The 269,833-nt window shown below is 38.9% G+C and overlaps 4 protein-coding genes, 1 long non-coding RNA gene and 1 pseudogene across 16 annotated transcripts; 3 read left to right on the plus strand and 3 right to left on the minus strand.

The window, feature by feature from the left end:
• Window positions 1-12,035: 12,035 nt before the first annotated feature.
• CAP2 (cyclase associated actin cytoskeleton regulatory protein 2) lies at window positions 12,036-143,622 on the plus strand. 2 transcript variants are annotated; one of them, XM_001493518.7, is made up of 13 exons: window positions 12,036-12,511; window positions 39,864-39,985; window positions 43,469-43,569; window positions 67,178-67,255; window positions 105,444-105,587; window positions 105,909-105,994; window positions 111,320-111,425; window positions 129,068-129,257; window positions 130,286-130,461; window positions 131,535-131,658; window positions 131,751-131,833; window positions 138,482-138,622; window positions 142,211-143,622. In XM_001493518.7, exons 2-13 carry the CDS (start codon window positions 39,865-39,867, stop codon window positions 142,292-142,294), a joined length of 1,434 nt encoding a protein of 477 aa, XP_001493568.1. In that variant the 5' UTR covers window positions 12,036-12,511; window position 39,864; the 3' UTR covers window positions 142,295-143,622. The 2 variants fall into 2 exon arrangements, with proteins under 2 accessions (XP_001493568.1, XP_023480253.1); XM_023624485.2 differs by having other exon boundaries at window positions 12,111-12,507.
• Window positions 143,623-161,247: 17,625 nt separating this feature from the next.
• On the minus strand, window positions 161,248-162,276 carry LOC138919674 (small ribosomal subunit protein uS2 pseudogene; annotated as a pseudogene).
• A 3,802-nt stretch (window positions 162,277-166,078) lies between these two features.
• LOC138919367 (uncharacterized) lies at window positions 166,079-167,775 on the minus strand. Of its 2 annotated transcripts, none has more exons than XR_011429525.1 (2): window positions 167,634-167,775; window positions 166,079-166,541 (listed from the first exon to the last, which is right to left on the minus strand). It is a non-coding gene; the product is annotated as an uncharacterized lncRNA (long non-coding RNA). The 2 variants fall into 2 exon arrangements; XR_011429526.1 differs by lacking the exon at window positions 167,634-167,775 and adding an exon at window positions 167,455-167,571.
• Window positions 166,702-176,391, plus strand: FAM8A1 (family with sequence similarity 8 member A1). Of its 2 annotated transcripts, XM_023624491.2 has the most exons (5): window positions 166,706-167,542; window positions 168,802-168,922; window positions 170,569-170,692; window positions 171,192-171,331; window positions 172,823-176,391. In XM_023624491.2, exons 1-5 carry the CDS (start codon window positions 166,828-166,830, stop codon window positions 172,965-172,967), a joined length of 1,245 nt encoding a protein of 414 aa, XP_023480259.2. In that variant the 5' UTR covers window positions 166,706-166,827; the 3' UTR covers window positions 172,968-176,391. The 2 variants fall into 2 exon arrangements, with proteins under 2 accessions (XP_023480260.2, XP_023480259.2); XM_023624492.2 differs by lacking the exon at window positions 171,192-171,331 and having other exon boundaries at window positions 166,702-167,542.
• Window positions 176,392-179,257: 2,866 nt separating this feature from the next.
• NUP153 (nucleoporin 153) lies at window positions 179,258-262,614 on the minus strand. Of its 9 annotated transcripts, XM_070244124.1 has the most exons (25): window positions 262,548-262,598; window positions 258,436-258,508; window positions 250,861-250,917; window positions 246,266-246,390; window positions 237,648-237,873; window positions 226,727-226,975; window positions 226,434-226,573; window positions 226,224-226,352; window positions 222,119-222,235; window positions 221,983-222,027; window positions 221,830-221,886; window positions 219,432-219,578; window positions 216,572-216,624; window positions 216,190-216,316; window positions 207,036-207,173; window positions 206,314-206,412; window positions 205,178-205,265; window positions 200,608-200,733; window positions 197,667-198,284; window positions 194,525-194,719; window positions 191,364-192,248; window positions 189,108-189,431; window positions 188,174-188,446; window positions 180,721-180,889; window positions 179,258-180,388 (listed from the first exon to the last, which is right to left on the minus strand). In XM_070244124.1, exons 9-25 carry the CDS (start codon window positions 222,215-222,217, stop codon window positions 180,304-180,306), a joined length of 3,528 nt encoding a protein of 1,175 aa, XP_070100225.1. In that variant the 5' UTR covers window positions 222,218-222,235; window positions 226,224-226,352; window positions 226,434-226,573; window positions 226,727-226,975; window positions 237,648-237,873; window positions 246,266-246,390; window positions 250,861-250,917; window positions 258,436-258,508; window positions 262,548-262,598; the 3' UTR covers window positions 179,258-180,303. The 9 variants fall into 9 exon arrangements, with proteins under 9 accessions (XP_070100225.1, XP_070100221.1, XP_023480255.2 ...); XM_070244120.1 differs by lacking the exon at window positions 246,266-246,390 and having other exon boundaries at window positions 262,548-262,614; XM_023624487.2 differs by lacking the exon at window positions 250,861-250,917 and having other exon boundaries at window positions 262,548-262,579.
• Window positions 248,307-252,817, plus strand: LOC138919366 (uncharacterized). The gene is made up of 3 exons (XM_070244127.1): window positions 248,307-248,506; window positions 248,635-248,766; window positions 249,339-252,817. Exons 1-3 carry the CDS (start codon window positions 248,340-248,342, stop codon window positions 249,796-249,798), a joined length of 759 nt encoding a protein of 252 aa, XP_070100228.1. The 5' UTR covers window positions 248,307-248,339; the 3' UTR covers window positions 249,799-252,817.
• Window positions 262,615-269,833: the final 7,219 nt, after the last annotated feature.

The following is a 269,833-nucleotide window of genomic DNA, read 5'->3' on the forward strand; positions in this document are numbered from 1 at the left end:
AACATAAGTTTTTGTGTCACTTGGTTGAATATCTAGGGGTAAGATTGATGAGTTATACTGTAAGTGTATGCTCAACCTTATAAGAAACCGCCTTACTTTTTCCTAAAATGACAGTGTCATTTTGAGTTTCCTATCACCAGTGTATGGGGGTTCTAGTTGCTCCTCATCTTTGTCAGCACTTGGTATTGTCAGTTTTTTCTTTTTGTTATTTTAGCCACTCTAAAGGGTGGTGTCTCATTGTAGTTTTAATTTACTTTGCTTTTTTCTCTTTTTTTTTGGTGAGGAAGATTTGCACTGAGCTAACATCTGTGTGCAATCTTCCTCTATTTTTGTATGTGAGTTGCTACCACAACATGGCTAACAAGTGGTGTATAGGTCCGTGCCAGGCATCTGAACCCATGAACCCTGGCTGCCGAAGCAGAGCATGCCAAACCCAACCACAAGGCCATGGGGCTAGCCTATTAACTTATGTTTTCTTAATGATTGATTTTATTTTTTTTTCTTCTCCCTAAAGTCCCCCCAGTACACAGTTGTATATTGTAGTTGTGGGTCCTTCTAGTTGTGGCATGTGGGATGCCGCCTCAGCATGGCTTGATGAGTGGTGCCATGTCCGCATCCAGGATCTGAACTGATGAAACCCTGGGCTGCTGAAGCGGAGCGTGTGAACTTAACCACTCAGCCACAAGGCCGGCCCCTTAGTGATTGATTTTGATCATCTTTACCTGTGTTTACTCTATGTAGAGGCATTTTTGAGAAATGTACACACACACGAATGCTCTTAATTATGATTATGCACAGTGCCACAGCGAGAAGGATTTGCAGTAGCGAGGGACAGAAGAAAACTTTTACATTTCACATTCTACTCCTCTTTATGTACTATTTAAATTTTGTTAAGAGCATGTTTAAGTTTTTTTTTTAAAGTTAGTTTTGAAAAAAATCGTTTATATAAATCCATCTCTGTGCTTTATTAATCCTCTAATAGGGTTTTCTTTGCAAAATATTAGGATAGTAGATTATCCAAACAGCTATAGGTTAATCCAGGCTTTAAAGGAGCTTGTGTCTAGATCTATAAAAATATTTCTCTCCTCCATTCCTTCTTTTTAGTTCCCTTAGTTCAGATCTTACTGTAAAGTAAAAATTGATGTTATTTATTTCATTTATTAAAAATATCAATAACCCATTACTTTGATGACTTTAATTGAAGAGATAACAAGAAGTCAATGTCATATGCTCAAAACGCGCCTGTCAGATGAAGAAATAAAGCTTAGAATGGGCAACGTGGAATTTTTGTTAGACATTAGAATGTCTAAAATTGGAAAGACTGACCATACCAAGTGCTGGTGAGGCTATAGAACAACTGGAACTCTCATACACTACTGGTGGGAAAGTAAAATGGTACAGCCAATTTGGAAAGTGTTTTGGCAGTTTCTTAAAAAATTTCAAAATACGCATACCCTGTGACCCAGACATTCCACTGCTAGGTATTTACCTGAGAGAAAGGAAAGTATATGTTCATACAAAGACTTATACACTGATGTTCATAGCAGCTTTATTTGTAACAGCCCCAGACTGGAAACAAGCCAATTGTCCATCAACATGTAGGTGGATAAACAAACTGAGTGATAGCCATAAGATGGAATACTACTCAACAATAATAATAAAAAAAAGAACATGGGTGAATCTCAAAATAATTATGCAGAGTGAAAGAAGCCAGACCAGAAAAGAATATGAGCCGTATGGTTCCATTTACATAAAATTCTAGAAAAGTGGAAATTAATCAATAATAACAGAAAGTAGGTCAGTGGGTGCTGGGGAATGGAGGGAGAAGAGAGATGAATTACAAAGAAGCAAGAGGAAGCTCTTGGGGGTGACGGATACACTCATCTTGATTGTGGTGATGGTTTTGCAGGCATGTACAGATGCTAAAACTTAACAAATTATGCAATTTAAATAAGTGCAATTTATTTTATGTCAACTATCCATCTACAAAAGATGCTAAAAAAGTTGAACCCTAACAATTTCTGAAAAGTGTTTGAACTTCTTATCATACAAATGTATTACATAAATGAGAAGCAATGCTGATGAGTTTAGACCATAGGCCTGTGGTTTTTAAAACTTTGAATCGTTAGGGGCCGGCCCGGTGGCCAAGTGGCTAAGTTCACGCGCTCTGCTTCGGTGGCCCAGGGTTTCGCCAGTTCACATCCTGGGCACAGACATGGCACTGCTCATCAGGCCATGCTGAGGCAGCATCCCACATGCCACAACTAGAAGGACCCACAACTAAAAGTACACAACTATGTACCGGGGGCCTTTGGGAGAAAAAGGAAAAATTAAAACAAAAAACAGAAAAACTTAGAATCATTAGATAATGGTGATGAGGAAGAGGACGGAGTGTCAGAGACGGGCTGTGTATGTGGTAGAACCCTTCTTTCCTTTCAACTCTTTTTCCCCTACAACCAACTGGACAGCCAAATGCTATACTGTCCAAAACAGTAGCCACTAGCACATGTGGCTGTTGAGCACTTGAAATGTGTCCAGTGAGGAGCTGAATTTTTCATTTTATTTTAATTAACTGATTAATTTAAATTTAAATTATAATAGCCACATGTGTCTAGTGGCTACCATATTGGACAGAGCAACTCTAGAGCGCTTTTTGCTAGAAATCTGTTTCCTTGTCATTCTTTTCCTGTCGGATTGCCATTTTACTATTTCTGTTCTCACCAAAGGCTAACTGACAAAGATGATTCCTGGCAGTGGTGGTGGAGGAGAACATCTGAACTTTTCAAATCAAACTTAAATGGACACCTCCGTCACCACAGAAAGTTCTTTTGGACAGCACTGCTTTATGGAGAGTTGCTGAAGGTGTTTGAACATGACAGATCTGAACTAACGTGCAAAACGAAATTTGCTGTCTGCTTGCTTGCAGTGCCAGGAACTAGAACAGTTATTGAACTGTACCGGCTGCCTGTCTTAAAATATACAGAGCAAATGCCACCATGAAGCAGCCATCCTCAGGCGAACTCAGAACACAGCCTGGTCATCACTGCTCCAGACACCAGGGAAAGATGAGACCTGGGACTTTGGCACTAGGACTGGATTTTACGTGGACAGTTGAAAAACTATCTACAGAATGTACTCTTACATAATGAATAAGCTTCCCTCACTGATAAATGCCAATTTTCCAATGGCCCATGGAAAATTGGCTATTTTTGGCTACTCCGTAGGAGGCCATGGGGCTCTTACTTGTGCTTTGAAGGATCCTGGAAAACGCAAATCTGTGTCAGCATTTGCTCAAATTTGCAACCAGTTCTCTGTCTTTGGGTGGGTGGGAAGGCAAAGCTTTCTCAATGGATATTTGGAATCAGATCAAAATAAATGAAAGGCTTATGCTGCTCCTGTTCTTAGGAAGTTTTATTCTGTTAGATATGATCAAGGAGATGATGACTGAAAATTTCAGCAAGATAGCTACTTCCTGACATCAACTGTTTTTATATCACAGGAGAGTTATGATTACAGTTACTTTTCGTTATAATTTTTATGAATGACCGCATTAGACTTCACGCAAAATTCCTGAAGACAGGAAAAATCAGATACTAGAATCTCTTCTGAGTTATGGAAGTTAGAATAAAGAAAAACACAATTTTCAGATTTTAAAATGAGTTTTCACAAGGCTAAAAGAGCTTCATTCTGTAGTTGAATCATCTTCTAAATAAAAGTACATAATACAAACAAAAAAAATTCGAGTGTATAATTATAATTTTAGAAGCCTTACCAACCATCAAACATGTTTGAATGACACCACACAGTTATTCAGACTTTTTGTAGTTACTTTTTAAAAATGTGGGCAGCCTGGTCTTATTTTACAGATCTCTTTGACACTCTTTATGAGCTTGTAGTAAATCATTCAAGACTTGTCTGAAGATCACATTTTGTTGAATGAAGAATGGATTTTCATTGCTAGGTCTCTGAGTAGTAAGAAATTAATCACTTTGTTTTTCAAAGTCAACTTAGATTTAGGCCCCCAGTATTCTTCTTTGTCAGATCAGAACCTGGACATATAAACTGTATTCTGTTCTGTGCTGCAGAATTTTCCCCCTTCTGGTTTACAGCCGTCTCCACACAGACATTGCAGAGGTTAGACTGGTTTTACTTCATCCACTTTTATTTCATCACTACCAGGAGAAATCCACGAAGTATAGTTAGGTGCTCATTGAAGTTTCAAAAATGCAGAATTTCGCTTACGAATGCTTTTATTTTTCTTAAAACATGAAAACAAAAACATAGCCTCTCTAGGCTCTTTCAATTGAGATTTAGAATTATTTTCAATGAGACTTGCACACCAGTCACGGATGGTGGCCTCGAAAGTTTTTATTCCAGCCAGGCCTTCGTTCTACCCACTAGTGATACTCATAGCCCAGCCAGCCACATTTCTCCCCAACCCTGGTCCCATGGGCTGGTTCTGGCTCTGACTCTGTCTTCCTCTCTGCCCTGCTCAGTGCCCCACAGCTTGCCTGTTGCCTCCTCCAGGGCCTCCCTCCACACATGCTCTGCCAGATGGATCCATGGGTTTCCTCGCCTTTCTCTTCTCAGTCACCCACCTCCAGTTTCTCCAGCCTCCAGGCCTACTGATTCTTCAAAAATGGAAGCACGGGAAAAGAGCCAGTGCTAAGGAAAGCCCCAGCTCCTCAGTCAGAGCCTACACTTTTCCTCCTACCACTAGTCTACTAACTAGTAACAGATCCGACAGGACCCAGAGAATTTCTGAAATGGCATAAAGCGAACAAGGTATGCTCTCTCTATATCATTTAAACCTGGCTACTAATGGTCCACATGAGATATTTGAAAGAACAGTTGTGTTAAATCTAAAAGAATAACAAAAAAGCTGAGCCTACTGTAGCTTCAGACATGCTTCAAGGAGCACTGGTGGGTACAGGCAGAGGTACCCCCCACTACTACCACAAGCAGTCTGGATGGTGTAATCCAAAGTGTGCATGTTGGCTCTCTCTCCTTAATTCAAGAATTTCCCTCTGTATGATCAAGTTCTTGTGTTGGCAGCTGAGAAAGCCACCGACAGCTGGGGAGTTATTTTCTCCTTCAGTCACAAGATGATGGAGATGATCTAGGATGGGAAGCGTGGGGGAGAGAAGGAGGGGACAAATGGTCACTGCTCGGGCCAGAATGGGGTAAGATGGCTCATAGATCTTCCTTTCATGTAGATCAGACACTTGAGTAACTCATAAGTCTATCCTTTACATTCGATGAGAAACAACTGATCATATCAACAAAACTCTTGCGGTGTCGAAAGAAGGACCAAAATTTAAGTCAGCCGTATTGCTTTCTGTTAATTTTTTTAAGGATCATTACAAATACTTAATCCGTGTTGCATCATTTCCAAAAAACTGAGGAATCCAAACAACTCAGTAGAATACTATTTTCCAAGTATGAGATCTGGCCAGGAAAATTATTTGAAGTTAATCCTTCCTGTTTTGTTGATGACTGTTGAAACAAAACAGGCAGAGACTTGGCTATCTAGAGCTGTTCACTGTAAAAAGCTTTTAGGTGCCCTGAGTAGGAATTTACCTGATTGGAGGGAGAGTTATTGTTCTGGAATTTTCCACTTGCTATCTTAGAGATTCTATGAACTTGTGCATCAACTTATTTTTTATTTCATATGTATTAAACATATTCTGTGTTTAATACCCACTAAGTATATAATGCATATACATACATTAAACTCATAATAGACCAACGATTATTATATTTCTTGTTTACAGTTATTTTGAACAATGAAAATTTCTTCCAGACAATGCATATTTTCCAGATTGTTTCCTGAGTTATGTGTCAGTATTCAGTCCAGCCAATATCTATTGAAAGCCTTCTATATGCGAAGTTGATGGATATTTGATCTGTCACTTATAAGAGGGTTGTTAATTTTGGCTAAGTTCTAAGTAGACTTCCCCACACCCCTCTGTTTTTCTTTCTTCAACATCATTAGCTGTCCCATCTTACAGCAGTGGCATAGGCCCTCACTTCTGCCATGACTAAATGAGAAAGACAGGAGTATTCCACTTAATAAATATGATCTTATTTAAAAATTGAAATCTAACTCTCTATTTTAGGCTTCACTTTTAGCTTATAACTACAAAATATATCACATAGAAAATATGAAAGAAATGAAAGAATATACAACTAACTGGCATGTTGTGTTAGGGTGATATGGTTATTTGTATGTGATCTATATTTCCATTATTTTTAAGATACTACATTAAAATGAAAAATAAATAAGCTTGCCTTCTTATTAATAAACCCTTGTCTAACCATTGGCCTTAGGCAATTTCATCTCATCAAATCGTCTTTACACTCGGTAAGACGACAAGAGTTAAATACCATATTGGCATCTTTTTCTACACTCACTCTGGGTTCAACTTGGCCTCTGGGTCTCTTAAATTTTCTTGGATAATCTCTCTCCCTTAGGCTGTCTCTAAACTTTTGAATCTGGCTTTCCTGTTATTACTTCCACTTTCAAAGCTATTATCTTATTTCTTCCCAATAATTGGAGTTAAAAAAAAATATTAAACACTTTTGGCAGTAGTTGTATTTTCATGACTATTTTGGACAAAGTTATGTACTTCTCTGAGCTCTGACTTTAAATGTGGAATAGTTCCGTAAGCAAACCAATGAAACTGTTTACTGACCCCTGATTGCCTGTCACGCACTGTCTTTGGTTAGGACCAGTGTGTAGAGCTATGCAGCTGTGCCCAGCACAAGGCACCTGGCTAATGGGTGAATGGAGGCTATTTGTCAACATGTGCCAAGAGGAAGAGACTATAAGCAGCCCTTTCCTCAGCATTCCATAATGATATGAAATAAATCTGAGATCTCGCTTTTGGGCACTGACATATATATATATATATAGGGGAAATTTGAAAAATAGAAAACAAAAAAAATTTAATTGAGTAATTTCTTTCGAATTTAATGCATAAACTGTAAATTTCAAAGGTATTCAATGAAGGAAGAGATGAATGTGGACTGGAGTATTTAGGTATAGTTCCAACAAGTCAGTGGAATATAAAAAGACTCCTTAGGTTTAAGACCAGCGGTCTTATCTATTTCTAGTTACAAAAAATTTTCACGCAGGGACAATCTTATCTGCAAAGTAGGTTATTAGAGACATGCCCTGTGGTTTGAGTGGTGTCCGCCAGGCCCCTTCATCTTCTCAAATGCCTCTGAACCTCACCCCACGCCCACCTCAGTGCCTGGGAATAGTGAGTTATCCCTTTGAGTTAAGGAATGGCCATCACAAGACGCCCTTTAAAAAAAGAAGATATTCCCCAAAGGTTAAACATAGCAAATATGATCTACTTGGGTGATTCTGTTGAGTGAGCCTGTTCATGCCTCTTCTCCAGAGAACCAGAGCTTTCGTTCTACCTGAGGCTGAGATGCTGGCTTTGCTGAGAGACTTGGAAAGAAAAGGCAGGAAGGAACCACTTTTCTCTGTTTGGCACTTTTGTAAATTATTGATATCTTGATCAATTTTTATAGATGACTCCAAAAACAATATGATAAAGGCTGTGGATCATCTTCTCAGATAAGTGCACAAAACCTAAAACATTACATACAATTCATGGACTCCTGAGTAGACCCCTGAAGCCTGTCTAGAGATTGCAGGTTAAGAATCTCTGCTCACCGAACAAATAAAAAGTGTCATTTTTAGTGCCTGTGGTGCTGGGGAAACTGGTGGTGTTCACCTTCGCTTTCTTCTATTTATAGTTCATCTACTCAACTTTCCTGCATATCCCTTCCCCACCCCCCAACATTTGTGGGTGGACAGAACCATCAAAATAATGACTAAGAATCCTCACATTGGAAAGAAGAAGGCAGTATGCTGCTATCTTCAATTTGTTTCAATGTGCTAGAACCATGTAACCGAGAGCAAGGTGTAGCCAAGGAAGTGGGGATGTGCTGGTGGTGGAGGGGAATGTGGGCGATGGAGGTGGTGTTGCAGAGGTGATGTGATGTGGCCAGCCCTGCCATACTTTGTAACTGCTCCATCAAGTGAAAGCTCAGTACAACTCCTCCGTTTCAGGGAAAATCAGACCACATAGCACAGCCATCAAAGACTTCTCTTTCTTATAGAAGCTGGGTCAGGACACATGGAAGTAAATAAGATAGAAATCCTTACTAAGGACCTTCACATGGCAAAAGCTTGGAATATTTTACACTTGTTTTCAGGGTCTTTGACTTCTCTGGCACAAGCTTCCAATGCTCCAATGGAGACGAGGAGGGTTAGGATGCAAGAGTTGAGCTACCCCGGTTCCCTCTTTGAGAAGAAAGAATGTAAAGAATTCATTCACCCAAAACAATCAGTGACTTGCTGTTAACCTCTGCCAAGGGAGTTTGTATTACAGAGATGAGACGACACTTAACCTATATAACTTATTTTTGTCCATATCTTATGAACTCAAGAGAGTATGACTCAGCTGCCCCTTTCTCTGCGCAGTTCGCTCTGAGGGACTATAAAGTTCCATCACTTTCCTTTGTCAGGTTTATTCATTCCTAGTACATCAGCTCAACAGAAGCAGGATATCAGTTTTATTTCTAGGTATTCTTGGTGATGCATAGGCATCCATCCCATCATAACTGTTCAGAAATCTAGTCTTGTAGTAAGTTTTTGTGATAGTATCAACTGGTAGTTTTCCGTTCATTCCTATTTGTTCCTATTTATTCCAGTAAAGTGCTGTGGTTAAGTGCACAAAGTCAAGCCACACTGCTGGATCCGAAATCCCACTACCAACGTTGTGTGATCTTGGGCAAATGGCTAAACCTCTCTGTGGCTGTTTCTTCATTTATAAAGTGCAGGTCAAAACAGGACCCACCTCATAAGGCTGGTGAGTTAACATATATAAAATTCTTAAAATGGAGCTTGGTAAGTGCTCAATAAGTCTCAGATTACTATTATCAGTTCACTTAGAGTGCTGTATTCTCAGCACCCATGATGTGTGAATCAACCACTGGTAAGTTGCCATTGATAACTTTCCACTTAGAAGTTCTCAAAATAAAATACAAACTCTCACCAAACACTGGTAACATGTTCTTCGGAACTTCTGACTCCTGAGAAGGCGTGTTTGTGGAGGCACGCCATCTTTATCCTTCACCCTTCACAGACCAGGAAAAGCTCCCCAAAAGAACACTGTGTTCATTGGATGTTTTCCATTTGCCAGTAAGAGACCATACAGTAGGGTAAAGGGGATTAAAGTAAACTAGCACAGGGGCAATAATCTGGTCTCAGTAGTCTCAGCAGCCATGTGGGTGGAGTAGGATTCAGAGAGACCTGGGGCCCTAGCATAATTTCATTGAGGGCACAACTGGAATTCAGGGACCTGTTCTCTGTCTATGCCTCAGTATAAACACTACTTAGGAAAGAGGGTCTATTTAAGTCCATTTGTTTCCATCCAATACACCCTTTCGAGGGAGAACTTTGCACCAAGCCAGCTCAGCGATGATTAGTCTCCTGCATATCAGGCTGATTTGGATCTCAGAACGGATTCTGGGAGAGGATCATGGAAGCCTGGATTCCACCCAGTACTTGGATGAGCCTTACAGACTATGAATTTCGAGGTCCTGAGTCACCTACTCTCTGTCGAGATTCCAGCAAATCCCCTTCATATAAAATAGTTAATTTCAAAGTTTTCTGCTATATAAAGAAAGGCAGATGAACAGTAGAACCATTCCAGTGATGGGCCCCTCCTCTTCCCCCTGTGTCTACCATGTTATCAGCTCTTGGGTACAGCCCTGGCTGGTGGCAATTGGAATGTTATCCAGGGGGACAAAATCAATGGAGAGAAAGATGCTTAGATACAAAAGTAGGGGCGCACGGTGGAATAAGACGAGAAAATTGTTAGCTTTGGCAAGGAAGGGGGCATTAATTCAAATGAGATATAAACAGCAGAGGAGAAATTTTGAGGTAGAGGAGAGAAAATTTGAAGGCAGAGAAGTTAACATGGCATCAGTCTCCTTGCACAGCAGATAGTAAGATCATCTGCTAAGGAGAAAGGCAGAGTTGGGTTGGAATCTCAAAGAGTACTGAGAAGATTTAGAAGAGCCTGGCATCTGTCCTCTTCTTTCCAACTACACTACCTTCAGAACTGATCCTGCAAAAGAAAAATGTATCAACAAATATGTACTCAATGACCTTTCTGTGTCAGCCTTGGGGAAACAGCCTTGAACCTTTAAACTGACATGATCCCTGCTTTCTTCGAATTGTCAGGTCTCTTTGGAAATAGGGACCATAAATGTTAGAGAGTTGAGAGGAAGACTTCACTGGGGGTTACCCCCTTGGGGCATATGTCACATAGCAGATGGATGCTATGCTAGGTGCAATTAGTTAAGGGGAGAATTCAGGCTCCAGGTTAAGACTCATTACCCCATTAAGATTTATTACTCCCTTCCAACTCGTGAATTAATTCTTAGAGGATTTCTCTGCTTCCTAAGTCTTTCCAATTCTAGATAGCACCACCAAATTAACCATTTTTATCATGATTCAGCTCAAAAACTGTCAATAGCCCCCCACTGCCTGCCCCTTAGGGTTCAAACATCTTAGGCTATGTTTCAAGGCCTCTACCAGCTGGGACCTATCCTTCTTTCCCAGATCTGGCTCTCAAGACTCTCCATTCCAGGGGAGCTCACTGACTGTCCTCCACACATGTCCCATCCTTTCTCACCTCTCCACTTTTGTCCCTGCTGCTCCTTTCATCTTGAGTGTCCTTCCCCCACCATCCACTCTTATTGCTTTATTTCTCCTTGAAGGTTCAACTCTCAATTCCACCAGCATGCAGTCTCTGACCCCTAGTACTAGAAGCAACCTCCCTGTCTTCTGCACATCCACAGAACTTTGTTCAGACTTCTCTTAGGACTTTTCTTCCAGTCTTCCTTACACGGTGGTTATTTTTATACTCTCTTCACCGTCCTACTATATTATAAATCTAAAGGCAGGATTTGTGCCTTATTCACCTTTATACTCCATAATACTTTATATTCCAATGTAAAATATACTTAGCTAAAGGAAACGCTCTGTTAATATTTGTGGAAGTTAATGCTAGAAAAGAAAAGTCATATTAGTCTGGATGATGGAAGTTTCCTGTGAACCTGCACCAACTGGTTCTTCTGGATATATTATTTTTTGCATTCCTGAAACATAAATGTTCTAAATTCATATATATGTCATCCATCTATTTATTCATTATTCAGTATAAATGTATTGAATATCTACCAAATGCAAGGCATGTGCATGATAGGGATGCTGGTGGATCTGGGTATATGAAGTGTATGCACTCACTTATCAATGTTTGCGTCATTTTGTTTCACTTCTTTCCAGACAAAGGGAAGCAAAGAGTCACTCCCCATCACCGCTGTTGGCCAAGAGCAATGTGTAATAGGAATGACCTTCATTTAGGTTGTGACCTCTGGGGTCAGAACAATCCTTGTAATGTACAGAACTGAATTAGATGCAATTTTAACATCAACAGAGAACATTGACTTTCTAGACATTCATCCTCCTGTTTGTTTGGAAATTTTGCCTTAAGAAGTATCAGTTACATTTCCTTCCCCTTTCTCTCTTGTCTGTTATTATTTTCCTGGCATTCATTCAATGAAGAGCTTCAAGTCCACTTTTCTAGATTGCAATAAACTGATGAAAATTGAAAATCACCGTGTTTCTTCTAATAGTATTAACAAAAAAGTAAAAAGCCTCCAATTTTGTAATCGTAATCAATATATAAAGGTGAAATGGCCACAAATACACATATAAAAATAGATTGGTTTGGGGTACATTTGTTTTTAAATAACCAGGCAATTTCTTTTTCTTTGAAAGGCGCATGTAAAATACATTAAAAAGAATGTTGTTACAAGATATGAGTGCCTCTGAACTCGATGGCTAGCTAAAGCATTAAATGTCCATCTCCATCTTCTGCCAGGCCCTTTATCCATATATCGGGGTTGGGGGACTCACAGGCCGCTCTCCTGCTTCCTAGGGACCCATCATTTCTCTGCACAAGTCTTTGAGGATCCAGTCCATCTGGGGCTCCTTCGGCAGGAGCCTCCCGGATCTTTCCACACTTTGCAAGGCTGCCGGATGCGGTGAATTCATGTCTTCCATAGCCTGGCTCTTGGCAGGCTGTGCTTCCCTTCCTCTGCCTCCCCATCTCCCTCTCTTTTCTCCCACGGCCCATCTGCCCCTCCCTTCCTCCATCCGCCTCTCCTCTCTGCTCCCCTTTATTTCTACTCGCCACCCACTTAGCTTTGCTCTCCCTCCCTCTCTCTCTCTCCCCCTCGGCTTGTCTGTATTTGGAGCTCCCGGAAGCCGCCGGCGACTCTCCCCAGGAGCAGCGTGACTGACACCGACTCCTTTTCAGGGGGGAGGAGGCGGAGGGGAGGAGGGCAGGCGGGAGGAGGGTGCAAGTGGCCGAACACGGATTTGCATTGCCGAGGACAGGACCCCGGGACCCCCAGGCAGGTAATCCTGGAGCGGCCGGGCCCGTGACGGGGGGCGGGCGGGGGTGCAGGTGCGGGGGGCGCCCCGCGGCCGGCTCTCGGAAGTTGCGCCGAATGGGTGGGGTGAAGAGGGGGCCGCGACGCGGCGGAGGCGCGAGGAATAAAGGCAGCCCGGGCGCGGGCGCTGCGGGGCCCGGACGCCGGGGACCTGGTGCAGGGACGCGGGCGGGAGCGGGGACCTGGGCGCCTGGAACCCGGGCGCGGGCGGCCGCTCCATGTGGGTCAGCGCCGCGGCGCGCCCTGCCCCCGCCGCCGGCCCCGCTCCGGGCGCCCGGGCCGCGCGGCAGTCGGTGCGGGCGGGGGCGGGCTCGGGGCTCGGGACTCGGGGCTGGGGCCGGGCGGGTGGCCGCGGCTTCGCCCTCGGAGCTGCCGCGCGCCCGGCCCGACTAAGTTTGGGGGTTCTCCCTTGGCTCTGGGGTGCGTGTATGGCGGGGGGGGCTGTCATTGCGCTGGATCTGACCCTCGCCACCTCGATCAGAAAGTGCTAGAATGAAACAGACCTGGCTTCTCTGCAGAACCTGACTTGAGGCAATGAGTCACTTTAAAAACATGCAAAGGCAACTGAGGCAGTGAGGCACAGCTCTGAAAAGGGCATCTCACAGCTAGGTCTCTGACTGCTTTGGGTAGACGATTGTTCTTAGAAATAGCCGCATTTTCATCACTTTTTGGGCTAAAAAGAACATATTCAGATGGCCTTTCCTTTATTCTCATTAGACTGGTGTCTGGCATCACAAATAGGCTGCAAATTTTAGCAGTATTTGAATTGGTGCATTCTTTAAAATGAGTAAAAATAGGTGACTGCATTTAGGATATTGAACTAGGATTAGGTCTGAACAGCCAGAGCGCGAGATGAACACTTAGCAAAAAGATCAAGCACCTTTGCTTATGTAGTCACGGGAATGCAGAAGCCTGGGGGCCTTATGCACCATGGTTTACCAGAGTTGTTTGCAGAGTACTATTTCTTTATGGCTTATATAGATTTCTTTAATTTAGGAATGTGCCTCAGAGTTCTTGGTAAAATGTCTAAGCCCACTTCATGTAAGATTACACCAGTGGAGTGATCTTTGGGGAAATTGTTCTTATAGTTACTAGACTCTAATGAGACTGTAAGCCTCTTGAGGGCAAGGATGGGGTTTTTGGTAGTTCTTGCAGCACCAAACAGTGCTTGACTCAGCATGTGATGAGCAGGCAATAAAAGTTTGTTACAGTAACTTGATAGCTTGAGTGTGGCTGGATCGTGACTTCTTGAAGATACTGCGTATTTTGCAGGGAAAGACTGCTCCGTGAATCCCCAAGTTTAAAACTCCTTAATAAAATTTGAATCAAGGTGTCATGTAAATATTTATTAAAGAGAAAGAGAAAAAGAAATTGACTGTGAGAAATCATGAAGGTGACTATCAAGGTGGTTTTGGCTAGTAGGAAATAGGTTTTTGCCGCTCATGGTTGAAGCGAGAAGTAATTTAATTTGCTGATATAGTCTAAGATTTGGCAAACTTTTTGAGTAAAGGGCTAGATAGTAAATTTGTAGGCTTTGCTGGCCATATGGTCTCTTTAGTAACTACTCAGCTATGCCGTTGTAGCTTAAAAGCAGCCGTAGACAATACATAAAGGAATGAGGTGGCTCTGTTTCACTTTATGTAGGGACTCTGAAATTTGAAGTTAATCTAATTTTCACCAGTAACAAAATAGTCTTCTTTTTTTCCAGGCATTTAAAAATGTAAAAATCATTCTTGGTTTGGCAGAGGAGGGGGAGACATGAAAACAGGAGGGGAGAAGGGGCAGGCTTGTCCTGTTGGTAGTAGTTTACTACCAGCTACCCTGTGGTAGAGTTCCGTGAAGAAATTTTGAAAGGATTAATGAGTCAGATTCTTTGAGTGCCTGGAAGTTAAGTTAAATGCCTTCAAGAGTAGCATTCATCTATTTGGGGCACTATAGTATTTTGTTTTGTCTTGAGTATTTCCTAACAGACATCTTTATGCATGATGTTTTGTTTTAAAGTCATTAATTATGTAATATTTTATATATAAAAACAATATACTAAATTTATGTAAGCTATAAACATTATATTCAAATGACCACCTGGGACCCCATCGCAACTTTAAAAGCTAGAGCTTAATACAAGATAATTCTGAAAAGATAAGCCCCAGAATGGGAGAAAATATTTCAAAATCATGTATCTGATAAGGGACTTGCATCCAAAATATATAAAGAACTCTTACAACTCAATAATAAAAAGATAAATAACTCATATAAAAATGGTCAAAGGATCTGAATGGATATTTCTCTAAAGAAGATATACAGATTGTCAAAAAACACAAGAAAAGATGCTCAAAAGCATTATTCATCAGAGATATGCAAGTCAAAACTACAGTGAGATACCACTTCCCACCCACTAGCATGGCTAGAATAAAAAAGTCAGATAATAAGTGTTGATGAGGATGTGGAGGAACTGGAACCCTTATGCATTGCTGGTGAGAATACCAATGGTGCAGCTGCTTTGGAAAACACTTTGACAGATCCTCAAAAGTTAAACATACAGTTACCATATGATACAGGAATTTCACTCTAAGTGTACATACCCAAGAGAAATGAAAGCATATGTCCACACAAAAACCTATACACAAATGCGTAAACCAGCAGCATTCTTTTTTTTTTTTTTTTTACCATTTTAAAAAGTTTTGGTCATAATAGCTTATAACGTGAAATTTCAGTTGTACATTATTATTTGTCAATACCATATAAGTGTGCCCCATCACCCCGCTTCCCCTTGTAACCCCTAATTTGTTCCCATTGTCCGTAAGTTTGTTTATCTTCCACATGTGAGTGAAATCATGTGATGTTTGTCTTTCTCGTCTGGCTGATTTCACTTAACATAATGCCCTCAAGGTCCATCCAAGTGGTTGCAAATGGGACGATTTTCTTTTTTTATGGCTGAATAGTATTCCATTGTATATATATGCCACATCTTCTTTATCCAATCAGCAGTCAGTGGGCACTTGGGTTGCTTCCACGTCTTGGCTATTGTGAATAATTCTGCAGTGAACATAGGGGTGTATAATTCTTTGTATTTTTGATTTCAAGTTCTTTGGATAAATACCCAGTAGTGGGATGGCTAGGTCATCTGGTATTTCTATTTTTAGTTTTTTGAGAAATCTCCATACTGTTTTCCACAGTGGCTGCACCAGTTTGCATTCCCACCAGCAGCGGATGAGGGTTCCCTTTTCTCCACAACCTCTCCAACATTTGTTGTTTTTTATCTTGGTATTATAGCCATTCTAATGGGCGTAAGATGATATCTAAGTGTAGTTTTGATTTGCATTTCCCTGATGATTAGTGATGTTGAGCATCTTTTCATGTGCCTATTGGCCATCTGTATATCTTCTTTGAAAAAATGTCTATTCATATCCTCTGTCCACTTTTTGACTGGGTTGGTTTGTTTTTTTGTAGTTCATTTGTGTGAGTTCTTTATATATTATGAAGATGAACCCCTTATCAGATACATGATTTGCAAATATTTCCTCCCAATTGGTGAGTTGTTTTTCATTTTGATCTTGGTTTCCTTTGCCTTCCAGAAGCTCTTTAGTCTGATGAAGTCCCACTTGTTTTTTTCTTTTTTTCCCTTGTCTGAGTAGACATGGTATTCGAAAAGATCCTTTTAAGTCTGATGTCAGAGAGTGTACTGCCTGTATTTTCTTCCAGAAGTTTTATGGTTTCAGATCTTACCTTCAAGTCTTTGGTCCATTTTGAGTCTATTTTTGTGTATGGGGAAAGATAATGGTCTACTTGTATTCTTTTGCATGTGGCCATCCAGTTTCCCCAGCATCGTTTATGGAAGAGGCTTTCCTTTTTGCATTGTATGTTCTTTTTGTTGAAGATTAGCTGTTCATAGATGTGTGGTTTTATTTCTGGGCTTTCAATTCTGTTCCATTGATCTGTATGCCTGTTCTTGTACCAGTACCATGCTGTTTTGATTACTGTAGCTTTGTAATATATTTTGAAGTCAGGGATTGCAACACCACCAGCTTTGTTCTTGTTTCTCAGGATTGCTTTGGCTATTCGGGGTCTTTTGTTGCCCCATTTGAATTTTAAGATTCTTTGTTCTATTTCTGTGAAGAGTGTCATTGGGATTCTGATTGGGATTGCATTGAATCTGTAGATTGCTTTATGTAGTCTGGACATTTTAACTATGTTTATTCTTCCAATCCATGTGCATGGAATATCTTTCCATTTCTTTATGTCATTAGTTGATTTCTTTCAGTAATGTCTTATAGTTTTCTTTGCAAAGGTCTTTCACTTCCTTGGTTAAATTTATTCCCAGGTATTTTATTCTTTTTATTGTGATTGTAGATGGGATTGTATTCTTGAGTTGTTCTGTTAGTTCGTTATGAGAGTATTGAAATGCCACTGATTTTTTTAGGTCGACTTTGTACTCTGCAACTTTTCTGTAGTTGTTGATTATTTCTAATAGTTTTCTGATGGATTCTTAGAGTTTTCTATATATAAAATCAAGTCATCTGCAAACAGTTAGAGTTTCACTTCTTCATTGCCTATTTGGATTCCTCTTATTTCTTTTTCCCGCCTAATTGCTCTGGCCAAAACCTCTAGTACTATGTTGAATAAGAATGGTGAGAGTGGGCACCCTTGTCTTGTTCCTGTTCTCAGAGGGATGACTTTCATTTTTTCCCCATTGAGTATGATGTTGGCTGTGGGTTTGTCATATATGGCCTTTATCGTGTTGAGTTACTTTCTTTCTATACCCATTTTATTGAGAGTTTTTATCATGAATGGATGTTGGATCTTGTCAATTGCTTTCTCTGTGTCTGTGGAGATGATCATTGGTTTTTGTTCCTCATTTTGTTAATCTAGTGTATCACATTGATTGATTTGTGGATGTTGAACCATCTCTGTGTCCCTAGTATGAATCCCACTTGATCTTGGTATATGATCTTTTTATTGTATTGTTGTATTAGGTTTGTCAATATTTTGTTGAGGATTTTTGCATCTATGTTCATCAGTGATATTGGCCTGTAATTTTCCTTCTTTGTGTTGTCCTTGTCTGGCTTTGGAGGGTGATGTTGGCCTCGTAGCATGTGCTATGACTATTTCCGTCTTCCTTAATTTTTTTGGAATAGTTTGAGAAGAATAGGTAATAAATCTTCTTTGAATGTTTGGTAGAATTCTCCAGAGAAGTTGACTGGTCCTGACCTTTTATTCTTTATGGGAGTTTTTGATTACTGTTTCAATCTCTTACTTGTGATTGTTCTATTCAGATTCTCTATTTCTTCTTGATTCAGTTTTGGGAGGTTGTAAGAGTCTAAGAATTTATCCATTTCTTCTGGATTGTCCAGTTTGTTGGCATATAGTTTTTCATAATAGTTTCTTATAATTTTTTGTCTTCCTGTGGTATCCATTGTAATTTCACCTCTTTTATTTCTAATTTTATTTATTTGAGCCTTCTCTCTTTTTTTCTTAGTGAGTCTAGCTAAAGGTTTGTCAATTTTATCTTCTCAAAGAACCAGCTGTGTGTTTCATTGATGCTTTCTACAGTCTTTTTTGTTTCAATTTCTTTTATTTCTGCTCTAATTTTTATTATTTCCCTCCTTCTGCTGAGTTTGGGCTTTGTTTGTTCTTCTTTTTTCTAATTTTGTTAGGTGTAGTTTAAGATAGCTTATTTGAGCTTTTTCTTGTTTGTTCACATGGGCCTGTATTGCTATAAATTGCCCTCTTGGGACTGCTGTGGCTACATCCCATGAGTTGATATTGTGTGTTTTCATTCTCACTTGTCTCCAAATATTTTTTTAATTCTCTCTTTATTTCTTTGACAACACATTGGTTGTTCAGTAGCATGTTGTTTAGTCTCCACATTTTTGGCCCTTTTCCTGCTTTTTTCTTGTAGTTGATTTCTCGTTTCATAGCATTATGTTTGGAGAAGATAATAGATATGATTTCAATCTTCTTAAGTTTGTTAAGGTTTGCCTTATTTCCCAGTACATGGTCTGTCCTTGAGAATGTTCCCAGTGTGCTTGAGAAGAATGTCTATTCTGCTGTTTTTGGATGGAGTGCTCTCTATATATCTATTAAGTTCATCTGGTCTAGTTTTTCATTTAATTCCACTGTCTCCTTGTTGGCTTTTTGTCTGAATGATCTATCCATTGAAGTAAGTGGGGTGTTGAGGTCCCCTACTATTATTGTGTTGTTGTAATATCTCCTTTTAGGTTTGTTAATAGTTGCTTTATGTACTTTGGTGCTCCTATGTTGGGTGCATATATGTTTATAAGTGTGATGTCTTCTTGGTGGAGTGTCTCTTTTTCATTATATCCTGCCCCTCTATGTCTCTCTTTACCTATTTTATCTTGAAGTCTACTTTGTCTGATATAAGTATGGCAATGCCTGCTTTCTTTTGTTTGCCATTAGCTTGGGGTATAGTCTTCCATCCCTTCACTCTGAGCCTATATTTGTCTTTAGAGCTGAGATGTGTTTCCTTGAGACAGCATATTGTTGTGTCTTGTTCTTTAATCCATCCTGTCATTCTGCGTCTTTTGATTGGATAATTCAGTCCATTTATATTTAGAGTGATTATTGATATATGAGGGCTAAATACTGCCATCTTAGTGTGCGTTTTCCAGTTCTTCTGCATTTCCTTTTTTTCCAGTCCCATGTATTTTGAACTACTGATTTGATTAGGTAGTTTTCTGTGTTGGTTTTCTTCATTTTCTCCTTGTTTGTCATGTATGTCTCTGTCTAATTATTTGTTTAGTGGTTACCATTAGGTTCATATAAAAAGTCTGTAGATGAGATAGTCCATTTTATGATTGTCTCTTATTTCCTTAGACTATACTGATTCTGTCCCTTTCCTCTTCCCCTTCTAAGTTATTTTTGTCATATCTTATTCCATCTTGTGTTGTGAGTTTGTGGTTAAAATGATGAGATAATTTTTAGTTTGGTGTTTTCCTTTTCTTTATCCTTGATATAAAAGTTAAGTGTTTACCAATCTGATCTGATAGAGAGCTGCCATTTTCTGGTTATTGCCTACCTATTCATCTCTGTGCTCAGGGCTTTGTAGCCTCTTTTCCTGTTTTTTTTTTCCTTTCAGATATGAGGGCCTTGAAGATTTCTGATGGGGGGGGGGGGCGCGTCTTGTGGCTATGAACTCCTTTAGCTTTTGTTTATCTGGGAAAGTTTTTATTTCTCTGTCATATCTGAAGAAAATTTTTGCTGGATAGAGTATTCTTGGCTGAAAGTTTTAGTCTTTCAGGATTTTGACTATATCATTCCACTCTTTCCTAGCTTATAAGGTTTCTGCTGAGAAATCTGCTGAAAGCCTGATAGAGGTTCCTTTGTAAGTTGTTTTCTTCTCCCTTGCTGCCCTTAGTATTTTTTTCTTTGTCATTGACTTTTGCCAGCTTTACTACTGTATGCCTTGCAGTAGGTCTTTTTGCATTAACATAGTTGGGACTTCTGATAGCTTCTTTCATGTGGATTTCCATCTTCTTCCCCAGGTTTGGGAAATTCTCTGCTATTATTTCTTTGAACAAGCTTTGTCCTACATTCTCCTTCTCTTCTCCCTCTTGAATACCTGTAATCCTTATGTTGCATTTCCTAATTGAGTCAGATATTTCTCTGAGAACTTCTTCATTTCATTTTAGTCTTAGTTCTCTCTTCTTCTCCCTCTGAAGCATGTCTATGGTATTGTCTTCTAAATTGCTAATTCAGTCTTCCATATTGTCAGTTGTGTTGTTTAGGGAGTCCAAATTTTTTTTATCTCATCCATTGTGTTTTTCATCTCCAACAATTCTGATTCGTTCTTCTGTAAAATTTCCATCTCTTTTGTGAAGAAGCTCCTGAATTCGTTATTTGTCTTTCTGTGTTTTCTCGTAACTTGTTGAGTTTTTTTTATGATAGCTATTTTAAATTCTTCGTCATTTAGGTTATGGATTTCTGTGTCTTCAGGGTTGGTTTCTGGGCACTTGTCATTTTCCTTATGGTCTGGAGGTTTAATATACTTTCTCATACTGCTTGATGGTGTCGATTTTTGTCTCTGTGTGGTGTTATTATCTGGTCGCTGCTGCCACGTGCCTTCACTGGGTGGGGATCACACGCTGTGAATTCTGGGCCCAGCATGATCAGGGGCTCCCCAGCTCTGGCCACTGACTGCTTTCCTCACTGTGCAACCCTCTGGCCAATGGCAGATCTGGAGCACTGGGCAGGGGGAGGGGTGCTGTCCTTCACCTGTGCTTCCCCCAGCCTCCACTTCTCTGAAACCGGCACCATTCTTAATAGCCAAAAGATGGAAACAACCCAATGTCCATCAACTGATGAATGGATAAATAAAATGTAGTATATCCATATAATGGGATATTACTTGGCCATAAAAAAGGAGCAAAGTACTGATATGTGATACAACACATATGAACCTTGAAAACATTATTCTAAGTGAAAGAAGCTAGTCACAAAAGACCACATAGTGTATAATTCTGTTCATATGAAAATGTCCAGAACGGGGAAGTCTGTAGAGACAGAAAGTAGATTAGTGGTTGCTTAGGGCTGGGGGTTGGGAGTGATAGTTAAAGGGTACAAGGTTTCTTTTTGAGTTCATGAAAATGTTCTAAAATCGACTGTGGTGATGGTTGCTCATATCATTGAATTGTACACTTCAAGTGGGTGAATTGTATCATATGTGAGTTATATCTCGACAAAGCTGTTAAAGAAAATAAACAGAAGGCTAGAACAAAAGAACTGGATTGTTACCTATATGTTGCATCTTTCTTTGCACTCTTCGCCTATGCTGTTCCCCATGTCCCCCCATCCCTGAATTTTGTGTTAATAATTCCCTAGTTTTATTGTAATACAGTTTTCTGACATATGTATGTGTTCCTAAGCAATATGTTGTTTAGTTTTGTTTGTTTTTTGATTTATAAAAAAGTTATATATAACCTTCTCACTTTTTAAAAACTCAGCATTGTTAAGAATTTTCCCTATTGTTACATGTGGCTATATAGTATTTCTTGGCAAATATTCCACAATTTATTTATTCATTCTGTTCTTGATAGGCATTTGGATTGGTTCCCACGTTTTTCTATTACAAAGAGTGCTGTTTTGAAGACTTTTTTCCATCTGTCTCGGCATTTCTGTGTAAATTTGAATGTGCTATGTGTTTTGATGACAAAAAAAAAGTTGATTCTTTTTCCAGTGCATAAATTAATGCTATATACCCAGCTTCTTCATTTCCCTAAACTAGATAAAGTGATTAGAGCTGAGAGCCTGACTTTTCATTCTGTTTAAATTCTAATTGTAATATCTATTTTCACATATCATAAGAAATGGGGAAAAACGTAATTTAAAACTTTACTAGTGATTTTCACAGCAGGACCACTTGACCCAATCACTCATGAGCATCTTCATCTCCTTTTATCACCTGAGTTTAGGAGGGAACAGAGGACAATGTTAACTATTGAATCAAAGGGAGATTGCTTTAAGCAAGGTACATAAGTGGTTACTAACCTTCGCTGACATTTTCCTTGTTTGTGTATCCTGATGGATAATCCAGTATTTCTAACATGATTTAGTTTGGTTATTCTGATAACAATGAGCCAAGTGGAAATCTGGTGTTTTAGCCTTGAGCACTTTCCAGTCTGCCCTGATTCAGGCTCTGAGCTTTTGCAGCTCATTTAGGATATTTCTACTTATACTTAAGAAGAGGAAAAGCACCCTAAGGTCAGAATATGCCATTATAAAGGGAATTTTTAAAAGTTTTTTTGGTGGTAAAATATATGTAACATAAAATTTACCATTTTAACCATTTTAAAGTGTATAATTTAGTGGCGTGAAGTACATTCACAAAGTTGTGCAAACATCAGCATCATCCATTTCCAGAACTTTTTCATCATCCCAAATTGAAACTCTGCACCCATTAAACAACTCCCCATTCTCCCCTCCCCCCAGCCCATGCTAACCACTATTTTGCTTCCTGTCTCTATGAATTTGCCCATCCTGGGTGCCTCATATAAGTGGAGTCATACAATATTTGTCCTTTTGTTACGGGAGCTTTTATATCCAGGGGAGTTCCATTTTGTTTTGTTTTTCTTAAGTAGATCCTTTTGCCATGTATAGAAAACATATCTCCTTTTGCTGAGAAATTGTATAATAGGACAGTTTCCCTTTCAATACACAGACTTATATAGGGAGGAACATAGGAAGCTGTCTAAAACCAGAAGAAGATTTGATTATTATGGATGGGGTCTTCATCTGCCCTGTCTAGATAGTTAGGCATCTAATAATTCTGGGTTCTCATTGACCACTTAGCTAAGTGGAAAATGTACAGGAACCCTAATTCTTAAAATTTCACACCTTTCTGATGAATTGATGAATTAGGTAAACTTTGAGGTTCCTATTAGCCCCCAAGTTTGCAGAACTTAAAGGCCATTCTGCAATTATAACAGTCTGATCAAAAGTCATTCTTGTTTTGATAGGAAAGTGTATTAAAGAGCAGGAGGGTTCTGGGAGACTGAAAATAGAAGGGAAGTGGTCAGAATGGCAGTATCGAAGAGGAGGATGGTCCCTGGAGAAGCTAGATGCTGGAGACTCCAAAGACAGACCTTGTAGTCCATGGATAACTGATTGTCTTGTGTCTATACTAGTACACAGTTTAATGAGAGAATAACCTTTATTACTTTGTATCAGTCCACTTGGAAATCCAGAGAAACTGTGGGGTCCACTGATTATTTATTCATTCCCGTATGTTGAATGACTGTTATATGCCCAGCATAGTGAAAATCACTGGGGATGCAAAAATGAATGTCAGTGAAGGAAGAGATGATGGACAGGAGATGGCCTAAGCTGTGAACGTAGGTCTCAAAGGATCTACTTCCTGAGTAGTTCCAACTTTGTTTCTATTTAGTTTTATTCAGAGGAGAATTACTGCATTCTTAGGAGATAAATTGATTCTTTTACTCTAAGGCCAGAAGAAATAGTCAAATTGAACCACTCTAAGAAAACTGGCCAATGAGATTTTCCTAATGGCGTAAAGGAGGCTTCCAAGTGGTGAATGCATATTTCAGTCTGATCATAGTCTGATGTGTAGTTGAGGCTGTCCACGTTATGTGTAGAAGCCTATGTATTGCCCAGAGTGTGTACGTAAGGTGTTAGTGTGATATAAGGGTGATCTTTCCATCTAATGAATACTGTCTGGTACTTCTCACCTCTCTCCAGTGGCAGGAAGCTCAGATATCTGGCCTAGTGAGTATGTTGATGGAAAAGTCCATCTAATTGGTTGCTTGGCATTAGGTAGACTAAACGCAGACAGCTTTCTCCTGGCATCAACTTCTAGCATGCTAGAAGCTCTGGCTAGAGATTTTTGGGGGTATGGTGCAGGTACACAAGTATTTAGGCAAAATTTTTAAAGTTTGGCTTTTAATTCCTTCTCCATTTCCATTTCTTCCTCTTTGTTTCTTAGTATTGTCATCATACACTCTGGCTGTTCCAAGTTCCTGCTGTGCACAAGCCCCTTCTTCCATCCTGCTTTAGAGTGGCCTCTCCCTTCATTAAGACTCCTCTTCCCTCAGTGTCTCTTCTGAATAGAAGGTGGATGATTATCTAATTAAAGTTCTTTGGTAACTGAAAACTTTAAAAAAGAGCTTTTTTAATGCAAATGAGCCTAGGGAATATAGAATTAGGGATGGGACTCATTTTTATGCTTCTTAGTTTAGACCAGCAGTCTTCAAACTGTACCTTAACTATGCAGGAAGACTTCCCAAAGGTATGTGCTCACAGGTTTTTGAGAAGATTTCCAGATCGTCTTCCCAATGTACTTTTTCCTCAGACTGGTCTCTGTGATAGAGAAGCAGGTTCTCTTTCCCACCTTCTTTTCCATAATCGCCTTTCTCTCACTTGACATAAGGAAAGCCTGTTTCTAACCCATCTTACTAGTTCATTTTACTAAAAGGCCTATCTCTAACCCATTTTACTAAATTGCATTGTTCAAGGATATAAAAATCTACGGGGTGTGGAGGGCAAAAAGAGGGCATTTCAGATTATCAGCTTTAGGAGTGAGAAAGTGAATGATTCTAATGCTTGGACATTGCAAATCGTGTGTTTTCTAAATCTTTGTTAAAAAAAAGAAACAACAGACGGTCAATCTAATCAAATCATAAACTGATGTTAAAGGAAAAATTTAAAAGAGGATGAAATCGTGACTCTCATACAAATGAAAAATGAACATTTTTAAACGTATTGAAAAACGAGAGAGCCAGAAAAGTCTACAATCATTTCAAAGGAGATTATTGATAGGAATGCTGAAATGAATTTGCTTAATGGATGTAAAACTGGCTTCTTCCAGAGTGAGAGAGGGACAGTAATTGAGTCTTCCTTAGTTTTTCCTTACATTGACAATTAAAATAATTTTTGATATTTCATCACCATGTGATGTTTAGTCTGTAACTCAAAAGGAGTTCAAAGAATTCAGTGACATTTCTATTACAAAATTTCATCCATTCCCGTCTCTTGATTTATATGAACATAGTTTCCCAGAATTTACACTGATAAAAACAAAAATTAAGAATCAAATTGTTGTTCAACCTTGACTCATTCTACTAAGAAGTATACTCATCCACGTATGCGTGAAATAATTGAAAAATAAAAGTGCTCAAAAGAGAAGGGTTTCCGATGAAAAAATACTTTTTATTTACATTTAGTAATGATGTGTCAACATTTGTAGTATTTGTGTTCTTTTGATGTGTTGCAGTCTAATAATAGTTACAATGGTAACAATCAGAAGAACATTCTTTTTGCCATTGAATTTAAATTTGTTTACCTACATATTTTTGATGTAGAAAAGTATGATAAGGTAATGAATAAATGACATTAAAGCATAAAATATATAAAACTAGGATAAACTTCTATACAGCAAGAAGACTGGAAATCTAAGTTCGAGGAAGAAATGCAATTATGCAAAATTTGTGAATGTCAAATTGCAGCCTGTTTGTGTATTCTTTTTAAATGAATAATGATGAATTTCAACAGACATATTTCAGTGAGTGATAAAATAGTTCTACTTTTATATGTCAATATTTACAGAGTGCTGGAAGTTACCTTCTTCACAGCTGTTCACATTTTGGTGAAAGTTTGTACATGTACATCTTAAAATGTGCAAGAGGGTTTTAGAAAATTCTTCTAGGTTACATACAAGTAAAAATTTGAAAATCCCTTTGTAGCTCGCCCTGCCTCTGTTTTCTGACCAAAAATCATGAGTCTGTAATGTGGCAAACACTTTCTGAAAGTTTGTTGTTTGTAAATGAACGAATTTATTGATGGACATGGTTCTAGTGGCTCCTTGTTCTGCTAGATTTAGGGAAGACATTTACGAATTATAGGTCTTGGTACCTGTGACACCTCTCATAAGGGGATGCTAGCCCGTCACACTTTATTTATTTCTTCGTAGGCAGTTATATCTTTGCTTTACTCATCTTTCTTATTCCCTCTTTGGAGGCACTCACTGTGAGGTATTATGTGTGTATGCATGTATGTGTGAAATAACCAGACAGATAGCACTCTTTGAATCTGTAATTGTTTCGCCTTCACCAAGTTTGGGAAGTTTTGGGTCATTATTACTTTAAGTATGTTTTCTACCTCAATCTCTTTGTCCTCTCCTGGAATTCCAATGACACTAATCTTAAACCTTTAATGTTGTCCCATAGGCCTCTTAGGCTCTGTTCATTTTATTTGTTTAACCTTTTTTCTCTCTGTTCTTCAAGCTGGATAATATATAATATCTATATCATCAAGTTCACTGTCACCTCCCTCTGTCATCTCCATTCTGCTATTGAGCCCATCCAGTGCGTTTTTTTGTTATTGTATTTTTCAGTTCTAAAATTTTCACCTGTTTCTTTTTATAGGTTCTTTGTCTCTGTGGAGAACTTCTATCTTTCCATTTGTTTCAAGAGTATTTACCTTTATCTCCTGGAGCATAGTTAAAATAGCTCCTGTAAATCTCTCTGATCATTTCAAAGTCTGTGTCATCTTGGTGTTGGCATTTATTGATTGTCTTCTCTTGAGAGTTCATCACATTTCCCCTGTCCTTTGCATGTCAAATATTTTTGGATTGGATTCTGGATATTTTGAGCATTATGTTATGAGACTCTGGGTCCTTTTGAAATGCTCAATTATTATTTTTTTTAACCAGGCGATCAACCCAGTTGTGTCTTGCATTCTGAGGGCAAGGTTCCAACATCAGTCCGTTTTTCAAAGTCTTTGCTGTGCTGCTTTGGGTCCCATGGAAGTGCTATTTAGAGGTTAGTCTGGAACTTGAGCAGTGGCTTATCTGGTAGTCCAGTTCTCAAAGGCTTTAGATCTGTCCCACACGTGCACAGCTCAGGGGCAAGACTAGGGCTTGCACTGCTTCATGCACACAGTCAGAGGATCCCCTTCTTCAGCTCTCTCCTCTCTGGGTTTCCTCCCGCACTCTCTTGCCCGTTTCTTTCCTGGTCTTCTGGCCTGGAAGATTGGGTTTCTCTTGAAGTTTTAGCTGTCTCACTGCTGCAGTATAGTTCGCCAAGGCTGGGGCCATCCTCAGGGCAAAGCAATGAGAGAAAAGTGAGAGGGAAGGATAACAGGGATTCTCCCCACACTCTTTGCGCTACAAGGGCCCTGCTCGGCGCTCCTCTGGCAGTAAGAATAGGTCTCTCTTAAAGAAACTTTTAGCTGCTTATGCTGCTACTTGCTGTTCTGACACACAGTTCTGTGGCTGCAGCCACTCTTGGGAGAGAAAAATGAGGGGAAAAAAAAGCCTGGACTTTCCCTCACATTCTTTCACTTGTAGGGACCTCCTTTCCAGGTCTTCTGGCCGCAAAGAGGAGGGTTCTCTCGGAGTTTCTGTTGCCTGCATCTCCTGCACAGTTGCAACCATGGGTCAGCCCTGGAGAGAATAGAGGAAAAACCCAGAAGCGTACTCCCAAATAAGTCCCTTTTTCAAGTTTTGTTTGCTCTGCTCACTTCACCTGCTGTTGTTTGTCTTTCAGAGTCAGGAGCTGCTTTTTGCATTTTTAGCAGTTTAGGGATGGGCTTTAGTGGGCTTATTCCCGCTTGACTGTCGCTGGCAGCCCCTCCTCCTTTTGATGCCTTCCCTTACTCCCTTTCCCCAACACCCCACCATTCCTTTCTTTCTTCTTCGCCCTCTCTGTTTCCCTTTTACTTTGGGCTCTCAGATCCAAAGAGCAAAAAAGAAGAACCTCTAGTCTTTTGGTGGCCTGCAGCTCTATTTGAAAAATTCTGATTTTGTTACAAGTAATAAATCGAAGTGAAGTATGAAAGTAGACTCGGGAGTCTGGAGACACATGAAGAAGCAAAAAGGGGTTGAAGGAGAGGGTTTGGGCCAAAGCCATCCCCTGCCTATTTTAAATCAAATGATCAAACTCGCACTTGTTGGAAGTGTCCATGCAGCAAACCGGCCCAGCACTTAAGAACTGATCCTTAGAGTTTTTCTTTTAAGAGAGTTGCTGAATCTGTTATTCAGTTGTATATAAATCTTACAATAAATGCCAGTGAATTTTAGGATTGAAGGAATTTCAGCAAACCTTATTACCTTTATTATTCCAGAGAGACGTGACATTCTTAACACTAAAATGGCAGGCTTTAATAAAGTAAAATATTTTGAGTCATATTGTGAGAAATAACTGACCATATGAAATACTGTCCCCTTTAAGCCTTTCAGTCAATCATGTTTCTGCAGTTTATTTGTTCTATGACAGGGCCTTAGAAGTGTGTGTGTGAGATGTTGTGGTCATCGTGTTTGGGGGATAGGCGAGGTGATAACACATGCCATAATAATTCACAGACTGAGCACTCGTTGGGTACAGATCAGTGATGATGCTGTGGAGCATTCAGAGATAAATTATAATAATGACATTTAGGCATCATTTTATAGTTCACAAAGTTCACTTCATCATCTCCTTTAATCTTCCCAAGAATCCTGGGGCAAGTGTTATTATTAGGTAGGTAGTACTTATAGTTCCATTCCAGAAGTCCCCTGAGCTTCACGTCCCTACTTTCAACTGCCAACTGTTATCTCAATATCACTGAAGGCACTTAAGACTCACATGTCTTGATATGAGTCCTCCTCTTCATTAGCCACCTCCATTCCGTATCTTTATTTCTTTGTTGTTGCTGTTGAGGAAGATTGGCCGTGAGCTAACATCCTTGACAATCTTCTTCTGTTTTGTATGTGGGTCCCGCACAGCATGACTGCCGATGAGTGGTATAGGTCCATGCCTGGGAACTGAACCTGGGCTGCCAAAATGAAGCATGCCAAACTTAACCACTAGGCCATGGGGCCAGCCCCACCCCATCTCTGTTTTCATTGGCACCACCCTACCCGGGAGCAAGACATTTAAGGCATCCTCCCTTCTCCCTTTCCCTCCCAACCCTGTCTAGTCCATTTCATCCTTTCTCAGATCCTGCCCAGTGTATACATCTCTCAGATCTTCATTCCACTGTCACATCCATAGTAAATTCCCAAGTCTCCTCCCAGCTTTATCTACCGCTCTTTCTAATTATTCGTCAATCCCTTGTTTCTCATGCTTTCTTATATAGCTCCGGGCACATAGTGAACACTCAATAAATATTTTCAGGCTGTAATGCCTCCATGTCTTTGCACATGCTGGGCATAGGCTCAGGAATGCCTTTACTCACCTTTCTTCTTCTGAACAACACCTCCTCATTCTTTGAGATTTACTAGATTTTAGTAGCCTCCCTGCTTCCTGGGGCTCAGTTGAGTGCCCACCCTTCTTGACTGCTCCCCCAATCCCCACATGCACCCACAGCATTCCTGGGCAACTCTGTTATTGGATTTCTCAAAGTGTGGGCCCCTGTACTCTGAAGTGTGCTTCTTAAAAATGCAGATTGCTGGGAATACCCAGAACCACTGAATTAGTACTGCTGAGAGTGGGGCCCAGGAATCTGCATATAGGAAGCCCCATCTCTCCCTAGTGATTCTGATGCACAGGAGAGAGAGGAGCAGTGAGAATCGCTGTTCTATTCTGTCACTATGGTGATCCCTACAGTGAGTTCCAGGAGCGAGGGGGTGGCCACTCAGAGCAGTCTCTGGTTAAGTTCAATTACCACCTGTGACTTTGTTGGGAGATGAGAGCAGCAAAGTCACTCAGATTTAACTGGTTTTCAACTTTGTTTTTATAAAGAGGAGCATTACTAATTTTTTGTTTGTTTTTTAAAGCTTTATTGAGGTACCATTTTGCACACCATAAAATTCCCCCATGTTAAGTGCACGATTCAATGATTATTAGTACATTTACAGCATCGTGCAGCTGCCACCACAGTCCTATTTTGAATCATTTCCATCACTTCAAATAGAAATTTTGCACTCATTTACACTCACTCCCCATTCCTATCCCCATCCCTAGACAACCACAAATCTACTTTCTGTCTCTACAGATTTGCTTTTTCGGGACATTCATATAAATGGAATCATACAATATATGGTCTTCTGTGTCTGGCTCTTTCACTTAGCAGAATGTTTTTGAGGTTCATCCATGTTGTAGCATGTATCAGCACTTCATTCCTTTTTATTGCTGAATAATGTTCCATTGTATAATATACCACGTTTTGTTTATGCGTTCATCAGTTGATGGACATTTGGGTTGTTTCCTTTCTTTTGTGTGTGTCGCTATGCTGAAATGAACATTTGTGTACAGGTCTTTGTGTGTGTGTGGACATATGTTTTCATTTCTCTTGAGTAGATGAGTACAAGTGGAATGGCTGGATCATATGGCAAATATATGCTTAACTTTTTAAGAAACTTCCAATCTGTTTTCCACAGCGGTCGCACCACTTTACATTCCCACCAGCACTGTAGGAAGGTTCCAATTTCTCTACATTCTTAACAGCACTTGTTATTATCTGTCTTTTTGGTCGTAGCCATTCTAGTGAGTGTGAAGTGGTCTCTCATTGTGGCTTTAATTTGCATTTCCCCAATGACTTGATGTTGAGTGTCTTTACGTGCACTGTTGGTTCTTCACATATCTTCTTTGGAATAATGTCTATTCAAATATTTTGCCCATTTTATAAGTGGAGTATCTGTCTTCTTATTGAGTTGTAAGAATTCTTTATATATTCCGGATACAAGGAGAGCAACATCTTTACTTGATGGAGGGACAAAACATCCATGAAAACCCTGCCCAGGCTGTGGCAGCCTGGCCAGACGGGTCTCTGTGGCTCTTCTTTTTTCCCAGTGCCAGGATGTGGCCCTTGGGGAACTCTTAAAAGCACCTCTTTGACCTCCAACTCCTCCATGGCCTAAAGAAGATCAAAAGGGAAGCGTGGGAACACAGGACTAGAAAGAGCTTCCTCAACAGCATAGGCGTGTGGAAAGGGTCATGGAGGGGCTTGAGGCGGGAGCTCCTTTTCACTGAAGGGTCCTTGCCTCACATTTAGCTAAGGGAGTTCCTAATTCAAGACAGGGGAGTAATAGGAGTCTGTCCTGGTCCCACTGAGCATTCAGAGTCTATGATTTTATGGCTCTGTTCTTACCCAAGCTCACCAGCCCAAGTCAGGGCACAGAGCCAGCCTTCAAGATATATTTAGACTTCCCCCATGGTCTCAGTTCCCACTGGGCTATTTTATGCTTAAATAGCCCACTTCTTTGTGGCCTAGTGTCCTGTTGTGCTGGCCTGTCCCCAACAGCCAAACTGTCCACTCCTCAAGGAGATCATGGAGCCTTGAGGATAGAGTCTGGGTCTCACCAATCTGACCAGCCCCAGCATCGGGCATAGAACACACCTCAGAACGCATTTACATACAATTTTCTTAAGTTAGTGAATGAAGAAGGAGTGAATTCATGTATTGGAAGTGAGAAAATTGAGACTCAGCCATGTTAAGTAATCTGCCCAGAGTCACATGGGTTGTCAGTTAAGAGACTGGGTCTCAAATTAAGGTTCTCTGATGCCAAAAATACTTTACCCACTACATCAAGTTATGCGTCCTAGCCTCTTACCTTCAGAGATTCCAATTTAGAGGAGAAGTATTTATCTTACAAGACTGATCAGGGATCGTTCTGAGGAGTGGTGCCACCAAAGTGGAGCAGGCCATGGGATGGGAGGTAGATTCTTCATGTGGGGGATTATTTTGCCCTTTTATACTCTACTCTGGATTTGATGAAGATGCAGGAAATAAAGACTTAAAGGGAGGTTCCCCCTGGCTTGTGGACAATGGATTTGGAGAATGGGCACAGCGGTTCCTGGAAGGGCCCTCAGGCAGTGGAAACAGCACAACTGCAGTGTAGAGGAAGGAGTAGGGGATGTGTTTGGGGAGGGCTGAATTGTCTCCGAGACTGGACCTTAGGAACCTGGTGAGGCGTATAGAGCTGGGGTGAGGTCCTTTTGATAATCACACTGAAGAGTTTGCTTTTTTTTCTCTGTGGTGCGACTTTATGAGAGGCTTTAGAGAAATAAATTGGCTAATCAGGATCTCATACATGTTTTCTCCGGTTTTGTGAAAAATTCAAAGTGTTCTTTTACTTGTGTAACTCTCTGATCTCTCATATTCTGATTACACTGTTTCAAAACTCAGAGACTCTTGAAACTTCTTTGTAGTGAAAAGAAAATGGTGGCTTTTTTGCTCTTTGGTGAGAAGCTGGCTCCAGAAATCCCTTATAGGAGACTACGTAAAAAATATGAAGGCGGGTGCCTTGGCAGTATGAATGTGTCTCTTAGGGAAACAACTCCCTGGCTTGACTGAGCGGGGTCTGCTTCCAACCCCCTCCCACTACATCTGGGCAGGAAATGTATTTTAATCACCTTTGATTTTCTAGCTATGAGCATTGTGCTTAGCAGATAGTGGGGACTAACTGAATGGATGAGACAAGCATATTCAATGAGCCAGTCAACGAATGAATGAATAAATATCATGGTTTGTTTCTTCTATATATACCATTATCCCATTAGTAACCATGAATCACCAGATCACTTCCCCAGTGATTGGTAGCTTCCTGAGAAAGGAAAGAAGGTAATTGATACAGTCATCGTAAAGAGAATTTAACAATCTAGGATAGTCTGGTTTGACGGTAGTGTAACAAATACTTTTTAATTTGGGTGGATTTATAGAGAAAGTAGTCCACTGTGACTTTATTATTTGCAGAGAGCTCACATATAAGCCAGTTGCCCAGCCTCGCCACGAGAAACTGTTTGAAAGTCTTCAATTTCCTGTCACTTCAAGTCTATTTTCTGTTGAACCTTCGGCTCATGATCTTTGGATCCGTTGGATCTGGGTCTCCTTACAGAATCAGAGGAGAAACTCGCACCGCAATTATTTCTGCACCTTTGGCCTAGAGAGGAGAGCTGTAAACTAGCAACCCAGCAGACCTAGCTCTTTTATCAAGATGAAAATGTTACCAAGATAGCATTCTCCCTTACTTGTTTTATGAACTTGCTGTGAGGAATTTACAAAACCCCTTGGACAATGTGGAGTTTTTAAAAATTTGAAGTCCTAAAGAAAAAGGAGCTATGAAAAACCCAAAAGTTCACATTAGAGGGAGCAAATGTGCTCTTTTAAAGCATGAGGGGAAGCCACGGTGGTTTTAAGTGGGAAAAACTAATCTAGTGAAGCGATCTGGTCCTGGACTTTTGTTATTTGGGAGGTTTTTGTTACTGATTTAATCTCCTTACTAGTAATCAGTTTATTCAGATTTGCTATTTCATCATCATTCAGTCTTGGTAAGTTGTATGTTTCTAGGAATTTATCCATTTCTTCTAGATTGTTCGATTGGTTAGCGTGTAATTGTTCATAATAGTTTCTTATGATCCTTTGTATTTCTGTGGTATCAGTTGTAACATCTCCTCTTTCATTTCTGGCTGTGAGTCCTCTCTCTTTTTTTTCTTGGTGAGCCTAGCTAAATGTTTGTCAATTTTGTGTATCTTTTCAAAGAACCAGCTCTTACTTTCATTGAGCTTTTCTATTGTCTTTTTAGTCTCTATATCATTTATTTCTGCTCTAATCTTTGTTGTTTCCTTTCCTAATCTAGTATATTCTTTTAAACGAAAATTTCTCCTGTGAAAATCTGGCTTTCCACCTGATCTGGGATTATGCCAGTGAGTGGGCAGGCAAGAGAAAAGTAGTGAGTGGTAGCCAATTAATAGTCAATCAAAAAATATTTATAGAAGTCTCTATGTACGTGGCAGCATGCAGACTCAGTGGGAGATACAAAGAAAGTAAGATAAGACCTCAGCCCCAGAAAAACTCAGACTGGTCTCCTTGGGAGACAAGGTGTGCATGTGCTAGCAGAAAAGATAGCACGAGGCAATATTTTAATTGGGCAGTAAGTCTTATAGATACCAAGAATGTAGTATAGACATTAGGCTGTTATTCTGGACTTATCACCATTTACTCTGTGCCATGGGTGTCAGTTTTCAAAGCAACTATGAAAGATGCTTTTTATGACTGGTTAGGGCCTTAGCAGACCCCTCACTACTGAGCATAAGATAGTTTGGGTGAGAAAACATGAGGAATGAAGGAGTGTTATTTTCTGAAAATGGTTCCACGGAGATTGGGCTTGTGTCCTTTGCAAAGGGCTATTTAAAGCAAAAGAGTCATTGTAAAAATGTGTAGGGGCTTCCAGTTACAGGACAAATAAGTCCCAGGGGTGTAATGTACAGCATGGTGACTATAGTTACAATACTGTATTGTATATGTGTTGCTAAGAGAGTAGATATGAGTTCTCATCACAAGAAAAAAATAACTTGTAATTATATGTGGTGATGAATATTAATTATATATATTGTGGTGATCATTTTGCAATGTATACATATATCAAATCATTATGCTGTGCACCTAAGACTAATACCTAATAAATCATATAATGCTATATGTCAGTTGTATCTCAATAAAAAACTTTTGGGGGAACATATGTGATTAAAAAACCACTAATTACCAAAACTTTCATTTTATAATAACCATTACACGTGGACTTGAGAAAACCTCTTTTAGAAATGTCAGAGGAATAAGTACATGGACAGAGGAAAATGAAGTGTTGGAAAAAAATAATAAGGGTATACCGACCTGAAGTTTTTGGCTAGTCATTTCCATTGGCCAGATCTTCTACGTGATTGCTCAACATTTCAATTACATCAAGACTTGATGTAGTGGTTTGTAGATCTAACTGTTCCCACTGGGAGCAAAACAAGATGGGATGTCTTAATAACAGTAGCTAACGTGTTTATTGCTGACCATGTGATGAACTCTATATGCCTTATATACATACTTACAGTAACCCTATGTACAGGGAGTAACTAAAGCAAAGCAAAATGAGTCTCTTTTCCCAACATCTCCCAGCTAGTACTGCCCCAGTTAAAGATGGGCAAAACAATCAAGACCTTACAAAACGTTTGAAAGTGTGGGGAACTCTCCCTTTCTGGAAACTGCTATGAAAAAGGGTAGAAATGCTGTCTCTCTTAGTGCTTTAAGTATAGTCATTGGACTATTGGCATAGTGTTGGACATAAAATTGGACAATGTTAGGCACTAAATATCTGAACTTTAAGGATGGGTTTTATGAGATGACCAATGAAACAAAAAAATTTTTAAACAGTGACAGCTATCTTTTCTCCTAGGAAAATGTTTCTAGAACGCCTTATTATTCCAAGGCAGTATATGAGAGAATACTGCCTTGCTGTGTTCTTATTGAAGTGTATGAAGTATTTGTAAATGTAGGCAATTGGTGTGAGAGAAGTTCAAGTTGTTTAAATAGTTAGAATGCGAACTTCTTTATTGGAAAAAAAATACCAAAACTTGATTTATAGACTCACCCAGAGACAAATAATATGCAATGCCCATTTTCCTATCTTTTCTACGCCTCTCAAAAATCATTCATAAAGAAAATATTTGATCACCAAGAAAGCATGTCATCATGAAAGTTCAAAACACTGGAGACAAGGGGCTGGCCCCGTGGCCGAGTGGTTAAGTTCGCGCGCTCCGCTGCAGGTGGCCCAGTGTTTCGCTGGTTCGAATCCTGGGCGCGGACATGGCACTGCTCGTCAGACCACACTGAGGCAGCGTCCCACATACCACAACTAGAAGAACCCACAACGAGAAATATACAACTATGTACTGGGGGGCTTTGGGGAGAAAAAGGAAAAAATAAAAATCTAAAAAAAAAAAAAAAACAACACTGGAGACAAACAAAAGATTGCAAAAACTTCTTCCAGAGAGGAAGACACAAGTTACATTCAAAGGATGAAGAATCAGAATGGCTTTGAACTTCTCAGCAGCAACCTAGGAAGCTAGAAGACATGGAGCCTTTCCTTTAAAATTCTGAGGAAAGTTTGTTCAGCCTGGAATTCTGTACTCAGCCAAACCACCAATCAGGTGTGAGGGCAAAATAAGGATATTTTCAGACTTGCAATGTCTCAAAAAAACTGACCTTTCAGGTATCTTTTTTCAGAAGAATGTTCTTTCCGATGAAGACAGTACACCAAGAAATAGAAGGATATAGAATCCAAGAAACAGGTGATACCACATAAGAGGGAGGAGAGAGAAATTTCTAGAATGAAGGTGAAGGCAGATCCCAGGTTATAGATGTGCAGCAGGCCTACAGAGCAATCATACAGATTGGAGAAATTCCCCAGAAGAGATGCCTCTAAAAAGAAGAAACTAATAGAATTCCAGGTGTGTTTGGTCTTATTGAAAGGAGACTTACACAATGGGGCAAGAGTTTGGAGATGAGTAACTTGTAAGTATACAGAAAACTAAGAAGCTGAAAACATGGCTCTAGGAAAACAGGTTGTGCAAAAATGAAAAATAATCTTAGCATAGCTTATGACTCAGCTGTGAGTAGTCATAATTGTGTTAACGCTGATTATTGGTCACACAAAAATTGTGATAGAACACTATTGGGAGGATGGGACAAAAGGAAATATGCATGTATGTGGTGGTGAGGATTGGGCAAGAAAAAAGTAAACCCTTGTGTTTTTGATGGGAACTCAATGGATGATGCCCCAAACTGAAGAAAACCAAACAAGACATCGAGATATAAGTATGTTATTTAGAGTTGAGATCCTTACTAAAGAAACAGGTAAAATAATTGAAAATGGTTCACCCTAGAGACAAAGAGTGGAAAGGGGAAGTCAGAGGACTATTGTGTTTTTGTAATAAGCCTTGTAGAATTATTGATGCTTTAAATTCTGTGCATGTTTATCTTTGATAAAAATAAAAATTAAACTTTAAAAAAGGAAAAGCGAGAGGGAAATTCAAATAAGAAAAAAAAGGCAAACAAGGATGTTATACTTCCCATTATGAAGAAACTCAAAAAAGAGAATACTCAAAAATTAATATAAAACAAAAAATTAAGATTAACCTCAAGTATCATTTCCTAAGACATTAAAAAGAGAAAGCTGAGAAATTCTCTGCTTCTTACCTTTTTCTTTCCATCCACCCTCACACTCTGGTCGAATGTCTGTGTTTATCCTCTATAAGTAGGTTATAGGGGACCTCGACTCAGGGCTGGTTTCTACTTGAATAGAATGACTAGAAAATCTAGAGGTCAAGTTTAAGCTGTATCAGCTAACCCAGTCTCTTGATCCTCCAGCTATGTATCTGACTTCTCTTTGCTTCTCATCTGATTCTTAGAACATCTTGTGTCCGGCCATCTTGCCGTATCCCCCTTCTTTGTTGGCTTCCTGATCCAAACTCATCTGTGTGTCCACCTGGCCCGGACTCATTCCTTACCCTGACCTTGCTGTCTACATTTGCTTTGACTGCCTTGTCCATTTCCTCAGCCTAATTCTTAATTCCTAGTTCCCACCTCCTCATCAAACTTGGCTAAATCCACTTTGGAAAACCAAGGCTAAGGGAACTGCCTGGGAAGAATTTGGAAAATCTGCTGCTCTATTCTGTCTTCGTTCTTGAGAGCCAGGATAGCAGCTGAGGGCACATGTGGAGAGAAGTGTGTGTGCCCCCGCTCGTGTGCACATGTGCGTGTGTGTGTGTGTTTTGAGAGAAGAGGGTAGAGCCATCTTGGACTCCGTCATTTTCCCTTGGAATGCTAACATGTATATTTTTGATATCCTGGTGTATTCTTTCTTTTATTTGTTCTTCCATTTCTTTTAGAAACTATTCTACAATGTTAAACCCAGAGACATCTTTCCAGCTTCCTTGCATGAGCTGTATTTTGACCCCTTTAGAGGCTGTGGCAAGACTTCGTTCATAGTGATTTTACATGAAGTGACATCTGAGTCGCTTTTAGACTGCATTCCACACCAATCTGCCCAGCCCTGCAGTTCATGGGCTAGCTCCTGTTGTCTTTCAACTATGGGGCACTATTAGATAGTGTGAGTTTGAGTCTTGTCAGAGAGGCTAATGAAGTCACAGCCAGGGACAGCAGTCCTACGTGTGAAATGTAACAGGCCTTCCTGAAACAGCTCTGGGAGCTGCTGGAGGTGGTTGGAGCTTTTCTGTTGGGGGATAGGGAGCTTGCTAACAAAGTCAACACATTTTTTTTTTTTGTCATAGGCTAGGTCTATGGTGGTAACATTTGGCAAGTTGAATAACAGGGAACGTAGATAACTGTGAACAGATGGGCGACTATTAAAAGATTTGAGGGGCTTTTATCATTACTCAAATGGCCTTCACCCACCTACAGGATACCCAGTTCCCTTGCAAGATTGCGTAAAGGATTCAATTAAATTTCTTCTTCCTTTTTTTTTTTTTTCCAATTGCGATGGAAGCAAAAGCTCTGACGTTAAGAGGAAAAGAATAGATGAGAAACTTCTAATTTTGAATCCCCTTGGGATTAGATGCTGATTTCAGCCATGCAGAGAACACTGCCCCATATTTTGAAAGAGTAGCTGCTGGCAGTTTCAGAGGAGATGACTTTCCAAAATAGACAGTGAACTCCCCCATCCGTATCTGATGACCATCTGACATTTGGGCACAGAATTGCAGAGCCGTCCACATGTTTTGATAAGTATAACCTTGCTTTGAAAAACGGCAGTGGCAAGTCATCAGTATGTTTCAGCTCAAAACTAATGGAATACAAAATACAAAAGAGAAATGCATTACTTGGTTCCCAGCAGAAGTAGAAAATATTTATGTGTCTTAGAGCAATACAGTTCACCCACGCTCTCGGGCAGTGTTGGCTCTGCTGTAGAGGCATGCCAGTTCTCTTTGGCTCAGAATGATGCTTGGAAAGTTCCTAAGAGTGAGAAGAACTACAGACACTAATTAAGAGGAGGCATGTGGTACTATCTCTGGGGCAGCAGCCTGATTTTGCCGAGAGCCATCACAGGTTGGAATAGTCAGAGTTATGGTACCGATAAACTGGATCTCATGAACCTGGCCAAATAAGATTGAGTTCCCTTCCTCGGAGGTTGCCTTAATAATGTTATGTTCTAGGGCCAATACTTTTAAGGTTCATACCTTGTGTACCCTCCACATAGTTATCTAAGATCTGTTAGGAAGCAGGAAGGATGGATACCCAGCCTCACTTTTATCCAGATCCCTTAGTCAGCTTCAAATCCAGTTTATCCCAGCCAAGAGTGCTGGGTAACTGAAAGTCCCTGTCTCCAAAAACCACACCAAAAACTAAATTTTGTCTAAAAATAACCAGCAGCAAAGGGAAATAGCTATTTTTAACATTTTAAATTAAAATCTCCTCCATTCAGAATAATTGTGCTTTGAAAGAATTCAGCCACAGAAACACTGAAACTAATAAAAAGGAGAAGACAGTTAGCTCTTGGAGGTGAGGACCCTGCTTGCTTGCTGAGTGATGCACAGTTTCGTAAACTCATAGTTCTCCTACGCTGGGCTGTTTGGTCTAAGGTAATTGAGTAAACAAGGATTATCAGTGGGTTTAGTGTCCCCTGGAGAATTATACTTTAACAGAAAGAATTATTGGGAATAGTTAAAATATGCTTCCACCAATTAGCAGGATAAGAGTTAGCAATATTAATTGTGAGATATATGTTCATGGGCTTTTAAGTAAGTGCTAGAAATAGGTGGTATCATAGCACAAAGCAGCAGCCAAGGAGACACTTGATGGTAGTGTAAAGAGAGTGAAGATTTGTGTATTGCATCTGGGGCTTGTAAAAGACGTTGAATTGAATAGAAAATAAATTCCATATAATTTGTTTATTTTTTTGTTCCAAGTTTTATGTTCTTTTGAATTTCACGTATTTTCCTGACATGGAGAAATACTCTCTAAGTAATTAAAACCATTCTGGGTAATTTTTATTTTCCTTCTTGCTGCTGTTAAATTTAATGGTGTCAGCTTGCTAATCCTCCCTGATGCTCACGTGGCCTCCATTTGTGCTTGTGTTTTTCTAGAATGGCAGAGATGCAGGGACTGATGGAAAGACTGGAGCGGGTGGTCGGCCGACTGGAGTTGCTGTCTGCAGAGTCACACCGGCCTCCTGGGGACTGTGGGGAAATTAATGGTGTCAATGGAGGTAGGGTCACGAACAGTTGTGATTACTGGTATCTATGTGGGTCACTTAATTTTATCCCCGTCGTTTAGTTCTCAAGGAATATTTCCATCTACTTTCTTCCACTTCCCTATTCCTTCCTTTTTATGCGACCATGACATTAACCAGTTGCACGCCATCCCTGAAAAAGAGAAAGGGAAAGTTTCAACCCACAGTCCACAAAAATTACCAGTATCTGTGCCTGTTAAGAGCATAATCCATGGGCCAAATGTCATTATTCTTTTGTTTTAACATTTATACTGCTGTTGCACACTCAATGACTAAATATATTATGTAAGTAATAATCAGAAAGAAACTAATATTCTCAGTTAGAATGTAAATTGGGAGGAATTATCATTCTGTAGATTTTAATGTTAAAGAGAACAAGTCATTAAATTTCAGAACTGCAGTTTGAAAGGAAGTGAGTCTGATGTGAAGCCAAATATGACTTCGATGTAACACGATCACATCACATTGTTTGACTTTTGCCTATTCCTAATCAAATATGCGTTTAAGATTATAAGCTAATACCACACTTTAAACAAAATTAAAAAATGACATGATCAAACATAAAAAGTTAACCACTTTCTTTAAAAGGGTACCATATATGGCAAACTCTCTAAGTTATCTACAGTCGTTTTTCCAATTTCTTCCAGTCTCAGGTTGCAGACTTAGCAAATAAAAATACAAGACACTCGGTTAAGTTTGAATTTCAGATAAACTGCATTTTTTTTTTTTTTTTCGGTCTAAATGTGTTTCAAATACTGCGTGGGATGTACTGCATGGGACACACTTATTCTAAAAATTTATTCATTGTTTATTTGAAATTCAAATTTCACTGGGTGATCTGTATTTAATCTGGCAACGCTGTTCTTGTCTCATGTGCATTTCCTCCTTATCTGACCCATTTTGAATCCTATCAGCCTTTTGGGGGCTGAGAAAAACCTTAGGGAAGAGAGGGCTTCAAAAAAAGCTTTCACCGGGCGAGATCCACATTGGAGCTTGTAGAATTTCAGGGATATTTGGAGCTGTGCCTTGTATTACATGCCCTGGGACAAAAATGACTGTGTGAGCACAAATACACAGGCTGGGTTTTTTTTTTTTCCCCCTGAACATAATGAAAGTTAAAATGCTTTGAATGAATTGAAAGGGGTTGTTGTCTAAAGGGAGGCTGCCAGAGGCCTGTACGTTTTTTCCGCATCGACTGAGACACATCTCTGATTTTGTTTTAAGCCTCTTTTTGTTAACTATACAGTTAATATGTGACATTCAGTAGATCTTATTTGTAAGAAAATGTTTTCATGATATCTTCAGTAACTTTGTTTCCTTATGCCTTTGGCGTCAGGTGGTCGAAAGGCATTTCTCTAAGATTGCTGACTACAAACATAAAGCCTGTGAATACATAAAATAAAGTCCAACTCGCAGGAGATTGTCTAGTGTTGTGGAGTAAAGGAAATTTTAAAAACTCTCATAATTTGAGCCTTGCTTTCTCAAAGAGGTACTAGGCTGCACTTTGTATTTTCTTTAAAGAAAAGAAATAGGCTAAACAAAATTGGAAGGCATATAATTAAATTATTTAAGTGTTTAAACAGATATTTTGTAATGTAACAAATTATTCCAAACCAGTTATTAAAGATCTTTTAAAACAACTTAGCTAGCAATTTATTATCCTACTTGAAATGAAGTAGGGTAATTAGTAAGTATGATAATTAGTAAAATGTCTGAATGATATCCATCCTTAAAACGTTTTGCTAATCCTAAACATCACTTCCATTTCTTCTTAATTAGTAAACTTCGGAAATTTGCTAAATTCTATTTTTAGCAAATCCTTAAGGACAACCGTTCACCTTAAATATAAACATCATCATTACACTGATGTTATAACTAAATATAAAAAAAAATTTTTTTATTTAAAAAGAAACTTTAGAAGGAACCCAATCTATTACAAAACCATAATATGCACAAATCAAAGCACTGCCTTCTTATGATACTGGTGATGTGATGTATTTTATGATGTGGGTTTTTTTCCCCTGACAATCAGGTAAGTTTGGCTCCACACTTGAAGAAATGTTTTTGCCTGCCTGCCAAGTGACAAATACTATGCTAGGTGCAAGGAAATCTAAGATGAATTATACACAGTCCTAATCCTCCAGAATCTTTGGTCTTGATGCATTACTATTCAGGGCCGCAAATGCTTTGATTCAGGGATGCTCAAAGGATGTGAGCTAGGGAGAACGACAGGTCATTAAAGGCTGCCCGGAGGAGGTGTGAGCAGAACTGAGTGATGAAAGGACATTGGAAAATATTCCCTTTTATCATTGTACCTTCTGCTATGTAGAGGCCTCAGTCACGTTTCTGAAACTTTCTCCTGCTTTAAATACTCAGCAAAGACCTCTCAGACCTCTCCCATGGCAACAAACACGTTTAGCTATTTCCAAATGGATCCACAAGGAGTCTTTGGGCCTGCGCCCCTTTTATGTTCTGGAAGTTGGTACACACTGTATTTTGAACTTCAAGATAACTCAGCTTCAGTAGCCCACTTAGAAGTTAGTCTGTAGATGCAGAGAGCTGTAAACATCTGTTTCTGTCACCCTTTGGGCCTGTGGAAATGCACAACTGGGAAAAGGAGAAAATGACATTTAACCTTTCAAGTTTATGTGCATGGATATCTCTGTCCCATATGAGAAAGGGAATTCTAGGTTTTGGTTTGGATTTTAATAGTTTAGTGCTGAGTTTCCCAATATTGTATTTCTCAGTATTAGGGACAAGAAGTCAAGGACTTAGACACATTTTGTCTGTTAATTAAAAAGCAGGGAAAGAAATGCAGAGCTTACCAGCTTGGGCCCTTGTCATTTCAGCTTTTGCAGTAATTTGGCAGATCAAAACATAATGTGTGTTAGCTCGGCAGTCGTTTTAATGCCCACTGTCACTGCCTCCCCGCCTCTTCCCCTGGGGAAGTGCAGAAGGAACCAGATGTGTGAAATCAACTTTCTTTTCCTGTTGGCCCAGAGTTCATTATTACCTTTCAGCTGTCCTGGATAATCTTGATAATTGTTTGCAAGGTTGTGACAGCACCTGGACAGGTCAGGATAGAGGAAAGCAGACTGGCTTTGGATTACTAAGGTTTGCTTCCGTGTTTGGCTCTGCTTCTTATTTGATATATAGCTTGGGTCAAGTTAGGTGCTCTCTTTGCATCTCCGGTAAAACTGTGATGGTGCTACTTACCTCATGAATTTGGGGGAGAATTAAGTGAAATTATGTAGTGCTTCCTCAGGAGGATGAAAAATACCAAAACACTGTTTTCTGGAGCCATTGAGAAGTATTTAATAAATACTGACTGAGTGAATGAATGACTTAGTGAATAGAATGAGAATGACATGAATGATATTAAATTTCCATATTGCCTATGGCAAAGCAGTACCATCTTTTCATGAAACTGCCAGGAATAACAGTGTTCTTCTTCCCAAGGTGTGGCACCCTCGGTGGAAGCCTTTGATAAGTTGATGAACAGCATGGTGACCGAGTTTTTAAAGAAGAGTAGGATCCTTGCTGGTGATGTGGAGACTCATGTGAGTACTTTCCTCCCCAGTGCTCTGTGGAGAGGATGACCACTATGAGAGAAACAGAAAATAGCAAGTCTTGGTGAGGATATGGAGACATAGGGACCCTTGTGCAGTTCTGGTGGGAATGTAAAATGGCACAGCCAGTATGGAAAAGAGTATGGCGGTTCTTCAAAAAATTAAAGATAGAATTGTCATACAATTCAACAATTCTACTTCTGGTTATATAACCAAAAGAACTGAAAGCAGGATAGTCTCTAAGAGATACTTGTACACCCATGTTCATAGCACCATTATTCACGATAACCAAAAGATGGAAGCAATCCAAGTGTCTGTTGATGCATGAATGGAATAAGCAAAATAGGGTATACTTATACAAGGGAATTATTCCGCATAAAAAGGAAGGCAATTCTGACACATGGTACAACATGGATGCACCTTGAGGATATTATGCTAAGTGAAATAAGGCAGTCAGAAAAGGACAAATACTGCATGATTCCATTTCTATGAAGCATCTAGAGTAGGCAAACTCATAGGAACAGGAAGTAGAATGGTGGTTGCCAGGGGCTGGCGGGAGGGAGAAATGAGAACTTCTTTAATGGGTACAGAGTTTTAGTTTTGCAATGCAAACTAAACTCCAGAAAAGTTTCCGGAGATCTGTTGTACAAGAATATGAATATCCTTAACACTACTGAACTGCACACTTAAAAACGGTTAAGATGCTAAATTTTGTGTTATGTGTGTTTTACCACAGTTTTTAAAAAAACTACAGCCTGAGTAAGAGCAAAGTCCTGGAATTGGATAATCTCTCGATTAATAGAGACCTTTCATGATATCTAGGCCAGCCTCTCAGTTGTAGACACTTTTTATGCATTTAAAAATGTTTAGCATCCTCTCCGAGGCTAGTCATTATTTGCATGCATTCAGTGAAAACCTAATGCAGTAGCCAAACCAATTAAAAACCTAAATGAAATTTATCACCAGGTTTTTCTCTTTCATTTGCCTTTGTTTCTCACAGAGGATTGCATTCCAAATCCATCTGCTTATAGAGTTCTCAGCAATGAGACAATCCCAGCAAAACCATTTTCACTATAGATTCATAGAAAATCTGATTCTTGAATAAAGTTGTGGTTTGAGGTGAAAAAAAAAGAAAGCAAAATGTAAAAAGGGATTCTCTTTGCTCCTTCCCCAATTAGACATATGCAACACCCAACACCGCTCTTCCAGGGGATCTGGTGACTCAAGTTATACCAGAGGTTCCAGGATTATAATTAAATAGGCGTTTATCTCATCACATTTAAAACCAATTTGTTCACCACATCTGAGAAAAATGAAGATTCTTCCCATGACCTCCATTTTTATCAAATATTCCTGTTGACATACCCATTTGGCAAAAGAGGGAAAGCTCTGACACACAGGAGTTTTAGAAAAGTCTGTAATAAGACATGTTCACTTCAAATGTGTCACAGAGCTCTATAATTACCCTGGTCTGTTCTTGAGCTTAATGTTTTCGTTTATAAGAAACCTTGTATGCCGTGAGATAGTGACTGAGCTGGTTGTATTCTGAGGCATGATAATACCTGAAAGCTAACATATAAAATGGAATCTTCCTGCCAATACACTAACAAGAGATTCTTGAGTGCTTGACAAGTATTTACTCTCTTGAACACTGTTACAATAATTATTGTATCATTATTGTTATTATTAATTGATATTGACACTATGTTTCTGAGGTACACAGTACCTTATAACTCTTATTAGTAATATCTCACAAAATTCTATACAAAAATTTTATACTAGAGAATCATGAGGCCAATGAATAAGTATATTTAATTTTGCTTTTTTAAAAAATGTAGACTTTGCATAGTAAGTCTCTTCGAATTGCATGGTAAACAGTTCCTTTAAATTCTTTTTAGAACAAAGTGAGTTAATAAATAAATAAACGAATGAAGTATAGCTTGATTTATATTAAGTTTTTCTTCTCTCCACTCATCAGCCTGAAAAAAGTATGACTCAAATGAAGGAATATTCTCAATCATGAGTACATAATGCTTAAAGAAATTTAGGTTTTTCACTACGTTTTAAAAAATGAAGGAAGGAAGGTAGGGAGAGAAAGAAGGAAGAAAGGAGAGAAAGAGAGAGAGAGAAAGAAAGAGAAAAACACTTGTCATCTGAAAGTTTAGACTCTGATTCTGCAACACAAAAAAAGTCCAGGCAGCAATCGTCCATCTGCCCATTACTTTAATACATTGAACAAGTGGTTTATTTTTTCTCTCTTATAGAACCATGTGTCATTGACATTAAGCTTGCAGCTGCTGCCTCTCACGGAAGCCAGAAGTGGGGGTTGAACTTTGGTTCCAAGAACACACCTGTTGCCTAGAAAAAAACCCTCACATACCTGATTGTACAGTATGGAAATTTGAGAATGACACAAATGTGCATCATGTTAAATCCTGTCCCTGTGCATAAAAGCTATTTTACAGATACTAATAATGAATAAGGGCAGCTAAGCTATGATTTAACGTCTGTCTCGATGTGTTGGCTGCTGGTTGGGCTTAATTTACTGCACGCTCAATAGTCTATTGACAGAACAGACCACAAAAAAGGGGAACTAATAGCTACAATTAGGAAGCTCTGCTGAACCGAAGAACATAACAGGTTTAGAAAAGATTAGATCTTGTAAAGCCTTCTTGTATGCAACATAAACCAAAGGGCTTATTTAAATTACTCTTCAACCCAGGAACACTGACACAGCTTGCACCCCTTTTAAGAAAGAATAAACAACACATAATTTTATAATAGATGTTTAGAGTAAATATAGTCCTCAGTGTCAAAGGAAAGGCTCCTCTAGAAACTGGGCCTACAGAATACCAAGCGCTTGGTCAGACATCATTTATCCTTAAGTGGTCTAATGTGATTTTTTTATTACAAAGCTGTCCTGTTATATTCATGGTCTATGGAACTAATCTCAGGTCTATTCCTAAACCGTGTGACAATCTTGAAACACCTGCAAATCATATAGCTCTTCCTAACTGAAACCAAAATTTTGGAGATTTATAGGATTTACATTTTTTTCTTTTTTTTTTAAATTGTGGTAACATGGGTTTATAACATGACATAAATTTCAGGTTTACATCATTGTATTTCGATTCTGGTGTAGATTACGTTGTGTTCACCACCCAGAAGAATTTACGTTTGTAAATGTTTCTAGAAGTCTGGAACATTCATGTCCTATTCTTGCTTAAAATGGGTAAAAAAGAAACGCTCTTTTATTAATTGTATAGTAAAAATGAGAGAACCACAATTTGAACAAAAGGGCAATAAAATTCAACTAAGAACTATTATGTGCATAAGCACAGTAGGATTAAATCGCACTGCACAATATTACATCTTCGAGTTCCCTGACTTTATAAAGGATGGGCATTTTTAGACAATTATTATAGCGGCTCTTTTGATGGGTCATGACCCCTGTTCTACATGTTCCTATTCTTTGTCATTTGCTTAAATCATCTACAAAATGTTTTGTTCATTTTATGCCATGCTGGGTAGGTAACAGGTTCAAAGAGTACAAAGTGAGAAGTACCTCCTCCTCTGACTGGCACCCACAGTTTGTATTTAGAATTGTTGTTGTTGTTTGGTGAGGAAGATTGTCCCTGAGCTAACATCCATGCCAGTTTTCCTCTATTTTTTATATGTGGGATGCCACCATTGCGTGGCTTGATGAGCGTTGTGCAGGATCCAAACCTGTGAACCCTGGGCCACCAAAGCTGAGCACATGAACTCAACCACTCTGCCACCGGGCCGGCCCCTGCATTTGGAGTTTTTGAGCTGACTCTAGTTTTTACAGCATGACCTTGAACTAGTCCCTTAACCTCCTCAGTTATGAGGCTGGACAACATCTCTTCCAAGGGCCTTCTGGCTCTCACAGCCTGTTGGAGTGACTCATTCGTTGTCTCAGTGTTAAAGCATGAGGGGGCCATTTGGTTTCCAAACAAAGAGCTTGCGACAGGGCAGCATCATCCCCATTATAAAAAGCATCTTGAGCTGTGCCAGGGAAGGCACCTCAATCGTCTGAACACGCGAAACAAGCTGAAGAAAACATGTCAGGAAAAGGATACCCAGAACACTAAAGATAAAGTATCACCCTGCTTTCCTAGGCTAGAGAAGAAGATCAGACTCCTTCATTTAAAAAGACCTTGAGGCCTCCCTGAGTCTGTCTGTCTTGGTCTTACAGGATGTCACTTCCTCCTTTACATGGACCGTATCTCTGGAATAATCAATAACCTTATGTCTTGGATAAATCATACAAAATGCACATTTATTTTACTAATTGTATCCATATGCTTTCTTTGATTTTAGAAAACATTTATAGGTAATTCGTACTCAAATAAAAAGTGACCGTTTGCATTTTTGGTGTTTTATAATCCGGGTCTGTGTGAACCCTCCTGCCATAGTCCCCCCCTCCCCCCCCCCCCCACCAAAATTGTCAGAAGCACAGGTCGGATGTTGACTCAACCTGACAGCCCATTCTACACAGATCTCCCGGACTCACCCACTCACCTTCAGCTAAGGTGGGCTTGCCATTCACTTCTATTTTCCTGCTAATTCTTTTAATTTGCACATTTATTTTTATTATGACTAGACATGAAATACCTCGGCAATCTCGAGCCCAAAGGATCTGTATGCCCTTCACATTCTCCAAATGGCAGAGATTCAAAAATTGACTTGTATAAAGAATTCCAGCTCTGGATTTCATACAGGCTTTAAATTGGGAATCTCCTTTCTTACTGTCTTAGCCAGTTAATGATAGTCTGAATTATTAGAGAAGGAAATACCGTAGAAATCATACATTCCAGTAGCCCCTTTCTTTTGTCTTCCTTCCTTCATTCTTTCTTCCTCCCTCTCTGCTTCCCTCCCTTCCTCCCTTTCTTCTGCTTTCTTTCCTTCTTACCTGTCTTTCTCTCCTTTCTTTGAGAAGGAAACTGCAAACTAGAGAGGTTAGGTGACATAGGCGATGTGTTGAATGGAGCGTTGTATCTCAGTGGCAGAGCCAGGAATCTTGTCTTCAGAGTCTCCATCAGGCCTTGGGAGACGCCTGGCCTTGACCTGCTGGGCAGCTGTGTCTCCCACCACCTTTGGGGTAACTGGATCCCTAGCGAGAAGCAAGTGGCACTTACCTGCCACCTTTGTCCTGCCCTGTGCACTCTATATCTGTTACCATCCCCCCACCAAATGCCCACAATATACGGAAAGGTCATTATTATGGCTGGCTCAGGCTCAGGGCTGAGGAGAGGGTGGAACATCATTGTAACTCGTGTCTCTCAGGTGTCTCCTCACAGCAGCGCTGAGAGAGGTGACAGGGAGAATGATGACCTCCAGGACAGATGAACCGTGTCCCTCATGGGTCTTTGCTTCGGCTCCATCACACTGGCCTCGTCTCAGCCTGATCATCACTCACTGAGCTGTTGGCACCAAATTTGCAGAATTCAGAAAGGTCACAGATAGATCAGTCTCTGTTATCATTTCTTCCCAAGAATCTGGAGAATTTTTATTCTCAGCATTGAACACATACTTTGCTACCAAACATATGCTTTGACTCACAGCTCATCTCCTGCTAAGTCGCTGGTCTTAGTTCGACATTCCTCTGACCACTCTTTTACTTAAGCACATTTGTTTTTAGAACATATAATCCCTGTCTCTTTCATTGAGCATTCTAATTTCATAGCACATTCAGAGCTTTGGCGACTGACTCATAAGAAACTGGACATGGAATCTAAACATCTCTTGAAGGGCCACCAGGCATCGCTAATGACCAGGATCGCCCCATTTATGCTACCAAAAATAAGATATGTCACGAAAATATTTTTCTGAAACAACGCATTAGGTTTTATGAATCTCTCGTGTTAAGATGATACTTGCCCTTTTTTCTTTCTGGACAGTCAATAATGCTTTTGCCAAACTTGCCTGAGTGATTTTCTTTTTGCTTCTTAAAGGAAACCTTCTAAGGAAAACTGGAATGCCAGCCCTGGTTATTGTTTTCTGTTCTGTGTTCACTGGCATAAGCAAAATGGAAGAGCCAAAATACGCAGGGATGCATTCTGAGCACGCCCAGGCTGCTGTGGTTGAGAGTAAGCTATGTCACCCACCAGCTGGCACCTGTTGGTCTGCACCTGGGAAAAAATTAGATTATCGAGTCTCACATGAAGGGCGTTGCTCTACGTAAAAGCATAGCAAGAATCTACAACTCGGTCCATGTCAGGAGTTCCTGAGGGCAACCAGCAACTTTTCTCCAAACGTTGTTCTCCTCAGAAATACCCTTTCAGAGGATTACTTCTCATGTCAAAATTTAATCATGGTACCCAGTGCTGCAAGATAGATGCCCTTTCTCTTTCTCTTTCCTGTTTCTTTTTTTCCTGTCTTTCCTTCTTTCTAAAGCTATGTCAATAATTGGAACATTTGTTGTTGTTTTCTATCTAGATTTCAGGATAATTTAATTGCTTGCCTGGAGGCTGCCTCAGCATCTGAAAATTAATACTTTGTCTAAAAGTAATGACCTGATTTCATTTAGGTTATCTTGTTATTTCTATCTATGCATCCATCCCTACAACACACACACACACACACGCACACACACACACACACACACGCACGCGTGCACATATCCACATTCACCTAAGAATCCTTCATAATGCTATATATATTAGCTACATATAAAAAAAAAGCAGTCTCGGTCAGTTATATGGGAGCTCTGACCCAAGAGTCTCTCTGATTGTAGGAAATGTGTTTGCAGATTTGTTAGTGCACAAGGCAAGTACAAAATATGCTTTCTCACCTTTAGTATATTTTTTCCCTTTCCAATTGTATTTAGATTAACATTGTAAGTTTTGTGGCTTAACGTTGTAAGTTTTAGAACATGGCAGTTTATACATTTTATAACACATTACAAGCCAACTCTTTTTAGTACATTAACTATAAGATGTTTTAGTGATATAAAAGAAAAGAGTATTCAATGAATTAATAATTTATCACTTGTATGTGTTTGCAATAGAAATCTTTTCCCTTTCAGAAAACACTTTGCAAAATAAATATTTTAAATAAGGTACTTGGAACGCTGATACTTGACTTTCAATTGCTTTAATTAAAACAGATTAATGTACAGAAAAGGCAGTGTGATTTATCACTTTAGGCCCACCTGTTGAGTGTTGGGACTTATTTCAAGGTTCCAGAAGTATGCTGTTTTCCCCTGGCCCTCTCAGTGTCCAGTACTGTGTACATAATAAGTGGTTAATAGATATTTGCTAAATGAATGAATGAAAACAAATGTTTAAATGAATGAATCAAATCCTTAATGAATTACTGAATCAATGGATGGGTGAATGTACTATGGCTGACAATCTACATCAAGCAATATCCTAGACTAGCAGTTAAAAAAAATGAAGGCCAGGTTTTAAGTCATCAATTAGCGAGTGAAAAATGAAGAAACATACTCTGTAGATTTTTGTTTATCACACACACACGTCCTGAATTTATCACAGCCCTGAGACTTATCTAGTACCTCCCTTGTTCCCTTCATTCTTGTGTCTGTTTTGTAGTTGAGGAAAGTGAGCCATTGAAAGACTAGAACTCTAAGGCAACTTAAGAAAACTAGATGAGAATTCATCAGTAATGTGAAAATCCATCAATGTATTGACTTGTAGTCATTGCCAGTAGAAATCCCGTGAGCTCTGTCTGAGACAAGATATTTTTGTGATCTTTACTGTAAGTATTTTAAACTGAAGGTCCGATTTTAAAAAGAAATAGAATTTTGTGTGGTTTTTCTCTTTGGATTGGGTTTTGGCACGTTGCTTTTCCCTTTGATCATTAATATTCAAAATGATAGCTACAGGCAAGAAATAACTTTGGAGTCTGAAAGGGCCAGTTAGGAAATTAAATTTATGTCTAGGACTTTAAGGCATATTTCTAATAATCAACTCTTGCTGATTTCAGGAGTCTTTAGCTGTATCGATATAATTTTAATCATCTGGATGAAAAGGGAAAAATTCAGTAGATTGCTTCAATATGTTGAAATACAGACAGTCTCAAACTTTTAAATGGGGAATCCCACCCCAAAGTTCATTTGTGAATTGGTTCTTAGAAACCTGGAAGATGTTTGCCCATAGACCTAATGGAAGCTAATGTAAGTGAAGGTGGTTCTGTTCCGAAGGAAAGATACAGAAGAGCATTGCTCCATCTGTAGCACACACATCAACACTGTCCCCAAGCTCTTTGCTAATGGTCTGCCACCAGATATAACATTAAATGAAAAGTAGTCATTTATTATGAATGCTGTTACCTAGGGGAATGTAAGTATAATTGGAGACAGACAAAGAAATAGATGGAGATTCCTGTGTAGATTGTACGTACTTTCAGCTGCTGTTGGGCCTGATTCTTTTCTACTTTTGCTACCAAAGATAGGATTTTTCTTTTTCTTTATATGAGTATATAGTTACACTTCCTTGATAGTTAGCAACTATTATAAGGGTAACTTTGGAATTCACAAATGGGGCAAAAAAGGCAAGGAAAGAGATTTTCTGAGGATAACTGAGCAGGAATTGAAAGAAGAGAGAGTAAAAAGGTGATATATACACCTAAGAAAGATTCACTGTATTAAAAAATAAAGTCTGGAAGGATATTCATTGAATTGCTGACAGTGGTCACTTTGGGGGTTCGACTTACTGGAAGCTTCCACTTCCTGAAGATCCATGTCTTTTGAACTTTTTACGACAAGTATGTGTTACTGTTCTCATCAGAAGAGGGGGGAAGGACTATTTGGTACTGGAAGAAAGAATGTTGGAATCAAAGTATTGCCTGAAAGGGAATTCACTGAGCGGCAAAAGACAAGTGAAGAGAAAATGCAGGCACCAAGTGGTGTCGATCCCGTGTTGCTTGGCTGCAGGGCGTCCTAGTGGTCAGGGGTTCAAGCTGCGGGAATCCATGGGGAGTTGGGGAACCACTGTTCAGCAGGACCTTTCATGGGTTGAGTGTTCATAGTAAGACCTCAGTCTGGAGGGATTGATGCTGGGTAGATATGGTTGATGAATGAACAAAATCTGGTTCTAAGCCAAATTTTGTAGTCACTAGAGATCAACTTTATTTCCCTGCCTTATTTTCATTTTCTGTGTTAGTAAGAGAGGTGATTGTAAAGAAGAGGAAAGAGAACTAGCATTTATTGATGGCCTGTTATGTGTCAGGCTCTTTGCACAGCTACTCACAAGCATTACTTCACTTGAGCATTAGGAGAACCCTTTAGATTGGGTAACATTCCAGATAAAGGAGCCAAGCTTCAGAAACGTTGGGTAACTTGCTTATGGCCACGCATGTAGTGAGGGGTAGGGTTGGATTCTGTCCCAGGCCTATGTGAAGACCTGAAGCTCACGGGTTCTCTACTCCATCACACGCCTTTCCAAGATTTCATCATTCATTATTATTATTTTTTTTTTAAAGATTTTTATTTTTCCTTTTTCCCTCCAAAGCCCCCTGGTACATAGTTGTGTATTTTTAGTTGTGGGTCCTTCTAGTTGTGGTATGTAGGATACCATCTCAGCATGGCTTGATGAGCGGTGCCATGTCCGTGCCCAGGATCTGAACTGGTGAAACCCTGGGCCACCGAAGCGGAGCGCGAGAACTTAACCACTCTGCCACGGGGCCGGCCCCTCATCATTCATTATTAAGCAGTGCTTATTGAGCTTCTGTTAGACTAAAGGCCCTGGTATGTAGGTACCCACAGGCCTAGTTCTCAAGAGCATATTACCTACTTGGAGACACAAGGCATGTACACATGCATGGAAGTTAAATAAGAATGTGACTTAAATGACACCACCTGAAAGGACAATGCATAGTGTTACAGTGCATTCTAGAAGAAGGAGTGTGTTGTTGTCTCTAATTTTTCTGAGTGGGCTTAGAGCAGCCAAGTATCCTTTACTTGTATAGACCCAAGATGCATCAACCATGAAGCAGTTCTGGCTTCCTAAGTCAAAAGATTTGGTTTAAACATGTTGATAAAATGCTTTAGATTCCTTAAGTGTTAGAAAAACAAGTTGGAGAATTTGGAGAGGGGCCAGTCTGCCAAGTGTTTTGTAGCTACACAATGATTGAATTTGAAAATGAAGTTAATTTAGGAGAATGGTTTATTCAGAATACAAACTTGTATCAGTATTTATAACCTGTTAGAAAAGCAAATGGATTGAAACATACAATAGGGTTTTCTTTTTTTGTATTCCCATGCCTTGAGAAATACTCACTGTTTTTAATTCTTTCAAATCTTTCATCTTTTTTTGTGCATGTGAGGAAGATTGGCCCTAAGCTAACATCTGTTGCCAGTCTTCCTCTTTGCTTGAGGAAGGTTGTCCCTGAGCTAACATCCATGCCAATCTTCCTCTATTTTGTACGTGGGATGCCACCACAGCATGGCTGATGAACAGCGTGTAAGTCCGCATCCGGGATCCGAACCCACGGACCCCAGGCCACCAAAGTGGAGCACACGAACTTAACCACTACATCACCAGGCTGGCCCCTTTCACCTTTTTTTTAATGTAAATTGTAACAATTAATTATTTAGAAGAGTTCTATGTTGGGTTTTTATAATTACAGTGATTAGTTTTCTATTAAAGATTTTGTAAACTTTTTTGCACATTCTGGTTTGTAACCTGCTTGTTTAACTTGGACCATATGTTCTGGGCCTCTTTCCGTGTCAGCAACTTGAGGTCTACATTATCATTGTTAACGACTGCATAGTGTTTCATTGTGTGGTTACACCATGATTGATTTAAACAATCCAAATCATACAAGAGGGAAATAATGTATGGACAAGAATGCAGAGCCCAGGGCTGGTCCTGTGCCTGAGTGGTTAAGTTCGTGCACTCTGCTTGAGTGGCCTGGGGTTGACCAGTTCAGATCCTTGGTGCAGACCTATGCACTGCTCATCAAGCCATGCTGTGGCAGCATTCCACATAGAAGAACTAGAATGACTTACAATTAGCATATACAACTATGCACTGGGACTTTGGGGGGGGAAAAAAAAGAGGAAGATTGGCAACAGATGTTAGTAGAGGGCCAATCTTCCTCAAAATAAAAAAGAATGCAGAGCTGGGACTAAGAGTGAGACAAGGGATGTCCTAGGGTGTGACCCTGAGAGTGAGCAAGCCTGAGCTCCTCACCAGCCTCACCCTGGTCCTATCCTTGCAAGGATGGTCATCTAGTAGTATTATGTATAATCACTAAAAAAATGAGTGACATTTGACTTGTTTTCAGCTTTTCCTCTATTAGAAATGAAATTGCAGTGCATATTCTTGTGCAAACATTATTTTATAATTATGCAATTATTTTCTCAGGAAGATTCCTCGAATTGGAAGTGTGCTGGGTCAATGGCAAGCACTCCCTAATATTTACTGTCCCTCCCCACCCCCGCCATTCCTCCCACTCACACACACGTTGCCCTGATTCATACTCTTTAGACATACCGTGTCTAAAAGTCCTTAGGCTATTTGGTGATAATTAAGAACTAGGAAAATAAGAATTTTAGGGAAACAATGCATGATTTGAATGCACATTAATATTCATGGTATTGATTGTTTAAAAATACTTTGCCCTCTGCTGGATGAGCAGGAAAATAAAGACAGAGCTGTACTTCTCTATATAAGCCATCCTTTTTGCAAAAGAAAATCAGTGATCGGTTCTACCTTTTATCTTTTTAATGTACCGAGAAATTTGTTTACATTGCCTCTTTTCGGCTGGATATGATCTGTTTTAGGTGGGGTTGGTTGGGTGCTGAGGTCACATTAACTGAGATCAATAATGTGGCTGAGATATATACTAGAAGATTCGGGCATGGATGTAGAGAGGCGTGTTAGAGTTGTTCCTTAGTGTCAGGACTGTGTGCCATGGCTGATGTAAATACTTATGTGAGCTGGAAGTTGCCAGGGCAACAGTCCTATTAATGAAGAATAAGCCTCTTTTATTATCAGTACCTGAATGATTATTTTTTTAGTAAGATGTGCCTACTAGTCTAACAATGACATTCTCAATCTACCTACTCATCTTTCCTTCCTAGACTGCAAAACTATTTACCTCTATTCAATATGTGTGCCTCCTTTCTCTGCCAATGGAGGTGGAATCATTGAAAAAAACAAAAACAGTCAACTGTAAGGGCAGTAAAAATATTAATTTATAACATTTACCTAACATAAAATTATTGCCCTTTTGCTATATGCTGTGGTTAAGGCAGAGCCTGGAATCACTGGGAGTTGGCTGGTATTTAAGCAGGCCAGAGTCTTTAAATTAACTTGTCTTTGTGATTCAATGGAGCATTACCAACATATTTTTAAGTGAGTGGAGTGTGACATTACTGCTTCCTTCCCCTAGACAGTCTGTAAATTTAGACTCCATTTTATTGTGTACACACTGGATACTGTAGGCAGCTGTAGGTGAGTCCTAGGCTTTAGGGAACCCAGTGTCTCGAAGAGCCAGAGAGCCATGTTCAGGGGAACGATGGTTAGAAATGGCTAGGTGCCAAGCCTTGTACTTCCTGGTTCTAGAGAGAAGGAAATCTTTTCTTCAAAAAAGAAGACATTCCCCTTTTTTAAATAAGAATGCTTCTTGTGTTTTCTCAAGCTAACTGAATGGGAGAACTTACCCATTCAGTCATGGGTTGTTGATATCAGCAATCCATTTCATTCAAGATTGGATGTTTGTTTTCTGTTTCACATAGCCAGCACCATATCACTTATGACTCCCATTCACTAGTCATTCTCTGTGTTCATGATTTGTTTCCCCTGATCTATAGCTAGTAGAACGTAGGTACATGGGAGGTACTCAGAAAATACTTTTTGATTGTGAATTAAATAATGAACTTCTATCTTATGCAGTTATATCTTTTTAATAATTTTTTCTGATAATAAAATTTAAATATTTGATGTAGAAACATTTCAAAATTTTCTATGAAGAAGAGAACAAAGACCACTCATAATCCCACAACTCAGAGATAACTCTCATTGATATGATGGCTTATCTATTTCTTGAGGACACTGTTCAAAGTCCTATTTTCTCCTTGATAAGATAGAATCAACACTGTAATCTCTGCCAGCCGTAGGTATAAGGACAAGTGACACAGGCCAAGCACTGGCAGGGTACGAGTAGGCCAGGTGAGATATTCAGATGCTGACTGACATGATGGGGCTGATTGTAGTCCAAGCAAAACTTGGCTCTTCTGTGTCACTGTGGCAACTCCAGATTCAAAAACAAATAGCAGTCAATCTGATTTCTTATTTCTTGACTTTTGGCTTAACGTTACTGACAAAACAGATTTTGCCCTCAGAGCAAGTTTTAGCATAAGCAGATGTACAAGTTTGTTAATGGCAATTCTGGCTTGCTTCTTTGTGCCCTTTCCTTTGGCACGTTGGGAAGAGAGAGAGCTATTTCCCAAACTTATCATGCAAAATAGGTAAAGTCTATGGGAACTAAAGAAGTCGTAGTGAAGAAACACTGCATACTTGTATGTTTTGTTCTTGGCTATGACAGCGTAAAGGGGCAGTTTGGATGTTGTGTTAGTCCCCCTTCCCCCATAATCTCCATGAGCACCTCCAAGCATCTTGAGATAAATATGATAAAAATAACAATAATAAGCACAAAGAATAAAATCTCATGTCATGAGGATAAAAGCATATTTAGAAAACGTTGCTATTTTTAACAAAGAGAAACAATCCAAGTAAAAATAGAGTGTTTATCATAGAGTCTCTTAGTGACCTCCATCATCACAGTCCCACCATCCTTTCCACCAGATAATTGCCCCTAAGCCCCTCCCACATAGGTGTTCATATCATCTCTGTATGTTCATACCCACCCCCCCACCTTATGCACAATTCCACATACACATCAAAAGACGGGTAATGGAGAGATGCTCTGTCACCAAGAAGATGAAGCTGAGAGTGAAGTTCCGAAATGTTTTCTGAAAGTTGAAATGGAATAACTTTTTTCTCCTTTAAAAAAAGTGAAGGAAGGACTTCCAGTTTCTTGTTCTGTGTGTAAGGAGTTTGGAAGTCACCACTGTATCCTAACAACAAGTAAAAGGCTGATCAGACTGAAAAGCCAACACCTCTTCTCAGATCCGTGAGAGAAGAGAGGACACAGGGCAGACTGCTGTCTCCAAGAACAGAGAGACATGCGAAAACAGGGAGTTGTGGCTTACACATGAGGGAAACTGTCAGGGGAACCAGGACTTGAGGAGGAAAGCCTGAACTATAATTGATGACTTATAGGAGGCTCCACTCTGAGAGTTAAGAGCTCCAGGGGACCCTTCATAGGGGGCCCCCACAGTATTGTTAGATTTACCTCCAAGAGCTCGACCAGGTTCCCATAGTAAATATTAGAGAAAAATCTCCTCAGGCTTCTGGCAGGGGGAGAGGAAGAGGAACCATTTTGAAGTAAGCCAGACCACTCTGTTCTTTACAAGGCCTGCCCTCAAGGGGAACTAGTTAATCACAACCCAACCTGGTAGGGTATTATCAGAGCATAACTGACCTGGGGAAGGGAAATACTCAACTCTAACTGGTTCTAGTCATCCACGTGGGAAAGGGAAATAGCCAAGTCCAGCCCACTTAGCTGTCCTATCCCACGTAAGGGAGAAGAAAAAAGTGAGACGCACTTGTGAACTTCACATTCCAGTGGCAGAGGCTCACTAAAAGACTGAGCCCTCATCACAGTATTAAAGTACACTTCCCCTCTCCTCACACCTCACGACCACATTACTAAGTTCTATTTACAGCAGTTCCTTTTACCCAGTACCTCATGTTTGGCTATCAAGAAAAAATTACATGGCATACCAAAAGACAAAAGAAAATACAATTTGAAGAGCCAAAACAAGCATCAGAGCCAGACATGTCAGAGATGTTAGGATTATCAAAATGGGAATTTAAAACAACTATGGTTAATATGCTAGGGGAAATAATGGATAAAGTAGACAGCATGCAAGAACAGATGGGCAGTATAAGCAAAGCCGTGGAAATCCTAAGAAAGAACCAAAAAGACATGCTAGAGATAAAAAGCACTGTAACAGAAATGAAGAATGCCTTTGATGGGTTTATTAGTAGACTGGACACTGAGGAAAGAATCTCTGAGCTAGAGGATATATCAATAGAATCTTCAAAAACTAAAAAACAAAGAGACCAAAGACTTAAAAAAAAAAAAAACAAGAACAGAATATCCATGGTCTGTGGGACAACTACAAAAGACATAACATACACACAACAGGGATACTAGAAGGAGGAGAAAGAGAGAAAGGAACAGAGGAAGTATTTGAAACAATAATGATTGAGAATTTCCCCCAAATTAGTGTCACACATCAAACCACAGATCCAGGAAGCTCAGAGAACACCAAGCAGGACAAGTGCCAAAAAAGAAAACTACGTTTCAGCCTATCACTTTCAAATTAGAGAAAATCAAAGATAAAGAAAAAATCCTGAAAGAAGCCAGAGGAAAAGAAACCTTATCTATAGAGAAACAAAGATAAGAATTACATGCAACTTCTCCTCAGAAACCATGCAAGCAAGAAAAGAGTGGAGTGAAATATTTAAAATGTTGAGAGAAAAATACTACAAACCTAGAATTCTGTACCTTTCAAGATTATCCCTTAAAGGTGAAGGAGAAATACTTTCTCAGACAAAAATTGAGGGAATTTGTTGCCAGTAGATCTTTTTTGCACGTAATGTTAAAACAAGTTCTTTAGAGCCAGCCCTGATGGGTAAAGTCCAGCACGCTCCACTTGGGCAGCCTGAGTTCATTTCCTGGGCTTGGAACCGCACCACTCCTCTGTCAGTAGCCATGCTGTGCTGGCAGCTCACATAGAAGAACTAGAAGGACTTACAGCTAGAATATACAGCTATACACTGGGGCTTTGGGGTGGGAAAAAGAAAAAAACAGGAAGATTGGCAACACATGTTAGCTCAGGGCAAATCTTTCCCAGGGGGAAAAAAACAAGTTCTTTAGAGAGATGGAATATAATATAGCTCAGAAACTTGGTTGTATATAAAGAAAGGAAGAGCACCAAAGAAGGAAAAAGTGAAGGTAAATAAAAACTTATTTTTCATGTTCTTAATTGATCTGACATAATTTGTTCAAAATACTAATAGCAACAATGTATTCAAATATATATGTTTATTTATATATCTTATGTATATAGATATTTATGCTTACATATAAGTGAAACCAATGACAGCAATGATACAAGGGATGGGAAGAAAGAATTAAAATTATTTTGCCATTATGAGGTATTCACACTGCTCTGAAGTAGTAGTGTTATTTGAAGTGGACTTGGTTTAGTTGTAAATGTATATTACAACCTCTGGGGCAACCACTTAGAAAAGTAAAAAAAGAATATAATTGATCTACTGAGAAAGAAGACAAAATGGAATCATATAAAATGTTCGATTAAAACCACAAAAGCCAGAAAAAGAAGAGAAGACAAAAATGGGAACAAATAACAAGGGCAACAAATAGAAAACAGTAATGAATATGGTAGGTATTAATCCAGTTACATTAATAATCACTTTGAATGTCAAAGTCTAAACGTACTAAAAAAGAAAGACATTGTCAGAGTGGATCAAAAAAACGTGACCCAACTATATACTGCCTACAAGAAACCCATTTTAAATATAAAGAGACATATATATTTAAAGTAAATGGATGCAGGAAAATATACCATGCTAACACTAATCCAAAGAAAGCAGGAGCAGCTATATTAATTTTAGACAGAACAAGTTTCCAAGTAAGGACAGCTATCAGGGATTAAGAAGGGTGTTGCATAATAAAGGAGTCAATTCTCCAAGAAGACACAACAATTCTTAATATGTGTGCACCCAACAACAGACCATCAGAGTGGTTGAACTGCAAGAGAAATAGATGAATCCACTACTGTAGTTGGAGGCTTTAACACCTTTCTCTCTTAAATAGACAGATCCAGTAATCTGAAAATCAGTAAGGATGTAGTTGAACTCAATAACACCATCAATCAACTGGATATAATGTACATCTATAAACTACTTTATCCAACAACAGCAGAATACACATTCTTCTCAAGCTCACATGGAACATTCACCAAGATGGATCACATGCTGGTACAGAAAACCCACCTTAGCAAATTTAAAAGAATAGAAATCATGCTATATGTGCTCTCAGACCACGTTGGAATTAAACTAGAAATCAATAACTGAAGGGTAACTGGAAAATCCCAAAATGCATGGAGATTAAACAAAACACTTGTAAATGACACATGGGTCAAAGAAGAAATCTAAAGAGAAATTTAAAAATATTTTGAACTAAATGAAAATGACAACATAAGATCAAAATTTGGGGGATGCAGTCAAAGCAGTGCTTAGAGGGAAATTTATAGCATTGAATGACTATATTAGAAAAGAAGAAAGATCTGAAATCAATAATCTAAGTTTCCAGTTTAGGGAATTAGAAAAAGAAAAGAAATAATAAGAATTAGAGCAAAAATCAGTGAAATTGAAAACAAGAAATCAATAGAGAAAATCAATGAAAGCAAAAGCAGTTGCTTTGAAAGATGAATAAAATCAATAAGCCTCTAGCCATGCTAAATATGAAAAAAAGAGACAGAACACAAATTACTAATATCAGAAACAAAAGAGGGGACATCATTACAGATCCCATGGAAACTAGAAGGATAATAAAGGAATACTATAAGCAATTCTATGCCCATAAATTTGATAACCTAGATAAAATGGACTAATTCTTTGAAAGACACATCTGCCAAAACTCACACAAGAAGAAATAGACAGCCTGAATATATCTATTAAAGAAATTGAATCAATAATTAATAACATTCCAAAAATAGAAAACACTAGGCCTAGATGGGTTCACTGCTGAATTCTTCCACAAATTTAAGGAAGAAATTATACTAATTCTCTACAATCTCTTTCAGAGGATGGAAGCAGAGGGAATACTTTCTAACTCATTCTATGTGTCCAACATTACCCTAATACCAAAATAAGACAAAGACATTATAAGAAAAGAAAACTACAGACTAATATCTCTCATGAACAGAAATTCAAAAATCCTCAAAATATTAGCAAATTGAATCCAAAAGGTATAAAAAGAATTCTAACCACGATAAAGTGGGATTTATTCCAGGTATTCAAGGCTGATTTAACATTCAAAAGTCAATTAATGTATTGTATCACATCAGCAGACTGAAAAAGAAAAATCACGTGATCATATCAATAGATGCAGAAGAAGGATTTGACAAAATACAACACCTATGTATGAGGAAAAAACTCTCAGTAAACTAGGACTTGAGTAACTTTCTCAACTTGGTAAAGACTATCTATAAGGAACCTATAGCTAACATCATACTTAATGGTGAGAAACTCAAAGCTTTCCCACTAAATCAGGTACAAGACAAGGATGTTCCCTTTCACCACTCCTTTTCATCATGGTACTAGAAGTCCTTGCTAATGCAATAAGGTAAGAAAAGAAAATAAAAAGTATATAGATTTGGAAGGAAGACATAAAACTATCTTTGCAGATGACATGATCATCTACGTAGAAAATCTGAAAGACAAAATACTTCCTGGACCTAATAAGTGATTATAGCAAATAGCATCAGTGTCACCTAAGAATTTATTAGAAATGTAAATTCTTGGGCCCACCAAAATCTGTTGAATCTGAAACCCTGGGCATGGGACTCAACTGGGACTCAGTCTGTTTTACCAAACACTCCAGGTGACTATAATGCACACTCAAGTTTGAGAACCGCTGGTGTAACCCTTCTTTCTGGTTCTTAATATGTCAACACAGATGCCTTTTATAATCTGACTCATACAGTCAGTGCTTATGTTCATGGCTACAAAATTAGGCATCTTCAGTCTTGTTTTAAACAAAATCAAGTTGTAGGTGAAATGTGTTTTTGGCATCCTGTCACCTTTTTTTTTGTCAGCCCATTCTCCTGTCTTGCTTTCATCGATCAGATCCCTTTTTACATCTTCATTGGCTGAAACTCAGGGGACTTCTCCTTTAGGGTAGAGTAGAGGCCCCTAAAGAATAAAATCTAAAAATGCAATATCTCTAATTATGAAATATATGACATTGGCAGACTAATTGGGAAGGTATGTGGGGAAAGCATTGACAGTGACTTTCCCAGAGCTCACAAATTGCATCCGACGAGCAGATGCCCATCTTCCTGTCCTTAGTCAGAGGAAGAGGAGCCCCTTCCCTCGGCTGTCTGGTTCTCAAGAAGAGGGCTGATGTAGTTTTGGAAGATCTGGAAATGCCTTCAGCACAGGCACTCTGGCTGGATGCTTTTTGCATCTCTTCCTGGTCTCGCCTGTGCCTTTTCCCCGAGTTGTGCCTGTTCATTTTGCCATCCACATGGTACTTTGCGGCCTGTAGCTTTCCCAGTGAAACAATGCAAAGCTTTGATGAGTGTTCAGAGATCAATTGGGCTTCCCCAGGGAGCCAGCTCTCCCGCCAGGGGATTAGATGGAAATAAGTCATATTTAGCTGGTGTCTGCCTGCTTTAAACTGATTACTGAAATTCATTCTCCTACTCTGTCCCTGAGGACCACAGAATGAGACAGTCCACCAACCTATCTGCCTAAGAGCTGCAGTTGCCTAAGTGATTATTGATGGAGTTCAGACAAAATAAAATGCACAGCTTTCACTCTTACTCAGACTCTCTCTTTCATCCCTGCACACACGTGTTCACAGGTGGATAGATGCCCATGTTTACCCACAAAGGTCACTGAGGCTCTCTGAGCCCTGCACATGTGTGATGGACAAACTCAGCAAAAACCCTCAATTATTTGTCGTTACTGAAAATCCCTACGTTTGGCTTTTTCTTTCACCATGTTTTGAACTGCCTGAGTGAGCCAAATTCTCCCTTTCGAGTTGTCAGAACTCAGCAGGTTCAGTAAAATTGCTCCTAAATAGGATGCTGTCTGGTGGAGGGGATTCATGGAACTTTCCAGGAGTATGAAGCAGGTGGATTGGAATATCTCAAAGGTGCGATGAAAATCTTTTGAAATGTGGACTGATGAGGTTAAAAATGAATGTGGTTTAGAGTCTGCTAATGATGCCCAGAGTTCCAGGGAGCTGGAAGAAGCGCACAGCTGACTTCTCAGAAAGATTTGCCTACATAAGCAAAATGAAGGGAAGAGTTGAAGCACACGTCTAGGTATTCAGCTATTCTCCACTCCAACCTCCACACCTATTGTTGAGTGAAAGGCCATTTGGGGGAAGAGACTAATTAATGAAATTGGCCATCTTCGCTAATCAGACCCGCCAGAAAATTGCTCTATTAGCAACAGGCTAAATGTTGTAACTAGGGAAAGTAAGAAAGGCTAATGATAGCATTCATCTTGGGATAACTACAAAAATATTGTTAATGCCACCTCTGAGCTGCAATGTTAACTACAGAAGTCAGGCGAACCCGAATTTACTGTTCCCACAGCAACTACAATTTAGATGACTCTGCAAGGCTCGTCACAGATGAGGACGATACCTCTGTATTCCTGTTGCTAGGAGAAGTGCAGTTCTTTTATTTATATCCAGGCTGTGGAAAGTTGTCTCATAGTCTTCTTTTTGGAAATGTCATCATTAGAGACTGACAAAATTCCTTCTGAACCATTGAAAATACGCATTTCGATATATGGATACACATTCATGCAGCTTAGAGCTTCACATTCATGGGGTCATACTGGCCTCCAGGACTATAAAATTTGAACATCCTGTATCCTCCTCAAGGAATATCAAAAATTTGAGATTTGAGCAATATAATCTCAGCAATCAGGCTACTGGGACAAAGAGAAGAGGAGACGGTTTACTCCAAAAAGAAAAATACACCCTCATTTAAACATTCATGAGACTTAATCTCTTATAGTGTTGATGATTGAATTTGTGATTTTAAATATAAATGGCCTACAAATCTTGGTTTGATTTCAAGCATTTTCTTCTCAGTAAGGAAAAAAAATCCTTGGATAAGAAATAATGAGAAAAGTTAGAAACAGGATTAGGGTGTTCATTTCAGTAAGTATTTGGAAAATTCGTCAGATACCAAAACGTGATAATGAAGTGGAATGACAAAAACTAGTCCCTTCCCAGTTAGTTAACACATTTACCATTTTAGCCCAGAAAATTGTCTGCTATTGACACTGGGATGAAGTTAACCTAATCCTGGTATTGCTGTTTTAAGTTACCCGTGTTTGAAAATGTATTAAGCTGGTTCTTACCTGTCTATTAGAGAAGTTAGTCATCCAGGATGGCAGAGAGATAGAAACTGCCCCCAAACAGATGTGAAGATAACAAGGAGGAGATGAAAGATGAAATCGCTAGTGTAAAAGAATATACAAAAGAATATAAATTTGTGACCAAATAAAATTGAATCAGAATTTTTCCCTCTGTACAAATAAGCCAAAAAAAAAAAAGGTGAAAAAAAATTCACTGATAGTAACTAAACAAAAAGCTATAACCTAAAGCAATACATTTCAGTAACTGAACACTGAGCAGCTTTTGGTTCCTAACTTTGCTTGTATTCCCCACCCCCTTAAAGATATACCATAAAAGAAATGAAATTAGGAGAGGGAAATATGAAACAGGAAAAAGAAACCATGGGGCTGCTTCCATCTGTAGAGGTAAAGGCTTCATGTCTGGGTTCTGAATTGGAGAAATGATCTGAAATCTGAGGCGACCCTCCATCAGAATGGTCTGTGTTCCAAGTAGATGGAGTGAATTCTGGTTTAGGATATTTAACATTCCCAGAAGAATGAATAGCACCCAAATTCTCATAAAGACTGGACATCACCTCAGCTGAGCTCTTCCTTTCCCTATCTCCTGGTTCTGTCAGCCCTTCGAAGAGTAGACAGAATGCAAAGCAATTAGCTCTCAAACTGTTGCTTGAAAGGGAAAATTAACTGATGTCCAATATGGTGGCAAAAAGCTCAAGAAATCACCCACATGGCAGCTACAAATAGTGTGTGAGAAAGGAAAATAACATGCAAAAGGAAAGACATTGACTAGCCCTCAAAGAAAATAAAACTTAAAGAACAGAAACAGATTCCTCACAATGGCTTACTAAGAATATAATTTATACTCTTAAAACTTAGTAAGAATATTGGGGCTGGCCCCATGGCACAGCGGTTAAATTTGCACATTCCACTTCGGCGGCCAGGGGTTCGTGGTTTTGGATCCCGGGTGCAGACCTACACATTGCTTGTCAAGCCATGCTGTGGTAGGTGTCCCACATATAAAGTAGAGGGAGATGGGCATGAATGTTAGCTCAGGGCCAGTCTTCCTCAGCAAAAAAGAGGAGGATTGGTAGCAGATGTTAGCTGAGGGCCAATCTTCCTCAAAAAAATAAAATAAAAATAAATAAATAAAAATTAAAGAATTAGTGAATTAGTTAAGAGCAGGTAGAGGGTGAGGATAAGAGAATACGATGCCACGTGTTTGAAGATGTTCCCACCTGTACAGCTCCTGTTTGGTAGGTTGAATCCAAGTGGCACTGAAATCTCTTCCAGATCCATCTTAATGATAGTTGTAGAAGCCACTGGCTCTTGGTGAGCATATCTTTATGGGGATGGCTTAAGGGACAATTCTCTTTCCACCAGAAGGTATGGGACAAATTTGAGCACATCATGAAAGAGCACAGGAAAGACACCCTTTAAAAACAACTGCACTTTATGGTGCAAACATTTTTTAACCATTTTATTGAGATATAATTCACATATCATAACATTCAGTCTTTGTTGTGTGTATGTAAGGAAGATTGGCCCTGAGCTGACAACTGTTGCCAATCTTCCTCTTTTTGCTTGAGGAAGATTGTTGCTGAGCTCACATCTGTGCCAGTCTTCCTCTATTTTTGTATGTGGAACGCCACCACAGCATGGCTTGATGAGCAGTGCATACATCTGTGCCCGGGATCCGAACCTGCAAACCCCAGACCGCCAAAGCAGAGCACGCAAACTTAACCGCTGTGCTACTGGGCTGGCCCCAACATTCACTTTTGTAAAGTGTACAATTCGGTGGTTGTTAGTATATTTGGCAAGTCGTGAAACAATTACCGCCGTCTAATTCCAGACCATTTTCATCACCCCTAAAAGAAACCTCCTACCCATTAGCCGTCACTCCCCATTCCACCCTCCCACCACTAGTGCCTGGCAACCACTAATCTACTTTCTGCTCTGTAGATTTGCTTATTCTGGACATTTCATATCAATGGAATCATGCCAATGTGGTCTTTTTTGATTGGTTTCATTCACTCGGCATAATGTTTTCAAGGTTCACCCATGTGATAGCATGCATCAGCACTTCATTTCTTTTTAATGCTGAATAATATTCCTTTACATGGCTATATCACATTTCATTTATCCATCCATCACCTAGTGGACATTCTAGTTGTTTCCTTATCTCAGCTATTATGAATAATGCTACTGTGAACAAATTTATAAGTTTTTTTATGGACCTATGTTTTCATTTTTCTTGGGTATATACCTAGAGGTGGAAATGCTGGTGGTGGTAACTCTTTGTTTAGGAGCTCAGACATTTAAATTTCCCTCTTCCTCTTTGTTCCCAGGCAGAAATGGTGCATAGTGCTTTCCAGGCCCAGCGGGCTTTCCTTCTGATGGCCTCTCAGTACCAACAACCCCAAGAGGTAAGAGTGTGTCCTGAGAGAGGGGCTGCCTAGGGAATGGGTGATGTGAGACAGAAAACAAGGAGGCAACAGAACCAGCTACTGTGACAGACATCCTGAAAATGAGATTTTAGCATGTGTAGGTTCTGTCTCAGATCCAGATCATAGTTTGGAATGTTTCTTCTGTCTTCATACTCTTATTATGGCTGAATTCATACTGTAACAGTTGACTTCACCAGTTTAAAAGGTCAATATATTTATGTCATCCGTAGCTTTTCCTTTCTATTAGTCTCACAACTGTTTTATAATCAAGGAAGTGTTTACTACTGATTTTTAGTTCATATTTTGTGCTGCTTTGTTATCAAAAACTGTTCACATCTGTCATCATGTATAAATTCTGTGTATGAATTTGATAGCTCCTATTTCTTAAACACTGTAGCTAGGCTAAGTCAGTGCTTCTTAAAAGTACTGTGTATATGGACCATTTAGGGAGCTTCGGTGCATTTTCTGATCCATTGGGCCAGGAATACGGCCCGAGATCTGCTTTTTAATAAGTTCATATGCATGCTGATGATTCTCATTCTCAAAACACCAAAACTGGAGAGAATCTTTTGACTCTATTCATACTTAGGCATGTTCCACTTCTCTTTTCTCTGCCACCATGAATATGGATTAACTTTTCTTAGGTTTAAGATATTTAGAGATTTTGGTGCTAAGTGCACCGATGTTACCAGTAGAATGATTTTAACAACTTTGAACCTACCATAACATTGCTGTATGAGGCCCAGAGTAAACTTCAAAATAGAAAGGAATAAAAATAGGGGCTGGCCCGGTGGCGCAGTGGTTAAGTTCACACGTTCTGCTTCTCGGCGGCCCGGGGTTTGCAGATTCGGATCCCAGGTGCGGACATGGCACCGCTTGGCAAAAACCATGTTGTGGTAGGCATCCCACGTATAAAGTAGACGAAGATGGGCATGGATGTTAGCTCAGGGCCAGTCTTCCTCAGCAAAAACAGGAGGATTGGCAGTAGTTAGCTCAAGGCTAATCTTCCTCAGAAAAAAAAAAAAATTAATAATAGCGGATATTAAGAGCAAAGTGGCGATTGGCAGGGGTCCTTCTGATTGCCAAGCCACTGTAAATTTCTCACTCTCTAAACCCAGGCCCCACCACCAGCAGCCCAAACCACTGACATTGTGTCAGGCACATAACTCTGCTCCCTCTATCAAGGGTGCATAAGAACAACGTTTTAACTGTGCTAATTATGTAATAAATGAAGTTATTCATTAAAAAGTAGAACTACAACCAGCATACCTTGTTAATAAGAAAAAAATAAGAATTGTTCTCTTGACTAAATACTCTGTATCTGAAGTCTGTTAACAACCATATAAATATAAAAAATAATTAAATATTCATTATAACACAATAGCTTATATTTAATAGCTCATTTTGAATTCTAAAACAAACTCCTGAAGTTGAGAAGTTGAACTGAGGGGCTGACCCTGTGGCATAGTGATTAAGTTCAGCCCACTCTGCTTTGGTGGCCTGTGTTTGCAGGTTCAGATCCTGGGTGAAGACCTATACCACCCGTCAACCATGCTGTGGCAGCATCTTACATACGAAATAGAGGAAATTGGCACAGGTGTTAGCTCAGGGCTAATCTTCATCAGGAAAAAAAAGAAAAGAAAATCTGAGAATCCTGAGAAACTAGGACTTTGACTTTCAGGGGATGAAGCTCAGCTCTATAAAGGGCCAAGACCTGAGACCCCAGACCCTCCTTGGAACAGTGGTTCCCAGCCCTGCCTGTTTAGAGAAATCACCCAGAAAATTTTTTAAAATAGCAGTGCCTGGATCTCACTCCAAGAGGTTCTGGTTTAATTGGTCTGAGGAATAGTCTTGGCCTTGAGAGTTTTACGGGCTCATCAGGTGATTCTAACTTGCAGACAGAGCTGCCACCCCGACCCTGGATGGATGCATCACTTCCCTCTTGTGAAGTGAGGAGTTAGCACACAGCCTAGGCAGCAGCTTTGTAGGGATGGAAATATTCTATGTTCTGCTGTGGATGCATTTTCCTCCTTGGCCTTCTCAATCTCCTCTTTGTTTCCCTTTACAAAAGAGAACACTGAGGCTAGGAAATCGCGGTGTGATACATACTAGAAACAGCCTTAGCCTGGCTTTTCTGTGGTTGAGGTGGGAGGAGAGGTGACTTCAATGCATCATAGAGAGTCTCAGATGAAGGGAAGAACCATGACTTTCCTGGCTCATGCCCTGCTCGATCCCTTCTTTAAGCACAGAACAAGAGGCCTCTCCATTGGCCTTGCACAGAAAAGTCAACTCACTAAATCTTAGATGAAGAAGTGAACTAGGGAACAGATGAATGAAGGCACTGGGACCATGGCATTCCAAAATGAGCCATGGTCAGGGATCATGTGTGGCTTAGCATGTGGCTGTGGAGATTCCTGGGTATAGTATCTGTAGTTTCCACTTTCTCTACTGCATTCTTGAGAAAAGGGAGAGGAATGGTTTCAGGGGACTTGTACTCAGGAAGGGCACGTGCTGGAAAGGTTCCCTGTAGCGTTTGGCACGGTGCTCCAGATCAGGGAGGCAAATGCAAAGTGATTTTTAATGACCACCTCCCTTTCTGTCCCCTCCATCTTTGCCCAGAAGCACCTAGTACTTCCACTCAATAGGAAAGCAGATTTGGTGAAAATAGTCCATGATGAGGCCTTGATTTTCCTGTGAACATTCTAGAAGATGCATCATAAAGAAGATTATCATATAGCAAGTTGTATTTTCTCATAGGAACAATGTTATTACTGTCCACGTCTTCTCTTCTTGCAGGAAAATTTAACTCCTGTAATTTCAGTTCTCAGTGATATATGGCAGTGGTTCTCAAACTTTAGTGTGTGTGAGAAGCACCTGCAGGGTTGTTAAGACAAGATTGCTGGGCCTCACAGAGTTTCCAGTTCACTAAGTACTGGTCGAGGCCCCAGAATCTGCATTTCTGAAAGGTTCCCGTGTGACGATGCTGCTGCCTGTCCAGGGACCAACCACACTTCAAGAATCGGTGGTGCACGGATTGCTCTCCTATTTACACCTGTAGCTCAAATTGATTTCAGATGCTTCTGACTTTCATTCCCAGCTGCCTCTAGACCAGTGCCTCTCAAACTCTAATCTTCATTTGAATCACCTGGAGGTCTTGTTAAAGTGCAGCATCTGGGTTGGTAAATCTCGGGGGAGGCCCAAGAATCTGTAGTTCTAACAAGCTGCCAGTGCTGCTGATTCTGCTAGTCTGTTTCAACACTTTGACCAGCAAAACTTTAGGTGTCACCGCCTGAAATCCCTACAAGCACAAAATCCCTTAGTAGTCAAATACCAAACTCATGTTCTTTTCTCCTGACGTTTCGATATCAAAGCAGGCTGTGTTATGCTGCAGTAACAAACATCTCCTAAGTGTTAGTGACATAACAGCAGTCTGTTTCTTGCTACTATGTGCCTGTTACAGGGTGGCTTACTTTCTAGTGGATGAGTTATTAAATAATCACCCAGATAATTATTTACTTAAAGTAATTATTCATACAATTATTTACTTAGTGTTGTAACAGGGCTCTGAGAGGAAAGGGTAGAGAATGAATCTTCAATAGGAGTTTCGGGCGTTGGGAAGGGAAGATATTTTAGGGCAGAGAACCTTCCAGGCAGTGCCTGCAATCCCGTTGATGAAGGTCACTACTTAGACTGCAGAAGCATAAGGCAAGGCCAAACCAACATTAGAGGTCAGTTGTGGCCTGAGGATTGTATACGCTAGAAACCCAAGATGGGGTGTGAACACCCTGGCTGGGTGGAAGCTGGCAACCTCCTAGAACACAGAAGAAGAACACTGATAAAATGCTGGAACCCACAGCAATGCAAGCTTGCAATTAACGTTAGCAAATATTTATCAAGTGCTTGCTGTGAACCAGGCTCTGGAAAAACCCCTATCAGATGGGCAGGGCTTGGGGACGGGCATATGTGGAATATCCGAGGGGAAGGGACCTTAGAAATCATCTCGTGCAGCACTCACAATGCAAAGGTGAGCCAGGAGAGGTTCAGAGGGAGGGTAACTGTTTTGCTCATGAGTGCCAATGCTGATAAACTGCTCCCAGATAACTCTGATCCCCAGAAATCTCAGCCTACACGCTTCACCACTGCACAGCCACCTCCAGTGCTCTGCGCTGTTGCTTTAAGCCAGAGTGCCAGCCTTCAAAGAGATTAAGTTTACTAGGGGGTGACCATCAAACAATTAAAATATTTTGTATTTACCAATTGTAAGCAAACTGCCAATCAATCAAGGTAGACCTTTAGTGGTACCAAAATTCGGAGCAGTAGGGACCTTGTAGACAAAGGGGATGAGGAAAGGCCTCGTAGAGGAAATCAAAGAACAATACAAGAGTAGTAATACAACTGCTTCTTAATAATATTAATATTACAGTAATATTAATATTAATAAAGTGGTGGATTTGTTTAGCACAAATTCAAAAAAACGTTCCTGGGTTAAATACGTTTGGGGAAATTCCATACTCTGTTCAGTGAAGAAATGTGTTAAACATTATTAAACCCACATTTCCCCAAACTTATTTGACCATGGAGGCTTTTCATAGAGGGACGTCTATTTCATGTCCTGCAGAAGGCTGGTGCCCCGTTTGCAGAATGTCGATGTGTGCATTTCTTTTAAGTTGTTCTAAATGCTTGATGGTCGTTGCTTTAGGTGAATTCTATTAGCAGGGGTTCTGTGGTAGACAGAGTTCCAAGATTGACCTCAGGATTCCCACCGCCTAATGGACACACCCAGTATAATCTGCTCCCCCTTAGGGGAAGCATGACCTGAGAATTATGGGATATCATTCCTTTGATTAGGTTTATGAGCAGGGTGTGGGTTGGTCACTCCAGTGATCAAGTTGTGTCATATATGACTGTCACAGTGGCTGGAGAGAGTTTCTCCTGCTGGCCTTGAAGATGTCAGCCACCACATTGTGAAAGGGCAGCCTCTAGAAGCTGAGAGGGATCCCCTGCCAACAGCCAGCAATAAAACAAGGATCTCAGTCCTACAGCTGCAGAGAACCGAATTCTGCCAACAACTACGTGAGCCTTGAAGGGGACCCTGAGCTCCAGATGGAAATATAGCCATGTGGATACCTTGATTTCAGCCCTTTGAGACCCTGAGCAGAGAACATAGCTTTGCCTTGCCCAGATTTCTGACCTACAGAAACTGTGAGGTGATAAATGGATATTGTTTTAAGCCACTAAATTTCTGGTAATTTATGCAGCAATAGAAAACTAATACAGATTGCCTCTTTTCCCTTCTCCTTGCCAGACTCTAAAACAATTAATTGGGTTTTTTAATAAGGCCATAAGCCACAGACCAAAATTTCGAGCCACCCTGCCATTTGCTTTCTCTCCCCTGCTCCCCAGTTCCTCCCCCATCCCAACCACGGCATCTGTCCTGGGAGAGGCAGGATAAGAGCTTCATCTACAGCCCTGATTGGCAATGATGACATCCAATTTCAAATTTCCTTTCTCATTTTGGACCAAGAAACATGGTTTTTATATTCTCTAATATAAGGGCTTTTTTTTTTTTTTTTTGAGGAAGATTAGCCCTGAGCTAACTACTGCCAGTCCTCCTCTTTTTTGCTGAGGAAGACTGGCCCTGAGCTAACATCTGTGCCCATCTTCCTCTATTTTATATGTGGGACGCCTGCCACAGCATGGCGTGCCAAGTAGTGCCATGTCCGCACCCGGGATCCGAACCTGCGAACCCCAGGCCACCGAGAAGCAGAATGTGCGCACTTAACTGCTGCGCCACCGGGCTGGCCCCAGGGCTTTCAAATTTTTTAACCATGACCGTAGAACAAAATATATTTTATTTTACCACCCAGTTTTATGAAACAACAGTTATCCTTACCATATGTACTGCATTCTGGTATTTTTCTTCTAGTCCATTTTATTGCTCTGCTCTTTTCTTCTTTTTTTAAGGCTGATCATGACCCACTGAATCAATTTCTTGATGTACTAATGGGTCATCACACCTTGCACTTTGAAAGCACCGTTCTCACTGAAGTGGAACATGACAGTGAATGCTCATGACATAGAACAAGTTATAAAACATGTGCAGAACATCTCATGCTTTTCTTCTCTCCCCTTGTTGTAATTTATAAAAATAATCTTTGGGGAAAAATATGGCTCAGGGGGCTGGCCAGGCAGTACAGCAGTGAAGTTCACACACTCCACTTTGGTGGCCTGGGGTTCTCTGGTTTGGATCCTGGGTGTGGACCTGTGCATCACTTGTCAAGCCGTGCTGTGGCAGGTGTCCCACACATAAAGTAGAGGAAGATGGGCATGGACGTTAGCTCAGGGCCAATCTTCCTCAGCAAAAAGAAGAAGATTGGTGGCAGATGTTAGCTCAGGTCTAATCTTCCTCAAAAAAACCCCACGGCCTAGTTCTTTCAGTATCATTGTTTAAGAATTTTGGTGATAATTTACCAAGCCCACCTTTTCCCAGTTGATGGAAGGATTCTCATATGGAAAATGGCCAAAAAGTCCCTATTCTGTAAGTGCAGAATTTTTCAAGGGACCCTGGCACACTCAACTATTCATTTATTTTTACAACAGGTGAGTATAGAGAAAATCTGTTATTTCTAATTGACACGCATGCAAATGAAATGCAGTGACACATGAATGACCTGGCCACCACGCAATCTAGACCTGGACCTGCTCCTTTACTGATCATTCATAGCCCTTTTCACAGACACTACACATAATAAGAGCCATACCACACAGTCTTTCATAGGAGTTATATGTCAAAATAAAACTGTAGGAAGTGTTTAGTTGGATAGAGAGAGGTGAAACAAGTGTTTTGGGCATTGAGACATCTCACATCACCTGAGAGAGATGTGAAACATAATCTTTAACCATCTTCACCATGGGTGACCCCAAAACTCTGGCCTGAGCTGAACACGTAACCTCCAGTAGACCAGTGCCTCTGAAGCCCTGGATGGGCACCACTTCCAAGGAGGCTATCCCCAGGGGACTCCCAGGGGGTCTCCCACCCAGGCCTCACGACCTGTAGCCCTGGTTAGCGTGTAGGCCGACGGGAAGCAGAGCTACTGTGAAGATCACACCTGTTGTGCCATCACCACAGCAGGCTTTCTCATTCCCTCCCACCCACACTTGCCATATTTTCCCCAGCATTTCTTCTGCTGCTCAGACCTGACAAGGAAATGGTATGCATATGTTTGCATGGAATTAATGTGTATTGTTACACAGAGGAAAAAAATTAACCCCAAGTTTCCAACTTCAGGGAAGATGATTATGGTCTTTGACTGTGGATTTTATGCTATTAGGATGACTAGGAAGTCTGGGTTTTTTTATTCCTCCAAAAGTGACAAAGAGAGCTTCTTCTACTCTCCCTCTCCTTTTCTGTCTTTATTTGGACTTGCGCTTAAATGGGAAATAGTGCCGTCCTGTGCATAGAGCAGAATCGAAAACTGATTCTTTGTCCTTTCATTGTTTACACAGTCTGAAAAATTAGAAAGGGAAGGAAGATGAGAGACTCCTTCTGGCCATTCCTCCATCTCTGAGTGAATAGGCACACGAGCACAGTGCTATGCTCAAAGCGCTCAGTGGATTTTCTAATGCATGGAGCAGGAATCTACTTTGTTAACAATTTGTTATTCTTAAACTAAGCAAGAAAGCCCAGAGATAGTCACTTTAGGACTTTAGCTAATTACTTGGCGCGTTGATAGATCCACATTACTAGTGGGCATAAATATGTTTGAGATTTTTGTAAACATATTAATTTGTGAGAGCGATCAAGTGTAGAAACTTTGGACTTGAGCCTACCTGGATTTGAATCCCAGATCTTCTACTCATTAACTCTGCTAATCTAAATGCAAGAAAAGCCAATTCATCTGTGTCTCCTAAATTTGAGAATCTTCTATCTTTTTCTGGGTGACTACTGGCAGATTAATCTGGTAAAGGTCACAATACTTTCCACTGAGCCACAATAACCAAGCCAACTTCTCAAGTTACCCATTTGAGGGAAGGAAGTTAAATTCTCACAAGCCCGTGTTTCCTTATCTTCAAAATGAGGATAATAGTTCTTACCTCACAGGAACTATTGTTCCCAGGTTCCTATGTGAGGACTGAATGAGAAAAAGCATGCAAGAGTCAGTGACTGAGTAGAAGTGTTCAGCTTTAGTCAGAATAGTCCAAATCCTTTAGGCTTAATAAAATAAAATAATAAAAAAAAATAGTCCTAAATCTTAAAGGCTTAACACAGTGGAAATTTTTTTCTTGCTCACATAAGGTCTGCTCTGGTGTTTTTGGTTGATGGTCGTCCATATGATCATTCAGAGACCCACTCCATCTTGCAGCCCTTCTCTCCTCTAGGTCCTCAGCCACTGAATTAGGAAAGAGAATGCAGGATCATTCCTGGGAAAGCTTTATGGGCCAGACCCGGAAGTGGCATATGTCACCTCTGCCTTCATTCAGTCCCAAGGCCATTCCTAGCAGCAAGAGGGGCAGGGGAATTTAACCAGCCTGTGTGTCTGGAATGAAGAAGTCATAGATTTGGTGAGCAGCTAGCCAGTCTGCCAAAGTGGGTAACTTGGTTTGGCTAAAGTGAGGTCTATCTCAGTGGAAATATATTATCTTTCTAAATACTCACCTCGGTTTTTCAAGTTAATCCCCCATTAGCCATCCAGAGAAAACATTCAAATCTAACAGTTGAATGTGTTTTTATTGCACTTGCGTATATTTAGAGAGGTATACATAGAGATATATTTATACAAATATCTCAAAATTTCTTTTAATTAGAGTGAATTCATCCTTTTTTGCCTCTCTAATGTTTTACCAAAACTATAAGGTGTCAAATTATTGTCCAGGATTTTAAAATGTCAAATAAAATGGTCATGTGACTTTGATCTCAGAGCACGCCTTGGGTAAACTAGGTGGTGTTAGTGGCAGGTCTGGAAATTGTAAAGGAAAACAAATGAACGAAGCCAAACTCCCACGTGTTCCTTAAGTTCATGCCCAGAAAATGTCACCACGTTGCTCAATCAGAGCTGCTGAATCTTCTTGAAAGATTTGGCTATGATTAGTGCTGCTAGTTCTGTTGTTAGGAGGCATATGACAGATAATGTAATGAAGTCAAGTAATTCTGGCCCTAATGTAAAATGAAATGCCTACTTTAAAATATTGCTGTAAAGCCTTTTTTCTTAATATGAAGGCATCAAGAAAATATTCTGTTGAGTAACTGCCATTAACTATATGTGCCAAGCAAGTATTTTTAATGCATTTTTAAATATAGAATTCTACATTTATCTTGAAAATAGAAAAAAAAACCCTACAAGAAATAAAAGGTAAAACATTTTCACCCTGTGTATCATACTCAGTTATGTTTTCATTAAGTAGAAGTATTTCCCAGTGGTCTGGGTTGACAGAGTTTCAGGAAGGAATAGCGCTTTAGAATCTAACTAGTGGCTCACTCTGTGGACTTTTCCAAATTAATTCTATATTCTCAGTTCATAAATATGCATAAGTTTCTGCTCCTACTGATATTGCTAAATGGGTTGCTTCTCTGCAGCAGCTACTCAAAAGCCCCCAAAGGCAATAGGTGCCTTTAATTTCTAGGGAAGAGTACAGGCTTAAGCCCAACTCTTATATCTGCTGAAATACAGTCTATGAAGAGCAGGTGAAAACTGAGTGCTTACTGATACCTACAGGATCACTTTTTGTAACTAGCCAGTTTCTGAGTAGCAATTCCTGTTGTAGGTGGAGAAGTGAGGCAAAAAGAAGCCTTTGATTTTCATGTGAGCCTTTCCGTAGTAATTACACCCTGGCTAGCATGTGAAGGCTGGACATCGACCTGGTTAATGAAGAATAAAGCTCCAGAGAAGGAAGGAGAGGAAGAGGTTTGTGTGATACCAGCAGGGTCTGCTTGAGTTGACAGCCTGAAGCTACCCAGTCAGGGCTGAATCCCGACAGGAAAGCTAATCGTTAGTTTATCAGGATACGGGGAGGAGGCTAATCAGAAAGGAGAGTAATTCTGTCATTCTTCAGCCCAGACTGTTTGCTTTAGCACCATAAAGCTGTGAATGAGCCTGCGAGCTATGCCCATGGGTTAGTAGCTTTATAGGTATTTAGAAACCCAGGACTATGGAGGCAGAAAGGATTTGCTAAGATCCTGTTCTGTTGGACATCACTCATGGTGACTTTTTTTTTTTAATCTGATAAAGCACATTAGCTCATCTCTCTTTGTGTAAGACATGAATTAGATAATGAATGGCTGCCCAAAGGAAGTGAGGTGGTTATCACACACAGGGGATTTGAGAGATTATCTGAGGGGTAAAGGTTAATAAAGAAGGATAATATCCTTTGTTTTATCAACTATTTCATACTAAGTTTGTTACCATTCCAGACTGCCTCGATGGCAAATTCTGCATAAAGGCTAGAACTATGTATATGGCCAGGGAATTTTCATCCTCCATTTAGTCAAATGTTAAGATCACTTTGTATTCTTAATAAAATAATTATCAACTATTTATCATTCTCTACTGTGAAGCTAAATGTTTGCTTGCTAGCCACCATAAATCTGATATAAAAAAATTGGAAGGCTTGCAAGTTTTTCTCTTACGGCCTGCATCAAAAATTAATTTTAAAAGAGGTCAATGAGTTGTTCAACAAATCTTTTTAAAAGCCAAATGTATTCTGGCCGTCAGATTTGCTACTTGCTCATCATTTCAGCAGCTTTAACTTGGGTCCTCTTTGCAGGACATAACTTCTATCATCTGTGCAAAGCTGTATATGCGAAAATAGCAGACCGGGAGAAGGTAATTCCAGCTGGCATTCCAGGCTGGATCCGCCGTCATAAATTACTAAGCAGAGGGCATGGACCGTTACTTTTTATGGTCATGTTCTATATTTGTATGTGCTGGGGGACGAATCACATGACAAAACCATCATTTGATCTCAGTGTTTATGTGCACCAACTAGTGAGGGCTCGATTTAAGCTTCACTGTGCAGCACTTTTAATTTGTATATTTAGCCCTTAATTGAAAATGCAGACACTTCCTTAAGTACTAAAATTACAGATAATCCAGAATAAATTTTGCATAATTGTTTTTAGGAGAAGACAAGCTACTGTATATCCTAAGTAATTGAAATGTACTGTGCCTTCCAGAGATTTTAAAACACAAATTTTGAACATGAGCAAGTCAGCATTGCCAGAATAATAAAGACCCCGATTCACCATTATACACTTTCTAGCTCCTCTCCTAATCTGAGCAAGAGTGCCTCTTACTGATGGCGGTTTATTTTAAAGGAAATACGTTTCCCAAACTCATTGAGAGAAGAAAATACGCACAAGCTTTTTTTCTTCTATTTTCCACATCGCTTCCCTCAGTGTGGCTTAATATTTGTTTCTAGTGGCAAACACCTAGAGAATGTGCTTCTTTGATGATTACGTCTTTTCGTAAACCTAAACAGAGAAAAAATGTTCTTGCCAGGTTTTGGGAGATTAGCTGCTGTGAGGACTAGTGTTTCCATATCTGGAGTTGCTCATTAGATAAATCTGCTTGTAAGCAGTTGCTTCAAATCTTTGTTAGACCCTGTTCACCTTACATCCTCCAGCCCGCTTTCATTTCTTCTACTCCATTAATTTATTTCTTGGGGCTTTTTTTTTAACCAAATCATTTACTGGATGCCTACTATAGAGCTGCCATAGCATTTGGTACTTCTACATCTATCATTATCTCATTTGTGTGAGAACATACTTTGGAAAAATAGGGTCTGAGTGATGTTCTTTGTCATGATTCATATATCCCTGTGCTTTGCACTTAGCTGTTACCATCCTTCTGCCTCCAACACAACCACCATTCAAACCTGCCTACCCACTCTCCTCTATTAAGAAACATATTCCCTGCTTTCTGATGGTCTCTTTGCAGCTCTGAATGTCCTCAGCACTTACATAGTAGTTTCCGTCGAAGCACCAGTAACTTGTTTGTGTTATTTTAGAAACATTCCGCTGTTAATTTTTTGTACATATTTTCCATCCCTTCAAAAAGATTCTAAAAGCTTCGAGGATCTTTCTAGTTGATGCGTCTTTGCTTTTGTGAGGTATTGTGGTCTTATTTATAGCTATATTTTATTTGACGTCAAGTTTGATAAGAACACAGCCTTGGGCTCCTGATTGCTTTTGGTTTGTTGGAGAAATAAAAGCTGGGTTAATGGATCACAGTGGTGCAGGAAGCGAACAGAGTGAATTGATGTCTTTATTTAGTGATACTGTTATCTTTTACCAAAAAAAAAAAAGAACTCGCTATTTGGAGGTATCTTTGGTATAGACTGAGATATCAGCTGAGGGTATAACTGGTAAAATGTAAGTCATGGATCAGCCACATAGAATTAGGCTTGAAAAAATATTCCTTATGGGAATTTGGGAAAGCGACTATCAGAGGAAGAGTAAGTGATATGTGTTAGTAAGGCATTTCATTTTAAAGATCCCATTTCTCTTATGCATCCTTTTATAATATGAGTGCCTTTGAGGCTCCCACAGAATGGTTCATTTCTGGATGTGTGGAGCTAATGATGACAAATGGTCACAGCCAGATTTGGGTGACAGATGTAGCTCAAGCATTCAACGATTATAGAATATAGCTTCTGGGAAGAGTGTGCTGTGGAGATCCAGCTGGCCTGCTATTTAAATGCTGTGCAAAAGTGTTCCCATTAAATGGGTTCTTCCCTGTGCAGAGTTTTCATGTAAATTGTGAAAAACAGCACTTTGTTGAGGCTGTGCAATTGTGGTGAGTGTCCAGCGTCCGCCCTCCGAAGCTGGTAACGTCGCAGTTCGAACCTCAGAAACTGCAGTGCGGAAGAACTTCAGGCTTTCATCCCAGCTCCGTCCAGATGGATTCTCCACATAGAATAATGGGCAGCACATCACACAAATTGGATTTAAATGATTCAAACAGCAGGAGTCCCATCATTTTCTTTGGCTGAATATCCTATAGTTGGGTATGTACAGGATTCCTCTCGGAAAGTCAGAAATTGGATTACATTTTCCCATAGGAGCAAGGATATAATTTGAAACTTCATATTTTACCAACGTGACAGCCAATAAAGTGCAGACAGGGCAAACTATACTTCACAAAAAGTAAGATACAACTCAAACATTATAATTATTTAAAATGGGAAAATGTAACACCACGTCCTGTAAAGTGGTTACAAATATCCTGTTCACTTTAACTATGAGTCCCTAATGAATTCTAACTGCATATACAGCTCATAAAAAGTCTGTATCCTAACTCACCTATCTGAAACTGATGAGGGCTGTAGTAAATGTTCATCAGTAGTGATTTTACTTGACTTTTTAGAATGCAAAGAGTCTTTTTGTAGAGATGCACTGGATGATCCATATCTTTAAAATACTTTTTGTGGAAAGTGAGAACTCTTGCCTTTTCCTTTCCTCTCTTGACAGCATTTCTCTGACCTGGACAGAGACGTTCAGAATCATTCTGTGATTCTCTAATACTGTGCTTGAGATTGAATTATCCTTTTCAACAGTCGTAACCAAAGAATCACGGCATTCGGAGACCTGACCGAGGAGCATGTTTGGGAGGGTTCTTTTGGCCGTGGACTTCTCAGTCATCTTTTCTTTGTTCTTCCATCTCTCAGGATTTCAGGGGGAAAAGAGTCACAGAAGAGCAATGAGAGGAATGTGAAGAAAAAGAGTAGAGAAGGAAAATCATATCCCTGAGGTTTATCAATTAGAAGAGAGGGAGGGAGCTGGGAGCCAAAAACCTTGGAGCTTTTTAGCATGTGACTTCTCTGGAGCACTTCGCTCTTATTTTCTTGTTTGTGTCTTTGTCCATCCTTTGTAGCCCCCAAGACGGGAAAGTGAAGTATGGGTGTTAGTGAGAAAGCAGGAATGAAGGAATGGGGCTGCCTGTGCTATTGGAACATGTCATCAGACCACTTTAATTTCCTTTGACTTGTTTTTATATCTTTATTTTGAGTCAGGTTACCCTAAACTTAATTGTTTTCTCTATATTGATTGATTCTTAATGCTCTTATGTTGTTCCTGGCACCAAATCAATTTGACTGTTGACCTAGGTAGTGAGTAATCACTTAAATGACTACCAGTAAGTAGGAGGGAGGGACTAATATAATAAGATGTGATTATTCAGTCCTTGTGAGCAGTGAATGCCCAGCTCTTGTCCAGTGCCCATAGAAGGTGCTCAACAAGAAACAGAATGACTGAACCGTCTAAAACCAACCAGATCCCAGATGTTCAGGATGATTATTGATCATCCAAGATCACTTATTAAATGAGTCTCTGGGAACCTCCTCTTGTCTGGCTTGGTGGAAACAAATAGTACATGGAGAGTCAACCTCAGTCACTTTCTACGGTAAGAATCGGAGGGTGTCTGGAAGAGGATTTTCTCTCCGTACGTGTGGGATGCATGTTCTCTAGCAAAAGTGAGAGTGATACTCAACAAGACCATCATGGAAGCCCTCAGCATAACTATCTCTTGGCAGTGAGTTGGTTATGAAAAACTAATATTTTTCCCATGTAGATAAGGAAGAAAGCACAGAAAGATTACTTGCGTGGTGTCCCTCAACAAGAGAAAAAAATTGACAGCCAAATTTTCCAATTCTGAGCATGTATGCATCATCTTAATCTCTTTTTGATTTGGCTTTTTTGTTCTTTGTTTTTTCCTTAAATTCTAATTAAACTTTGTTCTTCCTACCTGAACATCAAGATAACTGCTTGTAAAATCAGCCAAATGAACGTTGCCACAAGTTTCACCAACAAGCTGTTTATTTCTCTGAAATGCTCTATGGGGTTTTGACCTTGTTTGGTTTTTCTAAGTGGAACATTTATTTTACTATTAATGGGACCTGGAGATAGACTTCTTTCGCTTAAAAAGACTACTTTTGCTGGAATTTTCTATGATCTGCCTATTTTCTTGACTCTTCAAAGAGGATTACCATTTTGTCCCTGATTTTTTTGTTGTGTTAGAAAAAGTGAATTTAAGAAATTCTAAAGGAAATAATGTAATGAATATTATTATCCTCTAATGGCTTATATTATTTCACAGTCTCCTTAGTTCTGTGTCAGAGTAGTTTTTCTGCTCTTTGCGTGTAACATAATTAAATACTCACATTTTCTCATATCAACATAATCCATATGTCTATAATTTAATAGGTATACAGTATTCAATAATTATATATGACATGATTTGATTAAGCATTCTCCTATCTTTGAGTTACTTTTGGTTAGTCATAAATTCTTATAATCCATACCTTAATTCTTTATTCTATTCTCTAATAAATTTTAGCCCATACATATAAAACATAATCTGTATTTATGAAGAAGAATGAGAAGACCATCAAACAAGTCAGGCTTTATAAAGAGCAAACACCACCCACTGTCCTCAGCTGAGCTTGGGGAGAAATCATGAAGAGTTGGGGTGAAAATAGATTTAAGGGGTTAGGTTCTAAAAGAAATTCAAGGGTACAAGGATTGGGCTATGGCTTGCCTCTTTTATTGATATTATTTATAAGAAGAAAATTTTAATTGTATGATATTGCTTAAATTCAGTTGATTTTTTTCCTAATATTGTTTAACAATATTGTAGATATATGTTTATTAAGTGTGACTTTATTTCTCTTATGTGATAAATTTTGAGGAAAGATCTGTTTTTGTTGAAAAGAAAATATTTTTAATTCTATCATTTGATATACCTGTTAGTTTTTCCTTAATTATTGCCATTTTCAGTTTTGTCTCTATTCTTTATTTATTTGTTCAGGCATGTCTTGAACAGAGTTTAAGTTATGCAATTACTAATTTTATTTCTTCTGGCATTTTCCCTGCTTTTCTTATATGTATTTTTTTTATGTTTCTTACTATTTTAAATAATAACACTTACTATTTTAGGTAGGTTGCCTATTGCAATCCTATAGTGACCCCTCATTGCTTTTTATTCAGAATTCTCTTTTTAATCTGATAACATTATTAATATCCTTATTTGCTTGACCTCCTTCTGATTTATCTGGAACCTTATCTAATCAATCATTCCCTTCTTTCTCTCCCAACTGACTCCTTCTGTTTAGTCTACAAAGCAAATCAGGTTTCTGTATCCCTTAAAACAAAAACCAGCTTCCTTGACCCCCCTACACCATCTTTTTTCTTCTCCTCACTGCCAAACTTCTCAAGAATATCTGTCCTCTCTGATTTCATGTCCTCACTTCCCCATCACTTTTCAGTCTCCTGTCATCTGTCTTCTCTCCTTATCTTTTTACCAAAAAAGACTTCCCCAGTGCTCTGGTATCTTTCTAATTCTCCTCATTCCATTCAACCTCCTTGAAGAACTTTTATCACTGACCATCACCCTCCTCAAACTTTTTCTTCCCTTGCGAATGAAACTCTATTCTTTCTAAATTATCTATTTCATTTCTTTCTCTTAGTTCTCTTTCTGTCTCTACCCCTTAAATGTACACATTCCTTCAGGATTTCATTCTTTATCATCAGAAGAGGACTTTCTCAAACCTAGTCTCTTCCTGGTTTATTTCATCTATTTCCATGGTGGTGTCAATCACCTATATGCTAATGGTGCCAACTGTATGTCTCCAGACTCCAGGCTCTTACTCCTTAACCCTAGGTCCAGATGCCCTATGTGAGCTTCAAATGCACTTTGTCCAGAACTGCACACACTTCAACCAAATGCTGTTCTCCCTCCTGGTTCTTTTTCTCAATTGATGGAACCCCAAACCACCCTTTCACTTGAACTAGAAATTCCTAAGTCTTTTTGACTACTCCTTTTCCTTCACCTGTCACATCCAACCAGTCTCTGAGTCCTAACAACGCCCTCCCTGACCACAGGAATCTATGGGATCTGCAACCTTGGCTCCACCCTCCTTGCCCTAATGCAGAAAGAAAGGATGAGAGAGAGGAGGGCAAAAAGGGAGGAAGAAGTTCAAAAAAAGAAGGAAGAGAGGGAAGGAGGGAGAAAAGAAGGTGGGAGGGAGGAAGAGAGAAGGAAGGAGAGAGAGAAGAGAACAGAAGGAAGGAAAGAGAGAAGAGAACAGAAGAAAAGAGAAGAGAAAAAGAAGGGGAAAGGAGAAGAAAGAGATAGCCTGCTTTAAAAATTTTTTAATATAAAGCTTGCTTTTTAAAAAACTGAGAGATAAAGAAAGGACATAAGAAGAAAAATTCCCACCACTCTCTGACAAACGCTGGCCTTGTAACTCGTCTCTCTGCCTCAAAGCTCCCTCTCCTTCATTCTGTTCCTCATTCTTTCATCATAGGTACTGTTACAAAACAAAGCAAACAAACAGAAAACAAAGCTCATCTGGAATCCTGCCGTTGTTCACCATTGCCTATGCAATCAACTCCAGAGATTGCATAGGATGACATTCAAGGCTCTTTGCAACTTATTGTTTAGGTGTCTGAGTCCTCTCCCCAAAACTCCTCCCCAAAAACGAATCCTGTATCCCAGTCACACTGGACAACCAAGTTCTTTGAACATACATACTTCCAAGCCTATGTTCCTTTGCTCATGCAAATGAATGATAGACCCGAAATGTCCATCCTTTCCTTCCTAATCTGTGTATTTTTCGTTTTGATATATCGTGTTCCATAATTTGATTACCTAGGCTTAGAAACACCAAGAGCTGCTCTCTCGAGGAGCTCCAGGTCTAATGAGGGTAAAAGATAAGTCTAACTGTGGTTCATTGTAATAAGTGCTGAGCTAATGAGGGCCTCTGGGTAGCAGTCTTGAACACTGCCTGTGGGATGGGGAAGTTGGAGAAGGGGTCACAGCAAAGGAGTCCCTTTAACCCCATCTTGCAAGATAAACAGGATTCAGGGATGTGAAATTGCATCTAACAAATGGAAGAGGCTAAAGTATGTCCGCCTTTGTATTTAAGTGGGTTAAATCTCAGATCATTTTCTCCCACTCCATCTATCAAAATGACTTGGTGCTAAAAATATTTCTTTTAAACAACAGATTGTTGAATTTTATTTTTTAATCCAGTCAGTTACTTTTTTGTTTTAATAAGCAAGTTTTGGCTGTTCACATTTACTTTTTAATACATTATTTGTCCTTAAGCCCAAGTAAATTATCTTTGTTGTAGTCATTTATTGCTTTCTCTTTTCACTTCTGTGGTTTCTGTAGTGGATTTTAAACTCTATTTCTTTTTGAGCTGGACCAAAAGATAACCTTCATTGGTTTGTTTGTTACCATTTTAACATTAATGTATTTCAGAAAAACCATTTTAATTGCTTCAATTTATTTCTATTATTAACTAAATAAACTTTGATTCCCTTTTAGGAAACGGAAGGAGCCTTTTGTTCCCTTTCTACTGTTCATTCCTTGTAGTTATTAGTTGAGACCCTTTTGAGGTTCTGCTAATGCTTGATAGTTCCAAGAATTTATCTGCTAATTTACCAACTGTTTTCATTATTAGTGAAAGGATTATTAATTAATCCTTACTTAATACTCTAGTTCGTTTGTTTCTCAAAGAGGTCTTTAACTCTCTGTCTAGCCTTAATTATCTCCTACAATGACATAATGGGTATGAGTCTTTGTTACCCACTTTTTATTTTTAGTTGGCCAAATGTTTTAGGTCCTCTAAGTCTTAAAATATTCTCCTCTGCCTTCACAGAGCAAGGTGACCCTAGTCAAGTTCTTTCTCTTGGCTTTGTCATAGCTTTTCTACCCAGGCCTATTCTCCCCCAAAGTCTAAGGAGGGAAATCTAACGAAATTATTATCCTCATATCATTAAGTACCAACTTCCCTTATTTGTGATAGCTTTAAAGCTTTGCTTTGTCTTTATATATTTTTTTAAAGGTGATAGACAAGCATGTGAAGGGAAATTTGGCCCTCGAAGTCACCCACCCCTGAGCGGATTTGACTGGATTCTCGTGATGTCTATGTCAAAAGTCTATTTCCAGTCGGCAAATTTCTGTTATCACTGTTCCTAAATTTGTGCTCATCACGATCCTTTCCTGACTCCCTTGGATTTCTCTTCTCCAAAGCTTGAGCTTCCTTATTCTATTTCATAAGTGTTTTAGTTTGCTACGGCTGCCGTGACGAAGTACCACAAACTGAGTGACTTAAACAGAAATTTATTGTCACACAGTTCTGGATGCTAGAAGTTCAAAATCAAGGTGTCAGCAGGGCCTTGCTCCTTCTGAAGGCTCCAGGGGAGGATCTTTTCCAAGCCTGGCTCGTAGCTTCTGAGGAATTGCTGGCAACGTGGTATTCCGTGGCTTCTCAACACATCGCCCTGATCTCTGTCTTCATGTTCACATGGCATTCTCCCAGTGTGCATGTCTCTGCGTCCAAATTTCTCCTTTTCATAAGGACATCAGTCATTTTGGATTGGGGCCTGTGCAACTTCAGTATGACCTCATCTTAACTAACTACATCTGCGATGACCCTGTTTCCACGTAAGGTAACGTTCTGAGGTACTTAGGTTAGGACTTCACCATATGAATTTTGGGAGATAAAATTCAATGATTAACACTAGGTTTGCCAGGTACTTTCCCAATATTATTATCTGTGTAATGCAGCCATAATTTGGGCCAGATGTTCTAGCATGTCGTGGTAACACTAGCTCCATCTGTGCTGCACCAGTTCTTCTCTTTGTGTTTTTATTCCTTTGTAATATTTGCAGGTTTTGCTGAGCTTCATATCATTCCATATTCCTCTATAGTGATAACTACTTCTTCTCTCTCTCTTTGGAAGCTGTTGTCATTAGTTCATTCAGACGTGTTCAAGTGGATAGCCCCAGGTCCCCAGGGCTTTGTTCATTCCCCTCAAAATTGCAAAACTGTTACATAGGACTCAGACTGTTAATTGGTGAGTTTTATTTGTTCGACTTATTTATTCTTTATGAAGCTTAGCATATTGTGTTTGTTGTGTCTTGTTGGTTCTCTACTTCAGATCCTTTTATGGCGGGGGGGTGTTACCATCCCCAAAATTCCTTCTCAAGAGTCCACAGTACATAACATACAGCTCTTTTCTTTAATTCTTTTTTTCCCTCCATTGTCTCCTTTTTAATTCTTATGGACAATTCTGTGAAAATCTTTGTGACTTCCTAAGATGTCACGTGTACTCATGGAACACATGTAAATGTGAAGGAAAGACATGGTGGGCATGCAGGAGGCCACATTCGAGGGAGACATAACCAGTAGTAGACTAGTTCCACCGGTGCAGATAAGGTGATGGCAAAGGATACAACTTGACTAGGATTTATTTTTACAATGGGATACGGTTGGCCTTAGACCTCTGTGCAAAAGAAACAAATACTAGTGCGTAAAGGGAAGGTACAAAAGGATGGAAATTCAGGCCTGTTTGTAGCCCCAGGAACCCTTGATATAGCATTGTCACATGCTGAGCTCCCACCACTGCACCACAGAGCCCTTTAGGAAGGCTGGTCTTAAAAACGGTTTAGGGATTTCTTCCCTGGTATTGCCAGCAATATTATTTTCACACCAGGAACCATCAGCTCATTGTTCAGAGATAAGAAAACCGGACCATGCTCGTAAACCATTAGAGGAGAACCCTGAATAAGACCGGAGGAGCTTGCCTTAGAAAATAGCCCTTTCGGTTCTCTCCTGCATCTCTCCTATATGTCTTCTGGACATATACAGGTCACTCCTATTTGGAGTCGGGTAAGTCCAGTGGGAAGAGAAGTCCCAGCAAGCAGTGGGAAGAACTGATCCATTCACATGCTTATGTCCTTGGGAACATGTCTAGTCTACCAGCCTGTGATGAGAACCATTTTTGCAGACCAAAATCAAAGATGATTGACTCCATTCGTTTTCTTTTCAGAGCTCTTCCTTAACAGTGAGAATGTTTGTGGGTAGGGAAAGATAGAAAATAGACATTTCTATACCGCTTTCATGAGTCTGCTTCTGTGTATTCGACACAAGGGTGGGGCCCACCTCCCAGGCAAGTCCTTATAATAAGCTCCCATGTCGTGAATTATTGGAACCCGCAGCCTGGCTCAAGTGACCACGGGTGCCTCTTTTTCAGACACATGCTGTGCATCTGGTGGCATCATCATGGGTAACAGGATAGGGCTCACAATTTTAATTTTAACCAAAAATACATCTGTCAGGTTCAGTTCAGCTGACAGGATAAGTATCATATTTCTTTACCAGTTTGTAAACACCTTACTCCTCATCTCTATCTGACATGTTTCCCATAGGGTTTTACAGATGGAAAAAATCAAGGAGGAAACATATGGGGCTGAGTGTGTGTGCTGTGAGTTTTGGACAGTCAAGTGTGGGGGTAACTTTATGTGGACCTGGGTTCAGTACAAGCAACACATACGTACCTAACCAGGAAATCTGACTGTGGCAGCACCTTAGAATTGTCTTGGGTAAAAAAACCCAATAAGAATTTGGTTTTGAGACCATTGCGCAGCTGCCTGTAGAAGCCTGGATTTGCCCCTGTTATATATGAAGGATGGATTGTGTCATTGTCTTGGGATCCACATCTCGTTGTTTCTCTGGACACAAACTATTCTAAATCAAAGATGGTCTTCTTTCACTGTCTTTGAAAATCATTCTTTATGATTTTGTAGTATGAAGAGCCTTCTACATGAATTCAAAATGCAAGATTCAAACGTTATTGTCCGATCTTTTCTCTACTCGCAGTGAGAGTGCCAATATAGAAGGGACAGTATTTCTTCTGTGAAGTTGAAGAGTTCAGCAGGGAGAGAATTTGAGATAAGTAGAAGGGCAAATAGAAATAGTAAAATAAATAAATTTCCCAGTCCTGAGGGGTTTTCCCCCCAATCCTCATATAAATGGTATAAGTATTGATGGCATTTTGTGTGACTATTTATGAGGGACCTTTTAATTCAAGGATCTCAAAACTCTTCTATCACCTATTAATATTCAGTGTCATGCTAGAGTGCATGGGTAGTAATGTTGGACTCCATCTACAGATGGAGAGATCAAAGCTTGCAGATGTTTAATTACAGAACTTGCCAGAGACCTGCAGTGACCACCTGGGCTTCTTCCAGCCCAGGGCAGAAGCCTCTGGTTACCAGTGCCACCCAGCTTTCCCCAGCCAGGCTTAGTCACCAGTGACATCTGGCCCAAGACAGCAAGTGAGCTGGTTCTGAGAATTAGAATGAGGGCTAGCCCTGGGGGATGCAATGGGAATGGTAAATTTGGACCTCAGCCTCTCAGCACCCCTTTACTGCCATGCCAGCTCCCACTTGCACTCCTCTTCCTTTCTTGTCAGCCTATTTATTGCCCTTGGTTGATTCCCACTGACCCTGAGAAAGTGTTAACTGATAGCTAAAGGGGTTAGTAATTATTAATAAGGTCGTACTTATCCAAAAGTTGTATGCATTTTGAAAGGACAATCTAAATGGCAGCCAGGTCTTCCCACCCTTACCTCCTTTTCCCTGTTTTAAAAGCTCTTTCTCTTCATTGTCAGGAACCAGAATCATAGAACCTTCTATTGAAGTAGCCCTCAAACTACACCTCCATGGCAGGCTCTGCTAGGGCCCCACACAGCGCAGGGGCTTCTGAGGGTGAGGAGGGCCGTGGAAAGGAGGAATAGCGGATGGATGCCGAGTGGACGTCACCACCGTCCACAGCGCCGTAACCCTGTGAAAGTCTGAGAACCCGAACATCCTTCGTATACAACACTCTTCCATGTTTGTGGCCGAACATGTTCTAAGAGCCAAGAAAATAGAAAAATCCTACAAACTAATAGGAAGTAAAACTCCAGGAATTTGTGACTGTTGCTAATTTAAAAATTTTAAGGGAACAACCTAGATAAGTAACTTATAACATTGCAGCATGGCCAGGATATCATAAAAAGACTATAGGAGTGCTTCTTATAAAAGGACCCCAAATACCATCACATGGGATCATTAAAGGTTAGGGTTCTAAAATGTTTTCTCTTATTGACTCTGACTGTAACCCAAAGGCCACCTGAAGTCACTCTTCCCCTTAGGATTTAGGTAAGATGGGCTTGATTGCTCAATCCACGTCCTGTGGAAATCCCAGGCTATCTGGAAGTCCTTGTGTAGCAGGTTTTCATGGTCACCTCTGGCTTCCAGGCTGAGCTGCTGCAGGCGGCCTGCACCATCTCTGTTCTGCTATGGAATCTGGCAGTTTTCCTTGCTTTCGTTAACAGAAGGCAGTTGTAGTTTTAAATAGCATTCTCCAAACAAGGAGCCTTAGAATCAGCCTCCATGTCTTCTTCTGCCATCACTTTTCATACTTACCTCATTCATCAACTCAGCACCTGATTTCTGAGTGCCTACTATGTGCCAGGCGCTCAAGATACAGCAGAAAAGAAAAACAGAATCCATCCTCGTCCTACATTCCTCTCAGATCCACCCCCTTCTCCCAGTTGTCCTTGTCACTGCCTCCCTCAGTCCCTTATCAATGCCTTATAAGCCCCCCCAACCAGCCTCGCTGCCTCTGCTTTGGTGCTGGCCCCCTGCGCCTTACTCTGAATCTCCCCTTCCTGCCAGATGGGTTTATTCTCTGCTTCCGAATCGGGCACAGCTCTGCTTAGAACCCTCCGAGGCTCCTTACTAAAATCCACATTCCTCAGCACTGCACGTGGGGCTCCCCCAGAGCAGATTGCCTGTGGCTGGGCAGCTTCATCACCCAGAATGCCCCCGCAGGATTTGTATTCCATGCCATCCAAGAAAATTTGTTGTTTCCTGCACATCATGACTTTTTTGCCTCCGTGCTTTTTTGTGTGTTTCCGTCTGCTCTTCTCTCAGCCTTGAATACCTCTTCCCCTCACTTTTCTTCTCATCCTTAAAGAATGAGCAAACATGGCCTCTCTGGATTGTCCCACCTGACCCCCACCCCATCACGAGGCTCAGTCCCACAGTTCCATTGACCACTTGTAACCATTTGCTCCTGGGACCGTCTAGGAATGTGGTCATTGTGGTAATTAGTAGTAATTGTTCAAAATTGTAGACCCTGTTTTTTTTTTTAAAAAAAGAAAAAACATTCATATTACAAGCCAACATTAATTTCAGAGACAAAATGTTGTCTGCCTAAACCTCAGTTTCATCTGCTGAAAAATGGGGATAATAATATTTGATTTCAAAGTTTTTAGGAGAATTAGCATCTATCGAGGTGGAAACCATAAGTATCAGTCATATCAGAGCATCTCACTAAATAGCAGTAATTTGTGTTAGTCATTGAAGTATGCATTCCGAGTGACCACAGTTGGCCTCAAATTATACCCTCTGGAAGTGTAAGGAGGGAGGGGATTAAGGAAGATGGAGCACCTGTTGCTTCACAGCTGTTCTGTGAGATGAATATTATTCTCTCAGTTAATAAGGGGCAGAGTCAAGACTAAAACCCAGGACTGACTCCGGTGCTCATGGTGTGTGGAAACCCTGTTGTGCCCTTCCTCATGCCTGAGGGATCTGTAGCACAAGGACATTCTTCCACTAGAGGTTGACATGTGTCTTTGCCTGTGGTCCCTCCTACAAACACCAGGAAACGCTTCCACCAGAAAATCTAGAAACTGATATTAATTCCAAGATTTATCAAATTGATGGCTACAATGAGCCACCAGAGAAATTGCCTTGAAAGCAAATCAGCAGCAGAGTAACTACTCTTCAGTGCTGGTTCCAACAGGCAACAGCGTTCCGTTCTCAGAGTCCAGTGCCGATACCTCAGAGGTGATACAGTTATTCCTGGCATTGAGTTTGGGCGGCCAGTCCCATTGAAGACTGTCCCTCAATGCTCCAGAGATTGTCAGGGTGCCCCATCTGTGCTTCAGCTTATCTAGCATGTCCCAGGAGCACGTGAGAAAGTTGCCTGGGATTCTTGGGATGAACAGACACAAGTTTCCTCCCCATCCAGGAGGGCCTGCACTAAGCTTGTCCTTCTGACTGTGTATTGTGGGCACTCTGCCCTCAATGTCTTTATCAGCTATGATGTTTAACTCAGCAGTAATTCCATTTTGTTTGGCTATCAATGACATACTGTTTCTTCGATATCTGAGGTGAGTAAAATGCTGGAAATTATGAAAATAATAACAGCTACCATTTTCAGATGTCTGTTATGTGTCAGAATTATGCACACATTATCTGATTTAGTCATCATCAGAACATCACAGATGAATATCACACGTTTCATTTGAAGGTAATGGAGCTCAGAAAGGGGAATTAGCCCCAAATGGTGTGAAAGATGTGTTTAAATCCAGATGTGTCCTACTCCAAAGCCGGTGCTTTCTTCGTTGTGCCTAATAATATAAGTTTTGAGAGCCAGATATATCTTGGTTTGAGTCCCAGTTGTAGCCAGGTAATCTTGAGCAAGTCATTAAATATTTCTCCACCTTGTCCCTTGATTTGTAAAACAAGAATAATAATGCCAATCTTTCCAAAGTTTTGCAGTGTTTAAATAAGATATAGAATACAAAGTACGGCGTCTGATTTATAGTAGGCAATCAATAATTCATTTTCTCCCTCCCCCCAAACTGATCCTCAGATGATACTCACTGCCACACAGCTCAGACAGACTTTTGTGGGGTTCCTCACATGGCCTGCTGATGAGGACCAAATCCCATAGGCTGCCCAGCTCAGCTGCTCTTGGCCCAGCCTGTGCCTTTGTCTGTTCTGGAAGGAGCACTTAATGTGCCAGAAGGAAGGAAGCAGTTTGATCTTTTGGCCTTTCCTTTGCCAGAATGATATTTTGTGCTTTGCAACACTAACGTGTGATGCATCTTAGAAATTCAGAGAAATCTTCTAAAACCAACTGTGGGAAATGGTTATATATTTTTCCTCCTTGTAAACTTACCAACTTCTTTTAGGATGTTGGCCAGTGGGAAGGTGCATGTATTCATATTTTAATTCTGTATTTTGGGCTCGCCAAAAAAAAAAGAACCCAAGAAACCAAGTATATTTAATAAAGTAACTCTATGGGCTGGAAGTAAGAAGGACCCAGAGCTGAGAATAGGTACCTACAAGAAAAACCAAGATTGGTAAGACACCGAGGTGGTCAAGCAGGTCTTTGAAACTACAGCTGGTGGATTTTATTCTGTAATGCTCATCAGCAGCAAGCATATTATCCTGTGCCATGTGCCAAGGTCAAGAGTGTCTGGAATTGAAAGGGAACTATATGGCCCATGAGTGGCTGAATTCAGGTTAGCCAGTTGTGGGGGAAAGCAACTTGTATCCCCTTCTAATTTTCTCCTCATGGCTGCTCCATCTTCCATTCTGATCAGCAGCTAGCATGTGACAGACTGGCTAGAGCAATCAGGATTAACCAAATGTTCACTCAGCCAAATGTTCTCCTTTAAGCCTTTGACAGTAATAAAAACTTCTCAGCACCCTTGCTGCTTTTTTACTATTCTACTCCTTTTTTCATAGTATGATTTATTTACTGTCTATTATACACTGCATAGGGGAAGTCTTTCCTTTCTCACTAATGCATTCCAAATACCTGGGATTATACCTGGCACATAATAGGTGCCCAATAAATATATTAACAGATAAAAGGAACAAGAAAGCATGATGAGATCAGGGTAAGTGGACACCAGGCAGACAAAAGGTTAAAGGAAAACGGGGGAGGAAGATATAAAAGAAAATATCTGATAATTTTGTTCACTTATAAATAAAAAAGTACACATGTCAAAACAGGCTAAACTATTGCTGTCTTTAGATAGATAAGTTTATTTCTGCTACCCAGATCACATCTGACTTCTCAGAAGCTTCATTTTTATTTATCACTTCAACATTAATTTGTTCATTCGTTCATTTACCTGTTATGTGACAAGCACTGTATTTAGCATAAATGCAAGCTGGATCTCCAGTATACACTTATGACATGATTAGTCTACCCCAGATCAACCATCTTAAACAGTGTGTCTCTCTCTGTTACCTCAGTTAGTTAAAATACGATACAGATGAAGCCAGGTGCAAAGGTTTGATCTCTTTATGGGCAAGTTAGTTTCCAGATATAATGAGTAATTAACCTGGGAAATTAACAAAAATAATTTTACCGCCAACCACAGAGTGTACCCATCATCCAGGCTAGCTGTCTCACAAACATTTGCTGCTGGCCAAAGTGGATGACTCAGCACAAGCCATCACCAGGGGAGAAAGAGCACAGAGCTCACTCCTTGCTGATTGCGGGCGCAAAGCACCCTTGCATGTGAAGAACTGCGCATTTATATATTGTGTTGCAGTGAATTGAGAATGTGAGAAGATGCTCCCAAGCAAAGGCAAGCTGAAGAGTGAAACCAGAAAGGGACCGAGCTGGGGGGAAAAACCTTAAGGATATCAACAGCCATGTTGCAGATATTATTAGTAGTGAATTGGGGAAAGGCTGGTTAAGGGTAGACTAAGCAGTGTGTCTAAATCTGAACTCCTGGTCTGCTGCTAAAACTTGTTCCTTTGCGATTTCTCCTTCTCAGGCGATGGCAACTCCGTCGTTCTAGTTGCTCAGGTCAAAAACCCAAGGACTTATTCTTAACTCCTCCTTTGCTCAGATAGCCCGCATCCACTCCAGAGTCTGCTTCTCACTGTCTCTCTACAGTCGCTCTGGTCCCAGCTGCCTTCATTGCTCATCCAAATTATTGCGAGTCTCAAATATCATCTCCCTGCTTACACCCTTACCCACCACCCCCGACAGTGGGGTCTCAATACAGCAGCCAGAGTCATCTTTATAAAGGAAGATCACATCATGTCATTCCTCTGCTCTAAACTCGGTGGTGATTTCCATTTCATCCAGGATAAAAGCCAAAGTCCTTTCAACAGGCTATGTGATCTGTGCTCCTGCTGCCCACCATTTCCTCTCTCATCTCATACCCCCTCTCTTTCTCCTCCACTCGTTCCAGCTCCACCGGTCTGCTTGCTATTCCTTGAACACTGGAGACACATTCCAGCCTTAGGACCTTTGCAATGGTTCTTTTCTCTGTCCGGAAAGACGTGTTTCCAGATATCCACATGGCTAATGCCTCCTCCAAGTATTTATTCAAATGTCACTTTCTCATTGAGACCTACTCTGGCCATCCTATTTTAAATTGCAACTCATTCCCATTTCTGAACCTCCTTGCTCAACTCTCCTTTTTCTCCCTGTGGCTTTTAACACCTAACATATTATATAATTTAGTTATTCGTTATGTTTATTGCCTGTCTTTCCTTGTGATGGTTAATTTTATGTGTTAACTTGGCCGGGCTATGAAGTGCCAAGATATTTGGTCAAATATTATCTGGGTGTTTCTGTGAGGATGTTTTTGGATGAGATTAACATTTAAATCAGTAGACCAAATGAAACCCTAACGTGAGTGAGCCCCATCCCCATCTGATGAGTTGACCCTCCCCTATTAAGGGAGAATTCCTCCTGCCTGACTGCCTTCAAACTGAGACATCAGCTTTTTCCTGATTATGGACTCGAACTGAACATCAGCTTTCTGGGTCTCAAGCTGGATGACCTTTACACTGGAACTTAAACCATCAGCTCTCCTGGGTTTCCAGCTTGCTGACTCACTCTGCAGATTTGGGGACTTATCAACTTCCGTAATCGCAGGAGCCAATTCCTTATAATAAACTCTTTGTGTATCTATATACCACATCCTATTGGTTCTGTTTCTCTGGAGAACCCTAATATACTCCCCACCCGACTTGAACAAAAAATGGCAGGGGTATGAGTCCCTGTATTGTTTACTGCTCTACCCCAGCACCTCTGGCCAGCCTGGCACAGAGATGGCACGCAGTATATATTTGTTGAATAAGTGAAGAAACAAATGAACTAACTGATACCAAGATAACTCTCTTCAGAGATACGGTGAATACAATCATCTCCATTTTATTACATGGTCAAGAGCTATAGGCTTTATATCTAATAACTAAGGCAAAAATCCAAGAGTGGCCTTCCTGCACATGCCTCGTAGAAAGTAGTTCTGCGTGTACATCACATTTGATGCCAGCTTCACACATACTGTTTGCCATACTTTCCCTTTGGGGTCAATGTGAAAAACAAAGCACAGCCATCTGCAAGCACTGGTGAGACTCTGCGTGCATGTGAGCCATGGCATAAGGGAGCCTTAAATCAGGAAAAGCCATGGGATTCCTCTGGACCTAGAAGTAGCTAGAAATCTCTCTTGGGTAACAAAGAAGCATCCCATGCCCATGGGGCAGCACGGGGAGGAAAGATCGCTCAAGACCTGAAGATGAAAGCAAATGGCATTGGCCATGAGTTTGCTCTGCAGAAGGAAAAAAATACTGTGATTCAGTGGCATTGTTTCTAAATCGTCTGCCTTTTCATGCTCAAGTTAGATGTGTGACAGTAGAAAGAGAACAAAGAAGATAAGGAGAAAGAAGGAGAGGAAAGAGATTGTTACTGCCAGTGGTGATTAGAAGCGGGGCCAAGGCTGGCCAAAGAAAGACTGACAGAAGAGGCAGCAAGAAAAGAGAATTTCAGTGCAGAGGGTGACGGGTGTGCCCTCCAGAGATTATTATAGCTCCTGAAAACCTCCACTGTGTGTGTGTGTGTGTGTGTGTGTGTGTATTGGAGGTGAGAGAGAAGAGACGTCTTTACCTCCATTAACAGCCCTTGGAAGCGTCTCCATGGTAATGAGCAAAAATATACTGGAAAGGAGGAGGACGAATGAATACACCATGAGCACCTAGCTGATCCCTGTGAATCCCAGAAGCCACTCCCCAGACTTCCTCTAGCAGCATTTCCTAGGATCTGTTGTGCAGAGTACCAGTTCACTGGAAAACTTGGGGGTGGGGGTGGCGGGGGGAATAAAAAGTTCCACGGGCAAAAAAGCTTGAGAAACATCAGGTTAAAGAAAGGTAAATAGGTTTCTTTAGTACCTCCTTTAGTACTCTGAGGTAAATCGTGACCACCAAAAAGGAGATGCCATATACAGAATTCCCCCAAACTCCATTGACCAGGCAGCGCCATTTGTGCTGAGCTGCTCACCAAACTGGGGCCGGTGCTCTGTTCAAGGCACTGTGGGAAGCACTGCTCTTGAGCAAAGTGAACAGTGGAAGCTTGTAAAGACTGTGCTATCCTTAAAAGAAAAAGCAGATTTCTGATTAAGGATGATTGGAGCTAAGTATCAGTAGCTCCGTACAGTAATGCCTCATCTACCCTGTGGAATAAGTTAGGACTCACAGGGTAGTTTGTTGAAATCCTTTGCATCTCCTGAGTTTGAAATGGGAACTATAGATTTACACCATCTCAGCGACATTCTGCTTAGATGAATCTCAGAGAAAAGATCTGGCCATCCCTTTACCGTGGGCCACTTATCTGGGGGAAAGACAATGACCCAGTAAATGCAGTTGACTGGGCTGGGATCTCTCAAATGGTGGCTTTGGTAGTTTAACTGAGATTTATCATTAGGAAGTAGACATACTGGTAAAACCAGTCAACCTGGTGTTTGGCATACGGTCAACATTCAACCAATTTTGGTAGGAAAAAAATTAATGGCTGTTCAGATTTTTTTATTTTTGCTATTTCAGAGAACTAATTTCTGATCACAGTATATTGTTTTAGCTTTTCAAAGGCTGGTGAATTTGAATGATTTTGGCTGTTTTCTCCAATCTGTATACCTGGATATTGTTAGTTAGTGAAGCCTGTGTGCGTTTAAGTAAAGCACAGTAAGATCTACTGCTGTTTAGTTTAATGTTCAGAATCCCATAAAGGAAAATTATAGGTGATTGTAAAATTCATCACTGTCAGAAGCCACATGGTACCTACCCAGATAGGGCAAGAGTTGATATCTTCTCAGCTGGGCCAATAAAATAAGCTGGAACAATAACAAAGTGCAAAATGAGAGTCATCTTGGCCACCCAGTCTGTTCTCTTATGCTTATTGTGGATGACCAGGTTAAGCTTTTGATTTTCAACTTAATCTTCCCCTCTGGTTTCTCTCTACCATGATTTTATGTGTCTTTGTCATTGCCCGTTATTGACCCACAGCTAGGGGCTGGCCTGGTGGCGCAGTGGTTAAGTTCACACGTTCCACTTTGGCGGCCGGGGGTTTGGTGGTTCGGATCCTGGGGGCAGACCTACGTACCACTAGTCAAGCCATGCTATGGCAGGCGTCCCACATATAAAGTAGAGGAAGATGGGTATGGATGTTAGCTCAGGGCCAGTCTTCCTTAGCAAAAACAAAAGGAGGAGGATTGGCAGATGTTAGCTCAGGGCTAATCTTCCTCAAAAAAAAAAAAAGACCCACTGCTTCCTTTCTGGATCTCAAATAATCCAGCTAATCCCATGTCCCTTTCATGAACCCAGCATTTTCTAGGAACCCATTTTGTCAAGTCCAGTCATCCAGGAGAGATATACTAGAACAGCCTGTGCACCCCATGTTTGTTTGTTACCCAGCACACTAATGCTTGAATACAAAAGATATGTTTTCTCTGACTGGACTATTATCTTTTTGCACTACCAGTGAAAGGCCCTACCTGTCAGAACAACTAGAATGAAAATTATCAATTGCAAACTGAGGGAGCAGTTAATGTTGAGAATTTGTTTGTTAGTGGCCTAGTGGTTAAGTTTGGCATGTTCTGCTTCTGTGGCCCGGGTTTGTGGGTTTGGATCCTGGGCATGGACCTACACCACTTATCAGCCATGCTGTGGCAGCGACCCACATATAAAGTAGAGGAAAATTGGCACATGTTAGCTCAGGGCTAATCTCCCTCAGGAAAAAAAAAAAGTTTGTTTGTTAGTTGTTTTGTTTTGTTATTTACCAGCTTCTGACCACTGTCATTAGAGCAATATTCAGGACATGAGATATTGTAAGGGCACAAACTATTATGGGTCACTGTGTAAACATTTAGATTTCTATTGAACTTCACTTTTTATATCACATACCTACCCTTTTGAGACATGTCAAATGTTGAGAGCTTAGAAAAAGTTGTGGCTCACATATCATGTCAGCAGAACTGTGTTCTGATGAATAAATTGTAGGTTTTAGAGTGAGGGCTTCCTCGGATACTGCAGAACAAAAGCTAGAAATGATGGGAGATTGGGCTCACACCTGTGAACAGTGGCAAAGAAAAAATAGTAAGTGGTAACTGACAAAGAAGTATCTATTGTTCGTTGTGTCAGTGGTCCCCAAATCCTGAATAAGGTTTTAAATGATTCTGACAAATCAAAATATATTGATAGCAACAGTGTAAATTATTATCTGAAGAGTAAGAAAATGACTTTGGAGAAGGCTCTTTGGCCTATGATCTGCCGAATGCTTTTGCAGAAAAGACTATGTTAAAAATGTCCAATTGGCAACTGCAAGTGCACTGTTCTACCTTTATGAGAAAAACAGAACAATTTGACACAAGGTTCAGTGCAACCTCTGAGATCTTATCTAAATGGTTCTATGTCCCAGGCTCCAAGTCTCTGTATTTCCAGCTGTCCTTCAGCAGTTATCAGTAAAGCAATGTCATAGTGATGCTCCTGGACCCCAATGTGATATTAAATTATGTTTCATATACATGAGTGCCTATCATTATTGTTTTCTATGCTTTTCTGTATGTCTGAGTTTGTTTTAAAAAAATTATTGCTAAAAAAAATGTGCTGATGAGTATAATGAGTTGTTGAAAGATTTGTATTAAAAATGTAAGTAGGAGTTCGTGTGTGCTAGAAGCTTCTCTTTAAAGTATCAAGATAATGCAACTCTCCAAAGAATTCATACCCCAAGGAGACTAAATCTCCTTGGTTTTACTCTTTAAGAATGATTTTATTTGAGGAAGATTAGCCCTGAGCTAACATCTGCCGCCAATCCTCCCCTTTTTGCTGAGGAAGACTGGCCCTGAGCTAATATCCATGCCCATCTTCCTCTACTTTATATGTGGCATGGCGTGCCAAGCAGTGACATGTCTGCACCCGGGATCCAAACCAGCGAACCCCGGGCCACCGAGAAGCGGAACGTGCGCACTTAACTGCTGTGCCACTGGGCCAGCCCCTTTAAGAATCATTTTTAAGAAATATAAGCAAAAGTCTTTCAGATTCTTGAGTGTATTTTTAAGAGAGTTTAGCAACCATAAAATGAGATATATATGTGGACTGTAGAGCCTTAAGAACATATAAAAATATTTTCCAAGGAATATGTCATGATGCAATATAATGGCAAGTCCTATAGTATCATGTATATTTGTGGTGCTCAGTATGTTTTTTTTATTTAAATTGACTTCTGTGACAGTTTTGCAAATGATTTAAAATCTCAGGTTGTCTTAAGTACACAAATGTTTCTGAAAGTATTATCATGAGGCATATTCTGAAACTTCCAGAATGTTCCTGGACAGTGGAAAATTTTTATATAAGAAGAACATGAAGGGGAACTAGCCTAGGAAAATGTCTATAATTGCACCCAAGCAAGTTAACTCGAAATAACATTTCTGATAAAAAAAATATTTGCTCCTGACTTAAAATGGTGAAAACAATTGCTTCAGTTATTAGAATGTACCCAAATAATATATTTATAGAAGCAAATGCTGTTCCTGATTTGGATAACCTTTGTCTGAGAAAATGTTAACTATTCTTCTTCATCTGAATAATTTATTCTGGTAATTTTTTTTATTGAGTTCATAATGGTTTACATCAATGTGAGATTTCAGTTGTATGTTATTTCTTGACTGTCACCACATAAGTGCTCCCCTTCACCCCCTGTGCCCACCCACCCCCTTCCCCTGGTAACTGTTGAACTGTTTTCTTTGTCCACGTATTTGTTTCTATTACATATATGAGTGAAATCATCTGGTATTTGTCTTTCGCAGACTGGCTTATTTCGCTTAGCATAATTCCCTCCAGGTCCTTCCACTGTTATTGCAAACAAGGTGAATTTGTCTCTTCTTCTGGCTGAGTAGTATTCCATTGTGTATATATACCACATCTTCTTTATCCAATCATCAGTCGATGGGTTGGATTGTTTCCATGTCTTGGCTATTGTGAATAGTGCTGCGATGAACATAGGGTTACTTTGGATTGTTGATTTCAAGTTGTTTGGGTAGATACCCAGTAGTGGGATAGCTGAGTCGCAGGTATTTCTATTTTTAGTTTTTTGAGGAATCTCCATACTGTTTTCTATAGTGGTCGCACCAGTTTGCATTGTCACCAGCAGTGTATGAGGGTTCCCTTCTCTCCACACCCTCTCCAACATTTAGTTATTTTTAGATTGTAGCCATTTTAATAGGCTTAAGCTGGTATCTTAGTGTGGTTTTGATTTGCATTTCCCTGATGATTAGTAATGTTGAACATTTTTTCATGTGTTTATTGGCCATCTGTGTATCTTCTTTGGAAAAATGTTCATATCCTCTGGCCATATTTTGATCGGGCTGTTGTTTTTTTATTGTTCAGTTGTGTGAGTTCCTTATATATTATGGAGATTAATATTCTGGCAATTTTTGAATATAATTTCCTGAAGTTACTTCCCTGATGGTAAGAAAGAATCTTAATATGTTTTAGTATATGTAAATTTAATAGCACCTATGTGAAATTTTTTCTACCATTGAAGGTACAAAACTGGTTAATATGTTTTAAAACTTTTCCCTTAATTATAAAAGAAATGCATGTACATATTAGAAAACTTAGGATTATGGATAAACCAATAAAATTAAATAAATGTTTTACGATAACACTTTGGTGTATATCTTTCCATATGTTTTCTGTGCTATAACTCACACACTTGCACACACATGCACCCGGGTGGAATCAACTGGTAAAGCTTTGCACAAAAACACATAAGCCATAGTAATAATGGTCGATATTTGGCGGCATGGTTGATTAAGAAGTGCTCCTTGATATGAGCTTTCCTAGAATTTTAAACGTAGGTGGGATACGAATATTAAAAAGTCCAATTTTTACTTTAATGCTGTTAGGTTTGCCCAAGTTTGTACTAGTAATGCCTTTGTAGTGTTTATGTTTAAAACATTCTCTCTAAAATGATAGCCTTCTCACAGAACTTGAGGAGAATATATTGATGCGATTTTGTTTGTGTAGCTGCTTATTTTAATTGACCTGCTTGAATTGAACTCTTAGAACCATTCTTGATGGTCTTAATAGTCATTATTTTTAAAATAATTATTGTTATTTTTGAAGATATCTCTAGTAATTATGTCTACAGGGAAAAAAACCAATTAGCCCGCTTTTTTTCATGTAGTGGAATTAAGAATGTTTATTGTTTACTTATGTTTTCCCATCTGTACTTCCCCATGTTTCACAAAAAGCATATATTAATTTTATAATCAGAAAAAGAAATTACTTAAAAAGAAGTAACAAGAGATTGATCCATTTTCTACCTGATGTAGGACCACATAAAAACCCTGGATTCCAGAAATAACAGGCTTATTTCGTTTTACTCAGTGACACATCTTCGAGGTCAAACTCTCAGAGTTTGTTCCATCCCGTACTAAACAGCATGAGTGGGAATTTGGTTTCCCTTTTTGGGTAAAGTTTCTACAAAGCTTGCTGATAAAGCTCTTTAATTTTGCTTTCTGCAAAACAATTATTTCTGGAACTAAACTGAGATGAAGCTGATAATGGATCTCAATGCTTCAACTTTAAAGCAGAAACTAGGGTCATAAAGACATGGAGTCCTGAAATACGTTCCAAAGTACAGATGCATCAGGCTAAGATATTCCCTGGAAACCTTTGCTGACTCTTGCAGTTTGCACATGCATCTCTTCCATTTTGGCCATTTTTCACCTTCTGTTAAAGCCCCAGAAACCTGGGGAAGGGTGGGGGAGATTTTTCAGCTAATCTTCACGTGAGCCTTGAAAAATTATTTTCTTTCAGGGAAATGTCTCTCAGAATAAAAGAAACCTGAGTGAGAAGTTAAAAAAGCAATCTGAGTGAGATCTATGTAAAACTGGCTGTTTTGAAATCATTCCAAAGCACACTAGTCACACTAGGTGTGTCTGAGGAGCCACCACCAAGGCATTCCATTGGAAAAACCCAGGATGCCAGGACGCCTCTTAAATTTCTCTCGTATTGGTGGAAAGCCCTTTTGTAGTGTTAACTGACATCAGTGCAATTCACCCTGTATTTATTGAGCACGCCTAATACAGTCTTAACACTTAAACAGGTGGAAGTACCTCTAACGAACAGCCTCCCCCATTTGCTTTTCGTCTGACATCCCACATGATCAGCCTTGATGGAAATCACACCATAACTCTAATGTTCTCTCTCTATTTTTGATTCCAGCTGTGAAAGTTCAAGATGAGCTGGAGAATGTAAGCCTACTTTAAAGTACGGGAGAAATCTATTGGCACAGAATAAAAGCCGTACTGTTTATTAGGGTTCTGCAAATAGCCGTTGTACTTAGTTCTCTCAGAATTGTTTTTTTTTTAAATGAACACAATTCTTCACGGAATTGCCAAACTAAGGCAAAAGGAAACCATCTCAATCTTTATAATGCTTTCATCAGATAACCAATATAAAATATCTTCCAGAATATTCTGTCTCCTCGGACTTTAGAGTTTGTTCTTGAGAAGTTAGAGATAAACAAAGATGGCCTTAATAAATCTATCTAACATTGTAAATACACAGTTTCTGGTTCTTTTTCCCCTTGGGGCAATAGGCCAGGTATCACGGACAATTCAGATATTCTGGTCTTTCTCAAAAATGTCATTGCATCAGAAATATTATGGCTTAGCAAATTGTTGGGGAAAGTTAGGATGCTTTTTAGTATTTTAATTTAGTAATTTAATTTTGCCATAATTGAAAATCAGCTGCCTTCTGGGAAAACCTATGACACACCTTTGATTGGATGTTGAATTTGGAGTAAAAAGAATCCCTTGACGAGATTTAAAATGTCTTATCTCTGTAGGTATCATTGTCTCTGATTTACAGATGAGGAGACCAAGGCTCAGATTAAGTCATTTGCTCAAGGCCCCAGGGGTAGTAAGTGGCAGAGCTGAGATTTGAACCAAAGTCATTGTAATTCCAAACCCCTTACATATCTTTCTTTTAGGGGAGGGTTATATAAAGGAGTCAAGAAGGAGAAGTGAGGTCTAGAAGCTGCCACAGCTGAACATAATTTCTTTCTTAATGGTTTGCTGTCCTGGTAGAAACAACTGTCCTTTGGGGTGTTAAGCCACCCCTGTAGCAGTGATTAAAATCTGCACTTGGGGAGCTTTTCCAATCCCCCCCTAACCCAGGCCAGCTCCAGACCAGTTAAATCAGAGTCTCTGGGCATGGGCCCCAGGCCTCTGGTTTTTAAAGCTCCCCGGGTGATTTCAGTGTGAGCCAAGGCTGGGAACCTTTGCCCTGAAGTCTTGGCTAAAGAAATTAAGGAGCTTTAAGGGCTTTTCCATTTTACTTCATGCAAACAAGATTTAGTAAAATGCTGCTGAAGCTCTTCGGCTGTTTTTACCAAGCTGAAGTACAAGACCGTTGCTGTTTCTTTGGAGCGCACACACACAAAATCAGGTATCCTTGTATCTGCTCTTCAAAACCAAAGAAAGTAGAGAATGCTACAGGGATGGATGGGGAGATGTTACAAGCACCTGTCTCTGTGATACTTCAGAACCAAGCTCACATAATTTTGAAAGTCGTTTTTTATAAGACCAGAGAAGTCAGTGGTTGAGTTAATCGGAAGTGGGAGTGACCTGTAGTCATAGGCCAAGTTGGCCGGGGACAATGGAGAAAGCCAAATCACAGTAAGGTAACTATAAATATTAGAAGCTGTCACATTTTCTTGAAAAGAGACTCAATGAAAGAGTTCCACTTTTTCACATGGATTATGGTAACTATGGTAAAACCAAGGACCATCCCTCACATCATTTTCTCACAGGAATGGGAAGATATCCTTTTACTGACCTCTTGCCCGCCCCAGTTTGAAACCTGTGTTATTCTAGTGTGTGATCCGTGCATTCCATTGGAAAATATAACTGATCTATGCAGTTTCACTGTACTCCTTGCAGGATTCTCCAAAACAGCGGCTGTATCGTCCTGCTGTTTTTTTTCCATGTCTCCGGACACAGCATTCATAATGTTAGAAATATGTGCAATGTTCATACTTCAGAGAACGAAAATACAGTATTACCATAACAAAAAAAAAAATCCATTCTATTCTGAAAGATGGATACCTGTTCTTTTAGGCCCCTGGACAAATGGCTAGTCCGGAGTGCTTCTGCTCGGGTCAACACGGGTAGAGCTTCATGTGTTTCTGTTCTGTCCTTAGTAACAGTCCTGTTTGACTGCTTACAGAATGACGTGGCTGCACTTCTGAAACCAATATCAGAAAAGATTCAGGAAATCCAAACTTTCAGAGAGAGAAACCGGGGGAGTAAAATGTTTAATCATCTCTCGGCCGTCAGCGAAAGCATCCCTGCCCTTGGATGGATCGCTGTGGTGAGTCCGGATGGAATGTTGCCCCTGCACCTCGTCACATGTTTGGAGTGTTTAGAACTCAGAGTACCTTCAGGCTCCTTCATCCTGCGTCTGCTACACTGATCAGGCTGAATGCGTCAGCTCTTTCTTGCCCTGTTTGAAGTTCAGTGCCTTGTGTTCTGAGGCGTGGGAAGTGTCTCATCCACCTTTACAGGGCAAAGTTTGCTTCCAACTTTCAAGTTAACATCTCCATTGCTTTTCTTCTCCTTCAAGGCATTTTCTTTCTTATCCCTTTTTTTCTTTTTTCCCTTCTATGCTTGGGTGATGGTCCTGTTCTCTCAGTCCCCCAAACCTGGTCCTTATGTCAAGGAGATGAATGATGCTGCCACCTTTTACACTAACAGGGTCTTAAAGGACTACAAACACAGGTACGTACCCTCTTTTACTGACCGAATTTTCCTTTGATCCCTTCTTAGACATTTGTCCCAAAACATAATATAGTTCATTACTGATTTCTTTCAAAGCCTAGTTTACTATAAATGTTAAGGAAAAATCCCATCTTTGCAGGTAAAGCAAAGTGGAGAGTGAAATCAGTTATCCAGGTAATACAAGTGTTTTAGAAGGTCGGCCTCAGTGCTCTTATAATGAATAAACTCGCCCCACCTCAATGCGTGTCACTCTTACATATTCCCATCATAAAGAGAGGGCTCTGTGAAGGTTTGTGATAGCCCAGCTCTATATGGTCACAAAACTTCTACATTGATCAAAATAAAGTTGGTGGGTGATCAGAGAGAAGAAAGGAGGAATCAGGAAATGAAGTGTAAGTGAAGAACAGAAATGAGATGAGACAATAAACCAGGCCAAAGAGAGGGAAACCAGAGCCTGGCTTAAGATGAAATACATTTGGGATGAACAGAGAGACATCGTAAGAGTAGACGCCATTCAGAGGGCTGCTGGAGGGGCCAGCCCAGTGGCACGGCGGTTAAGTGTGCACATTCTGCTTCGGCGGCCTGGGGTTCGCCGGTTCGGATCCCGGGTGTGGACATGGCACCGCTTGGCAAGCCATGCTGTGGTAGGTGTCCCACATATAAAGTGGAGGAAGATAGGCATTGATGTTAGCTCAGGGCCAGTCTTCCTCAGCAAAAAGATGAGGCTTGGCAGCAGATGTTAGCTCAGGGCTAATCTTCCTCAAAAAAAGAGGACTGCTGGAAGTAGGTGAGTCTGAACCAAGGGGTTTTGCCTGAAGAATGAGCTTAAGAGGACATTGCTTTCTCTAGCACAAGTAGCAGATCCTAGAGAGGCTTAAACTGGGGTTAGAATTGAAAATGGGACTGAATGGAGAGACGCCAGAGCTGAATAGCCAGGAAAATGTCTCTAAACTCCTTAAAGGGGTATCATGAGACTCCTCATCCTCTGATAATGTTATGGCTTGCCCTGTAAATAGCTGGCTAAATGTGATGTGGCTGATGCCTAGTCACTCAGGGAAGGAATGAGGCAAAGGTGTGAGCAAGGAAGTTCCACCCCCTAGGCGCTGGGCTCAAGAGTGGCTCCCCCTCTGAGCCATTAGGTGGCAGAAGCCAAAGCGACCATCAGTCAGCAAAGGCAGGGGTCCCTGCGTCTCACTCATGGACCCAGACTGTTCAGGTGGAAAGAAAGTTGAGGATCTGAATGGTCTGGATTATTGCCTCAATTCACCTCTTTATATTACTAACATAGATCCAAAAATATGAACCAGAAGAAAAGGTGCATTTTAAGACAGGAAAAGGAGAAAATAACATTACAAGACAAATTTTATATGGAATATAGAAAAATTGCATAGAATGTATAAATAAATACCTACTGTAGTTCCAGTTCATTGACCAATATTACATGTTCCAATTTTGCGTAACTATTTCTTTTTTAGGTTACTTTTGGTTTTAGTAAACATTGAGTAGATACAAAAGAATGTCTATATAATATAGGTAAGATATAAAGAATTATAATACAAAGAATACCCATACATCCACCACTCAGTTTAAGAAATACGTACCAATATTTTTGGCTATAAAAAACAGCCACGCTCAGCAATTCCACTCCTAGGTATATTTCCAGAAGAAATGAAAACATATGTCCACACAAAAGCTTGTACACGAATGTTTATAGCAGCATTACTTATAGTGTCGAAAAGTGGAAACAGTCCGATGTCCATCAGCTAATGAATAGATAAATAAAATGTATATCCACATAGTGGTATATTATTCAGCCACTAAAAACAAATGCAGTATTGATACAGGCAGCAACATAGTTGAACCTTGAAAACATTATGCTAAGTAAAAGAAGGTCAGACACAAAAAAACACATATTGTGTGATTCCATTTATATGAAATTCCAGAATAGGCCAATCCATAGAAACAGAAAGTAGACTAGCAGTTCTCTAGGGTTGGGGACGTTTGGGGGAAATGTGGAGTAATGCTAATGGGAATGGGGTTTCTTTTTGGGGTGATGAAAATGTTCTAAAATTGACTGTAGTGTTGATTGCACATGTTTAGATGTTGAACTAAACTATTGAATTGTACCCTTTAAGTTGGTGAATTGTATGGGTTGTGAATTATATCTCAATAAAGTTATTATATTAAAAAAAAGAACAAAAAACAGCGCTCCGCTCCCCTCATAGAGTTTTGTCGATCTATGTTAGCAAAATACGTCTTGTAGCTTTTAGGAGTTGCAGCTTTAGGAGACTCTAGCCTGCCTCTTTCCCTCCTAAGGTGTCTTCCACCCTGAGGAAACTTTGATTAAAGCAATGACACTCAGTAACAGATTTCCTTCACCCAGAGAACTGTGGTGGAGGCAACAACAACTGTGCTTGTGCCCAATGACACAACTCCAAATGTCGCCATGTTGCATTAGAGACTGTAAGATTGTGCAATAAGGATGAGAAAAGGCATCAGACATAGAAGTCAGCCTGCTCTGCTCACATAAAAAGAACAGTTCAGGAAAGAACAAGTTTAAGTTACAAAACCTGGGCGTAAAAATGTGTCAGCATGAACATACACCCATAGTGACTTCCACATCATAAAAGACCTCTTCACTTGGTATTTTTTTCAGGATGTACAAACACACACCTATACATTCCTTTTCAGACCTTAGGCACCTCCTAGACCTCTGAGTTTTTGCCTATCACCCATGGAGGCCATTTTTGTTTTGATCTCAGTCCATGAGCTCCTGTCCTCCTCCCAGTCCCTACTTGAGTGTATGTTGAGGCCATGGGTGTCAGTGAGTCTCCCCAGGTGGTGGCATAGCCAAGAAGGTTGGGGTTTTCCACTTGTTTGTACACATATGGAGCGTGTCCAGTATTTGCCCCTCAACGTCAGCTATTAAGTAGAAGTGTACTTCTGGCAGCATCAAGGACAACTCCGTCAAACTTAAAGGACCCCTTGAAGACTGTGTAATGTGCTGGACGTATGCAGCCAGAGGTGTGGTGGATTCGTTCACTTCCCTTCCAGAAGCAGTCAAACCAGTCCCAACAGTCACTGTTGAGCTTCCAGGGGTGGTAACCCAACAAAAACAGAGTACTCCACACCACTCGCCTGACACCGATTTCTGGACGCACCCAGGCTGACCGTGCCTTCACTCTGTGTGGACTCAGTGAAAGCTGCGGGATGTTGCAGTCATTTGTCATTCATTGCTGCCTCCCTGACAGGTAGGCCTGTGGAGCTGAGTTGAAAGGCAGGTTTCCTTGTGGTTGAAACAGAAGGGCTGTGGGCAATGGACTCTGTCTGTGAAACCCTTACGACTGGTTTGACTTGTCATTTGGCTCTTTTTTAATAAATGAATAGGGCAAGTTAGTTATTTTGATGTTATGGAGGTACCACCTCTCTGAGTCATGATCATTAAAAGTCACATGCCCCCACCATATCTTCTTCCAGGGCAAATGGAAACTGAGGATGGGTTCGCAGCTCCCAGTGTGTGGTTGAGTCCTGCTCAATTTGTTGTCTCTTAGAGACTGAGTTCAAGTTAAAAGGCACCATACTGTTATTCCTTACTACAAGTTTTGCTAGCACTTTCTTCAAGTCAAAATCATACTGTAATAGTTAAAAGAAAAATGAATTTGCCTATGCAGGTTTGGACTTCATCGGTTCTTAAACTTTTTTTGTTTTTCGTTTTTTTGTGAGGAAGATTGTCCCTGAGCCAGCATCTTTGCCAGTCCTCCTTTATTTTGTATGTGGATGCTGCCACAGCATGGCTTGGTGAGCGGTGTGTAGGTCCACACCTGGGATGCCAACCCACAAAGCCCGGGCCGCCTAAGCAGAACATACGGACTTAACCACTATACCACGGGGCCGGCCCCAGTTGTTAAACTTTTTAATAGAAAGTATATTGAACATGCAGCCTGCTATTTCTATAATGTCTACAGACATGTGTGTGTTATATCTACATACACATATATACATATTCATAATATGTATTAAATGATCATATATATAAATGTGTGTACATTTATGTTGAGATGATTTTAGTTCTCTAATAATAACTGTTGTATATACTGCTTCCTATGTGCAAGGCACTGTACTCAGACCTGCACAAAACCCTATAGGATAAGGAAACTGACATGAGAGACATGTGGAGCCACACTTAGCCTTTTGGGTTTTGACTGTGAAAGTGAGAGAAAGTGACAATGAAGTATTTCATAGATTTGATAAATATGTTCGGTAAACCTGAAAATGTGGAACAAAATCACGCTCACATTTTTCCTTTTTGAGGGGTGGACAATTATGACTTCAATGCCCTATTTCACATGTCTTAAATGGCGTGATAATGCAATGGGATTCTAAAAATGCTGGTGGTACTTGGAGCTTTTCAAGGAAAACAAAACAAAATATGTCCAGAGACAAGTCATTATTGACAAGAGCTTGAATAATGAAGATTTCCTTCAGTGATTGTCTTCAGTTTACCCGCCCAGGTTCATGATTACATTTTTGTTAACTGAGATTTCATCATTTTCTCATTTATCGCTACTTCATTCAAAGTGGAAAAAAAATACGTGGGTGGAAATTATCCAAAGGAAATGCAACTATTTTTTTTCCTGTCTTTAAGTTTAATATTTCTAACAGCTCTCTCAATCCTGTATCTTAATCTTGTTTTAAAAGGTAAGCATTTTACTACCTCTTGGTTTAGTAAAATTGGGATAAAAATACTGATCATGCCCTTGTCATCAGGAGTATCAAATTAAGGTAATTTGAGTGAATGTCCCTTTAAAAGTATGATGTGTTACCTATTTGTAGGAAATAATTTTTCTTATAATAGCAACTTCCTTACCAATCTAAAATTCTCTAATTTCGTTATACTTTCAACTGAATAATTCAACCAAACTATTAGAAAACCAGCCAAAGGACTTTTTTTCTTCTCTGTACCATTCTCCCTCCTGAAAGCTGTTTTTCATTTTGCATCAGAAGCAGTTCAGAAAGAAACGGTCTCCTTTCCATGTTCATCTCCCCATTGGAGATGACATGAAGACACGTAGCCCAAATTGGCTTGTTCGGTGGGGTACCCTCTCTGTGGTCCTCTCTTCTCCACTTGGCTGTTCTCGGAGAGACCTGGACCAACATCCTTACACGATTCTTTCTGGAATCAGCTCTTGGTGACTGGACTGGAAAGACAATTGCTCCAGAGTCATCTGGAGTCTTGGTTACTGGATTTCTATGTGCCCCTCAGTCTTTTTTAAATTTTATTTTGGATCCTAACTCCACTCTCTTCCACTCTCTTTTATAACAAAGTGATTTACGCCATGTGGATTGGGTGAAGTCATATTTGAACATTTGGAGTGAGCTTCAAACATACATCAAGGAGCACCACACCACGGGCCTCACTTGGAGCAAAACAGTGAGTACCAAGCCCCCTTCCACCTAGGTAATAAAAGTCCATAAAAATATTCATTCCTGGTAGCCTCGTAATCTCACACTTTAGAATTTACCTCAAGAAAAGCATCAGACAAAATATACATGTAGAAACTGTTTATGAGAATGTCATTTGTCATAGGACTGGAAATGCCTACAATCTGGAAACTGCTTACATGACATACAGAAAGAAAATGGTTGAGTTATTCATGGTAAGAATGCAATGAAACACTCCACAGCCATTAAAAATAACATATAGGATGATTACATAGGAAATGATTTACCAGTCAATGTTAAGTGATAAAGGAGAATGCAGAAGTTTATAAGTACTAGGATGGCATATATATTAAGAAATTGTGTGAGAAAAAGGGAAGGAAACAGGATGGTTTGAAAATAGGTACCATTTTAAGGAAGTGGAGTTATGAATAAACTGTCTTTTTAAATGTTTTTAATTTCTTTTTTGCTGTTTTAAAGTTTATCAAATAATATTTTTGAATATTTGGGTAATCCTAGTGTTATCCTAGACCTAGGATAAAATCTCAGCCTGCATCTGTTCCCACTTGAATTCCCTGTGAGAAGTTGGTCTGACCTTTGACCTCTTCTTCGGCCTCGTCTCTCCCATCTTCCTGTGTCTCCCTGCATCCCAGTACTGCCAGACCACGTGTAAAATTCCGAACACATGCAATGATTAGGTCAAACCAAATCCAATTGTTGTTGTGGCAAAATCTGCAAATCTCATATGGTTTAGACTGTATTGCAATGTCCCGAACATATATTATGCTGTGTGACCTGAGTCCCCTCAGGGAAGCACCCCTCCCTCTGCCCCAAGACTCAGCTCCAACGTTGCCTCTTTAAGAAATTTCCATTGATCTCCAGTGGCTCCCAGTCCCGGTTGGGTGGCTCTCTACGCCTCCTTCATATCTTGAGTATAGCTCAATCATAGTCCTTAGCAGATAGAATTGTAATTTCTTGGTGCTTTTGGGACTCTACTACTCGATTGGAAACTCATCTCTGTCTGCAGTCACCAGCATAGTGCCTGGCACAGAGTAAGTACTCAGTAAATGGTTTGCACTAAATTGTGAGGCAGAGGACTCTTAGAATCTTCCTTGCCCTTTTAAGTCTCTGCACTTCTTATAGAAAGTATTCCCATGGAAACTCCTTTCCATTAGAAATCACTGTTACCTTTGAATGGTCACGGTGGATGGTCTCACTGGAGTAAATGTTGAGAAGACGAAGTGGCGTATTTATGAATTCCATTCAAGGGCAGAACCTTCACTCTGCTGAAAGCTATACTCTAGCACCCAACCCTCGTTCTGAATCTTGATGTCAGTATAGCAGGCTGAATACCAAGGCAGAGTTTGTGATTTTTCAAGGGAGTATGGGACTTCTGCCTTTGTTCCCCAACATGTGTACAAATGTTAAAATTGATTCCTAAAGACTGATGCTTCTTTTTATTTTCTGCTTGGCCTATTTTCTGCATAGTACTGAAATGCACAGTACAAGATACAAGAACTAAGTTGATTATTTTTCTTCACACACAACATTATGATTTCTGAGAAGAGAGCCCATAAACATTTGAAAGGTTTTAATATGGAAGGGTGTATGTGGATGTAGGTGGATGTTTGTACAGACTAATTGGAATTATTTTTCATAGATTTCCAATGAGATGCTGTTTTGTTATGGATCGGTGTGTTATACAGAGGAATTGTCACGTGTTAGCCATGGAGATAGGTCATCATAGAGAATATAGACTCAACATCGAGAGTCCTTGGATGTCTTATTATTTCATGATAGATAAATGGTAAAGGAGTGAGAATCCATTTGGGGAAAATAATCATGTCAACAAATGCTAGCCTATTAATTCTCTAATGGTGCCTGTGGAAAATGAATAGAAAATTACTTTTAAATGGTTTGAATACCTTTAATGCAATGTACTAAGCTGAGTAATCGTGTTTTGAACATAAAAGAGAAGAATTGATTATTAATTATAGAAAAATAAATGTAGTTGTTTTCCTTTTTCTAAAGTGAATACTTATCTTTTCATTATGTTCATTGGAAATATGTGCCTTGTGACAATCAATGACTTTCAAACTTTTAAAGGCAACCCATAGTAAGAAATACATTTTATACACACACGCACCCTACTCACAATGCTAAAACAAGTTTCACAAAACAATACTTTCTCTTACCACGTGAAATTCATTCAGATATTTTCTCTTCTATTTCATTTTTTTAATAAAATTCTAGCTGAGACCCACTAGATTGATTTCATGACCCACTAATGGGTCACATCCCACATTTGAAAAACTCATTATAAAACACAAGTGTTCTATTTATACAATATAAATATATATACATTTATATAGAATATAATCCTTAGAGCATACATTGGGCAGCATGGATTGCCATAATAATAATGACAGCTATTATTTATTGAGTACATGTTATGCTATGAGAAATTTCTATTTAAAATAGTAATCATTATAAAGCAAAGCATCTACTTCATTTCTTTAGTGGAAAAGTAGTACGATAAAGTTTTGGCCAGATATTAAAAGTGAGGAATGATTATGGCAAGAAAATGTTGATTCAGAGATAACATCTTATGTACAAAATTTTTTGACAAGCTTTAAGGCACATGCATAGAAATATATTTCCTAATATTTTTGTCCTCTTCTTCTAAGGTTTAGGGGTAGAAAAAAAATGATTACAAAGCATATCATAAAAATTATAGTTTTTAATTTTTAATCTAAATTATTAAAAACTATTTAAAAGATTCCAAAACAGAATCCATAGCATAAATGAAACTAATTTCTCCTCACTTACTATGGTCTGTCGATGTACCAGCAAAATAAATGATAAACAATTTTAACCAGAATCACAGCATTTTTGTAAGGAGAAAGGAAAAAGCTATTAGAATTGTCTGATCAAATGGCCCTTGGGAAGAAAAAAATAAATAAAAATCATTTATTTGCCCGCTGGTCACAACTATCCCAAAAGTATGTATTTGTAAGATGATAAGGATCACCGAGAATGTGGAGAGATGTCGTGTTAGTGTTCACTGAGACCACAATATTCAGAAATTTTAAGAGACGCATTCCATCTTAATGGACACAGTTGAAAAGCTGAGGCGACTTAACATCTCAAGTATTTTGAGTAACTGTTGTTTTCTTCTATTTTCAAACTGGATTTTGAGATTTGAGCTCTTGGGGGTTTTTAGTGATGGACAACATGCTGCCCCGGACTCAGTTTCTGAGGGTGCGCCACTCTAAGAAATTATCATTCCCCGAGTTAATAGTTGAAACTGAATTTGCCTCCTCCCACCTCCTAACCTTTGTGTTCAGACTGCAGCTGTGACGGGCAACTGTTGCTCCCTTCAGTTGTCACGGCAAAATGTAAAACTTTGAGGCCAGCGATTTTTCAGGACCGTGATTAGAGAGTGGGATCTATGTGTGTGCACAAGTGTGCTGGCGTGGGGGTGGGGGTGCGCTTGGGGGAAAAAGCGGCTGTGGAGTAATCTATCTGGAATTTCTTGTTACATTTACTGTGGTAAAAGGAATCTTCTCGTTTCTGTAAGCTTTTCTTCAACCTGACCGTGAACTAGAAGGACTATACCAGAAACTCTCGCACTTATCAGTTGGTTTAATTATTGGGAATTCTTTCCCATGTTAATTTACATAGTTTCCTCAGTGCCGGGTTTCAAATGCGCTTTGTTGAATAAATTGATCTTTTGGCAGGAACCCAATAGAGACAATGTTGTGTATCATCCCTTGTAGTTGGTCAGATCTGGAATAGTCGTTGGCAGTTCCTGCAAATCAGATAACTAAAGCTGAAAGACTAAGGCCTAATCTTTCCACTTATAATTACTGAAATGACTGATTTTTTTCTATGAATTGTCCAGATCAACATTCAAATTATTATTCTATTCTGTGTGGACCTAGCCAGGAAAAGGTTATGAAAAGAATTCAATGAATAGGATAGAAATGTGGTTGTTTTCTTAACTTTCTGGAATTAAACTTGTTAACATATTTCTGTCCTTTTGTATATCTTTCCGAATTACTTTGCCTTTTGGAACAACGAGGGTATAATTATTTGTGGAATAGAGTAAAACTACACATAGATGGATGTATAGAAAGTCTTATGCAGTGGTGATGTAATTCTTTCTGTTAATAATGTGGATTTAAGAAATCTATCCTATACGCCAATTGTCACGCATCCTAACCTGCCCTCCAGAAAATGCAGATAGTTGAGAGTGGTTACAAGCACAGACAAAGTGGGGTTTTATTTTTCTCAAAGCGAGACTCTCTATGATCAATCCTTTTCCTCCAGGTGGATATTTCTTTTCAGCCTATTCCTCAATATAAAAGCCAAATGTCCATTAACAGAGCGAAAGTTTAACAGTTTGCTTGTGATCAAATTAAAACTCAGCCAGAGGGTATACTGACTTATAAATAATGTAGACTCTGTAGCATGTCGTTAAATATGTATGTCTTGTAAGTTTTCAAATCTTCTGGCCTCTCTTGATTTTTACAAGCAAAAACTGTTCTCAATCTTTTATATCAAAATTTTCATTTAGAACTTGTGCCAAACTTGTGCCTTCTATTTGTTAATCAAAGCGTTTAAGTAAAGCCTCAGAGGGTGTGTTGGTTGTCTGGATCACAAAGCTCGTTGATCTCCTCTATGGGTCTACAGAGAGTGGTTCTCACCAGTCTGCCTGACCACGGCTGCTTTCAGTCTACTTAATTGCTCCTGGGTTTTTGGCTCCCTTTGGGGGCTTTGGGTAGCCAATTACTTTCATTCTCCTGTGGAAGAGATCCAGAATGCTCAGAGGAGTTAAGAGTGTCATGGACTAAGAAAGGAGCTCCAAATGCACAGATAATGAAGTTGGGTTGGAAATGGCTGTGAGTTCAGCCTGAAAGAGACTACAGTAATTAAACAAACATTGCTTAAGCACCTACGTGCACCAGGTTTCGGGCAAGGTGCAAAGAATACAAAGATGGGTATATGACACAATAGACACAGTTCCTGTCCCCTGAAACTCACATTCTAGCTGAAGAAGACATGAACAATATAACACGATATATAACAAGGTGAGTAATGTGCTAGAGGTAAGCGCAAGGCACGATGCTTGCATTGACCAGGAAAACATGGGAGGAACACCGAGTCCTGTAGTATGGTGTGGTTCTTGGACCAGGAGCAATCTGGGAACTTGTTAGAAATGTACAATCTCAGGCCCCACCCCAGACTTCTTGAGTCAGAACCTGCATTTTTAACAAGATTCCCCCAGGTGATTTATATGCACATTGAAGTTTGAAAAGCACTGCTCTAGTATGTTCAAGTTGGACCAAAGGAGTCCAATTTGAGCGAGCCTCAAGGGAGATCGTTAATTTTTACTCATTCATTTATTTAGTAATTCATTTACTTAATAACTGTTTAGTGGCTACCTACCATGTACAAAGCACACACTAGACATTATATTTATGGCACAGTTTCTGCCATCAAGGAGCAGGTTTTAATTATGATGCAAAAATAAATAACAACAATATGAAGCTCTATTAGCAGGTAAACCTTGCAAATTAGACACCTGGGTGGGTACAGAAGGCAACAAGGAGGTTGACATTTGATTGAGTCTGGAAGCATGAGAACAATTTCGGTGTTCCTTAGGCAGACAGTAAAGGAAGGGGCAATTTCTAGCAGAGAATTCAGCACATGCACGTAGGATGTGAACAAAGTACTTTGAGAGAAAAGCTGGTAGTTTTGCAGAGCTGAACATAGCAAGAGGTGAGGCCAGAAAGGCAAACTGGGGCCAGGTAGTGAAATCCTTATGTGTTACCTAAGAAGATGGGTCTGTAGTGATGTGCAGGGTTTTTTCCTTCAAGATAGGTTTTTAAGCAGAAAGTTACACACTGTAAATAATAATTTAGCAGTTGTTCATGACAGATGGAAAAGGGAAGCGATTAGAGGCCCTGATACATGTTAGAAGACAAGTGGATGGCTAGGGGAGGGGTCATTAGTATGTGACCTAGAGTGTGACCGTGGCAATGCAAAGAGATGGAGTGGACGCTGAGTTGGAGGACAGAGGAAAGAGAGAGATCAAGTCTAAACAGAAATTTTCCAATCTGGAAGTCTGAGAGAATCATAGTAACATCAATAAAAATAGGGAAATTAACAGGAAGAGCTAATAGAAGGGCAAGAAAAATATTCATGTGAGCTTCCACCATGTTTTTTCACCAGATAGTCACATGAGTAAGGAAAGCATTCACATGAGCTTTCAGCAGGTGCAAGTGAGACGTCCATCTGGATGGAGAGGTGGAGCAGGCAGGTGAAATGCAGGTCTGAAATTCACTGAAAGGGGAGACCTAGAGATGATAGTGGAATAGATGGAAAGATAGAAAAAAGAGAATGTGATGGAGGATAAAACAGATAAAAACTTATTTAGGGAATGGAGTAAATGAGTCAAGGCAACAAAGAAGAGAGAGAAAAGAACTAAAGATTTGAGGGTCCCAAAGCTATAAGAAAGAGACTAGCTATTGCTATCAACTATGACAAGTCAGGGAGAGTAAGGATTGGAAAAAGGCTGCCATCATCCATCTTATTAGTGACCTTTAGAAAATAGTTTCTGGAAGGTTGGAGGTAGATGCAGTTTTATAGAATTAAGGAGTAAGAAGATTTTGTGTAATGATCTCTTAATTGTTTATGGACCAGTTGTCTGATTTGATGGATTATTGCCGATAGGTTCAATTTCTGCCATTTGAAGGTTGGGGATTATTTGTGAATTTTATTTTTACCTGTGCTGTATTTTCAGTAGAATAAATGTAAGTCAACAATAAATGTCTACAATGTCATTCACAGTAGTTTAAAGTTAGCTGTCTTTTGAAGCTCTAAGCTTTTTATATTTAGAACTATTTTTGTCTCATAAATACCTTTGAGTTTTATTGTTAGTTGATAAGAATACATAAATGTTTTTAGAGTATTTAAATCTTTCTCTCCCTAAATCAAAACAGTAGTAGCTTTTAAAACTGCCTAATTTAACGATCAAGATAATTTTATTTGCTAGAACTGTTTCATAACCAAGAACTCAAACTCTCTAAACCTGAGGTCCAGCAAGTTAATATACATTCCTGTTTAAACCATCACCTCAGGAATATTTTAATTAAGGGGTGTTTATTTAAAATTCTTTAATGCGTAATGTTGGAGGCAGTGGGGGAGGGGGGAGGTCCTGTTGCCCCTCTCTCCTCCAGCTCCTCTTAGGAAAGTCAGGAGGTTGTGGTTGAAGGGTGCAGCCAGAGGTGCTCCCCAGAGCAGAGCTGGTGGTGCCTGGACAGGAGGAGACTTTGAGAAAACTCGGCTATCAGTCCAGCCGAAAGCGGAGTCGCACTGGGCATCCCTGGGTTCTCCTTCACTGCGGAGGTGCCACACCTCTGGGTCCGCCCCCTTAGCCTTTACTCCCCCAGGACTCCCCCACTTCCTAAGACTGGGCCTCCCAGTAATTGTTGCCACTGCTGAGTGGCTTTTTCCGTCTCCCTGTCCCTCCCCACCTCCAGTGAGAAAGGGCAATGGCAGATAAAGCCTTTGGCCCATCCTTTTTAGGATACTAAGTGGTAGCATATCTTTCTTCTTTAAAAGTGAATTTTATCTTTTCAAATGGCCAAAACCCATTGAGACCCTCTCTGGAGAGGGATTAATTCAAATAATACTCTTTCCAGTCAAAAGGAGCAGAGTATAAGGCATGAATGATTATTTGGTGTGTCTGTTTTTGGAAACAGGTCTGAAGGCAATCCTAAAAGAAAGTCATGAAACAAGGTGTGTGGCATCAGAAGGTAATGCTTTGGAAGACAATGCTAATGTGGATCTGTAAGTTCTTATGTGACGGCTAACAGTTCAGTTACATTTATTTGTTGTAATGACAACCTTCATGTCCCCTGCTCCTGGGATCCCCTTGCTCTTGCTTTCTTGTGTCAAATCCGGTCCATCCATCCTTCGAAGTCTATTTCAAACCATCTTCTCTCCCAAAGGCCTCTCTGATCCCTGTTTATCACCATGCCCTGCCCCAAGCTGGAAGTTATCCTTTCCCTCCACAGGACTTCTTAAAATCTGTACTTCTTTTGTGATGCTTAACACTTTCTACCTTATAAAGCAGTTACTTAGTCACTTCAGTAAATATTTATGAAGCACCTACCATGTTTCAGGCACTGGGGCACATTACTGGTGACATTAAGATGAATGATGAGTGTCTCTTCAGAGCTCAGCCTTGGGAGATGACCAAACCTGAATTCACAGATAAATAATTACAAAATAACATGAAGTATCATAATAAGGGTGTTTCTAACAGGTCCTTATAATAGAGAAACAGAAAATTTCCTTAGGAGAGCTCCAGAAAACCTACAAAAAGAAGAGACCTTTGAGTTGAGCCTTGAAGGATATGTAAGAGCTTTCTAGATAGTTAATTGGGGAAGAGCCTTCCAAATAAAGGCCCAGCCTGAGCAAGGACACGAAGGCCAAGAGCCAAGTACCTTGTCTGGGAACACCGAGTGTCTTCTGTCTCCTCCGAGGCTGTGAGCTCATTGAAAGGACGATCCTTTTCCCATTCTGCCTGGGATCTGCAGCAGTGACTGATATGCGGCCTTAAACACAGACAATGTCCAAACGCATCTGCTATATTGTAGAGTTTAATTTGTAATCGCATTTCTTCACAAGGAAATTTTGAGTGTTATTCCATTAACTACAGATTGTGTTCGTTGTTCAAGAGCTACATAAATAACATTTCTTTATTTCTTCTATCAAATGATGGTGATGGAAATGGACAACGCATTTTATTACAGACAACAGCATGTTGATCACAAATGCCTCCCTGTATCTGTCCCTTGCCACCCACATGCCCCTAATTCCTAGTTTGGTATAAACTCAGGAAATGCAAGCCAATGTTAGATTAAGCAAAAAGGTTTTCTTAAGAAGGGATGGGGGAAACGTCCAGATTGCCTTCTAAAGATAAAAACAAACCTTTCATAGAATATAACACAGAGCCCAGCCCAGATCACAGTTTGTTGGGCCAGGTGGTAGCCTTGATGCAAGCTTTGCTAATCCCAGACTTAAGCACCAATTAACCTTTCCTGTGGATTTTGGAACTGAAATGGAGGCAAATGTTGCTCTGTCTTAGTGTGCCTCAACTTTTTTCCTAGGTAAATAACGTACCTAATATAGAGCCAAATGGTAATCATCTTTGTAACAGCTATTATTTTGCCTCACCCCTGACCTCTGCCATTTACCAAGTATGGATAATTTGAGAAATATGGTAGTTTATTTATGACCCTAAAATCTGAAAGAAAAACAAAAACTTTCATTCACTGATAGTTCAGATCTAGGCTTTTCTGGCCAGATGAAGTAGTTGTCCAGATAATTCAAGCCACATGTCTGTCTTGGTCTTCATACAACTGTTGGCTATCTATAGTTTGTCTCTTTGATGGGTATCCTCTATCTTTAACTCTGGAAAATTTTCCCGTGGAAGATTTAATTTTATCTTTTCTTTTTTTATGGGAAATTATATTTTCAAGCTGCCGAACCTGGCAGATAAGAAGAGAAGTCAATCTGGAAATCCCAGATTTGGTTCACATGGCAGGACCAAAGCAAGGCCAAACTATTAATTAAGGCTGCTTATCAAGACCATTTATGCAAAATAGCTAGATCACGTGAGTGAATTAGATGGTGTTCCATATTCTGCTGTGAGGGCTTGGTCTGCTTTTATCAAACATTTCTACCTTGGGCATGTAGAACAGAAATCACCCCGTTTTTTTTGAAGGACCACGTTCAGATATTAAATTAGGAGAACGACAAGCATAAACACCGAAGTTACTGGTTTCCATGAACTAATGTAAACTGCATATGTCATTCCCAGGCTGTTTCCCAATTTAAAGCTGTTTTTATAAAGCAACTTTGGTTCTTGTTCTGTCTTTTTTCATCTACCACCATAGCTTCCAACCCTCCAGGTCATCAGAGACCACAGGAGGTTGGGAGGCATGGGGAAGAGTGAAGCTATCAGAAGTCATTGATGAAACCACAAGATTTAGGTTTTTCACTACCTTCCCTCATGTACTTCAATCTTGAGATCGAGGTGTTTAGAGTCTTGCCTCTGCAGAAAACTCATCAAAATGGGCCCCACGTTTCTGTCATAATTGTAGGACCATCGTTTTATTTCGGCTGCATGTAAGTACCGTTGCACTGGAAATTCACTGGAAATCTGAAATGCCAGTGGTGTTCTGTTACATAGATGAAATAGAAAATATTCCCTAAATTGACTTTTAAAAAATTATTAATAAACATATGCTTAAAATATTAGACCGCCCTTCATTGTAGTATTTTTAACCATTCTGTTTTCTTGCAAAGACCTCCAGAAACTTTGTTTTCATTGGCAGAAGAAGTCTCAAAATTATAGAAAGTGATAAAAATAAGAGAATAGAGACGAAAGTCATAAATTCACTTTGGCTTACACTTAACGTTGTACAGGATGATCATCTGTTAGTTTATGTGCAATCTTTTTTCTTGATTATAGTTGTCTGCCAATAAAAGTGTGATATAAATATGAATGTAAAATTTGCAAGTACTTACCGAAATTGACAAATTTGGAAATGTGTCTTGTTCTTGATCAAAGTACATCTTGCAGAAAATAGAAAGAAATTAGTTTTGACATCTAAAATGTAAACAAACCCTAAACCATGAATTTGTGAAGTATTTTTTGCTGCCGTGAAAACTATGTGTATAAAAAGTGAGTCTTCAGTTCTGAAATTGGTAGTTCTTTCTTTCTTTTTTTTTTTCCTGAGGAAGATTCACCCTGAGCTAACATCTTTTGCAAATCTTCCTCTATTTTGTATGTTGGCTGCCGCCACAGCATGGCCACCAACTAGGGGTGTAGGTCAGTGCCTGGGAACTGAACCTGGGTCGCCAAAACAGAGTGAGCCAACTTAACCACTAGGCCATGAGGCTAGCCCAATAGTTCTTTCTTTTAATCCCTTCCTCCTGTTGTGGTATATGAGAGGTTTATCTTCTTCTTATTTTATGTGCCATGTTACACAAGGTCATTTGAGATTCTTCGTCTTTGGAAAAATTAATAAGCTGCATTTTACAAAAATGTTCAGTTGTGAAACACTGTGAATTCCTGTTGCTGAAGCATGTTTCTGTAAGTGTATTTGTGATTGAAATGGCTTTGTGATATTTAATCTGCTTTTGACGTGTGTAATTGGGCACATGTAAGTTGTCACTGCTACCTGGAGATCATTAACTGTAATCCCGGTGATTAATGGGCCAGGATGGCTCAAAGACAGACAGCTAAAGAGAGGATCTGACCAAGAACCAGAAGACAGCAGTATGTGTGTGTGCACAAAGGAGAGTTGGGACAGTGGCCATGAGGGAAGGACAGGGGGGCAGTAAAACCCATAAACAGTATCACTGCACGTTAGCTGTTTCACTTGTAGGTTTCTCTACGATCTCCACAAATACTTAAAGACAGGTGGCTCAAAATATTACTATCACTAAGCTAGTTTTATAGAAGAAACATCGTAACAAAAGCTCTGTTGTGAGGGACACAATCCACCTGTTCCAAGAGACTGTCACAAGGTATTTTTATTTTCTTGGTCTCTGCTTTCTAAAAAATTAGTTAAAACACAGGCCAGGATATAGGTTGCCTGACCTATTCATAAAGTTGGAGATTAATGTTATCTATACATACATTTCTCCCTTGCTTAAAACCCCTTAGTGTCTCTCCTTATGGGACAGAGACCTACAAAGCATACGATGGCGTGGTCCAGGCCTCAGCCGAATCAGCCCCTTCTCTGGCTGCCCTCACCCCACCCTCCTGAGGAGAGCCAGTCACTTCCTCCTTTGTGCCTCCAGTGTCCCTTGTTCTTGTGACACATGCCACATATCAGAGTGCACCTGCAGTTCCTTACTGGTGCACTTGCCACCCCCCTAGATTATGAACTTCCTAACAAACAGGACGTATGCCTACTTCGTTGTATACCCCGGTCCTTGCAAGGTGGCACTCGGTGAAGGCTTGTCGAATGGACTGACAGATGAGCCCTACTTAGTCTAATTCATTTTCAATTCATCTAGTAAAGAGTTAGGTTCTGTTTGGACCAAATCACTTGCTACCTCTATTGTTGGGTTTGAAAAATCTTAGAATTTAAAATGTGAAATTTCCAAACAATTTAATTATCTGGGACAGAAAATCTTACATACAAAAATTTTCTTTATAGCTGATTTTTTTTTTAACTTGAGCAGCCATGCTTCACTTTTTGCTTAATTTTGCACAAAAACGTAAAACCTCTAAAAGTACCCTATTGGTCATACTTCCTACAAAGTCAACAAAACGCATCCTTGAAGTCATTTTATTTATTTATTTAGGAAGATTAGCCCTGAGCTAACACCGTGCCCATCTTCCTCTACTTTATATGTGGGACACCCACCACAGCATGGCTTGAGAAGCGGTGCCATGTCTGCACCCAGGATCCGAAAGCGGGGAACCCTGGGCCACCGAAGCAGAATGTGGGAACTTAACCGCTGTGCCACCGGCCTGGCCCCCTGAAGTCAGTTTTGTAGATTACTTAGATCCAAAACTAGACTGTATCAGAATTAACTGGACAACTAAGGCAACTGGGTTTGTCATGGAAGCTAGAAGTGGGTTGTTAATTACATACGTAGTTGCCACCAACAAAGCAAGGTGGATATTTCATTTAAGAACTAGAAGTAGTTTTCCTTTCAGAATAAAATCTAAATTCTAAAGTAATAAAATGATTAGTAATTATTTCAAATAACAAAAAAAATTTTGATGCACATTAGTATGTAATTATATTATATGTAAAATAGTTATATAATTGTGTATATATAGTATATACAACCAAAACATTACAAGCTTTCCACATGCCGCATACAATGGTTTCATTATTTTATAGTTATAATTCATGTATTTAAAATCAAAGGAGGCAGCCGTACCCAGGACAGTTGAAATTAACTTAGAGAAAGGGATTTGCAGGCTTTTAAAAAAGTCTTTTTGTGCCCCCCTAAAAAAGTATATAATCAAACATCTGCTCCCAAAATTAATCTTAATTGAGCTTTCAAAAGCAGCGTTTTTAGGTTTTGTGCCGTGGTCTTGCAACGTAAGTGAACTTTTGCACTCCTAATATGGACATTTAAAATCACGTGTGCTGCTTTTCTTGTTTTTAAGTTGTAAGCCACTGTTACAATGACCTTAATGAAATTTATTGTTCAGTTGTTCCCAGTCCGGGTCTCTAAGGTACTTGAGACTCATTTCATCAACATGACAAAGTAGGACTTTAAAAAAGCATTTGTGTGGGGGGTCATTGGTGCTTAACTAAGGTGAAGTCTTTCTCCCTTCAGGTTCCTCTATTTCAGTCTTCACCTTGACTTTCCGGCGATGTGACCTTGTGCAAGTCCCATGATATCCTAATCCTGTAGCTTCTGAGCTTTTAGATGTATAATTCTACACTGTAGAAATAAAATTAATTGCCAAGGTCAAACGCACTATAAAGAATTTTTTTCTGTTAAGAAAGGGGTTCTTTTAGAAAGACCAGAAATATTCGGATAATTTGCAAGTAAATGGCATTAATTTATTAAATGTCTTTGTTTCATTCTGCTTCTGTAGATCTGACTCCTTAGCCTCTGCTAGGAGAAATGAATGTAGTCTGTAAGCTAATTAAATGCTATCCTCTGTGACTTTCTCAGGACCCTCTCAGGTTCCTGGAGCAGGTATGTTGGCTCAGAGGCTCTTCCCAGCCCTGGTTCCCAGCGCCTCCCAGACAAGTATGCCCATCTCGGAGCTATCCTTCTCCATCGCTACACTGACCCAACTCAGAACGTGAACTCTGCCAAATCTGCCCTCTTCTGGGCTTCCTTTCTCCTCTTAGCTCCACTTCCCACAGGGCCTCTCTCCCACTGAGAATAAGAAGTGGTGGATCAGTCAACAGGCAGCTGAGGTTATATGCCCTGATCGGATCCGCTGCTTTTCATTCAGTCTAGACAACCTCGTGCATTCCCTCTGCCATGAGACTTTATCTCAAAAGGAAATCCCACCAAGAGAAAATGGCCTTAAATTTCCAGTCCCCAGGAGGGGGTTCAGGACCCCATCTCAGAACAACTTGAGCGCTAAGCAGGGAAACAAGATTTAGGTGCAAGTACTGTATTCCTGGAACCGCTGGGTACTCAGGAAAAATGTATATGACAAATTTCTAGAGCCAAGGCACAGAGTCACAACAAACCAGTGTCAAAGGTGATTTGCTGCTGAGATGCCAGCGTTAACACCTAAGACTTCTTCTATCACCATAGGATCAAGCCTGGCTCAACAGTTGGCTGTAGGAGCTCAGTCAGCTGCTAAGGCATAGAGGGATGGATCTACAAACTAAGCCAGTTATTACATGACCTCCCAATACTTCAGTCATGTATATTCAAGCCAGAGGCCCAAGAGCAACACTACATATGTGTTGAAGTAGACCACACCTCTGGTTCTTTCATTTGACTAGTGATTAGTAAAAAAAAAAGTCTGAATTTAGTGTAAAGGATTTCCCTGAAGAAGGCTTTGGTTTTTTAAGTAATTTTTTATTGAGATATAATTGACATATAACATATTAGTTTCAGGTGTACAACATAGTGATTCGATATTTGTATATATTGTGAAATGATTGCCACAATAAGTCTAGTTAACATTTGTCACCACGTGCAGTTACAAATTTTTTTTCTTCTAATGATATGTTTAAGATCTACTTTCTTAGCAACTTTCAAATATACAATACAATATTAACTATAGTCACCATGCCGTACGTTACAGCCCCAGGACTTGTTTATTTTGTAACTGGAAGTTTGTACCTTTGGACCCACTTCACTCATTTTGCCTACCTCCACCTCCCACCTCTGGCAACCACCAATCTTGAAGAAGCGTTTAGGATCAAGCAGATATATGCTTGAATTATGTCTCTGCCATTTACTGGCCATTTAATATTGGGTCAGCCTTTCTGATGTCCTGCTTTATGTTCTGTTAAAGAGGGATTTCAATGTATTCCTAGTAATATTGTGATAACTCAGATCGGTCTCAGCACATACCATAGAGGAGTTGTTCCCAAACTTGTCTGCACGTTGGAATCACGTAGGGAGCTTCAAAAAATACAGATGCCTGTGTCCTACCTCCCCAGAGAGCGTTTTTGTGACATGGCCTGGGCATTGGAATTTCTAACGGATCCCCAGATCATTCTAGTGTTCAGCCAAGTTTGGGAACCCTGGGCATAGAGCCTGTCCTATAGGGAGCATTGAATATGTTTTCCCTGAATGGAAACAATGACTGGAACATGCTAGACTTTCCAGAATTCTTGGCTCCCTTTCCTTCCCTGACCATCTCCTCTCTGTTTTTATTGGGATGCCTGAAGACTTTAGTGTTGGGCTGTAATTCTGTCACTGTGGCTGCCACTCATGGCCAGGCACATGTGAGAATGCAGAAAGTTCTGGTCTCATGTGCTGTAGTATCCTGCAGCAGGAGAAGAGGAGAAAGAGGCAGAGAGAAGTTGGTGCTGCAAGGGGCAGCCCACAGAGATCCCGGTAAGGGAATGTCTAATGAGTTTGCTTTCGAGTGCACTGTATACAGTAAAGCCCCTGAATGCTAATTGTACAGTAACCGTGGAAACCAGAGCCTAGTGTTATGCTCTCGCTGGGGCTGATACAGGAACGAGCCAGAACTTACAAAGGATAAGTCCAAGGCAGATTTTCAGCTGGTCCTGAGTTCTCTTATTTTTTGGCTTTTGTAGTCAACATCTGTTGCAGTAAATCCTTTGTTTGGTGTTCCTGGGTCAGCCATCCAAATGTATCAAAGTTCCAAAAAGTTGAATATGTGACTTATTGGTTTCAGTGTCCTCTAAAGGCTCTTGGAGAGAGGCTCTGAATTCTGAGAGCGAGGGAACCAACTAAGACATTCTAAAATTTGGAGGCCAGTATCGTCTCCTCTTTCTACAAAATAGGAGGATAAAGCTGCAGTGTTTCGGACGTGGAGGAGGGGTCTGTCCCTTCACTGACTATGTGAGTTATTACGTGCTTATGAGTAGTAATACTTCGTGGCTCTCAGTGTCTGGAACTAAGGACTGGAATACTGTTTGATGCGCAAAGCTTATGTTATATTATGATTCAAAGCAAATTCTCAAATTTCACTCCAGTAACATAATTGAAAACATTTAAGATACTGGAAAAAGAAAAATTGATCAGTCTCAAGAACTGTGCAGTTATTTTCTCCTTGACCTGAGACTCCTGATGGAGTTAAGCTGCTCTTTCTTAAAAACACAAAACCATCCCAAGTTATATCTTCAGGAGACGAGACCTCCAGCCTGCTCAGTTTTTAAGACATGCATTCTGAATGAGAGAAGAATCTTTTGTTTTCAGGGTAATTCTACACTTAAAAGGATTACGTAAGTCCTTTGAAAATAGTGTGGTGTTTTTTTTTCAACTGAAAACTACCACAGATTAAAACTTCCTGACCCTTTGTAATACTGAGTTGTTTATGAAAATAAGGATATGCTGTCTTTGTTCATATTTAGCACTTATGTGATGTTTTGCATTTTCTATTTGATATGGAAAATATACTAGCCTAAGCCACATTTCCATTACTCTCAAATTTTTAAGTTTCCTGGCTATTATGTTAAATGAAGTAGCTTATAATTCCTTCTCATAGGTATCCAGTTCTACTTCAGGGTTTAAAAGTAAAATGGTATATAACCTAAGTTTATTGTACATGTGTGTTTCTATCCTACTAGTTTTAAGCTCTGTGAGAACTTCATCTATGGGGTCCTCTCCAAAGATTAAAACAAATCCCCCTCTTCTCTAACACCTTTTACTGCCATTTGAATCTCTTGCAACTTCATATGCACTTCACGTAGCAGACAAAAAAAAAAATAAGCATAGATCATGCTCAAGAAAAATCCAATTTTTGGTTGGTTCGCTAACAATCAGCATTAGATGAACCAAACCATCAGTTGGGTCCTGGATCCTTATCACCTTCGCGTTTGACGGGCATCCAGATCAAATATGGTCCTTGCTTGGGGGTCAGTTTGAGGCATACTTCCTTGAAAAATGAGTTCCAAAGGTTTCAGTATGTCTTTCTTTAGCTTCTCAAAAAGGCTCAAAAACATCTAGTAGCCACTCAGTATTTTTCACCACTCTCTGTCTCTGTTGGTGGTTATAATTCCCAGCGTCCCAAAAAAGTGAATCCTGTTATCATTTGGACCACATTTTTCTTATGATTCTCAACTGCCTAAGGCCTGGTTTCATTCAAATGCTGAGCTTTGAACATGAACCTGTGAATATGGCTTTGTTTGCCTCTGAGTTGGCAGTGTGAATCCTGGACATGCAGTTTCTACTGAAAAGGCTGGACAGCTAAGTCATGCTCCATTCCCAAGGTGACTCCCCCCCACCCCGGGTCCCAGGTCCTCCCAAACAGATTCGTGATGCACAAGTGTGCCTCCTGGGTGCCCTTTGTGAGTCTTGAATCTCACTCCCTCATTGACAACAGGTTCTCAGTAACATGGACAAAATCCTAGCTCTTGGCAAGGGCACCGTCTTAATGCAATGCTTTCCATCTTCTCTCTCCCACAGGGTCCAGTAGCATCAACTGCATCAGCATTGTCTGTCCTCTCCCCTGGGCCTGGCCTTCCTCCACCCCCACCTCCTCCACCTCCTCCAGGGCCACCTCCACTTTTTGAGAATGAAGGCAGAAAAGAGCAGTCCTCTCCTTCACGCTCAGCTTTATTTGCCCAACTTAACCAAGGAGCAGCGATTACAAAAGGTGAGAAAACCAGACCTTGAAGGTGTCTCCCTCCGGCTCTGGGCACGCAGATCCCCAGAGCCCACAGTGATGGATGCATCATTCCATCCCAGTCCCCAACACACAGGGAGCTGCTCTTGGGATGACAGAAGCCTGCAGCGTTCTTCATCCTGAGATAGATGGGCTCAGTGGGCCATAGTGTGGACCAGAAAGAACTCAGATACATTGGGTTCTAAATGGACCACTGCACTGCATCACCACTTCAGCCTCGGATGCTGCAGCAACACCTACAACCAAGGCGTCAAGATCGAGTGAAATAAAAATGACAAACAACAGCACCTCTGTTCTCAAGCAGTGTGCAGGCTTGTCAAAGAATTTTATCATGGAACTACCTTTGTCCTCACAGTGAACAGTTAATTTAAAAAAAATACAATATTTAAAATATATCAGGATCAGGGGCACATGCATTCTAAACAATAAAATCATGTTGCCCAAAACTTTATGCAAATGTATTTTTGCTTTGCATGAATAATAGGAATTGTGGTAGAAGTGTCCCTATGCACTGGGCTGGGAGCTAAGAACCCAAAATTCTAACTTGTTTTCTGGCTCCAACCAGCTGCACTGTCTCCTCATCTGCCAATGAGGGAATGGACTCATAACCCTAAAGTCAATTCCATGCTCTGACATATACTTACTGGGGTGCCCTAACCTTTTAGGCTATGTCTGGCGAATGATTTAGCCGTGAGAGAAGTAAATCATATGATCCTTCGTGGTAAGATGGTTTGCTTTTTGCAGAATTTTTATCTATCATCTTATCTCCTTAAAGAAGAGGTTCCTCCAATTAAAAAATACTTACAATGCTTCTCTTAACTCTAAATTTAATGCAGAGTCTCAGACTCTGCATATTAACCTTGAGAAAACACTAGGCTGCTTTGAAAACAGAATTATCAAAACTTCTTGTGCTGTTTACATCGTGTTGATCTAAGAAGCGAGGGACATTTCTCTTTGCATAAAATATAAAGAAATGTGTCTGTGTATTACCTTCCCAGGGCTCCGGCATGTCAGAGATGACCAGAAGACATACAAGAATCCCAGCCTACGGGCTCAAGGAGGACAAACTCCATCTCCAACCAAAAGCCACGCTCCAGGACCCAAGTCTCCCCAGTCTCCTCCTCCTCAGAAACATGCTCCTGTGTTCGAGTTGGAAGGAAAGAAATGGAGAGTGGTGAGTGAAGCCCTTGTACCTTTATTCCTGACATGGTCCCATGGAAGGACCAATGGCTGAACCGTTTACCGAGGTCTTAAGGATTTCTAAGTGAAATGACAGAGGCAGAAGCCACTGGCTAAAACAGAAACTGGGGCATTTCTGAATGCTTCCCTAAACATTTTTGGTTTTTGTTATTTCTCATGCACTCTTTTCTTCAACTTAGAAATTTTTTTTTCATTGAGGTAAAATACATATAACATGAAATTTACCATCTCACCATTCAAGTGTACAGTTCAGTGACATTAAGTACATTCACATTCTTTGCAACCAGCACCGCCATCCATCCAGAGAGCTCTTTTCTTCTTGTAAAATGGAAACTCTGTACCCCTTAAACAACAACTCCCCATTCCCTCCCCACCTCAGCCCCCGGCAACCACCATTCTACTTTCTGCCTCTCTGAATTTGACAGCCCTTTGTTTTCATCTGTGCCCCATTCTGATCTGCTGCAGGGTGTTTCCTTCTATCCCACTCATGGAGGCACTGATACAAGCTACCACTTCCCCCCCCACTTTCACCATTGTGTGAGCAGGACAGAGACACTTTGAATGTGGATGGAAGCTGGTGCCCCCCGCCAATCCAGGCGCTTCGCTAAAGATGGAGGGCCAAATTCCCCGGAAGGGTTGTCATGGTCTGAAATGACACTGGGACTTACACCACTGTTGTGACCCTTACTAGCCTATTTGCCTAACTCCTACTTGACACCGCAGATTTTGCTGCAGTACCAAGTCTGGACTCAGCATCCAGACTCAATAAAACGCTCTCACATCCCTGCTTCAGCCCCCACCCGCTGGCCAGGGGGCCTGATACCTGACTCTTTGCAAATTGACCCTCTTCCAAGTAGTGGTTCCATCCATTTCTAATGACAAAGTAAGACCTGTATTTTAGTCTGTGAGAAAATGGTTTCTGAAAGAAAAGACATATTGAAAAGCTATAATTAATGAATGCTGAACTCCGTAGTAATTTCAGTAGGCAATGGATTCAATTTATCTGCACATCCTTATGTTTAATATTTGCCTATGTTTTCATTTTAGGAGTATCAAGAAGACAGGAATGACCTTGTGATTCCACAGACTGAACTGAAACAAGTGGCTTACATTTTCAATTGCAACAAGTCTACTCTACAGATGAAAGGGAAAATAAATTCTATTATAATCGGTAGGGCAGAACTATGGCTCTGTAGTTACTATCATAAGTTGCTCTGTATAAACATGCTATGTGTATTTAGTGGAGTTGTTTTCTCCCCCCAGACAACTGTAAGAAGTTTGGCCTCGTGTTTGACAATGTGGTAGGCATTGTGGAAGTGATCAACTCCAAGGACATTCAAATGCAGGTAAGTGGCCCTTTCAGTCATGCTTTGCCCCCGCTATGGCTTGGCACAGACCATCCTCTCTGCCTGCAAGGGCCCTCCGTGTCTCCTTGGAACCTCCTATTCCCTTTCCCTCTAGACACAGCTCTGTCATCAGCTGTTCTTTGAAGCCCTATCTTCTTCTTAGACAATGTTAATTCCTCCTTTTCAATCTCTTATAACACATCCTATCTTGTACTGCAATGACTGGTTTACCATCTCTATTTCAAGAACAGCTAATGAATCTTTACATCAAGAACAGCTAATTAACCTTTACAGCCCCAGAAATGTTCGCTGTATCTGCACACAGTAGGTGTCCAGTGAATGTTTGATGAGTGACTGATTCGAATGAATTGACTAATGAATAAACAAAAATACTAAGAGAGTCTCGTGGCATAATAGTACCGTGCCAAAGAGAAATTTTTTTCCTTGGGAAAAATTGGTTCTGGGTAAGGAGGAGGAGAAGTTTTTCTGAGGAGTCAATGAGATAATCAGACTAAGAAACTGGAAAGAAGGATTGGAAGGAAATCTGCATTCCTCTAGAAATTTTGACTTAGCCCAATGGGATTTTATAATACGCCAAAAGCTAAAGAGCTTCTTACTTTTAGCCAACTATAACTTCTATCTTTCATTACACTCTTTTCATATTATTAATTACCCCTTATTATTTGATGTTCCCTAATGGCGTTTGTTAAAATTGGATTCTGGTTTTATAGAGCTTTCTCTTGTTTTACTGGGCTTTTTACCACTGCCACTTTTAGTTAGAGTACACTCAACTGCACTTTTTACATTTCACTAATTGCCATTTAAGAAGTTGGTTTTGTGTGTGTCCCTTTAATGGAAAGAGCCCTGAATTGGGCACCATGAGACCTGGGCACCAGCACCAGCTCTGCCCTCACCCACTCTGTGCCCCTGGGTGATTCACTTCATCTCTGACTCCAAGTTCCTTGCCCTGAAACACAAGGCTAAGCTAAGGAATTTTAAGTTCTCTCCAGACCAAATTTTAAATATTCTTGCCACATAGCTTGGATGGATACATTGATTTCTTTCACTTTCCAGTTCCCTATATTCTTTTCAATGCCTCTGTGTCTATCCCCATCCCCTAACCATTCTGCTTCCATTCCTTTGTAAATTTCATTCCTTGATAGAAAATCATTTAGAAGAAAGCAACCAAACAATCCCCCACAGACATATAGCGTATTGTCACCTTCACTGTGTAAACAGGGAAATTTGACTATCCTTGGGTCACACTTCAGATTCCAAAACGTGGGTTATTTGCCCAAGACCACGTAGCATTTAGCACTCATATTTTTCATTCATATATTTGCCAAATATTTATTGAACATCTCTGATATGCCAGGTACTGCTCTCAGCACTAAAAATGCAGAGAGCAAATGAGACAAAAATCCTTGTTCTCATGAAGTTTACATTCTGATAACACTATCTCCCAATTTGTATTTCTGTTAACCACATTTATCCATTTAATAACACTGCCTCTCCCAAAGTATTACACATGAAAATTTTAAGGAAATCATTCATGTCAGAGAAAGTTCAATTCCTCAAGGACAAGTATGGTTCATAGAAACCTAATAATGAGTCCACAATTTCTGAAGAACTGTTTTGCGTGGTGGAAGTTCCTATGTAAAGAGCCAGGCTTTCTCACTTCACATTATTTTCAACCAAAACAAACAAACCAGAAATAATATTCTTTAGCAGAGATGAGAGTACATAGTTAGCCAGTTGAAAAGTATCTTGGAAATAATCTAATCTAACATCCCCCCTCTTCATTTTAGAGGGCTTATTTCAAGCTTTTATTCTTACAGAAATGGGATGGGTGGCAATGATGATACCATATATAAGGAGTTAGCATTATTTTTTTAATGTAAATACATCAGGTTCAAAGTAAAAAACCAAATGAATTAAATAGAAAACATGAAACTATAAGAAAGTGGAGAAAACAGTTCTAAATATTCATCAAATTTCTGGAGGGAGAAAAAGATCGAAATTGAGAATAGAAGAAATTACCAAAAAAGATAGACAGATATGTCTACTTAAAAATTTTAAACTTCTGAATTCGATACAATGTAACTATGTACTTTGTTACAGTGTACTATGCGACCATTTTAAAAAGTGACCTAGAAAGACCATGATATCTTGTTAAAAGAAAACACTTTTATACCATTATGTCAAGAATGATTTCATTTTTCTAAATACACATACATACATATATACACAGATAATATCCATGTCTGATAATCCTAGAAAAAAAGTCACAGAAGATATACTACATTCTGTAACCAAATTAAGGGTATCTATCAAACTCTTATAGCAAAAATCATACTTCATTTAAAACTTTAGAATTTCCATTAAAGTCAGAATCAAGAAAAGAATTCCTTCTATCATTACTTCCATTCAGTAATGCGTTAAAGGTTGTAACCTATGCAATAAGACAAGAAAAATAATTGAGAAATATAAAATTGGAAAAGGAAGAGACAAAAATGTCCTTATTTGCCAACAAAATGATTGCCTTTACATAAGCCCAAGAGATTCAAGAAACTACAAAACTATAGGAATATTCAGCAAGATGATTGGGTATAGTATCAACATGCAAAATCAATACCATTTCTTTACACCACAAATAAATATTAGAAAATAAGATTAAAATAGCAAAAGAAAAAAAAACTATAAGGTACCTAGGAAAAAATTAAACAGCAGAAATATAAGATATTCAAAAAAAATACAAAAGAAATGTAAATAAATGTACAGAAAGATATCAATATCAATTGTCCCATTTAATCTACAAATTCAAAGAAATTCAGCTCAAAATCTTAACAGGGTCCTTACTATAAAATGGTCTTAAAACTCAGTTGGAAGAAAAATGGACAAAAGTAGCTAAAACAGTTTTAAAGATGAACAATAAGGGACCTGCATACCAGATAGTAAGAGTCATTGTAAACTGTTATATTGTTGGAGGGATACAAAAATGAACCAATGAAACAGAATAGTAAGCCCTGAAATAGATGAATGCATACATGGAGACATATTTTGGGGCAATCCATATTGGAAAAAAAAACTACTGAATTCCTACCTCACACCATACATGAAAGTAAAGTCCTAATTGCGAAAAGAAATGTTTTTGAACTTTGAGAATAAAATGCAGAGGAAAATCTTCATGTCCTCAGAGTAGGAAAGAAATTAATTAGGGTCAAAAAACACAAAGAAAAGCACTGATGAATCTAACCATATTAAAATTAAAATTATATATTCAACAGAAGACATCATATACAAAGGTGAAAGACAAACCATGGACTGAAGAAAGATACTTGCAACACAGATAGTCAAAAAGGATTTGTAACTAGAAGTTATAAAGAACTTAACATAAGTCAATAAGGAAAAGACTAACAACCCAGTAGCAAAATGGGCAAAGAATGTTAAGGCAATTCAGAGAAGGACAAACTGAAGTGTTTGATAAGTATGTGAACATATGTATAATCTACCTCATAAAAGTAGAAGTGTAAATTAATACTACAATTAGATATATCTTTTCACACTCATCAGTTTTGCATTCAGGCTGTCCTTACTTTGCAAGGAGCCCATTAACTGAAACTCAGGCATATCAGAACTGTGCAACTTGAGGACTGCCTGCATATTAAAAAGTCTGATAGTACAAGGATTGTGAAGGAAGTGGAATAATGGGAACCCTGATATATCAATGTCAGGAGAGTAAAGCTGTTACACTCACTGTGCAGAGCAAATTGGCACCATCTAATAAAGACATTCACAGCCTACGCTAAAGCAGCTCTTGTACATATGTCGACGAGACGTGTAAAAAGTGTTTATTGCAGTATCATTCATAATGGCAATGAAAACAAAAGCAATTTAAATGACCACCAACTGGTAAATGAATAAATAAATCCACCTAGTAGAATACCGTACAGTTGTTTAGATGAATGAACTACGGTTACATGTATAAATATAGGTAAATCTCAAAAGCAGCATTGAGCAATAAAGGCAGGTGATAGAACGGCAGGCACTGTATAATGTGTCCCTGTAGCTAAAGAGTAAAAACGTGGAGAACAATATGCACGTGTTAAATATACTTATGAGGGCTCAAGGTCACCTCACCCAAGGGACAGACTTGGTGTGAATGATAAACAAAAAATTCAGAAGAGTAGTTACATCTGGGGAGCGAAGAAGGGTGGTGAAAGAGATGTCGGATGGTATAGAGGGGGCTTCAACTATATTGTAAGATGATAGTCCCAAAAAACAAGGCAAATAAGCCAAAATGTTAAGCTCTGATAAAGCTGTTTAACAGACATATACGTATTTATGTATTTGTTATATTACTCTTTGTATGCCTCTATGTTTGGAGTATATCATAATTTTTTAAGGCTGTGGGCATGCATTCTAAAAATAATCTGGAAGGATAAACCGTGGCTGTCTGTCCAAGAGGGACAGAAACTTGGCAGCGTGGTTCAGAAACAAGAGAGAGACATTTCACTGAATACTTCTTGAACTTTTGGATGTTCAAACCAAGTGAATGTCATTACCTATTTAAAACGTTTAATAAATTATTTTAAAAGGGCCTGGACACAATAGAGACAGAAAGCAGGTTAGTGGCTGCCTGGGGGTGAGGACAGGGCTTGACTGTAAACAGGCATTAGGGATCTTTTGGGGATGATGGAAATATTCTAAAACCAAATTGAAGTGATGGTTGCACAACTCTATAAATTTACTAAATATCATTAAATCGTACGCTTAAAATAGGTAAATTTTACGTTTGCAGATTTTACCTCAATAATGCTGTTAAAAAGATTGAAAGGAAAAAAAGGGCGTGGACCAAAGTTCATATGATTTGGTCCAATAATTATGTTTTTAGCAAAGTATCCAAGAAAATGGTACAAATTATGGGGAAGAGAAGAGATGAAGATATTCCATGGAAATTTTTAAAAATTTTATAAAGAAATAAATTCATGAAAAACAAAACTAATACAGAAACATGAATTAAATGCTAAGCCATTGGCCTGGGTAAGGTCACGTATCACCTGTCACTCAGCAGAGGAGTACATTTTGTCCCAGTTCTGCTGATAAGAAAGAATCTCTGTTTTCAAAGTGGTCACAGGCTACCAGGGAAAAAAGGCATGTATATAATCTACTTTAATGTAGTACTAACCAAAACGGTAGGGCATGATAATTCTTACAAAATCAGGGCTATTTTTTAAATTCTGCTATTGCTTTTTCAGATTTTTGGATACATAGGGCATGTCAATATTGTTAACGTAATATAGCAATACATAAATATAAATAAAATGTATTAGCATAGTGTGCTTGCCTCATGTGCTTCCACTCTGTCTCCTAAACGAATCACCTGAGACTCAGTGACAATTTACTCCTTTCCTTGCCTTGCCTGGATATTTATACAGTTCTGATTAGTATGTAAACGCTCTTCATCATTATAAAATAAACAAATCTAGATTGCCAAAACATTACTGCTGACACATTACTGCCAACACATCTTTGAAACATGCATTTATGTCTTACTATTTTATTTTATTTATGGCAACGCCCTGTGCTTACCTGACCTTGAACTACCTCTGCCTTCTTTGTTTTTACTGGGGCTCATTTCCAACTCGGTGTCCAGTTTCTATGGAGAGAGGAGAAAACAGAGAAGTGTAGTGACCTGGCAGGACTGCCCCTGAGGAATTCTTTACATCACCTGCACCGTCAACAGGAGTTGCTCCTTTGGTTTGCAATCCAGTCTTTTCTTCAGGGTGAAAGAGGAGATGTCTTTATCGCTTCAATTACCGTTACAAGAAAAGTTATAGAGTAATATGGTCACTGGGGGAACAGTCTGCCCCTATAGAGATTTTGGGGGGTTGTCTGAAAACTGACAGTTAAAAGAGAAATTTAAAACTGATCAGAAGTTTTATAGCACTTTGATATTTGTAAACAATCCAAAGAGTGACCTCCTCTGGTCTGTGGTCCTGTTTACCTATACAATGAGTGGCCTGAACCAGGTCTCCAGTTTTGGCTCCTGAAATTAATACATTTCAAAATACCTAGACATTCATTATCTCATTTAAGCTTCACATTCAGCCAGTGAGACTTTTATCCAGCAAAGGACTTATGTGAAAAGAATTGTAATCTTTCTTATTTCTTCTTATTTACGTTCAGGAAAAATCTACTCAATTACGGAATAATTTATTTACTCTTAAGTGACAATATTACTACTTGTTTTAATCCAAGTTTCATAGAGATTTGTCAAAACTAAAATTTTAACCCCATAAAAGCAAATGCAAATTGTTTCTTTTATCATGAAATCAAATATATGTTTCAAATCCACTAATAGGTTGCGAGACTTTTTCTCAACATTCAGCTGCTGTTTTCAAATTAATCCCTTCATTTTGTCTCAGGAAAGAGACCCTGAGGTTTGAGAATCCCCTTGTGTGGTCCTTTCATTGTGTCCCCAAATGACACCACCAATTCAGCCTGGAGACAGTGCGTTACCCAGCCTGTGCAGCCCTGGCCCAGCTATTCCTAAGGCTTGATTAGGCCCATGAATTGTACTTATTTGGGGACGTTGTAATTTCCATTTCTTTGCTTTGGTCCAAGATTTTTTTTTTCCTATTTCAGGTAATGGGGAAAGTGCCAACAATTTCCATCAATAAGACAGAAGGCTGCCACATATACCTCAGTGAAGATGCACTAGATTGTGCGATTGTGAGCGCCAAGTCATCCGAGATGAATGTACTTATCCCTCAGGATGGGGATTATGTAAGTACCTTGTAAAAGTCCGTAAAGCACTTTTCTTGAGCCTTTGTTATTAACATTCTTAGAGATTGATTAATCAGCTCCCGAGCTATGAGTTTCATTTGCAGAATAATTCACGGGCAGGAGAGGTATTCAGAGCTGCCTTCCACATATCTTCTCCCCTGTTAGCTTCTTGACTATGCTTACTCCTGGATTTGTGATTCTCAAGGCAGTTTACTAATAATTACTTGAATAGGCTAGCTTTTATCAAATAGTACACCATGCATCTGAGTTCATATTACTTAGGACTAAATATTTTCACTTGCTATGGTGGAGGCAAACAGAAAAGAGGGGGAAATGCTTGGGAGAAAAAATGGGATAATAAGTAGGCCTATTTGTGTAGGTATACTTATACATTGGAGGGTCTCAAACTCAGCATGAGAGTCAGCTGGGAAGTTTGATGGACATGCCAGCTCACAAAGTCTGCACCTAAGGTGCAGGAGGCTTGGAGTGGGGCCCAGAATCTGTATTTTAATAGGCACCCCAGGTTACTCTGATGCCATCAGTCCATCCAACAACCCTTCTGAGAAACACTAGCCTAATGATTTTGCCACCATTTATTTTCTTTGTCTCCTCTCCCAAGCAAAGCAGCTTCTAAAAGAAGCATGTGGATATTCTCACACGCTAAGAGCAAAGTATCCATCAGTACATCTTCTGCATCGCGCAGTGCAGTGGACCCACTGGTTGTTGCTGTTTGGAAGCGACTTACTGCTTCCTACTAGGTGTTACTTCTTGGAAGTAGGGAAATAAATCCAGAGATGATGCCCTTTGATTCTAACTGTGCAAGAGTGTTGTGAACTAGGGAAGGATGGGAGAAAACCTAATTTAGTAGGCACACCTTTGGAAGAGGGGCGCCTGTCAGCCTGTGGGTCAATCACTGGCCGTCTACACAGCAGTCGGCGGTCCGGTTAATCTCCTTAGGCAGATAATATGACTGCTGCTGTGCTCTCTTTCCCCACCTGTCAGTAAGCTCTTCAGCACTACCCAGCCACACATCACATATGGAAGCCTTGAATTCATCATTTAGGTCTAAGAAGCAAAACTCTGGCAGCCTTGGGCCATGCTTCACTACTAGGTGTATGGCCAGCTGAACCCTGAGTCAGAGGACTCTCCCCTTGGGCTCTCCGCCTGAAGCAGACTACTGAGGAGCTGAAGCCAGTACAGCCCAGCTTCAGGTGGGAGAGCCAAAACTTGGGGTGATTCCTGGCCTTTGCAGCTGTTTCAGCAGAAGGCACAGCTGCATGGGAACCGGATCTACTAAGAAAAGCAGTGGGGTTTGGATGAACACTCCAGACTAGTTAAGAGAGAATCCCTGGGCGTGGGACCCCGACATCTGTATTTGTTAAAGCTTCCCAGTGATTCCACTGTGGAGCCAAGACTGAGCTCCACTGACCTAAAGGATGAGTATAGGTCAAAACCTGAGCTTTTATGCTGAAAAAGTCAAGTCTTCCCTTCACAGGTGAATTGTCTTGTGCCCTCAGTCCATGGCCCTCTTCCCGCAATTATCCGGTTGGAGGTAATAGGGAGCAATACAGAGGTCCTGCCAGGGGCATTGTCATCTGGGAATGGATGATGAAGATGATTTATCCATCAAGATAAATGGAGATCTGTGATCATGTGACTATCACTTCACTCCCCAAAAAGATTTGGAACAGCTGTAAAGCTGTTAACTGTCAAAGAGGTGCTCCCACTCTGGAGCTTCTCTCCCTGGGCTGGTACTTAAGAGCAAATAGAAAGCCTCATTTACTCATTAAGAAGAGCCCCAGAGGAATATTGGCTACATAAACACACAGCCCCACAGCCACACACACACACACACACACACACACACACACACACACTCAGTTATTAAGACTGTGGCTTCTTTGCTTCATCTTAAGACCTTCCATTGCAGATTTCCCTCAAGGAGAAAACATCACTCATTATAGAAAGACCCTTCCCCTTAAAATAAATAAATAACACCTTCTTCCAAAGGAAACAGCTGGATCCTACATCTAGGAAGATATGTACTCCTGTGTGCAGTCCACTGAAACATCACATCTCACCAGCGGATGAGCACAGGCATCAGCTGGTCGATGCAAATAATCCATAATCAATCTATCAATCAAAATTGGGGTGAATTTACTATGAGCCAAGCCTAAAGGACCATAAAGCCTGGGGGAGTACCTTCACAAAGGAAGGAAGCACTCCAAAGAAGCAGAGTGTACAGAGTGGTTATTTACCATCTTGAAACAAAGAGTATACATCACATATGACAGGAATTTCCCTTTTACAGCAATCACAAGATGCTTTGCTGGCACAACAGGTCCGTGGTCACAAGATGAACTCAGTAGGTCAGGGGTCAGCAAGTCAGTGGTCACAAGGTGAACACGGCAAGTCAGTAATTAATCCTTAGATTCTGGGAAGAGATGCTTACCCTTAAAGAAATGCTGATGGGTGGGGAGCCACATCTCTATCTTTAAGGGCATCATTCTTGGCTTTGGGATGTTGTAAGTGTTTAAAGCAGATGTACAATGTATGTTCAGCAGGCCACGTCAGGCCTTTCTGGAAAAACAAGGCCAAGCCTCATTGGTTTTAAACCAAATGGCTTCCTCATTTCCCATAATATATCCTATTACTTTTCATTTCTTCATCATGCTTATCAGATTCTTGGGGTTTCGACAGCGCTGTGTGGCCAGGAAGTCCAGGGAGGCCACTGAAACCAGGGCCGAGGGGACTGCTCCTTGCCTTCCTTTTTGATCCTTTTCTGAAATGACTAGGGAATCACTCTCTGGGGAAAGGAGAGAATCCAAACTGGTTTTATTTTGGCTATTCTGCATTTTTCTTGACGTGTATGTGTGCGTATGTGTGGGTGGGTGTACGTATGTGATGGTGTGCATGTATTTCTCAATAGGAAGACCAGGGGGACAGGATAAAGAGTAAGAAATTTGTATACAGCCCAAAGCACATGTTTATATTTCATCAAAGAATAGACAATGCTGGGAAAATCCTTTCTATTCGGTGTGACTGGGGACCAGCAGCCTTGGCATCCCCTTAGAACTTGTTGGAAATAAAGGTTCTCATTCTTTTCCCCAAATCTGCTGAATCAGAATCTGCATTTTAACAAGATGCCTAGTTGATTCGTGTGCGTGTTAGAGTCTGGTGGAGAGTAGTGGGTAAGAGAGGCTGGCTAGGTTTGGACTCTGGCGGCCCTGCTTTCTTGTGATGCCGTCTTGGGCCAGTTGCTTAACCTCTCAGGCCTGTTGCCTGTAGGTGTGTCTCAATAATATCTGGTGCATAAGGATGTGTAGGAGATTAACTGAGTTCGCATATATCCAGTGCTTAGAAGAATGGCTGGTTTTTAGTAAGTGCTAGCTTTAAGGATGATGCTGGCAAACAGTCACAGAACTGACACATGACTGTGCAAATCTCCCTGTGACACAGAAGACCTCTCCATGATATTTGGGTTCCGTAAAATGTCTTTGTCCATCATGTGACACTAATCAGCCTTCCGTCTGTTGGCAAAAGGAAACCTTGGGTTTAAAAAACTTGGTTCTTCTTGCCTTTTTCCAGAGAGAATTTCCTGTTCCTGAACAGTTCAAGACGGCATGGGATGGATCCAAGCTGGTCACTGAACCTGCAGAAATTATGGCCTAACCTCTCGAGAGACCGAGCCCCCTGATGTGAATTCCCCCATGCAAAAAAAAAAAAAAAAAAGGAAAAAAGCAGCATTAAAGATCTAGAAGTGGCAGTAGCACCTACTACTTTAGTTTTGGCCTCCAACAATTCCGTGCTATAGAAACAGCATCATTTCTGGCACGCCATCGTGGGCATTTTGAAGTATTTAACGTTTCTTCCTGATTTGCCTTTGTGTGTGATTTGAGTTCCACAGGATGACTTGTGAGCATTAAACATTTAAAGGGGAAAAAAGGAATTCTGTTCCCTCCTGTCATTAACACAGTAGCTGATACGTAAAAATATTGCATGATTCCCTTTTACACTTACGTTTAATTGCTAGTTGGAAAATAAAACCTTTGAGGATCTAAGATGTACATTTTTACCCTTTAGACAATTTCGATATGATGTAGGAGTAGTATGCTCTAAAAAATATACCATTTTTTTCTTAGTTTTGCCACATGTTCACCTCTATCAGCGTGGATACACTGTCGGCACGAATAACTTCAACCCGTGTTTTTACAAAACTTGAGAAAATTCCATACTAAGGACTGTATCCAGTTTCTTGGTCCTCGGAAGACTTGTTGAATTTACAGTTACTAAAAGCCAAAAGTAAATTCTAATGATTTATCTTAAATATTTTTCCGCCATGTCACTTGCAAAACTTACTTTTCCGCATGAAGCTTTTTATGCCAGAAATTGGTAGGGAGGAAGCAGATATAACACCTCACAATTTTGCTCTCAGATCAAGCTCAGTGTTTTTGTTTCCCAATTTTGAACCTGTTAAATATCAGATGCCTCGCAAATGATGTCTTTAATGTTTTATTACAAATTACTTTCTCCTTTTCCACTTGCCAGACTTGCTAAGCAGTCTCAAAAATGAACATGAAAAAGCCAGAGATGTATTACTTCTTCCAAAACCTGAGGAATTGTCTGTTGGTTTGGCTTTCTGCTCCTATTTTGATAGTACGTGTTTTTTCAACCCAAGAGTGACTACGCTATTCCGTGGTATCTTTTCAGTACACAGTGCTGAAAGTCTGCAGCTCCTCGGATCATGTGTAATGAATTATAGCATAATGCTTGCAGACCCAATACAAGCATATATATTGTGCCTATTACAGCCTTTGGAATATATCATTTCCGTTTTTTAAATATCTTCTATACCCATATAGTATTCAGATTACTAATGCTCATGGATGAGGTTTTGCTATAAAAGTTTTGTCCATATGAATAATGTGGTGGCTTTAGTAAATATCTTTTTTTCAACTGTAAACTTACTCTGAAATAAAGTAAAGTTCTAATTGTTTAAATACTGTGATGAATTCTGGGTGTTAGAATTATTTTTTTCCGCTTTGATTTGCCCCTTGCTCACATGTCAGATTTAAGGAAAGACAGCTGAGTCCTGCTGGTTGAATTAGAGAATGTATACAGTGTGCCATCAGCTTCCCTGAAGAGTGGCGTCTTTGAGATAGATATCGGATAAGGCCCTGTGCAGTTGGAATGACTGTCATAAAATTCTAGAATCCAGTTTTATAATTCAAGTCCTCTTCACTGAGAAAATCCCCCTCATACATCTGTGTTAATATAAACATCCCAGAAAATAAATTTAATTTATAAATATGATACAGTATTACATCTGCTATGTTTTTTAATGTGTAATATAAATATGAATAACTTTTATAATAAATTTATAAATAAACGTCTGGACGAAAAAATTCAAGTAGGAAGAAAAGACTCTTAAAAGGACATGCTCCATACCCTTTATGTAGTAATAATTTTATATTGAAAAAGAAGTCCAGTCAAAATTCTTAGACTCTGCCGACTGGCCTTCGACTTGGCATCAGCCTGTCAAAATGCTTCGCTACAGTCATTGAAAACCTGGACTTGAGGTTCAAACAATAATTTTACCAGCCCCACGTCACCTACTGGTTTTTTGGGTAGGTTGAATTTGTTGAAAAAGGAAAAGAAAAACAAAGAAACTGGCAATGTATAGGAAAACAACAAAGCAACGCTGTGTTTCCACTACACTTGCTCCTGCACATTGCTGAATTCCAGTGTCACCAGTGCTATGACCTAGTAAATAGTGTCAAAGAAGTAAGAAATTCGTATGTAGCAGAATTGCATGTCATGCACATTTGCAAAAAAATCGAAAGAAAAGTAAGTATCAGCCAGAAAATTGAGTGCCAAGGGTCTCCTGGATCTCTTCACTTTGTAATATTACTAAGTATCATTTGTAGAATCAAAATGATAATCCAAAAGTCTTTGGTGTCTTGAAAATCCTTTCCTCGATACTGCTATCTCCTTTAGATAATCCATTATAATAATCTTCCTTTCACAGCAAGGGATCTTAAAGTGAGTAGTCAATACGAACCACTTCTCCTTATCTATGGAAATTCTTTCTAGAACTGATAGGAAATACATATAGTTACCCTTTCAATCATTGAAAATGTCTACTGCAACTTCTTAGAATCTAGATGAGTTTATCTAAGCCCCTTATTTTAAAGATGAAAGAGCAGAGGTCCAGTGACATTAGCAACTTGCATAAAGACAAGCAACTGGTTAGAGGTAAAGCAAGGACTAGAACACAGACACACACACACACAAACACACACCTTTTTGTTACTGTAATTTGGCTTCTAGTCTTACCGTGTTTCTGACACTCTCAAAGATCATTAAATCCAGTGGCTTTATCTCATTCCTCATCCACTGAGATTCTTGACACTGCCCTTTTCTTATTAAACTCTTTTTGATTTTGTGATACACAATCTGCCTCCTCTCCTTTCTACCTTTCCCCCCCTCTCACATGCTCATTTGTCTCCCTTAACTTCATCTATCACCTCTATGTAGATGACTCCCAAATTTACATCCCCAACTCAAATCTATCTCCCCAGATTCTTTGTTGGTCTTGAGGAAGATTAGCCCTGAGCTAACATCTGTCACCAATTCTCTGTTTTTTTCTTTCTTTCTTTCTTTCTTTTTTTTTTCTGAGGAAGACTGGCTCTGAGCTGACATCTGTGCCCATCTTCCTCTATTTTATATGTGGGATGCCTGCCACAGCATGGGTTGACAAGCTGTGCGAGGTCCACACCCAGGATCTGAACCAGCGAACCCCGGGCTGCCAAAGCAGAATGTGCCAACTTAACCCCTATGCCACCGGGCAGGCCCCGTATCTCCCCAGATTCTTAATTCCAAGAGTCCACTGAGTATTTCTACCTTTCTGTCCCAACTTCACTCAACATAACTAAAACTAATGCACATTTTCCACACAAATCCATGTTTTCCTCATCTGCCTTTCTAGTTCAGTCAAGGGCCTCCTCATACTTTTCATAGAGATTTCAAATCAGCCATTTTCTGTGATTGGAAACACTGAAAGAGATCCAGGATCTGGAGGGAGCCATGGTGCAGTCTTGAACATGTTTGATTCGGGTCATCTTTGTGACATTTAATGGGAAATGGAGAGTAGACAGTTGGATATTGGTCTGGAGTCCTTCCATTGCCTCTGATACCAAATCCTTAAGAATCATTTCGTAAGTTTAATATTCCAAAAAATGACTTTCATTAAACACGTTCATTTTAAAAGAATTATTTTAAACCATTAGCACTGTCTGCAGCACTGCAGATACAGACAGAATTTTAAGGGCTTTAATTGCCTTAACTGAGACAAGCTGACTTTATAGTCTTTCACAGATTTCTTTTGCAAGTTTAACCATTTTCTTTCTTTCTTTCGTTCTTTTTTTTTTTTTTTTTTTTGGTGAGGAAGATTGGCCCTGAGCTAACATCTGTTGCCAATCTTCCTCTTTTTGCTTGAGGAAGATTGTCCCTGAGCTAACATCTGTGCCAATCTTCCTCAAGCTTGACCATTTCAGTGTTTCTGTACATGGTGAAATTTATGTCTGTGCTACCAGTAGAAAGTAAGTCAACTCAAATTAACCATTGATAATTCATCCCGATTTCTCCAAATGTTTTTTGTTCCTCTACTGTTTGTTTAGTAACTTGGCACAGAATATGCAGCTAAGAAAGGATAATGTTTGCCTATCAGTAGAGAATTTTTTTTCATGTCTCCCACCAGTACAATGTCTTATTTTATATTTAATTTTTTATATTTAATTTTTGCTTAAAACTACAATTTTGGGGGCCAGCCCTGTGACCTAGTGGTTGCATTTGACTTGCTCCACTTTGGCAGCTCAGGTTTGGTTCCTGGGTGTGGACCTATACCACTCATCAACAGCCATGCAGTGGTGGTGACCCACATACAAAATAGAGGGAGATTGGCACGGATGTTAGCTCAGGACAAATCTTCCTTGGGGGAGGGAAAATAAAGAACCCACAACTTTGAATATTTGAGTTCTAAATCCACCTTTATTTCATTATCTTGGTTTTTAAGACCATCAGAGTCAAAAAATGATACCTCATCTGACGTGAAGATCCAGATGAAAGAAATGCATCATTGACCACACTTACCAAACCATAATGCTAATTTTTAAATCTCATTCACCAATATCACAAAGGTTTTTTCACTAAAATTCAGTTAGTAATTTCCCATGAGCTCAATAATTCTTCTTGGAAACTAATCAGAAGGTGTGTATTTTAAAAATTTTTGTTATTTTTAATAACTCTGTGACCTCATTTCTTCAACTCATAAGTTGATAAACATATAATGGGAAGTCTTCCCATGAACACAATGGTTTTATAGATTTGTTTGGGAAGACTGATCTTTCCTGTTCATTGTCCCTATGAACCATAACCATGCCCACACATAATGAATGGTACACATCCCCTAGCAGGGGTGATGCTAATGACGCATGTCCCTCAGCAGCCTGCCCTGCATGCAGCTGACAGTATAACACCCCCTGCTTCAGCATTTCTCTTCAGTTTAAAAGCTGTAGGAAAAATATCAGAGTTAGGTGGATGCAGACTGTCAGTTCCAGGGGAGTAATTGCCCTCCTCAATCAGGCATGAGCAAAGTCTATGATCCTCTCTGGATAGTTAAAGATATTGTCCTACGGTAGCATTAGTAAAAGATGTATAGAGGTCCAGCGAAATATTTTACAAGAGTCATGTATGATATGTATCTTCAGGAAAAGGACATAAATTCATGGCAGTGTGGTATTTAAAGGAGTTTGTTATATGTATTCTCCATATCCTGGGACAGAGAAAAGTTGGAAGAAATAACCAGGAGTTTCCTCCACCATTACGAATCTCATTTCTTCAGCTCTCACTACAATGGCAAATCGAAACAGAGATTCTGATATTTATCTGACTAAGCAAAAAGAAATTGTGTGTGCCTGTTGAAAAAGAAATAGTCTTTGAAAACTGAAGTTATCAAAATTGCCTGTCCAAATTCACTAAATAAGTGGTCAACATTTTCCTATGTGCTCAGTCACAGCTGATATGCAGCTATCTGAAGAATAAAGCAGGACTATTTTAATATGAGCCCATTCCGTGGATGTGGAATTCAGGGAGTAACATCCCATCACTAACAATTAAAATCTGGTTCACTAGAGAATTATCAAAATGTTCTCTCATTTGTTAACATCTCAAATAATTACACAGCAATATGGTCTACATTCTGCAGCCTGCTTCCACCAACTGGCTAGACAACTATTTTCTCAAATTGGATTGACTCTATAAACTCTAATAGTTTACAGAAATAAGTTCTCTCTTTAACATCTTACCAGATAGACACGTTTCCAACAGGGCTTATCCTGAGGGTAAAAAAGTTCATACTTGCACTAACTCTTCAAAAAACTGGAAATAGATTTTGCATTAATTAGAAAGAGCTCTGGCATGGGAGTCATAAGACCTGGTTTCCATTCTGGAAACCACTAACCAGAGGTGTATGCATTTGACAAATGCCTGTGACACCTCTAAAGATATGTAATCCTTTAAAAATGAGATCAATGTGTTAAAATTTTTCTCAAATATGATTAAACAAATATATAATAAAACTGCTGAGGCAGAGCCACTAGCTGCCCACCAAAATCTAGTCTTTCTTTCCTTAGTAAACTACATTTCCCAGCCTCCCTTGCAGTCAGATCCCACGTGACTAGATTCTTCTTGAAGGAAGGTCAGTGTTAAGTAATATAAATCCCACTTCAGGACTCAGATTTCTAAAACAGCATGTTTTCCCCATGTTCCCTTTCCCTTCCTCCAACCAGATCCTAGACATGGCAACTAGTCTCATCATGTAGATGACAACATGCTCTGATTATGCAAGAATAACAAGTTAGAAAGAGCCTGGGTCCCTGAGTCACAATATGGAAGAGAGCCACTCACTGCCGTGAACATGCAGAAGCAGTTACATGAGAAATAAACTTACCTTGTGCTTAAACTATTACCTATTTGGATTTGTTTATCAGAGTAGGTTAGGCTACCTAAACTATTATCCCACCTAAGGAACCCTCTGATTTACTAGCTCAGTCATCAGAAATACCTTCAAAGAATTTGGAAAGATGTGTGCAATATGTTAAGTAAAATGAGCATGTATCAGAAAAACAAATAGTAAGAATATTTTTATTATAATGTATGCCAATTAAAAAAGCTATATTTTGTTTGCATCTAAAGGAATATAAACATATATCTGATGCAAGACAGTTTAGTATAGTGGTTGAGAGCATGAATCCTAGTTTTATCACTTACTAGCTGTATAATTTTGAGAAAAATCATTTCACTTCAGTTTGTTCATCCCTGACATAAAGATGATAATAATAGTGCTTACCCACTTGGTTGTTTTGAGGATTAAATTAATATATGTATAGCACATAGTAAAGGTTATTAAGTATTAGTTACTATTATTATCATCATTATAGCATAGGGAAAAACATGGAAAGATAAACGCACTAAAATGGCAACAATAGCTCTCTTTGGAGTATGGGGTTGAAGGGAAAGACCTTTTCACTTTTTATTCTTCTTTATTGGTTGAATTTGTCAGATTAAGCCTTATAAGTATTTGTTTATTAAAATTCCCATAATTCTTTGTGATTATTAGACATCAATAATTTTTAAAATACATTCAAAGGAAGATAATTATGTTTTAGTTCATAAATTTAGTATTCACCTCTTTCAGATTACAAGTTTTTGTTTCAAAAGAGTACACATGAAGGAAGTGTTTTTTAATTGACATGAAAAAATATAATCCAAAGGGAAAAATCAAATAATATTTTTTAAAAGCTTATTTCAAAAAAAGTGGTAAAAGCTATTTACTTGCACAATTTCTTAGAACCTAGTGATTTCAATTCTGTAAATTAAATATTTTTGGAACACTTCTATGTGACTGGTACTGAGGACACAAGTGGGCAAGAGTCACAGACACTGCTTTGAAGAAAAACGTAGGTTGAATAATTCTTTAGAGAAACAAACTTTCTTTTCAATTTCTAAAAAATTATTAAAAATAAATGCATACTTTATAAAACACTAGAAAAAAACAAAAGAAAGTTATATACCAAAGTACAGAAAATAAAAGCATGAATGAGATAGAAAAAACAGAGGAAGATAAAATATAAGACCACAGATATTGTGAAAATAAATATAAATGTGATAAATTATACCATGAGAATACAGAAACTCAATTCAACAAGTATATACACTGTTTTCAAAAGCCACATCTAGAACGAAGTGTCTCAAAACATTAGAACTAAAAGGAGGGGCAAAAGGATATTGGATGAATGCAAATAACAAGAAAGCAGGAGTCACAATACTAATATGTAATGCAATAAAATTCAAAGTAAATACATTAAACCGAAATTTACAGTTCATTTTATAATGATAAAGGATACAATTCACACCAAAAATATCACTCTCAGAAGTCGTTATGTGTCTGTATTAGTTTTCAATTGCTGCATAATACATTAGCATAAACTTAATGGTTTAAAACAATGCCTGTTTCTATAGTCCGAAGTCTGGGCGTGATGTTGAAGGCGCTGGTCAGAGACTCGAAAGACTGAAATGAAATCAAGATGGCGTCGAGCTGCATTCTCATTTGAGCTCATCTAAGGCTTGGGGTCCTTTCCAAGCTCATTCAGATTATTAGCAGAATTCAGTTCCTTGAGGTTGTAGGACTGAGGTCTCCGTTCTCTTGCTGGATATTAGCTGGGAATTGCTCTTAATTTCTAAAAGCCACCCTCAAGTCCTTGCCTCATGGCCCCTTCCATAGATAGTTCACAATATGGCTGTTTCTTTCTTCAAGACCAACATGAGGATGTCTCTCCGAATTTCTCCGAACTCTTCCATCTCTGACCTTCAAACTCTCATTTAAAGGACTCATCTGATTTGGTCAGGTCCACTCAGGATAATCTACCTTTTGATTAACTTAGAGTTGACTGATTAGGGACTTTGATTATCACTGAAGAATCCCTTCACCTTTGCTATATAATGTACCCTGATCATGGGAATAAGATTCACAGATCTGTCTCACACTCCAGGGGAGAGATTCTACACAGTGCGGACACCAGGAGGCGGGAATTTTGGAGACCAACTTAGAATTCTGCCTGCCACAGTACTGAATTGTTTTTCACGAAAATGTATTAAGCAATAACTGTTAAAAATGCAAAAACACGAGTTTTCAAAAGTATAAAAGTAATGTGCTCTAATATATATGTTTCTGTCTTGCGCAGATTGAGTAGGCAAAATAAATTTGACTGACCAAAAAGCTAAACTATATCATTAACAAGATTGATTTGAAATATTATTAGAACTCTAAAAATAGAGGATATACTTGTTTTTCCAGTGTCTTATGAACTTAATCTTGCATTAGGGCAAAATGAAAATCTTAGAGTCTGAAAAGTAAATATCATATGGGCCATAGTCTCTGACAACAAGGCAATAAAGCTCAAACAGAGAAGTAAAGATTTTAGCAAAGTAATCCAACCACTGAAAATGTTTAATTACTCTTCTAAATAATTCCTGAATCAAAGAAGAAAGCAATACTGCAATAACGATAGCAACAATGGAAGTGCAATATATAAAAGACTATAGAATGATAAGCATTCTAGCCAAAAAGTTAGAAAAAGGAAACAAGGCATATCAAAGGAATATAGGAGAAATAAATTAATAAAACAAATATTAAAGAATTATAAAAATTAAAATGTAATCTTTTATGTTTGAAAAAAGTAGAAGAGAATGTAGAAAGATCTATGCTCAAAATGTAGATGGTAATCCTTTGGGGTGCACCAATATTTCTTTGCGGTTTAATTTGTTATAACAAGCGTATTTTACTTTTGCAAATAAAAATAAAAGAGAGGTAGGCAGGCAAGGAACATTCTATTTTTTGCAAGTTGGCTATAAAGTGCCAATTATATTGACTATTTTTCCAATATCTTACGGAAGACATTTTAAAATTAATCATACAGTAGTTCAAAACCAATATCTCAAATTCCAAAATGCCAAAATATACAGGCATTGTCTCTGAGCTCAAGACAATGAAGTTAGAAAATGAGAATTAAAAAATAACTAAAAGATTAACCATTTGATGGGTAGCTCTTTGATTTTTAAATTTCTTCAGTAGTTATAAACGTCTTTAGGTTTTTGTCTTCTTGAGTCAATTTTGGCAATTTATCTTTTTCTAGGAAATTCATTTTCTCTGGATCTCTGGATTTTTTAATTTGTTGGAATGAAGGCAAACATCATATTCTTTTTTTTTATTGTTTTGGTATTTTAAATTATATGTTCTTTCTAATTCTTAATGTTCTATACTGTAATTTATCCATTTTTTCTTAATTAACATTGCAATAACTTTAGATCTTGTGTTGTTTTTTCCTTCAAAGAACTAGATTTATTGACAAATTATACTATCATTCTGCTTTCTAATCTTTAAATTTTTTATGGCTATCTCATTTATTTTTATTTTTTTACCAGGAAATATGCTTGACTTGCATCTTTATACCCTCATGCTCATATTTCTGAAAGGTAGATTCATAAAATGGGGATTAATGAGTCACAAAGCTTAGATATTGTGAATGTTGGTGGATGTCACTAAAATGGCCTTCAAAAAAGTTGTGCAGGGGCTGGCCTGGTGGCATAGAGGTTATGTTCACGTGCTCCACTTCAGCAGCTGGAGGTTCACGGATTTGGATCCCAGGCATGGACCTACACACCGCTCATCAAGCCATGCTGTGGTGCCGTACCTAAAAAAAAAAAAAAGTTGTGCAAACTTACACTTGCACAAGCTATGTATGAGTGAACCTATTTCGCCATACCCTGTCAACACTGAATACCAACAATCTTAGTAATTTTTCCAGTCTGATGTGGCCTATTAAGGTACATAAAATTCATCAGGGGTTGTGGGGGAGCCTATTGCATAAAAAGAAGATAAGTTATCATGGTTAGTTAACAAGCATAAAATGAACCAGGACATTAAATTTATAAAAGAGTGTACAGGTCAACAAAACCAAGACAAGAGAGAAAATGGAAAAGAAACTAAGAGAATTGTGGAATTTTTCATTCTTTTGACCACAAGAAAGAGACGGGCTAAAAGCAGAGTGGGAATCTGATGAAGTTGGGTTGAAGTTTCAGTTACTGTCCCGTGTGCTTACAACTCCAGATTGGACTGGCTGTGGGGCCCCACTTGATGATAATGATAACATGATGGGGAAAAATCATGTAAATAAAGTGAATAATAGGGAAGAGGGAGAGAGTAGCATTTAGGCTAGTTGGCTCTGTCTTGGAGGGAGTTTAGGAAGAAGGAGTGGTGCCACAGTCAAGGAGGAAATTCTAGGGGAAGAATTTGAGTTAGGTATATAAGCTCCTGAGTACTCGAGAGCTTCTGTGTCTTTCCCTCTGGATTGGTTGCTTCCAGTGCTAATAAAAAAGCAGCAGGGGGCTGGCCCCTTCCCCTGGTGGTTAAGTTCAGTGGGCTCTTTTTTGGCTGCCTGGGTTCAGTTCCCAGGTGTGGACCTACACCATTTGTCAGTGGCCATGCTGTGGCAGCAACCCACACACACACACTCAAAAAATAGAAGAAGATTGGCACAGGTGTTAGTAGCTCAGGGCTAATCTTCCCCAAGCAAAAAGAGGAAGATTGGCAACAGATGTTAGGTCAGGGCCAATCTTCCTCAGCAAAAAAGAAAGAAAGCAGCAGGCAGAGGCAAATGAATGTTTTTCACATTCATTGGTACCAACACTTTATATTTTACAAATATTTGTGCTTTGTCTGTCCCAATATCTTCCTGTTGCTGACTGGGTCAAAGGCAAACTCAGCCTCCCTCCCTTGACCTTTCTGTACATCATAATGCCTTCTAACACTAGACCAGGCCACTCTCTTTTTGGCTTCTTTCCTTCCTTATGTCATAGTCATTTTCTTCATAGACTCTACATATTTTCAGCTTTTTATGTCATGCTAGCCATACCTAAAGAAGATTTCACTTCACCCCCAATTCTCATATTTTGCAAGTAAAATCTAATCCTAACCTAAAATGGTCTTCCTTTTTACCAGAATCTCCTGGGCACTGTATGTTTATGTATATATAACTTGGAGCTAGTCAACCATCCTTGGTTTCTGTTAGTATAAAATGGAGAAGACTGGATCAATTATTTTTAAAGGTTCTGAAGCTGGATTTGGATAGCGTGAAGTTCTTAGCTTTGGATCTCTCTCCACCTGCTGGTTACCTAAAGTCAGTTGGCACTATATAATGAGGTTTGCTGTTGCTTTATGAGTTCTGCCCATTTTTAAGAGTCACATGTGCCTCTTGTGAATGCTGATACATTTATAAATCACTTTGAATTCCTAAAATCAAAAATTCTGTTATAAAGAAAACATATTGTTATAAAATATTTAAAACAGATGATAAATTTCTTAATGCTGCTTAACAACCACTGGAGGGCAGAAAAGCATCATACAGCATTTCATTCCAAGTTTGGCTAGAGAAGGAAAAGATGCCTTCTGTTATGTGTATTTCTAAAAGTCAGTACCAAAATCATATTATTTTAAAATTTAATCCTTTATTTGGTGCATTGGACGTGTTTTCAGAAGAAGTCTTTGATGGTGGTCATACCTTTTTTTTTTCAAATTGTCTTCTATCAATGTATCAAATCAAATCAGACAAGCCTTTATTCTGAAGTGGATGCTTCAAAGAGTGATTTGCCATCATTGGGTGGGTTTGTCATATATTACTAGTAAGAATAGTTGCAATATGTTGATAAACAAAATCTCACTAAAAATTAGAGAAATCAATACTAAAACAACAGATTCGTGGCTGCTCAATTTTCAGGAATCTCTTTTCAGTGGTCCTAGCAAAACATGGATTCAAACATGGTTAAAAATAATTAGCTACTCCCTAACACCTTCTCTTCCAAAACAAACTCCTCAAAGGTTAGAACTTATCTCTACTTGCTCACCTTCCATTCCCTTTTCAATCAGCCTTTCACCCTTCACTCCGTGAAACTATTCAGGCAAAGCCACCGGTGACCAAATGCAGTTAAGCTTCTTGAGCTGGAAGGATCATAACTAGCACTTGCTAACTTTCACGTAAGAGGAATTTATTGGAAGGCTATCACAGCATCTGAAATTAAAGAAGAAGTATAGATAGGAAGAGATAACCAACTGTCTTATCAGGGTCTCTGCTGGCATTAAATTTACACCATCCCGGGATCACTTGACTCAAGTTTCCAAGAGCAGGTGAGCACGTCCAGTTGGCCGAGCTTTGGTCACATGGCCACCCCATGGCTTGGAGAGGCGGAGCAGAATGCCCTGACAGTCCTACCACGGCTGCACATATTGGGAGAGGGGTTATTCAGTAAGAGGAAATTGGGGTGCTGTTACCAAAAGAAGAAGAAAGAGGTAGAGGGGTCAAAAAAGAAAAATGCCCACCAGAGTTTTCATCCTCCTTGGTTTCTTTATGGTTCTGACACCAGGTAGAGCTCCCTCCTTATGGAAATTATCTCCTCCCACTCAATCCGACTTTCCTTCCCCCTCACTATTCTTTCTCAGCCTTTTCTTCTTCTTCTTTAGTATTCCCCCGACCTCTGTTCTTGGCTTCTTTTTCCTCTCTTTTCACAGGGTTTTCCACCTACTCATCACTTCAGTGACCACCTGCATGCTTATGACCCCTCAATTGGGATCTTTACAGATACGATAGGTTAAACGGCCAGTATCCCTTGGACATTCCACGAGTAACTTACTGTTCCTCCTTCTGCCACCTTGCACTTCCTTCTGCCTGCTTTCATTCCCGTGAATGGCATCACGGTCCACTCACTCAGGCATCCAAGCCAGAGACTGTGTGATGCTTTTCTCTCTCTCTTCCGAAGTCCATTCAGTCACCAAATTCTGCAAACCAGGTTTCCTCAATTTCCCCCAAAGGCCTCCTCTCCTTTGCATTCCCAATACTATTGCCTTGGTTCAGGTTCTCTTCATCTTATCTAGATGACAGTCTCCCAGATGGAGACCCTGTCTCCAGTTTTACACCATTCCAACCCATCTTCCGCATGGCCAGCAGAGAGAGAGTTCTAAAAAAACAAATATGACCGGGTTTATCTCCCTGATTAAAGCCCACAGAAGAAAGTCCAAACTCCCTTATAAGGGAAAAAGCCCTTCAAAGCCCTCTCTACTTCTCCAGATTCATGTCTACCTGGTTCATCCCAGAGCATAAACATCAGTTTAGTAATTTTCATGAACTTTGCTCCTGTTGCACCTTCTCCCTGAAATAACCTGCCCTACTTTGTCCTTATGATAAATACTTTGAAGACTCAATTCAGCTCAAAGTCACCTCTTATAAAAAGCCCTTCCCAAGTCACAGCTCTGTCTCCTCGCAGCTGGGACTAACCACTCCCTCCTTTGGGCTCACTCTCTGTTCTGTACTTATTTACATACCATCTCTCCATCTATCCTGTCGCCCCTCGACTACAAACACTGGGCTTCGTTCACCTTTGTACTCCTCGTACCTGGCATAGTATCCAGCACTTAAAATGCTCAGTGGATGAGTAGAGAAATGAATTTGTGACTAGAGAAGGCAGAGAAAGTCCAGAGACTTCCTTGAGGAACTCAGGGAGAACAGAGACAACACTTTTTGATTTGAGCTAGGCCTATCTAGAGACACAGTGTTTGTCAGTGGTTCTTTCAACTTTGGTTGCAAAGTAGAATAGCCTGGGAAGTTTTTAGAAAATATGGGTGGCTGGACCCTAACCAAGACCAGTTGTATCAGAACCTTTAGGGGTGGGGCTCAGACATGGGTGATTTTTTACAGGCTGCTCAGAGACTGTAGCGTGCAGCCAGAACTGAGAACCGCTGGTACATCGTACTCCTGAAATGGCTGCAGCCCGACTATGGGATAATGAGGAGCACACTGCCCAGGCAGCAAATGGCTCCTCATAAAGAGAAGAGCTTTAACATCACTGGTCTCTGACCTGGGCACTGTGTGTAATCAATGAGGAGGAATGCTTTAAAGAATAACACCAGATCGTACCACTTGAATTTTTATGACCCAGCTCTAAGGAAGTTTGTCAAAAGTGAATCTTGTAAAAAGCTATAAACAGTGATGTCAACCTTTCTCCTTCCCAAGGAAAATAGCACACGAGAGAACTTGTAAGCTATTTTGTTCACTGACAAGGAAAAAGAAGGAATGTGAAGAGCTTTGAAATCTCATTTTGTGTTAGGATTCTTTTAGTTGTGAGTAACAGAAACAAAGGAAAAAGGAATTTATTAACTTGAGCAACTCTAAAATTCAAGGAGATGGTTTCAGACATAGCTGGATCCAGGAGAGAAGCATGTCACAAGAGGACTTTTTCTGTTTCTCCATCTCTTGGTTCCACTCTTCTCTATGTTGGTTTCACTTTTAGGCAAGGTTGATCCATGTGGCATCAAAAATGGCCACCAGCAGCTATAGGTTCACACCATCCTTGCACGTAGCTAGCAGTCTGGAGAACCATGAGTATCTCCTTCAGATGGCAAAATCCCAGGGATAACTCTATGTGGCCCAAGTCATATCACTTTCCTATCCCTGAACAATGGCTATGGGGCTGGATACTCTCATGTGCCTACATCTAGGGGCCAGAGGGGTGAAGTCAGTCTCATCTGAACCACATAAATTAAGAATAGAAGGAAGCATAGTTCTCCAAAGAGATGCCGAATAGCAAAAAAATAAGTCTATTTCATGTAGTTCTACTGGCACAGACTTTTGTGATTATTATCCTGTTACAGTTACTATTCTTTGGTTACAATCCAAAGAATCTGACTCTGTCTGATAAGAAAAAAATACTTATTATAAGAATAATGAGTCACCACAGAATCAAAGGGAAAGGTGAACAACTGGGCCTTAAAGTGGTGAGGAACCAGGAACAATCCAAAGATCCAGTAACAGAAACTCATGGACGGTCTTCTTAGACTGATGGACCATTTTCAGTCACCATTCAAGATGCAAGTTTTATTGAGATAAAAATCTGACTGGCCCAAATGCAAGCAGAAGAGGGCAGGTTGGTAGAATTGTGTTTGACAGTCCCACTTCCACAAGAATCAAAAGAATGGGGGAGAGACAGTTTTCCAAGGCATAAGCAGGAGGCTGTTGCTAGAAGGGGGAAAGGATACTGGCAGTAAAAAAACAACAGCTCAGGGGCTGGCCCCGTGGCTGAGTGGTTATGTTCGCGCGCTCCGCTGCAGGCGGCCCAGTGTTTCGTCGGTTCGAGTCCTGGGCGCAGACATGGCACTGCTCGTCAGACCACGCTGAGGCAGCGTCCCACATTCCACAACTAGAGGAACCCACAACGAAGAATACACAACTATGTACCGGGGGGCTTTGGGGAGAAAAAGGAAAAAATAAAATCTTTAAAAAAAAAAAAAAAAAAAAAAAAACAACAGCTCATCAATATAAAGTTTCAGCTACGCAAGATGAATAAGTTTTAGAGGTCGGCCGTACAACACAGTGCTTATAGTTAACAATACTGTATTGTACATTTAAAATTTTGTTAAGAGGGTAGATCTCATGTTATGTATTCTTACCACACACACACACACACACACACAAACATACATACACACACATATATATATACACACCCAAGAGCGGTTCACTACACACCCAAACACCAGCTGTCCTCCTCTCACTCTGCTCCCAAACCTCAGAGTCTAGAGTAAGTTAGGGTTACATAAAGATAAAGCCAACCTTCTGCAATCTTGTTACATAAAAACCAAAAATATCAAATATGTTTAAAGTAAAATTTGCAGGGCTAGCCCCATGGAAGAGTGGTTAAGTTTGCGTGCTCTGCTGCAGCGGCCCAGGGTTTCACCAGTTTGGTTCCTGGGTGCGGACATGGCACCACTCATCAGGCCATGCTGAGGCGGCGTCCCACATGCCACAACTAGAAGAACCAACAACTAAAAATATACAACTATGTACCGGGCAGCTTTGGGGAGAAAAAGGAAAAAATAAATAAAATCTTCAAAGTAAAATTTCCTAGTTTGGACCTGAAATCCAAAGCATTGAATAACAATTACAGAAAGAGAAATAAAATGGCCCCCTTGATACTTTATGCATATGAGTCGGCGCTGCCTTTGAATGCAGTATATTATTGAGGTTTGCAAATGCATGTGCAGCACAGAGACCTGGTCACCTTGGATGTGATAGTCTTTTCCAGCATCAATCACTTGGGGAAAAGGAGGACTTGTGGGACTCAGGAAAGGTATCACAAGCTCTGTCTCTTGGTTGATTATCTGGACTTAGAGGAACTCTGTCTACAGCAGTGTACGAAGTGAACTGGAGGTGATCAGGACTGGAGATGGAGACAGGGAGACCAGTGGCATCGCAGGTGATATCATAGCACTCTCCAGTAAAATCGATGACAACCTGCTTTAGAGTAATAGAGAATTCATGGGAGAATTTTAAGATATATGTTTTTTGGATTAAGTAATAAAGTCCCAGGATTCAAATACCCTCTCACTCTTTTCCTTATAACCTAGTTCCTAATCCTCTCAATAGGTAACTGTATTATTTCATATTTGTCCTTCCAGAGGTTTTATCAACACACATAAGGTCAATGCATTATGTATGTTATTTTGTTCCTTTCTTATTCCAGACAAATGACAGCACAATAGATATGCTATTCTGCGCCTTGTTTTTGCAACTGAATACATTTACTTGTTTATTTATTTATTTTTAAACATTGGCACCTAAGTTAACATCTGTTGCCAATGTTTTTTTTTTCTTTTCTTTTTCTCCCCAAAACCTCCCAGTACACAGTTGTATATTCTAGCCGTGGGTCCTTCCGTTTGTGCTATGTGGGATGCCACCTCAGCACAGCCTGATGAGAGGTGCCATATCCACACCCAGGATCTGAACTGGCGAAACCCGGGGCTACTGAAGCAGGGCGTGTGAACTTAACCACTCAACCACGGGGCTGGCCCCTGTTTTTGCAACTTACTCTGGAAATATCAGTACAACTCGTCTGGGAGATAGCATGTAAAGTTTCCTCATGTTTATTATGGCTACATAGCATTATATGGTATAGATGCACCACTACAGACTTCACCAATCCCCTACTGATGGACATCTGGTTTCCAATCAAATAATGCTGCAAACCTGTCCATAAGTCATTTTGTCTGCATGCAAATAACTGTAAGATGTGCTTCTACAAGTGAAAATGCTGAGTCAGAGGACATATATATGCATTTCTAATTATAACTGATATTGTTAAATTGTCCCAGATAGGGATTGTACCAATTTACACCACCAAGAAACTTTAGAGTGCATGAGAATCAACTGGAGGTCTTGTTAAAGCACAGATTGGTGGGGCCCAGGTCCAGAGTCTCTGATTCAGAAGGTCTGACACGGGACCCAAGAATTTACATTTCTAACAAGTTCCCAGGTGATGCAGCTATTGCTTGCTGGTCTAAGATCCAGACTTTGAAAACCATTGCAATAGATCGATTTGGCTTCCAGTGCTCCGTGGAACGGTTCTGTCAGAGTCAGCAATGTCCTCTTCAATTCTGTGTTCTTTTCTCCATCTCCATTTTCCTTGACTCTTCTGCTAGATTTTAAATTTTTCCTTTTTTTTTTTTTTGAATCTTCTATTTCCTATTTGGTTCTAAGTGTTCTTTCCTGCTGTTGTTGTCTTGTTCTTTCACTGACTCTTCTATCCCTTAACTGCTCCAGGCTCCATCTATTAGCCCACAACTTTCACCCATAGAAAACTCACTCCTTCTCAAGACTAGGAGAAAATGTAAAGGCCGAAGCCATCTTTTGATCCTAAGAAGAGAGCTTGCATTGTAGAGACAGAACCCAGATCCTGATGACATTATTTGAACACTCTCTATTCAGCCATACCAGAAATCAGCCATATCTTTCTCTTCTTTTCTACTTTCCTTCCTCTTTGCCATCAGAGTAATATATATAGTTTTAAAAAATCAAACAACTAAAAAATGGCAATACCCTGCCTCACATTCCTCACTCTGACCCCCATCCTGCTCCCTGGAAGAAGCTCACTGTTGTGTAGGGTGTGCACTGCATACCCCTAGCAGGTGTCTTCACAACATAGATGTTATGCTTAATTTCTTGCAGATGGGAGTGTTTTTTGTTTTGACTTTTACAAAATCAGGATATTACAACAACTTTCTGACAGGTTTAAGTGCCTTTTATGAAGGTGACCCTGAGTACTTTCAATTCTTTTAGCTTTTTCATCTGGCATTTTCTTCCATATTTCTAAATAATATATTTACTTCAATTTTTTTTATATATATCAGTTTTAGATGTCATCTATTAACTTCTTAATATAGGAGATCAGCATTTAGCTAACTTATGCCTTCCTCCCACTTTCTCTATATCCCACCCTCTTAAATACATCACAGTTTTCATTAAAATAAAATGATTGATATTATTATGACTCTGTAAATATTATTCAGTGATGAATAAGTAGTAATTATGATTATATTTCATTTCCTTTCTTGGGCTTTGTAAAAAACTTTATTTTCCATCTCTCTATTTCCATTTTCTGTTTAACAGTCTGTGGAAGAACAGCTTCTAAGACAACGCAGTGGTTGATCCTACCCATTTCAATGGCCTGAGCAGTAGAAGCCACAGCCCAGTCTCCAGCGGTGGGCTGAGTGCTCCAGTTTTCAGTAGGGAACTGCTGGATAGGCAGAGGGCACCTGTGTGCCTGCAGGCCAGTCTGTGACCCCAGGTTGAGTAGCAGTAAACTTGGGAGCTGGAGCAGTCCATTCACCCTGAAGTTCCTCCTCCATCACAGTCTTTTCAGCAGCAGCCTGCTCTTCCTTTTCAATCTCTTCAGGATCTCTGGAGAAATAGAGATCAGGTGTGACCTCCCAAGGTTGGTCACGGGAGATGGTGCCACCCATGTGCAGAACTTCCTGGGCCAGCATCCAGCACATCAGACCTGTTGAGTGAGCTCCCTTCTTGCTGCATGGGATGGCAATGTCCGTGTAGTGCAGAGGAGCATCTGTGTTACACAGAGCAATGGCAGGCAGGTTAACATAGGATGCTTCTGTGAGAGGCTGCGGTCAGCTCTGAGATCTGTAACCACCAGGAGTCACCGTCCTGGAAAGCTGCCTGGATCTGGTTAGTGAAGGTCCTAGGAGCGAAGAGGCCAGCAATAGGAGTGACCCTGGTGGCAGTAGCACACTTCAGCACAGCTCATTGGCCAGTATTCCTGAAGTATATGACATTGACATTAGCGAGTTTTCAATGCCTACAATGGCAAAAGCTGCCAACAAAAGCTTCTCCCAGGTTCTCTTAAGATTTATGACGTGGATGTCACTTTTCCTCCTGTATATGAACTGTTCCATTTGGAAGTCTAAGTCGATGCCACCTAAAAGGGTTCCTGCTGCAAGGAATTTGAGAACATCCACCTCATTCCTTTGCAGAATATCAAGGGCTCTGGACATTGTGAAAGTTTCTCTTTAAGTTACAACGGGAACTCAGAACAATGCCGTATGAATGCCTTTCTGGGTAGCATGGAAAGACTTGCTTTTTCTGGTTAATGATTGCCTTTTTAAAAAAATTTTGTTTCATTTTCTGTATGCCTATCCAACTATTTTTTTAATTGTCAAATGCTCATCAATATTATTTTCCACAACTCAAACATATTTATAGATTTCACTTTTGTTCTGGAGACTTTTCCTAAATGTCTACTCTTATCTACTGGTAGAGTGATAAACTGGCAAACCAAACTTTTGTTCTTGGGCCCCCAAATGGTAACATATTGAAGGATTTCTCTGGGACCATCCAGGTTCTCAAAAGAATACTCCAATATCTAGCTTAGGAGGCACAGGTTTGGCTGATGGAATTTCAAGAACAGGGTTGGGAAAATGGGGAGATATAGAGTCACTGATAAAAACTTTTACTTAACCCGCTTCCTGTAAGCCCCATGCTTTACTTCCACGTTCCAAAGTACGTTATACCTCCAAGTTCTGAGGCTCTCTTCCTTAAGTCGTGAACTTCTATCTTGCAAAACTACATCCATTTTGTAGGTTTATAATTTTATTCTCTTATTTCATTTCAATGGGTGTTTTGGAAAAGATTTGAGTACATGTGGTCAGTTTACCATGCTTTTTCAGACTATTTTTCTCAAATTCATTTAACCCTCCATTTTTGTCAATTTAACAGCTTGATAGTTTATTATAAGGTGAACATCCTTGTAACTGCTTTGCAAATCCAGATATAGAATTTTGTCAGCCATACTAGAAGCCTCTGTGTGCTCCACCCCAATCACAAATGCCTTCCTCCCTGAAAAGTAATCACTATCCTGACTTTGAAAGTCATCACCTTTTTGTATTTCTTTGTGTATTCCTAGACACTAAAATTTAGTCTTGATCTTTTCTTTAATTTGATGTCTTCAAGTCTCCTTTAATCTAATGGTTCTTCCTATTTCTTTCTTTTTCTTACAGTTTATCTACTTAAGAACTCAGTCGTTTGACTTGTAGGGTTCTCCATAGTCTGGATTTTGCAGATCGCACATTCGTGGTATATTTCAGCATACTTCTTTGTCCTCTGTTTCTTGCAAATGGGCAGTTGGATCTAGAGGCTTGATCAGACTCAGGTATAATCCCTTTGGTAAGACTATACATTATTTGAGTTTGTGTATTCAAACATACGTATTGGGTTTCGGTCCATTCTAATCATTACCCTTATTGGCCTCAAATTGTCCCATCTTTGGCCGGAGGGAGCCTCTTCCAGTTTGCTCCTGAATCCTTTGGGCACGATCCTAGACATCTTTAATAGTTCCTCTGCTCTCTAGTATGACAAGGTATTTTATACTCATTCTATAAATTTCCTGCACCAGAACTAGAATCATCCATTTCTCCAAGAAGCTTCTGTTAGTCATTTTGGTTGCTGAGCTTCATTCTCTAGTAGATTCCTCAGGAAGAACTCAAGTGAATAACATTCTCTAAGTTCTTTCATTTTAATAACAAATTAGTCTATCCTTTTATACTTGAAAGCTAGTTTTGCTAGATACAAAGTCCTCGGTTCTCCTTTTCTTTCTTTGAATATTTTAAATGTTTCACCATTTTTTTCCTCACATAAAGTGTTAATGTTGAAGTCTTATGATAATCCAATTTTTTTCTCTCATAAATTACGTTTTCGGCCTAAATGACCACTTTTCAAAATGTAAAGACTAAGAATTTTACTAGAACATATCTTGTTCATTCTCAATGTTTTCAGGTACACAGTACGCTCTTTCGATATGAGGTTTCAAATATATATATAAATATACATAGGAATATATAAATATATTTGAATATATATAAATAGAAGGTATATATTTCTATTTCAGGAAAAGTTCTCTTGAATTATAATGTGTTGTATTCTGTTAACCGGCTTTGCTTTGCTTTATCAGGGACCCTCTATCCATATGTTGGATCTTCTTTGCCTAGCTTCAATATTTATCATTTCTCTCAAATCATTTCTCTTTCTATATTTCTTTTTGACTTAAAAAAATCTTATTTTCAAATTCTAGTTCTTTTGGGCACTATCTGTTGTGTTTGTTCCTTCTAGTTTAGTATTCTTTTCTGAAATCATTTTTTCTCTTATTTCTAATTCTTTCCCAAGTTCTGTTACTTCAGTTCTGAGTTTTTCTTATTCTGACTTATTTTGCCATTTCATGTCTTACATCATTTTCTTAATCTCTTAATACAGTTTTGATTTGATTTTTTGGGCACTGACACTGTGCAAGTTTTGCATTTGTGGTTTGACTCCACCCTCTTGTATTTTGGGGTTTATGGAGTTATCTGTCATCTAGATTTATTATAAATGCTGTTCTATGCATTTTTGGTTTCACTATCTAGTCTGTTTTTATGTGGGGATTCATGAAGATTCAAAATTCATGCACTGTCACCTATCCAGAATCCATTTGTATTTTTGTCTCATGAATATGTCTCTTTCTACACTCCTGAGACTTCAGTCCTTAGCTGAGTGTGATGGGAAGGAGCTAGGGTTGACCAGGATGTCATTTGTATTGGCAGTGGTGCATTACATCGCATCCTCATTCTTGAGCATGATTTACTTCGTTATAACATTCTAGGTGGTTGATAGTTTCCCCTCAGCACTATATATATCCACTCTCTTTAGCATATATTTTTACTTTTGAAAATTCGGCTTCCAGTCTAAATGTCATTTCTTTGTAGGTAGGTTATGTTTTATCTGCTATTAAGATCATTAAAATTTTCTCTTTGCTTAAATTCATCATGATGCATATATTGTTTTCTCAAAACTTATGCTTCTTCAATTTGAAGAGTCATCTTTCTTTAATTCTAGAAAATTACCAGCCATTAATTCTTCTTCTCTCTTTTGGAATGCCTATTATGTGGACTTTTGCACCCTCTTATATTCTGTAGAACCTCTGAACTTGTTGGTTACATAAAGCAAAAAATTTCATTTTTGCTTAAGCCAGTTAGAATTAGGTTTTTTTATCACTGAAACAAAAACACTCTTACTTTTCTCAAAATCAACATCAGAGAAAAAGAGGTGATTCCGAAAGTTATTATTTGATTATCTGTAACTAGATATCCTTGAAACCTAAACTACTCTTGAAGTTTTTAGTTATGCAAGTCAATAAATTCACATACTTTGTTTTCTCTTGCATCAGTTATAATTGGATTTCTGACAATTACAACCAAGAAGCCCGATTAAAATAAATGTCTACTATGTGGGTGGCACTGTGCCAGGTGCTATATAATCTGTGGTATCCAAAACAAAGTCCACGTCTCCAAAACCACAGTATTTCACACTCATTCCATGCCATCTTCATGCCTTTGTTCCCGCTGCTCCTGCTTCCCTCACCTAAACTTGGGATGCTTGTCTAAGTGTTACAATGTCCTCACAGTTGATTTTAAAACCAACTTTGTAAGGGTAACCTTTCTAGCTACAGGCCACCATGATCTTTCCCTTATTTTGGATTCACATTATACTCATATTGTCGTAAATAGGTCTTCAAGTGAAAGTCCTTCTCTATAGCTTCTTAAGGGGAATATTTACACCTTTTAGCTAAATCATTAACTTCTTAACAGCAAAAGTTACACCTTTTCACTTTTATATCTCCCAAAACAAAGTCAAGAATGATTCTCCATGTCGTTAGGACTAAGTATACCCACAGTACTTGGCCCCTGTAGGTCTTCTGTACGGTACTGCGGATACAAAGACATACTCCTATCACTCAATCAACTTGAGGAAATAAGAAAGTACATTAACATATAAATATGTAAGGTGTTATTTATAGTTCAGAGGAAGGAGAAATCGTGCCTGGGCTAGGGTACTCAGAGAAGGCTGAAAGCCCTGGACAATGAACAGGGCCTTGCCTTAACACAAAATAAAAGGCACCAAAAGTTGAGACAATGGATTTGAGAAAATGCAGTTTTACTGGCGTAGTAAGTTCGTGTCTACAGCAGTGGAAACTAAGATTTTATGGACACACGTTAGCTCCAGGATGATGACAGCGTCTAGCTCTTCCATCAGCATTATCTCTCTTCCCTTCTCTTAACAATGAAAACCTCTGCAGCTGAGGCATACTATATTGATCTATATCCTAGTTTGACTATTACTTTCTTATCCTCTAAGGGGATACGTCTTGTACCACCTTCTTGAGTACACATGGCCGAGGAGTAGTTTAATTGGAACACCGCAGGTGGAAATAAGCAACGAGCCCAGTGCCTGGAGACTAAAACAGTTCGGTAACAGACAAGGCGGCGCGGACTTCTGGGACCCCTCTCGTAAATCCTCTTCCTCCATCAGCCGTTTCTCCCGGGACAGCCCGAGTCCACATCCCGTGGATGATCTGGAGAAACTTGGGCCTTCATGAAAACCTTAAGAGCGAGAGAGGCGGCGCTGGGTGACAGCCTATGCCCAACAGCCAATAAGCCAGCGAGTCCCACCAGGCCAGCCCACGGCCCCACAGCCCCAGTTCCACGCCCTCCCTGCCCGGCTCCGCCCCGCGGCCTGCGTCGCTGCTGAGGGGCGGGGCTTCCGCTTCCGGTGGCGGATTGTTGACGCCTGCGGCTGCTGCGGTGGCCACCGGGCCGTTGGGGAGGGCCCAGTGGGGGAGGGAGAGGGCGCAGTGACAGGATCACCGAGGGTGCTGCTGAGGCGACGATGGCAGAGGGGCCAGAGGAAGCCCGAGGCCGCCCTCCCGGGCAGGACGACGGCGGAGGGGACCCCGAGCCCGTCCCTTCCCTGAGAGGCCCTCCTGCCGCCGCCGCCGCCCCACGCCCCCGGGACGGGTCGCAGGCCGAGCCCCAGGTCCCGGGCCGGCCCCCCGCCCTGGGCCTCGCGCCCGCTGCGGCCGCCGCCGAGGAGTCGCAGCCGCCGCGCGAGCCCGGGAAGCCGGGGGAGGCGGCCTCCAGCCCCGGTGCGGGGCCGCAGGAGCCGGCGGGCTGCGAGGTGCCCGAGGCCGCGGCGCCCCGGGAGAGGCCGGCGCGGCTGAGCGCCCGCGAGTACTCCCGGCAGGTGCACGAGTGGCTGTGGCAGTCCTACTGCGGCTACCTCACCTGGCACAGCGGCCTGGCCGCCCTGCCCGCCTACTGCAGCCCCCAGCCGCCCACGCCGAGCTGCCTCTCGGCCGCCGGCGCCGCCCCCCCGGCCGGGCCGCAGACCCCCCAGCTCGGCTACTACAACCCCTTCTACTTCCTGAGCGCCGCGGCCGCGGGGCCCGAGCCGGGGGCGGCTCCCGGCGTCCCCACCCCTGCCCCCGTCGCGGGCCTGGGACCCCGGGCTCCTCACGGGCAGGCAGCCGTCCGGGCAGCCCCAGTGACGAGGGTAGGCTCCGCCGCCCCTTCGCGAGCCCCGAGCGAGACCGGGCGGCAGGCAGGTGAGACGCGCTGCGGGGGGAGAGGCTGGGCGGAGCGGCAAGGGCCGCCGCGCTCCCGGGGCAGGGCGGGCAGGCTCGTTACGGCTGGTACCTGCCTCGGCCGCCCGGACCGGGCTGTGTCCGTGGGCATCAGCCTTCGTTTGCCCAGGCGTCCGTTTGCGAAGCGTCCAGCGGGGCTGGACGGTTTCCTCTTAGACCTGGCACTCCGAATGGATTGCCTTCCTCTTGGGACTAGTTTCCAAGCGTAAAGCAATCTTGGCCCCTCTTCCGTCCTCTTAACCGTGATCGCCACGCTCTGGAGAGTGAGATGCAGAGCGTAATTCTCAGATGACAAACCCACACTCTGGGGACGGGGCGGGGGTGGAGGGGTTGACTGGCAATGCTGGAAATAATCCAGACGTGGATTTATTATACATTATCTATATGTTGTACTATAAGATTTATGGTATCGATAACATAGAATATGTAACTAATATAATTACGTATTCCCGGTATATTAAGGACGGTGGAACTGACGGATGTAAAAAGAGATTTACATGATTACCACTGGAGTTATAAACCTTTCACTGGGCCCTGGCGTAATCTTGTATATTGTCTGTTTAGTTCTGTATGGGAATTAGAATATTTTGAATTACTTGCACTTTTTAGTTTATTATTTAGACTTTTATCTTATTCAGCCCACAGATATATGGGACAAGAACTAGTTGATGCTGGAATTAGATCCCATTTAGAATTTAGGATGACAGATTCGTAATCCTTGAATTTATTACCTAGAAAGCAAGACAAACGAAATGAATAGGGGGTAATGTGAGGAACACAGGGATTTACTTTGTATTAATTGTCTATACTTAACCTTGATTTTTGGTAAAAAAAAAAAAAAAGTTTAATTTTGTGTCATAGGCTGTGATCACCTGGATTCTCATTTGAGTCCCTAGTGAAATGTATTGAGTACCTTAAATAGTTAAACTTATCTGTGAAACCACTTTTCAACATGATGGAAGTGAAAGCAAACTTTAAACTGTTCAGGAAATAGAGAAGTGGGGTTGCTATATTTTAATAACGTGCACTATTGATGGAGTCAATACGTGCACTATTGATGGAGTCAATACCAATAATTGTTGCAAGGTTAGAAATTGTTTCTTATGGCTAAGTTGTATCTTGACTTTACCTTCCCCATTTATTACCTGGCTAGTGTTTCAAGGCCTCTGTGAAATGATTAGTATTCCTAATTTTTTCTTTACTTTTTTTTTTTTTTGCAGGCAGAGAGTATGTTATTCCGTCCTTGGCCCACAGATTTATGGCAGAGATGGTGGATTTCTTTATTCTCTTCTTTATAAAAGCAACCATTGTCTTAAGCATTATGCACCTCAGTGGAATAAAGTAAGTTCAGGCCATTTGCAGAAAGGTTTTAATGCCTACTGTCTAGAGATGTTGCTTTCTTAAGTTCCGTTCATGCCTGCAAGTGACTACGGATAATCTGTGTGCCAGTGTCATGAGTTCTTTAGGAGCTTTTTCAGGTTTGTTTTTATCTTGTCGGTTTTAAGAAATAACTACAAAGGAGAGAAAAACATTTAATAAATTCTACAAGATCTGTGGGAATCTCATCTATCAAAAGTAGGTAAAAGGAAACTCCAAACCTGGTTTGATTTTAGTCACTGTTTTCTTAGGTCAAGGACTAATTTCCTCGTGCAGAGTGGAGTACCTAAAGACAAAGGCATTAAGAGTTTTTGGTAGATGAAGTATTAATAATCAGCCAGATGGCTTTTCCGAAGGGGATTGCTTATAGGATCAGGCAAGTCCCAAGTGAACTGCAAAGTGAGCCGTTTATTTGAATAATCCTTCTTTCAGATGAATGATCATAATAGTGGTTATCAGTTGCTAAGGACTTTCTCCAAACTAGGCATTGACTTCACCTCTTTAGATGGATTCTTGTGTAATCTTACCGTCACTGTGAGGCGGAGGTTAATACCTCCATTTTATAGAGATTGAAATTTGGGCTTACAAGAATGTAAACCCAGAATTTACAAAGTTTGAAAGGTAATAAGTGAGAGTCAAGTTCAAACCCTGGTAGTGAAATTTCAGGGCCCTTGCCAGCAGTCTGAATGTTACTGTGCTTCCTCCCTGTCTCTCCCTCCCTCCCTCCCCTCCCCACGACACAGCCAATCCGGTAAGCGCTCCTTTCTGCTGTCTCCTGACCTTCAACCCAGACTGTTTCCTCTTTTTGCTGTCTGACCTTTTGTCATTGTCATTGCTTCTCCCTAGTCCAGTTAGTCATCTCTTGCCTGGGTTATAGCAAAAATCTTCTGACTGGTATCTCAGTGTCCTGTCTCCTGTTTTATCTCCATCCAGTCTCTGATAGAACACGAGAGAGATCACAAATTCTGATTCTGCCCCTCTCCTGCCTCAAAACCCTTCAGAGGCTTCTCACTGCCATCAGGATAAAGTCTTAATGTTTTCATAGGGTTTTACATATGGCTTTATTTCCTAGTCACTGTCGCCTCTCACACTTAATATTTGAGCCATACTAAACTGCCTACAGCTTCCCTCACACTTGCTCCAGGGTTTTCTCTCATTAGTCCCTCTCTCTGGAACTTCTCCCTTCTTAGTTTGACTAACTTCTCTTCATCCTTTAGATCTCAAATGTCATTTCTGGGAAGCCTTCACTAAGTTAAGAGTACCTAGTATGTGTTTCTAAGTACCCTGCAGTTCCCTATCATAGCCCTTATCCCGCTTTATTATTACTTATCACTGTTTTTCCCTGCTAGGCTAGAACCTCCAGGAAAGCAGAGACCATGTTGAACGCATTCGCCGTTCTATCCCCAGGGCTAGTCCAGTGCCTGCTTGTGATAGTGCTGCTTATTTGTTGAATGATTGAAGGAACGTTTTGTGAAACTAGATGGTTGGAAACCTGAAGATTAGTTTAGAATTTCAATTAAAGTTTGTGATTTACACTAATGGGAAAAAAAAAAAAAGCAGCTGCTCTGGTAACTAATTCTTTCTAACCCCCAACTATTAATTTTGTGTAGGGATATCTCTAAGTTTGCTATGCACTATATAATAGAAGAAATAGACGAGGACACGTCAATGGAAGACTTGCAGAAAATGATGGCTGTGGCTCTTGTATACAGATTATTAGTTTGTTTCTATGAGGTAAGCTGCTGGCTTTAGCACATTAATAGTTAACAATCTAATTTTAGAGTATCAGCCCAAGACAAAAAAGTAATGGAAATTTATAGTCATGTATTTGTCAAATGTCTCGTTCTGTTTTTTTTCCAAGTTTTCTTTAATTAACGTAATGCTTTTCAAGTTAAAAAAAAGTTTCTGAATGGAGACATTTTGCAATTTCTTTGTAATGTATTTTTGTCTTGTGGTTCAAAAATATAAGTTGGTTGTGGAACTTGAAATGTATTTTTCCATAGAAACAACTTGCTAAAAAATATAATGGGTCATAGAGAAATATTACAGTAGAAATCTTGTATTGAAGATGATAGACCTGCAGAAATGCATTAAAAAGTTAACCATTTAGTATTCTATGAAATTCTTTCAACTTGAAATTTTTAAAACATTTATAGTATAGCAGGAAAACTTACCTTTAAAATTGGTATAGTAGAGCCAGTAAATTATTTCTAAATTATCCTTCTTTCCTTAGATAATTTGCATTTGGGGAGCAGGTGGAGCTACCCCAGGGAAGTTCCTGCTAGGGCTTCGAGTTGTGACATGTGACACATCAGTGCTTATTGCACCAAGTCGGGTTTTAGTGATCCCTTCCTCAAATGTTAGCATTACAACGTAAGTTCTTTTCTTAGCTTAATCTATGTACTTATGAAAAAAAAATTTAAGTATAGTAATATAATTCCTAAGTTATACCATTTGATATAGTATTTTTAGGATGTTGGTATTTTTTTTTTCTTTTTCATGGCATGTATAGATAGGCTTACATTTATTAAGTTTGAAACAAAGTTTATGAGTGTTTTTCAATACTGTTATTTGATTGTGGACCCCTCTTCAGTATACATTTTCAAGATAACCATTTTATGAAATATAAGTCACAATAATGAGAGGCTGATTTGGCTGTTGATGCTATCGATAGCAGGGCTCTGTGCCTAGCTTTTTTATCCTCTAGATCTCTGGATAATGGGTTACTGATCTGCCTTGAGCTTCCGCTTGGTAGTCCCTGTCATTATCCCATCTTGAATAGGCAGTAAGAGTTTTGACAGCTATGCATGCATGCATCTTGCTCCTGCTCTTAAGTGATAGAACTTGTAATACTCCCAGTACTCATGGCTCGCTGTTGGCGTCTGGCTGTGGGGGGAGGTACAGACAGTGATAATGGAAGTTGTGGAGGTGAGTAGGTGGTAATCCGTTGAGCAGTACAAGAAACTGGCAGGAACTGCTGCCAGTGATTCAGAGCTGGATTGTTATATAAAGAAATATGAACAAGAGACTCTAGAAGAAGCCTTGATTTTGCTGACATCGTCAAAATTTCCTTACAATTTTGTGATTATAATAATCTTGGCTACTACTTTTAATGAGAGTCCATAATGGCTGATGTTTGTTGAGCACCTCTTATATGCCAAGCACTGTTGAAAACACTGCGTATATATTAACTAATTTAATCCTAACAACCGTATAAGATAGGTACTATTATCCCCTTTTTACAGATGTGGAACACTAGTAGTTGGTAGAAAACGGATCTAAAACCAACTAGTCTGGATTGAGCCCACACTCTTAGCCACTGGGCTTTTCTATAGCCTTTCAGTGCACTAAAAGGCAGAAATCTAACATTATTAGGATTATTCTCTATTCCGAGCAGTTGTTGAAAGCTTTTTAAAGCTTTCCTTAATTACAGGACCCCATAAAGAAAGAAGAGCGCTGATAATAGAATACACAGTAATTTAAAATGCTGGTACTTTACACAAGGTAGAAGTAAGCATACTGAGTTTAGAAGATAATCACACAGTAGTGAGTGACTGTAGAAAAAGGTAAGTAAAAGGAAATACCAGAAAATACTGTAAACTTTTAGTTCACATTCTAATACATATTTACTACTGCTTTCATGTGAAAGTTCTAAAGTCTTAACTTTTATGTTGTATGAAGTCTTTAGAACTAGCCCGGGTGGTTTGATCATAATATAATGCTACTTGAAAGTAACTCAGATAAAATTCTCTCAACTACACTTTAAATATGCTTTAAATACATATTTTGAACTTTATAGAATACTATCAATCTCTATGTGGTTGGTAGACAACTTACCAGATATTTTTTGCTTTAATTTTTTAGGTCCACTATACGAGCTTTGATCAAGAATTTTTCTATTGCTTCTTTTTTCCCTGCTTTCATCACACTGCTGTTTTTTCAGCATAATCGAACAGCCTATGACATTGTAGCAGGAACCATTGTGGTAAAAAGAAATGGGGTCAGATGATGCCCAAAAAAGCCCTGAATTCCATACTCTGGAATAATGACAAGACTAAATTATGTATCAAGGCCATCAGTATCCCTGGGTCACATTAATTGATGATTTAGAAATTAAAGCAGTCGCTCCAGTGTGATGCAGGTGACTATTCTGGAAGTATTGATTTTACTTGAATGCCAAAGAACTTTTTCAGAAGAAAATCTGTTAAATTCAAGTGTTAAAGTTTTTAGATCAAAAAGAAGGCAAGTGGTTTCATAATCAACAACGGACAGTATACTTTCTTAAGATCTAAGGCATTAGAATTGACTGAAAGCCTTTTCAGCTTTGAAATCGCCAAATGAAACCTTAAAAATTTATTTTGGTTTATCCCAGAATAATGGAATATGTCCAGTTGTGTTTTGTAAACACAGTATTCATCTTTTAGTTAACACTTCTTGGGGAAATTGTCTTTGCCTTTTGGGGGGAGGGAGTGGGGACACAAATTTGATAATCCACTTATCTCCCATCCCAGGAGGTGGTGATGACTCAGCTCAAGAGAAAGGGGGTAGTGAGGCAGGCCCAGCAGTTCTCTGACCTGAAGTTGTGAAATCTGTACCGCAGTTTACTGCGGGAATGATGTAACTTTACAGCTATTCTTAATGCTTATACATGGACTTTGGGGCAAGTTTTGCATGATGATGAAAAAGTATTAAGTCATATTGCTATATTATTGATAATGAAAAGGTAAGTTAGTGATTGCTTTTGATGGGGGGAAAAAGTAAATTTTTACTGTAAATTTATCTTAAAATTCATGTGCAAGTGTTTTCAGTGCCCAAAATCAAACTATAAATATGTGGGGAAAAATTACTTCCATCAAACTGTTGCATATTGACTGTAAAACAATATTCCCGGTATGTGTGCAGCATGAAGAAAGTATTAGTGCTTCTCAGTGTTCTGAATATATCTTCTCTTTATACACAGGGTATTCACATACTAGTTAGTTTCCTTTTATATTTTATATAGTTCCATAACTTTTGAAACATCGAGTTAAATAATCTTAGTATTTGATGATTAAATACTAGTCACCTGTGAAGTATTAGCAATTTTCCCATTATGGACTGTTCTCTGTGTAACAAGGAAGAGTAGAATTTCCAGACATTATTCTAAGTTCTTTGGTTCTGTGGGCCAAAAGCTCATTTTGGGACTGCCAAGGATAATGTTTTGAAGGAAGTTTTGAGCTAAGTAATACTTTGTGTATTGCCATTTTAATTTATTCTATTGAAGCAAAGTTGTGGAGTTTTAAGTATATGTGTGTGCGTTTTCAGATGGCCCAGTTAGCTGTGTTGAGATATACCTGAACGAAAAGTTTTGTTTCTGAGGCATTTTCTCCAACTTTGATGTTATTTTCCAAAAAAACACTAAACTGTATTGGACAGTTCATAATTAGATTGCTTAAAGGATCAATCTAGGCTTTATTTTTGGCATTTAAGAGCAAATGCAAGACGTGCATTATCATCGTATCAATTTTTAAATTGGATTTTTCTTTGAAATTTACAACTGTGAAAATATTCACATTTGATGTTTATAGAAACCTTAACAGGTTTCTTATGAATACATTTTTATTGTAAAATTTCATGAACCATGTTTTTCAAAATAACTTTATGTTAAATCCAACATCACGGAAAGCCTAAGTGTCTCAAAGTACTAAACAGATCATTCACTTGTAGCCTCTAGGAAGGTATTTAAAGTGTTACGGCACATCACAGTAAAAAAACCAAACCAAACCAAAAAAACAACCCACTATTTTGTTATTAAGACCAGAAATTAGGAATTGTTACATAAGTTTACTGCTTAGTAAGCATACACATTAGCACTGGGGTGTAGACTACTTTTGCCACTGATTGGGAATTCAGGTTGAAATGTCTTTCAGTCCTGTAGCTCTGGAATACATCTGATGTATAATTTCTTCTCAGATAATTGGACAGTTTGCCATCTAGGCTATTTTTATTTGTACAGTAAAACAAAAACAGTAGTTATAATTAAAATACTGTACATTTTCCATACCTGAGTCATTCAGGTTAATATCTATGTAGGTTCATTTCGACCCATCTCAGGATTCAAGTTATACTGTATAGCCCTATGAAATAAATAGAAATATTACTTGTCTGCCTTTACAACAAAATCCAAGTCTGTTCCTGTTTATGAATTTGGCACTTAGGGAAAGAGATTTTGGTTCCAAATTGTTGGAAAAAATGACATTAGGCAAGAAGGAGGAGTCACATTTTTTTCTCTCCGGCTTGAGGGGGATGGAACCTCCCTCTTTTCAATACTTTTCTATTTAGTTTATTTCAGTTATCCAGATGCTGATGCTAATTTTCTGTGTCGAAGTATAATTCTCATGCAGAAGCTCTAACCTAAAAAGGCAAAAAGAAAGTTGTCTTCATAGTACAAACATTACTCATCACTTTTACAAGATAAGTAATAGGGGAACAAAAATTAGGAGTCAAGCTGAGTGAGAATACTATTTCAACGAATATGCCCTAAATAAAACCACAGAACAGGCAGTTAACTTAGCACCTAGAAAATCTCAGTACCCAATTACTAAAAGTAGCCCCAGTGGTTAGTTCACCTTGAGAAGTCTTGACATACTGACCGTGTTCATGCTGGGCCTAGGTAGGTAAGTGAGAGTGATGGCAAGCCTTGCTTTTAGACTAATGTGTGATTATAGAAATACAGCTAACACTTTTGGATAGTAAGCTTTTAAAATATTGCCCAACTGTTACTTGTATAGCACTGGTTCAGAAGTTACTTCTTTCTACCTAAACATTTACCTTCCAGTTTCACTCAGATTATTTTGGATTGAAAAAGATGCACTGTATTTGAGGACCACTTTCTCTAAATTATAAAAATGAGTCTTCAGTGTTTATTGTTTCAAATGAGAGTAAAAATTGTTTTAACTCTACTTTAAAAGGATTTATTCCCTTAAGTGACTTTGGGTGCTTCACTTATGCATAAGTATTTCCAGCAAAAGAACGGTAGAAAGGAGTTGAAAATTAATTGAAACTACTTACTACTTGGGAATAAAGCTTTTTGAGAGGTCTGGGAGTATTAAATATTTTCATTCTACACTTATCCCTATTAAAACAGGCTATTGTTTCTTTTAAAGAATATGCCTGATTAACAGCAGTATTCCTAAAATCTGACAAGTATCATTTCAGTTACTTACCATTCCCCATTACCCTATACCAAAGGCGAAAAGTTTTACAGTATGTGCTTGCCTGGGTAAAGTTCTTATTTCAAAATGTGTATCTATATTTCCTTGTAGTTCATTATAGGACTTGACCCACAAACAGTATCTGATGGCTTGCCTATAAATGAAATTCAGCATTCTATTTTTAATAATTTGTATGCCACCGATTTGTATTCTGTCTCAATAAATACCCAGTCACCAGTGCTTTTGTGTTTTGCCCATTTCTTTGAGAAGGTTTGCTCTAGAACCTCCTGCTTAAGGGAGACCTTGCTTCCAAATACAGCTTCTCTAGCATTCTCTGCCTTCAAGAGAATGGCGACAGCAGTCAACTAGAGTGCTTTCAGAAATAGAGGTGTATCAAACAAAATCACCCACTTTTGGGGATATATTCTTTTAGCAAATCACTCAGAAGTTACCCACAGATGACTAACAATGTTAAACTAACCCTGTCCTTTCCTTAAAGTTGTTAACCATCCCAACCACTGTGTACGATATTAAGGGCCCACATTACACATGAGGATCCAGAAGTGCAGTCTCATAGCTAGTAAATGACTGAGCCGGGCAGTGTAAACCTAGTTAAGAAAGATCTTACAAGCATTTCCTATTCTAACCTTTATGAACAAATCTAGAGAGGAAGGAGAACAGGATAAAAAAACAGGTTCCTCAAGAAGGACAAAGATTTAAAAGATAAATGTAGCTAAACTATGGCCTGGTCTGAGTCCTGTAGGCACTGTGCTGTTATGAGCCCAGACACAAACACCACATTCTGGAACTACAGTGAACTTTTGAGATAACGTTTATAAAAGTTGCCCCATATTATAAGGAAATGAAGGCTCTGACGCAGTTATCTAGCTGGTGTGTGTAGCTAGACCCAACATACCCATTTTCTCAATTTTACTATACCAAATTTGACAGTTTCTATTGGACACATGCTAACCTTTGTAAAATTTCCTTGAGTTTCAGACTTTCAACAGGCCCAGGAAATGACATACTGCGAATACAATTAAAGTAAACAAGTGCTCCCCAGGCTGAACTAGGAAGTTTACGGCCTGGTTACAAATTATTAAAATTAATCCAACACTTATTTCAAATAATAAAATCCTAACTACATAAACAATTTCAGGAGAGAATCTGTAACAAATATTAATAAACAGCTGGTTAAAGACAGTTTTCAATTGTCTGAATTGTACTTTTTCTTAATGCCTGAAATCGTAAATTACTCAAAAGAACATAGCAAAGTGGCATGCCTGGACTGCATGCATCAGGAGTTCCAGGTGCTTATTTAATGATACCGAGTTTTGGGCCATATCCAGACCCGGGGAATGAATGACTCTCTGGTGAGGAGGGCCTAGAATATACATTTGACACACCTCACCAAGTTATACTGATGCACGTTCAGTGAGAATGACTGGAGCCCTCGTCAATCAAATTATATAAACATACCTGATTATTCAATCTTTCTGTATATAGCTTTCCTCCCTTCTGCAATTATTTTCAGTTAAAAATCCCTCACTGGTCCAGCACGGGAAGTGGGCTTTTATTGTTTTCTTTCCATGATGTGTCCCCTTCTTCCACAAACAGCCCTCGGTTTTCACTTCTGTATAGAGCATATAACCCAAGCCTGCCAGGCTGATGTTACAGCCACAGGGAATAGCTCAGAAGTGGGTCTGCAATCTGAACCAGTGCAATAAGGAGATAACCTCTGCGGAACTTAAGCAGGAACAGGTTTGAGGTTGAGCTGCTACCAAGAACGTATTCTAGTGCTCTCATTTGCAGCCTGAGAATTACAGCAGTTGAGATGGAAAAAACAAGTCTTGAGTATAGCCCTATAAGCTTCAGTTTTGGGGGCTAGAAGATTTCCTTTTTAAGATAAGCTACCCTAAGTATCCTTTTCAGTCACTTTTTTTTTAAAGTACTAAATAAAATGAAACATAATTTATAGCACATTTTTTATGAAAAATCTTTCCCAGAATATTCCTGTCCATGCGGGCCTAGAGAATGGCTAAGAAGGAATGCGCCTGCAATTTAATTAGTCATTAACTTCTCACCCTCAAACCACAGATTTCCAGTTTACTTTACCATTATTGTTTGCCCCCAAACAGGTCCATGTCAAATGTGTGTTATTAATAAAGTATTAGAGGGGCCGGCCCTGTGGCCAAGTTGTCAAGTTCGCCTGCTCCACTGCAGCTGCCTAGTGTTTCGCTGGTTCGGATCCTGGGCCCAGACATGGCACCGCTTGTAAGGTCCGGCTGAGGTGGCATCCCACAGGCCACCACTAAAAGCAACCACAACTAAAAGACACAACTATGTACTGGGGGCATTTGGGCAGAAAAAGCAGGAAAAAAAAAAAAAAAAGATTGGCAACAGTTGTTAGCTCAGGTGCCAATCTTTAGAATAAATAAATAAAGTATTAGAAATATAAAACTTCTACTCCAAAACCAGCATTTGATGATGGCCTAAGATATTTTCAATAAGAAAAATTATCTTTTCATTGGAAACAGACAAAAAAGCTCCTAAACATTTTTAAGTTCTGAATTTAGACTCCAACTAGTTCAGCAAAATAAAAGTCAGCACAAAATAACCGTGCCTTCAAATTGAAGAATAAAACTATTAAATGCTGTCCCACGAGCTCTCTTATGGACCAGAGAAAAGGAATCTAGTTTAAACAAAAACATTGGGCAAAATAATCCAAAAGACTACACAAAAGGACCACTGAAGTTTTTGCGAGCTGCTCTGGGCATGTATCTCCAAGAACTTGATCAATAAACACTGTCTAATCACCTATTAAGGAAGATACAAGTACAAACAGAAATGGTTGCGTGTGTTTATTTTCAACTTTTAAAAAGATACGTCAGTTTATGTGCAAAGTAGGCGAGATTCCTAGCACCAGACAAAAGGCAGGGTACCTTCCACACGTCGTAAATTCAGACACTTTCACCTTCACACTTCGGAGTTCTCCAAATCACATGTATTCTTTGGAATTTCTCTTCTAACTGACCACTGCTAACCTTCTGAGTTCCCTTCCATTAACACTGGTACCTTTGTTATGAGTTAACACTAGAACAAAAAGTATTTCATAATTTTTTTATTGATGGCATTTGTCCCATGGTTTAACATGTTAATTATACTGTAATAAACATGGCTTTAATATTAAACTTTTCCTTATTATCCAAAGTCACCACAGTCCATTTCAGTAAATATAAAAATATATGTTTAATACTTTGTACAATACTGGTTTTTGGTCCAAACAAAACTGGATCAGAAAAGCCAATAAATTCACTTTAAGAATCCCCAATTTTTTTTTTAAAGATTTCCAAATGGATTTAGGCAACTTTGAATAATGGGATTTACATAATAAAATCTGAGACAAGACTAAACAACAAAAAACATTTCTAACACAAAATGAAAATTTCAAGTTCACAGATTTATGTTATGCCAAAAAAGTACAGAAACAAAATTGTATTTACACAAGTTTCATAATAAAATAATGAAAAAGGCAAGACAGGTGATAGTCAGAAGGATGAAAATATAGAAATAGCATATAATTATTAAATGGAGAACGAACTAGATCTAACAAGTCCTTAGCATGGACCATTCTTTAAAATCAGGCTTCCTCTATCAGAAAATTTTAGTGCACAATACACCCAACTCACTCACTTCACACATACACCAGCACAAACTCAGCATAGAAATCATTCATTTCAACATCCTCTAATCTATACAGAATTCCTCAGATATAATTACAATTTCAGTGCGTTCCATAAACGCATATCAACGCACATAGTGGTGCAGATGAAGAGGTTCTATACAAAGCCATTCACCGAGCGGGCTCTAATCCTGGGTTCAGCCAGCCTATGCCAAATCAGTGAATAATCTGCTGGATCATAAAATATTTTTGCTGAAGAATCAGTCACCAGTCTAGCTACTATTTTTTAAAAAGGGGGTGGGAGAGGTGAGGATGGGACTTCTGTAAAGAAAGAAGAGGAAAATTCCAAAATTAAAGAAGTCCTTAGGCAGATCTGACTTCAGATAACCCCAGCACACAGTACAATCCAGTATCTGAAAGAAGGGCACCAGCCGTTGTTAAAACTGTTGTGTATAACACCATTGTGACCTTTATTTCCTACGTCTAACAGCAGTCTTTATCTTGCGACCAGGAACTGAAGTTCCAGAAGAAGAGAACATATTTTTCCCATTTGACCTGTGAAAAATAAAAACTTCCTGTGACATGATGCTCAGATAAAATCTCAGAGTCATAATAACATTAAATGTGACCAGTGACAAAGGGGAGAAAAAAAGACAAAGTAAACACGTTTTCTGTTACACCTAATACACACACAATTATTGCTATTTTTCTCAGGCTATGATCCTCCAAAATTATAATATGTTAAATTGATACTGGAGAATATACTTGATTTTACCTGAACTGTACTGCATCTTGGTGATGTTAAAAACAAAACACATACACACTAAATACATATGCACACACCCATACCATGTAAAATTCCCCATTTCAACAAAGAGTTCTCTTACCCGACAGTGAATGCTGCTGGAGACTGGCTAAATGGAAAGCCCCCTGAGCCGGAAGGCTGGGCTGAGGCTGCAGGTGTGCTAGGATTTGCACCAAATGTGAATACTCCTGGCGGATTGTTGTTTGTAAAGTTGAAATTGGTAGTGGTGCTGCCAAACTGGAAAGCTGGACCTACAACAGTGGAAGCAGAAAAGCTCCATTAAGGTAAAAATGATAGTTTTTCTAGTAATGACTCTGACCTTTACACACAAAAACATGTAAACGGTTAAGCTCTCTTATAATCACTTCAAGTTGAAATTACGCATTTTCTCCAGTGACAAACAATACATACTTGACATCCTCCAACAAGTGACCCAACTTACCCACGACCAAGGTAAAAAGGGCAGGGCGGAATTCTGGTTAAAGACAGCGGAATCAACAAACAGATTTAGCACTATCTTTTTCAAAAATTACATTAAAATAACAGTAATGGGATTTTTACAAAGATAGGGAGAGAGGAGATGACAGCAACAAACTTTAGAAGCTAGAAGGCTGACTGGAATGGAATACTAAATCAGCAGCAAGGGGAAGCACAGAGGCAATGCCATTTACACTAAACATACCCAAAAAGTTTAGGTTTCCAAGTACCCCGGAAAGTAAGAATCAAGTTGTGACTAAAAAACAAGAAGGATGGTAGAATATGTTTAAGAAGCAGATACCCAGATCAATCCCTCGCCAGCACGAAACAGAATGGTAATTCTCTTCCTCTACCCTAGCAGAAGAACAGAACTTCAGTCTCTGGAGGTCTCGGGACTGAGAAATCATGCAGAGTTAAAGGCAAGGATATCACACTGAAAACAGCAAGATTAAGAGTAGATTGATGTAATGAACATTTAGAACTGCAGCCTCCCTCCCAGACTCAGCGCCCAGAACACTGGCAGTCAGCAGGATGTACATACCCTCCAGAAAGGAGACTGCAAGAATTTTCTCTGGGGAATCTGACAATCTAAAAGGATAGACCTAAAGATACAAACATTCAGGTCTTCCCAAGTAAACAAGCAGTCAGATCAACCTATAATGAAATTCAAGATCTATAAGCCCTAGCCATGTACAAAGAATTATCAAGTGGTATTGAGGTGTCCTACACTCATAAGATTATGAGTAGAATGGGAGAAAATATTTGCAAACCATATCTCATAAGGGACTGATAAACAAAATATAAGGAACTCCTACAACTCAACAGCAAAAAGACCCCCAAATAACTCAATTAAAAAATGGGCAAAAGGGGGCTGGCCCCGTGGCTGAGTGGTTATGTTCGTGTAATCTGCATCAGCACCCCAGGGTTTCGCCAGTTTGGATCCTGGGTGTGGACATGGCATTGCTCATCAGGCCATGCTGAAGCAGTGTCCCACATAGCAAAGCAAGAAGGACCTGCAACTGGAATATACAACTATGTACTGGGGGGCTTTGGGAAGAAGGGGGGAAAAAAAAGAAGAAGATTGGTAACAGATGTCAGTTCAGGTGCCAATCTTTAAAAGAAAAAATGGGCAAAAGACTTGAATAGACATTTCTCCAAAGATGACATACAAATGGCCAAAAGGTATATGAAAAGATGCTCAACATTACTAATCATCAGGGAAATGCAAATGAAAACCACTATGAGGTACCACCTTACACCTGTTAGAATGGCTATTATCAAAAAGAGGTAAGTGTTGGTGAGGATGAGGAAAAAGGGAACCCTTGTGCACTGTTGGTCGGGATGCAAATTGGTGTTGCCACTATGGAAAACAGTATGGAGGTTCCTCGAAAAATCAAAAATAGAAATACTGTATGATCCAGCAATCCCATTCTAGGTATTTATCCAAAAGATGTGAAACCAGGATCTTCAGGAAATATCTGGACTCTCATATTCATTGCAGCATTATTCACAATAGCCAAGAAGTAAAAATAACCTAAAAATCCATTGACAAATAGACAAATATAGAAAATGATGCACATACATACAATGGAATATTACTCAGTCTTAAAAAAGAAGTAAATCTTCACCCTGATCCCAAAACCAGGCAAGGAAAACACAAAGAAGGAAAACTACAGGCCAGTATCACTGATGAACATAGATGGAAAAATCCTCAACAAAATTCTGGTAAACCGAATACAGCAATACATTAAAAAGATCATACACCATGATCAAGTGGGATTTATACCAGGGACACAGGGACGGTTCAACATCCACAAGTCAATCAACGTGATACACTACATTAACAAAATGAGAAACAAAAACCACATGATCATCTCAACAGATGCAGAGAAAGCTTTCGACAAGATCCAACATCCATTTACGATAAAAACTCTCAGTAAAATGGGTATAGAACGAAAGTACCTCAACATAATAAAGGTCATATATGACAAACCCACAGCCAACATCATACTCAATGGGCAAAAACTGAAAGCCATCCCTCTGAGAACAGGAACAAGACAAGGGTGTCCACTCTCAGCACTCTTATTCAACATAGTTCTAGAGGTTTTGGCCAGAGCAATTAGGCGGGAAAAAGAAATAAAAGGAATCCAAATAGGCAATGAAGAAGTGAAACTCTCGCTGTTTGCAGACAGCATGAGCTTATATATAGAAAACCCCAAAGAATCCATAGGAAAACTGTTAGAAATAATCAACAGCTACAGTAAAGCTGCAGGGTATAAAATCAACTTACATAAATCAGTAGCATTTCTATACTCTAACAATGAACTAACAGAAAAAGAACTCAAGAACACAAAATCCCATTCACAATTGCAACAAAAAGAATAAAATATCTTGGGGTAAATTTAACTAAGGAAGTGAAAGACCTATACAACGAAAACTGTTACAAGACTTTCCTGAAAGAAAGTGATGACAACATAAAGAGATGGAAAGACATTCCATGCACATGGACTGGAAGAATAAACATAGTTAAAATGTCCATACTACCTAAAGCAGTCTACAGATTCAATGCCATCCCAATCAGAATCCCAATGACACTCTTCACAGAAATAGAACAAAGAATCCTAAAATTCATATGGGGCAACAAAAGACTCCGAATTGCTAAAGCAATCCTGAGAAAAAAGAACAAAGCTGGAGGCATCACAATCCCTGACTTCAAAACATACTACAAAGCTACAGTAATCAAAACAGCATGGTACTGGTACAAAAACAGATGCACAGATCAATGGAACAGAATTGAAAGCCCAGAAATAAAACCACACATCTATGGACAGCTAATCTTCAACAAAGGAGCTGAGGGCCTACAATGGAGAAAAGAAAGTCTCTTCAACAAATGGTGCTGGGAAAACTGGAAAGTCACATGTAAAAGAATGAAAATTGACCATTCTTTTTTACCATTCACAAAAATAAACTGAAAATGAATCAAAGACCTAAAGATAAGACCTGAAACCATAAGGCTTCTAGAAGAAAATATAAGCAGTACACTCTTTATTTTTTTTTTTTGAGGAAGATTAGCCCTGAGCTAACTACTGCCAATCCTCTTTTTGCTGAGCAAGACTGGCCCTGAGCTAACATCCATGCCCATCTTCCTCTGCTTTATACGTGGGACGCCTACGACAGCATGGCTTTTGCCAAGCAGTGCCATGTCCACACCCAGGATTTGAACCAGCGAACCCCTGGCTGCCGAGAAGCGGAACGTGTGCACTTAACTGCTGTGCCACTGGGCCGGCCCCATGGCAACACAATCTCTGACATCAGTATCTAAAGGATCTTTTTGGACATCACGTCTTCCCAGACAAGGGAAACAACAGAAAGAATAAACAAATGGGACTTCATCAGACTAAAGAGCTTCTTCAAGGCAAGGGAAAACAGGATTGAAACAAAACAACAACCAACCAATTGGGAGAAAATATTTGCAAGTCATATATCCGACAAAGGGTTAATCTCTATACTATATAAAGAACTCACACAACTCAACAACAAAAAAATCAAACAACCTGATCAAAAAATGGGCAGGGGACATGAACAGACCTTTCTCCAAAGAAGATATATGGATGGCCAATAGACACATGAAAAGAGCTCATCACTAATCGTCAGGAAAATGCAAATCAAAACTACACTAAGATATCACCTTACACCCATTAGAATCGAAAAAATATCTAAAACTAATAGTAACAAATGTTGGAGAGGTTGTGGAGAAAAAGGAACCCTCATACACTGCTGGTGGGAATGCAAACTGGTGCAGCCACTATGGAAAACAGTATGGAGACTTCTCAAAAAATTAAAAATAGAAATACCATATCACCCAGCCATCCCACTACTGGGTATCTATCCAAATAACTTGAAATCCGCAATATCAAAAGTCCCATGTACCCCTATGTTCACTGCAGCATTATTTACAATAGCCAAGATGTGGAAGCAACCTAAGTGCCCATCAACTAACTGACGACTGGATAAAGAAGATATGGTATATATATACAATGGAACATTACTCAGCCATAAAAAAGGATAAAATCGTCCCATTCACAACAACATGGATGGACCTGGAGGGTATTATGTTAAGTGAAATAAGCCAGACAGAGAAAGACAATCTCTGTATGACTCCACTCATATGTGGAAGTTAAACATGTAGACAAAGAGAACAGATTAGTGGTTACCAGGGGAAAGGGGGGGTGGGGGTGAGCACAAAGGGTGAAAGAGTGTACCTACAACATGACTGACAACTGAAATTTCACAAGGTTGTAAACTATCATAATCTTAAGTAAAAAAAAAAAAAAGAAAGAAAGAAATCTTGCAATATGCAAAAACATGGATGAACCTGGAAGACATTATGCTAAGTGAAATACGCCAGTCACAGAAGGACAAGTATTTCACGATTTCACTTACGTGAGGTATCTAAAACAGCCAAACTCATGGAAGCAAAGAGAAGAATGGTGGCTGCTGGTGGTGGGGAGGAGGATGGGAGGAAATTGGGAGTTGCTATTCAGTGGGTATAAAGTTTTAGTTAGGCAAGATGAGTAAGTTCTAGAGGCCTGCTGTTCTACAGTGTGCCTATAGTTAACAATGCTGTATTGTTCACTTTATTTGCTGAAAGTGTAGAACTCATGTGAAATATTCTTACTCCAACTGAAAAAAATCTAAAAGCTTGGAGCAGATAGTCAAGCAGCAACAGACATTTGAGGAAAGTATTTCATAAGAAACATTAAGACCAAAAGCAATTTGGAGAAACTGACTAAGCAAAAGCTTTAAGAAATAAACCACCTCATTATTAATATCCTCAAGAGATCAACAGATAACAGTTCTGAAACAACAGAAGGATATAAACAGGAAATATCCACAGAACAAAAAAGAAGACTTGGAAATTAAAAAGTGATACTAGCGGAAGTAAAAAGATAAAGTGAAGAAATCTTCCCAGAAAGTACAACAAAGACAAAAAGTGGGGAAAAAAAGAGAGAATGAAAGTTAGAGAATAAGGCATAAAATCTTCAAAGAAATAATTCAAGAAAATTCCCAGGAATCAAAGTTCACGAAAGGACACACTACATTCCTTACATAATCAATAGATAAAATGGATTCGGACCAAGGAACATCCTCCTGATAAGTCACAACACTGGAGGCAAAACAAAAGATTCTGAGATTCCAGAAAGAAGAAATAAGTCAAAAATCACAGATCAGTCAAAACTTGAAGAGTAACCCTGGGAGCCAGAAAGTCCACAACGAAGGAATGCTCTCAAAATTATGAAAATGATTTCCAATCTAAATCTATATTCAACCAAAATCTTACCAAACATGGGGGCAGAAGAAACATCCTTCCAAAAGAAATGCAAGGCCTCAAAATTTTCTTCCCTGAGTCTTTAAGCAATCACTGGAAGATGTACTCCATCAAAACAAGAGAAAAAGAAGGAAGACACGGCATCCAGGAAACAGAGATTCCTTTAAGAGGAAGCTAAAGGAATCTACAAAGAGACAGTTAAAAAGAGATCCCCGACACCACAGTTAAACAGCAGTCCTAGAAAGCGTGGTGGGAGGAGCATGCTAGAAGATTCTGAGAAATTTCTTTGAGATAGTGAAAAACAGCCCCAAGTTTTGTATAGAAAAGAAAATCACAGTACATCATACTGTATTTGCATACTTAGAATACCGATCTAACCGTATGTCACTACATTAGGAGGATGGAGGGCAATGTTACCTGTATCAAAGAAAGCTAAACTCTCTCCAATTCCACATTAGGAGAATAAAGTCAATAAATCTCAATTAAAAAGTGTCACAAAACATGAGAAATTTGCTACATGTACCGACAAAATACTAATATCTAGAAGAAAGAACTCCTACAAATCAATAAACAAAAGCAAAACAACTGAACAGAAAAATGACCCAAAAACCTTATAAAAAGACTTCCCAAAAAATGAAATCAAGTAGAATCCAAATATGACAATCCTTATACAATGCTGGTAGGATGTGAATTGGCACAATCCATCAGGAAAAATTTATATTATCTTCTAAAGTATAAGATATGCACACCTTTTAATTTGGCAATCCCTCTCCCAGGGAGAATGTGCAGGGTTGCATTCCCTAATAGCTAAAAACAACAGAAACATTTGTCAACACTATATGGATAAACTGCTGTATATTCATACAGTGATTTACTCTACAGCAATGAAAATGAACAAACTGTATGCAATAACATGGATGAACCTTACAGATAAGACAGAGTGAAAGGAGCAATAATCAAAAGACTGAATATGGTAAGATTCCATTTATATAGTTAAAAATTGGGCAAAACTGTATTTTGTAGTGATGCATCTATCAGTAGTTAACTTTAAAAAAAAACAAAAATGATTACCATAAAAACCAAGATAGCATTAGAGCAAGGAAAGAAGAGAGGAATGTGATCAAAAAGGGATACAGAAGGGGCTCCTGGTTACACAAGGGTTTGCTTCAACACTGCATAGTTCACTTATGTTTCATGCTTTTCTATATGAGGTTATATTTCACAATTAGAAAAATATACACGGTGCAATCTTAAGGAAATACATCATTATACTACAATGTGATTAGGAATGTTTATGTAAACATGCAAGTGAAAAAGCTAGTATCCTCAAAGAGGAAGCGTCATGAGACCCCTCAGCTGGATTGTCCAGGAGCCTGAAGCTTGGGGTATAATCTAGTCATAAAGAGATTAGGAAATACAGCTGAAATCTAGAGTGCCCCGAAATTCAGCTGGGGAAAAATAGGACTGAATGAATCCAGCACCTAAATCAAAGAGCAAGAAATAACTACATTTTAATCAAACACGTTAGTACCTTAAAAGTGCTTAATAGTGTGAAAATAGGGAATGTTGTTTACAGTTAAGTCTAGACATACACCTCTCTATTCTGCCAAGTACCAGAGACCAAAAAAAGGAAAGACATACACATGGTTTCAAAGTTCAAAGAAAAATTATATTTAAAACATACAGAACCTAAGTACAGATACAAACTACATCACTACTACACACTTACTGGAATTAGGAGCTGTTCCAGAGCCAAACGCAGACTGACAAGGCTGTTGTCCAAAGACAGGAGGCTGGCTACTGCTTGACACTGTCCCAAAAGTAGGTGGTGCAGGCTGAGAACCAGCAGAAAACAATGCTGCTGAAGATGATATAGACCCAAAGCCTGGCGGATTAGGCTGGCTGGCACCTTGACTTTGTCCAAATGTTGGGGTCTGGTTAGCACCAAATGCTGGACTGGCAGATGGTGCTGAAGGTCCAGTGCCAAATACAAAGGAGGATCCTAGAGGCCCACAGAAATACTTGTATCACCATGATAGCTAAAACGAGATAATCCTCAAGAAATCTCTATAAACGCAAAAGCAAATTTCAGACTTCTTTTCAGATTCTTACCTTGCTTAATAAATCCCATCAAGACAAGTTTTGAATAATGATTAAGATTACTATTCTCTCTACCATTATTTAGTAAAACCATATAGAACCCGTATTAAAAAAAACTATTAACAAGCCTCCCCACCTTCATAATCCAAAATTTTTAGGTAAAGGGATATATCTAAGAAGTCAACTGATTTCTCATCAGAAATTTAATACACTGCAGAAATCAGCTAATGTCATAATCATATATATAGTGCATAATGAGGAACTAATGTTTAATAAAATAATGCCCAGTGTCTGCTTACCTACAATTTAACATTTCAAAAAGAACACTTGGAAAAACTAACGATTACACTCTTGTTGAGATTAGAAAAATTGTTTCCAAGAGTTAATTATAATAAACTTGAACACAAAGTGTACATTTATTCCACATGGTGAGTAACGACAACATCCCGGGTATAGATGACCTAAAAGGCACCCATGCTGTTTTGTGATAACCTGCTATATTATTTGCTAAGGTTTGATATAATTAAAGCCAATCCAGCATGGTTTTGCTTTTTTAAATGTACCTGCAGAGCTGGATGTGGTTGTAGCTCCAAAGCTGAAACCAGAGGTTGCAGTACTATTACTGCTGGCTCCAGGACCAAAGACAAACGGGGTGACAGCTGTACCCGTGCTGGACGTGGTTGCTGGTTTGCTTTCTTGAGAAAACAGCAAAGACTGAGATGTACTGGATTCAGCAGAGTTACCAAAGGCAGAGCTGCTCACAGGATTGCTGGCCTGTCCAAACACAAAGGAGGCCGCAGGTGCACTGGAGGCAGAAGTGGCTGGTGTACTTGAATTAGAGGAATTGTTGTTCAAGAAGCTAAAAATTGGCTTTGCTGCACCTTGATCTGTAAGACAGAAATTAAAAAACAAAAATCTTTAAGAACAAGCAGTCCAGAAAGCATTTTTCCCTATGCTAAATCTAAGATTTCATTAGAAAACAGAATCACTAAGTTTTCTATATAGATTCATTCATCAAATGGACAACTGTTACATTAAATTTTGATACAGTCAAATACACCCAGCTTTTCTCTTAGGGCTTATGGATTTTTTGTCTTACATAGGAAAACCTTCAGCCTTCAGATTAACAAAAGTTAAAATATCCCTTAAATCCCAATCTAATTGGATACTGTGTTTGGATAGCAAATTCAGACAGTGGGAGATAGCTGTGGTTTTATAAATTTGATTTTGAAGTTTATGTCAGCAAGATTATAACTTCAATTTCTCCAAATAATAGCCAACTTTCTCTGTAGCATTTATTGACTCGTGCATCCTTTGCTCACCAATTTTTAACTCCACCTTTATCTCATACTAAATTTCCAGATATATGTGCATGTTTCCTCTACAGTTATTGTTACTAGACAGTTTTAATTACTGTAGCTTTACAGTATAGTTTGAGATTAGTAGGGCAAACCCGACTGTGTACTTGCCCTTCTCCCCAAAATCTTCTGTGCGTTTCTCCTTCCATATGAAATTTTAGAATTAGTTTAGCCTATCACGCTTGGCAAAAATTCCTCTAAGAAGAGAAATTATATTGGGGATGGGGGGAATATTCTCACTTAGGAACAAGTATTAAATATGCCCTTTATGTTTTTTTTCAGGTGTACATCATTGTACTTCGATTTCTGTGTAGACTTTTATGTTCTTTTCATTATTTAGCATGTAACAGGTTCTGTTGCTATTATAAAATACAAATTAGAAATGTTAGAAAATACAAATGAGATATGTTGTCCAACTACTTATTGCAGATCTGGAGAAAAGCCATTGATTTTTATATGGTGATCCTGGATCTAGCCACCTTACTGAAGTTCCCATATTGTCTACTAAACAGGGCTGGTCACATTACGATATGGACAGTAGTATGATTCACAGAAAATGGAGCATGTTGGCTCATTTTCAAGTTGGTTAACAGGAGGCTTTAAGAGCGCTGATTTCAATGGAAACAGTATGGTGACACCATGATTAAATTTGATTAGACCCTACCTCATTTTTATCTCTTTCCATATAGTACATAATTTAGTTTTTCTTTAAAGTGTTTTTAAATTTTCAAGTAAAAATTTAATAGACAAAAACTACTCATACCTATGTGTTAAATTCCATACTATTTTTTTAAGTTAATTTTTCATTTTGTTGTGTTTTCAATTTATTATCCAAAAGTGTTCATAAGTGTTTAATTTGATTCTTTACTGTGTTCTGGGAAATTCCAGTACACTAATCTGATTATCTGCTATGTTTTTTCTGCTACTCAGTGTACAGAATGATCTTATTTCACCAACCATGTTTTTTAACTTTTAAAAATGCTATTTCGTTTTTTTCTTCAGGATTTTAGTTTTCATAACCACCTCTATTCCTCAGGAATTAATTATTTTTGTTGTCCATGTTCCTTAAATGTCTGATAGTGAGTAATTATCTCTATTTCCAAATGAAGGCCTATTTATAAAGATTTTATTAGTTAAGAAATATTTTATGAGCTTAAGAAAGAATGCCTATCCTGAATAGCATATGCTAATTCTGATTATAAAAGCCCAAACAGAAGAAAGCCTCAGACAAATGTATATCGTGGGCTTTCCCTTAGAGCTGTATTTCTCAAAATTCGATCCGCAGATAACTTCATCAGAATCATGGGGGTTTGAAGCAGATAAAACTGAGAATCCTAGGCTCCTTCCCCAAGAGTTCTGTTACTGGTACTCTCTCAACTATGTTCAGTGTAAACCATTCCTTGACTTGCTGCGTTTGTCAAGATATCAGAGACACCTTGTAAGAAAACGTTTAATACTTACCAGCTGTAGTACTGGTTTGAGCTCCAAAAGTAAAAGTGGCCTTTGTTGGCTGTTCAGATTCCTTCTCAGATGGTTTTGCCATACTGAAACTAAAGGTCGACTTTGAAGAACTCTCATCTTTGGTTTGCTCTGAATTCCCAAAGGAAAACACTGGTTGACACTTTGGCTCTTCGTTGTCAGCTTTCTTCCCAAACACCAGAGAAGTAGAAGTGACAGGCTCTTGCTGTTTCTCTTCTGTCCTTCCCAAAGCAAACAATGAGGCAGATGGTAGAGGGGCAGCTTCCATATTGCCAAAAGCAAACCCTCCTTTGGCGGCAGGCATTTCTTCTTTTGTTGCTTCTGCTGTCTTACACGTGAAAGGAGTCACTGAGACACTCTTGGTTTCTGTGGTTCCAAAACTGAAGCTGCTCTTGTTCTCGGAGGCCACCGCAGTGTTAGTAGCAGCAGGGGTAGAGTTAATAACACCTGTACCAAAGCTAAAGCCTGCAGATGAAGATTTAGGCAGTTCCTCTTTCTTTTCTTGCTGCCCAAGATTAGACATCCCAAACTGAAATGGAGCTAAAGAAGGTGGATTGCTTAAACCAGAAGAAAGTCCAAATTTAAAATTATTATCATTCTTACTGTCTTTTTTAACTTCTTCAGGTTTAGAATCAGATGAAACTCCAAATTTCAAATCTCCTATTGGTTTAGAAAATTTAAAGCCTTCACTCACGGTGTTTATAGACCCAGAATCTGATGACACACCTATTTTGAAGCCTCCTTGATCTCCAAATTTAAAATTTCCAGTGTTTGTTAAAGTCTGAGAAGGCCCGGAAGAGGATGATGGGATACCAAATTTGAAGGATGAGGCTGCTGGGTTTGAAGATGAGGAAGATGTACCAAAGCCTTCAAAAAATATAAGAGACACCAAAGACACTGAATTACAGTTATTCTCTCAAACAAAATCTAAACTTTGAAAACCAAAGGGAGTAGGAATAACTTTGAAAAGGCCTGCTTTGAAGAGTATTAGCAATGGTAGTAAACATGAACCAAGGTGCCAATATTCACCATGGGAATTACATCTCAATCGTCACAACTACACTGACATGCCACTTGTCATCTATCAGACTGGCAGAGGTCAAATAAGTTTGATAAAACAGTGTTGGTGATGAGACTAGGAGTAACAGATACTTTATTAACACACTGCAGGTGGAGGTGTAAATTAGCACAAAATGTATGGGAGGCAATTCATCAATATTTACCAAAAATTACAAACACATATACCCTTTGACCCAGGAATTCTACAGCTGAGTCTTTATTTGAAAGATAAATTCACAGACAATCAAAATGCCATATGTAATCCAGAATGAAGAACAAATATGTGTCCAAGCTAATCCATAATAAAACCAAGGGGGCAGAAAGGCACTGTGGTATATAGCCTTTTCTAACAAGGTAGAGGGAAATAAGAAGATACAGAATAAGACTATATTTGCTTATGATATGCATAAAGAAACTCTGAAAGAGTTATGAGAAATTAACCACAGCTATTACCTTTGCTGGGGGAGGAAGGATGGAAAATGTGCCAGTGGGGTCATGAAATACTTTTCACTGTGAATCCTGTCATAATTTAATTTTTAAATCTTCTGAATAAATGTGTTATTTACTCAAGAATCTAAAACAGTTTTTTTTTAGCCATCAAAGAACAAGAATTACATGAGTGGAAGCAGTATTTAAAAAGATACTGCTATACTGACGAGATCAAAGTCTTGGATTCCTAATGCTTTTCTGGAGCTGAATAAACCAGAAATGAAGCACTTGACTGGCTGACTCAGCAAAGGAATCATTGAAGGGTGCCAAGATATTTATCCACAACTCTGCTACCCATGCGGAAATAAAGACAAACGATGGCCAAGCTTTACAAACCCTCCTCTTCCGTCTTCCCCTTTTAATGATTACCCACCCCACTTTCTTTCCCTAAGAAACTTAATGGAAACAGTCCATCAGAATCTCAGGAGCAAACGGCCATCCACATGGTCTCTGAAATACCTTAAGTGGTAGTACACAGAAAGCTATAAATAATGGTGCCAAAGAAAATAATTAACTAATTATCACCTCTGCCTCAAAGGGAGAGATTTAAAGGTATGATGATTACTGCACTACAGGTAGAAAACATGGGACAGGGACCCTGAGGTACAGCTAGAGAGGGAGCTAAAGTACACTGGAAGGCAGCAGTGGCTTTCAAACCTGTTGTATCCCATTAGTCATGTAATTAATTTAGTAGGCGGCAACCAGCATTTGCCTTCTAAAAAGAAAAAAAATAGAAAACACTAGGGTATCTTACACATACTAGAGATAAGTATTAGTTTGTAAAACTTTTCTTTCAATCACATAGACACTGTGCATGTGACGGGTCACAAGGTGAAAGTTTACTGACTTTGGTTTGCAGTCAAAAAAGTTTGAAAGCCAATAACTAATCCAAGGCGTAATTATGAGTAGTAAAAGTTGGATACTCCTTTTTTTAATGCTCTTACATTCCCATCTTTTAGGCCTACTCTCTTACAGATTAAAATCTTTCTCAGATGTAAAATTTCTTTTCCTTTCTAGCTTCCCCCCCTCCCCAAAATCCAGCTTTTGATTTACCCAAAATCAAAATTTTGACTAAACTGTGTCCCATATAAAACATGAAATAATTCACACAGGAATATGAAGACTAGAAAAACTTGGCCTCCAGGTAATTAAGTATAAGTTACTTTCAGAGGTTCTTCTTTCCATTTACATAACATAATAAAATCTGAGACATACTCTGGGAAACCAAAGCCCAAATCTAGATTCTTTACGATAAGGTTCTAGGGGTGTAAATTCCCAGCCAAATAAGAGTCAGGAAATTCATTGAGATGCCAAAGGGCTGTTAACAATTAAAAATAGAAACCTAAAACTCTCTCAGACTCAGTAACACGTGACAGAATAGTTCTTCTACCCTGCTACAGAAAGATACCCCACTGCTGACCAGCAAATAATCCAACTTTATAGTAACTCAGAGATAGACATGAGCCAGAAGTCTAGGACGATACCTCATTTTAGATGAATTTTCAATAGAGAATGAGTAATTTTAAAACTAAAGCTGTTTGCAAATATTTCACTTTAAAATGGCAATACCAGGAGGCACTTTACCAACACCTTACCTTTGAACTCAGATTTTGTGCCTGGCTTTGCACTTTCACATGCTACGCATTTGGTAGAATCTGCTTTATTCTGCACTAGGCATACTTCACAATCCCAGCTTCCCTCAGGTTTCTTGAACTTGTCCAATCCTAGGCAGCCTCCAGAAGACAGAGAGACAGGGACAGTGGTGCTACTTGAGGCAGGTCCTGAACTGCCTAAAAAATAATGAGGATACACATGAAAATTCTAATTTGCATTATGTCAGTATCTTAATGATACCAGTAAGTCCGAACGTTCCATTTTTATTAGTGTTTCCTATTAACACAGAGAAAACGCCAGAAATATAGACATTACATTGTTAAAAACAGTAAAAACATCTCAGATTTCTTTTACTCTTATAAATGAGCAGCTCACATTCACCTTGCTCAATGATGAGCTCCCTCTTAACCTCAAGTTTGAATAGCCAGTTAAAAAAAATCATGCTCACAAATCGGAGCCTAAAGGACTAAATTTTTCTTAAGACTCTTTATCAAATTTCTTCCAACAGCACAGCATTATAAAATGTAAGATATAAATTGGAGGCATTATTTGGAGACATAAAAAATACACAGCCACAGACCATATTAATTTCAAGATTTCAAAGCACAGGTCTCTGCCTTTCAAATCATCATTTTTGCGTAGAAGTATTCTATCATCCACTTTGCAATTCAACTCGACATCACCTACGACTATGTTCATGGCATTTCTGTTATAAGCTAGCCATTTAACAGACGTTTATCAAACACCATAATGTACTTAGGTTCTGGGGACATAGAGATGAATAAAATGTTGCTTAACTTCTAAAGGTGCTCATGAGCTAAAAAGGAGAAAGAAAAACATAAATACATAGTAGCACCATCACCAAGATGGAAAGTGAGAAATGATCTAAACAAGAGTGCAAAGGAGGAAGAAATGGCTAAGGAGCAGGAGATGGATTCACAGACTCGATTATTTAAATCTTTAAGCAGAACTAGCAAGTTTGTGGGGAGAGGAGGCTGCACAAGAAGGATGGGTCTGCAAGGCACAATGCTGAAGAAATACAGGGTTGAGAATGGAGCCATTCATTCTGGTACTCCCACTTCTCTAAATGTTTTCCAATTGTTGTCACTTCTCCCAGTTACCTGACCTCTGTGTTTTATTGGCATGTTTTCTTCCATCTTGCCAATAAAATTGCTCCCTGAGGTTCCATCTTTGGTCCACTGCCCTTCTCACAACCTCTCATCCACTCTGATGGTTTTCATCACCAATAAAAGTTTCCTGATCTGTACCTACAACCCACACTTCTGAGCTTCATTCCTGTGGTCTTTTTCTTAGCTGATAGTTCCATTATCCACCTGGTGAGATTGGCTAGATGGCTCCTCCTCCCTTACGTATTTCTCTAATCTATTTCATTTCTCATTTTTTCTGACCTTTCTACTGCTGTTCTAGTTCAAGCTCCCCTTATCTCCTGCTTGAATAACCACCTTCTTATTCCGACCTCTGGTCTTGTTCCCTTGAAATTCATCCTTCTAAGAAGCAACAAGTATCATGTGGATTTTGTTTTCCCTGTCCAGTTATGCCTTTAAGAAATTAAGTGTTCCAAAGTTTTATCCCTGCCACTCCCTTAAATTAGAATTCAGTTTTAGGCTGTCTTCTCTATTCACTCCATTCACTCACCTTACATAACCTTGACTCCCATGACTTATTTGAAAACTATGAGCCAATGACTCCCAAATCTGATCTCCAGCCCAGAGGCTCCATTATCAGTATATCCAAAGGCCTCACATATATCTGAATGTCAACTTCAGCAGCTTGAAATCAACATGTCTTCAACTGTACATTATTCTACATACCCCATCCTTATTTAATTTCATTAGTACACATCACACTTTGCCTGTATTATTGATACAACTTCCTAAACTGTTCTCTGGTCTCTGAATTTCAAATCTATCCTCCAAAAAGCCACCGAATGATTTATCAAAAATGCAAATTTGACTTTATCACTCCTCTGCTTAAAATGATGGTCACCATTTACAGGATGAAGTCAAAGTTCTTTGATACATATATGAGCTGCCTTTGTGTGTAACAATTTATTTCCTGACTCAAAGTTTTATTTTCCTGTCAACTCAGAATTTTGGTCTCCTACAAGCATCAAGGGCTTTCTACTTTTTTTAGAGGAGGGATGCCATATGGGAAGACGAAGATATTTTAAAACAAAGATTCTGAAATCTTATTCTTGTGGCGATGTCCAATAGGAATTAGAAATATGGCTCACTCCTTGTGTTCAGACAAGGGGTTTAGGCTAATAACTCAAGAGCTTTCCATTGCAGATATAAAACCACACGTCCATGAATAAATGCAATAAAAATAGGAAATATAATTCCCAGGATACTCATATATGTTTTATTTAGCATCCATGTCACCATATATCTGTACCAAATAATTATGATAGCATTACAAAAACAGCAAAGAGTCATTTCCAGATGAATTAAAGATCAATTTGAATCTTCAGTAACTCTTTCAAATTTGAACAGAGAAACAGGAAAAACTCAAACCAAACTCCATTTTTCTGGTGGGCTAAGTTAGAATGTTTTCATTAATGATTCAGTAGTGAACTACAGCGGCAGTATCTCTGGCAGAAAGCATACAGGCACAATATCACCATTAATATTCACCCACAGCCTCTTCATAAAGCAACGTTGTCTACCCCTTAATGAAACCTTCTCTGGAAATGACCACTAGCCATCCTCACTTCTACTCAGAGAAAAAGAGACAAAGTAATATTTCATTTTGTATAAAGGTTTGAGAAACACTGCCCCATTCTAAGACCTTACATTATCTCTATTAGTCAACTTTGAAAACGATCATGAAGAGCAAGAAGTTTCTGATAAAACTACATCCAAGAAGAGGTCAAGGTATATATGGGATTGACGAAAACATCTCCTATCCTAAGAGAACATGCAGACCTAGCCTCAAGCCAGTCATTTTAACCTCAAGATAGTTTAGAAAAATTAAGATGTATGAGGAAATGCTCATCCTGAAACATTTAAAATACTGAAGTTGTTCTTAGTGGTGTTATAGAGAATAAATTAAAATGTTCTACTAAAGAAATGACAAAATTATTCCAAACAATCATCAACGTACCTGGTTTCTCAGACATACAGGACACACATTTATTGTCTTCTGCATTATTAGAAATACAGCATACTGGACACTCCCAAGATCCCACAGGCCTTTTGAATTTATCTGCAAATCCTAAGGTACCAGGGGTCACAGTGCAGCTGGAGGATGAAGCAGCCATAGTTACGGCACTTTCTGAAGCCACTGGCAATGTAATGACTCGCTTAACACCAGTTCCAGGTTTCGGTGTTTCACAAGCTACACATTTTATCACTTCAGGTTTATTTTGTACTAAACAGGTATCACAATCCCAAGTTCCTACTGCTGCTTTAAATTTGTCTCCAAAGCCTGTCCCTGATGCAGAAAGAGTTGGTTTGCCACTTTTGCTTGGAGTCCCAATTCCAGTCTGTTTAGCAGTATCTCTTGGTGGCGATTTTGTCGCTTGACAGGCTACGCACTTGTTGTCTGTAACTTTGTTCTGGAGTAGACAAGTATCACACTGCCACGATGACTCAGCTTTTAAACCTTCCCCAAACCCAGTTCCACTAGAAGAAAAGCTACTTATTGCTGGTCTTGTATAAACCACCGGGCTCGTAGTGGTAGGCTGAGCAGCAAGAGAATCCGCCTTTGGTGAGGTGAAACCTATAACGATGGGAAGAGGAGAGTGCAAAAAAAAAAAAAAAACCAATTAGGGAAGCTTTCTAATCTAAACATTAACTGAAATATCATTACTGGGAGAAAACATTTATCTTATTGCAAAATTACTACAATCCAAGCTGGACTACTTAAAGTGTTGTTTTTCACCTAAGCAATAGTTCTAGTATTAATCACATAATTAATAAGCAACGGACCTAGTTAAAATTCTACAACAGAAATTTTGTTTATAGTATATCATCTTCCTATAGGAATTTCTATTTACTATAATTCAACTAATACCTAATTTAAGGCTTTAATTTGTACTAATTTACTAATATATACTACTGTCATCTACATTTTGCTATACTCTGCCTTCCTGCAACACTGAACTACGGTACATTCATAGCCTGCCTTCCTCATCCTTTCAGGTGTTCCCTTGGCTATGCCAAATGACTTCAATTATCTGTAATCTTTGAATTTTGTCCAGCCATAATCCACAGTGTGGTATCCTTTACTTCCATAAAAATCAGCTGAGCTGTGCAGGTATGGTTAGTTGACCCATGTCCCTTCAAAGTACAACAGAGTGTTAAGGATTACTTTTAATTACACTAAACTCATATAAAGCTTTTAAATGGTAATGGTTCAATGACAAATATGATGACAAATTCCAACAAAGATGTACCAAACCATATGGTAAAACCTTAGAAATACAAACATTATTAAGACTCAGTCTATCCTAATGGAGCACAAGTTCATGCTACTCAAACACATGTCCACGCGAAGTTACCAAACACTAATTCAAACAAAATTGCCTCAAAGATAGCTCTAATATAAAACCTCAGAGCCTTTCATATCGTAAGTATATCCTTTTTGTAACCACTGAAGGTGTATTTAGAGAATTAAGGTATTCACATAGAACCATGGAATAATAAGAGAAAAAAAGTCTTTTTGCTACCAAAACTGCTGTCATTGAAATGATTCACTCAAGCTACACTTTATGGAATAATTTTCTGATCCTTTACTTTGGACCCATTAGCTTATTTTACATATACCAACAAACTCAGTGACCTGTTTCTCCAGCCTTTAGCACCAAAGGAAAAGAAAATTGGAGGGGAATATACAGAAGATTGTTAGACATTTTCTAGTGGTACCAAGAAATAATCCAGCTTAGAGCAATTTTTAGCATAAGGGCAAAACAATCCCATATATTTCAGTTACTCCCAGTGGTTAACAATGTACCATTTAGTTAATGATTCATTTGAGTCACTGAGGATGGCAAAATTTTAACAGCAACCATCTCAAGGTGTTATAAGACGTTTCTTTTCCTCCTACTTTTGTGGATTGTCCTAATTTCCCTCAAAAGAACATGACTCTTCCAAATTTTTGCTATTTAAAATAAGTTAAAAAGGGGGAAGTAGTGGGCATTAAATGCAAAGTGTAACTCTGACAAAGGTAAACTATATGCATCTGATGCTTACCGACTACTTGGTTAATTCTAGTACAGGCATTCTGGAGTTCTGCCATAACTGTGTAAAATTGCCTAAATTATCAAGACTCCTGTAGGCAGGGGACTCAACTATAAAATGAGAGCTAGACCAAAAACACCTAACCTTTCTAAATCTTGTAGCATCCAACCTCATTTTGAAACTCCTATTCAATTATACATGAACACATCTGCTGGGTAAATCTCAATTCTTTCTGAGCTACTAGATTATCTTATAAAAACTTTCATATTCTTATAGTACACATCACAATTGAAATTATGACTATCCTCTTTGATTTTCAAACCGAAAGTTATTCCTATTTCAGGACTTCTATTCATCACCTTCAAATTGTTACCCAATAAGCATTCAAATCTTGTTTCATTTCCAGTGAGTACTGCCCTGTATGTATATATGTTACAATCAGCAAATGTTTTCTTTTCACTTGGCCTTGTTATGTATATACCACAACTGGGGAATAATTTGAGAAGGCAGCAGTTCAATGTTCTCATCAGAGAAAGACTGTCCAGGTATATCTTCAGATTTATTTACTTTTATTCCATATTGGCCTATCTCTATTAGCAGGCAATTCATTTTCTCCTTCTATACCTGCCTCTTAGAGATTTCATTTTAGTTTGGAGTCCTTGAATTCTAAAGAGACAAGTGGAATTTTTAAGACATTTCCCCTAAAATAATTACATCTGACTATGTCTACATTCAACAGTCAATCTCCTATCAAACTAGTTGCAATTTTTAAAAGCCTACAGTATAACACAAATGACATTAAAATGAGACCATGAGTTTGTAATTAAGATTTTAGATTATCTCAAAGGCAGCTGTTCTCTTACCAGGGTTTTTCAGAACATCTAGGACACTTCCTTCTTTCAAGGTCTTTGCAGGTCTAAAAGGGCCCTCACAAACTTCATCTGGCTTCTTCTTACAGATTGTACTGTTCGCTGCAGTGATATCTTGAGCTGTAATTTTTTTAATTGTAAAAGATATTATGCCAAGAAAAGTACTGGACTTGAGTTAAATGTACTAGAAAGATCTTTCAAAGCCAATCTGGATCAACTTCTAAAACATCATGAATTCAAAGAAAATGAACAAATGACAAAGTACAGGGTTAATTTGCCATTATAAAGACATAAAAATACTATTTCCCATACTGTACATCTCTCTGCTCCAAAAGGACAAAAAATATAATCTGGACTCGTCACACAGTGAATTCACTGGTAATCAAGAAAATCAAATGAACATTGGAGAGGATATGCCAATTTCATCAAGTTCATATACTGCATGAAACAGGTGTTTGATTCAACAGCAATTTATGATACTGACCAAAAAAACCTTAAAAATATTCAACTGAGCCAGATATTTCATTTCTAGAAATTCATTCTGTGATTAAAAATATCCTTCAGTTATAATTTTGAAAACCTGGATGATAAGGGGTTGGTTACAGAAATTACAGAAGGCTGACATGATAGAACACTATGCAGCCACAAAAATCATTTTTAGAAGCATAGTTATGGGAAATCGGAGGTTAGAGAATCCAGAAGATTTTTGAATATCTACATCTAAAGAATAATGGTGGCTGCTAGTGATTATTTACTGCTTTTACTTTTTATATCTTCTAAACTTCCTAAGATGAACACATCCTTATTACTTAAAATAAGAGATCTATATTTTGAGTATGATAATGGTTTTGTGCTTATATTTTTAAGGGGGAAAGTCTCTGTTTACAGACGAAACATGTTTGGGATTGTTTCAAAATAACCTGAAAGGTGTGTTTATGTGGGTGTGTGGCAGGGGGAAGGAAGAAAGGAGAGAGGGAGAAACAAGATTGGTCATAAAATGGTAAATGTTGAAGCTCAGTTAAGAGTATATGGGGATTCAGTCTACTATTCTACTTCTGAAAATGTCTGAAATTTTCTATGATAAAATATAAATAACCAGGTTTTTTCCTTAAATATTTGACAATGTAAAAGTAGCGGGTGAAGTAGTTCTAAAAAAATCTACCTACTGCTATAACACACCATAAAGAAAAATTAATTCAAAATGGATCAACAACCTAAACAGAAGAACTAAAATCATAAACTCTTAGAAGAAAACCTAGGAGGTATATTGTCATGACCATGGATTTGGCAATGGAGTCTTAGAGATGACACTAAAAGCACAAGTAAAGAAAAAAACTGAACTTCACCAAAATTAAAAGCCTTTGTGCATATAAACACTTTATTAGGGGGCTGACCCCATGGCCAAGTGGTTAAGTTTGTGTACTCCACTTTGGCAACCCAGGGTTTGCCAGCTTGGATCCTGGGCATGGACCTATGGACCCGCTCATCAAGCCATGCTGTGGTGGCATCCCACAAACAAGAACTAGAATGACCTACAACTAGCATATACAACTATGTACTGGGACTTTGGGGAGGGGGAAAAAAAAAGAGGAAGATTGGCAACAGATGTTAGTTCAGGGCCAATGTTCCTCACCAAAAAGTATACTTTAAAAAAATAAATAAAAATAAAGACATTATTAAGAAAGTGAAAAGATGATTTACTGAATGGGAGAAAATATTTTCAAATCATATATCTGATAAGGATCTAGTATCCAGACTATATAAAAGTGCTTTTATCTCACAACAAAAAGACAAACCAATTTCAAAATGGGCAAAAGACTTAAACAGACATTTCTCCCAAGAAGACATATAAAGGGCCAACAAGCACATGAAAAAATGTTCAACGCTATTAGTCATTAGGGAAATGCACATCAAAAGCACAATAAAGTATCATTTCATACCCACCAGAATGGCTATAATCAAAGGACAGAAAATAATAAGCATGGTGAGAATGTGGAGAAATTAGAACTCTCATACACTGCTGGTGGGAAGGTGAAAGGAGCCAGCTACTGAGAAAAACAATTTTGTACTTCCTCAAAAAGTTAAATACATAACTACCATTTGATCCATCAACTCCATTTCTAGGTCTAGGTACATACTCCAAAGGGTTAAAACTACTATTCAAAGAAATACAAGTACATGCATAGCTGTAATAGCACTATTCACAACAGCCAAAAGGTGGAAAACAGCCCAAACGTCCATCAGTGGATGAATAGATAAATTATGATATATTCACACAATGGAATATCATTCAGCCATAAAAAGAATGAAGTACTGATACATACTACAACATGGATGAACGCTGAAAACAGTATGTGAAAGAAGCCAGATGCAAAAAGTCATAGTGTATGATTCCAGAATAGGTAAAAACAAAGAAACAGAACACAGATTGGTAGCTGCCAGGAGTTGGGGGAAAGGGAAAATGGGGAGCAACTATTTTATGGGTACAGGTTTCCTTTGGGGAGTGATAAAAATGTTTTGGAACTAGATAGAGGTGGTGGTTGCACAACACTGTGAATGCACTAAACACCACTGACCGTTCCCTTTAAAATGATTTTATCTTATGTCAATTTCACCTCAATAACAAACATATGCAAAAAACGAAACACCATATCTACCCTCTTATAACTGTCAAAACAAAGAAAACATATGCTTTTATCACTTTATCCCATTCTGTCTTCCTTTGTAATCAAAATTAAATTGCTTTTAGTAATTTAAGTTAAATTTTAAGGATTCCTTGAAGTGTACTCAAAGAGATGGAAAAAGAAAATAAGGGAAAAAGAGGTTCCTGTCACAAAGTAATTAATCATGACTTTCACATTTTCAATGAGCTTTTTTTCCTTCTTTCTTTTTCTTTTGGTGGGGAAGATTGGTCCTGAACTAACATCTGTTGCCAACCTTCCTCTTTTTGCTTGAGGAAGACTGTGGCTGAGCTAACATCTGTGCCAGTCTTCCTCTCTTTCGTATGTGGGACACCACCACAGCATGGCTTGATGAGAGGTGTGTAGGTCTGCGCCTGGGATCTGAACCCACAAATCCTGGGTGCCAAGTGGAGCATGTGAACCGAACCACTACACCACCGGGCCAGCCCCTCCATCAGCTTTTTAATGACAGAAGTGGTGAGAATCAGAGGTGTCAACATAAGAACAGTTCTCACAATTCAATATGCCACTCATAATAAACTCTCAAAATCTAGGTAATTTCCCCAGATGTAATGAAACACAAAAGTTGTTTTAACAAATTGTTGCTCATTCAGTTACGATTGGTAAAAACTGGAAAGAATTTTAACACCTTTCCTCACAACTAGGCATGAAAATGGTAATTTGAATAGGGTTTTCCTCCTGAGCTCAAAAAAGAAAAAAAATCTTGTGGTAAGAAGTACACCTGAAATGTGCTTGTTACTTTCTCAAGGCTATTTATTCAATAAAAATTAGGATTGCAAACATATCAGTCAAATTCTTATTTTGCGCCACTCTCATAATCTATGCTCTTATCTTCCCGATTACCCAAAGCCAAAGATCTCTCTAGCTTCTATGTCCCGACTCTCTGATTTATTTCTTAATCTATCTTTTGAGGGAGGATCTAGTTTATAAAAACTCTGAAACTCAGCAAATAGCCAAAGAAACATTTCTGGATAGGGCAAGAGCCCCTTAACTGATGTCCCAGCCTATAATATCCGACTCTCAACCACACCCTCACTCAACACATTGCTGTGACTCCACAATACCCATCTCACCCCCATATAAAGATCATTCAATGTTTTCCTACTACACTCAGATTAAAATCCAACTCTTTAGCATAGCAGTCAAGAATTTTCAGGATTTAAAGCTATGTCTCAACCTCATGACAAATTATTCGCAATTTTCAAACTATGTCATGTCCTCTTGTTCTCTTTCATTTGCTGTTTTTTCTTGGATAAAATGCCCTCGTTCCAAAATTCTTGACCTGACTAACTCAGCCCAGATGATTCTCCATTTCTCAAACACTTGAAAGAAAACCACCACTATCACAACAAAATCCTATGATTTAATTAACTGAGTACTCAATTTCTTTCCCCAGTTACGCCCATTTCTTGAGTTTAGAAATTACATATCATGATCTGCAGGGGTCAGCATAACGCTTAACCATAAAAATGCTTGTGAACTGAAGAGTAAACCTAGAGATGGAATCCATAGCAATTACAAGGTAGACAACCCTTGGATTTCTTACAATGAGATTTCATTAATAATAAACTGTCACTTTATCTTGACTCATCAAAGACAGTGGATAAATTTGCTGTTGTGACTATCCCTCTCACAACCAAATGGTAACATTTACACTTAGGGAGCCAAATATATCCGAAGAAAATTACTAAAAAGCATTGTCAAAAGGCTGATTCTAGCTTCTATTTGCTTTTCCGAGCTAAGTTCATTCAAACGAAAGAAAGCATTTACAAGACCTGCCAAAGGTGAAAGAAAGAATTTGAAATACTATTTACTGTATGCAACTATTTTTATGTTGAAATTGGTGAGAAATTTTTACTTACCTGAACTACTTGTAATTGGTTCTGAAATACTAGTAGAGCCAGAAAGTTCAGTTGTTTTTGCAACAGGCACACTAAATGTAAATCCAATCTGTAAAGAGAAACAGTATCCTTTAACCGTCAATTTCGTTTTAAACAAATATCAAATATAGAGTATTTTTAAATTCCAAGTAAAAAAAACATTGAATTTCATGCATTCTAAGATTCGTAGTTTTTCATATTTTACAATCTCTAAAATTGGGACGCTTCTTATAATGAATGGTGTGTCATAGTTTAACAGCAGCATTTTTAATTTCTTAAGCATTGTTTTCCGTCAGAGCAGTACATAAAATAACGTGTTTCTAATGTCTAGTTCTCGGTTTCTAAATGCCATTTTCCAATAAAAAGTATGAAACTTTTTGGACAACAGACAGATTTCAGGTATGAGGCAAGGAAATTACACAATGATCTAGAATATCTAGTTCTGACAGAAAACAAGGACAGAGTGAAAAATAGAAGGCAAAATGTTAAAATGATACACATGCCAAATAAGGGTGGGGCAACTTAAACATTAAACTTATGTATTATTCTTCCCTCAAAATAGTTACTTCGTAATTATAAAACAAATATACATTATGGGACATAAAAAATTCAAAACTTTTCTAGATTAAAGGCAATTCAAGAGACATGCTAACTAAATGCAATATGATTTAGTTGATTAGGTCTTAATCTTAATCAAATCTAGGACCAAGAGAAACAAAACAGCAATTAAAGGACAGTCTGGAGCTGATGGGGAAATCTGAATATGGAGTACGTTATCATTATATCATGTTAAATTTGGGGGGTATGATAACTGTACTGTGGGTATGCAAAGGAATGTCCTTTTTCTTAGGGAATACATGGAAAAGTATTAAGGGTATCAAGATGTTTGCATCTCAACTTTCTAATAGTACATGAGAAAATGTGTATGTGTGTACGTATATATGCAGTGAAAAATATATAGGTGTTTACTCATCCAAGTTTTCTGTACATTGAAATTTTTTCATAAGTCAGAAGAAAACTAGTGGGACTTCTTACCACCAAGGGCATCATGGATTTGATAAAACTACAGTATGCCTTTGAAACCAATAAACATGAAATATTCCTTGATTGCTACTTACAGATGATGGAGGTAGTACATCTGCCTCAGTAGATTTTACAATTGGAGATGAAAATCTAAACATGGGACTGCCAGTGCTGTTTGGAGAGGTCATTTGTACCTGGTTTTCCAAATTATTAAAGAAATGAAACAGAACATTTCAGAAAAAGAAACTGACATTAAAATTGACCTTAAGCAAATTAATTATTCCAAAGAAGCCAAAAGCAATTTTTTTCCCTTTCAGATTTAAAAATCACTTTTTAACTTCTGAAAAATATTTAACAGCAACTGCTATAAAATCTAGCTTCCTCCTGGAAGAGAAGTATACATTATCTTAGAGGTGAGTATTTGCCTACTATAAAATATGCTCAGGAAAAATAAAAGCCAGGAAGAAAGCAAAAAAATTTCAGGAGCAGATTAAAGATGTTAATCCTACCTGAGAAACAAAAACATAAATCCATTCTTAACCAAAAAAGGTAGCTTAATGGAAACAGTGTTTAATAACAAACTTACAATCATCTCTTTCTCTAACATATTGCATAAGAATTGAAGAACACTTCTATTATAATGTATCCCTTATAATGTAAATTTTAAAAAAAAGCAAAACACAATTTCCATTTTTCTCTTCTTACTCTGTTATTAACTTCCATAGTGAAAATTAATCACTGCTTTAAATAGATAATACATTTTTAAAAATAAAGAATAAGAACAAAAATCACCTCTATTTGTACAATGGTTCTATACCTTGTTTGTTAATGACTGCGAAGGACTAATGGGTGATGGAGAGGAGGTTGTGATCACCGAGGAACTAAAATTGAAGGTAGGTAGTGAAGAACTGGTGATGGGTAGAGAGATTTTCGGCAATACTGGTACTTCCATTTCCTACAACACGACACAAATTTTATAATGATGTAGTCCATTTTTCATGTCATTCTTTTATCTATACTTATTTTCAAATAGAACTGATATAGCTACAGGTAAATTTAAAATAGGGAGAAGGTAGCACCATGCAGTGTTAACAAGGCGGGCTCTTGAATCAAAAGAACTAAACAAGATTTGAATCCCAGCTGTGCTACCAGCCAGCCATGTGACTTTGTGAACCTAAGCGCCCTGACTACCAATTTCCTAAATGGTGAAAATGAGAAAAAATTTAATACACCATAGTTTGGGTATTAATATGAAACAAAGTTATATACGGTCTTGGCACGTAAAATAAGCACTTAATAAACTTCAGTACTGATGAATCTGGAGAACTGCCTTGCTTTTTAACTCAACACAGCAAAGACCACTCCAAGTCTCAAATGACCCAGATTAAGAGTAAACATAAAGAGTTTGCTTCTGCTAATGGTGGAGTAACTCGTATCTGACCAATGCTGTGACCGGCAACAATGCTAAACTTAAATACATAAAAAACAACCATCTGAAAACAATGGGAAGCAACCAAAAGCAAGCAGAAACTGGAGGGGGAGAAGATACTTAGAAGAAGAGAAGGATACTGAGTAAGCTTCTTGTTCTCTTTCAACTGGTGCCACTGGATGGGTGAAATTCAGAGAGGAAACTGCAATCTGTTGGTTAAGGAATCAGAGGACAGACTAGGGAACCACAGCAGCTAGAAAATGAGGGAAGACGCAAGAATGAAGAGCTCCAGAAGGGGAGCCCAACATCTGCATATAAACTGTTCAAATCTCTGGCAGACCTGTAAACGACATGTGTGTAAAGCAGATACTAAAGAGCCAACTAAGACTAAAGCGTTACAGCTGCCACCGACAAAGGAGAAAGAGTTCAGATACGTTCACTGCCAGCTCTCACAAACTGAGTACTTCAAATGCATGCAGTTTATCGGACATAAATCATCCTCAGTAAAGCCAACTCCCACCCTCAAAAAACGCAAAATAAACATGCTTTCAAATAAAACCAGTCTAAGAGTATCTATTGCCATAAATCTGCTCGACAAGTTCTTCCGGGTGAAGGGAAATGGCAGCACGTGGGAACTAAGATTTCTGGAAGAAATGGACACTTTTAACTCCCATCTCTCAACAATTTAATAGACTAACCAGACACACCCCCACCCCCAAGAAAAAAATTCAGCAAGAACAAAGGTCTAAGAAACACTATCAATCATCTTATCTAACTGACATCTACAGAGCACTATTCTTCAAAACTGCAGAACATACATTCCCCAAGGTTCATCAGGTAGACCACATGCTGGGCTATAAAACATGTCTCCATACATTTCAAAACATTAACATCATAATTAAACACATTTCTAAATAATCCATGGATCATATAAGAAATCAAACAGGAAATTAACAAAAAACAAAAAGCACTACTATAAATCTTCTAGAAGAAAACAGGAGAACTGTTTTGCAGCCTGGGGATGGGCAAAGGTTTCTCAGGACACAAAGAACAGTAAAAATAATGGGGGGAAAAAAGATAAATTCAAACTTCATAAGATTTAGAACAACTGCTGATCAAAAGATTCTGTTAAGAAAATGAATTGGCAAGCCAGATTGGGAGAAAATATTTCTAAGATATGTATATGACAAAGTACTTGGGTTAAGAATTTATAAAGAGCTCCTGTAACAACTCAATAATAAGACAACCCAATTTTTAAAAGAGCAAAAGATCCGAACAGACACCTCACAAAGGAAGATACACTAATGGCCTTTAAGCTCATAAAGAAGAACACAACATTATCAGCCATCAGTGAAATATAAATTAAAATTATGAGATATTTGGGGCTGGCCCAGTGGTGTAGTGGTTAAGTTTGCATGCTCTGCTTTGGAGGTTTGGGGTTCGTGGGTTGGGATCCCAAGTGCAGACCTACATATCACTCATCAAGCCATGCTGCGGTGGCATCCCACATACAAAATGGAGGCAGACTGGCAGAGATATTAGCTCAGCCACAATCTTCCTCAAGCAAAAAGGAGGAAGACTGGCAACAGATGTTAGTTCAGGGCCAATCTTCCTCACCAAAAAAACAAACAACAACAAAATTTACACAATACCATCACACAAAGCAGAATGGCTAAAATTAAAAAGATGACAATCAACTACTGGTAAGGATGTGGAGTAGTAGAAAAGCTGTTGGTGGCAGTGTAAAATGTTACAATCACTTTGGGGAAAACAATGTGGCAGTTGCTTAAAAAGTTAAACATGGGGCCAGCGCAGTGGCATAGTGGTCAGGTTCACATACTCTGCTTTGGTGGCCCAAGGTTCACAGGTTCGGATCCCAGGAATGGACCTACACACTGCTCATAAAGCTATGCTTGATGAATCAGGGACAATCTTCCTCAAGTAAAAAGGGGAGGACTGGCAACAGACGTTAGCTCAGGGCCAATCTTCCTCACCAAAAAAAAAAAAGTTGAACACATACCAAACAACCTCACACCTCCACTTCCAGGTATTCACTCCAAGAGAAATAAACGTGTACAAAAAGGTACAAGAATAAGAATGTTTACAGCAGCCTTATTCATAATAGCTAGGCACAAAAGAAAAACTACATTGATACGAAGTTCCAGAACAAGCAAAACCAATATATGGCGGAAAAAATGAGAATACTGATTGCCCCCAGGGTAGCAGGTGATGACTACTGACTAAGAAGGAGCATAAGTAAACTTTCTGGAGTCACAGAAATGTCTGACACCTTCATAGGAGTCTGCATTACACAGGTATAAACATTTGTCAAATTCATCAAATGGTATACCTAAGACTTTTACATTTTACTATATGTACATCTTCACTAAGTTAAAAAACAATAAATATTTAACTCTAGTTCATGCTATGTAAGCTAAAGAATCTGAGGGTGAAGTGTACTGATGTCTTCAACTTACACTGAATGCACCTGAAAAATAGTAAGATGGCTATTTATCGGACAAAGCAAACAACAAAATATTAGAACCTAATCTTCCTCAGCACCATCACCAACAACAAAACATACATAGTCCCTGCCCCTAGGGAACTGGCTACAGCTGTTGGGTCACAAAAATGCCAACTATTAGGGAAAAAAAAAAAAAGATGCATTTGGCTATTTCTGTAGGGAAATGTCTTCCCATCTCCAACCCTTAGCCTTATTTTCTCGCCTTTAAACCCTTACAACACCTGGACACATCAAATGAATAACCTATATCTCATGCTAACTCATTAAGCTACATACGTGGCCATAATGGTTCCTTATTTTATTAACCTGAACTGACTCTAAATTTGATTCCTATTCACCAAAATTTTAACTTAGTTCATCAGAAGCAGGTCCCAAATTTGGGAGAAAGAAAGTCGGAAATTCTTACCGGATGCTTACAGACACCTCAAGCTGAACACAAAAATCATCAAATATGTGACTTACTATATAATACCTTTATAATACCCTTCACATGAGGTAGTTACTACTGTTGTAGATGAGGAAACAGAGGCAGGGAGATATATGGCCTAATTTTATACTGCTATTAAATGGCAGACATCCTACAGACACACACTCAATATATTTATTCTTCTTATCCTCATTTTACAGATGAAGGTGATGTACAAAGAGGTTAATTTGACCAAGGTCACTCACAGCTAGTAAGTGGCAGGATGACCTGACATGACAATATCAAGCAATTAAATCTCCCCAAACTCAGTCTTATTATATACTGCTTATATATTCTCTATCAATGAGCTTTTTCATTATAAAACCCAGACTGATATCACAGTAGAGGCAAAATGCCAATATGTTTAGTGACTGACACACAATCTTCACAAATTCTGGAATCTAAGATAAGGTGAAAGCTAAAACACGCTCTTATTACCTCATATTGCGAAATGGGTTATTTTCAACATAGTTCTAGTAACCTGAATGTTTAGTGAATCAAAATGCACCAATCCCTGTTAAGCTGCAACAGTATCTGAAACTAGCATAATTTGTTTACATTCAATTAAAAATAAAACTTCTTCCATTTGACCTTTCCTGAAAGCCTTCATTAAAATACCTACAAAAATGAATCTTCTATTACTAAAAAGTCTCATTAACTGTAACAATTAAGAAACAACCACGGCAACATATTTGACATCTGAAACAAAAAAACAGCACTGGATAGTAATTAAGTAAGGAAGTATCTATCCTAATCTATTAGATAAAAAACACAGTGTAGGTAGAAAATTTGGAGCAGCCAACTATTAGTACATCTTTCCTCAGAAATGTGGAGACTATAACCTCAGTGTGGAACAGAGCTAGGGACAGGAGTCGGGTGAGGCATCTTGGGATGTAAAATTGGCAGTTGGCAGTTGGCTGGAATGAAGAGAGGGGGCCAGAGAAGGGGGGAGTTGATAAAGAGGTCTCAGGGGTTAGATTTTCATAAAGCTCCACAGTTAGCATACCAGGTAATAAGAACAAAAGTAAATAAATTTTTAACCCTTCCCTGCAAAAGTCTCAATACATCAAAGTCATACTAAATATATATCTGCAAGACAGCTAAAACTGAGCTACAGATATCAACTAAAGATCTGAGAAACTCTGTCTTTAAAAATCGAAACCAAAGTGACATAAGCAAAATTCACAAACTTGTCTTCTGGCAAACACCAAACCAAGCGAATGTTTTCCTTATACAAGGATAAACTTTAAAAAAGTAGGGTCATGAATTTTACTGAGAAATATAAAAGCTTGTCTAAAGAAAAAGCTCATGCTACAGTAATCAGATACTAATCTCCTTATGTATACAAAGTAAGCCAAATCTTTTTCGAAAATTTATTTTCTTATTGAGGTAACACTGATTTATACATTATACAAATTTCAGGTGTATGTCCTTGTATTTAGACTTCTGTATAGACTACACCACGTTCACCACCTAAAGTCTAGCTGCCATCCATCACCATACAAATGTGCCCCTTTTTCCTTCCCCTCATCTCCCTCCCTTCTGGTAACCACTATCCATTCTCTGTAAATATGTTTGTTTCTTTGTTTTTATCTTCCACATATGAGTGAAATCATATGGCATTTGGCTTTCTCTGACTTATTTTGCTTGACATAATACCCTCAAAGTCCATCCATATTGTTGCAAATGGCAAGATTTCATCTTTTCTTTATAGCTGAGTAGTATTCCATTGTATGTATGTACCACATCTTCTTTACCTGTTCATCCATCAGTGGACACTTAGGTTGTTTCCAAGTCTTGGCTACTGTGAGCAATGCTGCAATGAACATAGGGGTGTGCGCACCTATCTTTTTAAATTAGTGTTCTTGTATCCTTCGGATAAACACCCAGAACTGGAATAACTGGATCATACGGTACCTCCATTTTTAATTTTTTGAGGAATCCCCATACTGTTTTCCACAGTGGCTGTACCAATTTACCTTCTCACCAGCAGTGTACGAGGGTTCCCTTTTCTCTACATCCTCTCCAACGCTTATTTCTTGTCTTTTTAACTATAGCCATTCTGACGGGCATGAGATGGTATCTTATTGTGGTTTTGATCTACATTTCCCTAAAAATTAGTGATGCTGAACATCTTTTCATGTGCCTGTTGGCCATCTGTATATCTTCTTTGGAAAAATGTCTGTTCAGATCCTCTGCCTTTTTGTGTGTGTGTGCGTGCAAGGAAGATCAGACCTGAGCTAACATTCATGCCGATCTTCCTCAACTTTGTACACGGGATGCCTCCACAGCACGGCTGGCCAGTGGAGTAGGTCTGCATCTGGGATCTGAAGCCACTAACCTGGGCCCCCAAAGTGGAGTGCATGGAACTTTAACTACTTGGCCATGGGGCTGGCCTCCCATGGGTTTTTTTTTTTGCTGAGGAAGATTCCCCCCGAGCTAACATCCATTGCCAATCTTCCTCTTTCCTTTTATGTGAGCCACCACCACAGCATGGCCACTAACAGACAAGTGGTATAGGTCTGCAGCTGGGATGCAAACCCAGGCCACTGAAGTGGAGTGGGCCAAACTTAACCACTACGCCACCGGGGCTGGGCCCCAGGCCCATTTTTCAATCAAGTTTCTGTTGTTGAGCTGCACAAGTTCTTTATATATTTTTGACTATTAACCCTTTATGAGATATATGATTTGCAAATATCTTCGACTGGTAGGGTTGCGTTTTCATTTTGTTGATGGCTTCCTTGGCTGTGCAGCAGCTGTTTAATTTGATGTAGTCCCATTTGTTTATTTTTTCTTTTGTTTCCCTTGCCTGAGGAGACACATTCAAAAAGATACTGCTAAGACTGAGGTCAAAGAGCGTACTGCCCATGTTTTCTTCTAGAGGTTTTATGGCTTCAGCTCTTACATTCAAGTCTTTAACCAACATCAAGTGCACTAACATTCACATTTTAGGCATCCCAAAAAGAGAGAAATAAAGGGACAGAGAATTTATCTGAAGAAATAACAGCTTGATGTTTGTCCCAGAGTGCCTTAAACTGTCCTCCTCCTGTTTAATTCTTTTTTCTTTGTTCTGTTCAGCTTTGGTGATTTCCTCTACTCTGTCGTCCAGATTGCTGACCCATTCTTCTGTGTTATCTACTCTGCTGCTGATTCCCTCGAGTGAAAGTTTCATTTCAGTCATTCTATTTCACAGCTCTGATTGGTTTTTTTTTATATTTTCTAATTCTTTGCTGAAGTTCTCACTGTGCTCATCTAGTCTCTTGAGTTCAGTGAGCATCCTTATGACCAATGCTTTGTACTCTTTATCAGGTAGATTGTTCATCTCTGTTTTGTTTAGTTTTTTTCCTAAGGATTTGTCCTGTTATTTGGGACACATTCCTCTGTCTCAGATTGCCTACCTCTCTGTGCTTATTTCTATGCATTTGGTAGATCCACTACATCTCCTGATCTTGGAAATGTAGCATTATGTAGGAGATGTCTTATGGGGCCCAGCAGTGTGCTCTCCTCTCATCACCTGTACCAAATGCTCGAGGGATGTCCCCTGTATGGCCTGTGTGTGCCCTTCTTTTGTGGCGGGGCCACTATTGCTGTGGGCAGCATGGCTGTGGTTAGCTTGCTCTTGGACAGCACACTGTATCTCTGCCTCTTCCACTTCTCTCTGTGTTGTCCCTTGTTACAGAGGTTCTTTTCACTGAGTTTCCAGATCTCAGAGAAAATTAATCCACATGTAGTTGTAGGTCTGTTGTGTCCAATGGAGGAGGTGAGCTCAGGGTCCTTCTATGCCACCAGCTTCCAAAAACTCCCATTTCTTAAATGTAACTAATCTCGTCTACGTAAAGAGCTTTAATGACAAAAGAAAACTGATTTGCTTAGAAAACTGCAAACTTTTAAATACTGTATGATCAATGGCATTCAAGACTTTAGTTTTCTTTCAAGATGGTAGAATACATTAATACAGTCCCTCCCTTCACAACAGTCCAACAGAGCAACAAGTAGAACCTAAGGGAAAGACAGCCTCACCACTAGTAACTGAGTCAAGTCCCCTAGCCTAATCTCAAATATCAGGACAAGGCAGGCTATATGGGAGAAAACTCAAATGCTGAAGTCTGCTTCTAGTGAGTCAGAGAGGCACAACTACGAAACTGCTAAATCAGAAAAGAGATAAAGAAAAAATGAGGAAGAAAGACCTTCCAATCTAAGTAAGCCTGCAAAGCAAATACCAATAAACATGAAGAAAATCACCACTGATACATACAACAATTTCAATCAAAATACGATTTCATACTTAAGAGAAACTGTTATAGAAGACCTCCTGTTTCAAAGCCTAAAAACATACTCTTAAGAAACTCATGAGTCAGTGAGGAAGTCACAAATGAAATTTTAATTAGAAACAAACTACAAATGAAAGCACTATGTATCAAAACTTAAATGATCCAGCTAGGCTGAAATTCATTTACAGAAAGACTGAAATGAAACCTGAATTCAACTTTAGTTAGAAAACAAATAGAGCAACCTACAGACAGAAAGGTTAATCTAACCAATCTTCAGTTAAACCCTACCTTCTTCAAACTTTCATGCCCAGAATATATAAAGAACTCTTCCTAATAAAAGAAATAACCCAATAGAAAAAACGGAGAAAGGAAGGGAAAACCCAAATGGCCAAGAAACTCATAAAAAGATCTCTCCCCTCTCTAGTAAATAAGGAAATGAAAATAAAACTCCAATGGCATACCATTTCACCTTCATCACATTAGCAAAACTTTAAAAATCAACAAAATCAAGTAGTGGTAAGGATAAAGAAAAAGCAGATCTATCTACTATCATGGGGAAGTGTTATGTAAAACTACCTGGAAGAGCAATACGGCAACATCTAATACGTTTGAAGATATGTATCATCTCCTATAATCCAATAATTCCATTCCTAAACAGCCTATGGAAAATACTGCATGTGTGCTAAGGGAGAAGTGCATAAATATCCACCTGAGGAAGTATTAGGAATCAACCCCTATGTACCCCGCAGAATGAATTTTGGTAATCTTCATACCAGATTATATCTAACAGTGAAATTAAATAACCGAGAGTTACCTTTCACAACACTGATAAATTTCACAAATAATATGAAGAAAAAGGCAAGTGAGATGAATACATACAGTCTTAATCCATTTACGTAAATTTCAGAAATGGGCAAAACCTAACTATACAATAATATTAGGAGGGTCAAATAATTTCAATTGCAATCTCTCTTATTTGAATAACTATGGCTTTTAAACGATATCTATGAAATTTAAGGTACTAGGTTAGGTTTTCTGTTGTCACAGTGAAGGAGATTAAAAAAGCCTGGTGGTTTAAAACACACACACACACACACACACACACACACACACACACACACACCCCTTTACATTTTGAAGGGACTGCTTCGATGACAGATTATTCTTGTACTGGGTCTCCCCAAACCCCATCCTTCCCTGGGACCTCCAGTCATCCCCCTCACCACCACACCACACCAAAGCTTTTAATAAACTTCAAGAGTATTAAGTATATAACCCTACCTCCTCCTCTGGAGGTTTAGATGCCACAAAGCGTGTTCTTTCTCGTCTCATCTTGCCGCCTCCACTACCTACTCCAGAAGATAAACCATTGGCTGCAGACATACTGAAATTTGGGTAAGAAAAGCCACTAGGCAAAGAAAAAGAAAATTAAAACAAATGATATATTACTCTGGCCCATAACTTGTTAACTAACTGAATACTTAAAGCTTTAGAACTGTTAACAAGAAAATACGTGTTCAGCTGAAAGTGCCTTTAAAGCTGACAGATTTTTGTGTGTGTAAAATTTCCAATTTTTTAACCTTATTAATCTTCAAAAATGCTTATGTAAATCAAACATACTTTACAAATTACACATGAAGTTTAGCTATAAAGTTGACATTACCTTTCTCGTTGTTCTCTCTTTTGTTCTGGTGTTACAGTTTTTTCATATCCAGTCTAGAAAACAATAAACACACCATATTTACATGCTTGCCTATTTGTTTTAATTTTCTTAATACCACCCTTCTATCTGTGAATGTTAATTTGGAAGTTAAATTTGGAATTTGAATTTGGAATCAGGAACTTGAAGGTTTTTTTAGTTAATGAAGTCTGAAATTTGCAAGTTATAGTCTACTTTCTGAATGGTAACTAACAGTTACAGTGTGATTATATACATATAACGTCACCAAGCACAACTGTCCTTTCAACAAAAGAGTAGGATACAAAGTTAATATACTTACCAACCGCGAAAATATGTTCACTTATCTTTTGTTATGGCTTATTAAATACACAAGCAAATTTACAAAGATATTCCCTTCTGAAACAATTCTTTGCAACTTAGAGTTCCTCCACTGAAAGGAATCAGAGTTCCCTGGAGAAATGGCTGATTACAGGACAGCGCTGGGGCCAGAAACTCACAAGATAAGCCTGGATTATTTTATAATGTCAAAAAGCAACTAAGTGCTCAAAAAATGATGGGGAAATAATAAAAGGACACAGACACCAGTTCAAAGGCCAAATAGAGGAGAACATGAGCATAAGAATAAATAATACTAATAAAGGATTATAATCTTATTGAACATAAGAATTCAAGTTGACTTAAAAATATATAGATATGTAAATACATAAACAGAGAAAAGAAAACTCTTCTTACAGTAGAAAGTCAACTAGTAAATGTAGAATGAATGGTAGAATTAGAAAACCACTATTTGGCAATCTACTAACAATAGGTTCAGGCAAAAATCATCAATAATGCTAACACTAGTGGCTGAAAAGGATATTTATACTCTCAAAGTTATCTCCCCACAAGATACTATTAATTACAAAAGGTAAAATAGTAACTTTATAGTGGAGAAATGCCACTGACACCACCTTAACTAGTGATCACATTGTCAGTAATGGGAGGAATTGATAGTATGTGCCTCCTGATATGATACATTGAGAAGAACTCAGCATCTAATCTGTGGTATTACTACCAAAAGTACGTAAGTGGAATCTAATCATGAGGAAACATCAGACATCCACACATTGCAGGACATTCTACACAGTAACTTACCTGTACTCTTCAGAAATATCAATGTTGTGAAACACAAAAAAAGAAATCCTTAAGCAACTACTCTAGACTACAGGAGATGAAGAGACGACAACTAAATGAAAGACATGTTCTTAGATTTTTTTTCTTTTGGGACAACTGCTAACATCTAAATAAAATCTGTAGGTTAAATAAAACTATTGTACCAATGTTAAGCTTCTGGTTTCAGTAAATGTTCTGCAGTTATGTGAGGGAATTCCTTGTTTGCAGAAAACACACAGAAAAAGATAAAGCAAATACAGCAAAACGTGTAGTTCTCAAAATTCTTCTCCCAAGTCTATAAATCCACAATTAGGTTCAAAATATTTTTAAAATTTTGATAAAGCAAATATGACAAATGTTAATGACTAGTAAATCAAGATAAAAGAGTAATGGGCAAACACTGTACTATTCTTTCAACTTTAGTTTGAAAATTTTCAAGAAATTGGGTTATCATGAAGATTGAGATTAAATATAAAAAAGGGCAAATTGTAAGATGCTATATAAACACAATAAATACGAAAGAATGCGCTTTAGTTAAATGACACAAGAAAACAGACAAATCCAGAATATGGCACATTTTATATGACAACTGGTCTGATCTCTTCAAATACCAATGTGACTAGCAATTCCATTCCTACAAATAAACCCAAGAGTAATATAAAAACATGTCCACAAAAAAAAACTTGTACACAAAAGTTCATAGTAGTATCATTCATTATAGTCAAAAAGGGAAAGCAACTCAAATGTCCCTCAACTGATGAACAGATAAACAAAATCTGGTATATCCAAACAATGAAATACTATTCAGCCATAAAAAGGAATGAAGTTCAAATACATGTTATGACATGGATGAACCTTAAAAACATTATGCTAAGTAAAATAAGCCAGTCAGAAGGGACTACATATTTTAAGATTCCATTTATGTGAAATGTCCAGAATAAGCAAATCTGTAGAGACAGATTAGTGGTTCCCAGGACTGGAGGGGTAGGAGTGGGGAGTGAGTGCTAACAGGTATGGGATTTTTTGGGGAGTGCAAGATGGTGATGAAAATCTCCTAAAATGGACTGTGGTGATGGATGAACCCTGTGAATATACTAAAACCACTGAACTGTACACTTTAATTTGGTGAATGGTATGGTCTCAGTAAAGCAGTTATTTTAAAACAAATTGGTGAGGGTGAAGATTTGAGGTCTAGAAAGACAAAATCAAAAGCAATGTGTGAAATTTTCTTGGATTCTAGTTCAAAAAAGCAGCTATAAACAACATTTGAATATGGACTAGATACAACACAATTATTAGGAAGGAACTGACATTAATTTCTTCAGAAATAGAAGACAGTACTTAGGAGATGCATGCCAAAGTACTTAGGGGTGGGCAGACATAATGCCTGAAATTTATTTTCAAATATGTAGTTCAACAACACAAATAAAACACACAGATAAAACAAGTCTGGCAAAACTATTTAATCTAAACATTCAGTATATTCTAGTTTACTAGTAAATACTAATTTAGGATTTGATCAAAGTGCCAGCCATTTTAAAGGCATGCCAGTTCATAATCATCACTAATTCACAAACTTTATGCATTATTAGTTGCTAGGTTGCAATGATAGAGTACTTTATTTTACATTATTTATTCTTATTCATTTTAATCAATATTCAAAGACTAGCAAAAATAAACACATACTCACACTGTGCTTTTTATCTATTCTTTGATTAGTCTTCCTTAATTCACCAGCTGGGGTCAGAGATGGTTTAAAATAAACAGTTCGATTTGCTGCTATGGAAACTGGTTTTGGGGTCATGAGTCTCTGAACAGGGGGATACTGAGAGTCCACCTTACAGGTAAATGGAAATCAAAGACAAATTTTTATTTTCATACATATCAATGATGCCTATCTAAAAATTATTTGACAGTAGCTAATATAACCTAGAGACTATGAGTATTTTCTAGAGAAATACCCAGTGGATGCAAACAAATACTAAGAGAAAACACTGACAGTAATAGAACCAACGATGTATACAGAAAAAAAATGTTTGTTTATTTATAGCTACATAAACACCTATATACATATCATCCCAAAATGGTTTCATAGATTGATTCATTCCAGACTTAATGACTTTCACACACATGTGCATACAACACACATGCACACACACAAAATAGGAACTATATTCAAAACCACTCCACAAATCTAAGCTTTTACAGAATGAATTTCAAATATATGAACTAAAACTAATTTTGCCACATTTCCTCCAAATTACTATCTAAATTTTCTTCAGCTGCAAATAAGATATTTTTAAACCAGCTATGAAAATATTTTATTTGCTAAAAATGTGAACTCTCTCCAAGTTAATTTTCCTCTATTGTTATTTAAAACTAAACCAAAAGTCTTATAATTTAAGTCTAATTAGTAGAGCACTGTTAAGAATTCCAAATCCTAAAATGTACTGGCTTTATTATCTAAGTGCACAAGTATTTTGTCAACAGTCTTTTGCTACACTGAAACACAGTAAAAATCCTGCTGGTGTTAGACGACTATAAAACCAAGAACTTCTACTATGTCCAAAGACTGTAATACTATGAATACAGTCCTTTCACCCGGCAGCAGCTGTGAACAACACTGGTTTCCAGGGCAAGGCCTCTGTACAGTTACTAGCTCTGCCCTAAATCCTCACCACAAGTGTGATCCTACAACTCAATGAGACAGTCTGTTTTGTAAACCCATCTGATTACATCCATGAAACCAGAACTACAATACTGTATTCTGCCCTTTATATACCCTTGCACTCATTAATAAAATTTTATTGATACTATACTCAACAATTAATAAATTTTTATTGAGGAAGACTTCTATTATGGTATAGTTTTTAAATTCTACTTCTTTTTAAACAATCTGATATAAATGGGAGTCTGATAAAAGCAGCTAACAGCTTAAATGAATGCCGTCAAAGCAGCTAATAATGGATTCCCTCTTGCCTGATTACAAATGTCCAGGTAATTCTAAAAATTGAGAAGCAACACCATCCCAAGAAAATCTCAATTTTAGCGTTCTTCTCTGCATCAGAGTTTCAGTAAAAATAATTTACCAATATCTTGAATAGAGTCCTTGCAATTAATTCAGAGAATTATAATTTTAATCAATTATTTCTGGGGGAACTTGGTGTTGTAACAAATGTTTTTACAAATAAGGATCTGGGAATCTCCTTCCCCTGAAGGATACTTAACTAGCCACACACATAACCAACAAAAAATGGAACTCTTTAACCCTTGCTAGTTAAGCAAGCATTTTACTTTTTCCACAGTAACCTCCAAAGCTAATTTTAACCGAATACAATAAAAAGGGTTATCAAGATATAATCTATATTATATTTTTTACTAGCTCTGCTATCCTAGAACAGTATTTTGGCTGACAAATGAAAGATATGCCAATTTGAAATTCTATTACACACAACAGATATTTTTTTTTTTAAAGATTTTATTTTTCCTTTTTCTCCCAAAAGCCCCCCGGTACACAGTTGTATACTTTTAGTTGTGGGCCCTAGTTGTGGTATGTGGGATGCCGCCCCAGCATGGCCTGACAAGTGGTGCCATGTTCGCGCCCTGGATTCGAACCAGCGAAACCCTGGGCAGCCAAAGCGGAGTGTGCGAACTTAACCACTCGGCGATGGGGCCGGCCCCCAACACACATAACAGATTTGACATAATGTTTGTTAACAAGGAAAGTTTACCGAGATAACTATGTTCCAGAAGGGTTTTAGTTCACTGAACTTCTAATTACTAAGCACTTCAAGCTCTGTTCACTTTTATTTTTGTTTATCAAAAGGCAAGAGTTACTCACGAAGACTGGCAAGATGCTGAAGATGGAAATGCCAATAACCAAAAACTACTGACTGAGCATCACTACATACACAGCGTTGTGTTAAGGCCCTCACAAGAGGTTACAATATCTAAGTAAAAAAACCTTATTTTTTAAACACGTTCCCTAATGACTATCAACTAAATGCACTTTGCATACTTGATAACTTAAAAATAAATACAACAAAACTGCTGATACTTTAAATAAATAAAAACTAAAGAAATATTACCTTTTCCCTTTTGGCCTGAAAGTCTGTGGTGGTATCTATCCCACTCCTATTAAGAGGCTGAAAAAATAAAACACTATTAGAATAGATGGGAAACTTTGAAAAATGACTTTCATCACCAATATATCTCTTAAAAAAGTTTAAAAATCAACTTACAGAATTCAGAGGAGAAGAAACAACAGATGGAATTCTTTTTGCATCCTGTTAATGTAGAAATAATAACAAAATTAAGATTTTTCACTAAACAAATTTTGTTACACTCCTGCATTTAATTGTGATTTTAAAAATTTACCGCTAGAGGGCTTGACATCTTCTCTAAAGACTGCAATATTCGCCGAGCTGTTGAACTAGTCACACCATAGGACTGTGCATTGAGTTGCTTAGCTTTCATCTGTCTTCTGACCGGTGCCTGTAAAGTAAACATTGTATTATTTGTTGGAAGCATAAACTCTAAAACACGTATTTCAGGCAATGAAAATGCTTACAAAATAGAATGGATGCCCAAAGTGAAACAGGGTTAAGGTGTTAGCAAAACTTTATCTCTGGGTGGTATCATTAAGTTTATCATCAACTTTTCCCTTTTGCCTTTATCAGAAATCCAGTTCCCTAAGAAATTACCCTTACAACCAGAAAAAAGTGATAAGACAGCATGCACCACTCTTAAGATCTGCCAGCTATGTTAAACGGGAAAAATTAGGTAACTGGTAAAATGTTCTAGCACTACCTTGATCCATTTATCTCTGATGTTTACGTCAAAGAACACTAAACTAATGAGAACGGCATTAAAATATTGGTTATTCTGGGTATTAAATAATATTTAGTTATAGTAAATTCTAAGATAGCTACACAAAGAGACTGTAATTTCTACTGCAATTGAAATTAAACATTTTAAATTGACTTGCTTCTCAAATTTTAATGTAAGAAAAATTTTAAATACTCGGCTATTTCTTAATAAATGACTTTTTAACTTTCTTAAAATTGGAGTTGAGGAAAAAACCTTATCAACAATGGACAAGTACCCTTTAACAGACAAGCTATGTTTACGAGTCAAATAGAAACACTCCCTTTTCTCAAGAATGCATTACAACATTTCAATAACCAAGTGACTACCACAAAACAAAGTAGTTTGGCAATGTTTAATATAAAAAAATACTATCACGATCAAAATATAACTGTTCCTACAAATAGCTGATAATATCTGAAAAAGTGAACTACAAGAACCACTTTAATGTTTCTCTGATACCAAATATTCAATATATTTTCAGAGTAGCTGCAACATTCTACATTAAAGATGCCCATTAAAGATTGCTGTTCAGGCCAGAGGCTTTGGCAAACATAGGCAACATTAAAATCCTCTAGGAAAACATGACAGTCTATTTTTTCACTGGATTCTACTAACCACTGGCTTCTCAGGGCCTCAGTTCACAAATCAATAAAATGGAACTGAATTAGAATCTTTACTATAGCTCCCAGCTCTAATGCTCTAGGAAAGGAACAGCAAACAAATTTAATCCCAAATGTCAATGATAAACATTTGGAAGCCTGTGTTGAGAAGGATTCTATGCATATGCCAGGACTCAGCATTAAAAAGTACAGGATTCAATATAAGAAACAGAAGTAGCAGCAGGAATATACTCTGACTTGAACTATTCTGTGAATCATAGGCTTGGATAATCTTATCTTCTATTAACATGCTGAACTCTTCTAATTGTAAAAATTTTTTTTAAAAAGATTAATATGAGCCGGTTTAAGCTTTAAGAAAATGCTCCCTGTGTAACTCCAACATCCAGTTAACACTTTCTTAAGTAAAATACTGCCTTTCATGAGCACACTCAGAAATAAGACACAAAACTACTGTTAATTATACATGGAAGCATCCTCTAATTAGGAAAGAACGCTAAAGAGAAGACAAAATCTTCCAATACACTTGTTTCTGTTATTTCTACGTCTGTCGTGGACTGTCATCTTTACACGGATTTCCCTCTCCAAAGCCTATACGCTTAAAGCACTATTGCTCCTCCATCTTCAAAATGCCAAAGCCTGTAACGCAAGCACCATAACATACACACAAAACAGAATTTTTACGATCCTCAAGAAATTCTTAGGACAAAGCATAGAATGCTGCAATTTACCTTTAGTTGATAATATGTTTTTAAAGTTATCAATTTCCGATTGTGCTCTGTTGATATGTAAATACAACTGATTTTGTATATTGATCTTGTATTTTGTGACCTTGAGAAGGTTTGTGTCTGTAATTCATCAGAAACATTGGTTTTGTAGCTTTCTTGTAATGTCTTTGTCCGGCTTTATTATCAGGGTAATGTTGGTCTCATAAATATGTTCGGAAGTATACTCTCATATTATATGAAAAAGCTTGTCTAGAATTGGTATTATTCCTTTCTTAAATGTTTGGTAGAATTCGCCAGGGAAGTTATCTGGGCCTAAAGTCTTCTTTGCTGGAAGGTTTTTAAGCTATGCATTCAATCATTGAACAGACTAGTCAGGCTATTTATTCTTGACTAATACCAAATAACGTGAAATACTTAGGTACAAATCTAACAAAATATGTGCAAGGTCTGTGTGATAAAAACTACAAAACACTGATTAAAGAAATTTAAAGACCTAAGTAATGGAGAAACATACTGTGTTCATGGACTAGAAGACTCAATTTTGTTAACATGTATATTCTCCCCAAATTGATCTTTAAATTCAATGCAATTCTAATCAAAATCCCAGTAGACTTTGTAGAAACTGTTATGGTGGTTCTAAACTTATGAAAAAGCAAAGGATCTAGGAAAGCCAAAACAAGCTTAAAAAAGAACAAAGTTGCAGGATTCACATTATCTTGATTTCAAGATGTACTATAAAGCTACAGTAATCAAGACACTTTAGTGTTAGCCTTTTGCCAACAAAGATACATAACACAAAGTCCAGAAATAGAGCCACATATGTGGTCAAATGATTGGTGACAATAAGGCAAATGCAATTCAATGGAGAAAGTATACTTTCCCAGACATTCATGTTAAAAAATGAATCTTGATACATATAAAAATTAACTCAAAGAGAATCATAGGCCTAAATTAAAACCTAAAAACTATCAAGCTTCTGGAAGAAAATATTGGAGAAAATCTCTGTAGCCTTGGGTTAGGCAAAAACGCCTTAAGACACAACACCAAAGACATGAACCATAAAAAGAAAAAAACCAATATACTGAATGTCATCAAAAGTGAAAACTTCTCTTCAAAAGACATTGTTAACACAAGCCAGAGAATGGGAGAAAATATTTGCAAAACATATAATAAAGAACTTACATCCTGAATAATGAACTCTCAAAACTCATTAATAAGAAAATCCTATTAAAAAAACGGGCAAAAGATTTTAACAGGTATTTCACTAAAGAAGATATATTGATGGCTAACAAGCACGTGAAAAGACACTCAACATCATTAGTCATTAAGGAAATGCAAATAAAAATCACAGTGAGGTAGTTACCACTACATGTCTTTTAGAACGGCTAAAATAAAAAACAAATAACTGATGAGAACAAGTGCTAGCCAGAACACTCTTACATTACTGGTGAGAATGCAAAGTGGTATCAGTCACTTTGGAAAACAGTTTGGCAGTTTATCATAAAGTTTGGAGTACACTTACCATATGACCTAGCAGTTCAAACTTCTAAGTATTACTCGAGAAATGAAAATTAAGTTTCACACAAAATGTCCACAGTAGCTTTATTCCCCACTTTGCCAAAAATTAGAAACAACCCAAGTGTTCTTTCACTGGTAAATGGATATACAAACTGTATTATAACTCAGCAATAAAAAGGAATTAACTATTGATATATGCAAAAATATAGATCAATCTGAAATGCATTATGCTAAGTAAAATAAGCCAGATTCAAAAGGCTACATACTACATGATTAAATTTATATGACATTCTGGGAAAAACAAAACTAAAGGGAAAGAAAACAGATCAGTGGTTGCCAGAGGGTAGAAGTAGCACGAAGGAATGACTACAGCGATGTACAAGGTAACATTTTGAGGTGATGAAAATGTTTAATCTTTTGATTGCAGAAGTGGTTACCCAACTATACGTGTTTAGTTAAAATTCAAATATTCTAACTGGCAAAATTTTACTATATGTAATTTATACCTCAATTTTTTTTAAAAAAAGGAATTAATCAATCACACTTTCTAAAAAACACACACAAATCCAATGCATAAAACGTTCGCTTAGGTCTAAAATAATGTTCATATACTCTCTAAATGAAAAGAACGATTACAATCCACAGTTCTATAATTTTACCAAAGAATAAGTGAACTAAAACTCTGAGTGCCAATAGTTACTTATTATTTTTTCAAAAAAGGCTATCAATCTTTCTCCTGTTTAAACCAACCTGATATGGTGCGTTTTGTAGTTTAGGCTGTCTTACAGCAGCTGCTGCCCCACCATATGTTGTTTTTCCAGGATAAAAAGGAGAATCTCCAAGCTGACTTGTTTTAAGGATTGACGTATTCCCAAGTGACTGCACAGAAACATAATGATAAATTATAAGCAATAAACACTCAAAACTAATGTGATTAAATCAAATGTGATTAGTACTCACGGGGGAAAGTGGTACAAAGGCAGATAAGTTGAATGCTGGTTTTTTGGAGCTGGTGGCAGTGTGCTGTGAGAGTGAATGAGAACGTTCAGCCTCTGGGGACCACAGAGGTGGCACTGAAGTGTTCTTTGACACAGCTATATCTGAAAGAAAAATATGTAATGCATAGTAACAGCACTAATTACAAAACCCTGGATTTTTGTAAATAGAAAATGAAAATTACAAACAAATTAGAAAAAAATAATCCAATGAAATTTAATTTTACTACCAAATTTACTACCAAATGCCAAGAATACCTTTATCAGAAGCTCTAGAGGAAAAACCACTGGTAGTTGAGATGTTATCATCATCATGCTGAGAGGTAGAATCTTTAATTTCCTTTACAAGGGAAAATCCAGAACTGCCGATTGGGAAGGCCGAGGATGTGGAGGGCTGACAGTGTAACGAAGGAGATTCCAACGTGGAGAAATTCAAATGGCTCCGATGAAGAGAAGGCCTTGTTAATACATCCGGATAATTTGAAGCCGTACTAGTTGTTGAGGGTTCTTAAAAGAAAAGCATAAGTGTTACAGATATACAACTTAGAAAAAGCAATACAAATGGTGTTTACTTTAAGAAAATATACTATATAATAAATACAGCTTCAATTCAAATCCTTGAGGCCTCCCATGTTAAGCCCAATTTAAGATATTCTTTAGCCAAAGTTTCAACTATCTGAAATTAATTTTCCTAACCTAGTATCAAAATATATTTCAGCGATCACATACAACTTTCAAAAGTGCCTGGTTCTTGATTTTCCTTAAATTGATATTACTACAAAATCTGCTCATAAAAAATAAAAGCAAAGTAACCATATAAGAAAGCCAAAACACAAAAAGGATAAGTCTGCCCTCCAGAAACAACAGTTATTAAATTTGTATATCCTCTCAGATATTTTATATGCACGTGCAAATGTTTTCGCCAATCAAATAATCATGCTTTTGCATCCTGTTTTACGACTTGTTTTTCTATTCCAATGTAATTTTATCTCTACATACAGAGCGCATTTCCTTTAAAGACCACATTGTATTTTACCACACTGATTTACTCTAACTATAAATATATATATGTGATTGTTTCCCTAACACTCTATCAAACATACATGCACTTATATCTGCAGACTTTTAAGAGTATTCTTTTATATAAATCCATGGTTCTTTAAGTATGTATGTAAGACAAACATGAGGAAAAATTACTCAACAAATAATCCTAAGTCATCCACAAAAAAAATTCTGATTCTGCAAGTCTGAAGCTGGGCCCATAAAGTGGCCTAAGCAGTCAAAGGTATCCTGAGAATTCATGGAAAAAACAATTACATGTGGAATTGTTCTATCATACTAGATCAGAGTACATGCTCATTTTTGTTTATGAGAGATAGTGTGATTCAAAGATTTCCTGTCAAGTTATACTTCCACAAATAGCAAATGACAATTTACATCTCCCTCATACTCTCTAATACTGGATAGTAACCTTTTCTGATTTCTGTCACTCTAATTTGGGAAATGCCATAACTATTTTATTTGCATTTATTTAAATGAGAGGGGTACTGAGCATCCTTCCCTATATTCGTTGGTCATTTATATTTCTTCTGTTAATTACTTACTGATATACTTTCTCTTACTACCAAAATTAGTTAAGATCTACTTTCTTTTTGATCAGTAAGATCAGTGTGATATAATTTGAAATATTACAACAAACTTTTCACTGTTGGTTGAATTCACTCATTTTTTGATGGTGTCTTCCGTAATATAGAAGTAACTTTTACCTTATTTACAGTCTTTTACCATTCCAAAACTGTAAGAAATAAAAAATTTTACTCATTTCTTTTTTTGGGTACTGTTGCTTTTATTTCAAAATAATGTTGACTCCATGTGAAACCAGTTATGATGTAGTAGTGAAGGACTCAGTTTTCACTGTTTTCCAAATGATAAGTCTGTTTACATTCTAAAATAACGTTAAATAAGCCATATTTTCCTGATTGAGAAGCCACCACTACCACATACTAAATTCCAAGAGGCTTTTCTACCCGTTCCCCAATGATGTCTGTAAATTTCTGTACCAATACCATAATGCTTTAAATACTTTCACTTCAGAACACATTTAATGCCTGTAAAAGTTAGTCCAGGGCTGGCCCAGTGGCATAGTGGTTAAGTTCGCACTCTCTGCTTTGGGGGCCCAGGGTTCACAAGTTTGGATCTGTGGTATGGACCTAGCACTGACTGTCAAGCCACACTGTGGTCACATCCCACATAAAAAGGGAGATTGGCACAAATGTCAGCTCAGCAACAGTCTTCCTCAAGCAAAAAGAGAAAGAGTGGCAACAGATGTTAGCTCAGGGCCAATCTTCCTCACACACACACACAAAAAAGTCAGTCCACTTTACACCACATTGCCCTATTCTTTTTCAGAATTTTTCTATTCATGTTCAGGCGTATTTTTGAGAACTTTAGAATCATTTGGCAAGTTTCCAAAGACTCTTCCAGTTAGGCTGGAATAACTGGGCCTCCAGACTAATCCTACTGTAAATAACTTAAAATTGGACAAAATATGAGGCAACAGCTTTCAGACACTAGAAAACAGCACAAGAAAATTCATAAAGTGAGACCTATCACTACCCAGGCTGTTTGTCTAGGAATATTTTCAGACCTGGCACAAACAGCTGGAGTCCAAGCAAAACACAGCAGGCAGAAATCAAAATTAAGGCCACTGGTCAGTAAAAAAACAAAAGACCAACTATGCAGGGAGGGGCCTCCAGAAGTCCACAAGCTGTGTCTAGAGAGAAGATGGGCTATACATATGCAGAGAGAGACCACCTAAGTCTTACCAAATAGCAGCTGCTATGGAGTTGAGAAAACAGATGACAGAAGGTGAGCAGTGCTAGGGGAAAAAAGCAGTGCTGAGGACAGTGAAGTTCCAGAGCTTTCAGAATTCAGAGATCCCATAAACACCTCCTTAAATCCCTGGCATTCAGCTGAGATACCAGAAAAGCTTCCCCTTGGGACTAGGGATCATGTCCTAGAACAAGACCTACTGGAGACTCATCCTAAAAAGCCACAGAGGAGACAAGAGTTTGCAGACTAAATTCCACCACATAGGGGACTTAAGAAACACCTTGGACTTTCCACAGACACACATTAACAAAGCATAAAACTAAATCTACAGAAGTTCAAAATCATCACAGGGCTGGCCCGGTGGCATAGCAGCTCGGTTTGCAGGCTCCACTTCAGGGGCCTGGGGTTTGCTGCTTTGCATCCCGGGAGCAAACCTAGCACTGCTTATTGGGCCATGCTGTGGCAGGTGCCCCACACATAAGTGGAGAAGATGGGCACAGACGTTAGCTCAGGGCTAATCTTCCTCAAAAAAAAAAAGTTCAAAATCATTCAGTAACTACTGTCAGCTAAAACAAGAATCAATACTCTTCAGAGGACGATAACAGAATCCACAATCTCTACACATATTATTCAACATGACAATATTTAGTCAAAAATCATTTGGTATTCATAAAAAAAGAAAATATGATTCATAGCAGGAGAAAAAGTAGTCAACAGAAACTGGACCCAAGATAGCCAAGATGTTGTACTTAACAAAGGCTGTAAAATACTTATTTTAAATATGTTCAAAGTTCCTAACAGATACGTTAAAATTACTTCACTGTGATCACACTGAAATTAAAAGATTTCAAGAAGGAACTAATATCATTTCCAGATTGTTTTCCTACCCACCTTTCTTTTTGTTCATGTCTCCTTCACATCCCTCATCAGGACTTTAAAGAACTTCTTCTTCTAGAGTGCCATACACTTCATAAGTATATTTCTATATGTTTTCATTGTTTGATATTTTAAGTGGGATCCTTTCTTCCTTCATACTTTTCTAACTGGTTACTGGTTAAAGAGTGTTGTTAGATTTTTTTATCAATATTAACTTTGTGATTAATTTCTAGAATTCTCTTATTCAAAACAGATTTTTAAAAATCAGTTGGCTTTCTTGGGTTTTCTAGGTATCATCTGTAAGCAAGATCATTTTGCCTCCTCCTTCCCAATACTCATACATATACATACATCCTCTTATCTAATTACATTTTTAATATCTGGAAGTGGTGACTGGGCGTCCATATTACTCCTGATTTTAATGGGAATGCCTCTCATGTTTCACCATTATACATGATTTCTGGCGTTTGGATGACATGTTAAGGAAACAGTAGTTTCCAAATTCCAAACAGAAATAAACAAGATTTTAAGTTCTGGCAAATGCCTATTTAGTACCTATCAAAAAGAAAATGTATAAGATCACTTCACCTATTAACATGCCAAATTATAGTAATAATTCCCTAATGATGAATGATTCCTTGCATCCCTAGATTAACTCTACCCAGTGAGTAAGAAGAGTCTACTATTCTTTAACGTGCTGCTGGATTGTATTTGCTACTCTATAATTTTCTTCTATGTACTATCTTTCTAAAAGTTTATCTTCAAAAATATTTAACAGCTTAAGCAATACAAAACAATTCTTGACTATTTAGTTTCAAAGTGCTATTATACAAAAAATAAGGTGTAGATAAAAAGTCAATCAGGACTAGAAGGAAACATTAATAACATAATAAAGGCCATATATGAAAAACTGACAGCTAACATCATACCACTGGTGAAAGACTGAGATTTTCCTCTAAGATCAGGAACAAGATAAGGATGCCTGCTTTCTTCGTTTCTATTTAACACAGTATTGGAAGCTCTAGCAAGAGTAATAAAGAAAAAGAAATTAAATTTATCCAAATTGGAAAGGAAGAAGTAAAATCATCTCTGTTCACAGATGATACATCTCATATGTAAAAACTCCTAAATGTTTCACAAAAAAATTATTAGAATAAACAAATTCAGCAAAGTAACAGGATAAAAATTTCACACACAAAAATCAGTTACGTTTCTAGATACTAACAATGAGCAATCTGAAAAACAAATTAAGAAAACAGTTCCATTAAAAATAGCATCAAAAAGGGGCCGGCCCTGTGGCCGAGTGGTTAAGTTCGAGCACTCCGCTGCAGACAGCCCAGTGTTTCGTCAGTTCAGATCCTGGGCACGGACATGGCACCGCTCATCCAGCCACGGTGAGGCGGCATCCCACATGCCACAACTAGAAGGACCCACAACTAAGAATATAAGAATATACAACTATGTACCAGGGGGCTTTGGGGAGAAAAAGGAAAAAATAAAATCTTAAAAAAAAAAAAGCATCAAAAAGAATAAAACACTTAGGTATTAACCAAGGAGGTGAAAGACTTGCACAATGAAAGCTATAAAACATTGCTGAAAAAAATTTAAGAAGATATAAATAGACAGAAAGGCATCCCATGTTCTCAGACTGAAAAACCTATTATTGTTAAGATGTCAGTACCACCCAAAGCAATCTGCAGATTCAATGCGATCCCTTTCAAAAACCCAGTGACAGTTTTTGCAAAATAGAAAAAATATCCTAAAATTCTTATGGATCTCAAGGGACCCCTAAAAACCAAAATAATCTTGAAAGCGAACAAAAAAAATTGTAGGTCTCACACTTCTTGATTTCAAAATCTCACTATAAAACAGTAATCAAAACAGTGCAGTGCTGCCATAAAGATAAACATATAGACCAATGGAATAGACTAGAGAGCCCAGAAATAAACTCTCATATATACGGTTAAATAAACTTCGACAGGAGGCCAAGACCACTCAATAAAGAAAGGGCAATCTCTTCAACAAGTTTTGGAAAAACTAGATATTCACACACAAATGAACGAAACTGGACCTTGATCTTACACCACATAAAAAAAATTAACTCAAAATGGATTAAAGACCTAAACGTAAGACCCAAAACTGTAAAACTCTTGGAAGAAAACAGAGGCGAAAAGCTTCATGACACTGGTCTTAGCAATGATTTCTTGGATATGACAGGAAACAAAAGACAGACATATGGTACTGTATCAAACTTAAAAACTATGTGCACTAAATAATAGTTTGAAAGGCAACTTACAGAATGGTAGAAAATATCTGCAAATCACATATTTGATAAAGGGGATAATATTCAGAATACATAAAGAACTCCTACAACTCAACAAAAAAAAAATCAAACAACCTGATTAAAAAGTGGGCAAAGGACTTGAACAGACATTTCTCCAAAAATGATATACAAATGGCCAACAAGCATAGGAAAAGATGCTGGACATCACTAATCATGAGAGAAATGCAAATCAAAACCACAATGAGATACCACTTCACACCCATGAGGATGGCCACTATCAGAAAAACAGAAAATAAACGTTGGTAAAGATGTGGAGAAACTGGAACCCTTGTGCACTGTTCACAGGAAACAAAATGGTGCAGCTGCTGTGGAAAACAGTATAGCAGTTCCTCAAAAAATTAAAAATAGAATTAACATATGACCCAGCAATTCTACTTCTGGGGAAATCCCAAAAGACCTAAATGCAGGGTCTCAAAGAGATTTGTACAACCACGTTCCTAAGGGCATTATTCATAAGAGCCAAAAGATGGAAGCAAACTAAGTGTCCATCAGTAGATGAATGAATAAATGTAGTATACACATACAATGGAATATTATTCAGCCTTTTCTAAAAAGGAAATAAATTCTGATACATGCCACATGGATGAACCTTGAACATTATGCTAAGTAAAATAAGTCCGTCACAAAAGACAAATACTGTATGACTCGACTCATACGAGGTACTAAGAGTAGTCAAAGTCACAGAGAAAGTAGAATGGTGTTTGCCAGGGGTGGGGGAAGAGGGGAGTGGGGAGTTAGTGTTTAATGGATACAGAGTTTCAGTTTTACAGGATGAAAACGGTTGAGATGGATGGTAGTGACAGCTGCACAACAATGTGGACGTATTTAATGCCAGTGAACTGTATGTACACTTAAAAACAGCTAAAATGGTAAATTTTGTTATATATATTTTACAATTCAAAAAAACAATTTTTTAAAAAGCAAGGTGCACCAAGAATGGCAATGAAGAATTCTTTTTAAAAAAAAATCACTATTTATGAAAAATCTTATTTGAAAAATCTAGTAGAATACCTAAATTGATTTTATAGGTAATGATTTCTTATCAGGCGTGCTCAAGTTAAGAGAGTTACTGGCTGGAGCTTAGAAATCTACTGGTATTGGCATTTAAACATTATAATATTTCACTTTCTCTACAGTCAGGATTCACATAGATAAAGGCTGAAATGTTTCTTAGGATATCAAGTTTTTAATTTTGTTGTATATTATATCATAAAAGTGCTTTTTACTTAGCCATTCTCTCACTCCTTCATCAGTTTATCCTACAGGATAAAAGAGATAGAACAATTTTCTAGCTATTGGCAGACATCTGCTACATCTAGTATATACAGAAGCTATAGAGGAAACAGAAATCTAGCACGATATACTTGTATGTGAAGGTATGCTGCTAACAGCAATGCCAGTTTTTTTTAGACTTACAGAGCGTCCTTATGCCCCAAACCAGGCCCAGTACACAGTTTGGGATACTAAGACGAAACCAAGCCATGTCATCTGCAGATTCTCATCAGCCACAAATTCCCAGTTTCTAAGAGTACACCTATGATCACATGGTACCAATCAGCCAAAGTAGTCTACAACTTCAATCCACTGCTGACTAGCGTATTAGATATGCCACTGTGGGGCCCTCAGAGGCCTGAACTCCTATCGAGTCAAAGAAAATTTAACATGTACATTATTTGAGGTTCTCCCCATTGATCCATTCCACTAATGTAGCAGAAGAAATCTAGACATCCAAAGACTCACCATTATTAGGACAGTCAACAAAAGGAGGCCCATAAGCAGAAAGCTGTGGACAACAGATCTGAAATGGGCCACAGATTCTATAACCAATTATAAGAACAGTAAGTGCACTGTGCTATTTGAAGAACGTACAGTACTCTCCAGCTCTAGTTACTATTAACATAAAATTTACACTGGGAAAATTAATATTTAGTAAACAAGGTTCAGGGCTGTTATATCTAAATTATTCTAAGCTTTCAATAATTTGACACTACTTTAAAGAGCAGATATGTCTAAGTTGTTTTGAGAATGTGTTGTCAAATTTAAGCATGTTTCAGAGTAAACATAAACTGATTTCTTTGTTATATCTAGTAAGACCTATATTCATCAAATTGGGGAGTTATCAGTGGTACTTGAAGTCACACATTAGGTGACCGCCAGTATCAAATAAATACGTGGAGAAAGGTCAAGGCAGGCTGTGTGAAGAGAACTGTCTGGAACTTACAAAGTTTAAGATAAGAGCAGGATTCAGATCTAAGACAAGAAAGGGGAAAAAAAAATGCTATCAAATTTCTGAAGTTAACATCAAGAAGCTGCTCACAATTTGCTTCTAAATAATCAGGGGCGTTAGAGTGGGAAGGTGAGTGAACACAAGATCAGCCATAAGCTGGTTGTCTTTGCAGCCGGGTAACGGTTACAGGAGGGTTCACTGTACTGTCCTCCCTACTTTTTGTAGTTTGAAATTTTCCGTAATAATTTGAGTTTAGAAGTTACTCACAAAGGTATGTCTAATATACATGTGACAGAAAAGCTACCGTATAAACAATAATATAATGAATAAAATTCGAGTTGGAATTGATCTTGGCAGACCACTGAATTATTTTCATTATTTCAATGAAAGTACAAACACACAAAAAGGAACTTTACAGATGTAAATGAGAAACTCTCCATTTATCTCACACCTAAATTAAATTCCTCAAGTTAGTTAATCCTCACAAGCATGTTCATTAGAATGGAAAAGGTTTCCGTCTCTGTGGCTGTACGCTGGTGCACACTCTAAGTCTCTAATCAAAAGAAAGAGAAAAGCTCGAGTCCCATTCAATGGCCAGAAAAGGCAGCCAGCTTAGAAATCTAGCAGATAAAGTCTCAAGATGGTTCTTGGTAATATATGTGAAAGAAATCTTTAAAAATACACATCTTAAAACTTCCTAAGTTATTCTAGTAAAAACAAGCAAACATTTAAAGACTAAGCCAAATTGAACATCACTAAGAAAACTAGATTTGCCATTTCTCCAAAATCAGAATCATTCTTCCAGGTGCATCTCATTCTCACTAGTTTTCACTATAAGCAAATCAGGCAGGAAAATACATTACTAAGTACATCAAAATTACTAAGTTGTACATCCACATCAATTATTTAGGAAAGACAAGACTTAACACAGAGTTAGAAAAAAATCTATAATTATAAATAAGTCAAAACATGTAGTGAAAAAATATATATATTGAAGGAAACATATACTGGGAGATAAATAGGACTTCATCAAAAAGAAAAACTTTTGTGCTTCAAAGAACACCACCAAGAAAGTAAAAAGACAACCAACAGAATGGGAGAAAATATTTGCAAATCACACACTAATAAGGGATTTATATCCAGAATACATAAAGAACTGTTTCATCTCAACTATAAAAAGACAACCCAATTAAAAACGGAAAAGGGAATTTCAATAGCCATTTCTCCAAAGATATACAAATGGTCAATAAGCATATGACAAGCTCAACATCATTAGTCATCAGGGAAATGCAAATCAAAATCACAATGAGATACCACTTCATAACCACTAGAGCAGCTATAATAAAAAAAAAAAAGGAAAACAAGTATTGGTAAGGGTGTAAAGAAACTGGAATCTTCTTACACCACCAGTGGGAAGGTAAGATGGTATAGTCACTTTGGAAAACAGTTTTCCCTCAAAATGTTAAAAGTACCATATGACGCAGTAATTCTACTCCTAGATATATACTCAAGAAAAAACACATCCACACAAAAACTTGCACATGAACATTCATAGCAACACTATTCATAATATTCAAAAAGTGGAAACAGGGGCTGGCCCCGTGGCCGAGTGGTTAAGTTCGCGCTCCGCTGCAGGCGGCCCAGTGTTTCGTTGGTTCGAATCCTGGGCGCGGACATGGCACTGCTCATCAGACCACGCTGAGGCAGCGTCCCACATGCCATAACTAGAAGAACCCACAACGAAGAATACACAACTATGTACCGGGGGGCTTTGGGGAGAAAAAGGAAAAAAATAAAATCTTTAAAAAAAAAAAGTGGAAACAATCCAAATGTCTATCAAATGATGAATGGATAATTAAATTGTAGTTTATCCATATCATGAAATATTGCCTGGCAATGGAAAGAAATGAAGTCCTGATACATGCTGACATGGATGAACTTTGAAAACATTATGCTTAGTGATAAAAGCCAGTCACAAAAGAACACATATTTTAAGCTTCCATTTATAGGAAATGTCCAGTATAGGTAAATCTATAGAGACAGACTAGTGGTTGCCTAGGGCTGGAAAGGTAGGGATGGGAAGTGACCACTAATAGATACAGGATTTGGGGGGGAAGGGGTGGGAGGGATGGTGACGAAAATGTTATAAAATTGACTGTAGTAACGGCTGAACAACTCTGTGAATATACTAAAAACCACTGAACTGTACACTTCTACAGTACGTGAGATAGATCTCAATAAAGCTGTAAAAACTATATAAAGTTAAATGACAGAGTAATATTCCTAAATAGGACATATTCATGGGTTATACTGAAGCTACTTAATATCCGTAAACTCCACCAAAATACTATAAGTGGATCCGAAAGAGTTCAAGCCTTTAAAATGCAGGGTTACTTAATTTTAAGATTAATGAGATGCCCCAAGTGAGCTTGCTGCAGAGAGGAGAGCAGCCAGTTGCAGTTATACCATACCCAAATTGATGTATTGGAGGCATCAGCACAGTTTCGCTGTAAGTTAACATTTATACGGTGCTGCATAAGTGCCAGAACCTATTCTAAGTGCTTCACATTTACTTTTTTCACAACAATTTGTGAGAGTATAGACGAGAGAACAGATTATCTTGCCTCACGCCACAGGGCTAACAATTGGTGGTATGAAAATTCAAACCCAAAGTCTAACACCAGAGCTTGCACTCTTAACTGACATAGTATTTCAGCCTCCCCTAATGAACAAGAAGCTGATGAATAAAGAAAGATATCTAATTTGAACCTGATCATGACCCTCCTCCCACATGGTTTATGTATCAACCAATTAGACTTACCAGAACCAGGTAATAGAAAGATATTTAAAATTAAGGCACGAAAACCGATCATTCATAAAAAAGTCCACATTCTACTTACCTTCTGTATTACTGACTGTTGGCTCAGGAGTGATTCTCCCATCATGAATATTAGAGCTCTCCTCATCAGCATATATCAGATGGTCATCTTCCCTATTTTCCGGCCACTGTGGTACCTCTCTTGTGTCTGTTGAGCAGCTGCATACATCTTCATTCTTGTTGAAGTATCTTTGTAACCATCCTGGCACAATATTCTTAACAGATTCTGTAACCCTGCTAAGAATGCCCTGTTGGGGGGAAAAACATGTAAAGCAGTTTTAGAAATGATGTTTTTAAATATGTACCTACTTAAAGAAAGCCATACCAAGCAAAATACAACTGTTTCCAACAAAGTTTCGTAAAATTCAGTTACTTGAGTTAATGATGACATAACGGTATTTTACAACTTCTATAAACATTATGAAATTCCTACTTTTTCATTCTTCCATATGCATATATCCATAAACCAATAATTATCTCAAATGGCCACATTATTCTAATCCTTAAAAAACTCCTATAGGCGATCATAAAGCAATATAAATCTTAGATTTAGTAATAGTTACGCACTAAAATCTTATAATCCCAGAGAAAAGTCATCCCTTCTGATGCCAGCATATTAAAAGAAGCAATATAAACAATACCTTCAACAGTTTCCTCAATTATTTTCTCGCACATTCTTGAAGAACAAAAATTTAGACAAACCAAACATGGTCTTTTTTTAAAAAAACAGGCAATAAGACAAGTAACCCAACATAATAAACTCAGGAAATAATCTAAGATTTTTTTTGATGGTAAAATTTTATTATATCAAATGTTGCCTGAAAATCTGAAGAATTAATTTTATTATGGTAAATTTTAAAGGGAGAAAAAAATGTAGTATAACAACTATCAGTATTATTAACATTTATTGTACCTTTGCTATGTATCAGGCACTGTTCTAAGCAGTTTAAACATATTATTCAATTTAATCCTCACAATAATTTTATGAAGCAGTTTGCGGATGAAGACATACAATGAAGTTAAGTAACTTGCTCAAGGTACAAACACAACTACTAGGCATATCTAGGTTAAAGTCAAAGCATGGGCTTTGGGACTGGTAGGACCTAGGGTGAAGTCCGAGTACCTCCCTGTGCTTTGATTTACTCCAGGTAAAATAAGAATAATACCCCCTCCTACTACTACCCGATAGGAATTAGAATGAAGATTAAATGAAATAATGTGAAAGCACCTCACAATTTACAAAATAGAAAGATATACTAATAACTTTATAATTGATGAGAAAAAGAAGTTAGCAGAAACAAACCGGGGTGAGGTAACCAATTTTAGGCAACACATCGCTTCATAAAGCAGCATTAGTAGGATTTCAGAGAAAGAGTCACATAAGCAAAAAAACCAAATTGGCAGGTACAAAAAACGATAATCAAAATCAAGACAGAATACATAAATCTACAAAAGCAAACCCAAGACAAAGGGGCCTTAAAAAACCCTGTCATGAGAAAAGATGGAAGACACTTCCCTATAGGTACTTGAATAGTATTTTCTTATTGTTTGAAAAGGTGTAGGTAACAACCGGGAAATATGTACTCATTTTTCCATGTATTCTCCAAACAGTATTTTGAACACATCCACAACGTAAGCTCTCTAGCAACATGTGAAGCCAAAGGCCCTAGGATACTCACTACTAAAAAACACAAATTCAGTGTTCCCCTTTTCTGTGCTAATGTTACACAGTATTAGTTACTTTGGAAAGAAAGATTATACACCTACATCCAAAATTTATTATTTATAAAAACATACATAGAATATTCACTATTTTTAGTTATACTTAAATATTTATTTACCCTCTCCCTATATTTCAAAAGACTTGAAAGTGCTTACAAGATATAACACAGTTTAAATAAGACTTGAAAAAAAGTAAGACATATACTTGATATTAAGTGGTAAGTTAGCTAAAACACTATAGCAAGAATTTAGTGTAAAATAAGTCTTTTGTGGACTTCATCTAAGGTAAGTTTAGTTAGTACAAGGATCAGAGATTCCTATGACCCCTACTCACCCAAAGGAGGCAAGTACAGAATAACTTAAAATTAACATCATATTTAACCAAAGGTCACTTATGTGGCAGCATCAGGCATTGTGAAGAATCAGTAAACAAAATTGAACAGCCAAAATCGATATAATAAAGCTCATTCAGTAAAGCTCACATACTTTGCTTAGAGAACTTTTCTTTTCTAAACCAAAATTTAACCAATTTATCTAATCTCAGCCCACGACAGCTTAGTACAAGAAAACTACAGTGAGAGAGAGAAGTTACGAGTGGCACAATGAATGACAGCATGCAGAGTCTGACAGTAAAAGGAAATAGGGATGATAAAACTGACCTGGAACCGTTATAAAAAAACAAACATCCGTACACTTTAGCATACCTCTGTAGGGTAAATGACCCGAAATCATCAAGAACAGCAAAATTAAGCTCAGTATACTCCAGTACTAGTGGTCCCCAAAGTGTGGTTCCTTTACCAGCATCACCTCAGGCCCTATGCCAGCCCTACCAAACTCAGGAGGTAGGGTTCACCTGTTTTAAGAAACACTCTCAAGTGATTCTGATGTACCAGTCATGCACCACAGAACATTCTGGTCAACGATGAACTGCATATCCAGTCGTGGTCCCATAAGATTAGTACCACACAGCCTAGGTGTGTAGTAGGCTATACCATCTAGGTTTGTGTAAGTACACGCTATGATGTTTGCACAGCAGTGAAATCGCCTAACGACGCATTTCTCGGAACATATCCCCATCATTAAGTGACACACAACTGTGTATCTAATTACTATAAAAGGACTAAAACAGTGGTTCTCAAGTTGGAGTCTTCAGACCAACAGCATTGGTGTCACCTAAGAGCATGTTAGAAATGCAAATGTGTTTTTTTTTTTTTAAAGATTTTATTTTTTTTCCTTTTTCTCCCCAAAGCCCCCCGGTACACAGTTGTGTATTCTTCGTTGTGGGTTCTTCTAGTTGTGGCATGTGGGACGCTGCCTCAGCGTGGTCTGATGAGCAGTGCCATGTCCGCGCCCAGGATTCGAACTAACGAAACACTGGGCCGCCTGCAGCGGAGCGCGCGAACTTAACCACTCAGCCACGGGGCCAGCCCCGCAAATGTGTTTGTTTTAACAAGCTCTTGAGGCAATTCTTATGCAAATTAAAGTTTGAGAAACACTGCACTAAAATCATCTAAAAACTCAGTGACCAGTTTCCCAATTAAGGCCATGGTAAATATAACCCTGCCAGCGCTGGTGGTCTAGTGGTTGATTCGGCGCTCTCACCCGCACGGCCCAGGTTTGTTTCCTGGTCAGAAAACCACACCACTGGGTCTGTCAGCTGTCATAGTGCAGCAGCTACGTGTTGGAATTTTAAATACCAGCAGGGTCACCCATGGTGGACAGGTTTCAGTAGAGCTTCCAGGTTAAAGAGATTAGAAGGGACCTGGCCACCCACTTCTGAAAAAACTGACCACGAAAACCCTATGAATAGCAGTGGAGCGTTGTCTGATAGAGCACCAGAAGATGAGAGGATGGCGCTAACAACAATACAAAATTTTATCTAAAAGACCACCCTATTTCCACGATTATCTCATTATCTATCAAATATATCATACCATTATACCAATTTTTATAAGTATCTACTGTATAACATCAACTCTGAAAATCAAACCAGAGGTAAACATAAAAGCCTACCTTTGAACCTATTTTATTTCCAGTGTTAAAGACTTAACACGCTTATTTATAGTAAACAACCAACTACCAGATATTAGAATTTTAAAAACTGCTAGGGCAAAAGAAATCTCCTGACTATACTCAGAACTGGGCAGACTATAAAGAGGTAAGGGACTTTGTTTATCAAATAGATTTGGAGAATTAACTCCCTGCCAGGCTATTTTTTTTAAGTTCTGAAGTACCAAAGATAGACTTCAGGCACTAATGGAAAACTGAGAAAGAGCGAAGGGAGTTAGAAAAGCAGACAGTTTCCTTACGGAATCAAGGTTCCTCTGACTCTCTTCCCAAAGGTCTACCTCTTCAAGAGTTCCTGAGAGCATGCTTCAGGGCTTTACGGAAATGGGGCAAACTGGCTTCCTGTACGGACCTGAAGAAAGAATGCTTTCTGACACTTAAACAAAACAAAACAAGACAAGACTTGAGGGAGAAGCGGAGGCACACTGAGTAAAGGTCTACTAAGGAGTGGCTACTCAGACTGGACTTTACCGCATTAGCTTCCTCCCCGCCCTCAGAGGCTGCAGCGGCAAGCCTAACTGCCACCATTCTAACTTGATCTAAGTTTGCCTACTGAAAATCTTCTCTGATCCTTCAAGTCTGGGAAAGTCACTCCTTTATATGCATCAACAGTGTCCTGTATTTCCTACACCACGACAATGTGTCAAACAGGAGGGTAGTTATAGTCCGTCTGTTGCCTCCACTAGAGCATCAGCTCTGGGAGGACAGGCACCAGGTCTGTAAAGTGCCCAGATTAGCTGGTGCACAGTTTTAATTATCTATAACTGCACTGCTCAACCAACTTCTTATTCCCACACACGAATACTCTATGACAAGTTTCTAAAACGGACATCAGTAATTCTTGAATTCAAAAATAAATCATACATTTGCTTGGTCTAACAGCTTCACCTTAAGCCTATATTATTTTTGTTCCCACACTAATAGCCCTTCCTCCAAAAAACAACTTGTGAACCTATCCAAGAGCATGGGAAAACTGAACCACCCTCTGCGATGGTAAATAACACAAAGCCAACTAAATGGAGAGAAGCAGAAAGGTAGCCAAAGAAAGCACAATTAATGAAGGGCTTAGAAAAAAGCAACAGAACAAATGAGGCATTAAAATCTTAAAAATATTCCCCGTAACCCTAAAGCAAAGCCTACACTAGATAATCATACATTAGATGATCATAAGTAATGATGCTAAATTCAAGGATTAAAGGAGTAATCTTTCAACTTGAACTGATTGGTTTTTTCTCTTCAACAACTAAGGGTTCTTCACTTGGTAAACCATGGCAAAAAACGTCAAAAATGCCACTGAGATTCAGAATAAATACTCACTTTGGGGGCCAGAAGTAAATTCAACTCAATATTACACATGAATTAAGCACATTCAATATGTAAGGCACTGTGAATATATTAGTTTTTCAACTTACATTTAACCTGAGTTCAAGGCTGAAGGCTGAGGCGGGGCAAGACCCTTCTACAACCCTAACTCAGAACTCATTTGTAATGAAAAAGACATTCTTTTCCTATATATCTTTTCAGCAATTTGTAATCTCAGAATAACCAGGGACATCTCTCCTATATGGTCACCTCCTTATCATTACTACATAGCCTTCCTTCTTAGATAAAGCTCTCTACTCCTACTAGTTTTCTCGACTTCAGTTCTGTTCAACTCTCTTTTCTTCACATTATCTTCTACTAAATACTAGTATTCAGATTATATAATCTCCTTTCTCAAATAACTTCACTGGATCTCTAACTATAAATACCAAATATTATCTGTCTTCAGTTTTACGGTTCTGGAGCCCTATTCTCCCAGAATACACTGCTGCTTTGACTCCTATCTGCTCTTTTGGGTGCCTTTATTTTGTTGAGGCCTGTCACTGACCCTTAGTTTTCTTCCAGGGTTCTGTGCACACTCTCCTTACTCACTCAACTCCTGTGTCTCCAGGCTCTCCTTTCCAAACTTTTTGAAAGTCTTATTTCTTATAGATTCCCTAATCGGTTTTCCCTCTTGTTCCCTCCAAGCCCAAATGAAGAAAGACAAAGGTTAAGAATCCAAGACTTCATGTGACATAAAGAATATCTAATTATATGGGGGCCGGCTTGGTGGCGCAGCGGTTAAGTTCGCAGTTCCGCTTCTTGGTGGCCCGGGGTTCTCCAGTTCGGATCCTGGGTGCGGACATGGCACTGCTTGGCAAAAAGCCATGCTGTGGTAGGCGTGCCACGTATAAACTAGAGGAAGATGGGCATGGATGTTAGATCAGGGCCGGTCTTCCTCAGCAAAAAGAGGAGGATTGGCAGTGGTTAGCTCAGGGCTAATCTTCCTCCAAAAAAAAAGGGAATATCTAATTATAAAAACATCTTAAATACTAAAAACCTAGATGCCAATCTAATCTTTCAGTTGTTTTTTAACATATCCATTCTAACATTACTTATTTTAACAATGCATCCCTATTATAACTCACACTCAGTTATTTCCATGAGGGAAAAAAGTAAGGAAGTATTCAAATTCTAATGCAGTTATATTGAATCTAGTTTCAAAAATATGAATTTAAGTTTCAAAAATCTGAATTTAAGCTCCAAATCTATTATTTGTCATATTTTACAACCTACAGATAGTTGTTGAGCAGTCAAGCTCTCCCTACCCACCTAGTCCAAATCCTTTTAGCCATTTAAAATCCATACTTTTCATTTCTCTTCTCAACTTCAAGAGATCAAGTCAAAACACAGGAAAATAAAAATTTTTCTAGTTAAAAAATTAAAAAGTACAACTGGCCAAATTTTAACCTCCTTCAAAACCCTCTGCCACTAATGCAGTAAGGAGAAACATGACCTAGCTTCGTCTCTTATTTTTAGTTATCCATATTATAGAGATGGTATTAATAGATAATTAACAGTAATCAAACAATAAGGACAAAAAAAGAAGTCCCTACAAAACCTTTCAGACTAGCAATAGGAGACCCAATAAACGCCCAAAGCAGTTTAATCCACTAAAAGTTACCTACAAGATAACGTCACTTTTCTTACATAATGTGTTTGAAACTGGATGTAAGAGTTTATTTCTTGAGTCACACTATGAAAAAGATAAGCGAAATCAAGCAAACCGACAAGCAAACTGAAATATCTATAGACAGAAAAGGTATTCTACCATTCTGTTTGACAGCAAACACAGTATATTATACCTGGTGGCAAAACTTTAAACTGGACTTCCCAACACAGAAGAATCTTTCAAAAATATATTACAACCATGACATAAGCTAAGTAGCTACAAAGAGAACATTTTTGAAAATACAAGGTCATTACATCTTTCCAATAATATTCTGTGCCTAATGAAAATGGTTTTAATTAGTGACATGAGACCAAAGTCTTCATTTTACTTCAAACTAACAGGTAACTGCCTCATTAGGGAATTTTCCAGGAAATGGAAACAACACCCGGGCTTTTTTGTCATTTATCTTATTACAAAAATTAGTAAGTAAATTGACAAAGTATCAGACACAGTGGCCTCTCATCATAAACAAAAAACCTACTCTGCATTAAACATTTTAATACTTGGATTTATTTTCCTCTACACTTAAATGACTGGCATTTCTATGAGGAAAACATGTTAAAAATAAATAAGTATTTAAGAGGGTAGTAACAGTTTAAAGTTTGGCTTCATCACTCAGGAAACAAGTCCTTAAATCCAACACGAGCCTAGAAAAGACTGAACATAATATACATAAAGGAAACTAGGAGGGAGCAAAATTCAGACAATTAAAACTTTTTTTTTTTTTTTTTTGGTGTGGAAGATTGGCCCTGAGCTAACACATGTTGCCAGTCTTCCTCTTTTTGCTCGAGAAACATTGCTAGGGAGCTAACACCTGTGCCAATCTTCCTCTAATTTGTATGTGGGACGCTGCCACAGCATGACTTGATGAGCAGCGGGTAGGTCTGTGCCTGGGATCCAAATCCGTGAGTCCCGGGCCACCAAAGTGGAGTGCAGGAACTTAACCACTAAGGCACTGGGCCAGCCCCTTAAAACATTTAAATCAAAAGGTTCTATTTAATCACAATAATTTCAAATGAGTCCTTACTATATACGCCAGGCCCTGTTCTAACAGCTTTACTTATATTATCTCATTTAACCCTCACAACAATTTCCACTTTACAAATGAGTAAACTAAACAGAAAGAACTTAAATAACTTGTCCAAATAGTGGCAGAACAGGGATTAAATCCACATACTCTGACTCCATTAGAGCATGTTTTTTTCCCCATCAACTATTTCCATTTCTATTTTCACTGATAGTATTGAACATCTAGGACAAAGCAAATAAAAATAAGTCAAAACTACTTACTGACTTTCTGGAACGAATTAAGTATTCAACCTCTAAATATCCCTCTTTTTCAAAACTGGGAACACTCTTTAGCCATGAGATACCAACCAGGACATACTTAAGACAAAGTATCATATAGAAGCTATCAAAACAAAAAAACCACTACACTATCATATAAACCAGGGTTGGGCAAACCATAGTCTGTGGGCCCATTTCAGCCCTCGGCCTGTTTTTATACAGGCCTCAGGCTAAGAATAATTTTTACATTTTTTAAAGGACTGTAAAAACAAAGAATTTGTGGCAACAAGGCCTAAAATATTTACTATCTGGCGCTTCACAGAAAAAGTTTGTTGACTCCTGATCTAAGCTACTTCAATAGATAAAGGGTCCCCTCTCCTCCTTTTCTTAAATAGCTAAATGCAGGAACTGATTTGTAACTACTTCCAGGAAGGGAAAAGGAGTGGATTCCCTTGGTTCCAAAACTAGAAAACAAAACCTCTGAAGCACAACCCCCAAAAAAGGGCAAAAAATAAATAGTTCCCTCTCACCAGGAGGTGGCAGTAGATTCTTCCAGAGGCAAGGTTCTGGTTTGCCCAGGGGCTCAAGTTTTGTGTGGTGGCTATCAAGAAAAGCAGCGTGACCTCTCCAGAGCTGACTTTTTGGGCCTGACAATCTGCACAGAAAGGAAATGGGAGAGGAGACTGAACAGGTGACAAGAACTAACCACATCCTCTTTAGTGACCTGTTCACTCACAACTCGAAAAATGACACCATTTCCTAAATGCATCTGGGCTAAGAGTTAGGAGGCAGGGGAGAAGGCAAGTGAAAACGATCAACTCACATCACTCAGGGCTGTTCTTCACTGCTGCTTCTACAATTCTTAAGTTACTACCCTTCAGTTCGTTGAGTTAGACAATGGATTTGTCTCCACAACTTCAAGCAAGATGCCATTTTAAAGATCAGAAGTTAAAAAGAAAAAAACGTCAACTAGATATATCTCAGCAGAGCTAAACCAGAAGTCGTCAAAACAGGAAATTACAAGTCAGCTGAACACATGCAAAAGTCGCAGGTACTGCACGATTGCACAAGCCAGTTGGCCTAGCAGGCAATGGCAAACATCCATTAACTAACAGTGTCAGACCTCTCCTTCTTATTCCAACTCTCTACTACACATCCAAAAACTTCACTTTTGCCCAGAAACTCTTTGACATTTAATCAAATAACATTAGAATAAAACATGCCATGTCATGAAGCTCCTTGATATTCATGATGACTCAGCATCTCCTGTAAAACACAGAGGTGACAGCCTTGGACAGTACAGCACGCAGGTAGTCTACACGTCCACAAAAGTTCCACTAAAGACTAAGGAAAGTCCTTATTTTAAGATGAAAAAAAAAACTGATAAGGAGTATTCTTTTGTATATTCCTGGACACGTACTTTTCTTTGGTAGTTTCTGCCAATGTTAAGTAACACCTACAGTGTTGATCAAGAAACCCCAAACATGTGTAGTCTCAATTCAGAAGTTAAAAATGTATTTTCTTTTTCAATTAAATGGCTGGGGCAAAAAGATGAAAGGAATTTCTGTAGGGGGAAATGATAAAATTATCAAGCTCTAAAACAAAACTACACTGAAATCATATCAGCTCTAAGACAATTTGGGTCATAGGTGTTATGTTGTTAAGACATCATCTCCCCCAAATTAGATTTTTATCTAAGTACATTTAAAAATAAGCTGTGATTATAACCTCTGCCACCTGGAATATATTAGCTCCTTTCTAAACTCTGTCCAAACCATCCAATGATCTGTATTTAAAACAGAAAAAATTTCATTTTTTATGTAGTAACTCTCTTTTAAGAAGACCTAAGAAAGCATTCAAAGAGAAACAGAAAGCATGTGTGTCTAACTTCCATTCTACAAAAGGATTAGGTTAAATGGCCAGGCTTGTGACCTGAACTCTAATCTTAAATCTGCCTGCAAGTGCATACCCGTTTCTCACAAAGAAATCTGAAAACCAAGTACTTTCTGTATATATACATCTGGGGGAAAACTGGTGAGAAGTAACAGTTAATGCCAAGACTTCTAACCATTAGTAGAGAACTACTTAATATTATAAGCCATAATTTTTACTACCAAAAAATTTCCCTCAAATCTTTACTTTTAAAATTCCGTTTTTTAACGATACAATTTAACACCACCACCAAACACGTTAAAGTGTCCAATATTCATTATCACCCAGAATAAAGCAACCTAGGAAGTCTACCTTTAACAGGATGCAACAAGTTATCAGACCCTTTTGCTGTACAGTAATTCTGGTTTTTTAACATGTTTAAGACACACACTTACTTCCCACCTTAGTATCACTGAGAAGTTTTATAAGTGACTTTTATTAAAATAAGTTAACATTTTCCAACTCAATCTCCATAACCAACAACTAACATTTAAAAATTGAAATTTTCTCAGACTCAATTATCTCACTTACAATTAGGATAAACTCCTTTTCATAATTTCAAACACCCATGAGCGCACAAGGTGGTTAAACTGTAAGACCACCAACATTCCCGGAGTGTCAAAAGTACCTAAACTTCTAGAATACGCCCCATAATATTAAAATATTTTGTGCATGAGATCAGAACTGGATCTCCCGGTCAACTGTACAGAATGGCCAATTCCAGCCTCCAAAATAAAAGAGGGGGGGGGGGACAAACGGGAAACGGGGGAGAGGGAAGACTCGCAGCAGAGAAAAGACGTAAGGGTGGAGAGGGACTTTCAAAATGCCCGAGTGCCACAGTAAGTATAACCCGGTTAAGAGAAAAAAAAAAATCTAAGCCAATGCTCTCACATCGGGGAGGGACAAGGACAGGGGAGACGGAGAATTAATTAATAGGTTGCAAGTTATTCCACTTTCTGTGTAACAGCGCCCCCGCCAACCCCCGGAGGCAGATTCCTCTGGGCAGCCCCCTCCCCACACACACTGAAACGCGGGAGACTAGAAAACAGCAAGCGCAGAGGCCTCCAGCCACATCTTTCCCTTTCTCCCTCGAGAGGACGTGAGTAATACCCTCAACCCCCAACCCCCGCCAAAACCGAAAGAAACGCGGGCATCGTGGGCCTAGAATTGCTGTTCCCGCCCTGTGCCTGTCCGGGGGAAGCCCCTGGCCCCGAGGGTTGGGGAGAGGCGGCCCGAACCACACGTGTGCGCCGCAAAGATGGGCCTGTGTCAGCCCACTTCCCGTCGCCACCCCAGCCGCCTGAGCTCCCGCCGCCTCGCTCGGGCCTTTCCTCAGGCCCTCCCGTCCGCTCCACGTGGGGCGCCAGGGCCCCTCACTGCCTGTTCACTCCCACCGAGTTCCCGATCCCCTAGGCCACCACCGCGTCGGGGTCCCGTACCTGGTGCTGTTGTCGCCCCTGCTGGTAAGGCTTAATTGGCCCCTGGTGGCAACGCCGCGTCCGGATCTTGCCGCCACCGCCCCCTCCTATTCCTCCGGCTCCCGAGGCCATGGCGGAGCCTCCGCTGCTTCCCCGTCCGGGGCGGGTAAGGGGGCGGGAGAGGCAGAGGCGGCGGCCTTAGAGCACCCCCGCCCGGCCCCAGCCCAAAAGTCCGCCCGCACTGCCCACACAGCGGAGCACAGGCACACCAGGAACCGCGAGGCTGCGAGCCGGAGAGGCGAGAGAATGCGCGCTGGCAACAGGGAAGGGGGTGGCGGCGACAGAGGCCGAGGAGCTGGCTCCGGTCCGGCAGCCTCCCGCGGACCCCCGCCTCTGTGTATGTCACGGTCTCTATGGAGATCCCCCGCAGAGGACAGCGAAGCGGCTCCAGGCGCTTAGGCCTAACTCGACCGCCGGCTGATGGGGATTCTTCCGTCGCCCTAGCCGTAGCTGCCGCAGTTGAAGCCGCCGGCGCCGCCCGCCTACCCCTCCCCTTTGCGCACAGCGCCCGCCCCGCCGTCGTCGTCGTCCCTGCAGTCGCCGCTGCTGTTGCGCCTTTTGCCGCTGCTAAGGCCGCCGCCGCGGTCGCGAGCCAGAATGCCGTCACTCGTCAGCGCCCGACGAGTTTGCATCATCACGCTGCGACCCGGTGATAGGCGAAGAGGAAGGAAGGGCATGTCGAGCCCGCGCTCTCAGCCGCGCGGCCCGCTGGGAAACGTAGTTCAGCGGAAGAACGCGAATTCTCAGGAGGACGCGGAAGGAGATCGCGGATTGCCGCAGAGGCACAAAGCCGGAGCGGTTATTTCTTTTACTGTTCTTGGTTGTAAACTTAGTCTTTGAAAGAGGCATTTAACGTAAAAACGTTAACCCCCCCGTTCTGCTTCTTCCCGTCGGTTGGTAAAGCGGACAGAAAGAAAGCAGATAATAAAATCAAAGATAGGAGATAATATCTTATAAAAAGAAAAAAAAACTGGTTGAAAAAACAACGTCCATGACCTTTAAGCCTAAAGCAGAATTAGAAAATATCTGCAATTTCATTAATGTTCCATTAAACATATAAGAGCTTTATTGTCAAATATACAAGGGCTGGAAGTCTGGCTCCGCCACTCTCTAGCTTGACCTTAGATAAGTCAAAACCTGAGCCTTGGCTTCCTCCTCTATAAAATAGGAACTTGAAAATCCACCTTGTAGGGCTGTTGTGATCCTCTATGTAGAGCACTTAGTATGTTTCCTGGTATACAAGAAATGCAATAAATGGTCGCAATTACTACCTACACAGTCAGCTCACATTAGAGGTAAGCGGTACATTATCAGTAACAAAAGTATGTATATATTTGCTCCAAATAGAAGGCATTATATTTAGGAAAGTGAATAAGTGAGTTAGGCTCAAAGACTGAATCCACAAAATACGTGTAGAGATTGTAGGAGTTGACCGTTAGAAAGGTCTTGGTGATCGTGTGGTCTAGCCCTCTCATTCAACGGACAAGACGGGTCCAGAGAATTCAGGTGGCACGTTCCAGGACACAGAGCTGGGCAGTCAAAGCCAGGACTATAACCCAACATTTCTTTAAGAGTTGAGACAAGTAACCAAATGATTAGGGAGAAAAATCTACTCTGAAAAAAGACGGGCTTAATGTTTCATTTGAGACACTTGATTTTAAAGCTTATAAATAGCCTTGGAGTCAAATAGACTTAATTTCAGATCTATCACTTACTAGCTGTGTAGCCTTGGGGAAGTTACTGATCCTCTTTCTAAGCTTCAGTTTTCTCATCTGCAAATAGAATGAATATTAACCTCAGCAGGATAGTGGTTCTGATGAAAGCCTTGATGTATATAGAGCTCATAATAACTGCTTACATAGAAAGCATCTAATATCATCCAGCTATCAGATACAAATAATTAACTCCAAGACTTTTATACCATCTCCACCACCAAACTGCACAATTCTAATTACTGTGTAAATCGTACAAATCAAATAGTGAAACCAATCTTACGGTACCTTGGAATTTGTAGTGCCTTTTGGCACCTAAGGAACCACGCTGTATCAGACCTAGGTTTATAGAGCAAATGGTGGCTTTCAGTGGCACCTCTGACCATAACCACCAAGGCTATAAAAAGTTGCAAAATATGATAGACAGAATTAATCTACTTCCTCTTGTGCTTCCCCGTCCTAGCTTCATGCTGCCCTCCACCGCTTACTCCCCACTGGACTCGCCAAGTATGCACGCTCTTCCTTCTTAAGCACCTCATCCTTCTTAACTACAATTGCTTGTCTTTTGCAATTCTTACCTAGGTATTTGACACGCAGGGTAAAGTAATTTTCAATAAGCTAACTCACAGGGAAGATCTGTACCTAAATCTTTAAGTGGGCTACATATATAGGAGACCGAACTGTAGCCACATCCCATTTTCCCTTTCCACCCCACCAGACGGAGAATTTCCAGCACAGGAGACTGGACTGGCTGGGACTCAAGAATCATCCCTTTCTTAGAGCCTATTTATTGTGTGGGGACACCTTCATATCCAAGCTTTGAAGGAAGAGACATGCAAAAGAGCTGGGCCAAACTAAGACAAAACTTTAGAATAGAAAATTGGGAGGATTTGAGGAGATAGGGAAAAATCCACATCCCCCCTTAGACTTCATCTCAATCGTTTACCCCATTTTACAGTTATTTCTTTGAGGTAAAACAATATTTGAGGGAACAATAATACGTTAGTCCCACATTCATGCGATTGAGTTCTTGGAAACTTTACCAAGCTTGATAGCAGACAAGGAATAAGAGACAAGAAGAAATCTGCATTCAAAATTTCCTAATTTTACCCTGAAGTAGTATCAGCCTCACTATGGGATGGAGTAACTTGTGCAGGTTGAGATTCTAAAATCACATTGTTTCTATGCTGAAATTCAGTTTGGAGTTACATGTCACCAAACCTAGAGTTCCTCACACATTTTTGGTACAGAACTCATTCTTAATTGGGAATTACTAGGAGTAGAATGGGTTATAATAAGTTATGCTGATTATAAAACTTAAAGAATCTGCCTGCATTCAAACATACAAATAATTATTGAACATTTCTCTAAGAGATACTACATATGAGTTGGAAAGAATATCAAATGGCATAGAACAATAATCGGGATTCTTGAAATCCTTCCAGCCATATTAAGAGCTAACAGGTTTTTGAGGAGGGAAATTATTATTATTTAGTACTTATAACTAAGCAATTTCTCTAGATGATGAAATTTGATCCCTAAAAACCCTATGAGATTCTGTAGTTCACAAAATTGGAAGCTCTCACTTGTAAATTTTGTATTATGAACTAGCTATGTTCTTTATTCATCCTTTCCTTTTTATTATTAACTTCTATTCCCTTCGGTCTTTAGGCCTAGACAAAATTGAAATGGCTGTGGGAAGTCATCTTATGTTTTGGGTTGTTTCATTGAGTGTATTTTAATAGAAACTCATTTCTCTCCTACTAGGTTTTAAACTCGTAGAAGATAAGGATTTGTTCTCACTGCTATATCCTGAACACATAGAACAGTGTTGACACATAGCAGTCATCTGTCCATACACATATATATATGCTTCTTTGCCCAGTATCCAATTACTACCAATGTCAATTGTTTCCATTTTATTCTAATAAATAATGGTGAATACAGCTAAACTGCTTTATATAATCTTTCCTAGCTTGCATGTCTTTGTTTTCTATACTGCATAACAAATTAATATTTCTCAAATTCATTTATTTATTCATAGTAAGCATTCATGAGCATCATGAACATAGGGATCTATAATAATGTTATTTAGAGATTTTCATGTAATTCTAACAATCCTGAGAGGACTTATTATCCTCATTTTACAGTTGAGGAAACTGGGGCACTACTGAAAGGATAAAAAAATAATTTAAAAAATTATTTTTAAAATAATGGAAGTCAATAGTTGAAATGATTTCTCTTCTTCCTTACTCCAGAGCCTACACTCTTGCCTTTCCCATCACTCTGCCATTCTTAAAGCCAATTTAGGAACCTACCTACCACTTAAAATATTTTTTCTTTGAAAAGATATTTTTTCCAGTTCACTGGAGAACACCATACCTTCAAAGCCTCTCTCTCTGATGGGCTCCACACCGACTAAAATGTTTAGATGCTGGTTCTATCTTGTTGCATAGTGAGAATGGACATTTGCCAACTCTATGATGTGGTAGCCACTGGCAAGAGCAGATTCAAATAGTTGGCTTAGGGTCACCTGCGAATGCAGGGACTCCCATTATGGCATATGGGGTATGAGGATATGTTGTAGGATAGGAGTAAAGTGTACATCAGCAGGGGCATTTGGGTGGAAGGGATATTGTACATCAGGCCTCCGAATCCCAGAGAGAAGCCATGTTAGCAAAATCAATAGAATTCAACATGTGTCATAGAAACAAAAGAATACTGCAAAGGATACGGAGAAAAAACTAACAGCTATTTATATTCAGACCAAGTGGCAGAACCTGACACAAAACACAGGACAGGAATTCCTTCCCAATAACCAAGTTGAAAACAAAGATTAGCCCAATTTAACTTTTCTTAAATCTGAGCCTCGTTTTTTCAGCCAAAACAGATGATGTACTGGGAGAGATTGCAATTTATGAAAAGCCTATTGTTACTAGAGTCCCTGTTCCCCAAGAAACTTCTTTATTTTTCCCTATATAACATGGTAACTGTCTGCCAATTATAAATTAGCAAATAGAGAGGCTGCTGACCTTCTCTAGGAGATAAGAAATATGCACTAATTACAAATGAAATACAATTTAGTCTAAGCCCAACCTGGATTGAAAAACAGGTTTTATATATTCTTCAAAAGGTAAGACAATTCTAGCCAAAGGAGTATTTAGAGATGACAATTATAAGTTAGAAAATTATGTATTTTCATTTTACCCTACCAACATAAAATGAGGTGTTTGCTATGTCTATTGAAGCAAATTATTATTTTGACAGTAGTTTTAGATAGATCCCCGTGAGCTTCCACACATATTTTCATATGACAATTATTACCAGGCATTTCATTCAAGAGGAAAATAAGACAAAACTAGTGGTTTAAAAAAAATGCAGGGGCTGGCCCCGTGGCCGAGTGGTTAAGTCTGTGCGCTCCGCTGCAGGCGGCCCAGTGTTTCGTTGGTTCGAATCCTGGGCACGTACATGGCACTGCTCATCAAACCACGCTGAGGCAGCATCCCACATGCTACAACTAGAAGGACCCACAACAAAGAATATACAACTATGTACTTGGGGGGCTTTGGGGAGAAAAAGGAAAAAATAAAATCTTAAAAAAAAAAAAAAAATGCATTCTATTGTATGCTTCAGTCTCAACTGGAGAAATGCAAAGTGGGGTTGAGTTTCTAGAAAGTTAAGGAGTTTTTTGTCTGTTTGCATTTTAGGGGAAGAGGGGCCATGGTTTTGGGAAGACAGTTAAGGATGTACATCATTATACTCTCATTAACTTGCTATGTTTTCTGTCTTTGGGGAATAAAGTAATACTTAAGACTAAGTGAATTAACTAATGGAATCAGATTTTGATTAATACGTATATCACTTAATTCCAACATGCCGTATAAGATTTTTCCTCTTCCTGACTACCTGTGTCAATGAATTCTAGCCTTTGGCATCTATGTGTTTATGTACCTTCCATTACAGTTTAAGGCATATTTTAAAATCACCAATTTTAAATGGAAATTCAGTTTTATTGGATGAAATAATAACCAAATTCAGGAAGACCAGTCCCATCCTAACATTTAAGACAGCGAATCAACTAGGATTACACATTTTGGCCCATAGGCCACATGTAAACTAGGATAAACAAGCAATTGAGATCAAGGCTAAAGGAGGATGAAGTATTTATAGGCAATTTATAAATATAGTCTAAACATTAAAAAACATTTATTGAGAAGCTACTATGTGTTGGTTTCTAATCTGAGCATTTAGTATATGTCACTGTGCAAAACAGTAAAACCTCTGTCCACATAGTACCTTATACTTTACCATTTTACTGAATTCTCTTAAAGTTTACTGTATTATGCTGTATTAACCCTTAGCATTTAACACTAATAATTCACCCAAAAAATTCTACCTTCTAAATTCTAAACACCTACTATTGAATTTATCCCACACAATAAGTCTATTGGCTTAGTTTAGTTTTATTAAATATAATTCATCAGTTACATTAAAAAAACTGGACTCATCATTAAGATTGCAAGCTACGTTAGACTTCAAGTTTATAAAACTCAATTTGCTTACACTAAGTACCAAGCCTTTTATCTTTTAAAAGCATTAGTAGAGAATGCTTGAATTGATCAGACCTTAACTTATTAAGACTTTTTCTTTTCAAGAGCATTCTACTAATTAACATGTTAACAACCCTAATGTACATGTGACCCCACCCCCGCCACCAGAAAGGCACCACCTACCCAGTTCAAATGGTATCTTTTGGCACCTTGCGACTCACGGACTAGCAGCACCAGTACTGGTGCTTGTTAGAATAAAGGGTCTCTGCTCATCCCAGACCTACTCAATCAGAATCTTAATCCTAAAAAAGTTGCCAGATGGGGGCCAGCGCGGTGGCGCAGCGGCTAAGTTCGCAAATTCCGCTTCTTGGTGGCCCAGGGTTCGCCAGTTCGGATCCAGGGTGTGAACATGGCACCGCTTGGCAAAAGCCATGCTGTGGTAGGCGTCCCACAGATAAAGTAGAGAAAGATGGGCACGGATGTTAGCTCAGGGCCAGCCTTCCTCAGCAAAAAGAGGAGGATTGGCAGCAGATGTTAGCTCAGGGCTAATCTTCCTCAAAAAAAAAAAAAAATTGCCAGATGACTCGTATGCATGTAACTTTTAAGAAGCACTGTTTTAAAAATTAACCGTGCCTCCCGAATTTATAAAGCACATCTGAAATGTTGAGTCTGAAATTAAACATTCGTTATGAAATATACTCGAGCTTAGATAAAGAATGCTTTGTTAATTCTCAAATATCCTTCTTTATTTGTACATATTTTCTTTTAGAATTAACTCATGAGAAACAAGAACAAAAAAATAGATGTAAACCATCTCAAACCAAGAAGCTATGAGCAGAGAGAAATTCTGAAAAGAAGTGTCAGACTACTTCCTTAGAATTGCTATGACTTTTCTCTTTGCAAAGCACTCAGAAAACCATTTTTAAGGTAAAAAAATAAGCATGAACTTTAAGAGGGACTAGTCCTGGTACTGGGTTAGCATCACGTATCTAAGATGCTAGATAGAAGTCAGGCAACTTGGGAGTAAAATCTACAGACTTCACTTTCCTAAACTGTAGGGACAAGAATGATAGCAGCTTTGTAATTGGCAAATCATAAAAACAGTTAAGTAGATTACCTACTTCTAATAGCTTGACCTTTTAAATAGGTGCTGTGAAGTCAAGACAGTATTCAGACACAGTGTTTTCTGCAAAAATTACTTCTGGAAAAAATTTTAATAATAACATATCCTTTAGGCATCAAAGTACTCTCCACAACACCCCTAGCCTTCTTCAACTCCTACCATAGGGAAGGCCTAAGAAGTTGTGAAAGACAAGAAATGAAAATCGTTTTTAAAACACTTAGGTACACCTCCCCTTCCATACGCCAAATAGAAACACGTTTGCTCACAAACACTGACGGATCCAGGCATCAAGGTAATGAGTTACCAAAGTTTCTGTAAAGAGTAGGCTCAGGAATTCCTGTTCCTCATTTATCTACAACAACCAACAATTTAAGAGTTGATGAACCAGAAGCTTATAGAACAGGTGGATTTTTTCCCTCTTGTTTAACATTCGGTACATTTCACCTTGACCACAGAAAAAGTGAGCAGAAATGAAGTTAAACATTTTTTTCCTTTTATTTTCATTACCTTCTTTTTCCAAAGGAAGCTAGACTATTACCTGAAATGAAATTCTGGATTTAGTACATCCTTATTCTCTATTAGCACAGGTAGCAGAGTTCATTTCACAGAACAGTTAACCAAACATAATGGTTAGTTAACAAGACGGTGTGAAGCCAGTACTACCTGTAACCCATGGCCTATGTCCTTAACATATCTCACCTTGTTTGGGTCCATTATAAGGACAACGGAATATCTTGAGCTACCAAAAATATGGTTCTTCAAAACCAAAAGAAACCAAAAGAACTCTTCAAATATTCTCCAAAGCAAAGAGGAATGAGGTTGTACTATTCTACATTCAATATTAATAGGCAGTATTGCCAAACAAACAAAGGCAACTCTGGCAAGCACTGAGCAAAGCCTATATTTAAGTCCCCAGTTAGGGAAAACTACCTCGACACACGGAAGTTTAGGTTCCAGCACATACACCATGCACAGAACTAAAACATCAATGCAGACCATAGGTCTCCACAGAGGCCCGACCAAGCCACCGGCAGCTTCTACCAGCCACAATGAAATCCAAGCCATAGCCGAGATGCTTTAAATTAGTAACAGTCAAACCAGCCCTTCTTCACTTGCTTGGTCATAAAATCTTGCCCCCTCCCTGTGAATCAGCAATGACTCATAAGCACTTCCTACAAGAAGCACCTGCCTTTAGACCCATTCCTTCCAGCTGAAGTGCTGAGATCAATGATTTTAGCTTCGGGCTTGCTAACGCTTGAGGATGAGCCCTTGTCTCTCATACTGGCTAGTCCCAAGCAGACTGCAGTTACTCTGCAAACAGGTGGTTGGTCTGCTGCTGGGTGACGAGGAGACAAACCTACAAAAGGGCACCAGGAGTAGACAATGGGGAAGGAAAAGGCATTTTTCTGTTTTCACTGTTGGCCATTGTGGATATGCCTCTCCCTTAACTCCTCATGCTATGGGGCTACCCTTTTCGGCTATGCTGCCTCCCATACCAGCATCTTCCTTCTCTCACAGTTTGGTTTGGGTTTACAAACACAAGGGAGCTGACTTTTTCCCTTCATTTGCTCCATCGCTAACTTTAGACCAGGATCCTTTGAAAAGTATTAAAAATTGAGGTGGAGAAAAAAATTGCAATCATTCTTAGAAGCATTCTGTCCTAATATCAAGCTAAGGACAAGAAAAGGACAGTGGCCGGTTCTACATCAAATTTAAACAAGACAGGGCAGATCATTTGTCTAGAATTTTTTCACCAGCTTTCACTGAAAACTTCCTATCCATGCAAGCAGTTAAAAAAAAGAAAGGGGAAATGTTGAAGGAGTGATAGAAGAGAGAAGAAAGGAGGGCTAGCCACTTCTGAAAACCGTCAAAAACTCTGCCAGGTCCATGCCCACCTAAACTCACCTTTGGTGTGGTTGCTCTCCATAAGTCAGTCTTCTGAGTCCAGATTGGCTCCTTGTTGACCCAAATTCCAAAGCTGTGAAATAAACGACGGACAGCTGAGTGATACCTTCAGCAATGGTGCTACAGAACTGCAGAGTGTCACTTACTAATGTCATAAATAATGAAGGACTAATAAATAATACATTCGAAAGAAAAGACCCTCCTTATTGCCACTTCATGGCTTCCCAACAATATATCTCCAGGGCCCCAGGCACAAATTGGATGAATGTTTACTGAATGGATGAATGCATATTCATAGACAGTTTTGCATTTCATTATTTCCCTCCACAACTTTTATGTTATGGATATTTTCCTGTGTATTTCAAAAACATTTTAAAATAAAATTTGCTAAAATAATCTTTTATTATTAAAATGCCTTTAATCCCCCCCAAAAAATACCTTTAATCCCTCCTTTCCTTTTACACACAGTTTACCTCAGACCCTGTATTAATTGTAGTATCTGAGATAAACAGAAAAAAGAAATCACTTTTGTGTGATCAGATGAAGATAGTGGTTTCCCCGAGGGATGATACCGAAATAGGAACTGTGAACTAATGGGAGAAGGATGTATGTTTCCAAACCAGCCCTTGGGAATACTATTCAACAAATATTTAGTGTATTCTGAGTCGTTCTGCAGAACGTTCTGCAGAAAGAAACATGATGATGACATAGGTCCTGCCATTTAGGGACAAGTAGAAATGGTTGTACTGTTACCTTATTTTTAAATATTTTGAGTAATACTCATGCAGATAAAATTTCTTTTGGAAGTGTGTATTGCATGAACGGCTTTAAGTTTACACTCTCCATTTTAAACAATTTGTCAGACAGACAGAATAAAAACTTCACATAAACCAACATTGTCCCCACTTGGAATTGTGATCAGGATGCTCGACTAGGGACTATGAGTACAATTTGAGGGCGCCATTCCTTTCCTTAGATGTAAATAAATTCTTCAGTACGAAAGGCCAGGTTAAAAGAAGGTACTGTAAAATGTATACTCAAGACAGAGATACATGGACCTAAGGTTGCATGGGGACAAATTGAGTCCCCAAAGAATTGCAGTATCGAAGTAGGACCTTCCAGAGACAAGGAAGAGCCCACGGCATATGATTTAAAGTCAGCTACACTCTTAGTAACTAAGGGCATGAAATGATAGCACTGTGGAGCCCCCACTGTATGCCACATGCCTCACTGGGTGCTTCCATTATTTTTCATCTTTACAAGTCTTTTAGGGAGTAAAGAGAAGAGTTAAGTAATTTGCTCAAAGTCATACCCCTGGTAGTTGACAAGGATGGGCTCTGAACACAGGTCTGACTGATTTCAAAACCTCTAGTACTCCTCTCATGAAGCCAACAGACATTCTAGAACTCCCTCTGCCAATGGGCAAGCGGAGGGCGGGGAGCCTGAGATGTTTACGGAAGCTGCTGAGCCCACTGACATTCCTGCGTCTTCTCACCCAAGTGTGTCCAGCTGCTTCTCAGCGAGGGCCTTGGCAGGGTTTCTGGGGTAGAGTAAGGACTCTGCTAACCAGATCAGGGTACATTGGGAAATGGCTTATTCGGCCCCAGACACCTGTAAGTAAGTTCCCTTCTTACAGGGTTGCCACATTAAATTTGAATTTCAGATCAGCAATGAATAGTTTTTTAGTATAACTATGTCCTCAATATTGCAGATATTGCATGGGACAACTTACTTGCTAAATCTAGCAACCTTCCTTCTCTGCCCTATTTCAAAATGTCTTGAATTAGAATTAGAGAGAGTGCATGTATGCTGGAGTAACTTACAACTCTAGACATGATCTTTACTTGGAATTAAGATATTCTGGCTATTGACTGGAACTATAAGAAACTCAGCTGCAAGCACACCTCCTCTCCCGCCCCCGCAACTCCAAGCTGTTAGATGGTTTATCATGGGATGCCACCATATTCATTTGATTAGCTCTGGTACAGCAGACATGAATCGTGTCCACAACTCAGGTATGCAAGAAATGTAAATTTATATTTCTTATATTTCTTATAACTCAACAGAATTTCTGATTCAAACCCCGTTTTTTAAGAGGTAGCAGAAACATAAACTCAATAAAGTCAGGTCTCACTGCCCCCTCTTCTCCCAGAATTGTTCCTAGACTCACATAGTGCTGTGGGGGGCCATCTGTTTCTTGGTGTCATCTGTCCATGTAAACTGTTGCCAAGGCACCTCTCACTCCTGGCCTTCTGGACCCTTCAGTCCAGGTGTTTGTATTCCTTCCCTTTTCCACTCAGGCACAGGCATCTTCCTGCAGCTTCTACCCCGTGCTAAGGCTCCAAACCCTTCCTGAAGCCCTTTAAGGCCCTGCCTGTCTTGATAAGCAGGGTAGCCATTCCTTCTCTAGGAATGGCTTATCTTATTGCACTACGGGCTTCTGTCATTGGGGAGTGAAGTATGATGCTCTTTGCCATTGAATCCCACAGACTATCTTAGGTTTTGCCATCTCCCCAGGGCCATTCTCCCTGGGAAGGGCACATAGTTCCTCTGGAGGATGCAAGGCACCTGTGTCTAGTTGGTCCCCCCCCCCTAAATACTCTCTGCCTAGACAGTCTTTCTCAATCTTTTTTTTTCTTTTTCTGGGGATGGCCCCACCCTCCTCAACATCCTCACCCTCCGGTTCTTAAACACTTTCCCAGTGTATCTAATTCCCCTAAGGATCTTAGGTTTTTGGAAGACACTAGAAGTTCATTTCCTTTTCATTCTGGCTTGTTCTTCCCTGGAGGCAATGAACAAAAAAGAGTTTAGCTGCTTGAAAGAGGGAGAGACCGTAGAGAATAGAGGAAAGATCCTAACAGAGTAACTTTAAACATCCTCAGGCTTTTTTTCAAAGCCAAAACTAAAAAATTAGATGCTGATTTGTTTAGGCACAAACTTTGCCTTTCCACAGGGGTCCAAAAATCTGGCATCAGCATCAGGTGGGAAACATTTAAAATATGGATTGTCAGGCCCCACCCCAGACACCTATAGAATCTCTAGGGTTGTATTTAGGAACACGCATTTTAACAAATTCCCAACATTTTTCTTACATACTCAATGCACCTGCTTCTAGGAATGACTCCCTTTTCTTTCCCACGTCTTCTCCTTCTTTCCCTTTCTTTCTTACCGCTGGAGTGATAACATCCAGTTAAACATTCCTTGCATAGAACCAAAATCTAGTCTGAAGTTCTATATCCATCTCTCAAAGGGAAGATAACCTGGAGGCCAAGAGGATACTCATGTGTCTTATCTTTATTATCTCTTATCTTGCTTTTCTCATCCTTTGGTGTCCTCCCTATGTTCCAAGGAGAAAATCTGAGTCTAACCCATCCAACAGGACCATTCCAACAACGCATCTCCAGCCTGTGGCAAATGCAAAACTATTTCCCAGAGACCTAAACACTTGCTTGGTTCTTATAGAGAATCATTAGCATAGCTAAGCATCCCAGTTTTTCAAGCCTTGGGGATACTTCCAGAGGAAAGGCCTAAGCAATTAAGATATATTCCCAAAGTAGATAAATTACAAAGTAAGATTTTTCAAAATTGCTTGCATTGATTTGTTTAAATTATTTCTAAAAACCCTCTTAACTTATTTGGAGAGAACAGTTCACTTTTTAGAAAAGTGACTATGACTAGATAGGACATGTTAGGCTAGCAATATCATTGGCCTCTTTTTTTCCAAAATGAGGTTAGGAGTGCTGAGCAAAATTGGAGCTCTTAAATGATTACGTCCTGGCGGGCCGGCCCGGTGGTGCAGCAGTTAAGTTCGCACGTTCGGCTTCTCGGCGGCCCGGGGTTCGACAGTTCGGATCCTGGGTGCGGATATGGCACTGCTTGGCAATAGCCATGCTATGGTAGGCGTCCCACAGATAAAGCAGAGGAAGATGGGCACAGATGTTATCTCAGGGCCAGGCTTCCTCAGCAAAAAGAGGAGGATTAGCAGCAGATGTTAGCTCAGGGCTAATCTTCCTCAAAAAAAAAAAAAAAACAAAAAAACGATTACGTCCTGGGAAGTGGTAATACACCTGAGAACTGAAAATCATTCACAAGCAATGATTGGGAAGACTCACCCCCTGGGATGGTTGTTGATACTTATAAAAGTCAGCTGGGTTTACTGACTTGCCTCAACAAAAAGTCATGTATTGTTATTATGACATCAGAATACTACTCCATATTAAATGACAGAGCAAAGGGCTGGAAAAATGAGGGAGGCAGGCAGGCTGAACAGGAGGCAGAGAGGGAATGTAGCCTAGGCAGCTTCCAATAATTCCTTTTTTCAGGAAAGTTAATTGACACTGAATATCTCATGCCAGGTTTAAATTATTGAGAAATTTATCTTTTCCTTTAAAGTTGATTAAGCAGCAGTATCTCTTCAAAGCTGATTGATCAAGAAATAGAACAGATGCCAACTGTCTGCAGAGCAGTCTGCTAGATGCTGTAAATAAAGGAAACTAGTTTTTCTGCACAGGATGTTCTTTTTTCCTGTAAGGTTGATACATGGATGAGTTAGGGACCAAAGAAATCAGACTTTCCAGGTTGAAAGGAGCTATAAAGTTCTGCTAGACCAGTCCTACAACTAATGGGTGAGTTATTTCTTTAACTTCTCCCGTAAGTGCTCATTCTATTCGGGCTGTATCATCTCCAGAAATGGAGATCCGTGCTTCCTGAGGGGTGGAGAGTGGTCCTGGCTGGTGACAGGTGTTCATTCTTGAGTGGGAGCCGGGAGGAGGAGGGCCACTCTGGGCACGGCTTGCCTTGGGATGCTTGCTGCTCCTCAGTGAGCTCCGAGGACTCAGCTTGGATGGGCCTGACCCTGAGGGAGACCTCATCAGCAGGTCCCGGCAACAGGAGCTCTGTCGGTTGAAAAGCTGATTTTCCCTCAATACTTGTGTCGTTTTATGAATTTTTACTTTAGACAAAGACTTTGCTCTCTGTGGTGGTTTGTCTGGCTGCGAATCATTTTTGGTTACTTTTAAATTTTCATGTGAATCGTCTGAAATTGATCAGTATCTCTGATCCAAAACAATACAAGCAGCATAGAATGCTTTCCTTTGGATCGCTCTTTCTCTCTCTGTTGACCGTATTTTAGTCCCACTTCATTTTCATGCTCCCACACAAGTTTTATTCTGTTAGTGCTTGTTTATATGTAACCATATATTGACCAATTTTTTTGCTCACCACTCTTTCTTGGCTCTTATTCCTTCCTTTTGGGTTTAATTTTCTCCTTCCTGAAGTGCTTTTTAAAATTGTCTTTTAGTGGGTGAGTCTAAAGGTAGTAAATTTTTCGTCTTTATGTAGAATGTTATCTGCTCTCATTCTTGAATTACTCACTGGAAACTGAAGTATAAGTTGACATTTTCTCTCAGAATTTTGAAACTCCGAGAGTTCCAAATTGTCCTCTGTCTTCTGTTGGCATGTTGGAGAAGTCTGCCACAAATCTAATGGTCGTTAGTTTGTAGCTAATATCTGTTCTCTCTGAATGCTTTTAAGATATTTTACTTATCTCTGGTGTTCTGCAATTTCATAGAATATGTCTGTTTATTTTTTTACTTTTCTACCTAGGGACGACTTGTACTTCCTCAACCTGAGGATTCATATCTTTCATTGGTTCTGGAAAATTTTCAGCAATTACATCTTCTCTCTTTGCCCCGTCCCTAATCTTGTGTGCTTCTTTTCCTTTGGCACTCAGATGTATATTTGACTTTCTATCCTTCATCTCCCTTAACCTCTCTTCCATACTTTCCATCTCTTTATCTCTCTATGCAATGTTTTAGATAATTTCTTTAACTCTTCCATATTTATCGTCTTATTCCTCAGTATCTATTCTGCTGTTAACACATTCATTGAGTTTTTAATTTAAATTTGTTTAATTTTCATTTCTTAAAGTTCTTGGTTCTTTTTTCAATCTGCCTATACTTTTTAGTATTGTCTTTTTCTTATGTTTCAAGTCTCCTTTAATTTGTTTAATTATTTAAAACATAGTTATGTGAAAGTTCAGGGGCTGGTCCTGTGGCCAAGTGGTTAAGTTCACACGCTCTGCTTTGGCAGCCCAGGGTTTCACCAGTTTGAATCCTGGGCACGGACAAGGCACCGCTCATCAAACCATGCTGAGGCAGCATCCCACATGCCACAACTAAAAGGATCCACAACTAAAAATACACATCTATGTACTGGGGGACTTTGGGAGAAAAAGGAAAAATAAAATCTTTCAAAAAAAAAAGTTCAAGAGTTGTATATCTTAAGTTCTCGAGAATCCAATCCTGCTGCTCTTATATCTGCTGACTCTCTTTCCTGGTGTTTACTTTGGTGGTTTGTAATTTTTGATTATGAGCTCATCTTTAGCAGGGCTTTATCTGTGAACGTCCATGTGGCCTGGGTTGAGGGCTTGTCCCAGCAGAGAGATTTTAGTGTCAGCACTCCAGGAACGTATTTATGTTAATTTCTTAGCATTTGAGTTCCTAGCACATGAAGGAAATAAAAATTCAAATCCTGGCGGGTACGTGGTTACAAATTCTTGAGGGAAACTCTTTCTTTCCCTCCCACCCACACCTGCCAATACACACACGCATTGAGAGTTTCACACCACTTTATGCCAGTGCATGGACTTTTTGTCTTTAGTTGATCCTTTTATTTATTCTTTTGACAATGTAGACTTTCAAATATCCCACTTTTATGCAGGAGTCTGAGAACCAACTCTCTTCCTCAGATGGGGAAATGCCTTGTCTCTTGCACTTACGGGCATTCAAACTCAAGTCCTTAGGTCTTTGGGTAGAAATAGATTGTTTCCCATCCCCCCCCCCCCCCAACCGACCAATTGTTTACAGCTTTGGTTTTCAGTTCCTAATTTTTTTTCTTCTCTCTTTCTAGGGGTCTCCCTTACTTTTAGGGAACTCAGATATTCATGTAAAAGGATGCTTATAATCCAAAATGTCTATGTTTTCTGAGAGTTTTAATATTATGTTGTTTATTTACCATTAACCAGAACTGATAATTCTCTTTATTTCTTATGCATAGCCATTTAATCATCTAAGAATGTCTAAGAACTGACCCACCCCAGCCAAGCCTAGTGAGCCTCGTCTTTCTATCTCAACTAGCTCATTAAAACACATTTCTAAACAGAGACAGTATTCCCCCTCACTACCCTCTACACCAGACAGATTATTCTAAATTTAATTTAAAATTGTGACCCAATGAAAAATTTTAAGACATTTAAAAAAGAATAATGAGGAGGATGACTTGCCCTAACAAAATTTAAAATATGCTATAAATCTACTGTAATTACACATTATAGTACAAGCACAGGATATAAATAAATCATTGAGGCAAAACATAGAGTCAGAAGTCTTTTCTTTCCAAATCCCAATGAATGGTCTTATATACCCCTTGGGTTAGGCAATCTCCTCTGAGGTCACTGATTTATACCATAAGAGAAAAGGTTGTCTCAGTTCCTATGAACAGATTTTCAACTGTTTTGGAACAATGTCTGCTTAATTCGAGAGTGTCTAGACTCATTTCTATCCTGATTTTATGCTTCCGTGGATTGACTGAGTGGCAAGGCATTCTGTTGTTGCATTTTTACTATCCTTCTATGAACATTAATTAAAGAGCAAATTGGTAGCATGAAATATAAGTAAAACCCACATCTATTTTTTTAATTAAAAACGTTAAAATTTGACATATATCTAAGAGCTTTACATATGCAAAACCCTAAATTTGGGGCAAAGGAAGGGTAGTGATGCAAACATGGAAAAGGAACTGAAAGTTTAATTGGCAAGCTAAACATGGAAACACGATTACAATGCAAAATAAACTAAAAACTTTTGAGAGAAAATTTGAATACTAAAGCAGCACCAAGAGAGAAACGTGAAGAGGATCAGGGAACCTTTTCTGAGCAGTTGAATTTGAACTGGCCCTTGAAGAATGAGGAGGATCCTGGCTTAGGAGGGACAGGAGCATTTAGACTGATGGCAGGGCTTGAGTCTTGGAGATGTAGATAAATGTGGCCTGGATAGATATTAAAGATAGTACAGTGAGCCTGGAGTGAGGGTGCGAGCAGTAAGGAATTGACCTGAAAAGGTGGTCTGGGGGCGGATCGAGCAGAACAAGCATGATTCAGTAGAAAGAGCTGGGTTTTGGAGTCAGACAGACTTAAGGCCTGGTGCTGCCATTCACCTACTGTCTGACCTTGAACAATTTTCTCAAATCTGTTTTCTTCCATTTCTCCATCTGTAAAATGAAGATGATAATGTTTATCATACAGATTGTTCCCGGGATTAAATAGAATAACGCATATAAAAGACATGTTACTGAATAGGCATTTAATATTCTCTGTGCAGAGGTGTGAACTCTTTTGTCTATATGAAGCATGGGAGAAGTGAGAGGTTAGATGTGGGGAGATCAGCTTTTTAAAAATTTTTTATTTTTTCTAGCTTCATTGAGATATAATTTACATAAACATTGTACAAGGGTAAAGTGTGCAACATAATGATTTGATATATGTATATATTGCAAAATGACTACTACAATAAGTTAACACATCCGTCACCTCTCATAGCTACATTTTTCTTCTTGTGATGAGAACTTTTAAAATCTATTCTCTTAGCAACTTTCAAATATACAATACAGTATTGTTAACCATAGTCATCATGTTGTACATTTCATCTTATTTGTCTTATAACTGGAAGTTTGTACCTTTCGACCACCTTCACCCGTTACTCCCTACCCCTCACATCTGGCAACCACCAATCTGTTCTCTTTCTTTGAGTTCAAGTTTTTCAGATTCCACATATATGTGAGATCATGCAGGATTTGTCTTTCTCTGTCTGACTTATTTCACTTAGCATAATGTCCTCAAAGTCCATCTATGTTGTCGAAAATGGCAAGATTTCCTTCTTTTTAATGGCTGAATAACATTCCATTGTATACACACACACACACACCCCACATTTTCTTTATCCATTCATCTGTTGATGGACATTTAGGTTGTCTCCATGTCTTGGCTATTGTAAATAATGCTGCAATGAACTTGGTGGTGCAGATATCTCTTCAAGATAACTATTTCATTAACTTTAAATATATACCCAGAAATGGGATTGCTGGATCATATGGTAGTTCTATTTTTAATTCGTTGAGGAAATTCCATACTGTTTTCCATAATGGCTGTGCCAATTTACATCTCCCCGTGCATCAGGGTTCCCTTTTCTCTGCATCCTCGCCAGCACTTGCTATTTCTTGTTTTTTGACAATAGTCATTCTATCAAGTGTGAGGTGATATTTCACTGTGGTTTCAGTTTGCATTTCCCTGATGTTTAGTGATGTCGAGCACCTTTTTGTGAACTTGTTGGCCATTTGAATGTCTTCTTTGGAAAAATGTCTATTCAGGTCTTTTGCCAATTTTTTATTTGGATTGTTTGTTTTTTTGCTATTGAGTTGTATGAGTTCCTTATATATTTTGGATATTAATCCCTTATCAAATATGTGGTTGCAAATATTTTCCTCCATTCTGTAGGTTGCCTTTTTATTTTGTTGATCATTCCTTTTGCTGTACAGAGCTTTTTGGTATGATGTAGTCCTCCCTGTTTCTTTTTGCTTTCGTTGCTTGTGCTTTAGGTGTTATATTAAAAAAATCATCGCCAAGACCAATGTCAAGGAACTGTTCTCCTATGTTCCTTTCTAGGAGTTTTACGGTTTTAGTTCTTACATTCAAGTCTTTAATCCATTTTGAGTTAATTTTTGTGAGTGGTAACAAATAAAGGTCTAGTTTTATTATTTTGCATGTGAATATCCAATCTTCCCAGCACCATTTACGGAAAGACTGTCTTTTTGTCCACTGAGTATTCTTGGCTCTCTTGTCAAATATTGGTTGATCATATATGCATGCGTTTATTTCTGGACTTTTGATTTTGTTCCATCGGTCAATGTGTCTGGTTATATGCCAGTACCACACTGTTTTGATTACTACAGCTTTGTAATATAGTTTGAAATCAAGAGTGTGATGCCTCCAGCTTTGTTCTTCTTTCTCAGGATTGCTTTGACTATTCAGTGTCTTTGTGGTTCCATAAGAATTTTAGGATTTTTTTATTTCTGTAAAAAATGCCATTGGAATCTTGATAGGGATTGCACTGAATTTATAAATGGCTTTGGGTAGTACGGATATTTTAACAATATTAGTTTTTCCTCCATGAACACAGGATATCTTCACATTGATTTTTGTCATCTTCAATTTCTTTCATCAATGTCTTATAGTTTTCAGTATACACATTGTTCACCTCCTTGGTTAAATTTATTCCTAATTATTTTATTGGGGAAGATCAGCTTTGAAGCTATGATAATAGACTATTGATGAAAAAGAAATGCAAATATATTTGAGCTGTGCCTTGTTTGTTCTTACTGTATAGTAAAAGAAGGAGGAGAAAATGGAGGAGGAGAACAACTGAATTGAAACAATATGGGGGCAGAAAGTATTTCTTTGAGAGAAAAGAAGCCTACCTCTATTGAGCACCTGTCCAAAATAATCTATCAATTATCTTGTCACTCACCAATGTTCTTTTCTCATATTAGCTATTGCCATTATTAAACTCAACCTCTTAAGCTAGTATTCATCCCCGACATTCTAATAGTCATTTAAAAATATGTCTCTAACATGTCATTTCCACTCTTGCTTCTACTGAACCAATTCAAACCCTATCATCTTCTGTGTTAACGTGAGAGCCTTAAAACTGGTCTCCCCATTTGGAGTTCAATCCCCTTCTCTTCACCAGGCCAACTCCTAACTGTACTTTAGGTCTTAGCTAAAACATAAATTCCTTAGAGAAAGCCTCAGACTAGACTGGGTCCCTCTTCTTGTTCTTGATCATACTATGGTATACTTTTCCTTTGTACCACTTGTAAATGCTATAATTAAATAATTATGTGCATGTATCTTGTTGGTTTCTCTCACTAAACCGTGTACTCTGTGAGGGTAGCACCAATGTCTATGTTATTCAACACTGTACTCATTGCTTACTGCAGGGTCCAGTACATAGTAGGCTCGCAGATGTTATTTGTTAGATGGAATGAATATATATATATATAAAGTTTTTACCTAATTCCCTTTTCTGTTCCAGGAATACATCCGGGATATCATGTTGCATTTAGTTGTCATGCCTTCCTAGGCTTCTCTTGGCTATGATAGTATCTCAAACTTTACTTGTTTTTGATGTCTTTGACGGTTTTGAGGACTGTGGTAAGGTGTATTATCAGATGCCCCTCTACTGGAATTTGTCTGACATTTTTTTCATGATTAGCCTGGGGTTATGGGTTTATGGGAGGAAGACCACAGAGGTAACATATCATTCTGATCACATACTATCAAGGG

Source organism: Equus caballus, chromosome 20, assembly GCF_041296265.1.
Source record: "Equus caballus isolate H_3958 breed thoroughbred chromosome 20, TB-T2T, whole genome shotgun sequence".
NCBI classification, from domain to species: domain Eukaryota; kingdom Metazoa; phylum Chordata; class Mammalia; order Perissodactyla; family Equidae; genus Equus; species Equus caballus.

What these genes read in the sequence shown, in the direction of transcription:
- NUP153 (XM_023624487.2), bottom strand. Translation starts at nt 258,457, where the DNA reads ATGGAGAGCAACCACACCAAAG. An exon ending in CACAAAATCTGAGTTCAAAG is followed by an intron (nt 192,249 to 194,524) that starts GTAAGGTGTTGG and finishes TATTTTTTGAAG; the next exon opens with GCTTTGGTACATCTTCCTCA. An exon ending in TGGAACAGCTCCTAATTCCA is followed by an intron (nt 180,890 to 188,173) that starts GTAAGTGTGTAG and finishes CCACTGTTGTAG; the next exon opens with GTCCAGCTTTCCAGTTTGGC.
- FAM8A1 (XM_023624491.2), top strand. Translation starts at nt 166,828, where the DNA reads ATGGCAGAGGGGCCAGAGGAAGCCCGAGGCCGCCCTCCCGGGCAGGAC. An exon ending in CGAGACCGGGCGGCAGGCAG is followed by an intron (nt 167,543 to 168,801) that starts GTGAGACGCGCT and finishes TTTTTTTTGCAG; the next exon opens with GCAGAGAGTATGTTATTCCG. An exon ending in ATGCACCTCAGTGGAATAAA is followed by an intron (nt 168,923 to 170,568) that starts GTAAGTTCAGGC and finishes AATTTTGTGTAG; the next exon opens with GGATATCTCTAAGTTTGCTA.
- CAP2 (XM_001493518.7), top strand. Translation starts at nt 39,865, where the DNA reads ATGGCAGAGATGCAGGGACTGATGGAAAGACTGGAGCGGGTGGTCGGC. An exon ending in AGTACCAACAACCCCAAGAG is followed by an intron (nt 67,256 to 105,443) that starts GTAAGAGTGTGT and finishes GACTGCTTACAG; the next exon opens with AATGACGTGGCTGCACTTCT. An exon ending in TCCCTCAGGATGGGGATTAT is followed by an intron (nt 138,623 to 142,210) that starts GTAAGTACCTTG and finishes GCCTTTTTCCAG; the next exon opens with AGAGAATTTCCTGTTCCTGA.
- LOC138919366 (XM_070244127.1), top strand. Translation starts at nt 248,340, where the DNA reads ATGAGATCAGAACTGGATCTCCCGGTCAACTGTACAGAATGGCCAATT. An exon ending in CAAAATGCCCGAGTGCCACA is followed by an intron (nt 248,507 to 248,634) that starts GTAAGTATAACC and finishes TCTGTGTAACAG; the next exon opens with CGCCCCCGCCAACCCCCGGA. An exon ending in CCTTTCTCCCTCGAGAGGAC is followed by an intron (nt 248,767 to 249,338) that starts GTGAGTAATACC and finishes CTGCCCACACAG; the next exon opens with CGGAGCACAGGCACACCAGG.